Raw genomic sequence first — 288,358 nt, 5'->3', positions numbered from 1 at the left:
CTTCCATGAAAGGACATCTTTCATTGCTGGGAAATGCAACATGAATATATAGAAAGAACTTTTTCAGCATTTCTCTTGGGAGCCCATACATATAAGACTTTTACAGAATAAGTAAAAAAATATGTATGCATATATACGAGGTGAGACACAAAAATAACCTGATTGGTAAAAAAAAATATTTATTGATGAATTACAGCATTCTAAACATTGTCACCTTCTATATACTCCCCCTCCCGATCTCTACACCGCTCCATATGTATCTTCCATTGATTGAAACAGTGCTGGAAGTCTTCTTGCTTGAGGCTCTTCAACAGGCTTGCTGTTTTTATTTTCACTTCATCCATTGAAGAAAAATGTGTTCCCTTCAGGTCACTTTTGATTTTTGGGAACAAGTAAAAATCACAGGGAGCTAAATCGGATGAATAGGGAAGATGATCGAGGATAGGTATGTTTTTGTCAGTCAAAAACTGCTTTACGGAAAAAGAGAAAATTCAGTCATTTGTTCGATTATTTCATTCGACATTATCACAGCAACTCGTGTAGTAATTGTTGTGCAAATGCTGACTGGGCTGTTCACAGGATATACCTAGCTGGTCGGCAGTTTGAGAAGGCGTGTAGGAGGGGATAAAGTTCTATGATTCACATCTGGCCAACCTCCAGACGGTTTTCCAGGAAAACCCCAAGCCCAGTCCGGTTATTTTAGTATATACTGTGTATATATATATATATATATGCTTTAAATCGAGCTTATTTTAAGACCTACATATATATGTTGGGTATCATTCTTTTCAGAATTTATCAAACTTTAAGTTGATGTTGTTAGATTTTCAGATTCTTATTCTGTTTTTAAATTATAAACTAAAAAATATCAAGAACTCATGTCCCACGAGACAAGACTTAACCAAGAGCGCCAAGAGATTTAACCACGCCCAGGGCCGGAAATAAAAGACAAAGAGTAGGACAGCTGCTGTACAGGCTTTTAAATGTTGGAAACGCCATGCAAGATGCAGATCATGCGGCACATCAGCAGAAGCAAGCCAGCAGCTCATCAAGCAAAGAGGCGGTAAAAAAAAAACTGTATTTGTTTCCCATTGTATAACCGTTTAAAAGGGGGTTTCGGAGGAGCGACCACATCTCCTTGGGGTGTATTCAGCCCCCTTCTTCACAACATGAGACGGGCCGCAACTGTGGGATGGGAGCCAAAGGCGCCAGAGGGGCTTGCCCCCCTAGTATATATATATATATATATATATATATATATATATATATATATATATATATATATATATATATATATATTGTGAAAGAAACAGCCGGACACACAACGAAGGTTTGGGGCAGCCACCCGTATAGTTTCCCTAGCTACAAAAGGCTTTAAAGTAGAGTACAATGTGTACTGGTTAGAGTCCAAAACAGAACTGTTTAAGAATGGAGGATGAGGGGTTTTTATAGCTGGATCACAGGAAGTGACATCCGGGACAGGAAGGATTTCTCGTGTTTGGTATCCATCCATCCATCCATTGTCTCCCGCTTATCCGAGGTCGGGTCGCGGGGGCAGCAGCTTGAGCAGAGATGCCCAGACTTCCCTCTCCCCGGCCACTTCTTCTAGCTCTTCCGGGAGAATCCCAAGGCGTTCCCAGGCCAGTCGAGAGACATAGTCCCTCCAGCGTGTCCTGGGTCTTCCCCGGGGCCTCCTCCCGGTTGGATGTGCCTGGAACACCTCACCAGGGAGGCGTCCAGGAGGCATCCTGATCAGATGCCCGAGCCACCTCATCTGACTCCTCTCGATGCGGAGGAGCAGCGGCTCTACTCTGAGCCCCTCCCGGATGACTGAGCTTCTCACCCTATCTTTAAGGGAAAGCCCAGACACCCTGCGGAGGAAACTCATTTCAGCCGCTTGTATTCGCGATCTCGTTCTTTCGGTCACTACCCATAGCTCATGACCATAGGTGAGGGTAGGAACATAGATCGACTGGTAAATTGAGAGCTTCGCCTTGCGGCTCAGCTCCTTTTTCACCACGACAGACCGATGCAACGCCCGCATTACTGCGGATGCCGCACCGATCCGCCTGTCGATCTCACGCTCCATTCTTCCCTCACTCATGAACAAGACCCCGAGATACTTGAACTCCTCCACTTGGGGCAGGATCTCGCTACCAACCCTGAGAGGGCACTCCACCCTTTTCCGGTTGAGGACCATGGTCTCGGATTTGGAGGTGCTGATTCTCATCCCAGCCGCTTCACACTCGGCTGCGAACCGATCCAGAGAGAGCTGAAGATCACGGCCTGATGAAGCAAACAGGACAACATCATCTGCAAAAAGCAGTGACCCAATCCTGAGCCCACCAAACCGGACCCCCCTCAACACCCTGGCTGCGCCTAGAAATTCTGTCCATAAAAGTTATGAACAGAATCGGTGACAAAGGGGCAGCCCTGGCGGAGTCCAACTCTCACTGGAAACGGGTTCGACTTACTGCCGGCAATGCGGACCAAGCTCTGGCACTGATCGTACAGGGACTGAACAGCCCTTATCAGGGGGGCCGGTACCCCATACTCTCGGAGTACCCCCCACAGGATTCCCCGAGGGACACGGTCGAATGCCTTTTCTAAGTCCACAAAACACATGTAGACTGGTTGGGCAAACTCCCATACACCCTCCAGGACCCTGCTAAGGGTATAGAGCTGGTCCACTGTTCCGCGACCAGGACGAAAAACACACTGTAAAAACTCCTGAATCCGAGGCTCGACTATCCGACGGACCCTCCTCTCCAGGACCCCTGAATAGACTTTTCCAGGGAGGCTGAGGAGTGTGATCCCTCTGTAGTTGGAACACACCCTCCGATCCCCCTTCTTAAAGAGGGGGACCACCACCCCGGTCTGCCAATCCAGAGGCACTGTCCCTGATGTCCATGCGATGTTGCAGAGGCGTGTCAGCCAAGACAGTCCTACAACATCCAGAGCCTTGAGGAACTCCGGGCGTATCTCATCCACCCCCGGGGCCCTGCCACCAAGGAGTTTTTTGACCACCTCGGTGACCTCAGTCCCAGAGATGGGGGAGCCCACCTCTGAGTCCCCAGGCTCTGCTTCCTCATTGGAAGGCATGTTAATGGGATTGAGGAGATCTTCGAAGTATTCCCCCCACCGACCCACAACGTCCCGAGTCGAGGTCAGCAGCGCACCATCCCCACCATATACAGTGTTGACACTGCACTGCTTCCCCTTCCTGAGACGCCGGATGGTGGACCAGAATCTCCTCGAAGCCGTCCGAAAGTCATTCTCCATGGCCTCCCCAAACTCCTCCCACGCCCGAGTTTTTGCCTCAGCAACCACCAAAGCCGCATTCCGCTTGGCCTGCCGGTACCTATCAGCTGCCTCCGGGGTCCCACAGGACAAAAGGGTCCTGTAGGACTCCTTCTTCAGCTTGACGGCATCCTTCACCGCCGGTGTCCACCAGCGGGTTCGGGGATTGCCGCCACGACAGGCAACGACCACCTTACGGCCACAGCTCCGGTCAGCTGCCTCAACAATAGAGGCACGGAACATGGCCCATTCGGACTCAATGTCCCCCACCTCCCTCGGGATGTGGTCGAAGTTCTGCCGGAGGTGGGAGTTGAAGCTACTTCTGACAGGGGGCTCTGCCAGACGTTCCCAGCAGACCCTCACAACACGTTTGGGCCTACCACGCCTGACCGGCATCCTCCCCCCACCATCGAAGCCAACTCACCACCAGGTGGTGATCAGTTGACAGCTCCGCCCCTCTCTTCACCCGAGTGTCCAAGACATGTGGCCGCAAGTCCGACGACACGACCACAAAGTCGATCATCAAACTGAGGCCTAGGGTGTCCTGGTGCCAAGTGCACATATGAACACCCCTATGCTTGAACATGGTGTTCGTTATGGACAATCCGTGACGAGCACAGAAGTCCAATAACAAAACACCGCTCGGGTTCAGATCAGGGGGGCCATTCCTCCCAATCACGCCCTTCCAGGTCTCACTGTCATTGCCCACGTGAGCATTGAAGTCTCCCAGCAGAACGAGGGAGTCCCCAGAAGGTATGCCCTCTAGCACCCCCTCCAGGGACTCCAAAAAGGGTGGGTACTCCGAACTGCTGTTCGGTGCATACGCACAAACAACAGTTAGGACCCGTCCCCCCACCCGAAGGTGAAGGGAGGCTACCCTCTCGTCCACCGGGGTAAACCCCAATGTACAGGCTCCAAGTTGGGGGGCAATAAGTATACCCACACCTGCTCGGCGCCTCTCACCGGGGGCAACTCCAGAGTGGTAGAGAGTCCAGCCCCTCTCAAGGAGATTGGTTCCAGAGTCCAAGCTGTGCGTCGAGGTGAGCCCGACTATATCTAGCCGGAACCTCTCAACTTCGCGCACTAGCTCAGGCTCCTTCCCCTTCAGAGAGGTGACATTCCACGTCCCAAGAGCCAGTTTCTGTAGCCGAGGATCGGACCGCCAAGGTCCCCGCCTTCGGCCACCACCCAACTCACACTGCACCCGACCTCCTTGGCCCCTCCCATAGGTGGTGAGCCCATGGGAAGGGGGACCCACGTTGCCTCTTCGGGCTGTGCCCGGCCGAGCCCCATGGGTGCAGGCCCGGCCACCAGGCGCTCGCCATCGAGCCCCACCTCCAGGCCTGGCTCCAGAGTGGGGCCCCGGTGACCCGCGTCCGGGCAAGGGAAAACGCCATCCAAAATGGTTTTTCTTCATAGGAGGTTTGTTTAACCGCTCTTTGTCTCATCCCTCACCTAGGACCAGTTTGCCTTGGGTGGCCCTACCAGGGGCATAAAGCCCCGGACAACAGAGCTCCTAGGATCATTGGGACACGCAAACCCCTCCACCACGATAAGGTGACGGTTAAAGGAGGGGCGTGTTTGGTATGCAGAGAGAAAAGAGAGAGGTTCAGTGCACCCCAACCACCTTGTCCCTTTGGTTGACTCCCAAGCGCACGTGTATGACTATATATATATAAACATTTACATTTAGATTTATATAAAATATATTCACTACTAAATTTACTATATATGTTCCTAGCTATCAGGTCTGTGTATTTCTTCTAAGTTTTAATATGCTGTTTTGCCAATCCTTATTTCTTCTTGGAAAAATAAATAAAGTATATTAGCAACACATTTCAGATAGGAGTTTCCATTAGGCTGTGTGCTCAGGTAAACAATTTTTAGCACTTCATTAGATGCAATCTTGCAGAACTGCCATTGTCTTCCCATGTCCCGCTGTCATACCTCATTGTCTTAGCTTTTCTAGTTGTGGCTTTAAAAGCAACTGTTTACTTTGAAACAGGATTCTTGTATAGCACTTAAAATGGGGTCTGTTGCCACTGCAGAGACAATCATTGTTCTCTCTAAGACAAACAAGCTCTGCTAATCACTGGCTTTTTTGTTTTTTTAAGAGCGAAGTGTGGATTCAGCAGTTAGGACCTTTTTTACTGCTTGTCTTTTACTGGGAATGCTGATAATGATGTTGATAAAAATATAAACTTTATCAGAGAATGACCTTTCAACCTTAAGCGCCCTTAAAGGTAGTTACAAGGGATCTTAATGTACTTTTGTCAGATATATCTGGCTGATTAAGAAGGAGCTTTCTTAACAGGATTTACTGTTAGTGGGCTGGGTGAAGAGAGTAGGAAACCTATTGGTTCTAATCTTTTTATAAGTTGCTTTCCTATAAACATTAACTTTGTCAACTGAATTTACAGTAAACTCAACTTTTAATTCACCTGATCAATGAATGGTCTTAAAAGTAACCGTTAAAGCAGTCATTTGCTCTTTACGGTAATCTACATGATTTATTTCAGTGGATTGGCTGAACATATATCATAGTTATTTGTCCACAACATGCATAATATTTCAAAAGTAATTTAATTTATATGTGGTGCCCTACTGGCAATGGTTTTAAGGCAACAAAATCCCCACTGTGTATGCATTTAGAAATGCAAGGCATGCTATTGTTTTTTTATTTGTGTAGCAAGGTGCACCTGCATGTTAAGTATCCAGAATGCAAGAAAATGCACATGAATGCAGTGCATTAAAATATCACTTTAAAATATTGCATATTCCTGACACACAAAAGGAGAGAAAGTCGGTGGCACATGTTAATGGATTCCCAGGTCCCCAAATATTCATATCACATTTATTGATAGGCCATATCATAGTCTGCCTGAGTGAGATTAAAACCCAGCAACACATTAACGTAGAGTGCTTGTTCTGTTTTGTCATATATTCTGTGTAAAGGTGATGCTGCTGTCATGACTGAGGGTCCTGTACTCTCTTGTACAACTCCCACATTGAGCCCTGTGGCCATAGCTCATTTCACTTCTCACTGACTTGCAGTTCTACTTAAAAACTGCATGTCTAGTTGTTCTTGACTACGACAAATATATATTTCCCTAGGCATCATTGAGCCTTCAGATATTTTTAATAGACACTATACATTTTATTCTATGTTTTAATGCTTAGCAGACCACATTCATGTATTGTGCAAGATGTGTTTAGTATGTACATTTCATAACAGAATGTGAGCTCATTGAACAGAATACATATCCATGCAGGTGAGGGGACGCTGGCGCACGCATGTTGTTGCCGCTCCTCCTTGTAAACAACACTTTTCGCAAAATTCGCCTAATTCTACACTTTCTTACGTTTGTTTTATTTCTTTTATTGTACGTATAGTTCGTGGATACAGCTGACTCGAATTGTATGGATTTGGCTTATATTTACAGATTTTATGGACTCTACTTTGACTGGGAACAGCTGAGTCTGTGGATCATGGGACGAGAACCTACAAGCATTTCTTTGTGCCTGGCAATCTAGGACCTCGGGATGATCTGTCTCTGTGATTATATTAAATTCGCTTTGCTGATCTGCTCCCGTTTCATCTTACAGTACTCTACGACTGGGAACTGATCTGATGTTCATACTAATCTGGCTTTGGCTCCGGGGCGATCACGCCTGAAATTACCAAGCGTTACTGTTTGTGGCTGTGTATTGGACCCTCCAACTCCTGCTACCTCCTCCTGCTATGCTTTCTGCAGCTTTGCTATCGCCGCTCACCTACTCTACCACACCCGCCTGTCCTACCGGTTCCGCTGTGCTGTGCTGCTTCTCCACTGCTATTCAGATAAGTATTGCCCAGTATCATGCTAAAATACTCTCATGACAAACTCCTTCTTATTAAACAGTTTGTCCAGAGCAAATGGTCTGACTGCAACATCCTAAAGGACGCCGGTATTTTGCAGCGCCCGAAATATATACATTGCGGGTCAGGTCGCCGCCACCGCTGGGCTTCGAATGAAAAGACCACTGGCAGCATTTGCTCAGGAATACGCCGTCCTTCTCATGACCCTGGAAATAGAATTGTCGGTGTGCCAAATTTGCATTATGTGGAAATAAACCCTGATTGCGGCTCTGTGCAGAAAGAAGCCTCATTATGTAATGTTGCACTGTTTAACTCGAGGTCTCTTAATGGCAAGGCATTGGTGCTGTCAGAACTCATCACTGACACCAAACTTGATATTCTGTGTCTAACAGAGACTTGGCAAAAACCAAACGAATTTGCGTCTCTCACAGAAGCGACTCCAATTGGTTTCACTTTCCACTCAGAGCCTCGCAGCTCAAGACAAGGCGGCGGGCTGGCAGTAATTATCAGAGAAGACTTAAACGTTAAAAGAATCCCAATTGACTGTCCATTGTCTTTTGAGTGACTGGCTCTTAAACTAATAACGAAATCAGGTCCTGTCTCACTCATTGTTCTCTATCGTCCCCCAAAATACAATGCATCCTTCTTATCCGATCTGATTGAACTTTTGACCCACCTAAGCTCTTACTCTCAGAGAATTATGCTTCTTGGTGATTTCAACATCCATATTGACACCCCCACATCTAAACTGAGAAATTAATTCCTGTCCTTACTGGACTGTTTTGACTTGACACAACATGTTGATTTTCCAACCCATTCTGGCGGTCATATATTGGACCTGATCTGCACTTCTGGACTATCTGTTGCCAACATTTACAGCACTGATTTGGGACTCTCTGACCATAAAGCAGTATTTTTCACTGTCTCATTACCTCTCCCACCTCTTACCTGTAAACGACAAATTTCTTACAGAAACCTTAAAAATATCTGTCCCTCTATCCTTTCTGGATCCATTTCTGATCTTTTACTGTCTGCACCTATTCCACCAACACTAGATAGTTTTGTTGACCACTATAACTCAGCCCTTCACTCAGCATTAGATAAAACAGCTCCTTTAAAACATAAGGAGGTTTCCTTTAAACGCTCAGCTCCTTGGTATAACTCAGAATTGCGATCTATGAAAGCAGCTGGCCGACGCCTTGAGAGAATGTCACGTAAGACTGGCCTCACCGTGCACATCCAGGCTTTCTCTGACCACCAAAGAGCTTACAGAGAAGCACTAACTTCTGCCAAGAACACCCATTATGGCAGAATAATAGAAAGTGGCCATGATAACCCAAGGGTTTTGTTCTCTGTAGTTAATAAACTACTCGAACCCGCATCTGGTCCAACTACCTCTTCTACTGAAGTCTGTGAGGAATTCCTCCACTTTTTCCGTAACAAAATTAAAGATCTAAATAATTCAACTAACATAAATATATCATCTGTTTATATCTCTCCCTGTTTTCCCACTCCATCCAGCTCCTTCTCTAAGTTCTCACCAGTCACTTCTGCGTTTGTTAATAACCTGCTTTGTAAGATGAGGCCGACTACTTGTGTACTGGACCCCATCCCCACCACACTACTTAAATCCTGCCTTCATGCCATAATCCCGACTGTTACAATAATAATAAACTCATCCCTTGACACTGGCTCCGTGCCACTCACTTTTAAAATTGCTTCTGTAACCCCAATGTTAAAAAAGTCTGGCCTTGATGCTGACAATCTTAACAATTTCTGGCCTATTTCCCACTTACCTTTCCTGTCAAAAGTTCTTGAGCGTGTTGTAGCTTCCCAACTCACCAATTACCTAACCTCTAATAATTTGATGGAACCCTTTCAGTCTGGTTTCAGGGCGCGGCACAGCTGTGAAACTGCTCTGCTACGGGTAACCAATGATTTGCTTATGGCAGCAGACTCTGGACAAACTAGCATATTAATTCTGTTAGACCTCAGTGCAGCATTTGACACAGTCAGACACGACATCCTACTGTCCAGAATGGAGAACACGCTGGGTATCTCTGGCACTGCCCTCCAGTGGTTCAAGTCCTATCTGACTGATAGGCAAGAGTTTGTTAGTCTTGGCAACAGCAGATCCAACTCCGTGCCAGTCACACAAGGAGTCCCTCAGGGCTCTGTCCTCGGTCCTCTGCTTTTCTGTATTTATATGCTTCCCCTTGGCCATATTATCCGTAGTTATGGATTGGGTTATCATTTTTATGCAGATGATACCCAGCTCTACTTCAATGTTAAAAGTGGAACTTCATCAGAGCTTTCTCAGCTCACAACCTGCCTTAGTGAAATTAAAACCTAGATGGAGCAGAACTCTTTAAAATTAAATTGCAATAAAACTGAACTCCTGCAAATTGGGACTAAAATGCAACTTAATAAAATGAGCTCCTTCCCAGTCCATCTTGGCAGTGATCTCATCAGACCTGCCTCTACTGTAAAAAATATTGGTGTCATTTTTGATTCCTCCCTCACTTATTCCATCCACATAAATCACATTAAGAAACTTTCTTACTTTCACCTCCGTAACATATCCCGTGTTCGCTCCTTCCTCTCCTTCTCTAATGCTGAGAAACTTGTCCATGCTTTTATCACATCCCGCATCGATTATTGTAATTCCCTACTGGCAGGTGCCCCTTCTAATCTTCTATCACAGCTCCAGCTTATTCAAAACTCAGCTGCAAGAGTCCTTACTCGAACCAGCAGCAGCGAGCACATCACACCCATCCTGCTCCGTCTTCACTGGCTCCCTGTGTCCTACAGAATCGAATATAAAATCCTACTAATAACCTACAAAGCCTTAAATTACCTCGCACCAAACTACATCAGTGACCTCCTTCATCACTATGTGCCTGCCCGCCCACTAAGGTCCTCTGATTCTGGTAATCTTGTTGTGCCCCTCACTAATCTACACTCTATGGGTGACAGGGCCTTCAGCTGTATAGCGCCCAGACTCTGGAATGACCTACCAAAATTAATCAGGTCAGCTGACTCCATGAATTCTTTTAAAAAACAACTCAAAACTCATCTGTTCAGGAAGGCTTTTAGCTCTATTTGACTTTATTACCTTTCTCTCAGTTTACTTCTCTGTCAAGATGCCAATGTAACCTGTGTGTGTGTGCGAGACCATCAATTATGTTGTCTGTTTTGTTTTTTTTCAGAATTTACTGTCTTAATCTTCTTTTTTATTTATCTGGTTTGTACAATGCTATATACTGTATATTTTGCCGTTCTTTATTATATTCTGTAAGTGCCTTGAGCATGGGAAAGGTGCTATATAAATAAAATGTATTATTATTATTATTATTACATCAGTAAAACACCGTGAATTCTGCTCTTAGAAGTCAAACTTTGTGATAAGTGAGAAAATAATTGACACAAGGAATATCATGTGACTACATGTGGTTCACCATATCAATGTGAATTGCCGGGCCTTTCCATCAACTAGCTTCTTGACACAGATCCCTTTCGGATACATAGGCCAGACAAAGAATGAAGATGGCAGAAAGTATCTGGCATACAGGCTGGTGGGTATGAAAGCTGAAGTCACCATTATTCACTAACTCTGCACTTTTGTGCAACGTGCGTACAGTATGTTTTTCCTAGTCAAAAAAATGTCGTGTGAATTTCCAAAGCAGATAACAATTGGATATAACGCTTGAGCTATGATCAAAATGTAGCAAAAAGACATATTTTACAACAGAAAGAAAGCGCTAATAATTCAACACATTCAATGCAGAAAATAAACACAGGTTTAGAGAAGTTAAATTAATACAGTTTTGAAGGAATTTACTGTATATAGCAACACTATTGACACGCAGTAAAACTGTAATATGCAGAAAGTCCAAAAATATGGAGCTACTGTAAAACTTAAAGTAAGTGCAATACTTATAGCTCAACTTTGGCCCAGGTTGTTGTAGAGTGTGATGGGCACTGAAAGCTTTCTAGTTTGTTGTGCTTTAGCCGGGAATAAACCTCTCTTTGCTCTGACACAACATGTCAATTCTATGATGCACTTAAATCTCATAAATAGTGGCTTGCCTTCCAGTTATTACTGGGACCATATGAGGTTGCAGGGCCTTACTTTTTGTTTCAGTGATACCATATTGTTCATGAGCAACATCAGCATACAATATTTATAAAGAATTGTCCATAAAATTAATGGTTTTTGGCTGAGGAGTTGCTACATTAAAATCAATTGTTTTTCTTTAACTCTGGAAAGGAATATATATATGCCCTGCCAGGACACCCCTTCAGTATATATTCAGCGGGTGCAACCATGGGCTATTCAATACCTCCCCCTGGACACTAGATGGCAACCCCCCTGGCTTGGGGTGGACTCCTGCAGGGCTCCATGGGAGTTGGAGTTTGGTGCAGCCCTGTTGGGTCCTGCAGGCGCCACCAGGGGGTGCTGCAGCTGGGACTCCTGAGCCCTTATGGGCAGTGTTTTCGCCACACCCGGAAGTGCGGCCGGAACTCGGCAATCAAGCACCTGGAGCACTTCTGGGTGCCTTATAGAAGAAGACAGCAGCGACCACTCCGGGGTGAGAGTCAGGAGGAGGGAGACAAAGCTGCCAAGAAGAGTGGAGAAAAGGAAGAGTGTTTTGGTGTTCCGTTGTTGGTGGTTTTGGGACTGTGTTATACCTGAGGGACACAGGGAAGACGTGGACCCCAGGTGAAGAAGAAAATAAAATCCCTTTTGGTTTATTTTAACATGCCTCCGTTGTCAGTCTGTGTCGGGTCAGGCGCATATATAGCGCCTTTATCACAGTGGCATACTCAGCAGGATCCCTGGCTGTCTGTAAGGCAGGGGACCTGTGTTTTAATTCTGTGGTGACCCGGCACAGCAGTGCGAGGCATTCGCCCAGCGCAACTGTGCGTAGAGCACACATCCCAGGACCACACACAGAAGCGCGCACCCGTGGCAGGAGGCCACAGACAACTCCAACAAGCACCGCGCCAATGGGGAGAAGAAAGACCGGGCAGACTCAAAGGTCAGCTGCCAGACACTGCCACACCAGCCAGGACCACGGGATGCATAAGGAGGTAGGTGACGGGCCTGTGGAGAAAGCGCAGGGACTAGATGGCTCATATGTATATATACAGTGTTTCAAATCTGGTAAAAATGCTACAACAAATAGGGTTGCCTAAAGCAAACAAGTGCTTTTTTTATACCTTTCATCCCACTGAAATATGTTTGCTTAATTTTGGTGGGACACTTTGTTTCTACAACACTATAAGATAATCAGAGCTTTATCTCAGGTCTTCAGATTTCAAAATAATATTTAAAAAGTAATGTAATTGAAAAATATGTTTAATAATAAAATAGATAGCGAGTCCCTGGAAATAAAATTAAATGTATACCAGCTAAACATTCTGATATGAAAAAAGCCAAAGTAAGGAAATTATCTTTTACGTACTACACAATATTTAGTTAAATACAGTATTGAAATGGTATACAGCAAGTTACTTCGTCACCCACAGAAACATTGGCAGGTTTAGAAAAAATAGTCTTTGTGCAGTAGCATGCTGCTTTGCTTAGCGTACATTTAAATTTAATTCTACCATGAATATTTATACTAGTAGTAATTAAGGCTTGCATTTTGGATAACAAGTTACTGTGGAATGGATAAAACAGTAATTCTGATAATACATATAGGAAATGGGAAAATACCAAATGATGTGATAATTTTAAAATGACAGCTAAATAATTGTGCAAGTCACACATATGAACTAATAAAGAAAAATACTGGGCAGAAGGCAAAAAATGATACAGAAGGGACACAAAACACAATGGACTTCAATTGCCCAGTGACATACTGCCATATTCTGTAGCCACAATGTACCAGTGATAAGGTGGCCTTTTCAAACTGCTAAAGATTTAAAAAATATTTATCATTTTCTCCAAATCATTCATGATTAAATTAACTTTAAGAAGCAGACTTCACTAACAGATCAATCTTATGATTCTGAAACAAATCAAAATCAAACCTTACTATAATCTTCAGGCAACATTAACAAGAAATGTCTACACCTCTGTGGTTAATTTGAAATGCTCAGTGTGCTTGGTCTCCTAACTCATGAGCTTTGGACCCCAACTTGTTGGCATGCAATGATTTTAAACATGTTACTGAATTTCATGTGACATAGAAGAAATTAGAACAATCATCCACAGGCAGGGAGTGTGGTGTGGTGTGGTGGTTAAAGCTTTGGACATCAAGCCCTGACATTGTGGGTTCAGATCCACTGCTGACACTGTGTAACCATGAGCAAGTCATATGACCTGCTTGTGCTCAAGTTGGAAAACCCAAAAGAAATGTAGCCACTTGTATCATCAATGCTGTAAGTTACCTTGGACAAAGGCCTCATCCAAATAAGTAAATATATGAGGAGACACATCACTTTTTATCATTAAGGTTCCTAATTTACAGGTTTTCAAAAAGGAAACTGTTTGAAAGTGTAGATGAGGTTGTTAAAAAGTACAGTAGGTACAAGTACAGAATTCAGATTCACACAAGAAGGGGATACATACAGTATGTTTGTTTTTCATTTGTGCTTGATTACGACATGGTTTGGGTACATGCAGAGGAGACATTATGGTTACATAAGGAAAAGAATGTTGAGGACGGAACCACCAAGCAACAAGAAAAGAGGAAGGCCCAAGAGGTGGTTTATGGATGTGGTGTGGGAGGACATGAAGGAAGTCGGTGTGGCAGAAAATGATGTCAAAGAGATGGATGATCGCTGTGGTGACCCTTAAGTGGCAGCAACCGAAAGAAGAAGATGGCTCTTGAAGTTGACAGAAATTATATAGAAAAATGAGAAGTATATCAAGTATATTTAGTTTATTCTAACAATTATGTGGGGCATTGCTAACAATTAAAAAAATGCTTTTCAGAACTTTCTGGTTGACCCTTATAACACTTAGACCAAGCCTTTAGTACTATACCTCAGATGATTATGAATTACCAGATAACTGAGTTGCACCTAAAAATCCAGCTTCTTTGTGTTTGGAGTAATAATTCTATAATAAGAGTTCATACCCGGTATGTGATATTAAATGTGAACCTTGTGTTGGGGGCATTCAGTAAACCCTAAGCATGCATTTTGCACATTTTGTCCTCTAATTATCGAGAAGTTGTTACAGCACTCAGAGCCTACACTCAATGAGTGCAATACCATAATAAACTGAATTGAATCTAATTTTTTCTACATCTTATTTCTACTATTTGTAAATGGAAAGTTTCAAATTAATGCACATTCTGAGTTATTTTGTCTAACTTTTGCCAACCATATTAACTTAATTTTAGATGTAACCGTTTCTATGATTTTGATCTGATTAGGTGTATATGGTAATGTACAAAATGAATACATTTTTGAGTTATATTAAAGCACTTCCTTATGTTATGTTAAGGTTCCCTCAGGGGTTATGCAGTTTAAGTGTACCTGCCTTATCCTAAAGTGCCATACTTTTGTTCTACTTGAATCACAAATGTCTAAAGGACAAATATTGACGTGAAGAGTTTGTCCGCATACTTCTCATTCATTCCAAGTGTTGTGTGCAGAAATATCCTGTTCAAACCAGCACTTTCCTTGTGCAACACTAGAATTGTCTTGTTGTCTTCCACTTACCTGAGAACACTTCATTCTCATGTCACAAAACTATTGTTCTTAGGCTACTCATTAAACACCGTAAAGTTCATTTCTCAATTCACTTGGTCCTTCAACCTTTTGTTGTTTGCAATCAGGCTGGTTTATTTTTTTTAGTAAAGCTCTTAAGAAAAGTGCATTATCTTGATGGAGGCTGGGTTTGTTTTCCCTAAAATACACTCAAGTATTTGGTTTCTATACATTAGCTTAACTGTACTCAATTCCAGGATTTAAAACATTAATGTAAAATTCAGTCACCTCATTCTTTATGATAGAAGTGCTCACATTCTAATTTATCTAATCCACTTCTGGGAATCTATGTGTTTTCTTTTTGAAAGATAAGCAGTTTTTATCTAAGCACATTGTGTTTAATTATTACTTTACATTGTTTCATTAATTTTAATTAAATTTTACCCAAAAATCAGTTTACTTCAATATTATTATTAATATTTAAAGATTTCAATACTTGCTTCTTTTTAAATGCATGTGGTCTACTATGGTTACTAAAAAAATACATTTTTATCTCTCTTTTACTTCCATTTGAATTGTCTAGTCAGAACAATCACCATTAAAGTTTGCTCTGTCATAACACTGCAGTCCTAATGGATTGTGGCCATTGATTTAGGGCTTATTACTGAGCTGCACTATTGTCTTGAGGCCTTATTGCTGCTCGACATTTAAAGATTTATAATGCATGAATTTTAGGTGCCGTCTTTGCCAATCTTCTTTGAGATATCATGAAGAGAAGCCAGACAGGCCAGAATGTCACATGGTGGCCAGGTTTACACATTGACGTCTGTGGATTTTTCCTTTTCAGCTCCATCTTTCCTCACACAACCTAAACATGGGCATGTTAAATTTACTGGCGACTCTAAATTGGTCCAGTATGGATGAGAGTGAGCATGCCTGGTAATGAACTGGTATCCTACTTGGCACCCAAGGATACTGTTTCTTATTCATACCAAAGGGATAAATGGTTAAAAAACAGATGGATGGGCTGTCCACCTTCTCCATTTTCTCTTCCTCTCTCAATGTGAAAACTCAGTTAAAATATCAATTCTAAATATATGCATCTATATATTGTGGTACCCGGCTGGGGTTCATGCCCGGCCAGGATGCCCAGGAGGACCAGAGAAGGGCTTGTGCCTCCTCCAGAACACGAGGGGGCGCCCGCCCTGGTTGCTTTGGGAGCCATGGGTACAGAGCTTGGAAGCTCAACCCTGTAGGGGCCCGTGGTCACCGCCAGGGGGTGCCCCGATGCCTTGGGAGCCCTGGACCTCAGCACTTCCGCCACACCCAGAAGTGCTGGGGGGAAGAGGATTGGGGACACCTGGAGGACTTCCGGATACACCGCCAGAGCTTCCGCCACACAGGGGTGTGGCCACAGAAGCTCATTGGGATGCACCTGGAGTCCATCTGGGGTGTATAAAAGGGGCCGCCTCCCTCCAGTCAATGGCAAGAGTCAGGTGGAAGAAGGATGGTGCTCAGATGAGAGGAGTGGAGGCGGACCAAGAGACTGAAGGCATTGTGAGTGTGGCCAAGGACTTAAGGGGTGATTGGTGCTGCGGCACTGGGTATGTGCACTGTAAATATTGTAAATAAACGTGTGTGTGGTGAAACCAACATGTTTACCTGTCTGTGTCTGGGCTGTTCCCCACAATATCTATATATAAATACCAAGGTCTCTCTATTAAATAATGAGACTGACAGAATAACTCACATTTATTTATATAACAATTCTAATGCTTGTCCCCTTCAACATACTCCCCATTCGCAATTTCTCAATGTTTATGGTTTCAGCTATCATTCGGACACTGAGTTAACAGTCTTTTTGAACAGTCTTCGGTTCTTGAAGTAGAAGGTCATCCAAGGTGTTCATCGTCTACCATGTTCTCATGTCCTTCACTGAATCTTTTGTTCCACTCAGAAACACACATAAAAGACATGCAGTCTTCCCCGTAAGCCTCAGTAAGCATTGGAAAAGATTTTGTTGGTGTTTTGTTCAGTTTTACTAAAAATTTCAAATTGACACATTGCTTAACTTTTAAACTTAACATGATTCTGTAACACAAGGGGAAATATTAAACAGTGACTGACAATCAACCTAACGGCAGAGAGTGTTGTCATTTGTCGTGCAGGTTCGGACAGGTTTAAACGTACATGGCAAGTGCTCATAATCGGTTCTCATTGCTTTGTGTAAGAGATAAAAACACAGTCTCGTTATTTAATAGACAGTCCTTGTATATCTGGATCGTATAAAACATTATTTCAGCTGCATATAAAGTATCGAGTCAGCCATGTAAACAAAGTTCTTAACAAACATTAAAGAAGGTCAGAATGACACAACATTTTGCTACAGATGGCTGTCAAATTAAGGTAGTTGTGGGCCCTGGAAATCACTAACCTGCTACCATTCCACTGGTAGTTTAGCTAGTAAAAGTCGGAACTGTGTATTTGATGTAATTGACTTAACAACCTAAGGAAAACACAAGGTCAAGCTTCGCAGTGGAAAGATATAAATAATTAAAGGGGACCAAGCAGTGAACACTGAAAAACATGATGGGAGAAACACTGGAAAACACTGGCCTCAAAATGGATGTAAGAAAAGAGAATACCCAAAAGTCGTACAGTTGAAGCACATCCAGCAAAGTTCTTCAGTGGTTTCAGGAGGCCGCAGTAGTCAGCGATGTCAAAGAAACTAAAATAAAAGCTTGGTAGCATGGAAGGTCTGACACCTGTAAGAGAACAGACCCCAAAAATGAGTTAGGACACCACCCTGCTGACCCCGTATAAATGAAGTGCAAAAAAACACAAAAGAAACACACAATAATTGTGAAAAGATCTCTCCAGGCATGAGTTCCCAGTTGAACTGTTTCAAGATGGTTGATCTTTTGATCTTAAGTCCTTTGGTCCGGGAGGACGGACACCAGAAGTAACATCAGTGGTATTATAGCCATTAGTCTTCTGGGCTGCAGAGGGAGGAAGAGGAAAGACATCAAGACACAATGCCACACCATGAAGCAGTGGGGAGTTACAATCACCAGAGCCCTTATGCTGTCCCCTATTTGCACACATTTGACACAACATCACGTACTTTAACATGATGTGTGGCAAAGTAGATGGGTAACACTGTTCTAATGACCAGGGTTCCAACTTTGAAGATTGTTTAATTTCCTTTTAAAAGGTGGGGTACTCCCTGGTGCTTACCATGTGTTGACAATGCTACAGTAGTTTAAGTTAATTGTCCATACTAGCTTTAACAGATATGACTCAACATGAGTGAGTGCAATGGACAGTCATTCTCATCCATGGTTGGGACTTACCTTTCATTAAATAGCACTACAATAGAGATTGACTCCCCATAAATTTGACTTCAGAAAATGATTGAGTAAATGAATAAAATATGCTTTGTGCAGAAGTCACATGTTTTTTTTGAAAGTTAGTGTTTTCCTTGTTCAAAAGCAGTACTGAAACTGAAAATGATTTCCACAACTCATCTTACCTGCCTGCCTTTTGCACCAAATTTGCAGGTTTGACTGGAAAAATCTGGATGTGCATTGGGTAGGGTGATGTGCTGACATTGTGACATAAAGGTTTCCAGTTTATTTTCAGTTGTTAACTGTAGCTCTGGGCGATTGAATACAACAGACAAATAATGACTGGTAAAGACCAGTGCTGTGAACTACACTAACAGGCAAGATACTCATCTAAAATCTAAACAATGTTGCTTTGAGTTTCAAGTTTCTCAGATTGTCAGCACTAAAAATTTAGAGTAATTGAATCAGAGCATCTACATCTTTGACACTACCTGTTAATTCCAAGGGTATTCCTATGCTGTTGTAGTGGATGATCAATAAGTGTTTATTTAATTAAAACACTCTTAAACAGTTAGACAAGTTGGGAATCTATAGCCAGTTTTACATGTGACCTTGAGTAACACAAATAAGTGTTCATGCTCAAGGTGATTTTACAAATAACATCATATTAGCTTGTAAAATACAATATTATTCATTCAGCCAATAGATTATTGCCTGTTAACCATCGAAAAATCAGCCTGGTGTTCTTCAAGCCTGATGAACCTTGTAGCTTGCATATATCTGTGCTCATGCCACCTCACTATTCAATTGTGGGAATTAAATGTAATCAAAGCGTAAACTGAAATGTAAAAGGCTACATAGCTGGTAAAAGTCTGAGAGAAATATAATGGATCTCAGCATATGAAGAGACAGACCCTGAAATGTATGGCTGGTAATCCAGAAGGATTCCTGTGACAATAAGGTAAAGAGGAATATAAGAAGGACAGAGAACAAACCACTCGAACTCCTCCAAATGCCAATCCAATCCTGAACTATCCCACTGAAGAATTCAGGATACCTCACAATCCACGATATGATCTTATCCACTTTAAGCATCATCTCTGATGTTACGTAGGAACAATTCCATGATCTCTGGTCCCTTGTTTGGACAACACAACCATAAAGATGCAATCAATATAGGAGCAGAATTCTTATTTGTGTTGTCGTAATTCCAGGGTTGTAAGCGATTCTTACATTTATTCTGCATTATCCCTCAGTGTGGACAGAGTGATAATAAAAAACTATAGGTACACCAAAGCATCTGAATACCTTCACTGCCAAAATGGGTCACGTTTGCCTACACCAATGTAACAGTATTAATTTGGTGTTTTAGAATGTGGCGGTAGAGAAAGAGATAAATGATTTGTCAGATACTACAACATCTGAAAATGTAAATGTGATTTTATGGAAGGCAAAGCCATTTACTGTAATTTTGATTTTCTTGACACTTGTCTGCATTTTGTGCATGCATGTGGGTAGGTGCTGGTATAGTCAGTAAAAGTGAATCTTAGCTTTAAAATGAAATTTGATTTGTCTGTGTACTGTATATGCATACATGACTAGTATCTGCTCAGTTGATGACTGAGTGATCTCAATCAGCAGCGGATTATTGCGATTCTTTTTTTGACAAAATAAAGTAATACCATCCATCCATTTTCCAACCCGCTGAATCCGAACACAGGGTCACGGGGGTCTGCCGGAGCCAATCCCAGCCAACACAGGGCACAAGGCAGGGAACCAATCCTGGGCAGGGTGCCAACCCACCGCAGGACACACACAAACACACCCACACACCAAGCACACACTAGGGCCAATTTAGAATCGCCAATCCACCTAACCTGCATGTCTCTGGACTGTGGGAGGAAACCGGAGCACCCGGAGGAAACCCACGCAGACACGAGGAGAACATGCAAACTCCACGCAGGGCGGACCCGGGAAGCGAACCCAGGTCCCCAGACCTCCCAACTGCGAGGCAGCAGCGCTACCCACTGCGCCACCGTGCCGCCCTAAAGTAATACCAGTTTACAATTATGTAAATTGTAAAACAGGCAGCCTCCCAGAAAATATATTGACTATGAACTGCCTGAATTAAAGCAACAACACATCCTATGTAGAATCAAAAGGTATTCAGGTGTGAAAAGACAACCCACAATAAAATGGAAAAAACATGGTGACTACACACACTGCATGATTCGAACACAGAACTCTAGAGCTGCGCGGTTGCTGCTCTAACTACCATTTGGCCAGGTGTTTGCTGGACAATATGAGGCTGTCAAATAATAATGAAATTGTCTTAAATATATTTTCTTTTTAAAACTGCTTTTTCCTGATTTAAGTAACAAGGCCAAAAGACCCAGTGCCATTGTGGAGCAAAAAGGAGCATAGGACTGTTCTTCAGCTTTGGACTAAAAGATTATTGAAAACCTTTGCTAACTAAACTTGAAACCTCAACAATAGCTGTACTTTGTTAGTGGTTGGATTACTACTCTGCCCAATAATTCACACCAAAGTGACACATTGGAGATATGCCAAAGCTCATCCATCCATCCAATTCATGCCAGCTCTGTCCTGTATTGAAACATGACAAATTGAATGACATGAGCAGAATTCATAGTTCTTGAACAATGCTTTAAGCAATTTCTTAAGATTCATGTATAAGTTAAGGGGTAATAATATTATTGATTTTATTTTCATTTTGACTCTGGATTGTTTGTTTAGTAACAGAGGTAAAGCTGTGGCTAAGGATCTATGCTAATGTGTGGAAGGTTGCCGTTTCAAATCCTGTTTCTGCCAGAAGACATCCTACTCTGTTATACAAAAAAACAATACCCTCAGGGTTTTACAAAGTATATCAGTATCATCCAGTATCATCCAATTGAGCTTCCTAATCAAATGAAATTTGTACTTGTTACATAAAATTATACACACAGTCCAATGCGTAGTGAAATGCTCTCAGACTGTAAATTAAAGAAGCATATAAATGGACCATAAGTAATAGACAATAACACACAAGTTTACAATATCAATCAGAATCACTACATTAAATGAATGCAACAGTATGCATTGCACCAGAATTAAATAAAAACTCAATAATAGCTTAACAGGTTAAAAACTCAGCATAAGAGAATCAAGAATAGGGCATCATGTAGCTCTTGCTCACTTTCCTCATTTAAGACATGGGAGTACTGTGGAAAGAAACTCCTCCTGAATCTCTCCAAACTGGCCTTTAGGCCACAGTACCATTTTCTTGAGCACAGCACAGAAAGGAGGCTGTTTGTTGGGATGGCTGGTATCACTGATAATTTTCTTTGCCCTGGTCCATTAGATGTCTTCAACATTAAGGAGTGCACACCCAATGATGTGTTCAGCTGGCCAAACCACATTTTGCAAAGCCTTGCGGTTCTGCTGCATGTTGATCCCAAAACAGGCAGTGAGACTTACTGTAAGAATATTTTCAGTGGTGGATGTTTAGAAGTTCTTTAGTAATTGGGAGGGCAGCCTGAAATCTCTGTGTTGGTAAAGATGTTGCAGTGCCTTTGTCGCCAAGAAGTCAATGTGCTTATACCAGTTCAAGTCCTCTGTGATATGGACACTGAGGTATCTGAAATCGTCCACCCTCTGTACATGATTGTTGTTAATATCAAGGGGCTGGTGGTGCCTGTGCTCTCCTAATTACAATTGGATATTCTACAGATACTGTAGTGTGTTCAAACTGTATTAAAATTTATAAATACACTGCCCTGAGGATTTATTAATCTATTATAGTAGGGGAACGTTGAAGATACAACCATTTAGTATTTTTATAAGCAGAGGTTATTAATTGGATAGTGAAATATAAATTAATTAACTAAAAATGTGATTAATTTTATAATACCACATTTTAGCAGTGGGTGTTTGCTGTTATGTCACTGTTTTTTGGGACTAATAGTGCATGTAAAATTGCAGATTCTCTGTATGGCCACATAGTTTTTCTCTGGGTCCCCAAATTTCCTCATAGATTTTTGTTTGGTTTGGCATAGCATAATTCTAAATGTGTGTGTGACTGTACTCTACTTAGGACATGGCCACTTGCCCTTCAATTTTCTGAAATGAGCTTTGACCCTTACAATTCTATAATAGATGAACAAGTTTTGTGTTCTCTTTATGCGTAAAGCTCTTCACTTGTGATAATTAATTTTGTAATCTTATCCTGTAACATTTGTTGCCAAACAGTCCCCAAGACCGATTACTTGATTATGTCGACCTCTTTGTAAGTTGCTTTGGATAAAAGTGTCAGCAATGCAAATAAATGTAAATGAAATACCAAAAGTAAATTCAGAAAACAGGAGGACAGGAGGACAATTAGGTTGTTTTACACTGTTTGCCTTCTCTTCTTGTATAGAAATGTAGTTTACATGCAATCATTAGAATATTTATCAATATTCAATTGATGTAAACCTTCAATTACTTAAAACATGCATCAAATATAATGTAATAATTGTTTTCAAATGTAAATCACTTTCTGAAAAACTTGCCAATGATTGGAAGCGTAATAGATTAGAAATGATCTGTGTTGTTTTCAGTTAACGGGTATAGCATAGAAGTGTGAAATGACAAGTAAACTTCCTTTCTTTAATTTTCTTTAATTTTCACCCCATTGGGGGGGATACTTGTCTTTGTACTGCACTTTCACCTCAATATTTTCTCTGTTTAAAATAAACTCAGTTCTTGATTAGCTTGTGGCGCTCAATAATTGTCCTTGTGTGGAGTTTGTCTGTCATCGGGGATTATGGTTTTCATCTTCAATCCTAACAACACCGAGTTTAATCATCTGCTACCTTTTTACCTGCACTGCTGAGCTTGTGGGTACCTGTCCTACACTAATGTTAACGCAAGTTTCCAGCATCCTTAACTAGGAGAGACAAGGTATACAAAATGTAAACACAATTATATTAGCATTATTATATAAGAAAACTTTAATTGTACTTGGTGTAAAATGATAGATTTTTGGCTTACACTCTGCACACCAGTCCATAACTCGCTCTGTTCCATATAATTTATATCACACCCTTTCGTATTACCTGCCTGAGTGACTTTGCAAATGCCTTCTCAACAAGATGAGTTAATCACCTTTTCTTGGAAAGTGTCCACTTTTAGGTCCTCACCTCCCAGATAGCAACTTCCGAAAGGGAAATGTGTGGGGATAATTGCACAGTTGACATAAACTTCCCTCAGCTGGTGAATGTCACAAGATTGTGTTTGCGTTCCTCAGATGATCAAAAAAATAAAAAAAATTTCTTTCCTGTATGGAAAAGAAGACTTTCATTTTAGTGTTGTTATGTTATTACTGCCACAATTAATCGCAGGGGAAAAGAAGGAAAAAGGGTCTACACACAAAGAAAATCGGTAACCTTTTTTTTAGTATTATAAAGTTTTCAAGACAGTATAAATGATCAGTTCGAGGTCTGCTTCTCTGCTGCAGTTCCTTTGTAATTTCTATTTAAGTATAAGATTTTTTATTTTTGTTTTTTTCTTCAAACGTGAGGTGGTGATATGTTTATACTATGGATCTCTTCTTGTAATGCACTTTGACATGAAGAACACTCCCCTCATCTACTTCAGTTTTCCTAATGCCAAAAATGTGCATGTTAGATTCACTGGTGAATTTAAAGTGCCATAATCTGAGTTATTGTGGGCACAGATATATGTGTGATGATCCACTCTCCTGGACTTTCATTCCATCAAAGATTGTTTCTGACCTTGTACCAAGAATAGCAGTAGAATATGAGACACTGGTAATAATCTGTAGTAGGCTTAAGATTTAAGACATCCAGATGCCAACAGATCGATACTGATAAATGAGTAAGTTCTAATGGCTGTGTGACATCAGGATCACATGGTAGTTAGTTGTCGAAAAATTAATTTAAATACTACTTATATCTATGACAAATGTGTAACTATCTATTGTTGTTGTTTTTACTTCATATATTGATATATCTAAAAAAGGCAAGAGGTGTTGGGCTGCAAACCACAATGCTTCAGGACCCATTTACACCCACGACTTCAAGTGAGCCCAACAAGTCTCTTGACCTTGCAGTACTTCAGGTATACAAATAAATATGTAATCAATTGTACTTTACACATGTGATCTGCATATCATTCTGAATAAAACTATCATCTAAATAAAAATAAGTACAAGTATTTTTTAATTGAATTGATTTATTATATTGTGAATTTAATCATGCTAACATTATGTGGAGAATATATTGTTGGTAATTTTACACAGTGGTACAAACAAACATTAGGATAGAAACTAAAGGCATGACAAAAAGCCATAGAGCCCACGGTTCATCTGCCCTTTAGGTTAACTTCTAATTCTATACAGTTCTTCATGTTCACTACTTCATGAGTATATCTGCATAAATAAGTTCTAAAACGTAGACCTAAGAAATATTTTGGGACTTCTAAAGTCACACTGGCTTAACATACTAAATAGATAAAATATTTTAACTGGACTCTTAACATTACAACATTAGAGCAATGTAAACGGAAATTAGAACATTAGAATAATTTAGACGAGAACAGGCCATTCAGCCCAACAAAGCTCGTCAGTCCTACCCACTTAATTCCTCCAAAATAATAACAAGACTAGTTGTGAAAGTCCCTAAAGTCCTACTGTCTGCCACACATGTGTCTATGGATCTCCGCGTGAAGAAAAACCTCACAGTTTTTGGGCGAAATTTACCTTAACAAGTTTCCAACTGTGTAATGGACTCAAGGTGATGGACGTGACAATCAACTAAGAGCGTTAAAGTATTTTGTTCAGGCTTATGACCAAAGAGCAGATAAGAGTATATTTTATTTTTACATACCTATGTGAAAGGATATTTTTAGCTTCAAACATTTAACTTTAATGTAACATTACTTCAAAAGTAATCTTCAAATTGTTTTATGTATACCTGAATACATTATTAGTTATTTGTAATTTTTTAAACAGTTCTTGTGGAATTTGACATTGCAGGTTGCTTGTGCACGACAGAGATAATATGGAATGCTTAAGTTCAGTGAGGCATACTATTGTACAAATGTGATGAAACCAAGCACAATATTACTTTGACATTTGTAATGCTACTAAAAGTGTCCGATTTAAAGTGGTTTGAGTCAAATATGTCCTCTACTTTCCATTAATATCAAGCAATTGTAAGTGTATATTATGTAATACACAATGATAAGATCTTCACCGACTACCATTCTGAGCTGCTGACTTGAGCAGATCTGAAAACTGCCATGCTCTGTTGAATTTGACAACAAAAGATTGAGTTGAAAAACATTTAGCTGCCTAACATATTTGTTTGCTGCATATCTCATTTCATGACATCTTTGCACTGAAGTTTATGGAATTTGGAAAATAACAAAATCAACGTGAAAAGGCGAGTCACAGCCCACCAACTGAGTGTCAACACCACTGAAGGAGCTAGCGGAATTCCAGGGCTCACTCGATTTGAGCAGCAAGCTTCTGCAATTATTGGCAAGAAACTTATCTCATAACAACATTAATGACATGCATTTTCACATTACAGATAATTTGCACATTAATAGAGTGGAAATGCTTTTTATTTACATAAGCAAATTCATTCTGGAAGTGCCTTTATAGCAATGTGCATGTAGTGGACCACTCTGATTACATTTGGAAAACTGAACGTTGCTGCAAACTGCACTTTAATGTTTGCCCGTTCACCCTAAATGTAAGGAAATCTTTTACATCTGGATGACAATTGGATAATACCATCTCACTAGCATCGCACGGCTCAGTGATGACTGAGAAATACCATTGGTCAGTTCATGTTTAAAAGCTCCTGTGTCTAAAAACCCAAAGGTGGACAGAACTTGAAAAGGAGCAGGTAGAGCACAATTCCTCAAACTATGCCTTTGTAATGCCAGTGCCAGTTCAGCACACAGCTCCAAGAGGGTATCTCTTGGAAATCTAAATCAACTTAGAAGCCAGTCATCATCGTGGGACAAGAAATCAGTATGATCTCTAAATATGTGCTCACTTCTAATTCTTCCATTTGTGATGTCTTTCAACAACGCTAAAGCAGTCCAGGTAGTTGGAATAGTTTGGCCATTATGTGCACCATTATATTGTTACAGATTGATTATAATCAAGAGCTGTACATTTGCAAACAATATGCAATTAATTTCACTGTATTTGATAAAGCCGGCATCATGAATGTGAATCTAAAAAAGAGAAAGGGAAACGACATAGAAACAGTAGCTCTGCTTTGACACTGGGTGCCGCCCATTACAAAACCGAGCAGAAACATGTGTACGTATGGTGTGAGGCTGCCGTGAAAACGTGACTGGCATTACGCCAAGTTTAGTTTTTATACATTTCAACATGAACATGGAAATGGATGTATGCAACATTTTTGTGCGTACACACCATTTATACATGAGGCCCAGGTTTGGGTGGATGGTATAAAAAAGAAGTCAGTATGTTTAATTTCAAATTACATTTTCCTTACATTACTAAATGTTTTGTATTATACAAGCACACAATGGAGGCACAATACTTTTTTTAATCCATTGAATTTAGCAAAAATGTTAAATCAATGTAGAACATTAAATACAATAAATAGGAAGTTCCCGTTCCCTTACCCCAAGAAAAGGGTGCATTTCCTTTGACTAAAATTATTATTTCCTTCAGGAAATAAACAAGAACAGTACTGACGTTAAAAAAAAGAAAAAAAAAACCTTAAACAGAGACTTTGGATGTTTCCCACTATACACAAATATAAAGCCTTATATTTAAGAAGTGGCAGACTTTGAATGATACTGCAGCACAGACTGTTTTTCATGAAATGACAAGTCCTACATTCAGAAACAAGGCATTTTAAGGTAAAAGTACTTGTTTCCAACAATTGCACCACAAAATATGATAAAAAGGTAGCACAAGAATACAATCAGCAAAGCATTTTCTTTACAGAAACTTTTGGAATTTCTTTTAAGTGTTGATATCAAGATCTTCTCATCTTGTTAAATGATCCCTAAAATAAATTCACTAGCTCTTGAAAGTATACAGTGTTGTTATGGACCATTAATATGTTCAGGATGAGTGAACTGCACAGCTTTCAAAGGTTCACGTTTCACCTTTCTAATTATTATGATAAAAATTCTGTGTCCTAATTCCTTTCTAATATTTGTAAAATTTATCACAGACAGTTTTTGTTGCTGTAGGTCATTATGGTAATCTTCATATAATCTGCAATGAGAGAAGTATTAATGATTGTGCAGTATAAATGAAATAGTCATATTTTTAAATTATGCAAGCCACTAGACCTCATACCTAAAACAATGTATGTGCTTTGTTATTACAGACTTGTCACATTTATCTTCTCCTCCCCATGCAAAACAAGCTGGTTGCTTCAAGGGAATCATTTACTGGAGTGGAATTGAGAATACTGGATGCTTCAGAGTCTGTTCTTCTCACATTTCAGGAGTGGACCACTTGTGTGTCAGACAGGACACACCATAAAAGGGTTCCCAGTAGTTATAGAGTGCCAGGTTATTGCAAAATAATCAGAAGGAAAGACAGAGAACAGCTTCTTCTGGTCACATTTAGAGGAGATGTGAGAATTAGAATTTTATTAGAACAGTCTTGATGAGAACAGGCCATTCAACCTAATAAAACTTGCCAGCCCTCTCCTCCTTACTCTTTCAAAATAACATCAAGGCTAGTTTTGAAGGCTCCTAAAATCCTACTGGCTACCACACTACTTGGTAACTTATTCCATGGGTCATCTGTGTGAAGAAAAACTTCCTAAACTTTGCATGAATTTTACCTTTAAGTAGTTTCCACCTGTGCCCCTGTATTCTTGCTGAATCCATGGTACTAATTTGTTCCATAGTTTTAAACATTTCAATTATGTCACATCCTAATCTTCTTTTGCTTGAACTGAAACTGAAAACTTTTCTTGTTCCTCATAACAAATCTCCTGTAGCCCTGGAATCAGCCTGGACTTTTTCTAGAGGTGTAATGTTCTTTTTGTAGCTTGGAGACCAAAACTGTGCACAGTACTCCAGATGAGGCCTTACCAGAGACTACCAGATAAATAATTCCAAGAGATTTCCGTTCCATTAACCACTGACTAATAACTGCCTACTTACTTTACCCATGGGGCAAATATTTTCCAAGTGTGACTGACTGACTAAGGCTGAGGACATATACTATTGATTAAAATATTTGATCACAAAAAGAAAACATTCCACATGTGTCAAATTTAAACTCTGCTTTTATTTATTAGTCTCCCATGTGCTCTTTAACAGCCAAAAATTAAAAACTTTACTTTTTATAAGGTGTATATATGGACTACATTAGGAATGAAATGGTTTCCACTACGAAGTTTCCATTTTTTACATTTATTTTTTTCAAGCTAGAAGGCCTTTTGGGGGTTGTCTATGGTAGATCCATCCATTTCCTGAACCTGTTTATTTCACTGATCAAAGCCTACCCATCAGTATCGGGCATTGGGAAGGGACCAACCCTAGATGGAATAATATTCTATCAAAGGACAGACACATAAATCCTCAAAAAGGTTTACTTCAAGTCATCAATTGACATCAACTGCCAATCATTGAAAAGCTGAAGAAAACCTGGAAGTGCGTGGAAAAAAACATGCAGACTTAAAAGAAGTGCAAAACTTCACAAACTGAGCAATCAGGCCATGAATTCATCTTGTATCCCTGGAGATGTAATGGTTTGACCTGTTCTGTCCCTACCAACTTGTAAGAGTTTATTTTGCAAGAAGATTATTTAAGGCAATTGACAATGCGTAAAGATAGAAGCGAGTGAACCACATTGACATCATGGAAATGAGGCAAATTCATTCAGTAAATGCTAGTGAATAAAGCGTATGAAATTAGAATTGTATCACAGGTGATGTATTTGAGTGACATGAATGGTGACATTTATGTATCTAGACAGAGGTTAGGATAGAAGATAGAGGCTGTAAAGAGTCCAAAGTCTTGTGGATTCATTTGTTCTTAAAACTTATTCTTCAGTTGTATTCACTAGTTCAGAATTGGGAATATGTAGAAGTTGTGTCAGTTTGGTGCAAGGACTGTGAAGCTGTGAGGACTGGATCCTGGTGAATGTCAGCAACATCATGACTAGATGGCTAGTAGAGACCTAATTTGCAATCCTGACTGCTACAAATGATGTGCCCTTAAGGATAAAGGATAAGCTCTTTTGTTGGTACAGTAAGCTGATGTAAGGGTTTTGAATGTGATGCATGTGGGATTAAAACTGAGATTATAACAGAACATACTAATTCAGATAAGCTAGCAGTTTCTAAATAGTTTAAGTAATATGTAGGTATAATCTGGAGAATCTGCCAGTTGAAAATTTTAGTAATCTAGCAAAGGACTCAGAGCTGTATTTTTAGCAAAATAATAAAGCACAAAGTACTTTTTTGTAGTTCCATACCAAAAAAAAAATCACATGAAGTAAAGCATATAGATACTCTATGAAGGTCTTCAGAGTTATCAGCTCAGTATTTTACACATTGCTAAAGGTAGTTTTTTCCTTCTCACAAAAACCCAAAATGTTCCTTTCACCTCTTGACAAAATGACTTACAAATCTGCCTACACCAACAGTCATATATCATCTGAACTGTCTGGGAAATCCTTACAGCTACTTGCTATAACTTATGGTAAGTAATATTTTCCTCTGAATGTCCTTGCTGTTTTCAGAGAGCAAAGGAAAAAGGGATGACACTGTGCCAAGGCCCTGGTATACTTCCCTTGGACTGATGCCACTGGTAGTCAGTGCTCGTCTTTGATCCTTTCCCTGCCGTTTTTTTGCATAGAGCCCTTCAGACCTTAGGTTCCTCTACGAAAAAGAGTGACACGCACATAAACACAGAATGTTTCAAGAAATTTTTTGAGAAAAGCACAAAATTGTGAAGTGGTAACAGGATGTATACAAGCTACGGTGCATCCGGAAAGTATTCACAGCGCATCACTTTTTCCACATTTTGTTATGTTACAGCCTTATTCCAAAATGGATTAAATTTATTTTTCTCCTCAGAATTCTACACACAACAACCCATAATGACAACGTGAAAAAAGTTTACTTGAGGTTTTTGCAAATTTATTAAAAATAAAAAAATTGAGAAAGCACATGTACATAAGTATTCACAGCCTTTGCCGTGAAGCTCGAAATTGAGCTCAGGTGCATCCTGTTTCCCCTGATCATCCTTGAGATGTTTCTGCAGCTTAACTGGAGTCCACCTGTGGTAAATTCAGTTGATTGGACATGATCTGGAAAGGTACACACCTGTCTATATAAGGTCCCACAGTTGACAGTTCAAGTCAGAGCACAAACCAAGCATGAAGTCAAAGGAATTGTCTGTAGACCTCTGAGACAGGATTGTCTCGAGGCACAAATCTGGGGAAGGTTACAGAAAAATTTCTGTTGATTTGAAGGTCCCAATGAGCACAGTGGCCTCCATCATCCGTAAGTGGAAGAAGTTCGAAACCACCAGGACTCTTCCTAGAGCTGGCCAGCCATCTAAACTGAGCAATCGGGGGAGAAGAGCTCCAGTGGTCCTCTGTGGAGAGAGGAGAACCTTCCAGAAGGACAACCATCTCTGCAGCAATCCACCAATCAGGCATGTATGGTAGAGTGGCCAGACGGAAGCCACTCCTAAGTAAAAGGCACATGGCAGCCCACCTGGAGTTTGCCAAAAGGCACCTGAAGGACTCTCAGACCATGAAAAATTCTCTGGTCTGATGCGACAAAGATTGAACTCTTTGGTGTGAATGCCAGGTGTCACGTTTGGAGGAAACCTGGCACCATCCCTACAGTGAAGCATGGTGGTGGCAGCATCATGCTGTAGGGATGTTTTTCAGCGGCAGGAACTGGGAGACTAGTCAGGATAAAGGGAAAGATGACTGCAGCAATGTACAGAGACATCCTGGATGAGAACCTGCTCCAGAGTGCTCTTGACCTCAGACTGGGGCGACGGTTCATTTTTCAGCAGGACAACGACCCTAAGCACACAGTCAAGATATCAAAGGAGTGGCTTCTGGACAACTCTGTGAATGTCCTTGAGTGGCCCAGCCAGAGCCCAGACTTGAATCCGATTGAACATCTCTGGAGAGATCTTAAAATGGCTGTGCACCGACGCTTCCCATCCAACCTGATGGAGCTTGAGAGGTGGTGCAAAGAGGAATGGGAGAAACTGGCCAAGGATAGGTGTGCCAAGCTTGTGGCATCATATTCAAAAAGACTTGAGGCTGTAATTGCTGCCAAAGGTGCATCGACAAAGTATTGAGCAAAGGCTGTGAATACTTATGTACATGGGATTTCTCAGTTTTTTTATTTTTAATAAATTTGCAAAAACCTCAAGTAAACTTTTTTCACATTGTCACTATGAATTTAATCCATTTTGGAATAAGGCTGTAACATAACAAAATGTGGAAAAAGTGATGCACTGTGAATACTTTCTGGATGCACTGTACATAATTTAATTAACTAATTTAAAAATACTGGGTTTATTACTATTTAAAGTATTCGTCCATCCAACCTTCCATTGATATTCTCAGCCTGTCTGTTCCACTATATAGTCACATGGAAGTAGCTTTCAAGAATAAAGTAAGAAGTGCGAATCAATCAGGAAATTATAGTTCAAAGTTACAAACACCATGTTGAATTAACCACCTTAATATGTGTGGTCTTCAGAAACAGGAGGAAGCTGAAGTGCTGGAGGACACAGAGCAAATGGGCTAACTTTATGTAGACAGTGACTAGACTAGATAATGACCTCAGATCCCAGCAACTTTCGATATGCAGCATAGACAGCATGTGTATATGTATTTGGATACGGATATGAATGTACAAGTGAACTCTCCCTTCCCTTTCAAAACTGAACACAAGCCTAAGCAAATAAACACGAAAATCTCACTTCCTAAAATTAGTCTTGGGGAACAGGGAATATCTGCAACAAAGATCAAAGTAGGGCTTGGTACGTTTTGTTTGACTTCCCTTTGTCTTTGCCAGCTTGTGGGTGCAGCTTCCCCAAAGTGTGAAAAGTGGAAGTGTACATTTGTGTGAAGGAAAAGGTAATTTTTATAATGTATTTGTCTTACAAGGGTTGGAAATTCATTAGTGTTTTTTTAGGCAAGTTGATGTGAAGCTCTTATCTTGGAGGTCTGGAGCTTAGTGTACGGGACTTTCAAAAGCAGTTTTCTTATTCTTGTAATAAAATGCCGTTGCATCTAGATCACAGGTTTAATGAACTGTAAAATAGTGTAACATTTCAAAGAGACCAAAAGATACATTTAGAATTCATCAGCTTCCTCATCACACTTTTTTCTAACTTAGAGTTGCAAGGAGTTGAAACCTCTTCTGGCAGCAATGAGTACAAGGCACAAAGTAAACCTGGACAGAGCACTAGTCTGTAATAAGCCACATGACTTTTAGAGTCCCTAAATAACACTAAATTACATGTCCTAAAAATATGGGGGATAAATCTAAATATCCAAAAAAAAAACACAGGGAAAGTTCTTCGAAATCAGGAGGTGGAAGCAACATTCACTGTGCTAACATGCCACTTATGTTTCTATTCTATTGTAAAGGAAACAGAAACTGGATTTCCCCTGTTTTCCCCATACAAATCCTAGTGAGACATCCACCAAGCTTGTGTTTAAGACTATGTATATTATATATGTTGTGGCAGACAGCCAGGGATCTTGCCCCACCGGGACACCAGGATCAAGGAAGCCCTGGGAGAGGGGCAATATCTCTTCTGGACGCAAGAGGGCAGCCCCCCTGATTTCCATCAAGGGCCATGGATACGGATCTTGGAAGCTCAACCCTGTGGGGGTCTGTGGCGCAACAAAGGGGCTGCCTGGATGGTTCCTGAGCCCTGGAGCACAGCACTTCCGCCACACCAGGAAGTGCTGCCGCTCCAGGAACTGAGTATGCCCGGAGTGCTTCCGGGTGCAAGGACAGCACTTCCGCCACACCAGGAAGTGCTGCTGGAAGCACGTGGAGAAAATCCGGGGCATGATAAAAGGGGCCACTTCACTCCCGTCAGGGAGCCGGAGTCGGGAGGAGGAAGACGAAGCTTGCGAGGAAGGAGTGGAAAGGAGAGGAAAAAGGACTGAGTAACTGTGTGAGTTGGCAGAACCGCTGTAAATAGTAGTATAAATAAACAGCGTGTGTTTTGGACATTGGTGTCATTCTGTCTGTGGCCGGGCTAGCTTGTTACAATGTGCATATTTATGTGTATGTGTGCGTGCTACATATATATCTATATATTTAATACACACAGTGTTTTTTACATTACAATATTTGTTGTTATAATTTGCTGTTCACTACCCTCACAAACTGTGGATAGAAACAAATGCAAGTGCCCAAGGTCCTGTACCTTTTGACAGACGGATGGCATGAGAAAACTGTGCAGTATGGCTGAGGTCTTTAAACATGCTGTTTGCCCTTCTAAGTCAGGGTGTGCTATCGATGTCATCAACAGAAGGCATTTGGGGGCCAGTAATATTCATGCTGCCAACATCATTCTCTGCAGGGCTATACAGTCTTGAACTGAGCTGAGCAGGAGCCATAATAGGATGTTATGCAGCCCATGAAGATAAGCCCTATTGCGCATCTGTAGAAATTAGAGACAACAGATGGCGATATCTGCACTTTCCTTAGACGTCTGAAGAAGCAGTGAGCCCTGGCGAGCCTCCATGCAAGCAAGCAAATCCAACCAAAGGAGTTTCAAGACAGTGTTTCCAAAATCATCTTCAGATACCTGAGCTCCAAAAGTGTGTCTTTCACCAGCTATCCATTTGAAGAAATTCATGAGAGTGCAATAAAGGTAAATTCAGGGGGCAACAGCAGTAAATTAGAAATGGAAGTTTCTTTTTGGTCCATAAGAGAGCAAAAATAAAGAATGATTCAGCCCAAAATGTGTCAGTGATGTCAGGAATACATCATTACATATAAAGTTGAGCACAGGAAAGGGAGTAGAGATGGAGGAGATATTTCAACTGGTGATCGTGACTCACGACAATGTCTAACACTCCCCCTCACTTTTCTGCTTCTGGAAAACATCAGTTTTAATTATTTTCATTACTTTCTTTTTTTTGGAAGGAAACCTAAAATATAATTGGTACCTGAGATGGTTAAACAGTATGTTCTTTACAAATTTTACAATATACACAATAAAAATGATGCTAGTACATGCAAAAGTAGATATTATCCATCCATCCATTGTCTCCTGCTTATCCGAGGTCGGGTCGCGGGGGCAGCAGCTTGAGTAGAGATGCCCAGACTTCCCTCTCCCCGGCCACTTCTTCTAGCTCTTCTGGGAGAATCCCAAGGTGTTCCCAGGCCAGTCGAGAGACATAGTCCCTCCAACGTGTCCTGGGTCTTCCCTGGGGCCTCCTCCCGGTTAGACGTGCCCGGAACACCTCACCAGGGAGGCGTCCAGGAGGCATCCTGATCAGATGCCCGAGCCACCTCATCTGACTCCTCTCGATGCGGAGGAGCAGCGGCTCTACTCTGAGCCCCTCCCGGATCACACATGAAAATACATTACAGAAAAACAAAGAAAACCTTAATCCCACTAAACTGCAAGAGGGAAGAAAAAGAATTCCAGCCAGTTTTTCATATGTTATCCTAACTAATGGAGTAAAAAGAAAATAGTGAACATAAAACCAGTTATTTTGTTCTTGCGCATATTCATCATCACAAATGACTAACAGAACGAGCCGCCATATCCCAGACACATGTCTATGCCTCAAGCACAGCTCTTCCATTTCTAGCAATTGAGGAGGCACAGGATTTCATAACTCTTAAGAAGCAAGTAGTCTGAAAGTTTATGAAATACAGAGGATGAAGTGTATTGCAGCTTCTGATCATAATTGTTGAATGAAAAAGAAAATACTTGAAAAAGGCTTTGTCAAGAAGGCATTATTCATTAATTTTTGATAATTGCTTGTTTTAATACATTGTTAATGTTTAGTTATATTATTTGTACTTTTTGCCAATTTCCTTATAACATCATTGTGTCACCATTCTGTGTGGTTGATTTGTAGCAGAGGTTGCATTGTGTTGTCTTGTTAGTGATGTTCATGTTGTTTAATATAGTAGCTGAAGTTTAACTTAATTCAAGGAATGACATGTGTTGAAGAGTTAATGCTGAAAGATTTGACAGTAATGTCTGAGGATAAAGACTCCAGTATCGTAGCTCATTTTCTTTTGTTAGGACTTCTGCTAATAACCAAACATCAACCATTCATCTTTTCTCCCCCATAATGAATGACCTCTTAATTTGTCAGATAGGACTCTTCATCCATTACATTGAATGAAATAGTCCTACACTGGCTCATAGCAACTAAGAGGTTCATATTCAAAATGAATAACCATGCCCAGTTTCTGGATGTTTGGCCATCTTGAGTAATGGAGAAAGTCACAATGACTTGACTCAATAATAAATGAATTACGACTATTAAAAGAAAGCATGTGCTCACAGCTCCAGAGGACTGGGTGTGAACTATGTCAGCACTTGTGTGGGTATTGCATGTTCTCCTCATGTCTGCCTTGACTTTCTTTACATACTTTGATCTTCTTTCCAATCCTATAGATTTACAGGATTAACTAATTGGTAGCTCTGAATTGGCTTAATATGAATGAATGTGTCATTCACTGAACTAGCTCACTAGTTCCAACATTTCCAAGACAGACCATCCATTAAAATAAGCAGATTCAAAGAATTCAATACTTTTCCTTTATGGCTGTCAGTATAGTACATATGGCACTGATACTCTGGTTTTGTTCTTCAGCCTCATTTATGTTTCAAGTTAACCAAACATTTTGAATTTAGTGAGTAAACATGAACCGATATTTGCTCTCCCTCTTGCGTCCATTACTATTGAAACAGGCCCAGACTCCACAAAACTCTGATTGTTAAAATTGCATTAAGGTTGGAGAACATGGGATTGATATTCATATTATAGCCACCATGAAGAGAGATATCATTCATTCTTCACAGTTCTTGGGTCCTATTTGATTCAGGGCTGGTTACTCTGGGTACACAGTTTACACATTCTCCATTTGTGTGTGTTCCCTGCACTGTGGATATTGAATCACATCCACAGTCCAAGTTTAACAGGTTGATTGTCACCTCTAAATTAAAAAGAATGTGCGTGCGCTGGTGTAGGTGTGAACTTTCTGATAGACAAGTCAGACTGGATTTCCACCTTCCTTCAGTTGCTGCTTCAGCTAACCAGCAATATTTCAAATCAGGTTCATGTTTGTTTCTTATATACGCCTGGTACTGTGCCAAAATAAAGAGATGAATGTTTAAAATGAATTTTTTTGGTAATTTAAGCACCAACAGTTAATCTTATGATTGCATCAAAGAACTTACCAACAAACATAGGGCTTCAAAAATGTACTGGTTATTCCATATTGTATTGGTTTTGGCAAGAAAATCAAGTTTTGAAACATTTTACTTTTCAGCAAGGGTGAAATCAGTACTCTATCATAAAGTATTTATAGTACTCATTCTCATTAAAGTATTGAATAAATTATAAAATGTTATTATCCGAAAAATAAGAAAACATATTCAGTCTGAAAAACACAGTATGTGCATGATGAGTTATAAATATTTTGAGGGCAACTAAATTGAATGTGAACATTGCAGTTCCAAAAACCTAAAATATAACTTAACACATAGAAAGGCAATCAATGACCAAACTAATCCATAGTCAGACAGCTAGGCTGCCCATAAATTCCTTTGGGTTACAAAATAATTGCTAAAAATCATTTGCTTTTATGATCAGCTGCAGCTGATAAAAATGCTAAAGGCATCTGTTAGTCATGGAAATTTTACATCACGCATACTTCAAGTCTAGTCAGAGCTGGATTACAGGCTGAGCAGTGAGGCAGAGACAAACACAAAGGTATGTGGCTCAGTTCCAGGGGAGACACCTTAATTTGTACCTTTCAGTTGTATTCCTATCAGCGAATACAAATAATATTTGTTTAATTTATTGGCTAACAATGAAGAATGACTCGTTACAGAACACTAATAAATACCAAAAGCCACTTCAGCAGGCACACTTACCTGACTGAGTGTTGTCGTTCGTTTGCCAGCAGAACACCATGAACAAATGAACTCATCAAGAGCTCAAAGTTATGACAAAGGGATTCTGGCCAACTTTAACTCCAATGTGTCACATAGCTGTGGTTATTTAGCAGTTGGTACGTCACTACTGTTCCATCTCATTCCAGTGAAGTTTGGATTGAGATTTAATAACTGAGGAGGTCACTGCAGTTAGTGGAATTCCTTCTTTGTCTAGCGTTGTGACATGAAACACTGTCATGATGAAGAAGTCCATTCTCAAACGAAACTAATTGGTAACAATGTTCAGACATCAAATGATACTCAGAAACTTTCTGTTTTGCATTTAAGTAACTAACATAGGCCATATAAACCTACCTGAAATAATACACAGCCACCAACAGCCTGCACTGGTGACTTTCAGAAGGACTCAATCTTGGACTCATCCATCCAGTTGTTCTCAAGGCTTTTATGGTCAACAGTCACTTCTTCATGAAGATTTAATGTAACTGTTACACATTTATTTTACATCATGTACTATATTTATGTAAAAAAATACTAACATTAATATCAGAAGTTTGTGTTAGAAAAAAAACAGTAGCATTGAAGATAGTGTATTGACAAGCAACATGACAGTATTGATGTAGCAGAAGAAACATACATCATCGGCCACATGGAATTAAGGATTCACCTTCACTGGGGTGGGCTCGCCAAGTTGACATCAGCATTGCAGCACAGTGATAGAGATTAACAGGAGAGAAAGCTGACAAGTTTAAAAGAACATTAGGAGAGGAAAAGTGATTGCTTCAAATGGACACAAGCAGAGTGGGAATAAGTGGAGTAAAAGTAAAAATTAACATCCACTGTGTGCTCTTTAATGGTTGTTTTAAAGTCATCCCCCTTTGCAATAACAAGGACGTTAATGCAGGAGAGCATAGAGTGGGCAACAGTTATAAACAAACACATATAAGTAAGACCAGAACAGACTATCATATGTCAGTGATTTAAATCTTACCCTGATCAGTCAGATATGATGACTGTTAGCTTTCACAATGATTTGTGGTCATTTTCAGGCCACACTTTAAAAACAACTGCATTAGAGGTTATGTTGGTTTTACATTCATCCAGTGTCCACATTTTGCATTGAGTACCCTAAAAAGGCATGTTTTTGTGTTTTACTGTCAGGATTAGAACCATGTTGATTTGCCAACTGCAACTTTTCACTCATGTCAAAGTATAATGAGTTCTGCATTATACTGAAATGGTATTGGCTCTGCCATTGTACTCAATAGTTAGTTAACCAACAGAAGCAGCAATTTAACCACAGGACCATCGACATAAGATGTTTTTGTATGTGGACCACTCTCAATTTACCCATTATCATGCAATAATGACAAATCTAGCCTCATTAGTCTTTCAGATATTTTCAAGTGAATGCTGGAAAAGCAGGACTCTGAAGATGCTGCATCGGAGTGGGTAATGAGAGAGCAGCACACTGGGCCATCAAAGTGTGATTTCCAGATGGGCAATGGAAAGCAAGTGGAAGTTAGTTGGCATACAAACTATGTTTTACAGAGAAAATTAGCACTTTTATTATACTTTATGGACAGTGATAGGGTGCAGCTTTACACAACTCTCCACATATTTGTATAAAAAGATGAATAGATTAGATGTATATGATTTTCACTGTAAAAAAGTTAATAGATGATTATCAGTCTCTGCCACAGTACGCCTGTAAGGCTATGTTCCCACACAGTAGCTCGATTCAGATATTTTTTCACTCATGTGTGCCACAGACCTGATCAGTTTACAGAGGTGTACAGTGCAATAAGAAAGAATTTAGATCTCTTTGCTTTTTTCAAATTTTGTTATGATGCAGCCATATGCTAAAAATGTTTCAATTCATTTTTTCACACATCAAGCAATACTTGATACCTCAGAATGACAAACTGAAAACAGGAAATTTGGATTTGGAAAATTTATTGAAAATAAAAACCTGAAATTTCACATTAACACAAGTATTCAGCCCCTTTGGTATGAAATTTGGTTTAGGTCTGTCCTGTTCTGTTGCACATCATTGAGATGTTTCTATGCCTTGTTTGGAATATACCTTTGGTCAATTCAATTTAAGAGAACATGATTTGGAAAGGCACACACCTGTCTGTATAAGATCCCAAAATGTGTTTTATCAGAGGAAAAACTAAGCCTGGAGATTTAAGGAATTGTCTGCAGAGCATAGAGACAGGATTCTGTCAAGGCACAGATCTGGGGAAATCTACAAAAAACCCTCTGTAGCATTGAAAATTCCCAAGAGTACAGTGTCCTCTTTAATACACTATTGGAAGAAGTTTGGAATAACCACGACACGACTCTTCCTAGAGCTGGCCACCCAGTCAAACTGAGCACTTGTGGGAGAAGGGCCTTGGTAAGAGAGTTGACTAAGGCCTTGTCCAAACAAACATCTGAACTAAGTGTTTTTCTGCCGTCTGTAGCGTCATGTGAGCACAGAATGAAAGGCAAGCATTTTTCTGCTCATTGCACTTTATCAGACCATCCAAAAAGGCTTTTCACCATTCACTTTGCGCATTCAGATAGCATCAAGAAAACGTCACATGCAACTTTTTCTTGGAGTCAATTTCTGCGAAAACCCCAATGAATATGAAGAAAACGTCTGTATTGCATTTACATGTCATTCATTTAACATTCTGGAGGACCGGATATGTCCCATTACGTGTGTGTGTGTGTGTGTGTGTGTGTATATATATATATATATTGTGAAAAGAAATACTCTCCAGACATTATAAAGGTTTGGGGCAGCCACCCATATATTATATCCTGGATTCAAAAGTTTGAAAATAATGGAACAGAGATGTTCACAAGACTGAGTCCCAAACAGAGCTGCCAGACTGGAGGTAAGATGGCGGTTTAAAAGGACCAGAGAGGAAGTGACATCATCCAAAGCGTTGGTACCAGAAGGCAACACAGGAATGTCTTTGAGTGCCCCAGCAAGAGCCTGGACTTGAACTTAATCAAACAGCTCTAGAAAGGCCTGAAAATAGCTGTCCAACCTGATAGAGCTTGAGAAGGGTCTACAGGGATAGAATGGCGGAAAATACCTAAATCCAGATGTGTGAAACCTGCTGTATCATAACCATGAAGACTGTGAATGCTGCCAGAGTAAAAAGTCTGAATACTTGTGTTAATGTGAAATTTCTGTTTTTAATTTTTAATAAATTTGCAAAAATTCCTAAAATCTGTATTTGCTTCATAATTCTGTGATATTTGCCCGGACACCACCAGTCGCAGACCAAATCTTTATACAAAATACTTGTTTTATTCTCCTTTTCCACAACACAACACAGTCCCGCACAACTCACAGTGCCTCTAACCCCAGTCACCCTTCTCCTGGGCCTTCTCTCTCCTCGTCCCTGGGCCACCTGTCCTCTCTCTCCAGGAGCTTCGTCCTGCTTCTGCTCCCGACTCCAGCTCGGTGATTGGAGGGAGGCGGCCCCTCACCCAGATGAGCTCCAGGTGCTCTACCTGACGTCACATCCTGGTGTGGCGGAAGCGTCAGGAGAGCACCCAGAAGCACTCCGGGTGACCCTGGAAGGATCGTCCTCCATGGGTGTGGCGGAAGTAAATAAGTCCCGGGCTCCATGAGGCTCGGGGCACCCCCTGGCGGTGGATACGGGTCTCCACAGACTTGAGCCTCCCTGCTCCCCTTCCGTGGCCCTCTTCTACTCCAGGGCGGTTGCCCCCTTGTGGTCCGGAGGACAAATATGCCACCTCTCTGTCCCTCCAGGCATCCCGGCCGGGTCTGACCCCCAGCCATGTACAACATGTTATTGAGTGTTACATGATGTTAGAAATAAGAACTTAAATCATTTTAGGCTTTATGGCTGCAACATAACAAAACGTGACAAAAGTGAAGGGGTCTGAGTATTTATGAATGCACAGTAAACAGCAAATAAAAAGGCTAACAAGGTGGCCAACTTAAATAGAATATGGGGTGACTGTCACAAGCCAAAACTGTCCAATTGCTACTTGTTTTCTGATGTAAATTCTGTGCCTCAAGTGGGTGTTTGTTCTGAGAGAGAACTTGACATAAGTAATACAAATAACACCTGAACATTTTGAGATTGTCAAAGCAACTGTTTTGCACCAAGCTCTTCATAAATATTGTGCCCTGTTTATTTAGAAAGCACCTTAATTTCCCAACATTTTTAAGATGGAAGAAAAATGATTTGGACAACTTTGTAATATGTGCATTAAATAACATGCTAGAGTCAAAGATGACTCCTAGATTGCGGGCTGATTCAGTTAAATTAATGGTGATTCCAAGTTAAATGATGACAAAATATTGTGATCAGTGTCATTCCCTCCAACAATTAACATCTGTTTTATCTGTGTTTAATGACAAGTAGTTTTCATCCATCCACTCCTTTAATTCACTAACACAACTAATTAAAGACAACATTGGAGAAACTTCACTTGATCTAAATGAAATGTATAACTGGGTGTCATCTGCATACGAGTAAAAATTAACATTATGTTTCCTAATGAGAGATCCCAGTGGAAGCATGTAAAGTGAACACAGTAAAGGTCCCAATACTGAGCCCTGCGGGACACCATATTGAACTTCTGTGTATAATGATGGAGTACTGTCAGCACATCTCTGTACATATTGGAATCGATTTGATAAATAAGAACTAAACCAAGCGAGTACGGTGCCTGTAAGCCCAACATCATTTTCTAGCCTGTGCAGTAAAATAGAATGGTCAATGGTGTCAAATGCTGCGCTTAAATCTAACAACATAATTACAGTGGTTTCCTTCATCAGAGGATATCAGAATGTCATTTACAACCCGTGTTAGTGCCGTTTATGTACTATGACCAGTACGGAAACCAGACTGGAATTTCTCAAATAAATTGTAATGCGTAAGGTGTGACTGAAGCTGATTGGCGACTACTTTTTCTAGTATTTTAGAGAGAAAGGGTAAATTTGAAATAGGCCTATAATTATTTAGTATGTGTGGGTCTAGGTCTCACTTTTTAAGTAATGGTTTAATGACTGACACTTTTAGTGCATCAGGTACTATGCCATGCAATAATGAACTATTGATAATGTTTAGAATAGGCGCTGCAAGAACATCCATTGCACTTTTTACTAGTTTTGTTGGCGCTGGATCTAGGGAACAAGTAGTGGGTTTCATTTTAGAAATTAAAGTTAAAAGACTTCCTGCTCAGTTACAGGATTAAAATTACTACAGTGCTGAATGCAATGTGAGGCAGGGTCTGCTAAGCTAGCATGTGGTTTGTACTGTGATGCTGAGATTTGGGATCTTATATTTTTAATTTTTTCATTGAAGAAGTTCATAAAGTCTGTACTGCTAATATCTGTTGGTATTTTGCACTTTAGATCTGAATTCCCATTTGTTGATTTAGCAACTGTTCTAAACATTACCTGAGGACTTTTATTATTGCTATCTATTATTGTAGAATAGTATTCTGAGTGAGCTTAAAAAAGAGCTTTTTTATATTTTTTAACACTCTCTGTCCATGCAATTTGAAAGACATATAGCTTTGTTGTTCTCCATCTGCGCTCCAGTTTTCTACACTTTAATTTAGGAGCTCGAGTGTTTTCATTAAACCAGGGAGTGTTTCTATGTGCTTTGATGACTTTTGTTTTAAGGGGAACCACTGCGTCCAGAGCATCTCTCAAGGTCACATTATATTGTGATGTTAGCTGATCTAAATTGTTTTCCACGTTTACATTTGATGTTAGTTCATCTAAATGGTTTTCCACAATTACACTCGACTTACTCAAAGTATCTATAAATTTTGAAGCAGAATTACAATCTAGATGTCGCACTGTCTTTGTTTTAATCTGTGAGCACGTTGGCAAGGGCAGGACTAAATCAAATGTAATTAAGTAGTGATCGGAAATAACTTCATTTAATGGAGTAATATTTAAATTTTGAATTTCAACTTTGTAAGTTAAAATTAAATCTAATGTGTGGTTATGATTATGAGTTGGACCCTTGACCATCTGACAAAATCCTACTGAATTTAACAAATAAGTAAAACATTTGCCAAAAGTGTCGGTTTTCACATCAATGTGTACATTAAAATACCCCATCAATACTACGTGATCATAATTTATAGCCAAATCAGATAAAAGGTTGCTAAATTCAGTCATGAACAATGAATATGGCCCTGGTGGTTTGTAGACTAGCACTATAATTGTGTTGGAATCTGTTTTAATATTTAAAATGAATGCCTCAAAGGATGTAAAGTCGTTTTTACACGTGATTTGCATTTTGTTACAATGAATTATTCCAAGGCCTCCTCCTCGACCAGAATCTCTAGACTTATGAAGGAACGAGTATCCATCTGGTGACGCCTCAGCTAGGGGAACAGTGTCACATTTACTAAGCCAGGTTTCAGTGAGAAAACACAGATCAGATTTTGTACTTAATATAATATCATTTACCAAAACAGCTTTACTGCCAAGAGAGTGAATGTTCAATAAGCAGCATTTAAAACAGAGACGCAAAGTGGCTGACGTGTAGCGCAGGCCGGGGGGTTGGCGAGCAAAGCGAGCAAGAGGCAAAGCCCCCTAGTATATGTATAAAGATTTCATCCTTAGCTTTAATTATTTAATTTAGGGTTGGGTTTGCATCATTGACAGAAGTATTAATACTTTTGAAATAGAATGTCTTGCTCAATGCAAAAATTAAAATATTCTGGACCAAAGTGAGTTCTAGACCTGAGGATGGTGTTAGAGCTGATTTTGGAACTTGAATTCTTTGGAGAATCATGTATTTTTTTCCAATATTTAAAATTTCCCTTGAGTTGTGGTCCAGAAACATGTGTACTACCATATAAGTGAGATCTCACATTAAACATGTTTTATCTTTCCGGCTAACTTGGTCTTCTATCAGTCGCACTGCTTCATCAATCTGGAGCCCCAGGTTTGAACTCTGGCCCAGGCACTTCTTCTAAGGAATGCACAGCAATGTTCAGTGTGGACTTTTCTCTGGGTCATCCATTTTTTCTCCCACCACCCCCAAGATATGTAGGTGTGATTACTTCGATACTCTTAAATGGCCCTGTATGTGTGAAGGTAGGTGGGCACACTAGTGGGATAAAAAGCTTGAGTCTTCCAAGATAGCAATGACATGGTCAAGCAAGTTACAAAATGAATGGATGGATTTAAAACAATATAATAAATCAACACTATAAAACATAAATCACAATGAAATTGAACAAATATCAGGGTCAGTAGAGGGACAACAGCCGGAAACAAACCTCTAGCCTATTATAACTGTATTTGCAAGTATAACACAGCAATTAAGTTTTAAAAATGCTGCTAGAGAATGTTTTCTGTAGATTAACACTAATGATATTTATTTGGGTTTGCTGTGGTTTGTATGAGGTTAGATTTCTTTGACTAATTAAAAAAAATGAATTCTATTTTGGTAACACTATAAATAGCTATTAATAGTCTGCAACTTATAGAACATATTACAAGCCATTTTAACATGAAATAAAACAATTGAAAAATGACAGTAAGTAAGACTTATTCATAATGTACGATTGTTAATAGCATAATAATAAAAGGATTAGAAATGTAACAATTGGTAAATAATGGATGCCTAAACTAAAGTGTGATTTTTTTTGTGTGAATTTTCCCTTGGGATTAATAAAGTATCTATCTATCTATCTATCTATCTATCTATCTATCTATCTATCTATCTATCTATCTATCTATCTATCTATCTATCTATCTATCTATCTATCTATCTATCTATCTATCTATCTATCTATCTATCTATCTATCTATCTATCTATCTTTTTAATCAAAGAAAAATAGATTAATTTGTTATTTTTAAAACATACTTCAAAATTTGGCACAGAATCCAAACAAATAAATAAACTGGTGTCACAAAAACAGTCACAAGACATCAAAAAGGTTTGAGGCAGCCACACGTATATTATGCCCTGGCTGCAAATGGGTAATTTTGCTTGAGTTCTTCACAGGTTTGAGCCCAAAACAGAACTGATTTGAGTTTGAGAAAATGGCGGCTTTAAAGGCCAGTACTGGGAGTGATGTTATCAGGACTGGAACCAGAAGTGATGTTATCAGGACCGGAACTTACGTCATCAATAGTGCTGGGCCCGGAAGTGACATCTTCAAGGGTGGCAGAACCTTGTGGGATTTGCCGTGGATGATCTGCAGAGGATTGGGAGAGAAAGTCAGTGCAGCTCGTCACTCCCTGGTCTGGAGTGGTATTACTATTATTCAGGCCCTTTAGCTGCCTCCAAATCGCACGTGTGTGACACTGGCTATTGCAATAAAATACCCCAAATGAAATATATTTGGGTATCAAATATATCTGACATAATTTTAAATGTCAGCAGATCTTTTCTTTCATTAATTCTGCTACATGCTTTATTTTTCTTTGATGTATAAAGCTTAGTCTGAGACATGATTTATCATATAATGTAAGAATTTAGTTTCTGATATAACAAAATGTGACTTCTAACCCTAAAAAGTCTGGACTCCAGTTTTGAAATACAAAATGCAAAGCTTGCATGGCAAAGGTTAAATTGACACAGGCCATCTTTAAAAAGCATGTCATATACACATCAATGCTATCCCAATGAATACCTCTGGATTAGAACTGTTTTGACGTTTCTATACAAACCCATTTAAGGGAAAAGTAGTGAAAATGGTAACAATACAGAAATGCAGGTGCTGTAATAAGAAGCAGCAGTCAGCATTTCCATCTCATAAAAGTGTCACATAAGCAGGTGCTTCCTATTAAACCATGTTTTATTAACCACAGAAAAAGAAAAAAGAAAAGGTAACAGTTTGGGTGATGTTGCCGTCCACTTTATTTTGTCACTTTCCATCCATCCATCCATCCATCCATCCATCCATCCATCCATCCATCCATCCATCCATCCATTCCTATCTCCTTAGCCCATGTATTTATTATAAGATATTCTGTTGAAATAACAATATGTAATTGTAATTATTTAATGTATTTTTAGAATTGTATATACTCTGTCTAAGTGCCATGTCCAATGCAGACGTCACAATCATGGTCTCCCACCTGTCTCTTTTCCTTGCCATACTAAAAATCTCATTGCAGCTCATGTTGTTCCCACACTGTCTCACAGCATTTCCACTGTTGGTGTTTCTCTGCCTTCCTCTTGCTCTCTTTCCATTAATTTTACTGAATCAATGCCTTCAGCTCTGATGATGTAGCCCATGTATTTTAACTGTCTTTTCTTTATCTCTCTTATTAAATTTCTTTTCGTCTGTGCTCTTTAATTCTCTTTCATTTGTTACTTTTTCAGTACAGTAAATATTTAGCATTCTTCTAAAAACGGTCCATGTTTCACAAATTTATGTTAAGACAGATCAAATGTAACACCTTAGAATGTTCATCTTTGTTTTAATTATTGTGTGCTGGCTTATTAGTATATGTTTTAACTGCATACATTCTATTTTTGCCATAGCAATCCTTCTCTTGATTTCCTGATCATTTCTTCACATGCCACCCAGGTAACAGTAATGATTCACCTGCTTGACATTTTCAGATTTCACATTTTGGCACTACTTTTTGTAAACACCATGCTAGCTGTCTTCTTGCAATTCAATGTTACTCCCTTCTCCTCACTGCCTTCTACTCCCACATATAAAGTTTCGTGTAGGTCTTTTCACTTTCATCAATAAGCACAGTATCATCTGCATGTGACACCTCCTTCCCTTATTCCTTTCAGTCCTTTGACGCCTCTAAGAATCATTTTGTTGCGCAATATCTGGCGATATTGTATACACTGTATTGCAGTGGATCTCAGACATGGTCCTGGGGACCCACTGTGGCTGCAGGTTTTTGTTCCAACCAACTTGTTTTTAATTGGTCTGCTAGCCTAATGAAGTGCTGTTATTACCCAGTTTCTATGTTTTGGAGTCAATGTGAAAGTTCAATATATTTTTATCAAAATGTACTAAGCAGTTATATGGGAAATGTATTTTCTACTTTTTAACAATTGTTTCATCCTGATATTTATTGTTCCTTTCCAGGGTTTCTAGTTGTTTACTAACCGAGAATGGTAAACTGGATGGCATGGACGCAGGTACACGGCGATGGGACCATGAGACGTACTGCACAGGCGCGTACAGCGCATGTCTCATAAACCGCAAGCGAAGTCGTATCCACCGCGCACGAAGGAGTCACGGCCCAAAAACGAAAGAGCTCAACTGACGTGAATGAGAAATGAAGCAACAACGCGCCCATAGCTAACAACTAATGACATGGCCACACAAAAAAGAGGATTCTGCACTGCAGCCCAGATTCAAACGGAAGAGGCTACGGAGGCCCCACAGGTCCACAAAGATAGTACGGAAGGCGTGGGAAAGTACGAAAGACAAAGGCGCCTACACAGCATAGTGAAACCCGACATAGTACGGAAGGCGCAGGCGTCACTGCCATATTGTGAGTGGCACTACTGCGGAGTGAAGTTAGGAATAATGTGCTGCTTGGGATTGTACAAACCGCTGAATGCTTTACACCAAATTCAAACACAATACAGCTCAACAATACAAACATGAGCCCACCTGGATAAGATCAATGAACGCAGGCACCTACAACGCGCATCTGAAACTGCGGAAGCAAAGCAGGCACGGGTTCACAACGAACGAGCTCGACTGACGGATATACAAACACGAGCCCGCCTGGATAAAATCAATGAACGCAGGCGCCTACAACGCGCGTCTGAAATGCCACGGGCAAAGCAGGCACGGCTCCAAAATGAACGAGCTCGACTAATGTATTTCAGGATACCCAACGCCGGAGGTAGGCGAGCGAAGCGAGCAGGGGGCGGAGCCCCCTTGTTATTTACTAATCAGTGGGTCCTACGTTAAAGTAGTTGCAGCCTATCATCATTCAGTGTTGTTTTCTCAGGTGTCTGCTCTGCTTCATTTTAACTGTCATTATTGGGATACAACAAAAGAAGCAAACTCAGCAGAAAAAGGTGAAAATAATAGAAAAAAATGAGTTAAGTATTTAAAGATTTTGAAAAAATAGAAATACTTCTAAATATTTTCTAAATGTAAAAATCACACTATTGTGTTTTTCTGAGTATAGAATAATAATGAGAAAAAAGACCAACTCATTAAATGAGATAAGTGATTATCACTGATTGTGAATTTGGTTGGAGCAAAAGCCTGCAGCCACAGAGGGTCACCAGGACCGAGACTTCTCAGAACCCCTGCTGTATTGTGTAAATATATTGTCTTAGGCACTATAGTTCAAATGAGTGCATTTTAGAGTTCCAAACTTTCTTTTTGCATAAAGTGATGTAATACAATAAAGTACTTGTATGTCCTTAAAGAAAAAAAACTAATATAGTAGACCACTTTTCAATTAAAAAGACATATAGCCCAGGGCTTGAGTAAGAAAATATAAGAAACGGGTGCTAATGATCATTGACATCTTGTGCAAGTTGAACCAAAGTGATCAGATGCAATAAAACTGGGCCAGGGATGACCAGACTGAAAAGGGGAGGCTGCAGTAGATGTGGCAGTTTAACCTGCAGACCTTACACCATGGCAAAGTGAGCACAGTGATAAGACACAAGCAGGTCATCCTGCATCATCAACGTCTTTTTTTCATATGGAAGAAGCCGGTTTTAATCTCGAGTTGGCAGGTAAATCAGAGATGAAGGAAAGGTGCCTTTTTGCTTTATTCTGTGGAGGGGGATGTTTTTTTCAAAGTAAATGTTTTAAACTATCGTTTACCATTAAGAGCATTTGAATAAACACCATGAAACAATTGAATTTAACTGAAATGAATTCAATTCCTTTATTGTCATCATACACAGTACAATGAGATGCAATGTGCAACTCCTCCAGAAAACAATAATCTTTCAATAAAATGAAAAAATAGTACAATAAAAACAATAAAAATATACAATATATTATAACATAAGTACAGTGTACATATATTTTAGATATAGTTCAAAGGGCTCTACCAGGAGCACTTAATGGACTGATTGAGTGCGTTTATAGCTCTTGAGATGAAACTGTCTCTGAGCCTCAAGGTCTATGCAGGAAAGGCTCTGTAGAGTTTGCTGGATGTGAGAAGTTCAAATAGACTATGGCATGAGTGAGTGGAATCCATGTAGATGCTGGTGACTTTCGTTAGACAGCAGGTACTATAGGTGTCCTCCAGGGCTGGAAGCTGCACCCTGACAATCCTCTGCACTATCGACACAACCAATCAGCAGCTGTGCAGTTGAGATACCACTCACAAATACAATAGGTTACAATACACTCTGTGGTGCAGCAGTAGTAGGTCAGCAGCACCTGTTGAGGGAGTCTGGCTTTCTTCAACTTCATAAAGAAAAACAGCCATTGCTGTGCCTTCTTCAGCAGTGCCATGGTGTTAGCTGTCCATGAAAGCTTGACACACACTCCACCCTTTTCCTACTGATGAAAACCGGAGCATGATCCTTATCACACAATCTTCTCATATTGATGATGAGCTCCTTGTGTCTGTGTTGAAGGGGATAGGTTGTGCACTGACCACTATCTCACTTCCGCTCTGTAGGCTGATTCTTCATTATTGGAAATTAGTCCAATCATTGCTGTGTCACCTGCAGATTTTATGATGGAATTGGTGGTGTACAGGAAGAGGGAGTGGAGGATGGCGCTCAGTACACAGTCTTGCAGTGTGCCCATGTTCAGGGTTATGGAGCAAGAGAAATGGGGGCTCATGTGTACCACCTGATGGCGCTTCAACAGGATGCCATTTCTGACCATTTCCAACATCAAGAAGAGATTAAAGATATGTGTAAATACCTCAGCAAGGTGTTCAGCACAATAAATCAAAATATACAGTATATTAAGGGCAGGCTATTTTTAAAGACAACTGAAAATACCAGTACAGTATATTCAATATGTCCAATTACTTTTTTCTCATATTTACTATGTTTTTAAACTCTGTGCAGAAGCTTTCTTGATTTTTAGTAGAATACACATTTATTCAGTGAATAGAAGAGCCATGAAACTAAGAAATACCCTGCTGTCTGTTGAAATAAATTAAAAGAGACAGTGGGAATGTCTCATAGTTGGGATCATTGAAATGGAGAAAGATTAAAACATACCTTTTTGGTCTTGTATGATGCTCCATACATACAAAACAAAGCAACCTCATCTACAGTATACAATTGAAGACATTATAATCTGCATAATAAATGTCTTTTTAATAAGTACTTACTGCATTCTAAAATCAACCCTACCACGTGCACAAACCACAAAATACAGTCTGGAACAGTTTGTCACTTTCTGTTTGTTCAGAGGGAAAAATGAATACTTGGTGAGCTGATGGCGAATGAAGTTAAAAAGAAAGTGGCTGCACGTGTGCTTTGGTTGTGGGCGCATATGTTTATTTTCTTTTTTTTTATGTATGTGTATTTTGCACTGTTGTGCTGCTATGTTGCAATGTAACTATAAATGCATGAGAAAGGCTTTAAAATTATCTGCACTATTGGAGCACCATATTTCATAATCTCTGGGGTACAGACATATGGAATAATTTGCTGGCATATGGCTGAATGAAAGTGGCAGACTGGTAAGTGGAATATGTTATCATGTGCACAGTCACCAATTTCAGTGGTCATGTTTACAGGTCTACAGTGACATTGTTCAGATGATGTTCATAATTCATTGTCATTGCACACTGACACAAAATAATGTGTCTGCTCATATGACCTCAGGCATGAAGGATAGTCTTTTGCCAGTGATACACTTGGGGACATTAGAACATTAGAATAATTTAGATGACAACAGGCCATTCATCCCAAGGAAGCTTGCCAGTCCTATCCATTTAATTCTTCCAAAGTAATATCAAGTCAAGTTTTGAAAGTCCCTAAAGTCCTACTGTCTACCACACTACTTGTTCAATTATTCCACATGGCCAATGGTTCTCCGTGTGAAGAAAAACTATGTGTGAAATTTACCGTAAACAAGTTTCCATCTGCTTCCCTGTGTTCTTGATGAACTCATTTTATAATAACAGTTTCGATCCGACTAATTCCCTTCATAATTTTAAACACTTCAGTCTTCTCTCCCCTTAATCTTCTTTTGCCTAAACTGAAACGGCTCAGCTATTTTAATCTTTCTTCATAATTCATCCCCTGTAGCCCTAGAATGAGCCTAGTCACTCTTCTCTGGACCTTTTTTAGCGCTGCTATGTCCTTTTTGTATCCTGGAGACCAAAACTGTGCACAGTACTTCAGATGAGGCCTTGCCAGTGCATTATAAAGCTTGAACAGAACCTCCTAGGACTTGTACTCCACACATCGTGCTATATAACCCAACATTTTGTTAGCCTTCTCAATGGCTTCTGAACACTGCCTGGGATGGACGGACAGCCCACTGGAACTGGAAGATGTTGCAGAGGACTTTTTACTCCCCCAGCACGTTAGACAGCAGCGGCACTGGATAGCGGTACCCAATATGGAACCAGTAGGGCATGTTGGGAAGTGTAGTCCAGCAGCACAGCCCTGCTGGAGCCCCTGGGTGCTGCAAGGGGGCACTGTAGGGAGATGTGCCCCCTAAAATGGGACTTCCATATGACCTGGAAGTAATTCCATCGGGCAGTGGCCCTGGCACAAGATAAGTAATATCATAAGTGCCACTTTGATCACATCCTTTTGTTGCTTCCTCATAGAATTTCTGCATGTTAGTAAAACACGACCTCCCTCATCTAAATCCATGCAGACTGTTCAGTAAACCTCCTGTTCTTGCCATGTGTTTCTCAGTCTTTCACTTAATAATTCCTTCCATTAACTTATCTGTGATGCACATTAAGCTTACTGGCCTATAGCTTATTGGAACTGCCTGATTACCCTTTTTATACTGTATAACCAAATATTATTTACCAGTCATTTGAAATTTCCCCAGTGCGCAGTGACTTCCCAAAAATATGTTTCAAGTGTTTATATATCAACTTGCTAGCCTCCTTAAGAACTCGAGGATACATATTATCTGGTCCTGGTGATTTGTTTGATTTCTCCCTAAAATTAACAGATGACTTAAGGATTAAGACCTAAATGACTTGTACATTGCTTATGTGTATAAACATCAACATATCTGTTCATGTTTTGTCCATGTGTATATCATTAATGAAAAATATATTTTTTTTTAGCAGGGGGGGCAAACAAATACATCTTCCTTGTTTGCTAAGAATTGGCTCACCTATTAATTTTGAAGCATTTTGCTTATATAATATGCCGCTTTCTAATGACCCTGCAAGTGTCGGCTACATTTCTCCTGGTGGCATTAGTTGTCATTTGTACCTCGGTGTGCTGTTAATTAATTGTAATATTTACTTTTCTACTCTACACCTTACTCTTTTGCCACCATTGTTACAAAGCAGCATGTTGTCATCTCTCACGTTTAATACACATACATAAATGGAATTGGTCATTTAGAAAATGCTTGCTGATGCCTATGCTTTCCATAACTTGTGAGTGTATTGCCTATATACGTTGGTGATACTTCTTTGAATTTATGATAGTGATGTACTCAACTGTAACTAAGCCTTTTGCACTGCTTGAGAGGAGGATTTCTTGTTAGTCACTGTTTCATACATTACTTTTTTGTTCACTCCTCATCCAATATTGGTTTCCTATCCTGCTCCCTATAACATTGGGATTTTTGTCTTGCCCTGGTGACTCTGAACTGGATGAAATAGGATGTTTAATACACAAATGGACTTCTTTGTTTAATTGAACTTTTTAAAAAGAAGTTTTTTGATTTAATATGCCAACGATGTTTCCACATCACTAACTCTGGTCTTAACAGGGACTACTATGGCAAATATTAAGAAAGGCATCATCACCTTATCCTGATGAGGGATGTAGTAGCAACATAGATGTAGTAGCAACATAGGGAGGTGGGCTGACTAAGCCACCCTATCCTCGTCAAATTATTCTAACACTTCCTGGAGGATAATTCCAGGTTGGCTAGGACATCAAAATTCTTCTAGCATGTTCTGGGTCTGCCCCTGAATCTTCTCATAGCTGACCAGACCCCGTACAACTTTCATAAGGGACATTTTAAATACAAAAGCAAACAACATGAACTAACATCCAGAGTAGCAGTGGTTTTACTTTAAGATCCTCCATATTGCTGAGCCTTTCATAAAATCACAAACTCCTATAATACTCAGCATAATAATAATAATAATAATAATTCATTACATTAATATAGCGCTTTTCTCAGTACTCAAAGCGCGCATACTGGTGTAACATACTGTACTGGCAGTCAGTCCTCCACTACTCCATTATACTGCCTTCCCATCTGGGAAGGGAACCACCAACCACCTTGGCCTACCCTCCTTTACTATAAATAGTAAAGTGTTGTCTTTTTTCACAGCTGCATGGATGATAGGAATCACAATGCAAAGGGTAATGATTACTCATAATTACTACATGTCTGTCAGATGCTATGCTCTTTGTTGTCTGTTATCCAAGGCTGATAAGATGAGTAACTCCCACTGTTTCTATTTATGTCCTTTCAATTTATCTCTTGGTTTATTTATACTTATTTCACAGACCTTTCTTCTTTGTTAGGAAAATGAAAAAATACAGAAGGACATTCTCAAGTCAGTCCCTTGAAATAACACACATAATACAGTATAACTATACTAATAATTTAATTTCTATAATGTTGGCTGGACCTACTGCATATTCATGATATGGACACTAAAGAAGCTACATCTCTCTCTCTATATAAAATCCAATGTCTTTCTGTCTGTCCGCTTTTAACAAGAGAACTACTTAAGAGATTTAGATTGGGTTTTTTTCTATAATTTGTTTGAAAATTATGGATCATTTTGCGACTTCTCTCATCGCGCTAAGTATCATAATTAGCATGCAGGAGTGATTTATTCGCGTTAATCTGAGACAGAGGCTGCAGCCGCGGAGAGGGGGAAGTGTGATGTCAGGAGTGGGGAGCTGGGCAGGACCTTCTTCACTCACGCACCAGCCTCCGTTCGAGTTGGTCTGCCTATCGCCACGTTTTGGAGCGGACCTTGCCTCTGCTTAGTTAGAGATAACTGTTTGTTTATTGATTTTTAAAGTTTGTCTTGTTTCACTACTATGTTGGCGGCGCTATGGGTGATGGCTAGTATTATATAAACAGGAATGTTCTTCACTTGATTTTGGAATTAAACTGGTAACTAGATATTCATTCTGTATAAAAATGCTATCCATCCATCCATTATCCAACCCGCTATATACTAACTACAGGGTCACGTGGGTCTGCTGGAGACAATCTCAGTCAAAACAGGGTGCAAGGCAGGAAACAAACCCTGGGCAGGGCGCCAGCCCACCGCACAGCACACACACTAGGTACAATTCTGGATCGCCAATGCACCTAACCTGTGGGAGGAAACCGGAGCAAGCGGAGGAAACCCACGCAGAGACGGGGAGAACATTCAAACTCCACGCAGGGAGGACCTGGGAAGCAAACCCAGGTCTCCTGACTGAGAGGCAGCAGTGCTACCACTGCGCCACCGTGCCGCCCGTATAAAAATGCCCTTGAATCAAAAAGTCAAACACTATAAAATAAAAAGGAAATAATAATTGTAGCCATAATTAACACAATCAATATGACTCCAAAAATTTCAGGCCAACATAATTCAATTAATTCAGGTTCACTTGACATGGAAACCTACCATGGCAGTACCAGGTACAAGGCAGGAAACAGAAGATATGCACTCACATGTGGGCCAGTTTGGAGCTGCCAATCACCTAACACAGACATCTTTGGCATGAAGACTGGAATAACTGAAGTATAAACCACACAGACACATGGACAAAACTCCATACAGACATCAACCGAGTGTGACATTTGGACCCAGGATACTGGATCCTGGAAGATGCACAACCATGCCATCATTGAGTATATTTACTTCATTTCTTGTTTGTTTAAAATTCTGAACAATTATTAATGTGGAAGAACTACTGGAAAATGAATAACATACTGACCCAATTAAATTGCACCTACTAGTAAAAGTGTTGCAAATGCATCCCTGAGCACAGAAACATCCTTCTTTTTGGATGTTACACTTTGACTGCCGATTACACCATTTGACATGGAGAATGAGTGATATTATTAATTTACAACAGCCACTTATAAAAAAAAAATCAGGATCTCCTTTAATAAAACACAATTTTATTCTTTGGCCAGTCAAACCTCAATATTCACTTTTAAGAGAGTTTTATTCTTGTGTAACTGTACCCACTAGCATCTCAGATTTGTCAAATGGTGCCCATTTCTTTACTACTAGCTGTCCCCCTCGGCTCTGCCCACATAGTAGTGAAACAGGAGAAACTTTAAAAATCAGTACAAAAACAAAATAAATGTAATTCTGGCCAAGTGGAAGGTAGGAAAGTTCCAACATCAAATGTTGCCACTGTATCTGATCATGTTCAGCTCTGACGGGAGAGCATCCCCCAAGTGGGGAGAAAAGCATGTGGCCGTGATATCTCTGACAATCAGCAGCTACCCTCTAAAACACATGAAGCTCTGATCTCTCTCTCAAAAACATCAAACATTACTCTTTAACAATCCCTAGATGATAATGTCTGCTGAACAAACAGGTATCACTAGCTAAGTGGAGGCAAGGTACACTCCAACATGTGGCAAGAGTTAGAGGGACTTCAACAGAGGCTGGCGCATGAGTAAGGAGGACCCAGCCTCTCAGTCAGATTCGCGCAAATAAATTGGTACTGCAAGCAAACTATGATACTTAACGCAATGAGAGAAGTCACAAAATCAACCGGAATGTTCAAGCAATTTATAGAAAAAACCCGATCTAAATCCATTAAGTAGTTCTCTCATGAAAAGTGGACATACATACAGACAGACAGAGAGATGTTGGATTTTATATATTTATACAGATCTACTATTATTAGTTTTTCTGAAAATGAAGTATGGTGTCATGAGATAAACAATAATAACTGATATAAAAACAATTCAGTGTGACACATACAGAAGGCATTTCTAGGCAAGCCTACAAATATAATGATAAATCTGTTCTGATGTCAATATACAGGGTAGGATCAATTTTATCCTTCAGGTACACGTCAGAAAACTCCCTGTACCTGTGAACAAACATTCCAAATACAGATAATTATTTCAAGGGAAAATTCGTCATGGTGTACGCATGGCAATTAATGCAGATATGAAGACGAATTTATGGCAAGTGGGGCTATGTTTATTAATTGCTGGACTGATCTCATGGAATAAACTGTCCTGAAGATGGCCAGCAACAGTTTGCTGTGGCTGTAAATTCAAGTGCTTTACAAATCCAGTCATTTCTGGATGACCAAGGAATGCACAGACAAAACCTGTGATTATCAGAGGTAGGTCATACTGACCACACACAAGTGATATCATTCAATGACTGTTAACTTTGGGTTCCAATGGCTCCAGAAACTGCTGCGCTCAGTTTAATTGTTTGATCTATGACTGTCTAAAGTTAACATTAATATGGATGATGCACTGTTATTAATGTATTACACTAGTGCTTGCTGTAATACTTTTTTACCTGTTACTGGTTTTGCGAGAAATTTCCGTGTAGTGCTGTTCAGGTGTAATGTCTGGACAGAGCTAAAACTGTAATTGGCACAAGGTTGATAAAATTAGAAAACAGGGTACAGCTATACATAATAGGAAATATTCAGAATTGAAATTTCAGTAGTGGGCGGCACAGTGACACAGATATAGTTCTGCTGACTTGCAGTAAGGAGATCAGAGATTTTGTCCTGGAGTTCTCCTTGTCCCTGCTTGGGTTTTCTCCCAGTGTCCAAAAACGTGCAGGTTAGGTGAACTGGTGACACTAAATTGTCCCTTGAGTGTGCGTGTGTGTGTTTGGGGGTGCCCAGTCCAGGGTTTGTTCCTGAATTGCACCCTGTGCTAGCTTGGATAGGCTCCAGACCCCATTCCCCCGTGACCTTTGTTTACAATTTTTTTGGTAGCTGTATATGAAAAGGACAGTTTCTTTCACCTCTCTTTAAATAATTTTAATGTAATGAATAAAACTAAAGGGTAAGCTATTTCTTCCATGAAAGCAGCTATTAATGGCATGAATATTGTCTCAAATATAGAGTTTCAGAGAGCACTGAATATTCTAATTACTTTAACTGTAATCTTTCTGTTGAATAGAACACCTTTTTCACGCATGACATCCAATAATTCATAAGAATGACCAATATATTCATCTTGTTTTAAATGTAGTTTCTGTCATGGTTAAGCCAGGGTTTTGTCTGTGCCTCATGAATAATTATTTTAATAAGTAAAAAAAATATTTAATATTTGTGTTATTTATTGAATATTATAATGCATATTTTAAATTGGAGATATGTTTGGTCTGCTTGTGTTTTAAATATAATTTGTATGTTAATTAAATTTTGTTTTTATTTTACTGTTTAATGCATTCATATTTAGTTATGTGCCCTGTACCCTTAAAGTAGAATATCAAGGACCAGGGCCATCATGGAGATCAGATGGAAGACCACCTTCTGCCTGTTTATTCGAGGCAGTGAGTCAGGCCCTGTAGAATAGTATTATGAGTTATGAAGATTATATCATTGTTGAGTATTATTGGATTTTCTGGTTTCTGATTTTTGGTGTTTTGTGATTTAAAAATTTCATTACAGACTAGATTTGTTTTGTTTGGGTTGCCTTTTTAAGCACAATATTTTTGATATTTTTGTTTTTCTTTTTTATGTACTGGTTAACAAATCAACAACTGAAAGATAAAGGACCTGAGTTTTGTTTATGCCCTAAATACGAGGGGCCTCATGCATAACACCATGTGTAGAATTCACACTAAAACATGGTGTACAGAGAAAAGTTGAAATGAGCATACGCACAACAAAATTCAGATGCAGAAAACCGTGCATAAGCCAACTTCCACGCACTTCCACTACATAAATCCCGGTCTGCGTGAAATGTAATGCTCGTGCACGCGCCTGGCGCCCCACCCCGTCTACTCCCAGAATTACGCCACTTTGAATATGCAAATGAATATAAATATTCCCTTAAATTCAGCATTCTATGAAAAGACAATGACAAAAGCACGGGGAAAAAAAGAAGAATATCAGTGAATGCCAAGTGGAGGCAACGAAAAAGTACTATTTGTTGGATTTAGCAGTTGTATAAACAACAAAAGGAAGTTGATCGAAAGTTCAAGTTCAGAAAGTCGCACAGTGCCTGAAATAAAAAGAAGTTGTCAGATATCAAAGTCGCAGTGAAAAGGCGAGTCATAGCCCACTGTCTGAGTGTCATATGAAAGCTTATTAGGGTACAGAGAAAATAAAAAAAAATAGGGACACAGTGAGAAAAAAGCTTGAAATGTCAAGTTTAATCTTGAAATTTCCACTTTAATCATGTAGTTTATTTTGTCATTAAAGTAGAACATCATAAACTTGATCTTAAAATCTTTTAATTTGCTAGTTTCTCAAATCCCATTGTAGCTAAAGTAGCACATTAAATGCTTTGTATTCTGTGTGATCTTCTATGTGCTCTATGTGTTTGAATCACTACTTGCTACTTGAACGGGCTTTCTCTTATGCCAACAAGCCACAGAATCCATTACATTCACGATATTACAGCTCTCTGAATAATTTAAATACTAAGATGTATACTTGATATACTTTTCATGATGAAATTAATTAAAGCATGTATTAAACATGGGGTCACAGCGGTGCAATGGTAGCGACGAGCTGGCACCCCATCCAGAGATTGTTCCTGTCTCCTGCAAGATGCTTGCTGCACCATGTGTGACCCTTGGTGAAATAATTTATTGCAACAGTACTGTCTCTTTCAAACCTACCTACCCCCAATTCCTGTAATTCCTTTTCTTTCTCCAAGTAACCAATCGCCACACAATCAGCTCTTTAATAAATGTCAAACCATCGGTAAGCTTAGCATGCTGATTCTTTAAAGAAACATTGAAATATATTCGGAATACATGTTTAATTATTCCATCCATCTAGAGCTCCAGGAAGATAGCGCTTGGAAATCTAAATTGTCATCATCTGTAAATACACGCTCTCTTCTATTGAATTGAATTGGATTCCTTTATTGTTATTGTATGGTACAATGAGATTCAATATGCAAATCCTCTATAAACTTATTTTCCTATAAAATGGTAAAATAACAACAAAACAATAATAATAATAATATTACGATAAAAAAATGAAAAATATACAATATGAAAGCATAAGTGGCTCAGGTTATGCAATATTACAACTGTAATGCATTTTTACAGTGAGGCAATTGTACTTATAAGTACAAACAGTTCTTCCGGGAGCACTTGATGAATTGATTGATTGCGTTTATATCTATTGGGATGAAACTGTTTCAGAGGTTCGTTCAGGAAAGGCTCTGAAGTGTTTGCTGAATGGGAGAATTTCAAAAAGACTGCGTGCATGACTGAGGTAGTGTGTGCTAGATGCTGTACCCCTGATAATTCTCTCTGCTCGACACGATCTGCCGTAAAGGTTTCTGATCAGCTGCTGTAGAGTTGTGATTCCACACTCAGATGCAGTGGGAATAGTTTGTCCAATCTGTGCACCATATGGTTACAGGTTGATTACAATCAGATGCCTTAAACTAAAAAAACTACAGTAATCCCTCCTCCATCGCGGGGGTTGTGTTCCAGAACCCCCCCGCGAAAGGTGAAAATCCGCGAAGTAGAAACCATATGTTCATATGGTTCTTTTTATATATTTTAAGCCCTTATAAACTCTCTCACACTATTATAAACATTTCCTGCACAATTATACAGCATAAACCCTTTGTATTCTCTTAGATATTAGGTAAGATTCGTTGAAATTATATATGTAAACACAGTTTATATACAGTAAAACTTAAATATTATTTTAAAGATATCGAGCGTCTCTGATATTGCATATGTTACAGCCATTACGACAGGCAGGCCACCAGCAATAAATACGTACAATGCAAGAAAAATTGTATACAGTAAAATGTGTGTACAGTGACACTAAACTATGTACATGTAATAAGTACTGTACGTAGATAATTAATTATGGTTACTCACCAACAATGACAAGACGACTTGTCCGATAACGATGAATTTAATTTTACTGTACAACAAAGGAGAGCGTTACAGCTCTTCTAAAGGATCCTCTTCAAGCGACTGTGTAGCACCGCCGTTGTTCTCCTTCCAGCAGTCTTCAATCCAAATCCCTAAAGCAGATTCCATCCAGACTACTGCCTTATTACGTCCACTTACAACTCGTTTTGCGCCCTGCTTAAAGGACACTGCGGCCGTAAATCTTATATGCTTTTCCTTCTTTTTAAATAAAAAGAATCGTGGACTCATTGATGCCGTAATGGTGTCCTGCAGCGGTGTAGCGGTTCCCTTCCTTCAACATATCCAAAACTTTTACCTTTTCTGCAATCATTTGCATCTTCTGTTGGCGCTTGGACACGGCCCCTGAAGCAGTAGCAGGAGCACGTTAATGCTGAATGAGTGAGATGAGACTTCCTGGTTAATGCAGCACTCCATCACTGAGCCAATCAGCACACAGGAACTTAACTGTGTGCTCTGATTAGGTAGCTTCTCAGTCATCCGCCAATAGCGTCCCTTGTATGAAATCAACTGGGCAAACCAATTGAGGAAGCATGTACCAGAAGAAAAAAGACCCATTGTCCGCAGAACCCCTACGAAGCAGTGAAAAATCCGCGTTATATATTTAGATATGCTTACATATAAAATCCACGATAGAGTGAAGCCGCGAAAGTCGAAGCACGATATAGCGAGGGATTACTGTATATGCAATTAATATCAGTGTATTTGATAAAGCTGCATCAGGAATGTGAATCTAAAAAATAAAGGGAAGCCACCCAGGAACAGTAGCACTGCTTTGATGCTGTGTGCCGCCAGTTTGCAAAACCGAGCCGAAAACTTGCATACGCAAAGGATTGATCTGGCATGAAAATGTACGTGGCTTTATGCCAAGTTTAGTTTTTATACATTGTCATGTGAGCATGGAAACAGGCGTACGCAACATTTTTGTGCGTATGCACCATTTGCACATGAGGCCCCAGGTCTTTATGGTCATCCTCTCCTCTAAAAGGCATTTTTGAGGAACTGTTAGATTTTTTTTTTTACTTTAAAAGTCTAGCCCCATTTTAGGCCTGCACTTGAGTTGGGGGGCTACAATGTCAGGGGTGAGACCAGTGTCAGGGTTCCAGATCAGCTCAGTACTGTTTTGGCTTTGCATATTTTGAGGCCTCCACTCTTTTTAATTTGGTGTATAACAATTCCAATGTTAGAAGAATGAAATACCGTCACTGCTGCATAATTCCGCACCAATTATGCTGGTAAAAATTATACCCCTTCCACAAAGAATAATATCATTTAAATGAGATTACTTGAGGGTACTTTCCCTACTCATCATTTGGAAGGATAAAAAAGACAGGAAAAGGATTCTGATGATTTTATCACAGCAAACTGTTTGTTTTGTCCTGCTATACCGTAGTCATCGCTGCTGTGCACAGCATATTCAAATATGATGTCAACAACACCATTTTGAATAAAGTAAGATGACTTGATTATTTGGTATCATAACTTTTGACTGGTAAAAGAACGTCCCATCCACCTGTTTAAAAAAAGAAAAGCAAAAGTAGAACTAAGAGAAAGTTTTTGTATATTTTGTGTTTTGTTTTGGAGCTTTGGGCTGAGCAGGTATTTCAGGGAAAACCAAGGGTAAGACCACTTTGTTTTGTTCTGTGCAGGACATTGTCTAGATTCAGTTTTTACATGTTTTCTTCCACTATGTTCCAAGATCTCCCCTTTTTGACACTCACTTCTATTTAATGAATGTTTATGGTGGATAACTTTTATATACCTACTTTTCAGGTAAAACATCTATTAATCTGCAGAGCATAATCTGAGGTAGTGTTGAAGATTGTTAGATTCACAAGAAACTGAATTTCAAATACTGTACAAGATAAAAAAACACCATTAAGTTCAATTAATATTACAAAAATAATTCATCATCCTTAATAAATATAGTATCCTAACAAGATAAAATGAAATTTGCAATAGTGCAAAGAGTATGCTCATTGATTTCAATTCAAAGTGAAGTCCTTTCTTTATTGAGATGTTGCCTCTGAGATAACAGTCGAATGCATTAACAGCCAAGCAAGAGTAAGAGCTGCTCCTAGAACAGAAAAATGTGCAGAAGAAAGCTTAGAAGAGGTGCATATTAAAAAAAAGCCTCACCCATTATATTTTTGAAAATAATTGGTAATCCAAAAAAAAAAGCCTGACCTATTTTACCTTTTTTTCAACATTTTAAGGATAGTCGATCAAAGCATTTCTAGTTTTGTTTATTATTAAACAAAGAAATTAAATCACATGTTTTTGTGTTCTCACAATCATATTTCTGATTCATGAGACCAGTTCGCAACTCCTGTTTCAGCACAAGTACTCAGATTCCCAGCCTGTAGATGAAGTGCTGGTATACACTGACAAGGCCTTTACAGGTCCCTTTATGTTAGAAACCCCATTGGTGGTTACTGATCCTGATCTTGGGAGATTCTGTAGACAGCAAGATATCCTTCTCAATAATTATGAAACAATTAGAGACGTTTAAGGCTTCTAATTTTTTAAGTCCAGAGAAAGCCAAGAGAAAAAATGCATGTTTTTCATAATAAACATTTATGCTGTAAAAAATGTTAACAGTAAGATAAAAAAGGAAATATCTTACTTTCACTTAATCAATTTAGGGTCACGGGAAGTTAAAACCTACACAACAGTATTGGGCACATATCAGAACAGTCCTATATTATTAGGGACACTTTGAAGCAAGGACAGACCCTGATAAAGTGTGAAAACTAGGAGAGCAAAGCTCCAAGAGGGGTAAAGCAAACTCTTTTCTGAAAGCCATGCAAAAGATTGAATAGCATCAAACAGAAAGAGGAAGAAACAAATGGCAAAACCCAATAGATTATAAGCTTTATAGTGCACTGGTTAGACCTCTTCTGGAGCACTATGTAACAGTTCTGGTCTCCAGGCTACAAAAAGGACATAGCAACACTAGAAAAAGTCCAGAGAAGAGTGACTAGGCTGATTCCAGGGCTACAGGGGATGAATTATGAGGAAAGATTAAAAGAGCCAAGCCACTGCAGTTTAAGCAAGTGAGTTTTAAGAGGAGACATGACTGAAGTGTATAAAATTATGAAGGGAATTAGAACAGTCAAAAAAGACTGTTACTTTAAGATGAGTTTATCAAGAAAACAGGGACACTGTTGAAATCTTGTTAAGAGTAAATTTCACCCAAACATCTTCACACAGAGAATCATAGACACATGGAATAATAATAATAATAATAATAATAATACATTTTATTTATATAGCGCCTTTCCCATGCTCAAGGCACTTACAGAATAAATAAGCTACCAAGTAGACAGTAGGACTTTAGTGATCTTCAAAACAAGACTTGATGTTATTTTAGAAGAATTAAGTAGATAGGACTGGCAAGCTTTGTTGGGCTGAATGGCCTGTTCTCGTCTAGATTGTTGTAATGTTCTAAAATGCCAAAAAAAAAATAAACCGAAATGTCCTAACACTAATGTCTTCTTAGAAGCGCACTTTAACTTCTACCAACTTTGGTTGGAGTTGGAAAGATTTTAAAGAGAGCCAGAAAAAATATGCTAGTACATGTATCATGCCATTATATAGGTGGGCCATGATGCTGTAATACGTCACATGCCTTGTGTGGCATGGATGAAAAAAAGCATAATAGCAGTTGTAAGAAGATGCTATATAGCGCCCGACCCGACACAGACTGGAGGCACGTGTAAAACAAACAGACTTTTATGTTCTTCCCCTGTGGGTACACGTCTTCCCCGTGACCCACAGGCAATACACATTCCCAAACACACAAGTAACAAAGCACAAAAGCACTTTTCTCTTCCTCTCGGCACCACCACACCTTCTCAGCAAGCTTTGTCATCCTCCCACCCGACTCTGGCCGCGGAGTGGTGGTTGCTGGCTCCTTTTATGGTTCACCCAGAAGTGCTCCAGGTGATTGATCACCGAGTTTCGGCCGCACATCCTGGTGTGATGAATATGCTGTCCACACGGGCTCAGGAGTCCCAAACATAGCACCCCCTGGCGGTGCCTGTGGGACCCAACAGGGCTGCACCCAACTCCAGTTCCCAGGGAGCCCTGCGGGAACCCGAGGCACTGCTCAACCCCAGGGGGGCGGCCATCTAGCGTCCAGGGGGTGCTATTGCAGTGTCCAGGGCTGCTCCCCCTGAATATAGTGTGCAGGGGAGTCCCGGCTTGGCATGGACGCCAGCCGCCTGCCACACAGTAAATAACAACAAGCAAAAAATGACAGCATTATGTCACCAAACATAATGATAAAAAAATATCAAGATGTAAAATAACAATTACAAATTAACAAAATCTCAACTGATGGGCTAGACTGTGCCACAATGGTGCCAGTCACAGATATGCCTACTTAAGGACCAATTTATAATCACCAATTACCGGTAATCTAACCAGTGTGTTTGAGGATATGAGAAGAAAGTACCTGGAAGAAAACCTACCCATACACGAGGAAACATGCAAATTCTTTATGGACGACATCAAGGTGCCGGATTTCAACTCAGGTTGGTGGATCCACAAGCCAGAAATGCTGACCATTGCACCACCATACTGACCTATACCACTTCAAGTAATAATACAAATATAAAACTTGCAGAATGTGATTATATGAGTAGGATATGGATAGCACAAGGGATCCACAGAGAACTATAATGGCTCCCTTCCTGCTATCCCATACACATCATACTGTGGATACAATACTGAATCATGTCATCTGCAGAAAGACTATGATGACACAACCATAGCGCGTGGCCAGGAGAATGAATACAGGACACTAGTGGAGGACTTTGTTGAACTGAACCCCTAACCCTCAACATCAGTAAGACAAAGGAGAAAACTGAAAGCCTCAGGAGTGTCAAGCTCACTCTGCCCCCAATTCTTACTGATTGTGAACATATGGAGATGGTAAAGACGTACAGTACAAATACTTTGGGGTGCATCTGAACAACAGACCTGAGGAGAGGATAATCACAGAGGCTATATACAAGAAGGGTCAGAGTCGCCTCTATTTCCTGAGGAGGATGAGGTCATTTGGTGTATGGAGGCCACTCTTACATGGTTTCTAACAGCCTGTAGTGGCCAGTGTATTGTGTATGATGTGGTAGTAAGCTGGTGAAATGACATGAGTGCAGGTGATGCCAACCGACTAAACAAACTGATTAAAAAGTCTGGTTCAACCTTGGGGATCAGGCTGGAGTCACTCGAGGAATTGGTAGAACAGAAGTCACTCAAAAAGCTGCTTACTATCTTGGACAATGAGCCTCACTGTTGTATGAGGTTTCAGTTAAACACAGGAGCACATTTAGTAACAGACGTATACAACTGCATTGCTCCAAGAAGCACCATGTAAGGTCATATCTACCCTCAGCCTCCAGGCTCTATAATGACTCACCCTCAGCCAAAGTGGTATTTTGCCCCCTTTGCTGAATAGTACTGAGTTATTTAGCAAACATCTGAAATGAGAATGACACCATGTGCAATATAATGTGCCAACATACTGTACCAATAACTGACAATCAGTACTGTTAAGCTGTAACTTATATGAATGTGCAGTTGTAATCACTTTACATTTAGTAAATACCTACAGTTTGTTAATTTACTTATAGATAATTCTTGTTATTTTTGTATTTGTACTTTTTTAGCAATATTTGTGCCTTTTTTCCTGCTGCTGTTAACTCTGCAATTTCCAATTGGAATAATAATCTATCTATCTATCTATCTATCTATCTATCTATCTATCTATCTATCTATCTATCTATCTATCTGTCTGTCTGTCTGTCTGTCTGTCTGTCTGTCTGTCTGTCTGTCTGTCTGTCTAGTCTAAGCAATCAGTTAGTTCTGGTCAAGATGAAAGAAGCCCTGTTTTGCGATGTGTTCTTTTCAAGACTAAACACCTCCTTCTGGCAGTTGAGAGTTTTATAGGTGGGCGGAGACAGTTGCCTTCAAGGGGCATCTTCTGCGTACTGCAGTGGGAACAAAAGAACAGAGGGTCCCCTTGACCTGGGTGGTAGTCTAGAGAGTGATACACAGATAACACTTGATAATAAGCACATATTTCTTTCAAAATATGAGTGAAAAATAATCTGTCTTTGCATCATTTTTAAGTATATTATTTAAAAAAATCATCTTTCATATTTTTTATTTTATGTATCATTGGATTTATGCACGTCGGTTAAACATAAAAATAGTAATTTAGATTTTTACATTGCCAGATGACACTGTAATTAGCATTAATAAGCAACTGAACTGTCTATATTACTATAATACAAATTAGTAGGATAAAATGTAAACAAAGAAAGCACGAGATGACATGGAAAGTAAGCAATGAAATTGTGCTTTTCAGGGTAATTAATTGCTGTGAGCAAGTCATACACCATCTGTTTTGTATCCACTGCCTACTAAGTACATGGGTTTACTTTACACACAGAAGCTAAAAAAATGTTATAATATAGACTGATAATGTTTATGATTTTGTGAATTTCAGCTTTCAGAAATGTATATATTATACACATTCTTGAATTTCATGTAAAAAATACATAACATTCTTAATCCAATTCAAGGTTGCCAGGAGCTGAAGGGGTCACTTTTCCACAAACCCACACTTACACCATCTCAACTTTCTGGACTCAGTGAGAATGTCTAACGTCCATGGCAAAGACCAGAGAAATGTTACTAGCAGTGAAGAAGTGCTAACCATTAAACTTCTGTGCCATCCCTACATAAACACAATATTACATTGGTAAACTACCTAAAACTACCATGAACTACAAATGAATGTTTTTCACTTATTGAATACAGTTCTTCCCATTCAGTCATGGAAGAAGGAGGCCTATCTTGGCAGCATTGGGAACAAAGTCCAACAAATTTAAAATAGGCCTTTCACTGTTCTTTGTTTTTTTGTTCCTATGACCTGAACAATTACTCAAACACATGAATTTTAATAATATTTATTCATATTCATTAAGGGAAACATTTAAGCTAATATGCCTTTCAAAAAATGAACATGTAACAACTCTTATAAACACCAAAGAACAAACAACAGCTGGGGTTTTCTACAAAACAAAAAATAATTTCATGTGTCAGCAAACATGTGAAAATCCCATGTGCCTCTACAAGAAAATTTACCTTGATACATTATTAAGGAGGAATCTCCAGGTTAAATAAGGAAACATTTTTTAATGTATTATTCTAAATTAATTTGAAGGAATGAGGAGCATGCGTATGTGGGTAACAAGCCATAGACTGGCACCTACCTGCCCAGTACAGTTCCTGCCATACTTCTAGTGCTGTTGGTAGAGACTTTGGTTCCCAGTACCACTCTATTGAAAAAAGTTGTTCTAGAAAATGAAAGAATGAGTGCTTATCAGATAAAAGCAAACAGTTAAGATGAAACATCAGCACTTTACAAAGAACAATATACATGGCCAGCTGTTTGCATGTTTTTGGTTTTAGAGTTCTAGTGTCTGTAGGTAGATAGAACTTTATTTGTCACCAGGGGTAAGTTTTGTGTTAATTACCTCATTTTTGTTTTACTACCTCCAGGGGGCCCAGAGTCCCATAATTCAGCTTGATATTTTAATTAGCTTGTTGATTCAGTGGGCCTCTCTTGAAGTGATGTTACCAGCCCAGCACACCACAGCCAAGAAAATTGCAATGCCCATCACAGAGTTATAGAAGATGTGAACAATGTCACTTCCCACATTAAAGGAATGCAGACTCTTAGTAAAAAAAAAGAGCCGGTTTGGTCCGGTCTTATACAGTTCCTCTGTGTTCTGAGACCAGTCCAACACGGCATTGATGTGGACCCCTAAGTACTTTTAGGAATGGAACCCCTCTACATCCAATCCTTGAATAAGGATCAGACCTAGAGGCTCTTTGGTGAGGTGAAAATCAATAACCAGTTCCTTGGTTTTGCTGATGTTAAATTGCAGGCAAGTTTTTCTACACCAAGAAACAAAGTCCCTCATCTGACTCTTATACCCTGTCTCATCCCACTTACCAGTACACCCTATAAGTGTGGAATCACCTGAGAATTTCTGCAAGTCAGGTGATCTGGTGTTATATTTATAGCCTGAGGTGTACAGAGCGCAGAGAAAAAGAGGCAGGACTGTTTCGCGTGGAGCTCCAGTGCTGTTCACATTTGAATCTTAGACATAGTCCTTGTGTCCCACAAACTGTGGTCTGCCTTACAGTTAGTCCATTATCCAGGAAACCACAGGCTCATACACCTGCATATCTCTGAGTTTTCTCCTTAACATATGCTATACTGTGTGCATCCATTTGAATTGATTGAGAACATTTCTCCTTTGAGCGTGTTTGTGTGTGACTAGAGTGTTACATGCCCTATGAAAGATGGGCATGTCATTTACCACCCCACAAGAAAGAAGAGTGGCTGGCACAGTGCCTTGGAATGAATGCCATCTGTTGTAAGGACTTTATCCGCTGATTACTCCTACCAGACAGAAAACAATTCACATCACTATTCATAATTATTTTGTTCCTGTTAATTTTAGTTTCATATATCTTTTGTTAACAAAATTAATAATAGTGTCATGTTTGGCTTTTTTATTCAACACAGCTTGCTTTGTTTATCCCAAGGTAGAAGGGAGCCAAGTCCTCTCTGTGAAAATTGACATAAGGCAGAAATCACCACTAGAAGGGTTTACCTGTCCATGTCTGCACCCATAGTCATTGAAGTCTTAATTAAGCTAGCACACTGGAGGCAATTGGAGTACTCCATGTAAAATACATGTAAACACAGGGAAAGCATACAGAATCTATACAAACACTGACAAAAGTGGAAAGGTGAATCCAGGTCATGGGAGCTAACGGCAGCTGCACTGCTAATACAACAAAATGTCCTGAAGGAACTGAAGTACTCACTAATACTTATACAGTACATTGTTTGCAACTTGTACTTTTCTATAAATAGTAATTAGTTAAAGTCAATAAATGAAAGTCAGGAAAGTAACATTTACAACGAAATATCTACAGTATAACACAGTCCCGTCAGCAGATTTTAAGGATCAGCAGGAAGCTGAAAAGCACCTGTCCCTAAAAAGATTAGATTAGATTATTTATTTATAAAAGCACATTTAAAACAACAGAGCGCCAAAGTGCTGTACAAAAAAGCATTAAAATAAACACAATACAAACAACCATGCAAAATCAGATTAATAAAATAACCAACTGTAACATCCACCACAATCCCATCATACACAATGAAAGACAGAAGAAAACAAGTACTGTAGGTCTTAAGCCGACTTTTAAAAACCTCAATCGAGGATGAAGACCTGATGTGCAGAGGCAAGTCATTCCAAAGCCTAGGAGCAACAACTGAAAAAGCTCTGTCTCCCCTAGACTTAAAATAAAGGAAAAGAAATAGCACATTTGTGATTGTGTAGCATTGTTTCTAAATGCTCAAGTTGATTTAGGTGAACACAATACCTGAAAGAATCATTTTCATATTTTGTCAGGAATAGGATCATTCAGGTGTGATTACAGAGGAGGTTAGGATCATACAGTGATACAGAATGTTGCCTCACCCACCACACGACAAACCACCTCAGGATCCCAGATTAAGGCCCGTGTGCAGCCATGCAACAGGTGACACCTCAGCACCACACTAGTTCAGATAGAATGAAACAGTGTGAGGTTTTTTTATGGTGGCTGGAGTGCTAGATCTGCCACCAACCCCCAAGTTTTCCCTGCAGGTTGGAAGGCCTCCTTGCAGGGCTGGATTAGCGTCATACCCAGAATGGAGCAATTGCAGGTTAAGGGCCAGCTCCAGGGCTAACAGAGTAGAGTCACTTCTGGCATTTATGAGATTTGAACCAGCAACATTCCGATTGCCCACACATATCCATAGCCTCAGAGCCACCAGTCTAAAATATTTACCTCTTTCACCCACAGTAGGTTTGTGTTGTTTTTTATGTTGTTAATAATCAGCTGCCCATGTACAGGCAATGATACTCTTCTTCCTCTTTCTTAGTTTGTGAGCAAGAGTTAGCTGCTCTTAACTTGCCAGTATTGTCCAGTACAATTAATATAAGATATGCTTATTAACTCAACTATTTAAAGTCTTGCAGGCAGATAAGATTCCACCCAACTCAATTTGTTAACAGTAATAATAAAGCAAACACATGTTTTTTCCTGGCTGGAGCAGAGGCTAATGCTGAGATCTCTCAACTGCAGAGGTCTCAGTTTGTAAATTCTCCCTTAGTCTATGTTTTCTTCAAATACGTGGATTTGCTTTTGTACTCCAAACCATTTTAATTTTAGGTTCATTATTGGCACTAAAACGGCTGACTGATGTGTATACATGTGTTTACCCTGCTGGCAACTTTATAATGAACTCTATAATGCAATAAGAAGGTTCAAAAATAGTGTTTGATTTCCCATTTTGCCTGTTATCTCTGCAATTGAATACCAGGGTTGGCACTCTTACGCATATTACACAATACTGCAGTGTTTCTCAACCTGTGGGGTGCGCCCCCCTGGGGGGACATGAGATATCTACAAGGGGGGGGCACAAAAAAAATGGAAATCGAAGTAGAAGCTATTTATTGAAATAAACTTACTTATTGCAACTCTTCTTCGTAGAAAAATCACTCAGAGTATGTCAACTATCGGCTCTGTGGTATTCATGTAAATAACCGCAAAATCATTCCGCATGTAGGGGACGTAATGATGCAGAATCCCGGAAGTGTGGAGAAACTGTGAGGAAATAACGGAAGGCAAATGTTGATCTCTAAAATGGTAATCTTTAAAATTGTTGCACCTGTGGTAAATGGAGAGAGGTACGCTATGATTATATGATTAAATATTGTTTCATTTATTCATTTTTTTTCTGTTTCTATGTAAAATATTAAAACATGTACGTTTATATTTTTTGTTTATAATTTTCATGGTGCTTGTGACGGTATAACAACGTTAATAAAGAATGTAAAGTTTGACACATGAATAAAAATAAAGGCACCGGTCTGCGACTCTCTGTGTGTCGATTCAATTAAATCAAGGGTTGCTACAATTAGTGGCGTCACTTGTCATTTCAAGACTCATCTAGACACGTGGATAGGCCTGTCAGCCCATAAACAAACATCATAGTTCAAGTTACAACTCATCCCTCTCTCTTACCGTTATACGTAACCTCTGTAATCGCTAATACATCAGTTATTATTTTTAGAAATTAGAAGTGATAGTATTCTTATGAGTATTTGTAATATTTGCAATTTAATTTTTGTTATTATAGAATGGAATAATTTAAAATGTGGAATTATTCAAATTATTTAAAAATTTCATGAAATTTAATGAAAACCAAAGAAATGTTCACATTTTATGTATATTTTATTACATGGATTTTAATTTTAGATGTTTCACATGTGTGACTGTATTTTTTGATGATAAAAAAATATTATCATCAAATAATGACTGGACTGCCAATACTGATGCTCTGTGTAAGAAAGAACAGATCCGGTTATACTTCCTTAGAAGGCTGGCGTCTTTCAACATCTGCAATAAGATGCTGCAGATGTTCTATCAGACAGTTGTGGCGAGCGCCCTCTTCTACGCTGTGGTGTGCTGGGGAGGCAGCATTAAGAAGAAAGACGCCTCACGCCTGGACAAACTGATGAGGAAGGCAGGCTCTATTGTTGGCATGGAGCTGGACAGTTTGACATCTGTGGCAGAGCGACGGGCACTAAGCAGGCTCCTATCAATTACTATTTATTAATTATCAATCCACTGCATCCACTAAACAGTGTCATCTCCAGACAGAAGAGCAGCTTCAGCGACAGACTGCTGTCACTGTCCTGCTCCACTGACAGACTGAGAAGATCGTTCCTCCCCCAAACTATGCGACTCTTCAGTTCCACCCGGGGGGGGTAAACGTTAACATTATAAACAGTTATTGTCTGTTTTTACCTGGATTATTATCAATCTTTAATTTAATATTGTTTTTTTGTATCAGTATGCTGCTGCTGGAGAATGTGAATTTCCCCTTGGGATTAATAAAGTATCTATCTATCTATCTATCTATCTATCTATCTATCTATCTATCTATCTATCTATCTATCTATCTATCTATCTATCTATCTATCTATCTATCTATCTATCTATCTATCTATCTATCTATCTATCTATCTATCTATCTATCTATTAGCGATGCCCCAGTCTGATCCAGACTTGATCATTTCTGCTAATAGTGCATTCCCAACTTAAACGTTAGTGTTATTGGCTGGATCTCAATATAATCTAAAATCTGAAAATGTGCATAAAAACTTTAGAGGGGCGCCACAAAAACTAATATGAAAAAAATGGGGCACACATGGAAAAAGACTGAAAAACACTGCAATACTGTATATATTCTCAAATCCCCTTAAACCAGATCATGTCAGTTGGGGCTTGTGACTGTTATGACATCATTGGGCTCAAGATCAAAAATAATCCTGGAAGGGATGCTAGTTCATCACAAGGCCCACATACCTACACTTGGCCAATGCAGAACTAACAATTAGTCCAACCTATAATGTTAAATTCTGGGTTCACTCCATGGATCCCTTTTTGAAGGGATAGTCCTATCAAAAGAAAGACCCTGAACCAACAGGGATATAGTAGCGCATTTTGCAGGGTTGAGTTGTTGTTAAACTACTGGAGCATTTGGTGTTGGGCCAACCACACAAATGAAGTATAAAAAAGTCAAGTCAAGATGTGAACTTAGAAGGTGACAGCTAAGTGTGGAATGGCTTTGGATAAGAGGATGTGAGGAGATGGGCCAAACATGGTGTCCACCAGAATTTGCAAGGTTAAAATGCTGGAGAAAGGAAAAGAACCCAATTGACAGAACATTAATATCTTTGTCAAATGGTTGAAAAAGGGAAGTCCCTAGGAAAAAACACTCAGATATGCATATTCCACACAGACAGCAATTGGGCGTGGAATTCAAACCAACGTTGCAGGACCTTTGAGGGTGGCGGTGCTAACCATTGTGCCAAAATTCCACCCATGCTTAAGCAATGTTTCTTAAATTTTTTTTTCAATCCAATCTTGCCATTCTTAATGTCAGTCTCTTTTGGAAAACTGCTGCTGACAGTCACAGTGGTGTTGGTCCCCTTTTGATAAACTCAGACGACATTCATAATGGAGCCATGACAATTTCTTAAAGAATCCACGGCAACCCTTCACAAGACACTTCATCAAACATATGTAACGTTTTCCCATTTAATACAATGGTGAGTCACAACCCTGTGCAACCCAAAAGGCAGCAACTCACAGCCCATAGTTTAAGAAACAATGGTCTGAAGTAATACAAATGCACAAATATTATTCAATGCCTTCAAAGTAGGATATAAAAAAGTCTGGGTGGCACTGCATTACCTTGACTAGTGCTGCTGCTTCATGTCTGTAGACGGCAGGGTTTAAATCCTGGCCTGAGCGCCTTCTGATTGTAGACTTTATTGTTTCCTCAGGGTTAACTGGAAGACCAGTACGTATTAGTGTGTGCTGCTGCACACTAGCACCTCATCTTGGTTTGTTTTCTGATAGCCTCTGACCCCTAAAACCCTAAAATTCAGATTAGTATATTTAGACAATGGATGGATGGAAGCTTACTAATAATGAAAAATCAAGATAAAGGCATGAAAAATGCAATTTTAAAAAGCCTACAACTGCTCAATTAAGAAAGGCACTTGAAACTTGTTTGTGGGTTTAGCTGTCCAAAGTACAGCTATAAACCTAGCAATTTATAACATGATGTCATCATAAACCAAGCCGAGGAATGTTCATCAAGTCAAAGATGCAATTACTGAAGAAAATGCTGCCTACATCTCGACATGCATTTCTCCATGTGGGTTGTTAGTGGTAGAATATTCTATTGTGTAATGACTAGACTAGCCACACCACGTAAAACCACAGGGCACACACTCCTTCCTTGTCATTACCTGACTTTCAAAATGATGAAAGTCTGACAACTTTGCAAGGAAAGTGCGCACGCACACACACACGCACACATTCAGACATAGTCTGTTACAGGCTGAAAGAAGGCACTTCAGTTTTCTGATTAGCTGTGAAACTGCAGAGAACAGAATAAAGATATAGCGTTAGTGGTAAAAAGACAATTCAGAACATATAAGTTTCGAAGGTTTGCAAAAGCAGATAACACATGCTATTCCTACGCTGGCAGTCTGTCAGACAATAGAAATGTTTGGGGACATTTTGTACAACTGATGTGAGAAGTCTCCTCCACTCCCTCCCACACGTACAAGCATGCACTCACATAAACAGACGCTCCTCAGACGCTGACTGGATTCCTATCAGGTCTGTCATTCTCTAGTGCACAATAATTCTTTGTATAATTTAAGAAACAGTCATGAAAGACCATATGCCAAGCTGCTGTCTTTGACCACACGAGATGTGTTCTCCATCACTCTGTAATAACTGCTTACACACGGCCATTAAGACAGGTGCAGCAGTAAAGCTTTGCTAATGCACTTCTTTGTGAAGGAAAACAAAGCTCCTGTTCAGCAATGGTCAATAAATCATATGTGACTGCTTTAAGAATAAACATCCAGAGAACTTTCTCTTATCACTTAACCGAGAAAGACACTCGGCTTTGGCTCAAAGGTTAACCTGCAGCCATGCTTGATGTTTCACTTTTGAAAGTCATGTCACACAAAACTAAGCAACATTTCTTTAATAAAAATTGTAGCCCATTAGTAGTTTGTGGAAAACTAAGGTGGTTTTAGTTATATTTCGGCAGCAATTGGATCAAAGCAGGAGCCAAGCCTAAATGGGGCAAGAACTTATAATTTGTGCACATACGCAGCAGGCACACGCACCAGGCAAATTTAAACAGACATTTTGGAATGTGAGTGTGGGAAGAAGCCAGAACAGAAAACCCTAATGTGAAAACCACATACAAAAAGGGATGGTGCTGACTTAACTGGCTATGAGGCAGCTATGCTAAACCACTGCACCACCACTGTCACCCTCTAACTACCAGGTGCCACATGAAAAAGTAGCCCACAAATCATGGAGTACATGCTGACATGATCTTCTTGACACACCTGTCTGTTGTGATAATCACTCCATTGACGTATGAGGACTTCTTTCCATTTGATACAAGATGATGGCAACATTTTCTGGGGTATCGAGAGAAGGGTTTCTTGGTTTCAGGGCCTTACTTGCAGAACCAGTAGTATGCCACTTTTTCAGCAATGGCTACAAGATATTGTTCCGCTAATCATGTGTGTAACTACTTAAAGGAACCTGTGCACACATACAACTCCACAATCAAAATGTACTATTCCAATGAATAAGGCATGTCTTCTATAAAGCAAACACACAGACAACAGAGCTAACAAAACAAAACGAAACATCCACCGGGACTTCCTGCTAGCTTCATGTCAGTATGTTTGCTGCTGCTAAAACCAGGACATGGGTATTTTTCAGTGCACCACCCTATACTTACACACAATTTATATTATGTATTAATTATCACTAACGCTATTTGTCAAGCTTCTTCAATACTATACATACATGATTAACATGCACAGTTAATCAAACAACTGAATTACGATGGCTGAGTGGTTAAGGCTGCTGCTCGGGTCTGAATCCCAGTCTTCTCCCCTTCATGTTGTTCATGAAGGTTTTTCTGTTGCACACTTTGAAACTTAGTTAACTGTGTAAGATATGAAACAACAGAGAGATAGTAAAGGGTTGAGGACCACCTGGGTACCCTGCTTAATGCCTCTCCTGTGGACTGCTAAGTAATCATGTCTTTCGAAAGAAATCGCTTTTCTCTGTGGAGCTCTGATTCTACTTGGATGTTGGTTCCCTAATGAACCCCAGCTTCCAGTGCTGATGTTTCTTAAATATCCCAAAGGTCTTAAAGGGGGTGACCTCAAAAACCAAAAGTGACTTCACAGCTTGTCCTAGGACTCATCGGTAGATGAGACAGTAGAAGACGTTAGTAACCACCTTCTCTCAGGGAGCTGCGTCATTGGAGTTACCTTATCAGTGCCCTGTTGATGGTCCCTATGCATGTGTGTGAGACAACTGGCAACTCCAAACTGGCTGTGTACGAGTGAGTGACCAGTAATGGGCAAGCACCCTGTCTTGTCTTATGCTACCGAGATAGCCAGTGGCTTACTTTAACTGTGGACAGCAAAAAACAGATTTCAAACAGTGAATAAATTAATCCAAAAAAGGAAAATTTAAAATGGTCCATTCCAATGCAAGTCTTTCTGAGAGCTGAATGAATAAACAGAGTGTCTTATGTTAATGAAACTATAAAACAAAGTGCAAAAAAATAACATCAGTATCATTAATGACTGCAGCTGTCTTCTTCCCAGACCGTAAACAACACATTAAGATGATTTGCACGTTCTAGAAAGTCTCATCAGGCCTGATTTACGAAGTGAAAGCAAACTCGTGCTTATGTTTGAGTTGATTGCATGTTTATTGCCATACATATTTCAGATTTTTCACTATGAACACTCTTAACAAACCCTACATCATGGACCTGTATATTCATATTTCACATGATGTTGTGCCACAGCTATCTAACAGTTTTATTTTTCTATTAACTTTTTTACATTTTTCCATGTCATTGTAGCAGCAACCAGAAATTATAGTAAAATTAGAAAGATCAAAATTTGAAGTATCATGAATTCCAAATTACTTTCAAAACAACAAGTTCTAACATCTAACAAAAATTAAAATAGGGTGGTAGTGAGTTAGCACCTGATGATGAAGACTACACAGCCAAACTTTTGTTTTTCTAATGTGGTAATGATTTTTACATTTTGCTCTCTTTTTTAGATAAAGTGTCTATAAAATGTACTGACCCCCTTGGACGTTTTCAAATATTATTGTTATAAAATAATGAATCACTTTGAATTTAATTTCGCTTTTTTGACACTGATCAACAGAAAAAGACTCCTTAACGTTTAAACGAAAACAGATCTCTGCAAAGTGGCCTAGATTAGTTACAAATATAAAGCATAAAATAATTGATTGCTTAAGTATTAATCTGACACACCCAAATCGTCACTAGTGCAGCCAATTGGATTTAGGAATCACATAACTAGTTAATTGGAGATCACCTGTCTGTAATCAAGGCCTTTTCATTAACTGTAGTATAAATGAACCTTATCTGGAAAGTCCAACTTGTCCTAAGTCAGTATGGTGGCCTGACCTATACAATGAAGGCAAAGGGAGCACTCCGAGCAGCTCTGTGGAAAAAGTGATTGGAAAGCACAAGTTAGGGAATGGAGATAAGAAAATATCCAAGTCACTGGTTATCCCTTGGAGTCCATTTAAGCCAATCATTAAGAAATAGAAATAGTATGACACGGGTATAAATCTGCCAAGAGCAGGCCATTCACAAAAAACAAGAGATTGTGCATGGAGAGGACTATGAGAACTCTGAAAAAGTTACAAGCTGCAGTGGCAGAGACTGCAGAGACTCCAAATCCAAATCGTATCCAAATCGTATTATTTAATATTATCTACTGTTGAATTCTGCTCTGTTCTTGTAATATTTTTATTGCACTATTATATTGTATTGAGGATTATGTTTGTTCTGTTCTGTGTATTGTATTGTAATTACCCCTTTTTTTGACACCAATTGCAAGCCCAACCTACCTGGAAAGGGGTCTCTTTTTGAACTCTTCCATTTTTTCCCTACAAGGTTTTTTTCAGAGTTTTTCCATGTCTTCTTAGAGAGCCAAGGCTGGGGGACTTCCAAAAGGCAGGGCCTGTTAAAGCCCATTGTGGCACTCCTTGTGTGATTTTGGGCTATATAAAAAAAATTGCATTGTATTGTATTGTAATGTGCAGACAATAACTGTTGCCCAGCTGCTTCACCAGTCGCAGCATCATGGGAGAAGTCACTGTTAAAAAAACGCACATGACATCTCAGCTAGCGCATGGGAGACTCTGAAGTCAACTGGAAGAAGGTTGTATGGTCTCAGGAGAACATTTTAGCTATCGGAACTAAACGTCAATTTTGGTGTAAGCCAAACATTGCACCTTATCAAAAGCACACCACCCCTACTGTGTAGTACTGGGACGTAAGCATCATGTTGTAGGGATGCTTCTCATCAGCAGGCCCTGCAAGGCTTGTAGGGGTGGATGGTAAAATGAATGTAATAATAATAATAATAATAATAATAATTCTTTACATTTATATAGCGCTTTTCTTACTACTCAAAGCGCTATGTAGCAAAATCCTGGAGGAAAACCTAATGCAATTTTGCAGCAAGACAATGACCCAAAGAATAAAGCCAAAGCTACACAGGAATAGTTCAAAAACAACAACGTTAATGTTCTAGAGTGGCCGAGTCAGACCAGATCTTAATCCTATTGAGAATTTATGGCTGGACTTGAAAAAGGCTGTTCACTCACGACTTCCATGCAACCCGACAGAGCTAGAGCAGTTTTGCAATGAAGAATGTGGTGGAATGGAAGTGTCCAGATGTGCAAAGCTGATAGAGACCTGTCTACACAGATTTGAGGCTGGAATTCTGCCAAAGGTGCATCTACAAAATACTAACTTTAATACTTATCTTTTGTACTTTATATTTGTTATTAATTTACATCACTTTGACATTAAACAAATATTTTTTCTGTTGATCAGTATCACAAAAGCCTAATTAAATCCACTGTGATGTAATGTTGTATAGCAATAAAAAATGAAAACTTTGGGGAAGGGGGAAAGCTTTTTTTAAGTGCTGTATATTGTTCCAGGCGTGTGTTGTAACGTACATAAATTCATCATAGATTCAAGCCTCTTTTCTCCTAAGAAAAGGAAATTGGTAACTGTATGGCTTTGCATTAATCAGTGTTGATATCTTGTTGAAAGGCAATCACTGGTGAACCGTCCATTAAGATTCTAGACACATTATCAACAGGCAAATTAGTTTTGTGGCCTCTGTGGTGTTTGTTACATGCTCTGAGGATGGGAAAAGTACTGAATACTATAAAAGTATCATTTGCACTATCAGGGACATTTTGTGTCTAGCCCAGAATACTGTGGCCAGGCTTCTAATAGGCACTTGAAAACATAATCACATCACACCAATTTTAGTTTTTCTTCACTGGCTTTCTGTTGGCTATAGAAATTAGTTTAAATTATTATTGTTTGTTTGAAAATCTCTGAATGGTTTAGCCCCCTTTTATTTTACTGACCTCTTACACCATTACTCTCTAACGCCATCACTGAGGTCCTTTACTGGTCATGTTGAGATCTAGACTTAAGCTTAGAGGGGGCTGTGACTTTGGAGTAGCTGCTTCTAAGTTTTGGCATAGTAGTGAGCACCAGGTCTGGTCACCTTTAAATCCAGTCTGAAAACCTTTAAATCTTTGTATTTTGGATGCTACTTTAACTAATATTTTACTAAGAAAACACAACTTTTTGCTTTAGCTTTTTAAACTTGCATGAGAGTACTGTCTTCATTTATTTATATGTTCATTTATTTACTGTACGGTGCATTTATGGAAATTCTGCAGCACTTTGGTAAACTGCTGTTGTTTTAAATGTGCTCTATAAATAAAATTGACTTGACTTAACTGTCTTTGTTGTTTTTTGTTAGTTACTGAAGTTTTCTCTTTCATCCTCAAAGACATGTGTGTAGGTTATCTGGCGATTGAAAATTGTCCCCGTGTGAGTATGAATGTGGATGTATGTGTGTGTGTGTGTGTGTGTGTGGGTATGGGCCCTAGGATGAACTGGCACCCCACCCAGGGTTGGATACTGCCTTGCACCTGACCCCCCACTTTCCCTAGATGGTTTAAGAATGTTATTTATTTTTAATGTCCACCTGCTAATAGCATATGCTGGTAGAAGAGGAGTCGCTAATTTTGTAATGTTTGCTTGGGTGTCTAATAAGATTTAGAAGAGTTAGAAAGTCCTGAATGCTTACTCACGGAGGCCTCTGGGATTCCCTGACCAGTTTAGGGAGCATAAGGGTTTAGTTTCCATCCAAGAAGAAGGCAGTGCACGCCCATCCACATTACAGCATATTAGGTTTGTGGGAGACACGCAAACAAGTATTGTGTCTATAGCAACAGAGCAACTGGCAACTGCACTTACCTTGGTTCATGTAATAGCGATTGGGTTAAATATGCAGACAGAGAAGTTCATAAGCATGTAACATGTAAAAAATGAACTGCCCGTTTACTACACACCCACGTCGGCACTGGAGCAGCTGTCTTGCTCGACCTTTCTTTCTCTCTCTCTCTCTCTCCCTCTCTCTGGTTGCATAACAAAAAAAAAATATAGCCCAGCTGTTTCTTTTGGCCATGATATTTTGAAAAACATTCACTGACTTCCGCAGAGATGGCTTAAAGGGTATCTTCAAATGGAACACTTTTATTACCCTGAAAATCAATTACATCCATTCCGTTTGAGCGTTGGATCACAAAAAAAGACAAATTTGCAGCAGTCAGAAACTGAAGAGTCATTCTCTGGGGGTGAGGCCATGCTCAAGTTGTACAAAATGTACCAAAATACAAGATAACTAAGACAGAAACATTATCAGTCAGCCAGATACACTGTAAATTATATATAGGCAAATAGAAGTATTAAACTGCAAAAGAAAGTATGTAAAAACTATTTAGATTATGAGGTGAAAATATTTATGGGGATTTCTAGAGCTATGATAGTTGTACATAATAGCTCAAAGCATCTCAACAATGCTAAAAGAATCAGTGTTCATACACAGTTTACAGTAAATATGTTGACTGGGGACCAGAACTGGAAACCTTAACATCCCCATACCTTTTTAAATTAGAATTATTACAGATATGTTTAAAAAGGTAAAAAGGCTGTTCAGGTAATATGCTATTGGTATAATATAACAAAAACAAAACAAAAAACTGCAAAACAGCACAAGGCATGTATGAAGCTCAAGAGTTGGCACAAATCTCATCTAAATCTGCTCAAAGGCTGTTTTCAGTTTTAAACGTGTGGTCAATAGCAATTAAACGTTAAAACATGGAATTGGTTCTAAATCAAATAATAAAGAGCAGAGGTCTAGGAAAATAAGGGAATGCAGTAGACATTGACTAAGTGATCTGTAAACCACACTTATTTTCATGCTGTAATGCTGAGAAAGAACACCTGAAGATGTTAAACATAAGATTGTGGGGTGTGGTACGGGAGAGGCTTCCTTGAGCAGCAGGGTAAAACAATTTTGCCTTTTTTGCAACCCACAACCGAGTGTCCTACAGGGCAACCTCCCTTCTTATAGAATTGTCACCAATCGTCACCCGACTCCTTGGAGAGCTGCGGCCAATCGTTGTCCTTTTTCATCCCCTTATAGAATAACAGAGCAAAACACACTCATGCACACCCGCACCTGATTGGAGCCTGCTCTTTCTTTAAAGCACGATATTTATCTAAATCTAACCACCTTTGGTAAGCTACGGACCCGCTATACCACAACCAGCACACCGCAGCATAGAAAAGTGACCTACTCAGTGAATAAGTCAGAGGTGGGATATGAACCAACACCTTTATGTCTTAAGGTTCAAGGCCCCAGCTACCATGCTACACTGACTACTAATATGTTACTCAATGTGTTGTAATAAGATAGTGACAACAAAATCTTTGAATTTTGAGCTGAAAATTTAACAGAGGTCATTTCAATATTGCATATGCCAAGATGAATTAAAATTCAGTTGCTTTTTCTCTTACTATTCTTTCTTGAAATATCTTTGCTTATTGTTAATAATATAACATATTTTTTCTAAACTAATGTAATCTACAGTATCTCAGGGTCACAGTTGTCTGCAGTATGTTCTAGCAAATTTGAGTGCAAGGCAGGACTTAGCCCTGGACAAGAAGTTAATCCATCAAAGGGCTTCTCAAGCCAGTTAAGTGTCAGTTTAGAATCCCCATAGCACACATGAATTTGGTATGTATAAGAAAACCAAAGTAATCAGAGAAATACCCAATGGTGACATGGGAGAAAAAGTTTAGACTCCATGCAGTGACTGGACATAGGATTTGAATGGACCGAGTATGCTGGATCCATGAATCAGGAGTATTAACTGCTGTGCTGTCCTAATCAACATTTACTTCTCCAAAAAAGGTAACATAATTTGTATTTTATTATTCACAGATCACTTAGTCAATATCCACTGCATTCCCTTATTTTCCTAGACCTCTGCTCTTTATTATTTGATTTAGAAGCAATTCCATGTTTTAGTCTTTTAGGCAAGTAGTTTGGTCTAATATCAAAGCACTAGAGTGTAAAACCCTAATCCCTACGACTGATTGATTGTTTGAACCTTTGTAAGTCACTTAACTGTCTTGTGGTCCAGCATCTAGGAACAAGCAACCAGTTATTGTATTCATGTTGGGATGACGTTTGCTATAGTAACTGAAGTAAAAAAATGAGAGAGAGTCACCTCCTTGTTTTTTCTGCTGTTTTTTAGAACTTAAACCCCATCAGCTTTTTCTTTTTTGCACAAAGACAGGTTTAGTCATGAAGGCAGGCAAAACTGATCCAACTGGCCAAAGGGGATCTAAATTACTGCAATAACACATGCTAAGCACAGGTATGTTTTATTAAGAATAAAATGATAAACTGGGCAGCACAATAGTAGTGCTGCTGCTGCGCAATAAGGAGACCTGGGTTCACTTCCTCCCTGCGTGGAGTTTGAATGTTCTCCCCGTGTCTGCATGGGTTTCCTCCGGGTGCTCCGATTTCCTCCCACAGTCCAAAGACATGCAGGTTAGGTGGATTAATGATCGTAAATTGTCCCTAGTGTATGTCCTATGGTGGGCTGGCGCCCTGCCCGGGGATTTGTTCCTGCCTTGCGCCCTGTGCTGGCTGGGATTGGCTCCAGAAGACCACCGTGACCCTGTGTTAGGATATAGCGGGTTGGACAATGACTGACAGATAAACTTGTACTATTCAGAACTTAAAAGAGCTGTAGTGTAACTTTGAATAAGGAAGGATGTTTTGACAATTATTTACACCTCAGTTATTTAAATGTGTCAATGCTCACTTTGTATTAATTTGCTTTTCATAAAATCCTTTCATCACTTTATCATTACTTTGGGTACGATGGTTGGTTCTGATAGCCCTGCATTTGATTATGCTATCATTTTGAATGAGAAGAACAAGTATGTTTCAATAACTGTAAAACAATCACCAGAATAAACAAATATTGAAGCAAATCTTAAATATCTTCATAAAGATGTAACAGGCATTCATGATTTAATTAGCTGAAGCAGTTTTGTATAATAAGTAAAAATGTTTTCATTGAAGGTTTTCCCTTGAGAATACATCTTACAATCTGCAGAGCCTGTATGCAGACTGAGGTTACTTCTGATCGCAGCAGTAAGTTAATTTTGGCTGCTCAGATGGTGACCATATTGTGTTAGTCCAAGTTTGTGGAGCCCCATGGCAGACTGATTTTCTACTCATATACCTTTCTGTCTGTTTCATTCTGGATGAAAAGGACTCCTCTTAAATGTAACTAGGATAAACAGAGAAATGGAATGGATGGATAGACTGGTGATACTTTCTAGAATGTTCACCCAATTATTCATTTCTATAACCATTTTATTAAAATACAGGACTATAAGGGGACAGAGACAACTCAGAGAGACAACTCTGGTGAACATGTCAGTCCAGTTTTGGGCACAGATATGTGCTCATCCGCCCACTCTAACTCACATCTGAGTTTATAGTTACCAGTCATTCTGACTTGCCCATCCTGAGAATGTGGGAAGAAACCAGAGTAGCCGGAGAAACCTACATTAACACCTATTTAAACAACATTTTTATAAATCTATACATGATGAGAATGGCTTCAAATACAATGGCAACACTCCAGCTGCTTGCACGGGAGAAAAAGGCACAGTTAGTGCGCTGGAATGACAGCAGAGTATAACAACATGCTTTAGGCTAATGGAATATCCACATTTTATTATTTTTTTACAATAACATCAAACTTGTTTTCCTGTGAGTTAGCACCATCTTCTCACTCATTCGCTTGCTTGAAGTTATTTTTATTGGCCAACAATTCATCATTTTACAAGGCTGCATTCATCTGGAACAGTGTCTGATTTAATCTGGACTTTGGAAGTTTTCCATGGGACTTTGTAATTAGTGTATTACAAGGGGGCTTCGCCCCCTGCTCGCTTCGCTTGCCTACCCCCGGCGTTTTGAACCCGTGCCCGCTGGGCAGCCGTAGTTTCAGATGCGCGTTGTAGGAGCTTGTGTTGTTTTGAACCCGTGCTTGCCCTGCTTCTGCGGTTTGAGACGCGCATTGTAGGTGTATATCCGTCTGTCGAGCTCGTTTCGGTTTGAACCCGTGCCTGCTTTGCCTCCGCAGTTTCAGACGGTGGGTCGCGTTCGGCGTTTTGTACGATCCCAAGCAGCACATTATTCCTAACTTCACTCCGCAGTAGTGCCACGCACAATATGGCGGTGACGCCTGCGCCTTCACTACGCAGTAGTGCCACTCACAATATGGCGGCAACGCCTGCGCCTTCCGTATCATGTCGGGTTTTACCATGCTGTGTAGATGCCTTTGCCTTTCGTACTTTCCCGCGCCTTCCGACGCGCGATGTAGGCGCCTGCACCTTCCGGGTCTGCCTCCGCTGTGTGGTGTGGACGTTTAACTGTCATTTTTTCTGCTTTTATATTCTGTATCTCGCTGTGCATGTGTTTCATGCCTATAGGTTTTTTTGAAGCTGTTGCATTCCAGTTTTCATCATCTGTAACCTGCTCTCCATGTGTTTGGCCCCGTTCTTTAACCTCTTAATGACGTTTTACTTTGTTTCCTACTCTGTTTTTTATTTCTGACCTCGCTTTATCCTGCTTGCGGCATGTCAGACGGTTCGTAGTCTCTCCTGTTTCGCTCTGGGGCGGGGGGGCTTTGTGTGGCGCCTGCGCACTATGTCTCCCGCGTCCACGGGCAGGTCCCTGCGTCCATATCTGGTTTACCATTCTCGGTTAGTAATATGGATACTTTTTCATTCACTTTCTATATATGAGCTTATAAAAGGATTAGGGCAAATCTATTTTATGTAAATAGTAGTTTGAACTGGGATATTAACATTGAAGTGTACTACAGTTTATATACAATGTATGCATATATATGAAGGTTTATGAACTGTATGTTTATGTGTATGCAATTTCCCTGGCTGGTCCAAAATGATAACATTGGTTCATGAGCTCAATGTTGAAGTAGTCTGATGAGGCAGGTTAACAGATGGGCCTTGAATGCTTCACTACTCTTCAAACTGGGTGTGCTGCAGGCAGAAACAGAGAATTGTTAGTTTGGTGGGTCATCTTTGACTCCATCCCTTGTGTATACCTGTGTTCATATCAAGGAAGAGACAAGTATTTCTCCTTTCTTGTAACAATGAAGAATACACTTTATATATAAGTGTTATATATATTGTAACAACAAGACAATACAACATTAATGGGTTGGGGCACCTAGCATCAAACCCCAAGTAACTTTATAAAAAATAAATAAAAAAAAGTTTGAGTTAAACGCAATTTGAGTCTTTTTCAGACCTGAGTCCTCTTAAGTGACTAACTAAGATGGTGGCTCCTTTGGTTATGATGTGTGTGGGGAGAAAGAGGCAGGTCTAGGTGGGCAGACCCTGGAAGTGACTTTGGAGAAGAGAGGTCAGTCTTCCATTCTGCAGAGGAAGAGAGGCCATTCTCGTACAGTGCCAACCCATTACTATCAATGAAGCACTTAAATTGTTTCCTATATGCATGCAAGTAACTATATATAAGAATAATATACAATCAAAAATTATACACATTTTGGGGATTAGTATTTATGGAAATACTTATTTTCTTCTCTCTAATACATACCATTTGTTCTTTTTAGTTTATTTTGTATCTATTGGTTTCTTTCACTATTAACAGTAACTTGAAGCATGGGGGGGAAATTGGCCTAAATTAATAGGGCCAGGTTTTGGTCAGGTCTAGAACAGTTATCTCATTCTTATTTTTGGCTAAGAATTTAGTACCTCATTCTCAAGGTAGGATAAGTTATCTTGCATCAGAAATTGATTATAATCTCTATATATATAAAATCCAATGTCTGTCTGTCTGTATGTCTGTCTGCTTTTCACGAGAGAACTACTTAATGGATTTAGATCGGGTTTTTTTCTACAATTAGCTTGAACATTCCAGTTGATTTTGCAACTTCTCTCATTGGGCTATGTATCATACTTCACTTGCAGTACCGATTTATTTGTGCGAATCCAAGAGACATGCAGAGGGCCGAGGGGAGCGGGGCAGGGCCCTCGAGAGAACTACTTAACGGATTTAGATTTTTTTCTACAATTTGCTTGAATATTCTGGTCGATTTTGCGACTTCTCTCATTGTGCTAAGATTAATAGTTTGCATGCAGGAGCGATATATTCGTGCTAATCCGAGACAGAGGCTGCGGGCCAAGGGAAGGGGGAAGCGTGACGTCAGGAGTAGGGTTCCGGGTAGGGCCCTCCTCACTGTCTCGTTTCACTACTAAGGGGGCGGAGCCAGAGGGTACAGCTAGTGTATTATATTTGAATGAGAAAAAAATATCTAACAAAAGAAAGAAAATACCATGTCATGTCACTTTCTAACCTGCTTAATCAAGACCAGGGTTGTGGACTGTGCTGGAAACCATCCCAGCTAGCACAGAGCACAAGACAGGAACAAACCCTAGCAAGGTCACCAGTCCATCGCAGGGAAGAAAATATGTTGTAAGATAATAGAAACAATGTTTGCGTATATACAATACATGTACAATTTGTGTCACTTCTTTCTGAACTACCATTGAAAAAGATTTAATTTCTGAAGGTTAGATGCACTTTTTTCTGTTGCATTGTTTTATTTTTCATTGCAGGATTCAACTGCTTGTCGTACCAAGTGCAGTGAGTTAGCAAGATTATTATTCATTTCATTAAACATTGTTATGGTAATGTCTGTATTTAACTGTTTTATTGCCATTTCATCAACCCCAGTCACTCTGCTTACAGTTTTAGTCATGCATTGCAGTTTAATGTTATTTTGATTATGCAGGTTTTTGAAAACACTGATCAGACCGTAAAACGGAACATTCCCCAAAATAACACAAACTGTAGAAATTACTAAAACAGTTAACATGGAAGTTTATGCAAGAATAACAGGGTAGCCTTGTGTTTGCATCCCGGATCCTCCAAGCATGGAGAGCGCTTTGAGTAGTGAGAAAGGCACAATATAAATGTAAAGAATTATTATTTGCCACAACCAGGCGACACTCTCAAATGTTCATTAGCCTAGATTTCTAGGTTTCTGAGTAAGGTAATTTTCCATTTAAATTTGAGATATTTTGCAATATCACCATATGGTGGATGGCCACATAATGACCCTTCATAATGGGGAGACAACACATACAGTTCATTATCTCCCCCGGAGCACTAAATGGCAGCCTCCCTGGGTTACAGCAGCACCTCGGACTCCCACAGGGCAACATGGGAGTTGGAGTTTGGTGCTCTATGGGTTCCACCAGGGTGTGCTGCAGGGGCTGCAAAGCACTACTATGCTGGGCTTCTGCCTTACTTTGAAGTATTTCCAGATCATTCTAATGGGCCACCTGGTGTGCTCCTGGGTGTGGCATGAAAGGAGCCCACCACCACTGCTCCAGGAGCCAAAGTCAGGAGGAGGGGGATGATGAAGCTTGCCAGGAGGAGTGGAGGCAAATGAGAGAAAGGAAGAAGAAGAAAAGAAAATGCATCATTGCTGTCCTTTGTGCTTGTGTACTGTGCTGCAGGTGAGAAACAAAAATGAAGTGTTTCCCACTGGAAAATAAAAACGTGTGTTTCTGAACTTGTGTCTGTGTTGGGTCAGGAGGGCTGAACGCCCCCTGCAGGCCACACACCACTATACTTTAAAAAAATGAAGGAGGCAGCAATGCCACTTGGCACTTATCTGTATACCAAACATAAAGTAATGGGAACACCACAATAGTTACTGGTTAAAGGATATTAGGGGTGACACTCAAACCTCATTATAAGAAAGTTGCATAACATCAAAATAATGTAATCTACTGTCGAATTCTACCAGCTTCTCAGTCAGTAGTTGCAGCTTGACAGTACTGAAATGATGCTAAAATCTAGAAATAAAATCTCAAACATAAGTTGTGCTTAACCCAAACATTCCAAGTGTAATTTGGTATTACTAACAGGACATTTTCAACATTCTAAAATGCCTGGTTTTGGTCTGAAGCGGGTGTAAGGGTATAGTGTCTGGTAGTTTTTTTTTTTGTTTGTTTTTTTTAATATATACTGTATATATAAAATCAAACCAAAATTACTAGTGTAGCTTTTTAACACACTTTGACCTGTCGCTGTGTTGAGTCCAGTGACTTCAGTTGTGTACAAAAAGATGCACTTGACCTGTATCAGTATGTTCTTTGCACTCAGCCAAAATATTTCTGTCTAACACATTTATAAATTAAGCATAAACCAAATCCACTGTCTTCTTGCTAGATGTGTTTATTTTACACAAGGGGAAACAAAGTAGCAATGATATTACCAGATAAGGAAAGAAAAAAATGCTACTGGCACTTGGGAACAGACAGCGCCTGAGAAAATACTTGCGTTAAGCAGACTGGCACTGCAATGAGTCATACGTTTTAAAAACAAATTGAAAGACTTGACATCAAGAAGGGCAGCGAATTGTTTCATGAAGAGCGCCCAGTGTTCCAGTTGGACACTATTAACTCGCTGGAGACTGTGCTTGTTTATGCATGCAGCCATGTTCGAGATGCACAGCTGTTGTTGACCACAGTGTTACTGGCCAGCAGCTCTGCAAATTCCTCAGGCAACCTTTCTAACATTGGCTGCTCGCGGCTTAGAGAAAGTAATTTTGAAAAGACTTACATCAGCAGTTTGAGCTGCAGAAACAAGCATGGAGTACGTTTAAGTGACAATAACAATAAAATATGCATAATCTCTGCTCTCCATAAGGCATTGCCTCTTTGACAGTAGCTGTAGATTTTTGTTACGAACACAAAGTGACTCAATTTCTTTTTTCATTTGGAGTGCTCCTCTGACTAGAACATCACACTTTCATCCATGTTTGATGCCACTTACTGCAGGAAAGCCTAGTGCAAGGCAAAAAACACTGTGGATGACAAGCATGTCCAACATACAGCACACTCGCACAAACTGCCATGCCTAGTCATATTGGTGTGCATAACACACACATACTATGGGACTAGAATTTCTAGGGGAAACCCCACATGAGCCTGGGGAAAACACGAACACTGGCTAAGTTTTGCAACAGCAACACAAACCATGTCACCACACCCTTTTACGGACCTGAAGAACAAGAGACCAGCCACCCAGGAAAGGCAAACACATAAGAGAAAGAAAGCGTGAGAACATGCACTAAAATAGATATTTTGAGGTAAAGCTGGGCTCACCATATGCCTCTTCACAAGTACAAAACACATCAGATAATCTCATGTTGTGTTGCAGCACTTAGGCTTCTGGCTGGTATTTATATATCTGTGCTGTATGTGTGGTTCTAGACCCTGGGAATTCTTTCATTACTCCATTAATTTCTAGCATACGTGGAGTTGGACGGGGTGTAGGTGTGAGAAGCACATTTAGAAGACTTCCATTCATCCATTAGTCAATACCTCCTTAACTCAATTTTAGTGCTGAAGGAAGCTGAAACCTGTCTTGGGAACACCAGGTGCAAGACATAAAACAGAACATTCCCATACATCCACACCACAGATGAACCCAAAATACAAGTCTTTGTGAAGTATGAGCGTGCCTAGAGAGAAAGCCTTCCAGACATGAGAAGAATTTGTAACCTGCACCCTTGGAGATGTGAGGCAACAGCACTTAACCACTGCCAACACTATGCCACCTGAAGCAAAAAATAGCTGAATGGAAATAATCATAAGCAATACGGACTTAAATCCTAAAAATAGAAGTAATGCATTTCAATCTGATTTGCCTTTCTTGAGCAAAGCTGGGCACAACATAATGAAAGATTTCTATAAAAACTACACTTTTTACAATTCACATTGTTGCTGCCTTGTACACTATTGATGGGATGGATTCCAGCTTCTCTGAGGGTAAAGAGGGTCTGAAAGATGGATGAACTATACATGAAAACTGGACCTGCATTTTTTTTTTTTTTTTAAACAAGAAACCAAATAAAGCTGATCATGACTGGGTTGATTTGCTCAAGAGCATAATGGCAGCATCAATGTAATATTGATCTACTGCTCCATGTGATAAAAATGTATTAATTAGGTACAGCTCAGCTTTCCAATACAAGAGCAAACACTATTCTGCACATTTGCCACAGACAGTTTGACTGCTCTGTAATTCTGATTATTTTGAGGATATTTATTAAAATGTCCAGCACCATTATGCAAACTACCTTTGATGCACTTGTTAGTCAAAGCTGAAACAAAATAAACATATATTAGCAATTACAAGCAACTTTTCAGGTTTACGTTTTGGAAATTTTAATTACATGTGTTATGTCTAGTTACCATTAGTTGACCCGATTTCAGTATTAAAAGTGTCAATTTTTAAAAATCAAGAACACAGTAACAAAAAGGTACAAAAAACCCAAGACTAGCAGCTAAAAAGACTCATCTTAAAACATGTGCCTTTCCTCTGAAGTATTAGTAAAAGATATTTTGTCTTTTTCTCAATTAATAGAAAAATTTAAATTGGCATTTTATATAACACATTGATTTTATTGTGTTCAAGTTCTTCAGGGAGGCATCTTCAGTGACCTTCATTCAAGTTAGTGTAACAAATGTATAATTCATACTAAAACAGCAGAATTTACATTGGCCAGAAATCTGACCCAGAGATATTAAACACTGTGCATTCTAGAAATAAAAAAATTGGATGGAAAAGCTCCATCAACATACACAACTCCTCTGCAGAGAACTTCTCAAAAGACACATTACTGAAAATGAAAGTGAATTACCCAGGTGCACCAATCTCAGATTTTACTGAAATTTCTGTATGCTTAACCAGACTATAGTAAGTTATGGCCAATAAGTTTTTTACACATCAAGAAAAAAAAAAAAAAAAAAAACTTAAATCAGTATCACGGGTCTGCAAAGAAAAATTAGTGTGAAATGATCAAATAGGCAAATGGTATTGACACACTCTTGTCTACACGCAAACTATTGCCTTCATTTAATCTCCTTCCAGTATCAAATTATGCTTATCTATTGTGTACTCGAGACTTCATATAAAATCCAGCAATATCCACCTGCAACATATATAAAAAAAAAAAGGAAGGCTACATTTGTGTAAACTCAGGTATATTTATTGCAATGTTCAGACAGTATCAATACAGTAAAGTCAACATGTCAGTTACAAGGATACATTATGGCAAGAAGTTACCCAAGTTTCAAAGTTACAAGTGCTAACAAGACATTGTGCCAACAGACTTGCTGGTTTGTAACGAAGACGTCTTTGGTAGCTATTTTTTACTGGTGAAAGTGTCGATCCATTAACCTTGGGCTTACTTAACTTGTGATCCATGACAGTCTATCTGCGAAGTCCCTGAATGCCACACCCAAATGGACCAACACATCTGTTTACTTCTTGAATGCGATAGGGGGGTCCTCCTAATTTGACACAGAGCTGCCCAGTCTTTTGCATGATTTACAATGATGCATTTGTACTTCTTGTGTAGAACATTGTGAATGCACAATTCAAATTGTTGTGCAAATTAAAAAACATACTTTAGCATAGTTCCACTTTGTACAAATTTACACAATTATGCAAATCTGTAAGTTTCTTCCCCATAAAATGTACACCACCTAGAAGTTGCTTCTTGATTGGAATTTGTAATTCCCAAAGCAACATAACCCAAAGTATACAAAAGCAAGTTTTTTTTCTTTTAATATCACAAGTAGTCACTTCAGCTGACCATTATCAGTCTTTTAGAGTTTTCTGAACTTTTCACTGAAGTTTAATCTGCTTACACACATTAAAAAAAAGACCAATGTTACTAAAGGAACAGTCACATCATGTGAAGCTCCAGATTTCTCAAGTAGGAAAAGTGGTATCTTCCAGGATATCCATTCTCTTAAATAAAACTGTCTTCCCTGGAGGATCAATTTCCTTGGCTTGCTTCCGGGAGGCAGAAGAGAAGAACATCCCTGGCGTCTTGGCTCCATACTCTCGGCCAGCTCTCGCTTATCCACTTTGTCTCTTATCCAGAGGCAAGATATGAGTAGTGCCCAGCACGGGGCTCTTCGCTGTCCCATTGCTTGTGGCTTGGATTGTATGTTACACAGAAAACAGGCTTAAGCCATTGGAATGTCTTTCTTCATGTGTACAACCATCTCATTTGTAGTTATTCCACAATTCAAAAGGAGGTTAATTTCTGCACAGTCTCGTGGCTCTGCCCACCCCAAGACAGAGCCACTTATACAGCAGAGCCACCAGTGATGGGAGACGCCTGCGTTTCTGACACTAGTGGTTGATCCTCCAGGAACATGGGGACATCCGAGGGCAAGCGAGACTGGAACTTTTCCAGTTGCTCAGGGCTTGCAAGATTCTTAAGGAGGCTGTTTTCCCTCTCCAGCTGCGAGTTCTTTTCTGCCAATTCTTTGATCTGTTCTTTGAGAATTTCCACCTCCTCCCTGACTGCATACATTAGGTGGTTCTTTACGAGGTCCTAAAGCAGGGAAAAAAAGCACACTATAAATATTCATCTAAATTTGTCTCCAGACACAAAGTTTCCATCTACTGGCCTCACCAACCCCGTGTTCTCAGGAAAGAAATGGTGCTTCCTGTCACCGCCCATTTCAACTTCCCCAGACATCAGGATATTTTTTTTTTTTCGTTTTTGTGGCAGGGTGTTCTGCTTTCTATTTGTCTGTTTTACAGCAAAACTGCCTTTGTTAATATTAACAGATTAAATGCAATCCCATGCTGCTGCTGTGCTCCCTTTTCAACAGCCTGATGTATTCATCGGTTCAGTGACCTTTAGAGGAGTCTCAATTCTGAGTTCTGTCTAGTGCAAAGTCTAAGCCTTGCCACACACCTGCCAAGTTTACTTCTCACTATATTCACCATACAATCAGAGCCAATAATCTAGGTGTTATCATATGCCTGGAAAACAAAATTCAGGCGGTGAAATGAACTCTCAGGCGGTGAAATGAACTCCGGATTGCAAAAATTAGGATAATCTGTCTCATACACAGTATAGGAGGTCTGTATATGCCACATACATTTGAATTAACGGACATTACTACAGCAAAATCTGCTTACTAAACAAAAATGTATTGAAACATTTACCATTTAAAACTTACTGGAAATATTCACCAACTTTTTCAAATCTACCCTTTTAAAACTATGCAGTGTATGCTCCCATTTACAGTCCTGCTTTACTATATATAAGGCAAACAAATCGTGCAACTCAAAACAACATCACTGACTAAAGGCATGCAGTTTTGAAAAAATCTGTTAACCTGCTATACTGATTATAGTCTGATTTACTTGCACCAGCAATTCCTACCACCTTAACACCTTACACTTACTATATATTCTAATACATGTCTCAAACATTCTAATACGTGCATTGTAGATATGCACAACTGATCATCTTTAGTGACATTCTGCAGATTTTAAACATTGTGGACACCTTGGTTAAAATTACAACACTTGGTTTAAAATATTACCTATGTGCATCTACACTGCCCTACTCAACACAATGTAATGAACAAAATAAAATTACAACACTTGGTTTAAAATATTACCTATGTGCATCTACACTGCCCTACTCAACACAATGTAATGAACAAAATGAAACTCACCATTGCTTGTTCTATCCCTTAACACCTTACACTTACTATATATTCTAATACATGTCTCAAACATTCTAATACGTGCATTGTAGATATGCACAACTGATCATCTTTAGTGACATTCTGCAGATTTTAAACATTGTGGACACCTTGGTTAAAATTACAACACTTGGTTTAAAATATTTTCTATGTGCATCTACACTGCCCTACTCAACACAATGTAATGAACAAAATGAAACTCACCATTGCTTGTTCTATCTTGTTGTCAATTGCCACAACGCTAGCACCAGAGGCACTGGGGGGAAGAAAAGGAAAACTATGATTACAAAAAGTTCACGACTAGAAAACCGATTGTGGCGTTACATGGAGCCGAGCGGAGAGCCGTCTGAAGCATCTCAACTGCAGCGTTCCTCCCGCCCCTCCCCCAGCACGGTTGTGCGGTTTGATTTCATCAGCAGCAGCCTCGGTAACACTGCACTCTTTACATCTCCAATATTCAAAAAAATAAACCAACAAAAAAAATATACACCTAATGTAATAATTATAAGGGATCTGAAAAACAAACCCCTCATTCCTTTAAATTTGCTCGGAGATTGGGAATTCCCCTTTCACCAACCAGTCCCAGCCAGATCAAACCGGGATAAACCTGCCCAAGTCTGTAGCAGAACAAGGAAAATCCCCAGCCTCGACAATCAACCCCCCCCCCCCCCCCCCATCCCCCGCTTTGAGCAAGGTGATATTGCAATTTCAAACTTTTCCACCTCTTTTTTTATCAATTCTTAATAAAAAAAACATTCTTCTCTGTCACTTGCATACATAAGGTTAGCAAAGCACACGTTGTCCACAAAAGACGTCTGCTTGGATCGCCCTGCACGCCATCGTTTTTCTCCCCCAAAGCATGCCGAATTCTGTTTTTTTACATATAAAAGATAGGACTTAAAAAATTCCCGCTCTAACAAAACACACTACGCAGCTTTCCCAACGATGTGTTAAATGCACGCCAGCGGTGTTAAATCTTTGCAAGCAACAAACAGAAACGTGAGACGCACGCTCATATTTACCTGTTATCGAGCTTTACCGACACCACATCGCCTCCCAGCAATGATGAAAAAAACGAAATCGAAAAGTTGTGAAGCTGATAAACAGCAACCTCCATGGGGCTTTTAAACATTTCCGTGCTCATATTAAGGATGAGACCCGTTTGCAGGATGCTATTCGCCACTTTGGCAGCCGTGAGAGAGACGTGTCTTGGGTAACTGAGCGGTAGCCCTCGGCAACAACTAACGCGTCTCGAGCTAAGTGCTTGCGTGCCAAGAGTAGCGACTGTGCGGCTTGTGTGGTGAGTCTATTTCTGAGACGCTGGCTTCTTATACTCGGGCTGCTGACGTCACATCACGCTCAACTACGCCAGCATAAATTATTCTAATCACCAGTTTGGCACCGATTCACCCTGCCCCCTCCCTGAACCCTGAATTAGAACAATAAACAGCGACCTGGCGTCTGCTGCAGACACTGAGCCGCAGTGCCTGAGCCTTCAGGTAGGCAAGCGAGTTCACCAGCACTGCAACGCCATCAACCAACTCTGCCTTTATATGCATATACATACAGTATATATTAAGGGAAAAAACGGTAAAGAGTGGAGCAGGTGTGTGCTGTTCCCAATTTTGTGCAAACCGAAATGGCTAGAAGTCGTCATCCTTGCACTCTCCTTTGGTATTTTTACCAGAACGACCGAAATGCGTGCACACAAGTAGGAGAATGCGCGATTTAGAGGCTATCGTTATCCTGTACAGGTTTCAGTCTCACGCCTGCAAGTTGTATACAAATATCAAATTATTCTTACATGTGCCCCTACACATTTTAATAAATGTCAGACATCTTTGTTTTTGCAGATTTGTGAAATTCACTGTAATCCGTGTTTGTACTGGAAAACATAAATGTGCATTGAGGTGCCGTGTGGGATTCCTTATCGTTGAGTGATCACGACGATTTCACTCACGATCAATAATAAAGCTGCTTTAGTAAAACTCGTGAAGTTATGTACGTTTAAATATTGACTTTAAAATAAATGTATACAACGTTAATGCACGAGATTTATTTTGCAAGAAAAAAGCATGTAGTCCGTTATTCAACTTGCAAAAAATACACCAATGCTGACAGTGTAGCTACAGGCAATGTTCCAGTCTTGAACTTCAAGACAAACAAAACCGCAAGAATAAAGTCTCCGTATGAATGCCAAAAAATATAGCACTGTATTTAATTACCGTATGCTTTGCACATTTATTAACGGGTTAGTTTGATCAATAAACCTACCGTCTTACCTCCTTTGTTGGCAGTTCAATCTAACGTTATAAGTGTTAAGTGTATGCCGCATATAACATCAGAATTATGTCCGACTTGTTTTTGCAAAGCGTACATGCTGTCCTTGAGGAGTTCCAGCAAAAAAGCCCGAGGCAGCAATGCGTAAAAGTTTTCATAGCCTGACCCCTAGTGGTGGCAATGTATAAATACAGATTTTAAAGCCTGAAATCTTAGCGCGCTGTTGCATCAACCTGGAGAGCTATAAACTAGATTTTGCTGAGCTATACTCTTTCTGAGGTGATATTGTTTATTTTAGTACATCGTTCTATGCATTTCATGAGTTGGACACATTTGAATTTCGAAGTCTATCTATCTATCTATCTATCTATCTATCTATCTATCTATCTATCTATCTATCTATCTATCTATCTATCTATCTATCTATCTATCTATCTATCTATCATGCCAAATTTCTCAAAGGACACTGTATACAAAGTATTCACATATAAATGGTGGAATTTCTTGATCCTTTATTTATGAACGATTTATTATTAATTATTTTATTGTCATTTAAACCAATACAAACATCAATTTTACTCTCATTTTACATTTTAATCTGATTATGGAGGACTAAATTAAAGGATTTATTATTATTATTATTATTATTATTATTGGAGAATACATTGTAACTCAGAATAAAAAAAGACAAGTCTGGAGAGTAGATGCATGGCATTTATTAGAACACACTGCAAGAGTCTGCATTTAGGCTGTCTAGGAGAACACATGCCCAATTCCTAAACAAACTGAACCCAAATAAATGATTTATATAAAAATGATTTCTATAGAACTATTAGAAAAATACTATGACATTTTCAAACCTACTTGATCCCATTTAGATTGAGGATGGGAAATCAGTCTATATCAAGTCTGCTGACACACACGTCCCCCTAAACTCACACTCCTATAGATACACCTGAGAGTCATCATTTAACCTCACACACACATCTGTGATCGTGTGTGTGTGTGCCTGTGTGTGCATGCTCTACACATGCTCTACATGGGTGTCAATCCATGAGGCTGCAATGCTAAGCGCTCTCCAACTCAGACTTTAAAAAGTAGACTGAAAAAAAAAAGTTTGTGCAAAACAGTGACTAGAGGTGGGGTGATTATCACAATTAAAAATTGTATTTATAAAAGAGCAGATTAATTTTAATCTTGGCAACTCTACCACTGAGAATCCATTTAATGAAAAGAAAAATCAATCATTTTATTTAATTCTTTTGTGAGTCTTTATAATAACAGCTCTGAGTTCTGTGCCTTAATGTTTGAAGGGTTATATAATCGAGATTTGTGCTTACTGTTCACCTGCTGTTTGCTAATCCTGCTGTCCCACCCTACTAATTAGGCCCTCTTAACCCTTGCCACATTTTTCACTGCAGGTAAACAAAATTGTCTGAAGCACGCTATACTGTTTAATGAGGCCGAGGGCATATTAGAAAATTTGGATTATTTTGTTTCACAGTATCCTTCAATTGGAGCTACATGTTCATGTTTCTTTAGGTTCTTACTTGTTTATTTGCCTCATTCTCTCATTTTATTTTCTTCTTTCAGTGAATGACTAAATCTTGATGCAATGACTGAAATGCAGTCTCAGTAGGATACCTGTATTACATAATTATTATTTTTTTCTGGAATTTACACTCTAAACCGTACATTTTCCTTTATTTTAAAAAAAGAAAATAAAAATCATGATCCATTAAGTTTTTCAGATGACATTTTTAACTGATTTTGGTCTGATGTGCCAAATGCAGGCGAAACATTCAACAGTGAAGAAAATGAAAACATCTCAATTATGCTGTGTGTTTGGCATACCTTCCACCACCCTGGGAGAACCTGAAATCTTGTTTAGGTATTGTTGCACTTCATGTCAGATGTGCAGCAGGGTAAACTTTGAATAACAGAATGCATAAATTATAAAAATAAATGCATGGGGCTTGATGTTTTTGTTTTGAGCATTTCATTAAACAAATTCTAAGTAACACTGTAAAAATATTCATCTATTTTTTCTGTGTTTGAACCTACCTAATGTAATGGAGGATCACAGGAGAGCTGTGAGTCCACTGTGAGGTACACGTGTACACATCCACATAATTTAGCGCTATCAGTCCACTTCATAGCTTTGAACTGTGGCTGGAAATCAGAGCACTATGAAGACTCCATGAAGACTGCAGCCCAGCTAGGCTACTTGGTGCACTCTTGTAAAGGCATCAGTAATGAACTCATCACTACTGGCTTTCGATTTTGTTTTGTTTTGTTTTTTTTATTCTAAATTTTATTGCTTTTCCCTTTTTTATTTACTTTTATATAAATTTGTTTGAAACCTGGTGGCACAGTGGCGCAGTGGTAAGTGCTGCTGCCTCGCAGTTAAGAGACCTGGGTTCGCTTCCCGGATCCTCCCTGCGTGGAGTTTCCATGTTCTCCACGTGTCTGTGTGGGTTTCCTCTGGGTGCTCCGGTTTCATCCCACAGTCCAAAGACATGCAGGTTAGGTGCATTGGCGATTCTAAATTGGCCCTAGTGTGTGTTTGTGTGTGTCCTGCGGTGGGTTGGCACCCTGCCTGGGATTGGTTCCTGCCTTGTGCCCTGTGTTGGCTGGGATTGGCTCCAGCAGACCCCCGTGACCCTGTGTTTGGATTCAGCGGGTTGGAAAATGGATGGATGGATGTTTGAAACCTAAGTGACTCTTGACATTTTAACTGTAGTTTTTTATGTAACAACTCATTATCTATCTACCTATCTATCTGGGGTGTGCAAAGGACTTGAGAAAACTTCAATTTCTCTCTCCTAGGGACACCTTTACCTGAGATATATTTTGTTGGTATTTTATTACACTAACAAATTTTAGGCTCAATTGACAAATTTTCTTATTCTTTTCCTTCATTTCCCTTTCTCTGCTTGTAGACATGACTTTTATGGTGTATTTTGTTTTATTTAGTGCACATTAGTGAGATTTATTACAGACATTATGGTAATCCTAATTGTTGTTTTTATATCAAGGGAAACTGGTGCTTTTTGTAATACGTGACCATTAGTCTTTGCTGGTAGAGGTAATCTTGATGGAAGCTTGTTATGGGTGTGCATTATGCTTACTGCAGACCAGTTTCCTTAGGCTCTTGAAAATCTGACCTTCAAATTCTTAGCCCTGACTTGGAGTGACCTGGCCTCATGAACTAAAGGAGTGTTTCTTTAGGGCAGGAACTTGCAATCACTCTTCTTTAGTGTTATATATGATTTCATATGTCACATAGAGTAAGAACCCCATTCAGCCCAACATGGTCATCTTCATAGACAGTGTTATTAAGTACTTACTTAAATAAATATATTATTAGACTCGTTTAATCCAATTCATTATCATGGGTAGAAAAATATATTCTAGCATCAACCCAGAAAGAATTCTGGACAGGAGACCATTTCATGTCAGTGGCCACTCAAGCAGATATGTTCAGTTCAGAGTTTCCAGTTAACGTAAACTGTGGAAGCAAGATTCAAGCAAAGATGCTAGATGTGGGAGGCAGTAGTCCATCCTCATTTCAATTAATTTTAAAGATAATCATAATTTCAGTATCTTACTAAAAAGAATACAAATATACCATATAAATGTATATATTTGTACATATATATTCATTACTGTCAAATATTGAACAGTTAATTATATTTGAAGTTACATATAAATTGTTATAATGCAGACACTGGTGGAGTGGTGGCTCTGAGGCTAAGGATCTGCGCTGGTATCCCGAAGGTTGCCGGTTCGAATCCCCGTTACTGCCAAAAAGGCCACTGCTCTGCTGGGCCCTTGAGCAAGGCCCTTAACCTGTAGTTGCTCCAGGGGTGCTGTACAATGGCTGACCCTGCACTCTGACCCCAAGGGGTATGTGAAAACTACCAAATTCCTAATACAAGAAATTGTATAAGGCGAAATAAAGAACAAAAAAAAAAAAAAACACTGTCCTGTGAACTTTCCTCCTGTTAAGTGCCCTTCCATATAAACTTTGAGGGATTATTATTTTAATAACATGTCAATGAATGAAAGAAATATATATGTTTGCCTAATTAGCTCTAGCTAATGAGCTATTTGCCTTAAACAATTTGATTAGGTTTCAGGAAGTTGTATAACGAAGATCTCTCAGTTTAGTTGGAGACATTTAGGGCATTGTCTGTACCTCACGCCTATCTCCTTTGGATAGGCTCGATTTCACAGACTTCCTACTAGCTATTATAATTGAATGAAGGAGTCTGAACATCACTCAGGTTCTAAGTTTCTTCAATATTGGAATCAGCAGGGGTTCCCTTCCAGACATTATTGGGGGAGAAACAATAAGACAAGCAACTTTGAACTTTATATTCTGTCTTTTAAATCTGTTATATGTGCGTGGGGTGTAATACAAGTAGAAAACACCTGTAAGTCCAGTGGAGCAATATATGTTTAATATTCTGAAATTTCCTATTTTATGGACAGGATGTGGAGAGATGAGCCACTTAGATACTGATGCAGAAGATTCATTTATATTTACCATCAGTGCAACTGAATTAACAGGCTGTGGCGATCCACTGGTTGCCCGCAGGATTGGCATCTTCCATTTCCTGGGACAATGATTGTAATCAGAATCGGAATCACATTTATTGGCCAAGTATGCACCCATATAAGGAATTTGACTTCGGTTTTGGTGACTTTCCAAGTATAAGTTACATAATTGACATACACAACTGTTAATCAAACACCAGAGATAAAAAAACAAATAACAGAGAATGTAAATATATACGTGCACACAAAGTGCAGAGTGCAACTCAACACAAGAATAGCTGAAATAAACACTGAAAAACAAGTGTTAACAATATGTAACAGTATTGAAAGACCCTGAGAGGCCTGAGGGGGTGTGGTGACCAGCCCAATTAAGCTGAATTAACCATTCATGAGCTTGAAGGCCTGTGGGAAAAAACTGTTCTTATATCTTATATATTAATCTATGACGCCTAGCTGATGGAAGAAGTTCAAAAAGGTTGTGGCCTGGATGTGAGAGGTCGGTGATGATTTTCCCTGCCTGTTTCATGACTCTAGAATAGTACAGATCCTGTAAGATGGGCGGACTGGCACCAATGATATTTTCGGCAGACCTGACTATTCATTGTAGCCTGTTTTTGTCATGTTTAGTCACTGATCTGAACCACACTGTTATGGATGAGCTGATAGCAGACTCAATGACTGCTGTGTAGAACTGAATCAGCAGTTCCTGTGGAAGGTTGAATTTCCTCAGCTGTCGCAGGAAGTACATTTGCTGTTGTGCCTTTTTTACATTGGACATCACATTGGTCTCCCAGTTCAAGTCCCGGTAGATTACAGATTCCAGAAACGTGAAAATTTTCACAACTGTCACAGCAGTATTAATTATGAAGAGGGGGGATATTATTGTGGGAATTCTCCTAAAGTCCACTGTTATTTTCTCATTTTTGGGAGTGTTTAGCTCCAGAATGTTCTTACTTCAGCAAAGGCCAGCTGCTCAACCTCTCATCTGTATGCAGACTCATCACCATTCCTGGTGAGCCAAAGGATGGTTGCGTCATCGGCATGTTTGATAAGTTTGACAGAGGGGTCCTTAGAGGTATAGTTATTAATGTAGAAGGAGAAGAGCAGTGGGGAGAGCACATATCCCCCGGGGGGTAAGCACCCTTGTTGATGGTACGATAGCTAGATGTGTGTTTCCCCAGTTTCACCTGTTGTTTCCTATTGGTCAGGAAACTCGCAATCCATTGACAGGTGGAGACAGGAATGGAAAGTTGAGTAAGTTTCGAGTGGAGGAGTTCTAGGATTATTATATTGAATGCAGAGTTGAAGTCCACAAACAGAATCATTTCATATGTCGCTGGGTTGTCAAGATATTGCAGGATGTAGTGCAGACCTATGTTGACTGCATCTTCCACTGACCGGTTCTCGATTGCTCAACTGACAGATTGAGGAGATCGTTCCTCCCCCAAACTATGCGACTCTTCAAACTCTTCAATTCCCATCGGGGGGGGGGGGGGGGGGGGGGGGGGGGGTTTGGGGGGGGTTGGGTTAAACGTTAACATTATACAAAGTTATTGTCTGTTGTACCAGCATTTTTATCATTCTTTAATTTAATATTGTTTTTTATCAATATGCTGCTGCTGGAGTATGTGAATTTCCCCTTGAGATTAATAAAGTATCTATCTATCTATCTATCTATCTATCTATCTATCTATCTATCTATCTATCTATCTATCTATCTATCTATCTATCTATCTATCTATCTATCTATCTATCTATCTATCTATCTATCTGTAAGCCAACGGCAGGGAGTCTAACAAGAGATCATTGATGAGGCACTAGGACAATGAGGACAAAAACAACAGGGTCTGTGCAAAAGTGCTAAGAAAAGTGCACTGCAATTTTTCATATAAAATATCCATAAAAACCAGAGCGCATGAAGGTTAAAATCGATCAATCCCCTTTTAGTTCGTTGTGAGTGTAGGTGTTTTCCTTAACAACCCACGGAGTGTCAATGGTGAATGGCTATGCTGATGTCACTTGCATGTGAACAAGCAATCAGCCAATTTTCCCATCAAACATCCCACAGCTGCACTGCTTTTAACCAGCAGAAACCTACACTCAAAAAGCCTAATCTGCACCGTCTTTAAAACCATACACTGTCATGGACTCCTGACATGCTTCATCACTGGTGTGCTGTGGGATGGAGGGTTAATTTACAAAGCAAGGGGTCAGCCATATAACTTCTTTTTTTTAGGATATAGAATGTAGGGTGATTCTAGGCTTTACTAGACATGTGATGGGGTACCCTTAGATGTTTGAATAGTTAGGTGGGCTAGCTAGTGTCAAGATTTAGGGCTTCATTTTCATATTATGTTTCTTATTCTTTAGGTTTCCATTTTTTCCCAAACATTGTTATTTTGTTGCTTTGATGTTGTGTGCTCCTGACAGCATTAACCATATGCTACATGATGTGTGACATCTCAGCAATCACATGTTTAGAATTGGCTGACATGTCATGACATCCAAATTTTGTAAAAAATAAAGAAATGAGTCAGATTGAAAAGCACTCTTTTTAAAGCAACAACATTTTCTAGATGGATGTTTTGATTCTGATCATGCATTTGCTTATGATTTTCAGTTTGTTTTGCCCCAAGTACACTTGGCCTTTCCCTGTTTCTTAATGTTTAATCTTAGCTTCTGTCTGATGATTCTGCTGCTGTATCCTTTAATCAGTGCAGCTCTGTTTGCATGCCTATCTCGATCACTTATCTCAAACATCAGGAGGTCATGACAGTTAACAAGAGTTGCAGTGGTCACTAGGACCACAAGGTGACAGCAGCACATAACAGTATTAAAGATATTAGGGAAGTGGTTAAGAGTCTGTGACTGACCACTTCACTACTTCTGTTATATGAGAACAGTCAAGTAAGTTTTAGCTGGAAAGCACTGCAGTCAAAGAAAGATAGTGAAAGGGATTATATGAAGAAATATGATCACATAAGCTCTGAAGTAGAAATCTATATTACGGTATCAACCAGGTCAAGACTAGTTACTTTCCTTTAATTAATTTACATGTATTTCTTTGCAATCTGTTCTATTTTTTATAAAGTTTTAAAATACTTTTTAACCTTTGCCTTAGCCATAGCGCATAGATGTGCCACATTATTTAAAGCTAAGCAATCCCAGTAAAATTATATAAATGCAAAATGCAGAACAGTATTTAGTGTTTCCACCTCACGTGAAGTCAAGACACTGGTTCAGGCAAATGCTGTGACAGTTTGGATGTTTTCTCCATGAATGGGTGTCCTTTTCCACAGTCCACTGAGATGCAGGTCATGGCCAGTTTGCAGCAAGTGTGTGGGGATAATGTTTCCTTAAAACTGTCCTCCCAAAGTACTGACTAATGTCTTTCCACATTTCATACTCACATATAACCAGTATGCCTACTTTCTCAGTGACAATGTAGTCTCAGCAGCTTCAAAGCTTAGCAACCTACATAATAATAATAATAATAATAATAATAATAATAATAATAATAATAATAATAATAATAATAATAATAATAATAATACATTTGGCGGCACGGTGGCGCAGTGGGTAGCGCTGCTGCCTCGCAGTTGGGAGACCTGGGGACCCGGGTTCGCTTCCCGGGTCCTCCCTGCGTGGAGTTTGCATGTTCTCCCCGTGTCTGCGTGGGTTTCCTCCGGGCGCTCCGGTTTCCTCCCACAGTCCAAAGACATGCAGGTTAGGTGGATTGGCGATTCTAAATTGGCCCTAGTGTGTGCTTGGTGTGTGGGTGTGTTTGTGTGTGTCCTGCGGTGGGTTGGCACCCTGCCCGGGTTTGGTTCCCTGCCTTGTGCCCTGTGTTGGCTGGGATTGGCTCCAGCAGACCCCCGTGACCCTGTGTTCGGATTCAGCGGGTTGGAAAATGGATGGATGGATGGATAATAATAATAATAATAATAATAATAATAATAATAATACATTTGGCGGCACGGTGGCGCAGTGGGTAGCGCTGCTGCCTCGCAGTTGGGAGACCTGGGGACCCGGGTTCGCTTCCCGGGTCCTCCCTGCGTGGAGTTTGCATGTTCTCCCCGTGTCTGCGTGGGTTTCCTCCGGGCGCTCCGGTTTCCTCCCACAGTCCAAAGACATGCAGGTTAGGTGGATTGGCAATTCTAAATTGGCCCTAGTGTGTGCTGGGTGTGTGGGTGTGTTTGTGTGTGTGTGTCCTGCGGTGGGTTGGCACCCTGCCCAGGATTGGTTCCTGCCTTGTGCCCTGTGTTGGCTGGGATTGGCTCCAGCAGACCCCCGTGACCCTGTGTTCGGATTCAGCGGGTTGGAAAATGGATGGATGGATAATACATTTTATTTGTATAGCACCTTTCCCATGCTCAAGGCACTTACAGAATATAATAAAGAACAGCAGCGAATAAACATAAACCTATTGTGCGTAGATTTTGGCATTTTCATGCAAAAAGGAAAATAGTGTGCTGAACCTCAGCTTTTGAATGTTGCTTTGAAAGAGTGAAGAGCTGTGAATGATCTATAAGATTGTAACAAATTAACATCGGACACTTCTGGTTATTTCTCCACCTTCTAAGTCCAAAACCAAGGGGACACAGGTGTAAATTCTACTTGTTCGTGCTGCATGCACGAAGATCACATTTAGCTTCCATATGCTGTATCTAAGCTATAAACAATTTATTTAAAGACATGTTACACGTTTTATACAACACATGGACAAAATTCAATACTACTAAAGAGATTCAGGGACAAATTACCAGTGAACATATGTGGTTACGCAGTTTTCTATTCACTCTGTACACCTCTAACTATAAATATAACACCAGGTCTTGTCGCTTGCAGAAATTCTTAGATGATTCTGCACTTATGGAGTGTATTGATAAGTGGGATGAGACAGATTATAAAATTCAAGTGGAAACTGCAGTCCTTTAATGTGTGAAGTGACATCCTCCACATTTTCTACAACTCTGTAATGGCCAGTGTGATTTTCTACGCTGTGGTGTGCTGGGCTGGTAACATCACATTAAGAGAGGCCCACTCAATGAACAAGCTAATTAAAATGGAAAGCTCAGTTAGTAGCTAAGGAGAGAATGAAGACAAACCTGACTGCTATTATGAACAATACTGCACATCCTTTCTCTGACACAATATCACTGAGTACTGTACCTTCAGCCAATGAATTGTTTATTAAAACTGTGTCAAAAACGGTACTGGGGCTTCTGAATGCCAACATCAGTATGCCTGCATAATGCCTCACTGTGACTGTGACTGCTAAGTCAGAAGTTTTCTTTTCTTTCTTTTTAATTTTTTCTTCCTTTCTAGTGTATTAGTGTATGTTCAGACTATAGTGTGTGTGTTTATATATTTATTTATCTGTCCATTTATGTGTTTATTTATATAAGGTGCTTCTGTAAAAAGTCAAATTCCCTCCAGGGGACAAATAAAATTTTTCTATCTATCTATCTATCTATCTATCTATCTATCTATCTATCTATCTATCTATCTATCTATCTATCTATCTATCTATCTATCTATCTATCTATCTATCTATCTATCTATCTATCTATCTATCTATCTATCTATCTATCTATCCTTTTGCTTATGTCTTGTCGCTTTTACTTTTAACCTAATGAATTGCAGTGCAGTATCAGTGAATCATGATTTTGTTACTAAAGACAAAGGAATTAACTACCCAGTCATAAGGTATGATTGCATAACTAGTTTCTCAGAGCCATCTTTGGCTTACCTCAGCTACTGCATCTACTAGATACACAAATATGATAAAATAAATCATTGCTGCAACACACTTGAGGTTCAACCACTCTTCAATATCCAATTTGTTTCATCCATTTTACAATGACTGCATATCATGTAACTTAAATGTTCTGCAAAAAATATGCATGCTCCTACTTGTAATATCTTATGTTAGTTCTTTTATACATAAGCTGGAATCAGTTAATATGTAAAGAAATAATAGTGGATGGACAAAACAACATCTATTAGATTATCTGCATTAAAGTAAATTAATTAAGTCACATGCAATTTATACCTTGGACTGTTACTTGCTCCAGAATAAATAAGGCCACATACTTCCTTTTGTGAAGTGTCATGAAATATTTATCCCTCCTTACAAAAAGTGTTTTCCTTGCATGTTAAACCTTTGCAGACATTACATATGTTGAAGGCTTATTTACGTCAATGTGTAAATTAGTCCAGACGGTGTAAAGGTTTTTTTTTTTTTTTTATTTAGTTGTTTTTCATTTTTTCACGGATCAATTATTGTTTTGTCTGTATTTTAGCTTTGAATGAAGAAAGTTTGCGTTTCAGATTTTGAGGTGCATAAAATACAATTCATTCTTTGTGTCTTGTAGCTTACTAGATATGTCTGCTCCTGTTAGACAAGGCACTTAACCATTTTTAATCTTTTTGTTTCTTTACGCAACTTGGGGATAGCTGTTTAACAATAACTGCAGTTACTGTAGGTGGAGGTGATCTTTTTTTTTGAAATGGAAATTTGAATTTCATTTTATCACAGACAAATGTGCAATTATTAAGCTAGTCCAAGTGTTTAATAAAACCATATTTGAATATACTTATGGAGTTTCTCATTTAAGAACTATAAAAAAACAAGTAGATAAATGTTAATGATGCATAAACTGAAGTGGAAAAACTTTTTTTTGTTTGTTTTTTTGTTTTTGTGTGGGACCTCATGCTGCTTAGATGCATGGCATTTTGTGTGGAGTTTATACTGTATTTATGCATCAGTTTCTTCTGAGAACTCAGTGTAGTCTTGTCTCCTTTGGGGTTTCACTTTTTATAGTTTCGGGAACTAATGTACTGATAAGCAGTTTATACTGAGGAATATCACGTTTGATATATTATTAATTATTACTTTATTTTTTGATCATTTTAATAATATATTGTTTCTCATACAGTAAACTGATATTGCTGACAGTGACATCATTTTAAGTTGAGAGGAGACATTTTGGGAATTTATATACAGTACTTGAAAAATTAAGGGAACACTTAATCATCACAGTCTAACACTAAGTCAATTAAGCTTCAGAAATATCAATCTGTCCAGTTAGGAAGCATAAGTGATTGTGAATCAACTTCACCTGCTTTGGTGAAAATGAAAGTGCCAGCAGGTGCACTGGAGAGGCAACAGCAAGACAACCCCCAAAAGGGAATGGTTTTGCAGGTTGTGGTAACAGATAATTGCTCTCTCCTTATCCTTCCTGACTGATTCTTCTGTAGTTTTGCATTTTGCTAGTGTCCTTGACACTACTGGTAGCATGAGGTGGTACCTGCAGCTGATTCAGGTTGCACCGGTAGTCCAGATCCTCTAGAATGGCACATCCGTATGTGCTGCCTCAAGGAGGTTTGCTGTGTCTATCAGCACGGTCTCAAGAGGTTCCTCCAGGTGCAGGGCAATGTCCAGCCTCATGTGGCCAGAGTGTGTAGACAGGTCCTGGATAACGAAGACACTAAAGCCATTGACTTAATCCAATTGAGAATCCTCTGGAACCTCATGTATCTGTGCATCTGACCCTGGCAAGTAGCACCACAGACTGTGTAGGAATTCATAGATGCCCTGCATTCAGGTCTGGGAACAGATCCCCCGAACATTATCAGCTGTCTCATCAGGAGCATGCCCAGACATTGTCGGGAGTGCATACAGGCACATGGGGGCCATATACACTTCTAAGTCACATTTTGAGTTGCCATGATGAAATTCACGCAAGTTGCATCAGACTGTGATTTCAATTTCTGACTTTGATTTTTGGTGTGATGGTGAATCCAGCCATTCATTCCACCTTTTGGCCTGGTTGATTTCAATTGACTGTTATTACATCATTTTATTCTCAACTAATTACACAGTATTACTCAGTAAAGATTTTCCACTTGAAAATTTTGTTCATCAAGATCTGATGTGTAATTTGAATGTTCCCTTAATTTCTTTGAGCAATATATACCAGCCAAACATTTTTGAATCCCCCCATTCTTTCAGTTTTTATTTGCCTGAGATTAAGAAATAAATGTTTAGGATATCAAAAACTGAAAGACAATGTCATTTTCAGAGTTATACAAGGTTGCCTTTTTCAAGTAACAAGAAATGGGTCAAAAACCTACAGCTTTCCTTCTGCAGTGGAAGTTATTTAAGCCTTGAAAGTTGATGTGAACAATTCCTACATGTATCCCAACTTTTGTTGATTACTTGCAAACCCTCTGTATAAAAGCAGTGTTGGACCAAAGGTTGCTATACCTGCTAAAGTATTACTTGGACAATACTGTGCTGTATATTGCTATCATAATGCTGAGAAAATGGCGATAAAAAGAAAGATGGCTTTCAATTACCCTTAAAAGTGTAGTTCCTTTAGAGAAATTGCAAAGAAAGCCAAGGTGTCAATGTTTCCTACACCATGAAAAAAAACTTGGAAGCTTTGAGGAAACTCTGACAGGAAGAGGTCTTGTAGACCCAACACCACAACAGAATCGGAAGACAAGTTTCTGAGAATCAACAGGTTGCATGATAGCCGCTTTACTAGACAACAACTTTTGACCAGTAGTCTTATACTTATGTTGCATTGCTCATAGACAAAATATGCAGTTTCCTTTAGGAAGGCTTTGTGTGTTTTCATTCATCCCAGGCAAATCTTTCACATGCTTGACAACATACCATACCAGAGCCTTCACATTGCTTGTGGTGGGTCCACATAGCCACTGCCCATTTGATTGAGGCCATTTGAGTTTAGTGGCTCATCTGACATTTAGTTACTCAATCCTTGGCAGGCTACAAGAGTAGATCCCATAACCCATGTTTTGGGCAAGGTTCTCATTGTTTTTGTTAGATTCATCATAGGAAGTCACATTTTGCAAATGGGTTTATCCAGTTCCTCTCTACAGACTGAGTTGCTAAGGGTAATCTAAACAGGTGTACAGCATTCCTGGCAACATAACTGTAAGGATTTTTGAGGAGCACAAGCCCCACTATAATCTGTGTAGGTTGCTTGAGCTCACATGTTAGGGTAAAGACCTCAACAAAATCAGGGAACTTTGGAGTAGAAGTCCATCTTCTCTGGATCAGGAGTGGCTAGCTGTGGTTTTGGTTTGGCCATGATATCAGGACTTCCCTTGGGTGCATTTCAGTGGAAATGTAGTCAGCATGGAATAATGGAAAAAGCCAAGAACATTAGAATAGGATTATATCTCTCAAATGGCATGGGAGTGCCTGGAAATTCCCATCAGTAAATGTATACTGGGACTAATAATGGGGTTGAGCTGGTGTGTTCGATTCAGCATTTTCTCACTGTGATCCTCATCAAACAGGTGGAGAGTGAGTGGGTTGTAAAATGTTTACGGTTTCACAAAGAAATTTTTAGATTACAATTGAAAAGGCAATTTGGAAATATTTTATTTGATTTTTCTATTTTTTTATTGTACAATTTAAAATTGCAAATCTCCAGTTTTATTTTTTTCATTTGGTTTTTATAATAACTAGACCTGATTGATTGATTATTAAAAAAAAGAAAACTGCTCACGACTGTTGTGGTAAGTATAAAAGAGGAAATAGTTACAGAAGAAAATCCATCCATCCATTTTCCAACCCACTGATTCCGAACACAGGGGTCTGCTGGGGCCAATCCCAGCCAACACAGGGCACAAGGCAGGAACCAATCCTGGGCAGGGTGCCAACCCACCGCAAGACACATACACACCAAGCACCCACTAGGGCCAATTTAGAATCGCCAATCCACCTAACCTGCATGTCTTTGGACTGTGGGAGGAAACCCACACAGACACGGGAAGAACATGCAAACTCCACCCAGAGAAGACCCGGGAAGCGAACTCTGGTCTCCTAACTGCGAGGCAGCAGCGCTACCACTGCGCCACCATGCCGCCCTACAGAAGAAAATTGTTATTGGAAACCTCGCCAAACACATAATAGTTAGAGAACACAAATAATAATGGAAAATGAATATAATTTCCTGTGTGTATTATTTTGTTAGCTACAACTACAGAACGTTAATAGTCCTTCCCTATCATTACAAGATGGTAAAAGTCAAGTAGTTATGCCTCTAGGGGATGCTCTTTTCTCTTCAAATAATTAATTTTTTGCCAGCCATCTACTGTAGACAATCATTATACAGAAACAATTAACCATCTCTGAAGTGTCCTTACATCCTGCTCCATTATATTTTTAAGCTTTCTTTACTGCAAGATGACAGCAGTGAGATGAAAAAAAAGGCACATACATGCCGCACAGGAAGAATCCTGGGTGATTTGTCTCTAATATAAAAATGTCAGGAATCAGTAACAGCCATGGCAGTTTCAACATTATCCCTGACCCCACAAGAAGCTTTCAGCATGTACAACTATTTATAACCTGCCAAAATGAATAAGCTAGGATTTGGAGGACAACTACTCATAGACTGGGTGGATGTGTACAGAGAGAGAATGAAAGAAAGAATATTTAGGTAGGACTAGGAAAGATTTTAAATGTGCAGAGTATGAGGAGACAGCAGGAACGCTGCACCCCCTTTACAGATGGAACACTGGTTTAGGCAGGAACACATAGCAAATAGGTTGGCATTGTTTTTAGACCTTGTGTCCTTTGTGTACTCTGCTGTTACCATCTTCTGTTTGAACAAAAAAAAATGCTTTCTGTTTATACAGGTAGTAGCATTCCTCAGTGTATGCGAGAATTGAAGGGCAGGACTGGGAAACACCCTGTGAAAGTATAAATGCATGTCTACAGTTTTACCTGGACACCATAGAAATGAACGTAGGAAATCTCTTTGTCCTGTACACTACTCCATTATTAGCAATATTAGAAAATAATTAACCATAATATAAAATTGTAGTTTATTACAGTAAATAATAATAATAATAGGTTGGGAGCATGCACTGATAGCGTGTTGCCGCATACACCACACATTGTACCACCTGGATTGGGACCCAGGTACAATGGGTGACACCTCAGCACCTTAATAAAAGGGTGTCTGGGTGTCTGTCTGACTGTTATGTCTCTATCATTCCAGCAGATGGCGCTTCACAAACATTTGTAGTGATGGATGTTCTCATTGCAAATGTTTGTGATGTCTCATCTGTTGGAATTAAAAATGCAGTGCATAACAAAACAGATTCTAATAGATTATGCACTGCAAATGTTAACACTGAGTTCTACATTGATTAGTTAGATTTCAACACGTCTTAGATGGCTAGTAATAATAATAAAAAGGAGAAGAAGAATATAGCAATATAATTTGAACAAGAGAAAATGTTAAGGTCAGGTTCACTTCTACAACTTTATTGAACCTTATCTATCTATTGGATCTCCCACTAGACCTCTGTTGTGAGAAGACCACAGGTAATAGAAATCACTCCACCTTTAAAAAACTGCACTGTGCCTTGACACTGAAGAACTTTTTGTTATCCTCTTGTCTTTCAAAGTTTGCAGGAGCATTATACATATAGAATTTTACAAAGACATTCCCCAGGATATTGCAATTAACCTAGTATCTCACTCTAGTGGCAGATTTTACATTTGCAATTAACAAAATAGATACTGCTTTTTAAAAGAGTGATGAAAAGGAGATCATCAGCCTTTCAATCATTGCATTAGTAAGATGTATTTTTATTTCTAGTGAACAAATGGCAACAAATGTGGTAGTAAGAGAAATATGTAAAGTGGGACTTGTGTCCCCATCTACCTGTGCTAACAGATTTTATGTTTTCTACAGCATTAATAGACTTGGAATAAATAAAGAAGGGAGGGCTGCATACAACCATATTCTTAGTGACGTTGACATTTTTACATAGCAAATTAATGAAAAGAATAGAAATGTTGGTTCGCTTCCCGGGACCTCCCTGCGTGGAGTTTGCATGTTCTCTCTGTGTCTGCGTGGGTTTTCTCTGGGCGCTCCAGTTTCCTCCCACAGTCCAAAGACATGCTGGTTAGGTGGATTGGCGATTCTAAATTGGCCTTAGTGTGTGCTTGGTGTGTGGGTGGGTGTGTTTGTGTGTGTCCTGCAGTGGGTTGGCACCCTGACTGGGATTGGTTCCTGCCTTGTGCCCTGTGTTGGCTGGGATTGGCTCCAGCAGACCCCCGTGACCCGGTGTTCGGATTCAGCGGGTTGGAAAATGGATGGATGGATGGATGGAATAGAAATGTTAGTGACTCAGTTATTTTTAATATGTATTCATTATTTCATATACTGTATTAATTACTGTATAGTAAAAATGTTTCTCATTTAAATGAACATGAGCCTGATGATAACTATCGGTAATGGTGCACGCAGATCCTTTCAGGTAAAGCTATTACCCTTAAAGATTGATCAATAATCTGCAGCAAAGCATGTCTTTAATTTTCAACCTCCAGGGCATATGCTGACATGATGTTCATTGGCCAGTTATCAATCATAATCTTTAAAGCTACAACAGATTCACTCACCCTGTTGACCTCAGTGCTTAGGCATGGATTACTGTGTCCCCCCCTTCCCCCCAATCTGATTTAATACAGCACCACATGTTTATGCTCATTTATTCATTCATGGAGAATGCTGTCTCACTTGTAACAATCATGTGACCGAGTATCTTTGTAGAGTCAGCTTACGCTCATGTGACCACTTTACTAAGCGTCTAATTTGGAGAACAAACACAAATTACAAAAAGCCTGTGTTACTGTTAAAAAATAATCATAATTAATGATAATGTAATTGAACAGAGACACTAAGCATCTGTCAAAACAGTTCCTTCATGATTATGTAGGTCTCTGACTAAGCATTCTTCTGCTACAATTATATACTGCATATAGTTGGTATTAGCCAGTAACAGCCAGTATTTAACAAAACATTTACAGTTGCTTTGTATGTTGGCTATCTTGTATATTCATTTTGCTGTCAACAGAGCTTTTGAAAAACTTATCTTTCCTGATTGTTTTGAAATGCGTCCTCAGACTTTTTTTCAACTGTGTTGTTCAGACACATAAATCAATGGATGTTTACTTGTCTAGCTTAGTAAAAACAACTTAAGTAGGTTATAGGCTAAAAGCATAAACTCACGCAGGTATATGCATTTATTGACTGCGCACTGCACTTCCAAGTCATGAACCAGCAATTTGAAATTAGTCTCATAAACAAAACATTATTACTATGTTTTAACAGTTGGGGTCACATGTACAGTTTATTTAGTATGGAAATGATTGGCTATATTAACAGTGAGAATTATCAGGTAGGAACATGAGACTAATAATGGGGTTGAACTGGTGTCTTCGACTCAGCATGTTCTCACTGTGATCCTCATCAAACAGGTGGAGAGTGAGTGAGTTGTAAAATGTTTATGGTTACACACAGAAATTGTTAGATTACAATTGAAAAGGCATAAATAAATATTATATTTTTCTATTTTGTATTGTACAATTTAAAATTCCAAATCTTCAGTTTTATTTTTTTCCTGATTGATTGATTATTAAGAAAAAGAAAACTGCTCAAGACTGTTGTGATAAGTATAAAAGAGGAAATAGTTACAGAAGGAATCAGTGGTCTGGTGCAAGGCAGTGTCCAGCAAGACTCTAGAAAATAGAGAGTTCCTGAGGATGTATGATGTTGTGCCAGTACAGATGGAAGGGCACTGCCAAGAGTGGTAATCCTTTTAAATATACCAAATGCCATGAAAGGGCCGCTCAGTGGGCTAATAAATTCGATGTCATCTTGAATGAAATATGCAATATTCACTTGGCAGATTACAGTTAGGTCCATAAATATTTGGACAGAGACAACTTTTTTCTAATTTTGGTTCTGTACATTACCACAATGAATTTTAAATGAAACAACTCAGATGCAGTTGAAGTGCAGACTTTCAGCTTTAATTCAGTGGGGTGAACAAAACAATTGCATAAAAATGTGAGGCACCTAAAGCATTTTTTTAACACAATCCCTTCATTTCAGGGGCTCAAAAGTAATTGGACAATTGACTCAAAGGCTATTTCATGGGCAGGTGTGGGCAAGTCCGTCGTTATGTCATTGTTAATTAAGCAGATAAAAGGCCTGGAGTTGATTTGAGGTGTGGTGCTTGCATGTGGAAGATTTTGCTATGAACAGACAACTTGCGGTCAAAGGAGCTCTCCATGCAGGTGAAAGAAGCCATCCTTAAGCTGCGAAAACAGAAAAAACCCATCCAAGAAATTGCTACAATATTATGAGTGGCAAAATCTACAGTTTGGTACATCCTGAGAAAGAAAGCAAGCACTGGTGAACTCAGCAACGGAAAAAGACCTGGACGTCCACGGAAGACAACAGTTGTGGATGATCGCAGAATCATTTCCATGGTGAAGAGAAACCCCTTCGCAACAGCCAACCAAGTGAACAACACTCTCCAGGGGGTAGGCGTATCGATATCCAAGTCTACCATAAAGAGAACACAGCATGAAAGTAAATACAGAGGGTGCACTACAAGGTGCAAGCCACTCATAAGCCTCAAGAATAGAAAGGCTAGATTGGACTTTGCTAAAGAACATCTAAAAAGCCAGCACAGTTCTGGAAAAACATTCTTTGGACAGATGAAACCAAGATCAACCTCTACCAGAATGATGGCAAGAAAAAAGTATGGAGAAGGCGTGGAACAGCTCATTATCCAAAGCATACTACATCATCTGTAAAACACGGTGGAGGCAGTGTGATGGCTTGGGCATGCATGGCTGCCAGTGGCACTGGGACACTAGTGTTTATTGATGATGTGACACAGGACAGAAGCAGCCGAATGAATTCTGAGGTGTTCAGAGACATCTGCTCAAATCCAGCTAAATGCAGTCAAATTGATTGGGCGGCGTTTCATGATACAGATGGACAATGGGCGGCGTTTCATGATACAGATGGACAATGACCCAAAACATACAGCCAACGCAACCCAGGAATTTATTAAAGCAAAGAAGTTGAAACTTCTTGAATGGCCAAGTCAGTCACCTGATCTTAACCCAATTGAGCATGCATTTCACTTGTTGAAGACTAAACTTTGGACAGAAAGGCCCACAAACAAACAGCAACTGAAAGCCGCTGCAGTAAAGGCCTGGCAGAGCATTACAAAGGAGGAAACCCAGCATCTGGTGATGTCCATGAGTTCAAGACTTCAGGCTGTCTTTGACAGCAAAGGGTTTTCAACCACGTATTAGAAGTGAACATTTTATTTCCAGTTATTTAATTTGTCCAATTACTTTTGAGCCCCTGAAATGAAGGGATTGTGTTAAAAAGATGCTTTAGTTGCCTCACATTTTTATGCAATTGTTTTGTTCACCCCATTGAATTAAAGCTGAAAGTCTGCACTTCAACTGCATCTGAGTTTTTTCATTTAAAATTCATTGTGGTAATGTACAAAACCAAAATTAGAAAAAAGTTGTCTCTGTCCAAATATTAATGGACCTAACTGTATATGTGAAAATTACCCTTCCAACAAGGCGAGTCCTTGCAGGATTGTAGAGAGTATAAAAGTCTTATGCAAGGCAAGTAGGCACCAGCTTGCCCTTTTCAAAAAGCAGAAGCATGGCACATGGTCACTTGCTTAGTCATTAGGGATTTTTAACCTGATAGCCTCATAGTCAAGAAGAGCTTCCCCTGACTCCAGACATTATTCTAGATGTCACACTGAAGTGGGGGATTAAGAAGTAGGGTTGGTATGAACCAGTTTTGAGAATGTTATTTTATGCTATTATTATTATTATTATTATTATTATTATTATTATTATTATAGTGAATTGTGGAATGTATGGAGTCAAGTTTTAAGTCCATACACTTCAAGCATCCAGACATTGACTCCTTATATGTCAATGTCTGCCTATATAAAGTCAAAATTTGGTTATATAGCCAGCAGCCAAACCACATGTACTTCAGAACAGGTCATCCAGCTGAAGCTAAGCATGTTCAGGACCAGCTAGTACTTGGATGGGAGACCAACTAGGAAAAGGCTTGGATTTCTGCTGGAAGCAGGGGGCGCTTAGCCTGTGGTCTGAATATGGATTCCAATGCCCCACAGTGCTGTCAAAATGGCACTGTCCTTCAGATGAGACATAAAAACCGAGGTCCTGATTCTCTGTGGTCACTAAAGATTTCCAGTTATCCTTCATAAAAGAGTAGGGTGTATCCTGATGTTCTGGCTAAATTGCCTACCATGGCCTGGTCATTCTGGCCCCCCAATCATCTCCTGTCTCTGATTGGCAGACTATCGTTCACCCCTTCAACACCTAGTAGCTAATGTGTGGTGAGTATACTGGCCCAAAATGACTGGTGGATGCTGCACAGTAGTGATAAATGAGTTTTACATCTGTAAAATGAAGAGAAAGCGACATCACAGTTTTGGTGATAAAATTGTTGGCTGTTTGGAGAGGAATGGTTTGGATTATAAACACAATCTTGTAGGTCAAGGATACGATGGAGCAGCATTATGAGTGGGTACATCCAGTTGTCCAAGCTAGGAGAAAGGATTTTGCCAAATTTGCATTTTATGCCCATTGCTGTGCACATTGCTAAACTTGGTGAAAGCTGGAATAGTCATACGTGTACCTGATGCTGGAATTTTTTTTTGCTTTGTTGAAAAAATGGTACACATTCATGTCTGGATCCTATGTCCATCAGAAATGGATGGATGTGCAATGTGAAATGTTTGCAGGGGCACCAAGGGAGCTTCAGTGCCTTAGCGATACACGCTGGGCTTGCAGACAGGTAGCATGTCTCAATGTAATGGACAGAATGCCTGTTATTGTTAAAGTGCTTGAGGAAGTCCAATACGAGAACAAACCACATAGAGCTATTAATGCTTGAGGAATACTGGGGCAACTTGATTTGAATTTTGTTGGGTGCTTTGAAGTGTTCAGAAAAGTTTTAGGTGATTCTATATTTTTGTCAGACATGCTGCAGTCAAAAACACTTGATCTTTCTAAGACTGTTGATTTAATTCAATCACTGAACGACACAATGGCACATTATTGTACCAATGCCTATTTTGATTAGATTTGGAGTGATATAGTTGACACAAGTGAAAGAAGTGGTACTTCTCAAAGCGGTCAGTAAAGGTATGAGGAGAACTCAAAGATTGTGTTGTCACAACCAGACAGTAAATATGCTCTTCAAGTCAAATGTGGAAAACGTCCAGAGGGTGAGTACAGAGAAAATACCTCATCTGGTTTCTAGACAATCATTAGAAAAATGTCAACATCTGTGCAGTACAGATTGCTCAGGCAAACATAAACTCCAAGTAATTCCATTAGCATACTTGCTTGTCACTAAAATAATCAGAAAGACATTAACAACCTACTTTAGTTGGTCTCTGCGATTCTCATGTTAGTAGCACAGTAGTGCGCTTTGCTTTGGTCTTTTGCCAGATGTCGATGCCATTTGAGGGGTCGTTTGCTCTTTTCACTACTCATGCAAGTCAGGAAACCTTGGTCAAATCATCAAAGCTAACTTTAAAGAGAGTCGGACTAAAACAGAATGGCAAGTTTTGTCACTGTTTACAGCTGATTATCGTCCTCTACCCCTGAATTTTGACAAAAGTTGACATCCGCCCTAAAGGAGTTACTCCAGAAGGAAGCTAACCTAGGCATCTGTCTTCCCAGAATGCACTTCTCTCTTTCATAGGGCATAGGCAACCAGGGGTCAGACATGTGAGGCTAGTGAGTGTTTTAATGGGGACCTACTGAATGATGCACCAGTTGGACCAGAAAATGGCTTACACCCCATATTCATATACCTCAGGACAGAGGAATGCCCATCCGGAGATGGCTGATGTCTCTTCTGCCCTCTTCAAACTCTTCCTCTTCTGCTCTATGCAGCTTAAAAAAGGTCCCGACAGCCAGGTCCTTTCCTAGTTTTGTTCGTCCTCCAAATATCCATACTCATAACTTGGCTAAATCAGAGTTGCAAATTAACCTGACATGCATGTCTTGTGGGATGTGACGTAACTGTACTTAAAAAGAAACTAAGCATGAGATAAGAATCCAAGATGTTAGATATGGGAGGCAGCAGCATTAATCTTTGTGCCACCCACTAATGAAACAGTGAATTTAAAATATATTAGAGAAGTTACTAAGAATTCATCCTACAAGTTCTAATCACTGGAACAGACCATAGTCACCTGCCATCTCTAGTGGGATGAAGTGCTAATTGTCTCCAAAACACAGGAGAACAAATTATGAGTTTCCTTTATTGGCTAACCCAAATGTCAGCTTTGAAAACCTAGAATCCCAGCAATTTATCATTCTATATTTAATCAATTTTAAATGTAATAATAGGCATAAAAATAAGTAAGTGGATTTAACGTTGCAAGTATTACTTTTTGTTTCCTTTGCAAGAAGGAGCTAGTGAAAGCAGAGAGAGCACCAACAGTATCTTCCACTGAAAAAGAGAAATGAAATGAACATGGCAGCTATCAAATATGGTATCTTACAAGGCTTTAGAGACAGTTATCATCCTGTAGGTGGTATTTATATGTGATGGGACCATTACACTATGCATGTAATACACCATGGAATATTAACGATGTCTTAAAATTTACTTTGAATTTTCAACAATCCATCCCCATAAAAGCATTCAACAGATACTTCCATTCATATATCGGCAGAAGACTTAATAAGTGTTTTTCCTTTTCATTGGCATTGTTAAGACTGTTTTATTTCAAAAATACAACTGAGCCTAGAGACATTTGATGGGAGAAGTTGAAGAGAGTAGAAGTGATGATGCACATGTGATCTGATATTTGGCTGGAGGGCTTTTTTGTGAGCTGCCTCATCTGGTTGGTAAAGCGGTTAGCACCTGTTCAGGGAGGATCACATACTTTACGTGTTTTTCTGTACTTCTATAAATTAAACACCCTTTTGTGTTACTTGTTCTGACACATGTGCAAAACAACCACACAAAGAAAATACATCAAATTTACTTTTAGATGCAAAAGATACTAAATAAGTAGTGTATATCATGCAGCCCCGGAGGCTGACACTATCCACAGATCTAATTATGTAATCACAGATTGAAATTAAATGTTACCAGTAAAATGCAAAGGCCATACTTCATTTTCCTGCCAAGTATACAATCACTTAAACACTTATCCTGTGCCTTTACACTGAATTTGTCCTCTGTCACATTTAAACCATTGTTCTTAAATGGCCTGTGATTTGCTTTAAGTGCACTAACAGGAATATTTATCCGTGGTGCTTGGTACAGAGTGCTTCTTGCCTTGTGGCATTTTCTTGGATGGCATTAGGCGGTGTTAGGAGATTTTTGTGCACCTAACAAAGAGCCCAGTGTCTCCCTGAAAGTACTGTTTGTGGTAGAAAGGCAGTGATGAATGTGTTTACTGTATCTTGATGCCTAGTTCTATCTTAGAAAACTGGGCTCTGCATTGCAGCCTGGACACAGGCACACTGGCTGGCATGAGGAGTGTTTGGTGGAGCATTCAGATACCATGGAAACTGTGGTGTTTTCTTTTTTATGCACTGACAGTCCTGCACAACAAATAAGATTTACTTAACAGTCAGGAAAGGGACGTCAGCTTAAATAATAATCAGGGAAACAGATTTGCGTGGTACGATAAAACATGGATTTGGAACATTTCATTTTGTATAGCATTTTATTTTCTATTGATATCAAGTCACGGCTTTAGAGATATCATTGCAGTAAAGTATTTGAAATAACATAGATCCTTAAATAGGGTTAATTCTAATAGGAATTAAACACTTCTGGGTGGCACGGTAGCGTAGTGGTAGCACTGCTGCTGCACAGTAACGGGACCTGGGTTTGCGTCTTAGGTACTCCTTGGTGGAATTTGTTCTCCTTGTGTCTTGTGAGTTTCCTCTGGATGCTTTGGTTTCCTCCCACAGTCCAAATGTCATGCAGGTTAAGTTGATTGGTAATGCTATATTGGCCCTAGTGCGAGGTTGTGATTGCATGTTTGTGTGTTTCTTATCACTACGATGGGCTGGCACCTTGTCCATAGTTTGTTCCTGCCTCACATCCTATGCTGGCTGGGATAGGCTCCAGCATGCCTATCCCCGTGACCTGGTTCAGGACTAAGCTGATTAGAAAATGACTGACAGACACTTATCTTTAAAACCCACTTATCTTCTCTAAAGTCACAGAGAGACGGGAGTGGATCTAGAGAATTTTACATGGGGTGTTAAGAACGTGACAGGAAGATTTTTAAGTGGGTTCCAAAACAAAAACATTCTTTCAAATACACATATATGGAATACATGTTTGAGGTAGGCGTATTTATGAAGTAAATAAAATCAGTTATTACAAAAATAAGTCCAGCCTCAGAGTAGCAATCGGCAGTTTATTGTTTGATTAGCATATTTTACAATTCTCACCCTAAAAGAAACAACAGACAAATATTTACATTTGTAAAATGAAGTGTCAAGACGTTTTTGAAATTATTCACATGTATGTACAGCAAAGCACCTGTCCCAAAAACAGTGTTCCTTTTCATCTGACAATTACAACTATAGAAAATTCCACTGTAAAAGCTGAATACAATAATTGCCATGTTGTCCACCACATGTTTTCACAAAGTCATCCAAATTCAAAAATTTACTGCGTTTGGACTCGATGCTTAGTATAGCCAAATTTGACAATCTACTTTCTGTTATAGTAGATCACAAATAATTGTTTATTAGCTGTAGGCCTGAAAAACGTTGTTCATAGGAAGCGCTGTTGACTGGTAATACCACAACTATCTTATACAACCATAGCAGCTTAAAGAACACATCCCAGTATGAGTCCAAAAATTTACAAGTTCCAGCAGGGGGACAAGATTATTGTTTACTACTCATTTTATGTCTTTCTAAAAATCTCCTTATCTGATGAAGTTCATTCATCAGATCTTCAATATTGGACTCATAAGCGTTTGCCAAAAGAAGAACATCCTCCTCTGTTAGAAAGCTAGAACTAAATGGATATAGAGCCTGAAAACCAATCATGATACAGCAGTTGATATTAGAACAACGCCTTTTCATTTCCCCAGGCATTCTATCAATAACTGGATGTCTTGTATACTTTGATAAATTGTCCTTCTACAGCACTTTCAGTAGACTGGTACTCTGTCCGATACTGGTGGGACAGGCGTCAGTCTCTCTCTAACCCTGAACTGGATCAAGCAGGTCTGAGAATGTTCTGTTATATTAATGCATTCACAAATTTCCATAATCAAAGATGCTCCTGTGAAGTTTATTCCTCCACTGGTTAGAGGCAACATAAAATGCTAGTGGTTGTAAAATAACTGGGCATGGTTAGTTCCTGCACCAGCTTGAGTAGGGTCATCCTGGCCAGATGGTGTCTTGGGTTCCAGAGTGAGAGGCCAGGCTTATCTTGGTTTCCCTTTTGTGTTCATGCACTCCAAAGTTAGCATTGTGGTTGGTTTTGAATTTGCTCCATAGCTTATTGTGACCGAGTCTGTACTATTTTTTTAATTGCCTTATGGGTTGTGTTTCTGTATTTCCCTATCTGTTAAATTGAATTGCCTTCAAAAGATTTTTCTGAAGTGTCACAAGATTTGAATTTGCCACAGCCTGTCTGAATTGATAAACTAACAGGCCATAAACATGCATTCATAATTCAGTTAATAAAGTGACCATATAACGAAAGATGTGGTCATTCTGATTGCTGAAACATTTAGCTTTCTCTCACAAGCTTTCCTGAACAGAGAACACACTGTTGAAATACTGACAAATGTTCAGACTAAGAGATTAAAGTATTTTTTTGCTGTGATTGAAATTCAACACAATGGTTTATGTTGTCTTCCTACTAAACAATGCTTCATAAGAAATGTCAGGTGTTGTGGGCCAGTAGCCTTAAAGGATATTAAGTAGTGATGTGAATGTATACAAGTCTGACATTAAATAAAATGTGAATGTACACTATTAACATGACTTCTTATTGATCTTTCCACTTTGAAGACATATGGGACAGTTTCTCAAGGAGTTATTTCTATGCATATAAACATCTGCCACATGTATACTTTGTGATACCAAACAAGTAATTATAACATCCATATAAACATGCAGCATATGCAATACATTTCTAAACAGAATTGAAACCTGCTATATATATCGTGGCAGGTGGCTGGCGTCCATGCCCAGCCGGGACACCCCTGCACACTGCAATACCTCCCCCTGGACGCTAGATGGCCGCCCCCCTGGGGTGGAGCAGTGGCTTGGGTTCCCCCAGAGCTCCCTGGGAATTGGAGTTGGGTGCAGCCCTGTTGGGTCCCTCAGGCACCGCCAGGGGGTGCTGTGTTTGGGACTCCTGAGCCCGTGTGGGCAGCATATTCATCACACCCGGAAGTGCAGCCAGAACTCGGTGATCAAGCACCTGGAGCACTTCCAGGTGAACTATAAAAGGAGCCAGTGACCACCACTCAGCGGCCAGAGTCGGGTGGAAGAGGACAAGGTTGCCTGGGAGGAGTGGTGGTGCCAGTGAAAGAAGAAGAGTGCTTGGTGTGCTTTATTTGGGACTGTCTATTGCCTGTGGGTCACGGGGGAGACGTGCGCCCACAGACAAAGAAAATGAAAAGTATTTGTTTATTTTACACATGCCTCCTGTATCCAGTCTGTGCCGGGTCGGGCGCTATATACCGCTACTCTTACACTATACAGTGTATAGGGAGGCACTATGGTACAGTGATTAGTGGTTGCTATCTCAAAATTTCCAGAGTTCTGCGTTTGGTAACTGCCCTGAGCACTGCATTTGTGGAGTTTATATGCTCTGCTCATGACCGCCAAGGCTGTCCACTGACATTACAAAGGCAGGCATGTCAGGTTAAATGCAAGTCAAAATGAAAAGTTGAATGTGGCCTACAGTTGGCTGTTCTTTTTCTGTGTAGATTTTGCATGTCTTTTCTGTGTCTGTGTAGATTTTCCTCTGGGTGGTACAGTTTTCCTACCATTTTGTGACTTTATTTTTGAATGTTTTATCATTCAATCACCTCTCAGTTTTTACCACTGTCAGAAGTCATGCATTTGGTTGTAAAATATTATTATGTTAAAGATTTAACAGTTTGAACCCCTGATTGTTGTATAGTATATCACTTGCTGTATTCTTCTAAAAGTGTTTTTGGTATTTAATTAACAAGTTAAGCCCCCAGATAAACAGAAACATAAAAATCAGATAATCTGAATATTTTGTTAAATACATTCTCAAAGTACCTGATATTTAACATGCTGAAATATTTTTGGAGAGGTAATAATTTAGACAGTTGCACCGCAGACAGTTTATATGCCAGACACCCAGCATAATGTGGTGAGTCTGTAATGGCAACTGTATGTACAACTTAGTATTAATTCAAACAGTACTCCCTTTGAATTCTACTGAGATTTTTCAGGTTTTGAAAATATTGGTGATAAGTCATCTTATTTTATATATACAAGGTCAGCAAACATACTTTAATATCCTCTGAAAATGAATAAACTGTGACTTTGAAATGAAATAAGCCATTAAATAAAATGTCTCAATTATATTCCTTCAATCATTTCTCACGAATGGTAGAACTCAGTAAAGTGTGCTTCCACAAAGTCTCTCATTCTTTGTTTGTATCTCTCTAGAACTCCGTACACTGAAAAACAGTGCATATACAAAATCTAGACAAAAAAAAACTTTAAATGGGAGTTATTTGGCTTCTTTTTTACCCAAAATATCTGCCAATAGGGTAAGCAAAATTTACTTGACAAGATTTCTTAAAGTAAGCTAAAAAATTGTAAATACAAATATTTTGATAGGACAATAATTCTTACAATAAGGAAAACAAGATTTAATGTCTTGATATAAATACTTTTTGGTTATATTCCATTTTTTGCAGTGCATTGACTGCCTGTGCCACACTTTATTCATAAATTATTACTCTTTATAATTGATGTAATTTCTTTACATATAGATTTAAAAAATCTGAACCTAAACAATTTTATTTTCAATGAATGGAAGCCTGAATGACTCTAGCTATACAGTAGTTTCAGAAGTCTTGCAGAACCAGGATTACCAGCTCTAAAATGTATTTTTATGCTTAAATCAATTACAGCACATTAGGAAAAAAAATATCTCTCCTCACTCATTGAGGCACCTTTTCAAAATTGCATAAAATATAAAATTCCCCACACAGTTTAATTGAAATCCAGTGATTAGATGTATCCTGTTTAATTTGGAACTGTAGCATTAAGAATAAGAAAGGAAGATACATATGTCTTTATAGTTTTGTTTTTTTTAACCATATTGAACTCATCCTGGTAATAATTACATAAGCATACCTGGAAAACCTCTTGCACACAAAGCAGAATAAGAACGGCAAGACTTTGTCACAACTTACCGATCCCGTCTTTTAAAGAGGCTTGGGGAGTAAGGAGGTTGGAAATTCATCTTTTACAAGCTCTCCCGCAAATCTGGAAAGATACTGGCTACAGGAGATCAGCTGAATGATTCTCTCTAAGTGAGATGTGAGGCGTGCTGGCCTTTTTCAAAATCAAGAAGGTCAAATAAAGGCACATGAGCTGGCTGGAGTGAGGGAGTTATGCCAAAGAGACACAGGAGGCTGGGCTTGTGTGGGATGTTTTACAATAACACTCCAGTCATTTATTTTTGTATAAGCACTGGCACTGCATGATCCAAACATATCTGGATAGAAATGCAGTCAAAAGCAGGAGTATGTGGTTGAGGCGGAGACAAAAAGCAGTTTCTTTAAATATGCAAGTAAACCTTTAAATATGGTATGTAAATTCTGCAAGGAAGTTATTGTCATTTTTATCAAGGCGATCACTATAACATCAGCAAACAAAATAGAACAGACTGAGAAAATCATTTAGAAGAATTCACCTGTAAAACCTTGGCCTACTTGATTTGACTTAGTCCATAATCAAACCAGTAACACTTGGAGGCCATGTTGTTCTCTCATACTGTATGAGTGTAGCTACACCTTGGGAAGACTTCTGCAGCGTTTTAAATGATTCTAATTGGCATGTATTAATTACAAAGGCAATTAAAGTGAAAGTGAGTGGGCTGCCCAGTAATATCGGGAAGAAGAGTCAGAAGAAAGCTGGGATGAAGCATGTGAGAAGAGAAGAGAACAAATCCTACGTATAGGACAAGGCAGAGCTATTCCATTAGGATGTATTCAGGCAGCAGGATTCCATTTCCACCAGTTGTTTAATGACAGTCTAATTTGTTCTTTTTTTAAATAAAAATGTTTAATTTGATTCCTTGTTTGTCAGTTTGTGTTGGTTCTCTGTGGTGTTTTACTTTTAGCAAATGTCAGTTTGTTCTCAATAATTATTAGTTGACAAAATTATGATTGTGTTTTTTTTTTTGATAGTCTAAGTACAGGGCTTCTGTCTTTATAGTCGTGTTTTCACAATCTCCTTATATTTGTGGGGTTTTTCTTCAGTAATTCCAGTTTTCCCCTGACATCCCCAAACAAATGTGTGTTATGTTAAACGGTAATACTAAATTGGCTTTGTGTTGGATTAATTAGATTTGAAAATGTTATGTATAATCTTTATATTTTTGAATTTTTTGAAAAGCCCCTTCATTTATCATTTGAGGAAGTTAAGTGCAAATAATCCTATACAAAAGAAACAACTAACAGCAAATGCACTCTTGTGTCCTAACACAGTATAAGTTAGGGTTATCATAGTTAATTGAGATGCTCAATGAATTTGATTATAAAAAACCCTTCATTATTATTTATCTCTACCAAACATCAGGGACTAGTGTAAGGCAACAAAGCACATATGAGGATCCCTGCAGAAAATGTGTGTGGTTTAGATCATTTCACTTTAAATAAAGTTCAGTTGTCTGCTGCAACTGTAACAATATATTAGTGTACTATCAAAGCATGTCAGCTATAGATGCAGCTTCTATAAAGATAAAAGGTTTTACCCAAGTTTTGCCTAACATCACATATTGAGCTTATAACTAACTGCATACAGTGTATAGATGTGGTGTGCTACTTAGGTTATGGCTATGTGAGCTTCTCATATTCACTGTGGATATCTAATTATTGTAGATTTCCTGCTAGTTTAATTCATCCATCCATCTATTTTCCAACCCGCTGAATCCGAACACAGGGTCACGGGGGTCTGCTGGAGCCAATCCCAGCCAACACAGGGCACAAGGCAGGAACCAATCCCAGGCAGGGTGCCAACCCACCGCATATTTTAATTCTTTTAGTTTAAATTAATTTAACTCTTTAAACCTAACAATAAATACAAAAATACAGCCTCTCGTTGGTTCTGAAAATTGTCACTTTTTCCTATCTAATTTGAAGTTTTCTACTACAAGCTCCCAACTGTTTGTTTTTTTTCAGATTAGAGAGGTGTTAAAGAGAGTGCAGGCAGGGTGGAATGGGTGTAAAAGAGTGTCAGGAATAATCTGTAACAGACCTGTATCAAAAAGATGTGAAAGGGAAGGTCTACAGGACGGTAGTGAGACCAGCTATGTTATATGGGTGGGAGACGGTGGCACTGACCAGAAAGCAGGAGACAGAGCTGGAGGTGGCAGAGTTAAAGATGCTAAGATTCGCACTGGGTGTAACAAGGATGGATAGGATTAGAAATGAGTACATTAGAGGGTCAGCTCAAGTTGGAAGGTTGGTAGACAAGGTCAGAGAGGCAAGAATGTGTTGGTTTGGACATGTGCAGAGGAGAGATGCTGGGTATATTGGGAGAAGGATGCTAAGGATAGAGCTGCTAGGGAAGAGGAAAAGAGGAAGGCCTAAGAGAAGGTTTATGGATGTGGTGAGATAGGACATGCAGGTGATGAGCAGCCGAAAGAAGAAGAAAAAGACTGGAAACAAACCTTATAAATATTCACAACAGAATTCTGAAATTACCCATAGTATGTGAACATGACTTTATTATCTCCCCAACTTGTAAGTATCTAGAAATTCTAACAGATGGCTCAATATCTGTCTGGTTAGGTTTCTCTTAGCGACCTACACTCACTCGGGGGCAGAGGGGATTGTAAGATGGAGAAGTGTGTATTAGTATAGAGATGTTGTATTTGTAAGTACTGTATGTATATAGTTTCCATTACTGCAACATGTTAACTTGCAGATTATTTTATTAAATCTGGACAATCCTTTGGTAAATGCTTATGTACTAGCAGGCTCAGACTGTCAGTTACAGAGAAGGCTTCTTCGTTGCATGGTGCATTCGTTTGGGCTGTTTTGAAAGATGATAGGCTAAGGTTGAATTTAAGATATATGATTAGTGAATGACTTGGATTTTATAGAAAAACAAATGGTTGAATTTGCGAAAAGCTAAAGCTAATTTGCACCTAATCAAAATATGTTGCAGAATGTACCCTTTTTTATTAAAAATAAGTTTATCTGCCATCTGGTGAAAGCTCCCATCTTTTTTCTGGTCCAGTTGTTTGTGCAGCAGCTCGTTTGGAAAGCTGTGAAGAGAAACCAGGCCCATGAAGTAGTGTTGCATACGTTGTTTTAGCAAGAATAGCTTGTATATAAAATATAACAGCTACACTGATTTTAACATATAGGTTTTTTAATAGACTACGTGATTAATTAAAGAAACAATTTCTACATTACTTAACAATATACAATAGTTGCTAGCCACATCATTAATATGAATTTACAGTTCTATACACTTTATTTCCTTGCCTCCTCCCTGCCTACTGGCTTAGGTGAAGGTGTCTGCCCATTAAGGGGTTCACACATCCACACTTCACTATATTGGTCTAGCTATTCAGTCCATGTGACATCATGTACTTGGACTGTGAGAGGAAAAATGTGCAACAAAAGGCTTCAAGGATGGCTTAACAATAAAAATTATCATAAGATACCTTTAACTGTTGTTCAATTGAATGCAATTTTTTGTAAAATTTATTTTACTCTTTAGATATAAACCTACACCTACACCTATAACATGTTTTCTAAATATAATTTGGTAAGGTATATTGTATATGCTTTATTGGTATCATGTGAAGCAAGATTTACCAGCCAGTATTATTTCTTTAGCTGTTAGTGAAAGAAAACCAGGCCAATTGTCAGACACATTACCTGCGTTAAATCTTAATGTACTGTATACTATAATAGGAGAACAATGATCCCAAATATACAATTTAATGTGATAACTCAATACAATAAGTGTAAAAAGTTTTGTTAATTTTATTATGGGGTCAAGAGCATGTATGTTAGTTTTAAATCCTTCACTCCTTGTTTTTACTGCTCAGTTATAATTCTTTTAAATGCTTGATCATTAGCAAAAAACACATACTCCAAAAACATTGGTGTCTCTTGTAAAACTTAATTGTTTTTAATTTAAAATATATTCATCTGTGAAAGATGGGCATGATTTAGTAAACTTTTATTATGTTTTATAATCAGAAAATATACACTGGTTCCAGATTTGGGAGCGATTGTTTAATTTATTTTTTGGTAAGCATGGCCTCATTCTTATTATGGATACATATTACGTAGTTTTATACATTCAGATCAGCTCAACATAATTACATTGAGATTCTGTAGGCAAGAATTGGGGTAATTTTAAAACAGATCATGTTGAAAACCTCAAGGAATCAGCATTACCATTAAAGATCCCAGCAATTACTTTGGCTTGAAGGCAAATCGATAGGTATCTGCTCTGTTGACTGTATGAAGCACCTTCATTAGACAAGGGTATCACATTAATGTCACTACAGCTGAAAGATGGGACTAAATTGATAATTGACACAAATAGAAAAAAAACTTTACCTAATGTTTGCTGCCACCATTTTCCTCTAGATTCCAAATGAGCTCATCTATACAGCTGTCTTTGAACACCCATATATTGGGAGAATAATTATGGGGTGAGCTTTTCAGCCTTTGTGACTCTCATAAATTGAATTAATTGTTGAATGTCAAATTAGCATAATTTATGTTTGAAACTGATCAAATCCTTCCCCTCAACATTTTTTACTCCTTCTTTCCAAGTGTCAGTTAAGAAAAGCTTTTGCATGCTTGTAAATTTTTATTTTAACATAATAAGACCAGATGCAATAAAGTCAGCAAATGCACCAATAAAAAAAAGAAACTGAATAATTAGACCAAAACATTATATAAACTGTTATCGGCAGAACCTATATATATATATATATATATATATATATATATATATATATATTATATATATATATATATATATATATATATATATATACGAGGGGGGACCCAAAAATAACCGGAATTTTTTTGTTGTTAGGTTGGTACTTGTAGTACGTGATTGGGCCGCTAGGGCGATCTAGTTACACTCCTCACAAGTCAGTCTGCCAAGTGCCATTAGTCTGGAAGGTTGTGCTTGTGTTCAGTGAATTGTTTTGTAAAAGTAGTTTTGTGCAAGTGTCGTTTTTTTACGATGGCCGATTATTGTGAGCAACGCGCGGCAGTGAAATTTTGTTTTCTTCTTGAAAAAAGTGTTGCAGAAACTATTGTTAGAAACGGTATGACAACCCTGAACCACCCACCCTACTCACCGGATTTAGCTCCGTGTGATTTCTTTTTGTTCCCTCGGATGAAAAAAGACTTGAAAGGAAGGCGTTTTGCTGACATCGAAGAGGTAAAACAAGAAACGACCAGAGCATTAATGGGCATTACTTCAGAAGAATTTAAAAAATGTTTCTAACAATGGAACAAATGGTTAGATAAGTGTATTTCCGCCAATGGAGAGTACTTTGAAGGAAACTAATTGTAGTTTGTACAGAAAATTAAATTAAAAACGTTTTAAAAATATTTCCGGTTATTTTTGGGTCCCCCCTCGTATAGATAGATAGATAGATAGATAGATAGATAGATAGATAGATAGATAGATAGATAGATAGATAGATAGATAGATAGATAGATAGATAGATAGATAGATAGATAGATAGATAGATAGATAGATGTATTCCACTAATGGTGCACTGCCTGATAACGTGCAGTGAATACATTTGACTTGAGCATTCCTAATTTCCATACTCTTTCTCTGTACGTTTAGCATTCATTTGCTCAGAGGTTGATGTGCTTGCTACTTCCTGAGCAGCTGTTCTTTTCTCCACCCTAGCGGCCCGCTTCTTCTCTTCTTTCGTCGGCATCTTTACGCGTTAAAACTGATTAAGTCAGTGTTTGTGTTGCAATTACTTAGTACGCTTTCTTTAATTTTTCACTTAAGCTGGCACATAAGTCTTCAATCTGCCTCAAGAATGATTTAAGATATGAAGAGGTAGGAGAAGTGACAGAGAAGGTGGTAGGGATGAGAACGGCGCCCGTACACGTGCTGCATGGCCGCCCTGTTGGCCGCTGCCGAGAGTTGATTCTACAATAAAATAAAATAAAAATAAAAAGAGGAATAGCCTTGGAGGTCATTCATCACCCCGGAAGTGGATAGTAGACATCACGTAGTAGGCCTATATGTGTACCACATTTCAGGTCAATAGGTCAAACGGTTTGCAAGCTACAGGTGATTTAAAATCCTGGACAGACAAACGGACAGCCACGGTAGTGTATTATAGATAAAGATATATAATATAAAGCGGCAAAAGTGGGTGTTGATAAATTTGCCAAAGAAAAATGCACACAACTCAGACAGGTAGTGCATAGTACAAGATTTTATTAATAGCAATTACCTTAGCAAACGCTTCTTAATAAACACAATCATATTTCCAATCCCTTCTACTATTTCTGCACTCCTCCCAGTGGAGTTTTGTCCTTTTCCAAGAGACTTCAACTTGCTGACGTTGAGTTTTTTCCTTGATTATGAACCTGGGAGTACTTCTAGTGCTAGGGCATAGCCCATTGGAAGCACTTCTGGGTCAACCGGAAGCCCCATAAAGTAGGGAATCATTAATCCCAGCAGCTCTCCCTGGTGGCTCCAATGGAAACCAACAGGGCTGGTCCCAGTAAGCCCTGTGGATGTCCATGTGGAAATCCTGACGTTGGGATGCTGCCATTTAGCATATTGGGGGAGCCTCAAAGGTTATATCCCACAGTCCTTCCATCACACTGGCTTCCTGGCCAGGTAAGGAACTTCAGTCCATCCCTGCTGGGATGCTAGCATTTTCACTCTGAGGTTGGCATCTACTTCCACTCTCCTTGCAGAGGAAGGGAACAGCTTGCCTTTCTTCTGCACCATTCAGTATGGTGGCCTTCTGGCCAGGTAATGAATCATGCACCATCTTGGTTGGGATGCCAGCTGATACCTACTGCCTATCACAAGACTTACAAAAATATTAGAAATGTTTTCCTCCATTGTAAAATAAAGTGTTTTGCTGCGTGACGGTGTTCCCACTGCTTTTGAAGAGATAGTTGAAGCCTTCTCCTCCATAACTAGAGCCATACAAATCAAGATTTGTCCATCTTAACAGCATGGAGCAGTTAATACTGACATATAGATGGTTACAGCATTAAGACCTTTTGAGTGGGACTGCACATAATGGGGTATTATAAATTATACAGGATGACTAAGCCTTAGTTTATATAGTTTTGTGCTTTTTCTTCATTGTGTACATGTTTATTATAAGCTACATTTTCTGTATTTCATTTATGTCATTTTTATAAAATATTATTTATTTCCAGTAAATAGAACTAAAATCACCATTCATGTGAGGCTTATATATAATAATTGATGCTATATTTATACTTGTATACGTAATGGAAACATTATTAACAAAGGAAGGTGGTACTGGCTGTACACATTTATCTCAACATGCCTTTTTGTTGTGTCATCTTTTGAGGAGTGTTCTCAACAGTAAGTTTGATCTTAAAGAGTTTTTTAAAAGCAATATAAACAGATGTAGGCATCTGTAGGTTTTGAATGACATTATACCAAATTATTTAAAACCAGAATAATTGATTCCCAGTTTCACTACAGCGTTAATTTTTACAAGGTCTGTCATAAACTGTATGAGACTGATTGAAAAAATACAAAAAGCTGTAAATGAGAAACTGACAGACCTCACAGTTTCCAAAAATAGTTACATGGGTGAAAGGACCAACATGTAATAAAATGTAATCATATTTAAATTATCTTTAGTTAGTCCCATTAGTTTTATAACAGAAGAAAACAGGATTAATGCATGCTATGATTATGATGGCAGCAGCTTTACTAATGTGATTTAATGATGACCATCACATAACTTCACATGCGTTTATAGTAGTAACCCATTTAAATAAAACAGATTTTTCTCTCTTTTAAAAATAAGTCATTCCATGTTTTCAAACTGGAGATATAAAGTGGAGAATTATGACATATTGGGTAGATATTAGTGAAAAAAAATATTCTAACCAAAGTTGTTATGTAAAATATGCTATTACTTTTTAAGCCATGCACACAACCTACTGAATGAAAGTATCAGGGTCTGGAGTTGATTTTTAAAATCCTAATTCACAAAAGAAATGTGAGCATCTTTGTCCTTTAGTCAATCTTAAAAAAAAAGAAACAAACAAACAAACCAAACTGGTGCCTGTCATTTCCTATGGAACCACTAATTTGATTATTTTTGGTACAGACCTGAAGAAACTACATAATGATGAGACAATTATAGACTTACTTTGTGATTTTGTAAAAAAACTAGACCCAATTTTTTCCACAAAAATAGATAAATAAACACAACCAGGCCAGAATCCATTGTTTTGGTTGCAGCATTTAATGATGCATTTTTTTCTATTTTACTTAACATAGTTTTCCTGCTTGCAAAGAAATGTATTACTGGTAAAAACAATCACATAAATCTTTTATCTTTGATTTTTATCTGATTTGTTTTGCAGTAGTGATAATTCATTTGATACCCTTTTGCTTTATTTTCATACTTCTTAACCAGTTCAGTCATGTAACTTTAGTCTAAACCACAGAAAGCCCATAAAAACAGCAATAAATTCAGCAGAAATAAAATTTCTAATCGCCATTGCATTCTGAATACTGTCATGTGAAAATGCATAACATGCTCATCGACTTCTCTGCTTTTACATTTTTGGACAAAACTAATAATCCTCTGTCTTGGGACACAAAAATACAGGTCAGATTTTCTTGATCTGCTTGTATCCTGCTAGTTAACCTACTATACATTAAATATTTCTGTTTTGTCCACATTTTAGGAAACTTTTCAAAGAAAAAATTTCAAATGCAACGAATCAGTTCCAGAATGTCAATGGGCCTTTGCCAAGCAATGGCTGTAATTCATTAAAATGCCATTAAAAACATTATAAAAAAACATGTTTAAGATTGTAGGGTACTTATTAAGCAAATATTTATTACTGTTACAAAGATTACAATGAAATGTCCCACTAGAGCGCTTTTGCAAATATGACAATGATATGCTGTCACTGCACTTGGAAAATGGCGGAAATTCCTCACAATAGATCACATGTAAGAAAACATTTTTTTTTTTTAAATATAAGACTTTATAGACATATCATTATGTGAAGACTAAATAAAAGAAAACTTTTGAATGGAATGCTATAGCACTTGACAGTAAAATAAATGAAGGTTAAAAAGTGTTTGAAGTTCATGTAGGAGGAGAAAAATTAAACTCCTGATGATCCTGGTCACCAGTCCTCCTCCAATTAATATACCGACCATCTCAAGTCTGTAGCCACAAAAAGAAAGATTCATCTTCTCAAAGCAGAAATAATAGTGTTAGCAATTAACATTAATTACATTAACCTTTTATTTCTTTTTTAATGTAACAAATTAGCGCTGTTACCTTTTCAGTTTTACATTAAAAAATTGCATTAAGGGGAACATTAGCGAAGCTCGGTTCTCCTTACCAACACTCTCTATTATTTAATTTCAGACAATTAGTTCCGCTGTTTGTCACATGTTTTCATTCCACATTAGTGTTGTATGGCAGAAACTAACTGTATTGCCTTAATTACACTTCTAAGTCTCCTGATCTTCTTTTCTACTTCAAGCCTCTGTTCCTCTAGTCAGTCGAGTGTTTGGCATTAGCTTTTCCTTTCAGCTCCACACTCATGTACAGAATGGCTGAAAGGGTCTTTTAAAACTCCGTGAGGATTCATTTCGTATTTCACTGGCATTAACTCCAGTGATCATGACTATCTTCCAGAAAAATCAGGGTCGTCTTTTTATTGTAGGTATCCCCCTAGCAACCCCAGTAGTCCCTGTTGTCTTAATCCCCAAGCCTACCTGCTATAGTGGCTAACAAGGTGCCGTATAAAAAATAATCAGAATCTGTGCTGGCACCCATCAGATTAAGAGGCTCCAAACTTAAGTCCTTCCTGTCCCACCACCCTTCTTGTTTCTTTTTGCTCATGAAGTATGGGTCAACAGAGAGCCATCCAGCTCTTTCAGTGAGCAGGTGTATCAAATCAAGTGTGGACGGCACATAATGCAAAAGCAAAGTGTTACTTTAGCTTTTCCGTCAGTACTTAGTTGAATCTAGATGGCTTTGTCTTCTACAGTTCTACTATTTTTATGACTAGTGAACAACTGTTAAAATTAAGATGTTGGGACATAAGTCAAACATTTACAATGCAACATCCAGAAAACTTTGAAATGTAAAAGGAATTAGAGATGGAAATGAGAAAGACAGGGGAATTAGAAAATGGACAGTGCAGAGTAATACATTTTTAGTGTGTGATGGAATTTTACTAAGAAGTTTTGGTTCTATCTGAAAACGTTTCTGCTTTGTTGTAATTGTAGTTTAGTTGAAGATGTTCTCCAATACACCAGTGGATAATGATGACTTAACCATCGGTGCAGTGCGCTATCATTTACAGAAGTTTTTTGGAATCTGAACACACTTGGGATAAGTGACTTGTTCAGGGTGTAGGCTGGACCTGAATCCCACTTGTTTAAAGTCCATTGCCTTAGTCACTACATCACACTACTTGTTTTCATAAAAGCTTAAGTTATTACACAAATGGACTTGGATATGGAAATTGGGTTATTTTTCTTTTTAAATATTTTCCTTGTTATATTGGCTTCTCTCAACTGAGCTTCAAATTGTCTGCATACCTAATAGTCAAGCCAGCCTTTTAACATTGCTTGAAAGATGACTGAGCAATAAATCTGAGAAGAGTTTTAATTTTGTAGAAAACTTGAACACATTTAGACTTACCATTACAGAAACATACTGTCAGGCTAGTGTTTCCTTCTTATCATTATATCATTCAGCAATGATAGTTTTTTGAAGCCAAATTATCAGGAGGTTCAGAAATGGTATTTTAATGCATAATTCCCACTACCCCTTCAGCTTCAGTTATCAAATTATTGTTGTAACAGGTTGACATGTATCTACATTCTCCATTACAGAAGCCATGTCATTGCTCCTTCATAAATCTAGTGTCCTGGGTTCAAATCCCATGCTAGAGTATTGTCAATATGGCATTTTCATGCTCTCGTCTTGTCTGAGTGAGTTTTCCTCTCACATCAAAAAAATGTGAATTTCAGTTTTTTTATGTGCTTATACATTTCCACAATGCAATAGACTGGCACCTTTTCCAGGCCTGGTTCTAGCCTTACAGTTGATGCTGCCAGGTTAATCCCTGGTTGCCCATGATCCTGAAGTGGATTATGGGAGTTGAGAATATAATATTTTATTTATATTGCTATCAATAGTAGTTTCAAGAAAGAGTGATGGGGAGTTTAGGGCTGAAGCACTTCTTCTTGTAAGAATAGTGGCCCAATGCAAAGAAATTGGAGTGGAAATTCAATGTTGGGAATACAAAATATCAAATGCATCAAGTTTTTTCTTTGTTATTTTTCTGACTAATGTCACCTATATAATTCACGCCTATACATATGCAAAATGCTAAGAGTGTCAGTATTTTATATTAGAAAGGAAAAGTGGAAAGTATTGGGCAGCAAGGGTGACTATGGCCTCTCCATATCTCCATTGCAATAAACAGCCCAACTCCTCAGTTATGCTTTACAATAACTGTCCTAAAATTCATTAAATATTGTTTCAGAGATTGCCATCCCTACTGAGAAGTCTGATCTGTACAGTGTGAAAGTAAACGTTCATTAACAGGTGAGGTGTTAAAACATCCCAGTGTTATTAAGCTAATGGAGCTGGTTGTCCAATTTTATACAGACATTGATTCCCTACTAATTTTTGTGACATTTTTGTATTGTTAACTGTAGCTAATGGTGACATCACAATATAATATATACAGTATAACTAGATGGGAAAACCATTAAAGCAGGGTTTTCATAGAATAGCAGTAGGACATGAAAGACAGGAATAAATATTAGTGCACTTGGTGACCCTTAAACATTGGCGGTACTATTATTGTAATTATTGTTGCATTATTGATAATATAACTTTGTTTTTTTTTTAAATCTTTTTTTCGCCTTATACAATTTCTTATATTAGGAATTTGTTAGTTTTCGCATACCCCTTGGGGTCAGAGCGCAGGGTCAGCCATTATACAGCACTCCTGGAGCAATTGAAGGCTAAGGGTCTTGCTCAAGGGCCCAGCAAAGTAGGATCTCTTTTGGCAGTGACGTGGATTTGAACCGGCAACCTTCGGGATACCAGCACAGATATACCTTTTTTGAACCCAGCCCTCTTGTGTTTTTCGATAAGCACATAAGGAAAGTGGCACACTCTGAGCTCCCTTTGTTGGGCAATTGGACTGGTTTATAACTTTCAGTGGAGGCTGTTATGACAGTATCAGGCATTAGGCAGGAACCAACTGTGGATGAAACTCCAGTTCATTGTCAGGTACATACGTACTGTATGTAAACTCACCGTAAGACAATTAGGAGTAACTAATTAACATGTGAGAAGAAACCGGACATAGGGAGAACCAGTCTAAACATATTTAGTAGCTGTGTCTAAAATTGAACTTGGCTTCTGGAGACATTACTGCAGTAATACACACCACTGTACCAGTCTACCACACCTATAAAAACAGTCAAAATGTATTTTGTATAGCAGAGCATTGCAAGGTACTTTTTAAAAGAAGAATTTAATTGAAAGCAACAAGTTAAAGTGCAGTGGTTTTAAGAAGTGATGTCACCATTTTTAGTGAATATTTGCTATTTGTCATACATTGTTTTTGATAGTTTTTAATGTTGGAAACTCATTTGTAGAACAGGTTAAATTTATTTTCATTTTCCCATTTATTATATACATGACATGAATTGTGGATCATGTGACGACTATGATCACACTTGTGCTGTAACCAGAAGTTCAGGTATAAATAAAATTCAAGATTATCCTTCAGTTGGATTAAAAAATAAGCATCAGTCTATAGTGCTCATTAGTTTCCATCCTAACTAGGCCAAGTGCCAGGTGTGTCTCTGTTTCGTTCTGTTCTTTGACTATTCTTTCACTTTTGAGTTTTGGCTTGCCTAGTGCTTTGGTTGCTTAAGAAACCTTTTGATTTCCCAGTTTTCACCTTGCCTGGCGCTTACTATGATTCAGGTTCATGTTATTATCTTCTGGTTCTTTCAACCATCACAATAAAAACAGACACTCAGTCTCATCACACTAGTACTCTGGAAACTGGACCATCAGTTATGATTAGGGTCTAATTAAAGATAAGGGGAGAATATCAATCTAGGAGATGTATCTCCGAGTAAACGTCACTACTTTTAAAACACCAGGAAAATGACAGCTTTCTGTTTTCCCTCCAACATTCAGCCACCCATTATTTGAGTCTACTTTTTATCATGAAAGGGCTACACGGAGCCAAGTCCATTTCCAGGAAGAGTGTGGCCTAAACATGTATATGAGTGTGCCCTGTCCCATCGAACCCTATTTCCTGCTTGATACTGCATTTCTGCCAGGATAGGCTGTGTCCCCCTACAATGTAAAGGCAGATTCAGAAGTCAGAGAGCTAGAGTCGCATTATTATTATCAGTTCTGTTATTTTTCTCTCCTACCAGGCATCTCTTCTCTCACCTTCTGAGAAAAAAACAATGTCATATTGCATGGTAAGCAGAAGTGTTTTCCTCTAGAGGGCTTAATGAGTTATTTGTGATAAGACATGATCTGAATGGCCATATCTTTGTCTGATTTCTGTGCAAAGTTAACTGTACTTTCCTGATTTATAGCCTTTCCTTATTCCTAAAGCTAATAATGCATACATTACTAGTCACTGAAAGAACTTGCTTATGAACTAAAATAATTATCACCTGAACAATACATTAAAGTCTGAAGAGTGTACATTGAACTTACAATGAGGTACAGTACATATGCCAAGTCCAGCGAGTATAATGTTTTCTCCATGTCTCTATACAATAATGTACATTTGCTGTCTTACCTGACTCTAGCCAGTTTCCATGGCATGCTAGCAAGTAATTTCAAGAAAAGTAGGTTGGGGGATAACAACAATAAACAAGGCATTTCACATTTAGAGATATCCTATAGTGCTTCATTTTGATTGTAGTCCAAAATGTCACTTTATTATGCAAGAATATGTATACCAGCAATGCTCAGAATTAAAAGGCTTGTTACATAACAGTTACCATTATGTCTCGAGTTATTTTGCTTCATTCATGCAAGTGAATGTTTGTTTCGTTGATGGCACATTCCTTTTAGTGTTGACATTTGCAGAGATTTTTTCAATAATATGTTTCAGGTATTATTTCGTGTGCTTGCACACGGTGATGGGCATATTCTTTTAGCTGGGAAGGCATTTAGGCCTAGTTAAGCACGGTGGAGAGTGAAAGCATTCTTTTTGTCATTTTGGGGAAGGCCACATTTGATGTCCTATCAAGGTCACTTGGAACTGCTGGCTGAAAGGAATAATTACAGTGCATTCAGCAAGCATGGTTGACTTCCTAAAATAAAAGTTTCAACAATAAAAGTTTTGAATTAGCTTTGCATTTTCCAGGTTCAGCAGATTGCCCAGTTAGTTTATCTATTTAGTTCTTTTCTAGTCTCAGCTTTTCTGCCTTTGTTTAGGTTGATTGGACAAATTACATTAGTGGCACCTATTGTTAAGCATGCTTTACATTTTTGCTGGGAGAATGCATCTAATTTTTAGTAATAGCTGATACAACAGAAGGGCTTATTCCAAGTCAGGTTGTGAAAATGTTTGGTTTTGTTGGATTACAGACTATTTCTGGTACTTATCGGTTATGGAGTACTTTTTTGCACTCTATGATTTTTTTTTTGAGTTCAGTTACACACTTTCTGTTCTTTTTTGTTTTGCTCACAGAAGCTATTTATGATAAGCAAGTACGTATTTACAGACTTTGCAGGTTTGGTTGGGCAAAGTAGACTCTTGCAGGCTCATTGTTAGGGTATGTTTAGGTTCTTATATCTTTTAAGGAGTGTAGAGGTTCTGGGTTACAACCCCAGAAGGTCTTCACGGTTCACCTACTCCAGTTATATCTATGCCTGCTTCCTTTGCAGTTGAACAGCTTCAGTAGTATAGGGGTTTGAGAGCATTGAGTGCAAGGTATATATTTTCAAAATTTTGAAGAAGGACTGGGATGAGAGGAAAGAAGGGCAATTTAATATTTCGGTGTCATCCATTATGATAAAGGGATGAATGGTTCAAACAGTTAGATAGGCACTTTTGACCCTCAATATTCTGTGAAATCATCGAATGGTCCCGGCATAGGGGAGACTGATTCTTAAAGTGCAATATTACTTCACCTGTATTCCCATGGCATAAACAGAGTTGCCAGACAGTTCCAATTGCTGCTTGTGTTCTTAACAAAGGACTACAGTAAGTGATGTATGTGATTAATAATGGTAAAAGTGGCCTCCAGAAAGCTGTACTATTGTCATCATCATATCTTAAGCCTAAAAGGAGAGATGACTTGTATTACACTGTAGTAGATCCTGTGCTTAAAAGGAAGCAAAACTTATCATGAAAGTGCAAGTGGACACACTGAAAAATGTAAAATAGGCCTCCAGTAGGAAGAAGTAACTCAAGAGTAGTATGAGTATCAGGTGGACAACAGCAGAGTTCCCTTATCAGGTCATATGTGATGCATTTTTTTCTCTTTATAGATCCAAAGTAGTAAGGTACCATGGGTGCTTATTGCTTTAGCCATTCAATGATTTGTTTGTCTTACTTTTCACACTAATCTGTTGACATCAATCCTGAGAACAGTAGAATCATTTATAAGGCAGGACCTTTCTTCAGGTAGCTGTACAAACACATTAATTTTATTTATTTATTGATCTAATGAACAAAAAGAATTAATTGGAATAAAGAATATATGTATGGCAATAATTAGCTTGGACCTAAAACTTAAGAAGCAGTAATCTCTGTGGTATTAATTGGAAAGAGCAATTATAATCAGATTTTTGACAATTAGCATCTCCCTTCACAATCTAATGGGGAGATATGTTTCTGCATTTGTGCTCTCTGCAGGGATATCTTCAAATGCATTACAAAAAGCATAAATGTTCAGCTTCAGCAGTAAAGCTTTTTAACTTTGATGTATTTTAAGTAACCTCTCGAGCTGTGTTGTTGCTAAGCAGTAGCTGGCTAAGCATTAAGTTAAGACCCAGGGCACCTCAACACGCCATTATTTTTTTTTTAGCTTTTAGGTTCTTGAATGTAAACCTGTAAGTGGGTAGAAATGGTAGAACATTAAAACTCTGGATTAGGGATACCACATTATTCATTGCTCATTTTAATATAATAATTTGCTGAAATTGAATTAAATACATACATGCTGCATCCTGTTAAAATAAATGTATTAAAATGCATAAGCTACAGGGCTGTGTGTCTGACACCGTGCTGTGTAGCGCTGGTGCTCCAGAAGGGACAGTTCTGTCACCGTTCCATTTCACCATGTACACCACATATTTTAGCAGCAACACAGAGGGCTGCCATCTGCAGAATTCTCTTATGACTGTGCAATAGTGGGAAGTATTAGGCATGAGGACAAGATGGAATATAGGATGGTAGTGGACAGTTTTGTTGACTGGTGTGAGCTGAATCGGCTGCAGGTCAACACCATTAAAACTAAAGAACTGGTGGTGTATTTATGAAGATCATAATCTCTAGTTACTTCCCTATCTATTAGGGGTGTGCATGTGGTGATCGTTCAGGAATACTTGTGTATGGGGGTGTATATGAACAGTAAGATAGACTGGCCCAAGAACTCACTGGCTATATATAAGAAGGGTCAAAGTAGGCTGTATTTCCTATGAAGACTCAGATCTTTTAAGTAATACAACACCATGCTGCGGATGTTATATGAGTGTGTGGTTGCCAGTACTATTTTGTTTTTACTATGGCATGCTGGTGATGATTAGTGAGCAGCAGTATGGTTTCATGCCAAGAAAGAGCACCACTGAGGATGTTGATGGAGAAGTTTAGAGAATGCCAGAAGGAGTTGCATTGTGTTTTTGTGGACCTGGAGAAAGCATATGACAGGGTGCCTCGAGAGGAGCTGAGGTATTGCATGAGGAAGTCGGGAGTGGCAGAGAAGTACGTAAGAGTTGACAGGATATGTACGAGGGAAGTGCGACAGTGGTGAGGTCTGCGGTAGGAGTGACGGATGCATTCAAGTTGGAGGTGGGATTACATCAGGGGTCAGCTCTGAGCCCTTTCTTATTTGCAATGGTGATGGTCAGGTTCACAGATGAGATTAGACAGGAGTCCCCATGGACTATGATGTTTGCTGATGACATTGTGATCTGTAGTGATAGTAGGGAGCAGGTTGAGGAGACTCTAAGGGGTGGAGATATGCTCTAGAGAGGAGAGAAATGAAGGTCAGTAGGAACAAGACAGAATACATGTGTGTAAAGGAGAGGGAGGTCAGTGGAATGGTGAGGATACAGGGAGTAGAGTTGGCGAAGGTGGATGAGTTTAAATACTTGGGATCAACAGTACAGAGTAATGGGGATTGTGGAAAAGAGGTGAAAAAGAGAGTGCAGGCAGGGTGGAATGGGTGGAGAAGAGTGTCAGGAGTAATTTGTGACAGAAGGGTATAAGCAAGAGTGAAAGGGAAGGTCTACAGGACGGTAGTGAGACCAGCTATGTTATATGGGTTGGAGACAGTGGCAGTGACCAGAAAGCAGGAGACAGAACCAGAGGTAGCAGAGATAAAGATGCTAATATTTGAATTGTGTGTGACGAGGATGGATAGGATTAGAAATGAGTACATTAGAGGGTCAGCTCAAGTTGGACGGTTGGGAGACAAAGTCAGAGAGCCGAGATTATGTTGGTTTGGACATGTGCAGAGGAGAGATGCTGGGTATATTGGGTGAAGGATGCTAAGGATAGAGCTGCCAGGGAAGAGGAAAAGAGGAAGGCCTAAGCGAAGGTTTATGGATATGGTGAGAGAGGACATGCAGGTGATGGGTGTAACATTACAAGAAGCAGAGGACAGAAAGATATGGAAGAAGATGATCCACTGTGTCAACTCCTAACGGGAGCAGCCGAAAGAAGAAGAAGACTATGGCATGCTGGTGTAGGTGGAAGCAAAATGAAAGTGGCAGACATTAAGAAACTAAACAAACTAATTCAGAAGGCTGGCTCTGTGGTTGGAGAGAAACTGGACAGCTTGGAAACTGTAGCAGATGGGAGAATGTTGTCCAGACTTTAGTCTATTATTGAAAATGTGTAAATGCTGACTGCCCAGTTCATTGTGTTGTGGTTGGACAGAAGAGCGTTTTCAGTAGTAGACTGACTAACATGAAGAGCTCCACTGAATGTCACTGGAAATCCTTCCTCCCCACAGTCATCAGACTCTAACTCCTCTTCCAGTCAATCGAACACACTATAAGCTGTTTCCTTTTTCTTAATGGATATGCCAGTATATTTGCAACTACTTAGATGTGCAATAACTTGTCTGTTCTTCTCACATGAATACATTTTTGTTCTTGGAATGTGCAATATTTTTTGTGAAATACTTCAAGCTTAGTATGTCTAGTATACTAGGGATTTTGTAAGATACATGCATAGTATTTTATTGTATTTCATTACCATGTACCTGTAGAGTTTAGCGAATGATGATTTATTGTACTTTATTTTGATATGTATATTTTTATTTTACATGCTTATATTTGTTCTTAGTGTTACTTGTGCCTTTGCCTATGTGTACAGTTGTAATATAAATAATTTCCCTCGGGATTAATACATTTTCTGCTTCTGATAACATCCAAGTGAGTAAGTAGAATTATGATTTACCTTCTAGTACAAACACTTCCTTGCTATGTTCCTTTCCTAGCTTTGCTATAATTAAATATCTCAGCAAGACACCATATTTATTCTTTGAAAATTACAGATTTTTCTTTTTATAAAGAATCTTGGAAAATTGCATAACAGCTCCACTGTGTGCTTTCTTGTGAACCTTTTCATTTATTATAGATTTTAGTCAGACATTTGTCCTAAAAGTAGCATCGTGACAGCACTCATTGAAGTAGAAAACATTATGTTCATTCTTTGCTTGCTGAGACAGAGATGGCTTCTGTTGTTTTTCTTTTTGATAGATGCATTGCCTTTCACACTCTCATTCAGTTGTCACTGTATTCTTCTTCCATAAAAATTGTTAAACATTGTAATTCCTTAAGCTTAACTAACAGAATCTATTATTCTGCTGTTCTAATTATTAACCATAAAGCAATTTCAGCACACAAGTATAGATTTATTTACTTTGATGGTGCCAAGAGTCTGAGACAAAACTGGCAGGAGTGTGTTATACGCAATGATGGGGTGTGAGGCTGAGACAATACTGTAGCTTTCAGATCAATCAAATGGCCCCATGTCATTTGAAGACTTGTAATATTCTTCTTAAACACACTCATGTCTTACATCTAACTGTTCTTGTTGTCACCTCGGCTTTATGCTTTCATACTCCTTTAAGACCATCCATCCATTATCCAACCTGCTATATCCTAATACAGGGTCACGAGGGTCTGCTGGAGCCAACCCCATCCAACACAGGGGCAGGGTGTCAGCCCACCACAGGGCACACACACATCAAGCACACACTAGGGACAATTTAGGATCGCCAATGCACCTAACCTGCATGTCTTTGGACTGTGGGAGGAAACCCACGCAGACATGGGGAGAACATGCAAAATCCACGCAGGGAGGACCCAGGAAGCAAACCCAGGTCTCCCTACTGCGAGGCAGCAGCACTACCACTGCGCCACCGTGCCCCCCTCCTTTAAGACCATTTAAGGCCAATTTCAGTTCTAAATGCCAGATGCCTTTCCTAAGATGGCTTCTCATAGACACAAACCTTTATTTCAACAGCGTCTTCTTACAATGATATTTGTCTAGCCCCATTGCCATTATTATTCTCCCCTTCCATGTTTTGTCCTTACTGTCAGTTACCCATGTGTCAACTAAAGCAGATATGGTGTCCCTTTCCTATCCCATATATTTGAATCCATTTTTAGTCAATACCAGCTACAGTTCTTATCTTTCTATGTTGGCAGAAACCTTCTACACTCTTCATCAGACTGAACACTAAACTAATGGCAATCAATTGATGAACAAGTAAGTATTGGTGATCGCAGCACCAAGCAGCATGATATCATGAGTTATCTATTTTTGATTTTCTGAAACTGTTCTCTGGGCACATTCAAAGTAAAATAATGTCCTCATTATTTGATACATGTAGAAGTTAACATTTGAAAGTCTTGAAATGATTTTGTGACTGTCAAGTTCATTGGACTGTTTCACAGTATTTTAATTTGAACTTCTTTGAACAATTTTAATAATGAGATCTCCCATTGTTTCCAGAGATCCAAGATAGCCGCATGAGGCCTTGATGGTTATTTTGAGTAACCCTATAAGCAGTCCTGAACACATGGTTGGATTGTCAGCTTTATTTTTGTATTGTGATGACTGAAATGGTGTAGAATTAAATTTGCAATAAAAAGAAGCACATTATTTTTTTCCACAAGTGAAATTTGTGCTATTTGCACTTACAATTTCATCTCATCTGCAAACTTTTCCTTCACGTGCAAACGCATGGAGTAATTTTTTATGGTGAAGATCATTGAAAGGAGGTACCTGAAAGCACTTTGAAGGCATTTCCCTGCTGTTTAAATCCATTGGTCCTGGGTATGCAGATGCTAGCAAGTCTATAGGATGGAGTGGTGGCTCTGAGGCTAGGGATATGCACTGGCAATCGGAAGGTTGCCGGTTCGAATCCCGTAAATGCCAAAAGGGACTCTGCTCTGTTGGGCCCTTCAGCAAGGCCCTTAACCTGCAATTGCTGAGCGCTTTGAGTAGTGAGAAAAGCGCTATATAAATGCAAAGAATTATTATTATTATTATTATTATAGAAGCATCCTGGCTTAGATCAGCTTACAGAATTGGGGAAAGTAAGTATATATGGTGTTACTGTACCTCTGACCTCAAATGAGCAGAATCAACAGAGTGAATGTGCAGTTAGTCAGTGCATGAGGCAGATGAGAGCACATAGAGCCACATGAAAAAAGTGGTAGAAGATGGGATGGTGTTGGAGAGTAATCGAATAGAGAAGCAGAAGCTTTGCCTGCAGAATAACCCTTGAGTAGCAATAGCCCTTGATTTCCACCCTAAAAACAAAAAAACACATTAAAAACCTTCATAAACTTCATTTTAGTGAGTTTCATGTTTCACTGTTGTGAAATTGCATGCAAAAAAAAATTTAGGGGTAATCTGATGAAACTCTATGCAAGAAAACTCTGCTGTTTTGCTTATCACTATTTGTGTAATTCAATTTTGTTGTAATTTTTGGTCAGTTTGCCTATCTGTATATTTTATTCTGAAAATGTTTAGAGCATCTATTACTATTTTGTGCTCCTGTTTGCTTAAGGTTTTTGGCCGCTTTAACAGTCATATTGGAGATGATTAAAACAAGCAGATGTCCACACTGGCTGTACAAATTTGGTGGAAAAGAAAATTCTTGCAAACCCTGCATATGTCAATATTTTAATTTTCTTTTCCTGGCTAGTGACAGGGCATGTCAGGACTTTTGCACCATCTGCTGTTTTTTTTGTAATTTGTTTCTCTGTAGTTGCAAAAAACCTAGCAACTAAGTGGCACATTTATGTAGATTGAATCTAGTTGTGACAGTGACGCTGTGTGATCTTAAATCAAAGATTAAGCTTGTGTCAGTGTATGAATGTTTTTCACCATGGTCACTCATAAATGAAAATCAAAAAAGATGTGAATCGCATTACCACCCAGTCACTAATAAGAATGTGCTTTTAAAATTATATACACATTTGTCAATGGACAATTGCAAGCCGAAGACAATCTACATCCCAACTACTGTACTGTTGAAAATAAAACTGCTCCAGGGAACCCTACATTTGAGGATAACTTAAAGTATCAACTCAGAACAAGCCTGGGGGGAGACTATCGAAGACAGACACATGTATGTGTAGTAACCTGCATTTTTAATGCATCTGGCTCTGTTTTTCATTTTTGGGATGAAAGCTGCTGGTGTACTCTATCACGTTTATCATAACATTTAGAACATTTTGCCATAGTTTTTTTTTTTAATTGCTTATTAATTTTTTTTTTTTTGTATTTTATAAATCAAAAAACCCTGAGTTCTGAGCACCTTCCCCTGAGTTACATCTGATGGCATAAAGACACAATGGCAGCGCTGGATTTGTTTGAGATGAAAATGTTTTAGGTGTACAGTAGCTGATAAACAAGTTAAATAGAGTCACTAAACCCTCCGTCTCATTAATCAAAGTCACTGATGTCCCATCTGATCCCTATACTTCAAAGCCTCAAAGGGAGCTAAACCGTTCTGCCTTGGAACCAAGAGATTTATTTATCTCCCCTAGGAGTTTTTGTTTTTCTTTTCACTGTCTCTTATGATAGCAAACATTATTTGTCATTATTTGTATTTAGTAAATAAAACCCTGCACAAATAATGTAAGGTGCTAAAGCAAAAAGTTAATCAGCCTTGAAATGTTTTCAGTAATTTTGCAAATCAAAAGTTAAGTTGAAAATGTAGAGTTCATTATAAATGATGCTCTTCGTGGTCTACAGAATTTTCAAGAAAGTAGAGAAAAAGAAACACACCCTGTTAATGTGCCTTAATAATCAGGAGCAGGTAAAGGGCAAATATAATCAAATTAATCTCTTTCAGTTGAAATTGTAATCCATAATTTTCTTTCTGTCCTGCTTAATGAGCCCTGAATGTGTTGCAAGGACCACAAGGAGAACAAGTTTGTTAGTGTCAGGGGTCGTGCTCTTCCACAAGATGGTATAATGTGTGGTTAAAGCAACATGATGACTGAAAAGGAAGTGCAAAGGCATTCTTTCTTGACACAGTAAAATCTCCGCTTTTTGTCCTGATGGGACCTTTGCATTTTTTTTGTAATTTTTTTTTTAATCTAATACTGAAAAGTCAGGTGTGGTTTAATTCAAGCAACAAAAGTTCTGTGCACGGCTGCTTTCGTGTTTTTGTTTTTTTTTTAAAATGAAAAATTGTGATGATTTGATAAGGAGCAGTGAGGTGTCTAACCCTCTTAATTATGGTACTGACATTGTTCAACAGGGCTTTAGACATGCATTTAAGCATAATTGGCTGCTTTAGATAAATCCCAAAAAACTGAATTTCATCTTTATTTGTCTTATAGCGTTTCAGCTATTAATGTAGATTTCATTAATTTTTTTAAGCAGCTATATTCAGAGCAAAATCTTAATACCTGTTAAAACATGCTACTGGATTCAAATGATTTTCTTTTTTTGTCATCACAATAATTATGTTATTAAATCAATTTAGTATTATGAAATGTTTTATAAGAATAATTAGCTCTTAAGAGACCTAATACAGAAATTGTCAATACGAATTGAGAGACTGTAAGTTAAAAGCCTGCACAATGATTTTCAAATCTTTGTAGATAATAAGAGCTGAAACATTCAACTAAATTAGGATTTCCAAGTAATTTTTCAATATCTGACTACCTAGGAGCTGGACATACAGAATTTAAAAGGATTATATTTTTAAAGAAATGTTTAATTGGAAATTAGGTGTATAGCATAAACCTTAAAAGTCCCCCGGATTCAGTCGATGATTGAAGTTTATGCTTCCATTTTAAATTTCTCTATTGTGTTTTATGTGGTACACTGTTGATGAGAACTTGATGGTGTTTTAGTGTCCCAGAAGTGACAGGGAATTGTCTCAGTAAACTGAAAAATCAGGTGAACTGTTGCACTTTGCTTTCATAGGTTATGACAGGTTAATATTGACAACTCTTTTGATGCAAAAATACTAGTATAACTCAACTCAACAAGCTTTTAGAGATGGAAGAGGTCTACACTGACTACAGGAGAGGCCCTGGTTATGCCAACATGGCACCAAGGTGGGGAATATGCTATTTTATGTTTTAAATATCCACGAAAGGGCAAAAGAGAGAAAGAGAGAGTCTTCGGTGGAAACATGCCATATACCCCCATTTTAGCAGAGTACAGGTAATCCAAAAAGCAGTGACTGGCAGGTAACCAGTTGTAGACCACCTTCCCATTCATTTGCAGCACATATTCCAGATCTGATAACTGTGAGGCCATGGTTGAATCCTGCCTCTTTAAGGAAAGTTACCAAGGGAATGTCTGCAAGTTGGGTTTTCAAGGGCAATTGAGGGGCCCAGAGGTGCAGGTACACCAGGAGGGCAAGCCCTGATATCTGTGAAGCACAATTAGGGCCATTCCTGAAATGAGAAGTGATTCTATGACCTGATCAGAAATGAGGACAGAATGGAGATTAAAGCTGCTTTACTGCCACAAGTAATTTGAGTTATTAGGTGAGATGGGGTGAAGGTTGACATTTATAGGTAGTAAGTATTTTGGTATATGAAAGGCTGGCAGGTAGATTGGCAAACCATCTGACCAGACCATTTTGGGACTCCATACATGTCTAGAGTTTTCACTCTCATTCTCTTTAGTTCATTACTTTGTGTTCCTCTTTGCTTATTCCTATTTTTGTCCTTTTTTTGCTAATAAAGTCACTCTTTTTTTATAATATAAATTATAACCTCCATTGTATAATTCTGGGTGAAGAGGCTTACTACGAGATTGACTCTCCTGCTACAGTGTATTGAAAATGTTGTGTTTTAAAGCGATTTGTAAAATATTATGATTTAATTAATTGATGCAAAATAATTACTCCATGTAGCTGACCTGTTGTGCAGATGGTCTTGCTTTCTTGCTCCCTGTCTATATTGATTATTAAAACATTTCATTTGTACTGAAATCACATCTCATAAATATCTCGTTGTTATTTAAATTTATACAATATTATGAGCTACAGTAACTGGTGTCTCAGAAAATTTATAGTTGAAAACATGGCCAACATTTTAATTTTTATATTTTTCAGAACAACTGGATTCTTTATAATCTAAACTTGTTAGTATTTAATTCAGCAAGGACACAATGGTGTGTAAAAGTATCTTTAATAATCTGAGAACAGTTTTCGATGCATATATTAAATATGCCTATTTTAAAATGCATAAAATGGTCTATCTAAACGTTTTTGAAATCTGTTATGTTTTAAAATTTTAGATTTTATCCACCTATTTAATAAAATATTTATTTAAATGAATAGCTTCCATTCATCCTGTTCCAGTGTTGCTTCAAACAAGGACACAAAAAACTACCTTGAAAATGTTATCAGACTTCACTCTTAAATATACAAACAGCAATAAGCATTGTGACCTTATCAAGTAAATCAGTAACTCTAAAAATAATAGAAGTAAATACAGCAATAGAAATAATTAAGTATATATCTATATTCCAAAATTAATGGGCTTGATAGTACTGATTTAAGTAGAACAGTGCATTATCCATCCAGCTATATCCTAACTACAGGGTCACGGGGGTCTGCTGGAGCCAGTCCCAGCCAACACAGGGCGCAAGGCAGGAAACAAACCCCGGGCAGGGCGCCAGCCCACTGCAGGACACACACACACACACTCACACCCACACCCACACCCACACCAAGCACACACTAGGGACAATTTAGGATCGCCAATGCACCTAACCTGCATGTCTTTGGACTTTAGGAGGAAACCGGAGCACCCGGAGGAAACCCACACAGACACGGGGAGAACGTGCAAACTCCACGCAGGGAGGACCCGGGAAGCGAATCCAGGTCTACTTACTGCGAGGCAGCAGCGCTACCACTGCACCACTGTGCCGCCACAGTGCATTATACACTTTTCTAATATACATAAGAAAACTTAAAGAAATGAAATGTGTATATACTGCATTTCCTCCTCAGATCTGTAGTAAGTGAAAGAAAAAAAAAGCTTTTCTAGTGAGGAGTATGTAGCCACAAACATTAACAATAAAGAAATATTGTGGTATGGGAGCATATTGCTTTTATTACTACTGTATGTGTTTTGTAAAACTGGGTGTTTCACATGTTTTAGAGTTTTTTTTTCTTATTTTTCTTCAATTACATTTAGGCCATGTGAGCCTTCAGATTCACTGAATGTTGTTTGGTTCAATGGTATGCTTACTGTGGGCTCTTCATGCTCAGGTATTAGCCTAGGTTTTATGGTGTGCCCAGTATCTATTTAATGATAGTATAATGTGTATGTAAAGTTTCCTCTTGTAAGTTAAAATATAATATAATATAATATAATATAATATAATATAATATAATATAATATAATATTAATTTCATGCTTCATGGTAATTTCTGATTTTCTGTAACCTGCAGGAGAATATAGAACATTCTTAATATGTGCTGCACAGAGATATACTGTTAATCCATTAAATATTTACAATTTTCATAAAAACCCAAGCATATCCTAGTATATTACTTCTGTTATTTGGCTGTGCTAGGAATTTCCATGATAGCCACTGGCAAATTTGTTTGTATTGTAGGGGAATGGGCATTTAATTGAGGATTTCTAACCACTGCTCTTGCTACTTCTGCAGTACAGGCTTTGGTGTCTTTTAATTTCATAAAGGCCCATGTTTTATTATGAAGCTTGCACTTATTTTGATGAGTCAATGGATTGAAATTCCAAATGTAATTATTTTCCCTGCAGATCTCACACTGTAAGCTGTCTAACCTGTACCCCTGTCCAATTTGTAGTTAGTGTCCCCTTTGTATATTGATATTAAATGATTAGATGACATTCTGTTGGACATAAATAAGCAAACTAATATCTACACTTAGAAGAAAACATCAACTTTAACTGCAGTCTTTTAGACTTCATAATGCAAAGCTTTATTCTGTTAATTTGATAACAAATTGTTAATTTTAATTCCCAAGTTCATGTCACAATACACAGCTAACAGTTTATCAGATGACAAATGACTAAAAGCACAAAACATAACAAAAACTAACCACTTTTTGAAGCAGCATCCACAGTTAGCGAGTGCAATAGAAAATCAATGCGCTAGTTGGAAAATGCAGTAATCGTCTATCATCTTTCATTACAATTGCCTGGTAGGTCGATAGCTCTCTGACAATATCGGTATGAGAACAGGGAGGGTTATGTACAGCCAACAAGGATCGGTGGGAATGGCTGTGGGCAAATGTTGCTATTTATATATGCAGTTAATAAAAATAAAACCAGCTTTTTCTTTCTGAACAACCACGTTTTTGCTCAATTGGCTGCCTTATCAAAGGTGGTTGATTTTAATTCTGGGTTAGAATTAGTGGATAAAAATATAACCTTTCCATGTGCACTGTTCACTTTTGTTTTTTTTTAAAGGACACATTGATAAATTTAAGAAGACTCAAATGACACATTGCCGTATGATTACAGATGACTTCTTTTGTGGAAACATAACTTTGCCATCTGTCATTGAAACAAACAGCTATCTTCTTCTTCCCCCAATCACTTTGCTGTTATGTCAGTTGTTCTTCAATCATATTGTCATTTACGTTTATTTTGTGAATGCACAGAGGTATTGGTTCCCAAAATCACTGTCTGTTTTGAACCCATCACATCTGAGCAAATAATGAACGACAAAGAGTATTGCCTTTATCTTTAGCAATATAATCTAATTTTGGGGTGCTTTATGCCAGGATAGATCTGTACCTCGCATTTGCTCAAGGGAAGTACAGATATGGCATGGCCTCTTTGGGTTGTGTAAATTGTTTTTTTTATTTTCTTAGTCCAATGAAAATATCTGTAAAAGATGAAGTGTATGTGTTTATGTTCTACAATTTGGATTGACTATGAAGATATCTAGAGTTGTATGGCAATAAGTGAGGCCAATGTTATACATCATGTCAGCTTTATGAGTCAAAATACAGTACATTGTTGCAATTTAATTGCAAAAATAACTAAAAGGACTTTCATACAAAGAATAGAATTTAAAAATTGCATTTCTTTTATTAAGAAGATCTTTTATGTTAAAGAAAGAACATTATATGAAACATACATTATTAGTGTAACAGACAAATAAAGGGCAGTGTTCAATCAAAATCCTCTAGGTGTAGATTGGTACTGATAGATAGCTACTTTGACATCATTTTCTGATTTTAGTACCATCATCAGAGTGGGGTAGTGGGGTGGTTCCCCCACGGTGAATCGAGTGCAATCATCAAAACGGGTCACGCAATCACTAGACCGTCAGTGTGTTAGATGAATCAAGCATGATTGACAAATCTTTTCCTCTTTGGTGAATCGAGCAGGATCCTCAGAGCGAGGTTTGGGAAGGCCATCCAGAATCAGCTACGATCTATCTGTGATGCTGCCACTGTGAATCGAATGGTTGGGCCACAAGTCACTCCTGATTCCCCTAACGTTGGACTGTGGCTAAACACTCCCACACAGTTCTATTATTTGTCTTTTGTTTTTTTCCTCCTCGTTATTCAACGATTTTGCTAGTCTAAGGTCAAAGAAGTCCCATTGGGAAATGCTATGTAAAGAGTGTTCATTTTACAGCGAGGCAAGTAGCGAAGATAAGCATTGAAGACAAAAGAATAAAGATCACTCCAATTCTGAATCAATCCCTTGAGTTTGTTTACACTGCATCATGCCTTTGCTGTGAAGTACATGACTACTTTTTTTAAAAAAGGCTATGCTATTTTTAAGCTTCAAATTTTAATAAAGTTGGTCAGACAGGCAGGGTATTTGTTTATCCTAATGTTAAGTTTAGATCTTTTTTATATGACTAATACAATGAAAATATTCTTCATATATACCGTAACTAATATTGAAGGAAACAGTAGGTGTCCTAGTTTTTGATGACCAGATGATAGATGATTTCACACAACTCTCTCCTTGGAGAACATGCATGTAGTTTTTTTTAGGTATGCATGTCTTTTAAGAACATAAGTACTTTTCATAATGCACTTTATTTATGTGCATTTTAATAAAATGTATTAAAACAAGGCATCTGTTTCATAAAGAAGAGCATTGCATAAGCATGTTAAGTTAACTAACAAATGCATTGAGTGACAAGCAGACAGACAGTGTGATGAGTTTTGTACTTTGAAACTTTGGGAGTGGCTGCCATTCTCCACTGAAGTCAGTCTCTTACTGCAGCTACACAGATCAGACAGCTGATTAAAAAAAGAAACAAGGATCAGTTTTGACATAAACAATGCCTCATCTGTCACTTCATGCTTACCTTATGCCAAAAAAGGCTGAATTTGTCTGGAAGAATCCAGTCTGACATGGTAAATGTAGGCTTTGCTTTGAATGGCTGTGTGCAATGGATGAATGTCTTCACTTTAATTATAAGACACGCATTGCTTCTCCTATATTTAAAAACTGCTCACCCCTCAGTGAAATTAGAGAATGGCTCATTAAAATTATTTCAGGACATAATACCTGCCATCCCCTTGAATAACCCAGTTGGCAATGTGAGTGGTTTCCTGGCACAGTGTTGCACTGATTTATATTTGCTTGAAACATTTTTTCACTCCATTAAGTACAAGAATAGGCTGTTAGTATAAGAATGAAAGAAAAAATTATGGGACAGACTGGTATTTATTAAATTAAAAAGATCACCTGGCATCCTTAATCTGAGTAGGCTGGTTCTGAATGGATGGATGAAAGAATAAAGAGAGTACACTGGGCAAACTCTTCATTTGTACAGATTTCCTGTTGGCTTCTCTCATCAGTCCAAAAACATACGTAAGAGTGAGTGACAAGATGAAATGTGACCTGCAATGGAATGCCATCTTGTCCAGTTTCCTGACTTGCACATATTCTTACCAGAATAAAATCTGACTGTGTCATTGAAAGCAAGTTCATAAATTCAATGAATTTTAAAGCAGTTAAAATTTGACTGTTAAAATGAAAGCTTTATAAACCTGGATATCAGTTACACTGTAGAAGTAGTGTAGAAAGCCCCAAATATGTTTAAAATGACTCACTTTGACTGTAGTTTTGTAAAATCAGTCGTCTGAGCAAAATGACCAGCTACATTACATTAGACAGAACTCGCTTTTTTGGATCCGAGACCATGGTCCTCAGCCGGAGAAGGGTGGAGTGCCCTCTCAGGGTTGGGAGCGAGATCCTGCCTCAAGTGGAGGAGTTCAAGTATATCGGGGTCTTGTTCACGAGTGAGGGAAGAATGGAGCGTGAGATCGACCGGCGGATCGGTGCGGCTTCCGCAGTAATGCGGGCTCTGCATCGGTCTGTCGTGGTGAAAAAGGAGCTGAGCCATAAGGCAAAGCTCTCAATTTACCAGTCGATCTATGTTCCTACCCTCACCTATGGTCATGAGCTATGGGTAGTGACCGAAAGAACGAGATCGCGAATACAAGCGGCTGAAATGAGTTTTCTCCGCAGGGTGTCTGGGCTCTCCATTAAAGATAGGGTGAGAAGCTCAATCATCCGGGAGGGGCTCAGAGTAGAGCCGCTGCTCCTCCACATCGAGAGGAGTCAGATGAGGTGGCTCAGGCATCTGATCAGGATGCCTCCTGGACGCCTCCCTGGTGAGGTGTTCCGGGCACGTCTAACCGGGAGGAGGCCCCGGGGAAGACCCAGGACACGCTGGAGGGACTATGTCTCCCAGCTGGCCTGGGAACGCCTTGGGATTCCCCCGGAAGAGCTAAAAGTAGTGGCCGGGGAGAGGGAAGTCTGGGCATCTCTGCTCAAGCTGCTGCCCCCGCGACCCGACCTCGGATAAGCGGAAGAGAATGGATGGATGGATGGAAGTATTATGTTAACTGTCATACTCCAAACCTGACCTCCTTTTAACTCTTATACATGCTGAAAATAATTTGCCAGGAAATAGAGGGGACTTGGGTGCGGAGTTGAAATCTGGTTTGTTAAGTTTGACTTGATTGTATGTAATGTTATTTTCTTCAAATAAAATGAATAAATAAAAAAAAGGAAATAGAGGTAAACAATTCGGAATACAGCAATACAAGCGTTCAAAAATACAGAAAAGAATGTACATTAAAAGCAAACAGCCAAACATAATTAAAGTATGTTTAATAACGGTGAATAATAAAGGATTACACCTGAATCTGCCCAAACAGATTGAAGAAAGAACATTGCAGGATCAGTCAGGTTTGCTGGGAATTTTAATATGACCTTTTTTAGTGTTAGGTGTCAATGCCAACATGTTACGCAAGTTTCTCATTCTATTAGCACAAAATTAATTGTGCGACACATGAGAACAAGGCATTGCATTATACTGTGTGTCTTTTTTTTGACAGTAACAAGTTAATCTCACGCAATGTTTTCTACAAGCAGCACGCCTGCCGAAGGAATGACTAAACCACAGTCCTGCACTAGAGACTGTTGCAAGAAAAGTTTAGAAAGAAGTTTGTGAGACACTGATTGTGCCGCAGAGGTTATTGGCATATTACCTTTGGCCAGTTGCCTGCTGTCTGAAGGACTTTTTAATTATACCAAATTTCATAATTACTATCATTATTAAAGAGTAGGACTGTATAATAATTTAGTGTCTTCTAAAAATAAATATGAATTTTATGTTAATTTTAACTTATCCTACATAATCTGACATAATCATAATAAGATAGTTTGCTCATTTTTAAAACAATTAAATGTTACCAAATAAACTCATACAGAGTAACCTTTAGATGGATTTGGTTTAACATTAACAACATGTCAATTTAATTTCTCACTGAAAGCACAAAGACACAGACAACTGTTTGGTTTAACATACGCATTACAAATATAAAAAAAAAGATAAAACTAGTCGCAGTTCTACTTCTCTGTGTCCGTGTATTCAGGTTGGTGTTGAACAGTTCTACAGTATGTATATAAAGAATTTATTTCAAATGGAATTTACTGTCTGACCTGAGATCTATAATGGTTGGGGGTTCAAGTCACAAACATTGTAGCACCTACAGGGGAAGTTGTGAGACCAAGAGACTTTAATTCTAAGGGTGGCAATGGCACTTCTTTGGCCTTAGAGTAACAAAATACTTGAATAATAAGTAGGAAAATTGTGAGGGTCTTGGAATACTTTGCCTCAAGCCCAAACTTAGAGGAATAAACCAGAAGTAAAAGCAGGGTTAAATTATGGCTGCTGTGTTACACATAACAACAACAAAAGTACAATGTTCACATAAATATAACAGATACATACTATGGTAGTTGTTTAAGTTCTCACAGGAGTGCCTGTTTTTTTTTCTGTCTATTTCAACTGTCAAAGTCAAGCGCAAGTGTAAGCAATACTATTCCACAAGCACCTCTTCATTATGGATATTATATGGTTTATCCTCTGCTGCAAAACTTATCTTACTGAATGAGAGGAGACTTATTCTGTGTCCTGTACAGAACCAGTAGCTGGGAGCCCTTTTTCTCTGTTTGGGATACAGAAGACACACAGAAGGTTACGTTGTATTCCAGTGTAGTAATGTACTGTATGTACACACAAATGGAAAGGATGCCTAATACTGTATATACTCATATAAATCCCCACTATGGTGCCCATACAGAAACCCTGGGTATCATGCTGAATTGTATTACATATTGAACCACCTAGCTATGAAAAGTGTACTCTATTATACTGCCCCCCTCCCATCACAAGGGGCCTCATTTATAAAATTTTGTATTGATTCCACGATGAAAATACACTTATGCCAAAAAACAGGAAATGTATATGTCAAAAAAAAAATGATTTATTAAACCTGGCATGTGCACATTTCTATGCAGTGTAATGGGCGGCCAGGTCCCATGCCCGGCCAGGATGCCCCTTCTGCATATGTTCCGGGGGATCAGCCATGAGCTCCTCAGTACCTTCCCTGGGACACTTGGTGTCAGCCTCCCTGGGTGACGATGGTGCCTCAGTTTCCCGCAGGGTTCCATGGGTTCTCCACAACCCTTTGGGGATCTGGGGTGGCCGCCAGGGGGTGCTGCATAGATCCTGGAGCCATATTGGACACCTCTACAGCCCTGCCCGGAAGTGCAATTAACAACAGGTGATCAAGCACCTGGAGCACTTCCGGGTGGGCTATAAAAAGGGCCAGCATCAACCACTCAGGAGCCAGAATCGGGAGGAAGAGGACGAGGTTGCCTGGGAGGAGTGGTGGTGCCAAGGTATAGGATTGTGTGTTTTGCTTAAGTGCTTGGGACTGTGTATTGCCTGTGGGGTTCACGGGGAAGACGTGCCCCACAGGTGAAGAAAATTAAAAGATTCTTGTGCTTTTACACGTGCCTCAGTGTGAGTCTGTGTCGGGTTGGGTGCAATATAGCGCCTTTTACCACAGCAGTTTGCCTTAATAACTGACAATCATCTTGTAAATGTGTGCACATGAACGCGCCTCTAACTCCACTCAGTTGCCACCCTGAAGCAACCATACATGGACCTCTTATAAATTGTAATGGATGGCACACATGGACTAGCATCCCGGCCAGGACTGAACAGGGTTCTTTACATGGCCAAGAGGCCAGTGCAATGGGAGGACCGGTGGAAGGGTGGTGACCTGATGAATATTTTACCCTCATTTTTCTGTCCATTCTTTCCTTAGCATTTCCCAACATGTGGGTCATAGCCGAAGGGACGAAACCCTGTCCCAACCCCTGCTCTGACGATCATGCTCAATCCACCAAAGTAGAAAAGATTTGTCAGTAGCTTACCTTTCAGAACTCCTTCACGTTTACATGCCAATGAGAGCACTGCAGTCTGCCAACAACATGCTCTTAGTGGTGCCAAGTTTGAGGTTGAAGCAAAGGGGAGATTGAGCTTTTGTGGTGCCCGCTCCCTCTCTGTGGAGTAATCTACCTTATTATATTAGCTCTGCCCTGGCATTAGTTACTTTTAGGTAATCATTAAAGACATTCCTTTTCACTGGCTTTTGACCCTATAAGTGATTAAATGTTATGTTTGTATATGTTGGTGTGTGTGGGTGTTTTAAGTATATCTTTTATGTATGCTTTGTAGTGATTGTGGTTTTGTTATGTGTATATATATTCTAACTGTTTCTGTTAGCTTATCTTGTACAGCCCTTTTGGTTCAGTTTAGGCCATTTTAAATGTGCTTTATAAATAACATTTGACTTGACGTGACTTGACTAACTTAGTGCATCCCTGGCCCACCATTAAACTCTGCCTATGCCTATATCTTGTTATCAACTGTTTCTTGAAGGACCCAGGCCACTGTAAGGAAGCAGTGCTCTGATGTTTATGCTTTACTGTGAAAAAGCAAATAAAAAAATGCAAAATAAAAAATGAAAACACAAACAAGACACAGAAGGTGGAGTTTTACAGACATAAAGAAGGGGCTACCTTTATTAGCACAAAACAGTGACTATACAGCCCTCCACAGTTTCTTTTATCTATACTGCTTAGCTGTAGATGGCACATCTCAGTTTCAATGTAAATTTTAAAATTGCAATATTTTGAATTATGTGTCAGTATAACACATTACAGTCATAGACATCTGTAATTTTATGAAACATACAGCTACTTTCCTGTCCTATGAGTCCAGTAACAAATTACAGAAGGAAACCTATCAACCCTGTCATGCAATGTACTTAAACTTCAATCAGACGCCACTAATGATACAAAATAGTCCCAAGACCAATACAGATACTGAGCAAGACAACCAGAAGTTTTTTATTATAAACAAATTATGGTAGTTCATAACTTACATGACTAAAGGCAATGTGAATAATTCCTTATTTTTATTGCAGATGTCCATTTGTTATTTGCACAATACATCAAGATTTTACTCAGCTTATGAAGCCATCTACTGTATGAGACAGATGGACAATACAAGCCAGTATAGCATTAACAATGCATCCATTGCATGTACAAATGCATCACTCAAAGTGGAAGAAGTCATGCTCTTGAAAAAAAAAGTAGAAATGAAGTGGTTACATATTAGTGATGTAAAAATATAGCACACAAAGGTAAGAAGCAAGAATGAGGCTGAGGAGTTGATCTAGAGCAATGTTATCACCTTCAAGGAAGGCTGCAGACTGCTAAACAGTGAAAGCTACTGCAAAAATTGATACAGATAATACAGATTTGAGAATCATATTGTTCAAAAGGTTTTACATCTAAGCAGCAAAATACTTCAAAACCAGGTCCAATGAAAAATGCATTTGTTTCTCTCCAAGTCCTAGAACTGTCAGCCCCTATTATGTTCAGTAGACTAAGCAAGCACTGGCTTAGTCGATGTGGTATATTATGCAACATGCCCCTTGTGTGAGTGTGCGTACATTTGGTGGTAGGCTACACTCCCGCCTAAAGACCTGTGCCCCAAATGATTAAAGTACACTTATATAATCGGCTCCATCTGCTGTATGTCCTACTGAGGCCTTGCCCCACTTATCATACTGGGACCAGTTTTCTTCTGGGTCATAAACTTTTTATATGCATTGCATAAGTGAGCACATATGTACTATATTCAGAAGGTTTTCTTTCTTTAGTTATGCATTATTTTTGAGAAAGCCATGGGTCTTACCTATTAATGATTACCTTATTTAGTGTACTGTACAAATCATCAGAATTGCCACACTATCTTTGAATCATTTCAATGTAGTGTTTATTTACCTGATTCTGACACTATTGTCATCTGTGTCAGTTTAATCACAAGAGAACTTTAAGACATACAATGCAATCAGCCTCAAAGAGGTGGACAGTTACTCTATACAAGATTGTTTCTCACATCATATTTAGTTTATTTTTGTAAAAAAAAAAAATAATAATAATAATAGCCTGGTATTTAGGGATGAAAGGATGAGTAAGGATGACAGCTAAAAGCCTTGAGTAGTATCTTGCCTGTAGAAGAGTCAATTACACAACAAAGCAAGAGCTCATCAGAATTGTTTCTGTACCTAACTGTTATATTCACAGAATGACAGGATGACAGATTTATGAGAGGCAGTTCCACTGGCCTGTAGCATATTTATTCAGAAGATAACAATGTCCATTTCTTAATGTGGAAGTAAACTGCTGTATCTTGAACAGCTGATAGAAACCAAGCTTGAGTAGCCATCCTGCCGTAGAAATTATATTCATTCCAAATATCATGAGAGAATTTTGTAAGAGTTACTTAACTCTTGCTAAATTTGAAGTAGAATTAAAGTAGAACATCATAAACTTCATCTTAAAATCATTTAATTTAGTAGTTTCTCAAATCCCATCGTAACTAAAGTACTTTGGGATTGCTAAAATATAAAGTGCAATATAAATAAAATTTATTATTATTATTATTAAAGTAGCACGTTAAATGCTTTGTTTTGTATTTGATCTTCTATGTGCTCTATGTGTGTGAATCACTATGTGCTTCCGGGCTTTCTCTTCCTCCAACAGGACACAGAATCCATTACATTCGTAATATTACACCTCCCTGAATAATTAAAATACTGAGATGTATACGTGATATCTTTTCACGATGATAGGAATGAAAGCATGTTATTAAACATGGGAACACGGTGGTGCAGTGATTGTTCATGTCTCACGCAAGATGCTTGCTGTGCCATGCGCGACCTTCGATGAAATAATTTATTGCAGCAGTACTGTCTCTTTCAAACATACTAACCTCCAACTCCTGTCCTTACTTTTCTTTCTCCAAATACCCAATCGCCACACAATCAGCTCTGTAATAGACGTTAAGCCATCTGTAAGCTTAGAACGACGATTCTTCAAAACATTTAAGGAACATTGAAATATCTTCGTAGTATGTGTTTAATTGTTTTATCCATCTATCCTTCCAGTGTCGCGCCAGCCCAGCAAGAATACAGCACGAGGTAGGAGCAATCCGTGAACTAACTAGCGCTGTGGCACCGTGTCCTCACATCTTTAATTATTAACAATATAGATTATTTAAATGAAGTTAAAGTTTTATCTATATAATATAATCAACATATTTTGCTGCAATTCATCTTAAAAATGATATCGACATCATATGTAAAGTATAAAGTGGCGCAGGTTGTGCAATATTATAACTGTAGTGCAAGTTTACAGTGAGGTGATTGTACTTATAAGTGCAGACAGTTCTACAAGGAACACTTGATGGACTAATTGAGTGCGTTTATAGTTCTTGGGATGAAACTGTTTCTGAACCGCGAGGTCCGTACATGAAAGGCTCTGAAGCGTTTTCTGTGGCTGAGGCAGCGTGTGCTTGATGCTGTATACCGATAATTCTCTTTACGATCAGCTGCTGCTGTGATTCCAAACTCAGATACAGTGATATAAATACTCCGAGTGGTGCAGTGAGAGTAATATGGAAAAAGATGATCCGCTGTGGCAACCCTTAATGGGAGCAGCTGAAAAAAAGAAAAAGATGCATTGAGAGTAACAACGCTAAAGCAGTTATGTTATTTGGAATACTATGGCTATTCACTGGACCGTTATATTGTTACAGGTTAATTACAATCAGAAGCATTACACTAATAAACAATATGCAGTTAGTTTCAGTGTATTTATAAAGCCACGTCAGAAATGTGGATCTAAGAAAGAAAGGGTAACCACACAGGAACAGTAGCACTGCTTTGACGCTGGGTGCCGCCAGTCTGCAAAACCAAGCGGAGAATTTGCGTACACCAGGGTATGAGGTACCGTGGAAATGTGCGTAGCTTTATGCCAAGTTTAGGTTTTATACATCGCGATTTGAGCCTGGAAACGTTCGTACGCAACATTTCTGTGCGTACGCACCGTTTATACATGAGCCCCCTGGTCATTTCTATTCAGATGTGGTAGCACTTAAAGGTTTATACATTAAATGGCAAAGGTAAAAAGTAATAATAATTGTTTTAAAACTCAAAGGTCTTCTGTATAACGTACTAAATGTGAGTGTGGCACCACGTAATGTAAGTAAATGCATTTTAAAAGCACTAGGTCATAAAAAATAAATCTTTAATTTGATGAATCCTATGTGGAATTTTACGTATATTTGTGAGGGCTTTCTCCCACCTCCAAATGATGTGCTGTCAGTTAAAATGATACTTTTTATTTCCCTACTGAGATGTACTGATTGTGCTTTGTAGCTGACTGTTGACCCAAATAAGGTCGTAATCTACCACTGTCTGGGTAGGCTTTGGCTCCTCACGACCTCAATTAGCATAATTGTGTGGCCATATAGTGCAGAGTTTGGACCTACTGTACCTACCTAAAATAGCTGAAAACAATGTGCTTAAGACATAGTAAACATGCCAGTGAACTACACAACTTAAGAAGCTATAAATTTAAAAAATTAGGTTGGGCCTGAAAACTTCTATGATTTATGAGGTCTGGTGATGATTCATAGGTACTTATTAAACTGTCCTAACAAGCATTTTTTCTTTTTATGACATACATTCTTCAGTAAACCGTCTACTACGGTATACCACCTTCCATGCTCATATTATTATAGTGGTGCATTAAGTACATGCGATGCAAATTTCTCTTTTTACCTTTGTGTTGTAAATGGTGAATGATTAAAGATGTACATCTCAACTGGCTACACAAGTTATAATTTGTGCAGTTCTTTAATCATAGCATACATAAGTAATATACCAAGAGCATTTTCTTGTGGTTTGTATTTAATTAAATTTCAATAAATTAAGCACATCACATCCATCTGAGTAACACAACTGAAGACAAATTGACAATGTCAAAACTTCTCTTTGGATAAAAATAGAGTAAAAACCACCTGGGTGGTGAGAGTTTGCATTGCATTTACTTTTGTGCATACATTCATTCATAAAGTATCACTTAAAGAGGGCCACAAAATTGGCTGTTTTGCCTTTGTGTAGCAGAAAGTGTCTGCTTACATGGAAATTTATACAGGATTCCGAGGCAAGTAAAACAAGTTGAGTTAATAGAGACAGAATGTCTGCTTTGGGATTTAATCTTTACTGATTTTCTTTCTATATACTATAATACTTTTATTATTCCTTAGGGAGAGGGCGAGATAATAAGGATATGAGTGGTTTAAATGAGAATGGCCTCAGGTAATGATAGATTTGTAGTTACCTAGTCTCAGATGAGAATAAATATCCAACGACAACCCGTTAAAAAGTGTGAATTGGGGTGACGTTCTGCACTGCAAAGGCTACACTCACAGGGCTTCTTTGAAAACACCCACCCACAATTCCTCCAGTCCATGCATTTTAAACTATCGCTGGGGTATCTGGGAAAAAGCAAGAGATACTGAACAAAAGACTTGAAGCTGAGAGAAAATAAAAAGCAAAAATCTATGTTTTCCATTCAGGATTTCAGTAGCACAAGGTAACCGACACTTAATAATTAATTTGTACATTGTTAAGAGTACTACAACAGTGCAGACAGACAGACACACATATGTAGACCAGTGCAGCCACTGAGCTCCACACGTTTGAGAAGTGCTTCTGTCTGCTGTGATATCTTTCTGTCCTTTTACCTATTGTATCACTATTTGACATAGCAAAATCAAATAAAGTTTAGATAAGCATTGTGGTCAAGGTATATACTAAGTGTTAAAACACAGCAACTGTTTTGTCTTGGTATATTTACATTTCCAATTAGACAGTAATGTTAAATTTCTTGGGCTGTTCATTTAGACATGCAGTCAAAAGGTGGATGCTGTGCAGCCTTCTCTGAGATGACCTAGAGATAGTGTGAGAGAAGCTGCAAAAACTGTTTTGAGGACATTGTGGGCCAAGGCTGAAACAACTTTAGAAAAGGGGACAGTTAGAGTACTTCCTCTTTTGTATCATGGGATGCACTTATGCAAATATAAGAAGTGCATCTACCGGTGTCGTGAGGCAGTTTTGTTGATTTGGGTGTTTAGAGTCCTGAAATCTGCATCTCTTAACAGCAGTCCTTGTGGCATAGTATAACACACTGTTTACTTCAAATGCATATTTTGCAGCTCATATTTTCATGAATGTACTGTAGCTGCCAATTTTTTCAAACTTTCAACTCCTACGCTATTGTTGTAACACTGAACAAAAGAGAGCACACACAGCACGTGCGACAACATATCATTCACATTTATCATTCATTCATTGATGCCCTCAAATATCAATGTAGCATCTAATGCTACAGAAAGGTTTTTCCCATTTATCAGCTCTGATTGTTCCCACCCACTTTAAACAAAAAATTACAGCAATGGTTGTAATATATATACGTCTGACTTCATCAAGACTAATAGTCACCAGGGCTGAAATGATTTTTTGGTATATTGTTTTATATTGTTGAATGAAGAAATTGACTATCTGTGTTTTTGTTGTCAAATTTTTCATATACATTTATCTTAAAGTGCTACAAACCTCCAGTGAGTTAATGACTAAACTCCTACTTCTCTACTCCTGCTTTGCTACCTGATCCTGAACAAAAATCCTGTACAAAATGTGTCTGACTTTCTTGGGTAAACACCTCGGCAATGACAATCATTGTCTCTGGTGACTGTTCCTATGAAGTCAGTAGACGAATTGGAAGAGCATGGTCTGGTCATGAGGTTGCTGGAAAAGGGTGTGTGGCGCTCCTTTGCAGTCCTGGTGCTTCCTGTTTTGCTATATGGTTGCGAGACATGGACACTATCCATTGACCTGAAACGAAGACTGGACTCCCTCGTTACTGTGTCTCTTTGGAGAATTCTTGGGTACTGCTGGTTTGACTTTGTGTTGAACGAATGGTTGCTCATGGAGTCCCAAATGAACCTGTATTGTGAGGGAGCATCCATTACTGCAATATGGCCATGTGGCACGATTCCCCAAGGGTGATCTGGTTCACAGGATCCTCGCTATTGAGAACCCAAGCTGCAGGACCAGGCCAAGAGGATGCCCACATAACACCTGGCTGTGGCAAATAGATGGTCATCTCCAGGGGGACAGTGGGACTGGACTGTGTGAATGCTTGGGGGGTTGCCAGGAAGGATCCTGGGCTGTTTTGTCATTTGGTGGGTGTAGCAATACGTTGTACTAGTGCATGCTCCCCAACCTGACTGACTGTTGTCAACTTATGTTATATACCTTACATTTTAGAAACAGAGGTTTTGGATTACAGCATATCCTATTTGTTAAAGAATGAGGAGCAACCATTTGAGCACATAGTGTCTGGGGGAAAAAAAAAACTAAAGCGCTATATTTGCTTGTATTAGCATTTGTTAAAAATGAGCATGAACTCAGATATGCTTTACTGATGGCAGCATAAAAAAAGGTTTAAAGTTGAGAGATAAATTTTCAGTCACTATACTGTATGTCTTCTTGTCAACTAATGTGAATCTTTTTTAATATAATGGAAGAATACCTACTTCAATTACAAAAAGTTTGTTCTACAAAAAGGTGGTTTAAAAATAACAAAACATATTAATAATCTATTTATGTAGCAGCTTATCAATATACTGAACCATCTATAACCATCCATTAATCTTTTGCCTGAGCCAGCACAATCCTGTCTAAGATAGTTTGGGGTTTATTCAGCGGGATCATTAAAATATTGTTACTGTATGTGATATAAGCTTAATGAAAATCATTTCTGTTGTAATTTGATGGATTAGCATTGAGTTACAGTCAGCTAAGCTGGAAGAAAACCAGTTCCTCTCAGTGCAGGCACATATCCACACTATGTCCCATTAACCTAAGCTGCACATTTTAGGAATCTGAAAAACTTTGAGTAGAATCCCTATAGGAACAAAAGAATGCATACACTCCACACAAGCATTTCATTAAGCCAGGAATCTGAGCTCAGAACGAAACAGCAGGGATAAGTGCTGTGACACTCTAGGAAAAAGAAAACCTTAATGTCAAATCAAACATTTGCTCAAATTCTACAATTCAGACACAGATTTCATTTTACTGTGTCTTCATTGCTGCTTTACAGTAACCATTTCTCTCTTTATGTTGGCCTTTATGCAACAAATTACTGGTACAAAATGGAGGGTTCATGACTCATGCTCTACCAAATACACAACAATACATTGGCAGGCTCTTCTTTTCTGAATCTCCAGAGCTCTGCTATTCAACCACACACTTTAGTGGCAGAATCCATACAAATATGTGTGGCGATTGAAATGCCCTAAAGCTCTGTTCTAACTGAACACTCAGGTGAACACTTGCTTTGCTTTTTTTACGCCCATTCTCTGGAACTCCAGTGGGTGTGGTGCTGCAGTCTTACAGACCCAGCACCTGTAGGTTACATCCAGACCTGCACAGAGTCTTTTCCAGGCCCTCTGTTTTTCCACTCAATCCCAAAGAAATGCACCTTAGGTTAACTGGAGACCCTACGGTAAATGACTTGGTATGAGTGAGTGTATGGTTACATGTGGATTGCTTGCACAACCAGGGAGTTTCTTGCCTCCACTGCTGTTGTGATTTGTTTTGGGTCAAGGAAACTGCAAAAATTAGATTAACTGGATTCAATAGAGTGAACGATTGATTCAATTCCAATGTAAAAAAATTGCTCTTCCATTTCTGTTATAAAACAAGATAACAGGTTTATAATTTTGTTGTTATTGTCTGTAACAGTAAATATCACAATAACATAATTAGGCAGCATGTAACAAACATCATATTGTTCCATTCCATTCGAACTAATGTGGTGCTGAGGTTTCACCCGTCGCACGGCTACACTTGTGTGCTAATTTGTGATCCTGAGTTGGTTCGTAGTGTGGTGGGTGCTGCAACGTGCTATATCGGTGCATGCTCCTAACCTCTCCTCCTTCTCCTTATGGTGGCATATATGTCACTGCTGCTGTTTCATAGAACCAGGATATTAATTTATAGTTGACTACATCTGCAAACTCTATAACTATTACTTGAGTTTAATCTCCAGGATGTTCATGTCAGATTAGCTGGTGACACTGCATTGGTCTAGTGTATAAAAGTATATGTAAAAGTGCTTTGAGATGATCTTGTGTCCCATTCTAGGTAAGGCCCAATGTTGCTGGGACAGACCATGTATCCCTACCACCATATAAATGGACATGTGGGTTCATAAAACAAATGGAAGAAACCTAAATAGTAAAGAAGTGTTGTCCTTTTATAAACTCTGTGGTTTTATTTGTGTGTGTGTGTGTGTTTGTGACATGAAAATCGATTGCTTAAATTACTTTGAGGAATATATATATACTAGTTGATTACCCAGTGGTTTTGCTCACTAATTGCAAGGGAAAAAAATAAAATGTAGTCTATAAGTTATTAAACAGTAAAACATTAACATTTTAAGTAGTAAAAATACATTGAGCACTACTGGAGTGGTTTCGGGTAAACTACATTTTAAAGGCGCTATAACACAACAGGTAAGTAGTACTAACAGCAGCTAAAATGTATTTGAATCATCTGTCAGTAGTAGATCCCTTTTGAAAGGTGCTACACGACCGCTGTGGTATAGAAATTACATTTTCTATGTGATCGTCCAAATTTCTGCCTGACAACCTTGCACTATGTGCCTGTGATTTAAGAGAAAAATAATTCTGATAAATGTGGACGCTGCCTGCCCTTCCATGCTTAACGGGCAGAAGGTCCAAACAATTCCCAAGTCCAACACTTTACTTGAAGAGATCTGTACATTTTATTAGATGTAAACTCTCTATCTTTTTAAAATAATTGATCACAAAAGCAACCTTGAATGTTGCAGTGTTTTAGTGACCTGAACTCACCTTAAGGGACAAACACAGTCCTGCTTCAATGGCGCCGATTACACTCATACTGCAAAGATTTCCACTCTCCCAGGAGCCGATGGGGCACTTGAAGTGTCACAAACAGTGTGAGAAGAGAGGATGCTGCCCGACCCATTGTTTACAGTTCAGCACAGTTAAAAAGTAGAAAGACACAAAACTATTTTCCTCATCTCTTGTATTATCAAGTACTGCCAACTAAAAAAAGTTAAAATGTGGCAGTTTCCACAGCAGTCACGTGGATGAATAAATAAAATTTCTCGGCGTGTTTGTGTTTACTTCTTTTTAATATCAGTAAAATAACTCTCACACAAATAATAACAATTCGTAAAGACGATATAAAAATGGAGTCCACAAACGAAGTGATTAGTTCCTGTATTATAATATGTTCTGTGGTCATACATAATTTCCATATCGCGTGGTCATACATAATTTCCATTTCTTACGTAATTTCCATATAGTGTGGTCATACGTAATTTCCGTTTCAAACGCGAAAAGAATTTTATATATATAGATATGTTTCAGTGCATTTTGATATTATTCTGAAATTCTAAATAACTGATTAATCCATCCATCCATCCATTTTCCAACCCGCTGAATCCGAACACAGGGTCACGGGGGTCTGCTGGAGCCAATCCCAGCCAACACAGGGCACAAGGCAGGAAACAATCCTGGGCAGGGTGCCAACCCACCGCAGGACACACACAAACACACCCACACACCAAGCACACACTAGGGCCAATTTAGAATCACCAATCCACCTAACCAGCATGTCTTTGGACTGTGGGAGGAAACCGGAGCACCCGGAGGAAACCCACGCAGACCATGCAAACTCCACGCAGGGAGGACCCGGGAAGCGAACCCAGGTCCCCAGGTCTCCCAACTGCGAGGCAGCAGCGCTACCCACTGCGCCACCGTGCCGCCCTAACTGATTAAATAAAGTTAAATTATTTTCTAATTTTGGTTCTGACGAGACAACATCTGGAGTGTTGTGTGCAATTCTGGTTATCAGTCTTCAAAAAAGTTGTGCAGAGAAGAGCAACCAGATGCATCTCAGGATATGAGGACATATTGTTCTCTGGCAGAATCAAAGAATTCAACCTGTTTAGCCTCAAGCAGAGGACACCACGTGGTGATCTAATCCAAGTTTTCAAAATTCTCAAAGACATTGATAAAGTAGATCCAGAAGAATAATTTCAACTTAATGGTGAATCACATAATGGAAGACATCAGTGGAAATTAATGGGCATTACATTGTAGACTGATGCCAGGAAGCACTTCTTTATGTAAGGATTTGTGGGAATCAAACTATCAAGTCATGTAGTTGAACAGGAAACCTTAAGAACTTTTAAGAAGTACCTGGATGAGATATTGGGACAGCTTAGCTGTTAGCTAAAAGTACAACCTTGACAGACTGAATGGTCTCCTATCATTTGTCAAAATTCTAATGTTCTTAGGTTTTCACTATGATTTTTAAACTACAGTTAGAAACAATGGCATTGGAGTGGGTTTTTACATTTCACATACTATACACAGAATATCTACATGCAGCACTACATTGAAGGAGACAGCTCAAAATGTAAATATCCCAAGGCAGAAAATGTGATGAGATATGACACCTAGTAGAGACACTAAACAGAATTTAGCAAAGCATGCCGTCACCTATGTATTGTATTACATTTTTTATTAATCCGATCGGAAATTCTTCAATATGAGATTATAGAATAATGTAAATGAGGTTTATGAAACTTTAATTATTTTTTTCCCACACACATAAATTCACATCCTATAAACTAACTGCTTTGATGTATTTTCCTGTACTATAGAGATACAATTTGAAAAGTGCATTCATACAAGAATCTTCATGCATCAAAACATTCTTTGAGAGTGTTTTCACGGTTTATATTCTTTAGGAACTAAGAATTTGACTTGATATCTTTGTGTATTTAGTCAATAAAATATTTTGTCTGTTTCTTTTGGATGGGTACTGCTAACATGTCGATGCACTACAATTATACGACACCAGGAAATGTGAATAGCAGTGGGACTGTTCTTAAGTTTCAGGCTATTAAATCAGCTAGTGAGGTACACTTAGAGACTTGTGTGGGCTTCAGAAGAAATACTCAAAAAAAAAAAATACAGTGACAGTGTCAGCTAACAAGTTTAATGGAGAGGAGTTGCAATGTAAATTGCTGGATTAACAATAAACTACAGTTAGGTAAACTGTAAAATGCATGCTTTATAATTAAAGAAGGCAACTAAACTACCAGGTGATGCACAAAAAACAGAATTATCTCTTACTCCAACGTCAATGTACATTTCTTAGCCTGTACACGAAATGAAAGATATGCAATACAAAAATTCAATTGCAATTGTTTGAAGGAGCCACATGCAATAAAATACCCGTTTTTCCTTGTCATCGTCCTTCAGTTCTTGGACAGCTTCATTTGTAGTGAGTGCAACACATGTTGACAAGACCTGTGTGAAACACTCGCTTGTTGTGCCAATTTATGTGGAGATTTCCTAGGGCTTCTAGCCATCCGTTCCTGAATATCTGCTACGATGGACGGGCCCTGATTCTTTTTGCAGTTTGCAACTGACTCAGTCTTACGCCACTTCTTCACCAACTCGTGAATACTGCTTTTTGCTGGTAGGTTTATGCCAGGAAACGTTTGTGCAAAAATGTCCTGTGTTTCCTTAAAAGAACTGGTAGACACTTATGCCTCCACTGTTCCAATCCCCTGTTGCAGAGAATGCATCTTCCAGATCTCTTTCACGCATGTCTTTACCCACTGGCTCACAGCTTCCTTACTAATGCACAGCTGGGGCTGCTGACCCCGTCACGATGACGAGGCCCCACGATTGCTACGGCACCCGCCTGTATAATAGCTCGAGCCAGCCGGTCGGAGTCGGTTCTGTTTTTCCAACCAGTCAACCAGTCAACATGCCTCAGTTTATATGATCATTATAATTTGGGTGGCATGGTAGAGCAGTGGGTCACAGATTCAGCCTCCTTTGGTTCAAATTCCACATCTTATCATAACCCCTATGGAGTCAGTATGATCTTCCTGTGTCTGTGTGAATTTTCCTTTAGATACACAATTTTTTCCCACTCACACCCTCGCCAACATGCAGGTTGTGGTGATTGGGAATTTTAAATCAGCCATGTACCAGTTTGTGTGTATGTTTGTGTGTGTGTGTTGTGGGGAACAGCCCGGACACAGACAGGTAGACATGATGTTTAAACCACACACGTTTATTCACAACTACTATTTACACTTATCGTGAGCATAAACCCAGTGCCACAGCACCAATCACCCCTCAAGTCCTTAGCCACACACACAATGCCTTCTCTCAGTCTCTGGTCCGCCTCCAATTCTCTCCACCAAGCTTCGTCCACTTCCACCCAACTCTTGCCCATGACTGGAGGGAAGGGCTCCAGCTGCGTCCTGAGGGCTCATAGCCACACCCCTGTGTGGTGGAAGCTCCCACGGTGAAACCGGAAGTCCACCGGGTGTCTCCAAGTCTCTTCCCTCCAGTACTTCCCGGTGTGGAGGAAGTACTGAGGGCCAACACTCCCAAGGCATTGGGGCGCCCCCTGGCGGTGACCACAGCAACTAGGGAGGACACCCCCTCGTGTCCTGGAGGAGGCACAAGCCCTCCTCCGCTCCTCCTGGGCATCCCGGCCGGGCGACAAACCCCACCGGGTGCCACAGTGTGTGTGTGTGTGTGATTGAATCCTGCAATGTTTCCTTCTTTGTCCCCACTAATCCCAGTTTAGCCTTCAGCTCCTGTGACTCTAAAGTGGGCTTGAGAAAGTTATGTTATATGGGTAATTCAACATGTGCCTTAGTTAAAGTCAAAATTTAGTCCCACTTATAAAGGCATTAGTTTGAAAACCTGTTGCTGGCCTGTTTGAGAAATGTTTGAACTAGTTAACTTCATCACATCATCTCCAGATGGCTTTTGCCTAATAAGAAAAAAATGAAAAAGCAAGTAGATTTACATTTTACTCAAGCACTGCATTAACCATGTTAAATGGAATACTGTGCATTCTAAAGTGAATTATTTCTCTTCAACAAAAGTATTGTTTTGGCAAACACAATAAAAACACAAATAGGAGACAGATTGTCTGCATAACCACCATGTGTTTGTTATCTTTCTTTTGTAGTTACTGCACGTACTTATTTTGCAAGAGTTCAACTGACACGGCTTTGCAACTGTAATGTTAATTTTTCTTTTAGGAGTACTGTTTTGAATAGTATCGGTTAAGCATATGAAAATGATTTCCTTTTCTTGCTCACTGGGAACATGAAGAAATCTTTCTAAGAATCAGAGAATAGTTTAAAAATCTTATAATGTGTCATTGTAAGCATGCAGAGAAATATTATATTTGAAATTATTATAAAAACAGGAAATTATTATTTTAAAAATTGCAGCTATTTTTATTTATCAAATGTGCTGCCTTTTCATTAATATTTAAGGTTAGGTTCATATTGTTATGAATATGGGTTTGTGAATTCTGAGATTTTTTTCATTGCTTCATTTGTGAAGCTATTTTCTTGTTATTTATAATTTAATACTGTTATTATTAGTTGTGTTTTTTTTTTTTGTTTTTTTTTGCAGTCGTCACCATTTTGTGACAATTTTTCTCTGGCCACAGCCATGTTGATTATGGTTGCTATCCCCATTTCCATTCACATGACATGAAGTTTCACATGTGACAACAGGTTCTGCATGTAAAAAAAATGGCTGCATGCTGTACTGAGCATTCAAGCTTTTGGATAATTCAAAAGACTTTTAATGTTTGTGCTTTTTGGTTACGGAATTCCTTATTGTTTGTCAGGCTTTTGACTTTATTGTTCTGCCCATTTTCGAGAAAAGATTTTTGCTAGACTACATTTAGGTTTTAATGTTTGTTAGTTTGCCCTTTTTGAAGATGATGTTTGCCTGTCCTTGTGACTTTGATTCCGCCTACTCTCTCTTGTCTTATTTCATCATCTGGTCTTGCTCTGTCCATTTTTATTGAGCATACATTATTCACTTCAAAGTGTACACAACAGCACTTCTGTAAATTTCTCGGTTTATACCTGTCAGATAATGGAAATTAATTGTTGATGCACCAAACAAAGCATCTTTGTCTTATTTGCAGTGATCAATTCATTGGTGATTACTTTTTGTCTGTTGGTCTTCATGCTTAGTCTCTCCTTATAGAGCACTAACATATACTGTATTCTTTAGATGTTAGAAGGCACTGATTCATAAAATCATCATCTCATATAGAAATAAATTCTAAAACTATTTCAGTTTGTTTTGTTGAAAACGTATTTTATGTTTTATCTATAAGCTCACTTTAATATTTGATACATTAATGTAATAAACATAATAAATGCAGTGATTACTTTATAAATGTATTTTTAGTAATAGTAATAGTAGCAGGAAGGAAGCTTAATTTAATTCAGGCCTGTAATTACAGAACCACAACCTGGCACAAATGAAACGTTTAGGCTCAGTCACTGAGACAGTTCAAACAAAGCGTGTGGCAGTGGCTCCTAACTACAGGATGTGCTGTGATTCAAAGAAAAGGCGCACTGCTGCCAGTCCAATTATCTTTTATCATTTAATCATTCAATTGTTCCCTGTATCTTTATCCACAATTGGTTGACCGACATTTGTTAGGTTTATTGCATCATCCAGTAGTGGAGTGATATGACCTGTAGACAGACACAGAGCATCTTTGTTCTGACTCTGTTCATAATGTACACATTTGCGACTGAAACATTGAACCTGGTCATTAACTACTATTCTTTTGATCATTTATTATTAATTTGACTCTTGTTTGTTTTCATTAGGATGACATTTAATTTAAAATCCAGAAAAAGTAACATCACTCTTTTAGACACAATTTCCTTTTTATTTCTTAGAGTTTAACTTTATAATTAACCAAACGCTGATCTGAGCTTTCAAGATACATAGATAGACATGCAGTATGCTTGAGTCATTGTTTAAAATGTTGCATTTCACTCTTCTGGTTTGACTCTTACAGATTGTCACATTTCCTCAAATCAGCAAAAACATTAAAACAGAATGTCTTCCTATATGGAAGATGTGCAAGTAATGACTCTAAATTGGTTTAGCTGTGAGCAGGGCCGAATTAAGACGAAACTGGGCCTGATTCTGCAGCGCAAAAAAGGCCTATTTTTTCTCGGCATCATTTGTGCATGTGCATTTGACACTCACTCGTCTGTTTTCATCTGGGCCTATTTCAGGAATGGTGCAGCATCAATAGCACCCACCTTAATCTGGCCCTGGCTGTGAGTGTGTATCCACAGAGGGTCCAAATGGAGACAGATGTTGTGGAAATTAGCACTAGATTCACACAACTGCATAAAGAAACTGAAGATTTGAAAACAGATGTATAGATAGAAGGACAGGAACATTTACACAAGGTCAGTTTTTGCATTTTTAGCTGGTGTTGTGTTCTTCACTTGTGGGGTTCGTCTATCAGTACAATGGTATGCAGTTAGGCCGATTGGTGAAATTTAAAATGGGCCCAGCGTGACTAACTCTGGGTGTGTACATGAATGTGCACTGTGGTTGGTCGATGCCATGTCTAGCCATTGTCCATGTCATGCATCTGTTCTCCAAAATACATTCAGATTTTCTTATACTACAATGGATAAGGTAGTAGCTCATAAAAGAATAAATAAATGTTCTCAACATATGTCTTCCTGCTTTGACTACAATCTGGTTAAACAAAAAGAGTAAAATCTTCGGTATACTTATTGCAGAAGGATCTTAACTGTGATCAAGTAATTGACCCACTGCTGCCTTGCAATAAGGAGGCCCGGGTTTGTGTCCTGGGTCCTCCCTGTGTGAAGTCTGCATGTTTTCCCTGTGTCTATGTGGGTTTTCACTGGGTGCTCCAGTTCACCTCCCACTGTCCAAACACATGCAGGTTAGGTGAACCGATGATGTAAAACTGGCCCTAGTGTGTGCTTGATGTTTATGTGTGTGGGTGTGGGTGTGTGTGTGCGTGTGCGTGTGCGTGTGCGTGTGCGTGTGCGTGTGCGTGTGTGTGTGTGTGTGTGTGTGTGTGTGTGTGTGTGTGTGTGTGTGTTTGCCCTGTGATGGACTGGCATCCTGTCCTGGGTTTGTTCCTGCCTTGCACCCTGTGCTAGCTGGGATAAGCTCCTTCTACCTTGATCTAGATGTTAGTGGGTTGGAAAAACATTTTCAGTAAATTAAAATGTAAAACACTATTTTAATCTTTGATTAGCAGGATCATCATTTTTTTGCAAATTTGAGCATCATGACTCCTGAACATCATTAGATTAACTGAACAGTCTCTCAGGCTGTATAGAGACAAATCAATTCAATCTCCATGGTAAAATGAATCCAACAAGTGGGTAATGAAGAATTGAATTCATGACTTCATCATTCATTTTCCAGAAATTCAATTAATTAAATTGTAAAACAAGGCAGCTAAACTGAGGAAAAACAATATTATATCTACAATCAATGACTGGCACAAGTGAAATCAAGATTTTCCCACTGTCAACAGAGGTACATAATAAAACTTCTAATTATATTAGAGAACTAGCAAAATACCCGCGCTTCGCAGCGGAGAAGTAGTGTGTTAAAGAGGTTATGAAAAAGTAAAGGAAACATTTTAAAAATAACGTAACATGATTGTCAAATGTAATTGTGTTGTCATTGTTATGAGTGTTGCTGTCATATATATATACATATACACATATACACACACATATACACACATATACAGATATATTATATATACATATACACATATATTTTTTATATATATATATATATATATATATATATATATATATATATATATACACATACATACATACATATACACACATAGATGCACTTACAATAACATAGAAATCAATATAAACAACATTAACATCATTATCATATGAGAATATGAAGTAATATATAAGAAGCACATTTCATATAAATATAAATTATTAAACAGTAAAATCTTCTTCTATAATTTGCTACCGTGGCTTTTCGTTGGTCTGTCCAGGATGTTAAATCATATGTAGCTTGCAAACCGTTTCACGTATTGACTTGAAATGTGGTACACATATAATACGTCACGTCTGCTATCCGCTTTATGGGTGATGAATGTATTACTCTTTTTATGTTTATTTTATTTTAGAATCAACTCCTATCTGCGCACACCAGGGCGGCCGTGGGCAGATGCGTATGGTGTATTCACTCCATGTTATCGTGCATTGCGCTGTCACTGGTATTTTGATAAAAGAATTTGAACAATATATAAGAAGCGTATAAATTATTAAACAGTAAAACATTAACATTTAAGAAGTTAAGTTACATTGAGTACTACTGCAGTGCCTTCGGGTATACCTCATTTTTTCTTTGCCCATTACATGCTTAAATGTATACATTTTTTGGTGTACCTACCCGAGAACACGCGACATATAACCGACCGTGGGAGAAGCATGGATTTTAAACACGCGTTGAGTTCATCTGCTGGTCTCCCTCGTGGAATAACTGGTAATGTTTGACTAAAATCTACAGCGAGTAAAACGACATTACCTCCTTTTTTTTTTTACGATCTCTGAGATCTTGCTTTTTTCGGTTCAAGGCTTCATAAGCTCTTTTATGTTCGATGTTGTACTTAATAAGTACTAATTATCCCAAACCATCATCTTTGAATGTTGCAAGACTTTCGCCTTGTATGTAGATCGGGGTAATTACATTCATTGCATTCCTAGTCTGAATCACAATCTGATTGTATGGGTGGTTACCTGGCACTGTAGGGTTGCCACCCGTCCTTTAAAATACGGAATCGTGCCACGTTTGAGAATGAAATTGCGCGTCCCGTTTTGAATCAATACTGGACGGGATTCATCCCGTATTTTTTTTATCATTTTTTTTTTAAAGCAGCGTCTCATGCAAATCATCCCACACGCATTTTATGAAGATGCCTCCTTTCCTACTTTTGATTGGGTAATACTTGATGTCATCGTTAGTTTGATTGGTGTTTTTAACTGTCCAGTGAGGAGGGCGTGTCTTTTAAGTACAGTCTGCAAAGTGTTGGCACTGAGATGTTGCGTCAGCGCCATAGTTGAAGCCCCTAACGTTGCGGTCAGAAAGTCGGCTAACATCCGCCATGTGCCGTCTTTCAGTTGCGAGAAGCAGATCATAGAATGGTTGAAACTGTTGCCCCTAACGTTACGCCACGGCGTGTGCTTCGTTTATACCTCGTGTCTTCTCATTAAACTTTTATCTCGCGAATATGTTATTGCAATCCGCAGCGGGAGCGTTTCTATAAACTTAATTTAAACTTACGTTTTACACCGTGCTTTGTTTCCCTTATGAACATGCTTGTATGCTTAACTCGCTCCGTTCTCAATTGTTTAATTAATTTTTTGCTCTTCGCTGTTTGCGGCTGTTCCTCCATTTCCCCCTACTTCGTTCTTTTATCTCGCGAATATGTTATTGCAATCCTTAACGGGAGCGTTTCAATAAACTGATTGAAAATAGTTTTGCATTTACCTTTTTAATAAAAGGCGAGCTTTTAAGCCTGAGAAATCACCCCGTAAATGCACACGTTTAATTGGACATGTGTTAATATGTATGGTTACACAGTATTAAAAGACAGTGAACAACGTCAGTTACCTTTCTTCCCGCGTTTGATAAAAGGTGAGCTTTTAAGCCTCAGAAATCACCCCGTAAATGCACACGTTTAATTGCACATGTGTTAATATGTATGCTCACACAGTATTAAAAGACAGTCAAAAATTAACGTCATTTACCTTCGTTCTCGCGTGTGACTCGTGCTGTAAATGTCTTCCTTGTTTTTAGTTCACGTGATTACGTAGGAGGCGTGATGACGCGATACGTGACTCCGCCTCCTCCATTACAGTGTATGGACAAAAAATATGTTCCAGTTATGACCATTACGCTTTGAATTTTGAAATGAAACCTGCCTAACTTTTGTAAGTAAGCTGTAAGGAATGAGCCTGCCAAATTTCAGTCTTCCACCTACACGGGAAGTTGGAGAATTAGTGATGAGTGAGTCAGTCAGTCAGTGAGTGAGTGAGTGAGTGAGTTAGTGAGGGCTTTGCCTTTTATTATTATAGATTCAACCATGAATGAAGGCAGTTACCCAAATGAAGTTATTTACTGCATAATAAATTAGGTTTGCTATACACACTAACTCATGATGCCAGTCACTGCTTTGTTTCCTTTCACTAGAGAGTGGTTATGTCAACTGAGTCATTATTTTTTCGGTATCTTGGCTTTCAACACAATTTGGGGTACAATAGATTCTGGTTTGGAGTACGATTTTGTGATCACACCCCTGGAGTACCTTCATTGATTGCGGTCCTTACAGGAACCACTTTTCAGTAGCTTAGCTTGTGACATCTATGCAGGATCTTTGCAGTGATTAGACTTCAAAAACACTGCACAGTACCAGTCATCATCCCAGCAATTCAACGACTCGTATTTCTAAAGAATTAAATGTCAATTTGACTCCTTGTGACAGTGCCTGGCTCTGACGCTCCTTGTGTCTGAAGCGCTTCACTCTTCAGTTTTATTCCAAAAGTGTTGTATTCATTTTCAATTTGTAATGCTCAGTTTTTGCCCATTGTGATGTTTTCCTTTTAATAATAATACATTTTACTTATGTAGCGCCTTTTATTCACTCAAGGACACTTTACAATTCAATACACACATTAACAAGACAGTAGAAATTACATACACAAAAAAGAATAATGCTCATTGAAAAGATGTGTTTTTAACAGAAGTTTGAAATTAATAATAGATTTTTCCTCGCGAAGGCTGAGAGGGAGAGAATTTCAAATTTTAGGGGCTATCACACTGAAAGCTCTGCCACCCATAGTTACTAACCTGTGCTTAGGTACAGTGAGTAGCTTAGGGTCCGATGATTGTAATGCACGAGCAGGAGTGTAAGGAAGCAGCAGCTCCGACAGATAATGAGGGGCTAACCCATGAAGGGCTTTAAAGGTGAGAAGAATCATTTTATATTTGATTCTTGAAGAAACTTGTAACCAATGTAAATCATAGAGGACATGAGTGATGTGAGCAGATTTTTTAGTGTGTGTAAGTAGAATTCTGAACATACTGTAATCTATTGATATATTTAGTCGGGAGGCCATAAAACAAAGCATTGCAATAGTGATGAAAGCGTGAATGAGTGTTTCAGTATCTTTCACACTGAGGAAAGAATTCAGAGGAGCAATGTTACGGAGAAGAAGAAAGGCTGTCTGTACTATTGAGCTAATGTGTGATTGAAAAGTAAGAAGCTGATCAAAGATGACACCCAAATTACAGACTGATGCTGAGGGTTGAACCAGGATCCCATTAATGTCAATTTTTAACCCACAGAAGGTAGAGAGGACAGATTTGGTACCAACTAATAAGATTTCTGTTTTATCAGGATTGAGTTGTAAAAAATTATCCGTCATCCAATGCTTGATTTCCCGAATGCAGTCAGTCACTGCAACAAGTGAAGATGTTGCAGTTGCATCAATACTTAAATAAAGTTGTGTGCCATCGGCATAGCAGTGGAAGCTCAGACCATACCGACGATTAATCTCACCTGATGGGAGCATATAGATGTTGAAGAGGATGGGACCGAGAACTGACCCCTGAGGGATACCTTGTGTGAATGAAGTAGTGGCAGATTTGTATTCCCTAATGAAGATGTAATACTGGCGATCACTGAGGTATGATGTGAACCAAGAAGGAGCAGCACCAGAGATACCAATAGCTGAAAGTTGGGGCAGTAAAATTTTATGGTTAACTGTATCAAATGCTGCGCTCAAGTCAAGAAGAACTAGAATAGTGGCCATCCCAGAATCTGTGGTTATAAGTAAGTCATTGGCTACCTTAAGTAAAGCAGTTTCAGTGCTATGTAGGGCTCTGAATCCAGATTGAAGAGACTCAAGCAGGTTATGCAAATTTAAATAATCATTGAGTTGAGCAGCAACAGCCTTTTCTAAGATCTTAGTCATAAATAGAAGATTTTTCTGATTCATTGCCTTTTTTATATTATTTTTTTTCTAATCTATCTCTATTATGAATCCACTCAATCCAAGAACTGACACAGTATCAGGCAGTATCGGCAAAAGGCAGGGACCAGAGCTGGATGAGGTTTTCATCGGAGCACACTCTCACCCTTACACCCACGCTCACTTGCAGCAGGCCAGTATCAGCAAATGAACAGCAGACGCCCTATAGGTGGTCCCTATTCTAAAGTGTCACCAAATAGCCTAGCGTGTGTGCTCTTTTAATGTGGTTAACTGAATTAGTAATTGTAATTCACTTTCTGAAGACAGTGTTTTAAAATAACAACCTATGTATTCCCTTTATAATTTTTACTACATTTTACATTTGATCCTTAATAAAAATATTAGTCATCCTTTAGAGGTTGTACTACACTAGGCCCTTATACGTACTTTAGCCAACAAGCTCAGAAAAGGATCATCTAGCTGCCTTATAACAAAACAGGCATTGGCAATGTATTCCATGATTCAGAAATATAAAGAAACCGAGGCCTAACCTTAATCACCAGTAATAGCAACATTTTTAAAGACAGAAAAAGGGGACAACTAGATAGGAAAAGTTTAGCATCAAGAAGATAATAAAGTCCCCATCCCACCAAAGACCACCTTACACCATTTGGAGAATGAAAAAAAGAATTCTTAGCAGCATTCCCTACACATCCTGATTTCAACAAAAAAAAAAAAAAAGTCAGAGAATAAGCTCCTCCAGGAATTTACTAGACATTGGTCTCGCTTTTTCCAGTGAAATACCAGGAGGATCATAGCAGCTAAGGAACTTGCTGAAATCAATTTCTTATTAGAGGATGAAAAGGAGTGTGATGAAAAATAAAGAGCTCTGGAGAATAAGGAGTAATGATGTCTTAAACAAGTAAAAGAGTGGTGGACAAAGAAGCTGACTTAAAATCTGACTTACATATACACATTTGCTAAACTGGATGGGTGTTATTTTCTCAACAGCATGAATGAAGCATGGGACATTTTCATTCCCGGAGGCTTGAAGCGTGGGAGTTTAGATGTTCTTTTTTTAAATGGATTCACAGAAATGATTTTAATAATTCAAACTGCAACCAGATATATGGGCCATTTATGTAAGCAGCACACTAACCAGTAGATATACTGTATCTATTGGTTTAGGAAACATTGTATATTATGTTACCTAAAATGTATTTATAGAAATGTAAAACACTTCTAAAATGTATTATGCCTTGTAAAAATATACATGCAGCTTATTGGTGGTTCAGATTTTTGTTCAAATATAATTAGGAATAAGAATACATTTATGAGGTTTGCTAGGCTGGGGAATACTTAAAGGGTACCATACTTCTTCTTTGGAACCTACTTCTTCAGGTTTTCCTAAACTTTCATATGATTTTGCTTGCCTTCTGAATACTGAAATCCATGTTTACTGTTACTAGGAGTTTATTCTTATTAGAGCTTCAGGGAGAAGAAACAGATGGCAATTATGGAAAGCAAGGCCTGCACCCAGTCATCACTCTCAAGGCAGAACCCCCTTTAGCAGGGTAGAATGAAGCTGGGGTCCCCTCTTAACAGTTCAGTGTGTAGGTTTATATATATATAGGGTGTTCCCCCCTGCTCGCTTTGCTCGCCAACCGCCCCGGCCTGCATTACGTGCCAACCACTTCATGTCTCTGCCGCTCGCGTTGTGAAGAGGGGGGCTGAACACACCCCAAGGAGATGTGGTCGCTACTCCGACACCCCCTCTTAAACGGGGATACAATGGGAAACAAACACAGTTTTTTTTTTACTTCCTCTTTGCTCGATCAGCTGCTGGCTTGCTGCTGCTGCTGTGCCGCGAAATCTGCATTTTGCACGGTGCTTTGAACATTTAAAAGCCTGTACAGCAGCTGTCCTTCTCTTTGTCTTTTATTTCTGGCCCCGGGCAAACTTAAATCTTTTGGCACAAAGTCTCATCTCACGGGACGTGAGTTCTTGATATTTTTTAGTTTATAATTTAAAAATGGAATAAGAATCAGAAAATCTAACAACATCACATTGAAGTTCAATAAATTCTGAAAAGAATGATACCAAACATATATACTGTATGTAGGCTTTTTTAATAAGCCTGATTTAAAGCGTGACAAGAATTGTGACATAAAAACATCACATAAAATCGTTGCACTTTTAGGCTTATATATATATATATATATATATATATAGTGGGAGATGGGAGATATGGGTCCTGTTGACCCCTGAACCCGCAGACAACACGTTCTGACACCAGGTAAAATATCAGAAGTAATTTTAATTCTTCCAATAATGCGCACAGAGCACCTCCACCTCCACAATACACAAAATACTCAATAATAAATTAATAAACAATCACAAATCCTCCACTCCACCCAGAAGCTCTTTTGCACTCCCTCCCAACTCCGGTTGTCTCTGCTGGGGTTTCCCACAGTCCTTTTATATTCCTTGACCCGGAAGTGCTTCTGTCCCTCAGTCCATTTGATTTCATAGCACTTCCGGGTCAGATGAAAACTTCTTTTTTTCTTCAGCCCGGAAGTACTTCATTCCTTCCGTCCCCGTGATTAGGGAGTACATCCGGGCTATAATAAAAACATTATTGCCTCCCTGCAGCGTCTCCTGGCGGCCCCCACAGTATCCAGCAGGGCTGTGAAGCCGAACTCCATTGTCCATGATGCCCTGCTGGAATTTGGGCCACCTCCATATTGCAGGGAGGACTCCATCTGGCGGCATGGGGGTATTGGCTGGGATAAACTGCCGGCCATATATCACAATATATATTCTCAATCAGTATGCTCCCACAAAAAACATGAGTCTTAAGCAGCTGCATAGTATATTACTGGCCATTTTCATGTTCCCTCACCTTCTAGCACAGACATGATGCTAGCCATTGATTGACATCATTTAAGCCAGTGGTTGGATCTGATTGCAATACATAATTTGAGGAACAGTAATAGGAATGTGTGTTTTGTGATTGGGAACATGGAGTGGCTATGTAAGTGCAAGGAAATAAAAATAAATTGATATCATTTAGTTGAAAAAGACATAACGGGAACACTTTAGAATTAGCTGCTTTAAAGCAGTACTTTTCAAACTCAGTCCTGGAGACCCCCTGTGGCTGCAAGGTTTTGTTTCAACCAGTTTCATAATTAGTCTATTTTTTTTTCTAATTGATCCAATTTATCTGCTACTGTTTTTTCCCTTCTTATTTTGCATTCAGAAAAGACCAGCACTTTGATTTTTACATTTATATGAACATATTTGTATTTTTGCTTTAAATGCTTAACTCTCTTTTGCTGTTTTTCTAATAATTTGCTTTTTTCAGTGTCATTTGCTCTCTTATATGTATGCTACTGATGATAGTTAACAATGAGTATAGCTGACACTCAGGCAAATGACATTGAATGGTGAAAGGCTGCAGCTTCTTCAGTGTCAGACCTACTAATGAGCATATTAGGAAATAATGGATTAAATAACAAGCAAACCTGGATAAGCAGAATAAAAATCATGATGATAATTACAATATTAAAAAATAAAGTTAAAATAGTAACACCCAATTATTCCTATTTGATAAATATAAATGCTTTGTAATGCTCTAATAAAACATTTACGAAACGTAACTTTCATTTCAACATTGACCCCAAAACTTAGAAATAACAGCTTGCTTAATTAATCTGGAAGTCAAGTTTAAAAGGGCTGAGCTTTAGAACTGCTGTTTAAAAGGCTTGTTATACTGTAAGGTGAATGCGTCACCAAAGGAAGGTTTAAACTTGAGAAATTTATTAAAGAAATAATGCATTTTCCAGAAAAAGGACAATGTAAAATCAACAAGTTAAAAATATTCAAAATAAAAGCTAAGAAATGCAGAAACTAAAAATCCAAAAAGGAAGCAACCAATACATTTTAAATGGCGTGATCAGAAGACTACAAACAAACTGAAACACGAGAATGGAAGACAGCAAAACAACAAACAAGCATAATGCCGCTGTGCCAGAGCAGTAGCAACAGGTGGTTCATATAATCCTGAGGCACTGCCGTGACAAACTAATGGCAACACTTGAGGGCAATTAAGTAAGCAAGGGTCTTAATCCATAATTTAAGAAAAAATACCAATTAACTACATTCAAAAGAGAACTTAAAAAATGACAAAAGGAACTGGAAGTGGACTCTACACTTTCAACTTCCCGACAGTGTTCAGAAGCCATTAAGAAGGCTAACAGAATCTCAGGTTATATAGAATGATGTGTGGAGTACAAGGTGGTTGTGCTCAAGCTTTATAACACACTGGTTAGACCTCATCTGGAGTACTGTGTGCAGTTTTGGTCTCCAAGCTACAAAAAAGATATAGCAATGCTAGAGAAAGTCCAGAGAAGAGCAACTAGACTGATTCCAGGGCTACAGGGGATGAATTATGAAGAAAGATTAAAAGTCTTTTCGGTTTAAGCAAAAGATAACCCTGTGTTACGATATAGTGGGTTGAATGACGACTGACTGACTGACTGATTAAGAGGTGACATGACTGATGTGTTTAAAATTATGCAGGGAATTAGTACAGTGGATCGAGACTGTTATTTTAAAATTAGTTCATCAAGAACACAGAGACACAATTTGTAAACTTGTTAAGGGTAAATTTCACACAAACATTTGGATGTTTTTCTTCATGCAGAGAACCATAGACCCATGGAATAAACTACCAAGTAGTGTAGTAGACAGTAGGACTTTAGGGACTTTCGAAACTAGATGATGTTATTTTAGAAGAATTAAGTGGACAGGACTGGCAAGCTTTGTTGGCCTGAATGACCTGTTCTCATTTAGAATGTTCTAATGTTGGTAATTTCTATGACGAGACAAGGCAATGTAAATGAAAGATGGATTAAGGATAAGGAAAACGAAAAGCTAAAATACATGGTCAGAAACGTGCATGGTCAAAAATGAATGTAAAAAATTAAACCATCCACCAAAACCTGAATGCTAACATAAGTCATAAAGAATCTTAAACTAAAGAAATCAGCAAGACCCATAATACTTTTATTTTCAAGAAGTATTTCCACAAACATATGTTGACAAGACTGAAGTGCTAAGTTATATAACGTTGCTCTCTATGTAAAGTGCTTTCCAAATAAGATGCTAATAAAAAATAAAGTGAGCGATAGATAAATCATCGCCAGCCACTATTTTAAGATATCATTAGACCTTAGTAAGCTTTTATTAAGGCCTTTTAAACTTGGTAGTAAGCGAGTAGAATATATGCCCTATAAATAACATTATCCCATGGAAGTTTTATTTTTATGAATTTTACTAGATAGTGGCTAAGTATTGTGGGGACTGTTCAGCTACAGTGACTGAGGGTGTACTCACACTAGGAATATTTGTTCCATACCATGTTCAAGTTCGATTGTCCTCCCTCCCTACTTCCCTGCGCTTAATGTTCTGGGCCCGAGCACACTTTCGTCATGACCATGCGACTTCATGTACAGTCAAAACCAGATCCGAACATATTGCTGACAGCCTGCATGTCAAAATGATTTTACTTATTTTCTGGTTGTTTTGGAGTTGTGTAGGGCAGGATAATGCTCTACCCTCTTACAGATTTATGGAGGTGCAGCACAGCATTTTGCTGTTAATCATGGTGCATGTCCGAGAAGATTTTTACTGTGACAAATGATGTTAAAGGAAGAATTACCAGCTTCTTCTTGCTTTTAACTCAAAAGTTATTGAATGAAATGAGAATTGCACTATCTGACTTATCGCATCATTTGATGTCATGTCTGTTTTCTGCACTTGGGCATGTTTAGCGATCACACTGTTCCTAAATGCTATTGAACCATGCTTGGGTCCACCTCTTCCAAGCGGGCTGAGGCACGGTAAGGTTGGCCCAGCACGGAGTGATCACACTAGTCAAACGAACTACACTTTGGGGGAGTAAAATGTTTAAGCCTTAAAATACCCATCCCACATGCTTTAAACACATGTAAACTTATTAAAACACACTTTGTAAACACATATGATATGTGGATGTCGGGCTAAGGATATGAGTAACATCTCTCTATTATAAAAAAAAATCTTGGCAGGGAGACCAGGGAGACGAGGCTTGATCTTCTCAGAAGACAATTTGATATCCCACGAGAGACATTTTTAACGTCTCGGAAGACAAGGCAGTGAGACAGAAGGACAGCTGCTGTACAGGCTTTTAAATGATCGACGCGCAGAACAGACATCTTGGCAGAAGCAGCACAAAGCCAGTAGCTGATCCGTCCACTTCTGCTTAGCGTGCGTTCAGCTCCCCCCCTTCATAACGCGAGCGGGAGAGACGCAAAGAGGCAGGAGCGTAGTACGTCTCCGGGGGAGTTGAGCAAAGTGATCGAGACCAAGTCATCTCGGAGAGACACTTTGACAATACACAAGACTAGACATTACAACCTTAGGAAGCAAAACACATGAGACTGTGACTTTTGCACGTCATGTCCTACTTACAAACAATTTAAAACAAGTTCACTGACATCTAACCTAGCAGTTGTTGGAATGCTTTTGGCAGACAAACATCTTGTGCTCCCAGCTCTTAAAACAACGACAAGCAGAATACGCAGCTTGCTAGCAGCAGCTGCAGCAAGCCAGCAGATGATCCGAGCACTTCTCCTTAGGGTGCGTTCAGCCCTCACACCCCCCCCTAACAGCTGGCCAGCAGCAGCAATACACTAGCTGAACTGATTGCATCTCTTGTGAGACTTGCCCACAACCACCAGACGGACACTGCATCTTTATAAAAGACATGTTTATTTTTCTGTTCACCAACACAACACAGTCCCGCACAGCACACTGTGCTTCTTGCACCAATCACCGTTATACCGGGCCTTTTCTCTCTCTGTCCGTGGGCCACCTGTCCTCTCTCTCCAGGAACTTCGTCCTGCTCCTGCTCCCGACTCCAGCTCCTTGATTGGAGGGAGGCGGCCCCTCTTATCCTCACCCGGATGAGCTCCAGGTGCTCTACCTGACGTCACGTCCTGGTGTGGCGGAAGCATCAGGAGAGCACCCGGAAGCACTCCGGGTGACCTTGGAAGGATCAACGTTCATTGGCATGGCGGAATTAAATAAGGCCCAGACTCAATGAGGCTCGGGGTGCCCCCTGGCGGTGGATACGGGCCTCCACGGACTTGAGTCTCCCTGCTCCCCTTTCGTGGCCCTCTTCTGCTCCAGGGCGATTGCCCCCTCGTGGCCCGGAGGACAAATATGCCACCACCTGGTCCTTCCAGGCGTCCCGGCCGGTCTGACGCCCAGCCTCCTTCGACACTCTTTAGCGTGCGTTCAGACCCATCCCCCCCCCCCGTTAACAAAGCAGGCAGCGTTATAAGTCCCACGAGAAAAAGATTTAACCATGGCCGGGGCTGGAAATAAAGGACAAATATTGTTTTTACAAAAGTTTTAAAGTAAAAATGAAAATAATGCATATGTAACAATTCCCATGAAAATAACAATCTCTTTAAATTGTTTATCCGGTAAACCAAACCCGGGGGTGGGTGAGCGAAGCGAGCAGGGGGCAGAGCCCCCAAGTAATAATAATATTAATAAATCTAGCGGGGGGGCGATAGCTGAACCGCAATATAGCGGGGGATCACTGTACTGTATCAATTGTATCTCAATTTTTGATGAGAAGCCTCTTTTTGGTCTCTCTTTGGTAGGCATGTCAGCATCATTCATACATTTGTAATCAACTGTTATCTGTCAAAAAAATTCAGATAAACACTGTGTCTCTATAGTATGAAAATCTAACAGAAGTGGCCACAGTACAGTCAAATTTGATACGTCGGTATTGATCAGTCGCTCTTCTAGCACATAATGTTGCCTTGAAGCAAATTTGGATTGTCAAACCGAGACCATATATCACACAGAAAGCGTGATTGAAAATTGCCATTGTTTTAATTACAAGGTGTGAACTTGGTGTGAATGTTCCGATGAGTTGCACATCCTAAATAAAGTTATTTTTGTTAAACAGTTTTACCACAAAGCATGGACAAGTCAAGACGTACAAAAGTACTTTTTGTTACCAGTCTAAACTGCCTATAAATAAATTATTTAATAAAATATGCAAGCCAAATCTTGCTTCTGTGCACTTGGTTTCTCAAGCTGTCGCCCAGAGGCTACATTTTCTCATTTTTAGGAAGGCATCTACTGTTTATCATGCTACTCTATGGTTTGATTGCCTTATGTTCTGTTTGCAGCCTTGGCGTCTTTTACATGAAAATAACATGGGTCATGGAATAAACACACCCATCATTTTTGCATGTGGGCTAATGGCACAAATTTGACAAAAGTAAGTTTCAAACATAGATGACTGAGGTTAATTCAGGGAGAGAGAAAAAAAAAAGGTTTAAAAAAAATGTTGCATTGCCTCGAGTGAAGAAGCCATTCAGCAAATTGCAACTTGTTTTTAAATGGGTTTATAGCATTCCTAAAATTTATTTCTGTTAATTAAAAATTGCATGACTTCATGGATACTGTATATAAATGTATTTAAAACAAATAGAACTGAGAATTAAGTTACACATGCCCCACAACACATTTACGTAAAAGGAAATGAATGACATGCAATTTGGCTTTCCTGAACATTGCACATTTTCTCAGTTATGGTAAATTTGAACTACAATCACAAAATAAAACTAGTTTAAAGCTACACCAGTAATTTACTGTCTCAGATCAAATGCAGAAGTCAAACTGTAGAAGTTTTAACCCCTAGCAGAATTGTGAGGGGAAATGCAGTGGGTGAGGTGCATGGGACACATTGAGGTACTGGAATGCCCATGTAACAGGAAAATGTCTGAGACCATTAAACTTCATTACGTTACTCCCTTAGCCCACTAGTGGGCAGCAAGCGGTACTGCCTCCAGGTACTTGCAGAGCCCACGGTTGGATCATGCACTCCACACAAAAAACACACGGCCAGCCTCAACTTTAAGTACCTCGCATCCCAATATTGTTTTTGTTTACTTATTCTGCTAACACCTTTATCCAAGGTGACTTACAGCATTTGAGATAAGATAGATTGCAATTCTTTTGTTTTTCCAACTGGAGCCCAAGCAGGTGATGTGACATGCTCATGCTCACACAGATGTCAGTACAGTAATCCCTCCTCCATCGCGGGGGTTGCGTTCCAGAGCCACCCGCGAAATAAGAAAATCCGCGAAGTAGAAACCATATGTTTATATGGTTATTTTTATATTGTCATGCTTGGGTCACAGATTTGCACAGAAACACAGGAGGTTGTAGAGAGACAGGAACGTTATTCAAACACTGCAAACAAACATTTGTCTCTTTTTCAAAAGTTTAAACTGTGCTCCATGACAAGACATAGATGACAGTTCCGTCTCACAATTAAAAGAATGCAAACATATCTTCCTCTTCAAAGGAGTGCGCGTCAGGAGCAGACTCTGTCAGAAAGACAGAGGAAAGCAAACAAATCAATAGGAATGTTTGGCTTTTAAGTATGCGAAGCACCGCCGGTACAAAGCTGTTGAAGGCGGCAGCTCACACCCCCTCCATCAGGAGCAGGGAGAGAGAGAGAGAGAGAGAGAGAGAGCCAGAGAAAAACAAACAGTCAAAAATCAATACGTGCCCTTCGAGCTTTTAAGTATGCGAAGCACCGTGCAGCACGTCGCTTCAGGAAGCAGCTGCACAGAAGATAGCAACGTGAAGATAATCTTTCAGCATTTTTAGACGAGCGTCCGTATCGTCTAGGTGTGCGAACAGCCCCCCTGCTCACACCCCCTACGTCAGGATCAGAGAAAGTCAGCGCAAGAGGAGAGAAAAGTACGTTGGGTAGCTTCTCAGCCATCTGCCAATAGCGTCCCTTGTATGAAATCAACTGAGCAAACCAACTGAGGAAGCATGTACCAGAAATTAAAAGACCCATTGTCCTCAGAAATCCGCGAACCAGCAAAAAATCCGCGATATATATTTAAATATGCTTACATATAAAATCCGCGATGGAGTGAAGCCGCGAAAGGCGAAGCGCGATATAGCGAGGAATCACTGTAGTGGGATTTGAAGCCACGGCCTCAGTTTGTGAAGTCCAAAATCTTAACCACTATGCCACACTGCAGAGAGATAGCAAATAAATGTCTCTCTAACCTTAGTAACAGAGCTTAAAACTGGGTGTTGAGTGGAAGTAAGAATTGACAAGGAGGTAGGAGAAAGAATATCAGTTGGGGACAGGTAAAGCCTGAGGACAAATGTGAGAAAATACACTGTGTGCGAGTTTTGTTTTGCATTTTCCAGGCTTACATCTTTCCATTTTATTCTACCAGGTTTCCCTAATCAATCTCTTATATCTTATAACTCTCATTTAACTTGAGCAAGGGGAGTTGCTCAAGAGCACCTGTTATAGATCACAAAGCTAACATATACAAACAGCAGTATTGTTTAATGGGAGTTGTAACAAGATAGTCATTATGTACATATACCATAGAGAGGAAAGATACATTTTTAACTTAGTTATTTTAAAGTATAGTATCATAATGTAATGGTACTGTGAGTCTCACAGGTGGTCGTAATGCTTATTATCCTCCAGTGGAGATTAGCCGCAGTGAGAACATTATGTAACCGACTAGCAGCACTTCAACCGACTTCCTGCAGAATTTGTCATTTGCAATTTCTTATTGAAAACGTGAAAAGTTCTAATTAGATTTAATTTAATCTTTGCCTGTTTTTCTGACGGAAGACAGCACTACTCAGTGTTGTATTTTATAATTCAATAATGTTAAGTTAATACTGGGTGGTACAATGGCTAGAGGTGCTACTTGAAGTATAAGGAGACTGGAGTTAAATCTCAACCCAACGTCTGTTTTCATGGTCCCCCTGTGCTCTGTGTGTCGATCCCAGTGTTAATCTCAGTGTGGTGACAGAACACTGTGCTGTAAAAATGGTGCCGTCTTTCAGATGAGACCTAAAACAATGGTCCTGACTGTCACTGGTCATAAAAGATCCCTGGGCATCATTTGTAAAAAGTAGTCTGCTTGCCAGTGTCCACCATCGCCAGGTAATTCAGGCCTCCTAATCATCCCGTCTGTAGCTAGCTAGCTATCTCTTTCATTCCTTTACCGAGTAATAGTTAATGTGTGGTGAGTGTACTGGCACAAAATGGCTGCTCATATGAATTATCAAGGTGGATGCTACAGTACACATTGGTGTTTTGTTGAAGTGCCCAACCACTATGAGTAGTGAGAAAAGAGCTTTTTAAATGTAATGCCGTCTTCTTCTTCATCTTCTATTGGATATCCTCCCAAAGACATGCAGGTTTGGTCAGTTGGCAACTATAAATTGGTGGAGTGTTTGAGTGTGCCCTGTGTTGGACTTGAACTCTACCTTTCAAGTGATGCTGCCAGGCTAGGCTTCAGCTCCCTTCAACTATTGATTAGATTGTCTGGAATGGAACAGATGAGTGAATGTTAATACTGCTCATCTAGTTTCCTGCTTTTACAAAAGTAGAAAATACTGTATGGTTGAAGCACATATATCAGGAATTTTTACTTCTATTACAGTACATCTCAAACTTTATGCATATTGCCATCTTGTATACATGTGTAAGTGTCCATTGTATATTCCTTTGTGTATTGTGACCAGCAGAGGGCACCACTGTGCCCCAACCCCTTGTGACTCAACTATATGGCACAGTCCTGGTTTCAAACACAAGATGATTTTATTTTACACTACCTTCACAGACCTCCAAATCTTCTTCCACAATAGTAGAATACAATAATATGTTTTCTTGTCTCTTTCCACACCTCCCACATAGTCTCATCCACTCTCCACCTGACTTTCAACCCTGTAAGAGAAGACTCGCTCATTTGATGCTGGACCCAGGAGTACTTCTGGTGCCTTAAAGAAGGGATGAAGTTCACTGGTAGCTCATTTTGGCAGCCTGCAGTTACCCTGACAGAGTTAACACACGGGACTACAATTCCAAACCTGCCCTATGGTTATTTCTATGGTAGTTTCTTAGTGGGATGCTGCCACCATGTGTACTGGTGGGGGACTTAATCTCAGTCTGCAGACACCTTCTGTTTTTCTGAGCAGGTGTCCCGTCCATGTAAGGGACCAGCACCCATTCCGGCTGGTATGCCATTCCATCTTCGATTTCCCATTATGGCCTTCCTTCCTGGTAAAGAACCAACATCAGTCCATCTCTGTCCTTCAGTTACAGCCTCCCTCCTTCAGGAACCATCACCTATCTGGGTCGCGATGCCAATCCATCTCATATGGTACTCACAGCATATACCATGCTCTTTCAGAGTTTGTGTTTCCACATACGGTTTATCTTCATGTTGCATGCCTTTTAGCCATACTACAATTGTAAATATTGCAAGTGTAAATTTAAAATCATTAACTTTGTAATATGGGTAAAATGTAATCCTTATCATAAGACAGTTGTCTCTAACAAGGTAAAGTATTCAAAGCTATATGATTTGCAACAATGTTTTTTTATAAATAAATGCTAAAGAAACAAATGCAGTGTATTACATCTTTTTGTACGACACAACACAATGTTGATCCTTTTGAAACATTACTGAACAACTAACATGCTGGAGCAGAATATCAAAGGTCTAAAGATATTTGGCATCTTTATAAAATAATATTACAATCTTAAACAATTTAATTTTAGACTCATAGAGGCATGTTCATAATTGAATATTTTCATTTCTACTTTAAAATAAGGTGGGTGAGCATTGCAACGCATGTGATGTCTCAGCTCACTATAACTTCTATGTAATGTGTAAAAGACACATCCTCATTGTACTATGTCTTAAAAAGTGTTGATTCACATGCAGCTGTTGATAAATCAAGTTTGAATGTTATACTTTATATTTGCACTCTTAGATGTGAAGGGAGTGCTGCTGCTGCTGCTTTCGATTGTTTGCAGTCCTGCCCATTCTGTGGCTGTGTTTGCACTATCCCCTTGCGTTTGCACTTGTTTTCTCCCATAGTCCAAGGACATGCTATCTAAATCACTCTGAGTTGACCCGTATGCGCCCTGCTGTGGAGAGATATTTCAACCGGCATGGGTTCCTACAGTATCTTGTGCCTGTAGCTGTCAAATTTGGCTCTGGCTCCCTGCCACACTGATAGAGATAAGTGGGTTAAAAATATGGAGGAATTTCCCCTGCAATTGCACCCTGTGTATTGCTGTAAAATGCAATTATCAGATCCATCAATGTTGTTGAGAGCAAGAATTACATTTGTTCTAGAATTTGTCCTGTGGATGGGTTCAGAACTAAAATGTTCATATTTAGAAATCCATAAAAGCTTAGCCCATCAGAAACAACTTAAGCCAAATCATTTTTGGGTCTATCCCAGCAGCATCGGAAGGGCCTCCCGATTTTGGTATTTGGTACACTGTATTAATTACCTTACTGATGCTATAGAAATTTTCACAGACTGAGCAGGCCACTTGGACTCTTCAATGTTGGTCACAAAGTGACTTTATTGCCACCATAACTTCAGGATTGACTTGTGACACTGTAGTTTTTTACTTATTGTTACCATATTTATTATTCTTTTACTTGTCCCAAAAAAAAGCTTGTGATATTCTTAAATTAGAGTCCCAAATGTAAGTGAAAAGTAACATCCAAAATAATTACAAAGTCGACAAAAGGGAAGAAAAAAAGGAAGCTCTGGAAAAAAAAAGCTATCGGAGTGAAGCAGAGTTTGGGCCCTTTGCCAGTCTACAGCTGTTATGTTTCTTGGTTTCCTCTGACAGCAGAGCTGGCAGTACTCCCAGTTCTGTATTTCTGTAAGGCAAACATTAATTGCCTCTGGCTATGTTTTTCTTTAATATTATATATTGTTATCAGCAACAACAAGTGCAATATATCAACACAAAAAGAAAGAGACACATCACAAAACCTTCAACGTCTGGGGTTATTTGTCTAGGTTTCTACATATAGAAGTTTTTTCACACCTTCAGCAGAAGGTCTGGGTTGACAAACGAGTGCAACAGGGTTCATTCAGGGCACTAAATTCATAGCAGGGACGTCCTCATTGGCAATTCATGGTAATGTCTAGTGAGACTAATACACAATTTTTATATCCAAGTCTGCCCATTTAAAATGTACACAGCAGTTTTACACTGAAGCATTAATGTCAAAAGGTATTACAACTGTTTTCTTACTAATGATAAATTTAGCATCATTTTTCAGTGTTAAAGAAGTCAGAGCCTATCCCAAAATCACCAGAGGCAAGACTTGAACTCACCCTGAATGGATGGCCTGTCTATAACAGGAAACACTCACAAAGGCCAGACACTGTTTTTATGGAGTTTGCATTTTCTCTGTGTGTGCTCTTGGATTTTACTTGAGTAGTTTCTCCCATAACTGAAAGATGTGAATAGATAGATAGATAGATAGATAGATAGATAGATAGATAGATAGATAGATAGATAGATAGATAGATAGATAGATAGATAGATAGATAGATAGATAGATAGATAGATAGATAGATAGATAGATAGATAGATAGATAGATAGATCATTGCACTGGAGAGTGGAGGTGTGCTGCATGTTGATTAACACAATGAAAGTAAGAATTTCACTATACTCTGCATCAAGGTTATTATAGTTTTGCCTTTTTATGCTCGTTTTTTAATTCTATATTTTTTCTGACCTTACTTGGAAATTCAGTTTACTTTTAGTTTTCCTTCATCGTCTATTGTTAGTTTTAATTTAGTTTTTATTTTACAAAGACATTTCTATTTTATTTATATATATATTGTGATGGATGACCGGCTACAGACTCCGGTCGCCACCCCCAGGCCGCTAGGAGGAGCCCTCCGGACAGCATGATGGTGCCCCGAGTTCCAGCAGGGCCTCATGGACTTTGTAGTTTATATACACAGCCCTGCTGGATACCTTGGGGGCCACCGGGAGTCGCTGTAGGGGGGCTAGTGGGCTCTTGTGTGCCCTATAACCCGGGAGTGCGTCATCACGTGACCGGAAGGAACGACGTGCTCCCGGGATGAAGAAAAGGACTGTTTACCCTGACCCGGAAGGAAACGGACTTGTGGGTTTTGCCAGGAACCATTTCCGGGTCAGGGGATATAAAAGGACTGTGGGAAAGCCCAGACACTGAGCTGAGCTGGGAGGTAGGAGGGCGAAGTGTCTGGGAGTGGAGGATTGTATTGTTTATTGTGAGAGAATTGTTATATGAGTAGTGTGGTGGAAAGGGTGCTTTGTGCACGGTACAATAATAAAATAAATAGTTGTTATTCTTTTACTTCGTGTTTGGAGTGGTACCTGAGGGTTCAAGAGGTGGACAAATACTCAATCTGTTACAATATATATATATATATATATATATATATATATATATATATATATATATATATATATATATACAGTAATCCCTCCTCCATAGCGGGGGTTGCGTTCCAGAGCCACCCGCGAAATAAGAAAATCCACGAAGTAGAAACCATATGTTTATATGGTTACTTTTATATTGTCATGCTTGGGTCACAGATTTGCGCAGAAACACAGGAGGTTGTAGAGAGACAGGAACGTTATTCAAACACTGCAAACAAACATTTGTCTCTTTTTCAAAAGTTTAAACTGTGCTCCATGACAAGACAGAGATGACAGTTCCGTCTCATAATTAAAAGAATGCAAACATATCTTCCTCTTCAAAGGAGTCAGGAGCAGAGACTGTCATAAAGGCAGAGGAAAATCAATAGGACTGTTTGGCTTTTAAGTATGCGAAGCACCGCGGCACAAAGCTGTTGAAGGCGGCAGCTCACACCCCCTCCGTCAGGAGCAGACAAAGAGAGAGAGAGGGAGAGAAAAACAAGCAAGCAAAAATCAATACATGTCCTTCGAGCTTTTAAGTATGCGAAGCACCGTGCAGCTGCACAAAAGATAGCAACGTGAAGATAATCTTTCAGCATTTTTAGACGAGCGTCCGTATCGTCTAGGTGTGGGAACAGCCCCCCTGCTCAATCTCCCTACGTCAGGATCAGAGAAAGTCAGCGCAAGGGAAAGAGAAATGTAAGCTGGGTAGCTTCTCAGCCATCTGCCAATAGCGTCCCTTGTATGAAATCAACTGGGCAAACCAACTGAGGAAGCATGTACCAAAAATTAAAAGACCCATTGTCCGCAGAAACCTGCGAAGCAGCGAAAAATCCGCGATATATATTTAAATATGCTTACATATAAAATCCGCGATGGAGTGAAGCCGCGAAAGGCGAAGCGTGATATAGCGAGGGATTACTATATATATATATATATATATATATATATATATATATATATATATATATATATATATATATATATATATTAGTTTCAGTTTAAGTTTTAGTAATTATGGTACGGTTAAAGAACTGCTATGGAGTTTAGTTTTTGTGTCACAATGAGACAGAACTGTACACTTAACGAGTTTGGATATGAGTTTAATGTTTGTGGAAGCTCACAACAGAACACAGTTTATTATTTGGCTTTGTTTTTGTCTGATGGTACTGAAAACGAACAATTTTACACAATTTTATCATTTTTAATATAAGGGGGCTTTGCAAGGCAGGAAAAATCCTTGGTATGCAATATGTATGATATGACTGATGTTAAGAACAAAAAGAATATGATTTTTCAACTATCTATTTTGAGAGTGAGGGAAACATTGAAAAAATGGGGACAAATATTTTTAAACATAATTCTGATACTGGATTATTTTCACAATATCAGGTACTTTGAGCTGTGAATATTAACAAAAAAAAATAAATTAATAAATGTAGCATAAATACAAAAACACATTAGTATGTTTAGCTTTTCACCATTTGGCAGACTCTCTTTGCCTACCTACTTTTAGTTCAGTAGAGACGTTGCCCACTCAGGAATTTTACAAGGTTTGTATCGCTTTGTTGTTAAATGATGTTTTTAAAGCAAAAGTGATTGGCCAGCAACAATATTCTAATCTTGTAAGATGATATTGTCAGTCTCTCGATCACTGCTGTTTTATTTTCAAAAATCGGGAGTGGTCTCCCCTAGACTTTCTCGTGTACTCAGATATGGGGATGGAAATTTGAGGAATAAACCGCAAGACAATGGTTATATTATGTACATTGAAGAACCATCAACAACAAATCAAATTAATAATATATTGAACAATTATTCTAAAAGTAAAGTTGAATAAATCGGACTCTGCAGCTGCATGAATAAAAAAAAAAAGGACTATGTGTTCAGGTAAAGTACCACTTCCGGTTGATAGATTTGCGCCAAAAGTTAATACAGATCTACAATTTTGGTATAAAGACCATATGGATAATTTCATCCATCCATCTAGTTGCGTTTCTGAGATATTGTGTTTACACATACACATACAAATTCGAAAAAATTATTCTCGGACTTTGGGGTAGAAATGGGCCTAAAACGTCAAGATCCATCAAAATCTCGTGGTTGAATTTTTTTCATGATTACTATACTTTCTCTATACTTCATGTGCGAAGTGGCAGGTGAATTACTGTCAACAACAAGCAGGCACCTGAGAAATAAACTGAAACATTACTCACTCGTGATTTTTCTGTCCATATGGTAAAGTTTTTGCTGACCACCACATTCCAATTTCAGGCGTTTTAATGACATCTTGATATACAAAAAGCGCAAAGAAAGGCGGCACGTAAATTGCTTTCTATTTCACATGCTTTACGTGCGTATTCAGCTTTCTCTGTCACCGCAAATGCTGTATGAACACCCGCCCTGCGTCACCAGCCACTGTTCACTGGATGAATATGTGCGGGCGGCTCGCAGGGATGACTTTCAGTTTTGGAGTTAAAAGTTATAAGGGATAAAAGCTAAGAACAAGAATATTCATTCAAAAAATGAAAACTAAAATTATTTTAGTAAATGATTATTTTATTTCAGTTAGTCTTTCCAGCTACTTTAATAGTTTTGTTTAGTTTTAGTTTTTCATTTTGGTTTTGTTAAATATTTTATTTCAGTTTATGAAAATGTTTTTTGAATAGTAGTTTCAGTTTTGATTTTAGTTTTCGTTAACTATAATAACCGTCTCTGTATACATGACAATAATGACTCCAAACTCCTAGAAATTATGGTATTATTAATCCCCTAAAATACTTGTGTAATGCTAATGGATAGTGATGAGTGAATACCGTGGTGTTTGCTTTGCCACGAGTTCAGCGAAATTACACAAATGCTTGGGAACTTCGCCGTACTCTGTTTAATGCATTGAAGTCAATGGAGGAAATGAAGTAGTTTTGAGTAGATTACAATGATGCAATGGTCTTTTAAGTGCCCCTGAGAGCTAGGGAAGTGTCTGACAACTATACTGGACCAAATATTGTGGCCAAACATGATCTGAGCTATGAAGCAGTGGTGCTAATCATTGTGCCACTGTGCCTCAAACAACAAATGATGCATACAGAACAATAATGACAAACAATATACAACAAATGGCCACTAACTAGTAATTCTTAAAATATATATATATATAATATTGCAATAACAGAGTTCCAGTCTTGGGGCACATATTAGCCATGCAACAACACAGCAGCTTAAGATTGTCTTGTTCAGTTGTTTCCAGTTATAGCACTGGGTGCAGTTGGAACTTTTTTTTGTGCTTGCACTTTTTTCTTCCTTGAAGAAGATAGAAATTCCTTCTAAACAGCATTATCATTATTTCAGAGGTTTGCATGTTACTTCTTGGGGAGGGGGACGCCTCCTTTAAGGCTTGTTTTGGATTACAGCCAAATTAGCCACACAGTGCTGCATGGCCACAGGGAACGGTGTTTTATATCATAATATTCTCATTATGGTCAGCTAATGTAGCCCTCAGATGGAAATACTGTAATTTTTTTTTAATACATGCAGGTTAGAACTTACAGTAGATATATATACATGCATGCCTGAAGCAGCTGGGCAATGATCTCACAGCACGCATGTATGAAAGTTCTGTGCATGGCTGGTATGCTCTGTGATGTTGCAGGAGCTTCACAAAGCATCATGTGGTGCTGGGAAAAAACAGGGCAGATTTACAAGAAACCAGTCAGCAGGCAAAGTCACTAGCAAATAAAACATACTCACTGTGAAAAACACTTGGGTGAATTTCGTCAATCAACACTACTAATGTATAACAACTAAAAAGTATTAACATTTAAGTCAGTTTAAAATTTCTACTGTTTATCTTATGTAATTAAGCTGTGCTATATTTATGATAGAGAGGCTTTGCCTCATGTTCAAAGGGATACTAAAAAGAGAATAATCTTTAAGACATAATACTGTCTATAAATAATTTAAATAGTAACTTAAATACTTTAGTCCATTAGTTATTGTCCATATTGATTGTCCTTCATGGGGTCGCAACGATTACTTTTGGAATGTACATTAATTACCATTGTTATTATGCAAACATACACACCAGAAAAGCCATCGTATCCAAAATGGACAGCACAAACTACTAAAATACATTAAAACAAAATACATAAACGTGCTGTCTCTCAGGCAACATCTACACTACTTCATTTTCATTTAAAAACAGCACACTAGCATTTTTATTCATCTTTACGAAACCAATTTCCTTTCAGACTAAAACAATTGAAAACGCATTTATAGTGCAGCTGTTTGCCTACACTGGGTATGAGTGCATTGGCAGAAATGGGAAGAGAAAATGTCCTCCTTGAAGGGATGGTTACACTGTGATTTATCGGGATGAATCGCAAACCTTTATTACTTGCCTTGTGTGCATGTATGTAGCATTCAAACTATACAAAATGCAATTTAGAGGTATAGAGTTAAGCAACACAGTAAGCGCCATGGAAGGCGATTCTCTCTGCTTGCAATGATGGAATATTGTTTTCTTCTGTGAAGGTGGCCAATCAGGGAATGAGGTGTTGTATTGTACAGGATCCAGTCAGGGAAAGGCCACATAATATCTTCAAACCAATCAGAGGGCAAGAAGACTATCCAGGGTAGAGTGGATGAAAGGTGAAAACAGATATGTCTGCATTTTTAAACAAAAACGTAGTAGTGTGGACATATCCTCAGAGTCTACCTACTTAATTGTTAAATCCCTGTCTGCTAGATGGGAAGGTTTCTTTACTTACCGACCTCCAAAGTGCTGTAAAGACTCCCTTTTCTTCCCTCCTGATAGCCAAAGACCTTGTGGTACAAGGAAGCCTTAAACCCAATTTGTTAGTATTCGTTTGACCACAGCCTAGACTACCTCCCAGGGTTTGGTGATGATACAGTGACACTAAACTACAACTCTCTGTAGAGATCTTTGTCGTAGTTTAAACAGATATATTATTTTGATATTTTCACATTTACTTTTATCTTTTATTCATCACCTGCCTTGTGCTCATTGTTGCTATAATGCCCACAACCCTGAATTTGATTAAATGGGTTTGAAAATGTTATGTTATTAGTTTATAATAATAGTAATGCATTTTATTTATAGGGCATTTTACATTAGCAGTAAATCTCAAAGTGCTACATAAATAGTTTAAACAAAGGCAAATCAAGATAAAAACAGAGATAAAACAACAATAATTATAGCATTCTTGTTAATAAGCTTTCCTAAATAGAAAAGTCTTTAGCTATAGAAAAGTCTATATCATTTTAGTGTCATGCAATGATAGCAGCATCACTTTGCTGTTTTGGATTTTTAATTGCGATTTTCCATTTTATGAAAAAGGTGCAGCTAGGGATTTGTGGATGTGGATGCATGCTGGGGAAAGCCGTGTGGCCGTGCAGTGTTCAAAGGGGAAAAGTCACATGCAACCCCGATCAGCCCAGAATTCATTGATGCTCTGCATGTCATTAAGGAAAGCCCCTACACCATCAAAGTATCAAAAGGATCTGAGTAGGACAGACATGGAGAAAAAACAAGAAAAGGAGAAAATCAAAGAAGAAGTTTGTAGAGAACAAAATATAGATTCGTATGATGAAGCCAGTGCAGGGGGCAGCAGGCAAGGCAGTCGGGTAGATCTACAGGAAAGGCGCTCTGATTGAGCATTGTGAGGAGTAGATAGCTTCCAGGATTGCCCTATGGGTGCCTAGGAATGGTGGTGGCAGGATGGAGTCAGGCATTTGGAATCCCAGCAGGTACTGGATAAGGTGGCTGGGATGAAAACCAAAGGAGGTAGTCCAACTTTGAAGACCTAGAGGGTGAGCAGGGAAGATGGTAAAGAGACAGACTGGGTTTAGAGAATAAAGAAGAAAAGGAACTTGATTCTGACTTTGTTTTTTGAGTCTTGATTTTTTAAAATACTACGGGGCTCGGCCCCCTTCTCGCTTTGCTTGCCAACCCCTGGGTGGGAGCTACGTGCTAGCCACTTTGTGACTCTGATAACAGATTGTTATTTTCATGGGAATTGTTACATATGCATAATAGATCTAATTATTTTACATCACAGTGAGTAATTAACCATAGTACAAAATAGTAAAACGTAATAAATTGAAACAAAATTATGTTTGATGTTGCATTAGAGGTATTCATTGCGTTATACGTTTTCGTTCTGTTTGGCTTTGTAATTAACATGCAAATACTTTTTAAACTTACACTTTTACTGTAAAACTTAATTAAAAACAATATCTGGAATTAATTTTTCGTCAATGTCGCATTGAATTTTGATTCCATGTTTGGACTTACATCGTGACAACGCAACCTATAACTGCCCACGAATGAATATCATTTCTTTCTCTATAATAAATAAACCGACTTTTTTGATTTTGTCCCTGTGATTTGTTAATTGTCATAGCAAAAGCTACTCTAACAGGAAACTATAAACGTTTTAATACAAATGGCATATCAAGATCTCCTTTGGTGTCTAATGTTATCCGCAGAAAATGTACTACATTACCTTTCTTGTCACCTGTTAAAATTTTACATGTCAGAATTGTTTCGACCAATTTTGAATACAACTAATCTTGTCCTATTGCATAGCCTATCACTCATACATAAATTATGCAATAACATTACAATACATCCTTTTTTCAACAGAAATTCACAGGTGGAAGACCGGAACAGTGTTAACTTTTGTAGATATTCTACGGGATATTGTAAATTGATGTTTTCATCTTCCGCACCATCACCACCAACTGTTTCAGCATAGTCTGTTCAAATGCATTTAACCAATTTGCTGTGTAACTGATCAACTATTTTCATGTTAATTTGTTTGACTTCATCGTTTCTCTGTGCTAGGATTGCCCGTGTACTCATTTCTTCTGCTGATAACCCTTCGGAATGAAATTCTTCAATAAGATTTGGACATAATAAGTCTTCTTTTATTGATAACTTAAAGTGAGGAAAACATAAAAATTTATAAGAGCTGAGAGCGCAGGAACTGTGTCTGACAAAAGCATTCACATGAATGAGAGTTGAGAAGACTGTGGGCGTGGGCCGTTAACTGGAAATAGTTGAGAGGAGGGGGGGCTTGAAAAAATTCCTTGGCAATAGTCTCATCTCGTCTCAAGATTTTCTTTTATAATAGAGAGATTTATTTGGTTGTATTTGTTGATAGTTTTTTAACTTTCATAAGAGCACTTGTTTTTATGGACAATTAATTAATTGAAGAATCTACACTGCCCTTTTTATTAGATATTGCTTTTTTTGGAACAAACACACTAAGCATGTTTTGCACCAGATATTTTTTTTGTGTCCTCATTGTCCTAGTCCATCATTGGTTATGTTTATTGATTTTGCAAGAGATAGGAGATGCCAAGGCTGTGGGCATCCAGGGTATCACAAAGTGCTGATTTTTTAAGTAACTTCAAGGTGGCATGGATGATGCCATAAGTTTAATGTGTACTTAATAGTGTCTTCATAGTTCTGTTAAATGATTCAGCCATTCTCTTTTGTTTTTAGTAGAGGTTTACACAAGAATTATTCCCATGGTTAAAGCAGGCCCCTCAGAGTACGAATTCAGTTTTTTGTTCCAGCTTCAAATTTGCACACTCAAGCAGCACTTATACTACAAGAAGTTATTATTGCAGAGTTACAGCAGACTACTAATTGCTAAAAGATATGTAATTACCTTGTATAGGTCACACTTTACATAAGCAGTCTGTTATAACATATACTTTAACATATAAACACAGCTACACGCTGTAGGTGTATACAGAATATTATTAAAATGTGCTATGTCCTCAGGTTCTGAACATTGAAATGACTGAGAAAAGTAGTACACCCAAGAAGTAAAGTAAAAAAGTAAATAAGCATAATTCACACTGAGGACAAAAATCCCTTTGGTGATTTGTATAATTGCTCATCTAATCATTTAAGCGAATAAAAGCAAGGATCAAATTAGAAATGGATGCAGCTGATGCTGGAGGAGCTAATTCACGGCATTTCATGGCATGTCAGTTAAACCAATTTAGAGTATTACATGATTGCCAAATCAAGTAAGATCTCAATGTAAGTTTCAGTTTATGACTCAGAAGGAATTCTCTCTGGAGTACACTGAGTGATATGCTACAGCACGCTGCAGTCATCCCTTGTCACTTTAGGTTTGAAAAATAAACATAACCCAATATCAGGGGGACTGTGGCAGTTACAATGAGGGGTTTGATATAACAATATCTGTTACATTAGACAAATTAATTCATTACTGCCTAATTTCAAAGTACGACTCTTTAGACTAAAGTGCCTGAAGAACCAGGGTTGGCTGTTGTATCTCATAAGTAACATCATAATCTAGCTTTATTAAATACTAATTCACAATTTGAAAACTACTTTCATTCATGATATTTCTCTTCAACACCAGTATCTTCCTGTAATTAACAGATCCTTAAAGGAGAAGAATTAGTAGATTGGAATGTACTTCAGCCAGGTAACTGTCCTCAAAGACTTTACAGCAGTAGAACAAAAACTGCACTGACTGTGGGAATGGCAGGTTTAGATTTGAAATATGTCTATTTCAGAGAAACTGGGACATCTCCTTACCTTTGGAGTTTCTAAGGCACATTTGTGCCTTTTTTCTGTAAGGATTCTGGATTCTTCCACATCCCGATGTTCATTTTTTTTAAATTGGACAATATTAAAGTGGCCTGTCCACCAAACCTGAGTTTAAGTGGGTTTAAGAGTGCATCTGTCTATATTTATGAACTAGACTGATGTGGGCAAGCGTACTCTGCAATGGACTCGTACCCCATTCTGTTGTAGTTTCTGTCTTGTACTTGATGTGACTGGGCTGAGAGGGACATGGTAAAGGGAATAATTATACTCATTCAGTTGTTTTTTTTCTCATCTTATTTTTGTAATCTCAAGAGTTTACTAATTAACTATCTGAATTAGCTTTCACATTTCTGCTTGAGTGCAGCTGTCAGAATCGCGTCTGCTGCGTAGGTGTCGGAGTTTGATCAAAGTGCCTGAGTTTGTTTACCTCTCAGGTAGAAGTTGCCTGTGGTTTATTTTCCCATGTGGTTTATTAGTTTGCAAACTCCAGATGCTCAGAGTTTCTATTTAGTATCTAATACATTTATTTGCCTTAAACAGAAGAATCTAATTTGGTTTGTACTATTTCAAATTGTCAGAAAAGGCAAGGTCAGACTGGCATCCTGCCTAGGATGGATGGTGGTTCATTGCCTAGTCAAGAGACCTTTATAACAGAAGGATGGTGGGAGACGTCCTCCCAGAGGTGTGTATTGGCAGCATCCGTCTGATGGAGCTCCAATTTGTGCATATGAAGTGCAGCATGGGAACTGTAAACCCATTGGGCAGCCCTATTGGGGTACTTGTGTGCCACCGGGGAGCCGTCAAAAGGACAGTCCTCTGTCTTAGGGAGGTTGATGGTATGAGGTTGCACCAGAATCACTCCTGGGTCCAGGCTGGAAAAGGAGCTGCTCCATCATCCCCAGGAGAGTCCGAATCAGGAGTGGAGCTCACCTGGGAGGAGTGGAGGACAAACACAAGGAAAGGTATTGATAGAAGAAAAAAGGGAATTGTTTAAAGATATCATGTGTAAGAATGTATCTGGCATAGTAAATATTCATGTATTTTTACCTGGGTAGTTGTATCAAAGGATTGGGGCTCACTTACACCCACTAGTGTCCACAATATATAGAATGGTGCATACTAATTTGAAGCATGCAGTAAATCTGGACAGATAAGAACTCTCTAAATATTCACACACACACATTAAATGCATACTGCTAGCCATCCTTACCTCCAAGGCTGATGCACAAGAATCAAACTCAATCACTAGGCTAAATCAAGATTGCAGTACATTGCTGGAGCCGTGCACTCCTGTCTATAGTCTTCTTTGAAGTTCATCGTGCTTTGACTCATCTGTCAATGAAACAGTGAAGTTTGATTCATCTGACCCTATCAAGTTTCTACATCTGTCTGAGCTGTTCCCAGCACAGACCTTAATGCTGATGAATTGTCTGCCTGCTTAACTGACTTCATTAGAAAAGCTTCTGACAAACATGTTCCAACAATCGCCCTTCTCTTTTGAAGAAAGTATAGAAAACAAGATCTACCCATGCTCATAGCTACTGATCCATTCATTTTTTGAGTTTGCTTAACCAACTTCAGAACAGGATGAATTTAATGACATAAGATGAGTAACAAGCTGAATAATAATAGTGGTGCACAAAAGTATGGTTTAAATATGTACATAAAAGTGTTTTATAGCGAGATAAGTTGCTTACTGCAGCATTTTATTTGGAAACCAAAGATGACCACAGATTTTTTTTAATTGATGTATTCTATCAAAAGAAGGCACCATATAATATTATGAATTACGGTAAGTTCCAGAACAGGTAAGAACTATAATATTAAAAGTCATCACAGGCAAATAACTCGTTGGTAAGTAAAGGCCAAATAATCAAGTGTAATGATCAGGCTGGTAGGAGATGATGAAATCTATTTTGCTCAGATGTCTGCTTATATCTGCATATCAATAAGAAACAGATTGTCTATGCTGATTCTTAAGTTGTTTCTGATAGATTTGTATAAGCCATAAAAGTTACTCATGCACACATTTTTGGATAACGTTTGAGTGAATGTTTTCTAATGAAAAATTTTGCATGCGTTTGTGCATCTTAATCTTTGCACAAATATGTGCAGACTCATCAGACTACACTTCTCATATTCTGTAAGAAATCTAGATTGCTAGAAGAATCTTATGACATAAATACAAGTTGCACAATGCTGCAGTCCAGTTTTTATGGACTTTCATCATTCATCACTTTTGCTTCATTTACTTGTAACCCTGCCAAAATAAGAAATATTAAAAGGTACAACTATTTCTGAAAAACACGTCATATCATCTACAAGGTCATTTTCTTCTTATCACATTTGTACGATTTGTCTTGAGGTGAACAGCTATCACTACATGCATCCCATAGCTCCTTAGACATTAATGCTCCTCTTCCGTGTGCCCATGGGCATCTTAACTGTCAATCCCAATACTCTGCAGTTTTACTGGTTCATACGGTTTGAAAATTCACAAACATCAACCTGACAAACTTTAATAAGCTTTTTTTTCCCAAAGATACACCAATGCCATACTGTTTTGTATCTGAATATACTGTACTTTGTCTGAACATATTTCAAGTGTTCTATATGTAGCATTCATCATTGTGTGAATGAATGATGTAATTTCAAACAAACTCATCTTATCGTTGGTATAAAAACAGTAAATATGAACAAGACGGAACATTGTTCTGGTTGAGTCAGTTTTGTTACAGTGTCTGTTCTAAGCAATGAGACATTCTGAAAATATAATTAAACAACAAATAATTAATTTTCTGGAAGGATTGTGATGATGATGATGATGATGTGAAATTAGTTTGACTCTAATTTTAAGTATATAATATGATTGGACACTTTTCTTCTTTAGAAATAATCTTTTACTGCACGTACAAAATTTACATGATTTTTTATAAACAAATCCATCCATTATCTAACCCACTATAGTCTAACTACAGGATCACGGGGGTCTGCTGGAGTCAATCCCAGCCAACACAGGAAATAAACCCCTGGCTTGGCGCAGGGCACGCACACATACACACACCAGGGACAATTTAGAATCACCAATGCACCTAACCAGCATGTCTTTGGACTGTGGGAGGAAACCCACGCAGACACGGGGTGAACATGCAAACTCCACGCAGGGAGGACCTGGGAAGCGAACCCGGGTCTTCTAACTGTGAGGCAGCAGCGCTACCACTGCACCACCATGCCGCCCTATAAACAAATCTTTAAAAAAAACCTTGCAAATGTAATTATTGTGATAAAAATGCAGCAATGTGGTGGGTAACATTCCTGCCTCTAATACGCTGTGTTCAGATCCCTGCACCATTACTGTTTGTGCAGAGTTTTCTCATGTTACCCATCTCTGCATGTGTCTCATTTCCTTTGTGACAGATAGCGGGATGCTGGCGACCCCTTGAACCCTCAGACCACATGTCAGACACCAGATAAAAGTCCAAAGATTAATATTTATTATAATAATAAAGTGCACAAAGCACTCTCCACTCCACAATACTCAATACTCAATAATAATCACAATAACAATTCACAATCCTCCACTCCCAGCAGCTCAGTCACCCTTCCTCCCAACTCGGCTCTCTGCTGGGAGTCCTTTTATAGTCCATGACCCGAAAGTGCTTCTGATCCCCCCAGTCCATGTGATTCTTAGCACGTCCGGGTCAGATCAAAACTCTTCTTTTTTACAGCCTGGAAGTATATCATCTCTTCCGTTCCCGTGATTGTGAAGTACTTCCGGGCTATATGGAAAGTACAAGCCCCTGGGCCTCTCTGCAGTGTCCCCTGGCGGCCCCCACGGTATCCAGCAGGGCTGTGAAGAAAAACTCCAAGGTCCATGATGCCCTGTTGGAATTTGGGGCACCTCCATGTTGCTGGGAGGGCTCCATCTGGCGGCGTGGGGGTATTGGCTGGGAAGAACGGCCAGCCATATACCACACCATCTTCCTGGTGTGAAGTTAATTGGCAAAGGTAAATTATTCCTTTGCAGGTGTGTACTGTATGTGAGAGTGCCCGTCATGGTCTGCTGCCCACCAAAGGTGGTTTATGCTTTGGCCCCAATGCTGGTAGAAGTGGCTTAAGGTCCTACAACTCTGAATTGGAAGTTCTATAATGGATACTGCAAACTAAATTATGATATATAAATACTTTAATAAAGCATGTAGGTAAAAGTAAACCATAAATGGGCAAATATAGAATTGACTTTAAACAGATAAAAATGCTACCTATTGCACATACTGTTTTTTAAAATTAATTTATTTTTATTGCTTCGTTCAGAGTCAAATTGGGATGGGAACTGTACATGCTCCAACTGCAACAAGTTTAATAATGATAATGTATTCAGGGTGTGTGTCTTCTTCTTCTTCTTCTTCTTCTTCTTCTTCTTCTTCTTCTTCTTCTTCTTCTTCTTCTTCTTCTTCTTCTTCTTCTTCTTCCAGAAAAGCATCATCTGCAAAGTTTCACTGATGGGGAAAAGCTCAGTGCAGTCAACTGCAAATAAAAGGGTTACATAACTAAAATAAATTATTTTTCTAGAGTTATGCAAGTGCAATTAACTTTTAAGGTTCAGCTGCTACCAGTTTCCACTAATCCAATGCTGGCATAGCAAGTCTCCCTGCTAACAGTTTACAACAATCCCTGGATTACGATGACTTTAACTTTAGACATGAAAACGCCTTTTACAGGCAATTATACTGGCATTGCTTGCAAAGGTGTTACCAAAATGTCTGAAAAGCAATGAGTCAGATTTTAGCCGTTATCAGGCAAAAAATGTTTCTGATAAACAAATGGCAAAAGCAGGTTGGAAATCATTCCCAGTGAGTGTCTTACAAATTAATTCAAACAGAAGTGGATTTTCTGTAAAGCAGTGCTGTTCCCTCAGTATTAAATGTGACAGGTCATCACAGTGCTGTTATATTCATTAGCAAATATTTTTGAGGCTTTCATTTATGAAAAATGTACATATTCATTCAGTTATAAATTATATATTCAATTATATCACCCATTACTAATCACAAGAAGAGCCATGCTAGGAAACATTTAACTTAACCTGACAAAAGTTAGGGTTAGGGTTATGCCAGTCTAGTAGGGTCCAGTTTTCAGCACTTTGGTTGCTGGTTACTTTGTTCATCTTACAGAAGTCATATTGATTAGCGACTCAAGATTATCCCCAGAAGAGAGAGTGCATGTAATACGTGCGTCCCGCAGCACTGGATTAAAATAATCTGGTTCAAAGATGTCTTTAGTTGTTGAAGGATAAGGTTGCTTCTGCTTATCTGTCTAACTAGCTGCCAAATATCAATTGCTAACATTAAAACCATAAATCACCTGTTTGTTGCATTAGTGTAACAGCTAATAGTGTAACAAATAGTAAAAAATGGTATGTTGAGTGATATTTAGTGATGTTAAGACAAGTTAATAATTTACTGTCAGTCAGGCAATGATGTTAGATGATCTAAGTAAGACATAAAAATCAATCGGAAATGTTGTGGGAGTCAGACAACACTCAGAATGATGTTTTCTTGCCAATGAACTTTGACACTACTTTACCTTAAACTGTTTGATACCGGTAGGGTGAAAAAAGTGGAACACGAGGGGGTAATGCCAGCTATATGGAGTAAACAGAGAGCTGGTCAGTGTCCAAATAATCTGTGCATTATTGATTAAAGCCAAAAACTTGGACTCTTAGGAAAATGAGGCAGTCTATACTTTGTATATTTTGATAATTTATTACCTAGATCTAGATATGCAATACTAAGCTTTTTACCCTGTATTTTAAATGTTGCTATGTATTGCTGTGGGTTTTTCTAAGTCTCCTTATTTAAAAGTGTTTGAGTGAATGATGTACGTACTTCACATTAATCTCCTATATTTATTCATATTGTTCAGTTCAGGGTCTTGGGGCCCAGAGTCTGTCCTGGGTGCACTGGACGCAAGTCAAGGATCTCATCTTGAAGAGTGTGCTGGTCCATTGCATGTCAATATAGACACATAGTCATATAGACATGACAAGGACAGAATTTGAACCCTGTCTCATGATACAGTAATAAGGCAAGAAAATACAAGGAACTCAAGCTTAAGTTTAAGATGTGCCATGCCTCTCCATGTCCAATCAAACAAAATGCTTGGCCTTCCTCTACCATTTTCCATGCTGTAAATTGAGAAAGAAGTGTCTCATTCTTACATATTGTGTTCATAAAAATTATTTATGAATGCTTAGAAATCTTTTTTTTTTTGTCCAGCACCAGTCCAAAAAAATATCTTGATGTCTATGCAAGTTGTCAAGCTTTTTCAGGTTCTCCCCTATTTTTGACCCATTTCAGGACTATATTTTTCATCCATCCATCCATTATCCAACCCACTATATCCTAACTACAGGGTCATGGGGGTCTGCTGGAGCCAATCCCAGCCAAAACAGGGTGCAAGGCAGGAAACAAATCCTAGGCAGGGTGCCAGCCTACCGCAGGGACTATATTTTGTGCAGGGAAATTACGATAAAAAGTGTTTTCAGCGTAAATGATCAGAAGGATTTGAAGTTGTGCATGCCAAATCAAATGACCCTAAGGGTTCTCCCCCTAACGGGATACAAGGGGTCAAAGTTGCTCCTTTTCACACAAAAGTGTGGAGCTTCGTTGTAAGCTACCTTGAGATTGCTGATCATGAATATGAATATGGTAATATTTTTGATATTTGATTCTTTAATGCTTGTCCAAGTCCTCTAAAAGTCACTTCCAGAAGGTTAAAAAAACATAAGCACAAGGGTTATCATTTCAAACTATTCCAAATTCAGTAATTATGAATATGATGTCATTTTTGATTTTTGGATCAAAATCCCTAAAGCAGTAAGAATGCCGAGGAAATGTTTGGCCCACACACTTCTTCAGGGTCCTATGGAGATGCGAGGCTGACAAACTGTGGTGGAATTTACTATTGTACTAGTAGAAAAATAAGCAGAACCTAACACTTCTCCTGAATAGTTAAATATGTTGCCATTATGGTGTACTTTAAAATATGATTTATTTTTTTTCTGATTTTTTTTGGCAATCAGAAGAAATAATGGCTAAAAGCGTCTGCTAAGAAAATAAATGTAAATGTAATAATACCTTCACTGTTAGAGTAGCCATCATGTAGTTTGTAGCTAAACTCACCCTTATAAAAATTAGTTTTTGCTTAAAGTTTGCATTAAAAGATGCAAGTAATATTGTTTGAAGACAGGAGAGTTTATTAATGTTTACGATTTAAACATCTAAGATCAAAGAGCATGCTTTAAATTCCAGGACATGGTGCCTCATGCAATGTCTTAAAGTAAATCCTTTGTTTTCATTGTTTTTCCATAAATATTAAACTCTTAGGAGATGTGAGCATAGACAAAAGCTTTCTGAGATTTACTTAGATCCAATAAGTAACTGCAATTGTTGCATATTTTGACGACGGCATGAAAAAAAACAATAATAAAAATTGGAAAATACCCCACAAGGATTAAAGTAGATATTGAGCCATGCTGAGAGGTGAAAGTTAGAGCAAAACACCGAAACGCAATCATGTTTTATATGTAACAACTTGTGGGGACGAGCAAGCTGAGCTATTGGAGCTGACTGTGACCTTGGAGCATACAGGTCCCTACCCCTTATTTCTCCTCACTGGTTATGTTATTTTTTTAATGATAATGATGAGGGGCATGTGATAATGCGTCATAAAAATATTGTTTAATTTTTTTTGTTTGTTTTTCGTGTTACTTACATTTTGTGATATGTTGGCCACATAAATGTAATTTCACTGGACACTTGTGTTCAGATTGGTGCCAGCAGCAAAAACAAACATACTACATATAAAATTGTCCTTACTTTTTTAGAATGCTTTTATTGATCAGCTTTGTTATAGAAATCACTCTATAAAATTGATAATATAATATTATATTAGACACCCTACCTTTTACCATAGCAGATCAGTTTAATACCTAGGGGTAAATATCACAAGTAAACATAAAGCTCTTTATCAACAAAATTTTGGCGTCTGTAAGGAAAAAATTAAGCAAGACTTGCATAGATGGTCAACCCTTCATTTCACTCTAGCCGGAAGAATTAACATTGTTAAGATGAATATCCTTCCTAAACTTCTCTTTTTATTTCAAAACATTCCAATATATATCAATAAATCGTTTTTTAAACAGTTAGATTCAATAATAACCTCATTCATTTGGAACTCAAAACACCCACGTATCCGAAGAGCGACCCTACAAAGACCTCAGGCAGAAGGTGGCATGGCTTTACCTAATTTTCAGTTTTATTACTGGGCAGCAAACATACAAGCCATAAAAACCTGGACACAAATAAATGAACATACACAGGCTTGGTCTGCAATAGAAGTAAAATCCTGTAGTACTTCTTTATATTCCCTGCTCTGCTCTCCAATAAATGAAAGTTATCGCAAATATACTAATAACCCAATTGTGCTTTACTCACTCAGAATATGGAACCAAATTAGAAAGCATTTTAAGATGGAAAATCTTTTATCAGTGGCACCTCTGCAAGAGAACCACCTCTTTCAACCTTCGCAAGTATATCCAGTTTTTAATACCTGGGAAAGTTTTGGGATTAAAATGCTCAGAGATCTTTATATAGACAACATATTTACATCTTTTGAACAATTACGTTCAAAATTCAACCTCCCAGCTACACATTTCTTTTACTATCTTCAAATTAGAAATTTTGTTAAACAGAAATTGCCAGATTTCCCCCACCTTGCACCCTCCACAATGCTGGAAAAAATACTGCTCAATTTCGAGGAAACAAACACTATTTCCGCAATATATAAAATCTTATTAGAGTCCCTACCTTTCAAAGATCCAAGAGGACATTGGGAAGAAGATCTCTTAATCAATATATCAGAAAAGGAGTGGAAGGTAGCAAAGCAGAGAATTCACTCGAGTTCTATATGCGCAAAGCATAGAATTATTCAACTAAAAATTATATATCGAGCCCATCTGTCTCGCTTAAAACTGTCCAAAATGTTTCCAGGCCAGGATCCAACCTGCGAGCGCTGCAACCAAGCTCCTGCCTCACTGGGTCACATGTTCTGGGCCTGCACCAAACTAACATCATTTTGGACAAAAATTTTTAAGTGCCTCTCAGACAGCCTTAGTATCACAATCCCTCCTAACCCATTAACAGCTGTGTTTGGTGTTCTTCCAGATGGACTTGAAGTAGAGAAGGACACGCAAACTGTGATTGCATTCACTACACTTTTGGCACGCAGACTTATTTTGTTAAATTGGAAGAATCCTAATTCTCCTCTTATAAGTCAGTGGGAAACCGATGTTTTATATTATTTGAAATTGGAAAAAATCTAATTCTCAGTTAGAGGATCTGTACAAAATTTTTTCAAAACATGGCAGGATTTAATCAATATTATTTTAGAATAAGAGAAATAACTATTACCGCATTTAACTCCCTTCTCCATCTCTTATTTACATAGATATTTACTTCTCCCTTTCTTTTGTTTAATGTTGCCTTATTAAAAAGCCTTAAGCAATTTTCCTTTAGCTAAGCTCTCCTTCTCAGGGGTGGGGTTTGATTAGTCTTCAAATTTGTTGGGTTATTAATTGATCTGTTTGTATGGAATGATTACAATGAAAATTAATAAAATAAAAATATTAATATAAAATTGATATGGTCTTTTTTTTGCCCATTTGATAGTGATTATAGGAAGTTTTTGTTTTTCCAGTAAATTCAAATCTAGCCAAAAGAATATTTGATCTTTTCTAAGTATTCCAACACAATGGTTTTAGGCAGATGTATTAAATCTTTTTTATCAATATAGACTATAAAGCAATTCAAACACCATCAATGTTTGGAACAAATTTACAATTAAGATCTGTAGTGATAAGTGAAGTTTGGTGTTGGTGGGGACTAAAAATGTTAATGGAAAATTATTTTAAGCCAATGACAGAAGGGGAGATGGGACTGATATACGTTGTATAATGGGAGGAGTTTGGCTAGAAGAAAATATTCATTTTGATTTTGTGAACAATTGGTAATAGCTTCATGTATTCATACCCCAGCCCTCTTAATCCAGGTAAGGAATTAGCAGCGTGACATGACACCCCACAAGGTGTGCTGCATAATCAGTCATCTCAGTAATTCAATATGTAGCTGATGATTTTCCTTATTAGACCTTAAAATTATGGAACTTCCCGCAATATGCAAAATATCCCATGGTAATTAAAAGGTCTCATTGCTGCTTACTGTTGGCCACACTCTAAAATTTTACCCTTGTTCTATGGAATATGCATTTAATCAGGTATGGAGAATGTTATTACTTAGGATATGCATATCTTAAGTAAACAAATCTCATCATACAAAGATGTACACTCTGCAAACAAAAGTCATGTCCCCTTGTCTATAGTCTGCATGTGTTACAGCCTCCCTGATGTGCCTTCCTCCCCAGAGTTCTTTTTGCTAGATATATTTTCATATTTAGGTATGGGTATTTGTATATCTGTATTTAGTATATATATGCAGTTATAGATATTATATTATTTATTTCCCCCTCCCATTCATCCTCTTGTGATCTGTCTGGGTGCTGTCTGATTGTGCTGTTGTCCTGTTGTGTTGTACATTGCACCTTTGGTCCTGGAGGACATTATTTCATCTTACTGTGTGCTTTAATGTATATGTTTGAAGTGACAATAAAGCCCTACTTGACTACTTGACTTGTATTTTGCAAGTATGAATCAGAGCATCTACATCTACACTGAAATGTTGTGTGTGAAAAACCACTGCAGCTCCACTGTTATCATTTTCCTCCTGCTGAACACCAATTCACTTTAAATGTTGTGCTTATTCTGATCAATCTCTGTTCAGACTTGCTTACTGCTGGGAAGCGAAGTCCTCTAAGGAGCTCTGCCACAAGTTTAGTGTAGTAACAAGCTTGATCTGAACCCAGCCGATTAACGTTTCACTTTTCAACAAGCATCATTTCCTTTGAAACAGATTTTGAGATTTTATCTTATGTACCCATTTTATGTCAGTTTGTTAAGAATTTTCTTTTCAATACCCTACCTGAATACTTTTCTGAAGATTGGTGAATGAAAAGTGCATTAAGTCATATCTGGAGATGTGGACACTTTCAGCATAAAGCACAGTTAGTCACCCCAACAGCACAGACACATAATCTAGAACAGCTACTTATTATGTTGTTTTTTTTAAAAAGACCTCATTTCTGACAAAAAACATCATTAAATATCAATTAAAACAATCAAGATGTATTTCTCTCTATTATAATAAAAAAACTCCTGGGACGAGACGTGACTTTTTCAGAGAGATACTTTCAAGTCCTGTGAGACAAGACTTTGTGCCAAGAGATTTAACCACTCCCAGGGCTGGAAATAAAAGATAAAGAGTAGATGACAATATAGAACGTCGTAAAGAATTCAAAAACGTTGGCGCGATACACATGCAGAGCAGGTTAGAGACAATGAAAGTACTAAAATTCGAAAGTCTCAAAAAATGATAGTAAAGATCGCATTAGCGCAAACAAACAAAAATTATTACTCAGTGAAATAGTGGAACAGCAAAAAGAGATTGAATATATTGTTTGGACTTAAACTTTAAGTTGGAAACTTGTAGATTGTCTAATTCGTGTTGCCATCAGGGAAAAGTAGTGTTTCTTCCCAATGAAGAGGCATATATGCGATAATTAAAAGATTTGTTGTTTGATGAAAGTGAAATCCACATATGTGAGTGACAGAGACGCGAAGTGGCTGGCGCATAGTGCGGGCCAGGGGGGTTGGCGAGTGAAGCAAGCAGGGGTGAAGCCCCCTACTATCTGATAAAAAGTAAGTATTCACTCACAAGTATCTATATAATTCTTATTTTTGCTGGTAAAAGCATGTGGGACAGTGACATAGTGGACAAAATATAACTGTAAAGAACACACATCCACATTCATCTGCTCACAATGGAGGAATACATAATCACCAGTACATGTCTTTGGAAGGTGGGAGTAAAACTCTTGTGATACAAGGTGAATATACAAATTCTATTTAGTGAATAATCATGTTAGGATTCTAATCCAATCTGGAGCAATTAGGTAGCACTATGCTGGTCTGGTCTATATGAGTAAAAAATTAAACACCCAAAGAGAATTGACTAGAGACAAACAATGTAGAAGTCCAGACAGGCAGGTTGGTAGCTTATGGTAGATCTTTTGCTCAAAGACTCTCCTCTATGTTTCATGCCCACATGATAGATATAATGGTTGAAAACTAAAGGCCTCCGCGCCAGTAAGTATTAGTTTGTCTAGTTCAGCTAAAGAGAACTCCCTCCACTCAGATAAGTAAGTGGTCTTCTGACTTTTTCTGCGACTGGTAGGGTATCACATTATGCTTTCTCTGTCTCACCTTGATGTTTGTTGTTGCAGTTACATTCTCATTGATTGCCAAGCCTCCCTTATTCCATTATTGTGCTATAAACTAAAATTAGTTAGGCAATAAATGCGCACAAATTGAAGCATGCTGGAGAGTTGAGTGTTATTGTAATTTCTTCTGTATTTTAATCTTCTTGTCTTCCAATATTTTTGCCCTTTTGTGAGTTGACCTTTTTTGTTTACTTCTAATAATGTCTTTGCCTACATGCTTGGTTCCTGGTGTTCTATGATTAGTTATCGATTTTAGCTATTCTGACAGTATATCTGTGTATTTCAACTGTCTGTCCACTGTGTTTAAAGTAAAACCACCAGTGCATGTTGCAAAGGCATACATTTGTACAGCAGGATGTTGATATCTGCTTTTGGTGGCCTGACAAGAGAACTTCAGGAATACTAGCAGAGTATAAAAAGAAAAGAATGAAATAATTTGAGATCTATAAAACATTAAACCATCTGCATCTGTACAGTTATATACTGACTTGTAAAGGAATCTAAATTTAACTATCTTGATTTGTCGATGCAGTAGTTAGCACTGCGTCCTCACATCCATGAAGTCCTGGCTTTAAATCCTTGCCTGGTTCCTGTCTGCGTAGAGTCTGTATGTTCTCCCTTTATCTGCCAAAACTTTTCCTCAAGATGCTCTGGTTTTTCTCTCACATCCCAAAGATGGTTAATCTGTGACTCTAAATTGTCCCTGTGTGATTACGTAAAGCAAGTAATAGGATTGCCAATGACAAACTGATGCTCCCTTTAGAAAGTTGGCCCCTGCTTTGCATCCAGTACTGATGGGCTTCAGACTCAGTAACAATTAATTGATTGAAATGCTTTCAAAGTGAATGGATGAAAGTTAGAGGCTATTAGGGCTCTTCTGTTCTTGCTCTGTAAATGAACGGATAAAAGTTAGCGATTATTAGGTCTTTTGTGTTCTTGCTCTGTATGTCTACATACTGCTGTCATTTTTAGACTTTGATTTCCCATCCCACTGCCATGTAACAACATTGATTCTTATGGATGTTCCATATAGCAAATCCCCTTTTTAATATATACAAACGTGGAATCAGTTAACAATAATTACTCGGATTTCAGCTCAATTCTGCCTTGAATGACAGACTCAATGAGAACCTAAATCATGAAGAGTTTTATCTCTGTCAATACTTGTCAATACTTGACAAATAATAATTTCCAAAAACAGGCCTGATCCCACTTAATCCCTTCCGCAGCAAACACTGTGTACAATTTGAAAATGAGACTGATTTTGTGACAGGATGCTGTTTGCTTGCTGCTCTCACTGCCAGGATTCAATGGATCTTTTCCATGCAATCGTGCGCCAGGCTTAAGAACTTGGCAGACTCTTCACCTTACACTTCCTTCAGCACGGAAGAGCTAGAAAGCCCCAGTGAATGGTGGAAACAATGCAGACAAGGTCCTTTTATTTACAAAATATCTCTGATCGCCAGTCTTTCATTTTACAAGCCTCACCTGCCAGTTTTACCCTTCAGTTGCTGCTTATAATTTCAAAGCAAAAGCTGGCAACCATGTTATCACTAACTCACCATGACAGCTAGAACTGCACTTCCAGGTTGGAATGACATTTTCTTGTAATTCCAATAACAACTATATCCACAATGTCATTGTCTCATATTCCTCCATGCATATAGACAAAATTTGCTTTGTTTGAATACATAAAGCATCTTTAAGCAGTTCATTAACCCCCGTCAAATACCTTGTTATGATAATGCAAAAGGATAATGAAACATTAACATTAATAAAGAAATAAGCTTTATTTCTCCATCATCAATAAGCTCTGCCTCACAACTAAATGTGTAACAGGTGACTATGCAAAAAGATTGGGGAAAAAAACTCATTATTATTTGGCAGACGTCTTTATCCAAGGCAACATACAACACTTGAGATACAATTAGTTACATTTCTTTTGTTTTCCCCAATTGGAGTGCAGGCAGGTCAAGAGTTTGAAGTTCAAAGCTTTAACAACAACACCACACGTTTTCTGTTATATATATAACATTAAGTGGATACATTTGGGCGGCACGGTGGCGCAGTGGTAGTGCTGCTGCCTCGCAGTTAGGAGACCCGGGTTCGTTTCCCGGGTCCTCCCTGCGTCGAGTTTGTATGTTCTCCCCGTGTTTGCGTGGGTTTCCTCCGGGCGCTCTGGTTTCCTCCCACAGTCCAAAGACATGCAGGTTAGGTGGATTGGTGATTCTAAATTGGCCCTAGTGTGTGGGTGTGTTTGTGTGTGTCCTGCGGTGGATTGGCACCCTGCCCTGTGTTGGCTGGGATTGGCTCCAGCAGACCCCCGTGACCCTGTGTTCGGATTCAGCGGGTTGGAAAATGGATGGATGGATACATTTGCTATTTTTGCCCATCTGCACTCAATAACCCATAATGACGAAGTGGAAACATTTTCAGAAAGGTTGGTAGATTTATTAAAAATCAAAAATTGAAATTTCCAGTGTTTTCAGAGCCTTAATTCGGTATTTTTAGAAGCTCCTTATGCAGCAAATACAGCTTTGAGTCTTCTTGGGTAAATCTCAACAAGTATTGCACACATGGATTTACACAGTTTGTCCCATTCTTCCTCCAAGTTGGATGGGAAGCATCTGCAAACTGCCATCTTTCCGTCTCTCCACACATGTTCTGTGGGGTCTAAGTCTGGGTTTTGGCTGGGACTCTCAAGGACATTCAGTGACTTGTGCTGAAGTCACTCCAGCATTGTATTGGCTTTATGCTTTGAGTCACTTTTGTGCTGTAAGCTGAACCATCATCCTAGCCTGAGGTCTTGTGTACTCTGGAGCTTGTCAAGATCCTCTCTTCTCTTAATCCTGACCACTCCCCCTGTCCCAGAACTACCCCCATAACATGAAGCTGCAATCAATATGCTTCAGCATGGGGACGGTATTAGGCAGGTAATGAACAGTACCTGGTATTCGCCAGACATAGTGCTTAGAGTTCAGATTTTGTCTCATTAAATCAGAGAATCTTTATCCTGATGCTCTCAGAGTCCTTCAAACCGTGAAATGCCTTTTGATGAAGTGTGGCTTCTATCTAGCCCCTCTATTTTAAACATCTGATTGATGGAGTGCTGCTGAGATCATCGAGCTTCCAATAGGTTCTCCCATCTCAGCAGTGGACTTCTGACCATTGGGTCCTTGGATACCTCTCTGACTGGACAGTCAACTCTTAGAAGACTCCTGTTGGTTCTAAGCTTCTTCCATTTCTGAATTGTTGAGGCTACTGTTCTCCTCTGAACACTCAAAGTTTTAGAAGTAGTTTTATACCCTTGCCCTGAACACCACAGTTTTATTTTGGAGGTCTACAGAGAGTTGCGTGGACTTCATGGCTTGGTTTTTGTCCTAACATACAGTGCAAATTGTGGATGTTAGATACACAGATATGTGCCTTTCTAAAAGGTGTCCAATTAATTCAGTTTCCCAGAGGTGGACTGCACTCAAGTTCTAGGCACATCTCAAGGATAATTAAAGCAAATAGAATAAAGCTGACTTTAATTTGTAGTGTCACAGTAAAGGATCTATATACTTACATAAATAAAAGATTTACATTTTTCATATTTAATAAATTTGCAAACATTACTGAAAACATGGTTTCATTTTGCCATTATGGGTTAATGGATATAAATTAATAGGCAAAAAAGGCAAATCTACAACACAATAAAATGCAGAGAATGAAGAGGTCTGAAATCTTTCTGAATCCACTGTATAGTCGCATTTTCCTTCTTTGATGCAGCTTCTCCATAACTTGTTGAAAATAAGGCTAATGAATTTTACTTCTATAGGGGAGTGAAATTATAACTGTTGGTTCAGTGATTTGATTAGGATAATAAAGCAATATTGTGGATGAAACTTCAACTTTTCATGTCCTCTGCCACTTCTCATCTTCAGAAACACTTTGAAATTACTTTTTTACCTTCACAATAAAAATATGAGTTTTGCCTCACATCCTTCAACCACCGTTTGCTTTCCATGTGACATGCACTGTCCTCCTTTTGTATAATGTAGTTGACTTTTTTTTCTCTTTCTTAAGATCTGTCAAATCTTTTGTCACAGCTTACTCCAGCTTTTCATGCCAAATTCACTATGAGCACTGAGGAGACCATTATATGGGGGTTGAGAACACCAGAATGTCCCGTTCCTTTGCGGGGAGACACCAAAAACACATTGGCAGGACATGGTTGTGAAGAACAGCTGGAAGCTGGTAGGGGAAGAGGGCTTCAGTGATCAGTTCTGCTAGTCAAACCTCATTACAGAATATACAAAAGAAGATGAACAGGACTTTGTCAATGTTCCCACAAGAGAAAGATGCTCTACCTGGGAGGTTTCTTAAAACAACTCAGGAAGGACAAATCCAGATCAGAATAGCCATAAATAGAATCAAAGGGGTTGCTGAGCCACAATAGTAATTTCTAACAAATATTCCATCATGTCTGGTTTAAAGGTTTTACCTTACCAGCGACCGTGCCATCATAGTTAGTTTCAGTTATACAGCAAGATGAAAGTGCAATGAGATATTTCATATGGACATAAAGTGAATGGAATATAATTCTACATAGGAAATGAAATGTACAAAGAGTGTTTGAAGGATCAAGGTCATGCTAGTGTCAAAACTGTTGGAATTGTTGTTTTCTAATTCATGCCATTGAACAAAGACTAAGGAAAGTGTAACCTGACATGAAAAATGTTCCACAAAGTGCAAATAAGTGTGTTTTAATCAAGAGTGGGTCACTCTTTTTTCAATTGAACCTCTGTTTTAAATGAATAACCCATCCATCCATTATCAAGTCAAACCCATTGAATCCAGCTGAAGGTTGAGGGAGGCACATCATGTCCTATCAGACTGGAAGTGTGGCGTAGTGATTAAGACTTTGAGGCTGTCGCTTCAGATCCCACTTCTGACACTGTGTGGCCATTAGCAAGTCACTCCACCTGTCTGTGCGCCAATTGGAAAAACCAAAAGAAATGAAACTAATTGTGTCTCAGATGTTCTAAGTTGCCTTGGATAAGGCATCAGACAAATAACAAGGGTGTGTGCACATTAATAAAAATAAGATGTAAATCTGGATTTTGCACACAATGACCCAATCATGATTTGGTTACAGGCCAGTGGAGCCGAGATGCAACAGTAATAACCAGTGTGCCACACAAAATTCATTATACGATATGTACGTTTCTGCACTTTTATGTTTTCGTTGGAAATGGGGCGGGCATGAGGAGTAGTAATTGGTCGTGTCTGAGAGTGTCATGTGACTAGTTCTGTCTGGCAAGCTGGCTGCCCTTGCAGTTTAGTATAAAAGTTGTCACCCTGTGGTGAAGATGGCTGCAAAATTTATAAATTGCACCCAAGAGGAACAGAGTTCTGTCATATGGTTTTTGTGGGTAGAAGGTGTGCCGGGAGCACAAATTCATCTCTGCATTTGTGCTCAGTATGGGGATAAAGATCTCTCTCGTAGAGTCGTCTATGAGTGGATTGAAATGTTCGAAAATGGCCATACTGGTGTGACGGATGCAGAGCGCTGTGGACGTCCAGCTACATTTGATGATGACGTGAAAACAGCGGTGCATCAGTGGCTACGCGCTCAACCAAAAACATTTTTTGCTGATAGCATTAAAAAGTTGGTATGATGCTGGGATAATTGCATCACAAAGGAAGGTGACCATGTGGAAAAGTGATGTCATTTGTTTTTAAAATGAGTTACAAAAAAGTGCAGAAACGTTTTGAACATCCCTCGTATATAATTCAAACAGTTATCATTTTGTCCACTTACTCCTATTGGCGATTTAACAAAAATGGAAGCAGCTTACATCTTACATTATTTATCATACTTACTTCACTTTGGATCAAGTGTCTGTTTTTGGCAAGAGCTGATGCTTTAAAAATTTTTGTTAGACAAATAGTTTTCAAACAAGAAGACAAGCGTAAGCAAGCAAGCAATCTTCAGTGTTCCATTATGACATTTATTTTCTTGCACTATTTACAACTTACAATAAAGACCATCACTGCAATACACATTAGGAATAATATTATTACTGCACCAAGCTCTGACTCTTCAATTATTTCATCCAAATAGTTAGTTATCAGTTGCGTCAGAAGTGACAGCGGATCAGCAGAAGTCAGTCTGCCACGTTCTGAACCCCTTCACTCATGTTTGGAATTATCAAGAGAGCTGAAGCCTAATCCATCAAGATCATATAAATGAGCAAAAACAAGGCATGGTTATAGCTTATTTGTTTCCCACACAAGATTATAAAATTAAGTCTTTTTAAATATCTTTACTCACAGAACTACAGTACCTTTAAGGCTTTTCTTTTCAATACAAGTGTGTGCTGCATACCACCGAGACGCTCCTTGCACTTTGTGTTGTGGCCTGCCTTTCCTTACATAACACTGCACCACACACTCCATTACTTTGTGGTACATTAATGCAAAAGCATATTAGAAGCTGCCTTGGGTGTTTCCTCTTTTGTAGTATTGGGAAGTGAGTATGTGTCAGATTAGCCACAAAACTGCACTTCTAACCAACGTGAATGATAGCCTCTATGAGCTTCAACGGGTGGTGTGGAGGTGTAGCGGTTGTTTAGACATGTCAGAGAGAGAGAAATGTTACATCCAGCGTTTAGACATAATGCATATCTAAGTACAAAAAGTATAATTATGAAGTTATTATATGAGGCAGTGTGGCATGAGAGCTAAGACATTGGATCTTAAGAAGAAGAAGGCTTCCAGTTTAGTTCCCACCTCACTTTTTGATCCTGTCATGTAACCTACTTGTGCTTCAAATGATTGCACTGTATCTTATCTTTTAAGTCACTAAACACACAATACGAACAATATTTTTGAAATGATAACTAACAGTAATCTTGTTTATGCACTTTACTAAGACTAATGTTTCATTGTGGTCATTGTACTGTGTGAAGTTTTTCTTTATGTCTGCATAGATTTTCCTCTCAAATCGTGCCTTTCAAGCTAGATTTCTTGGTGACTGTAACATGAGGGAGTGTACCCCAGGATGAACTGGCATCCTGTGCAAGGGTAGTTCCTGACTTGCACCTAATGGCTACTGGTTGGGCGTAGACTCCCCAGATTGGAATAAGGGGTTCAGCAAGTGAAGGGATGGATGTCATTTTTTCAAGAGTGCTGTGTAAAACAGACTAGTCAATTATTAACAGATTTCTGTATGCTTTGGGTTTGGAATTTAAAGTCTATAGCCAAAGTCAGGTTGTTCAGTTTTTACGTTTTTTGTTATTGGGATGACTTTTTTTGTCTTATTAATATAACTGCAGTGCACCCTTTTTCATCTTTAAATATGTTTCTTACATACAGAAGGTTTACCAGTTTTGCAAAGTGTGCTTAGTCACAAAATATTAACATCTTAATCCAATGTACAAATAATAAATATCTTAGTATTTGCAATATAGAGCTTTCAGCAGATTTGGCTTTCTTTATTGCATTTCAGTCATTATGGTGTAATTGAAGAAACAGCAAATCTGAACAAGTTATTTTGTCTCCTGTCATAATAGAAAGATTAATCGCTGATGCTGCTGTACACTGCAGGCTACAGTTAACAAAACACCACAGATAAGAACATCTCTTGATCGTTCGCACAACAGATACATGGACTACAAAGTAAATGTTTTCCATTAGGGATCTCTTAATAAAGTTATGTTGTCGCATCATGCCTCATAAAGAATTTGATCTCATTGCTTTATTACAGATAGAAAACAAAACACATTTGACTTGTCTACCTTTAATCTCAGAACTAATACTTCAATGTCTGCCTAGTCTTGAGTGAATTAACATGAGGACATTAATCTGTGTTTAGAACAGAGAAAAGCCCGGAGAGTAACATTCAATAGAGTTATAAAACAAAATGAAAATGGAGGGTATCCAGAAATGTTTATGGTCTCGACATGCGAGACTCCTTGCAATGTTTTATAATCCTCAGAGCATATCTTTAAGGTGAATGCCACACCCTTAACCAAATAACAATACGCAGATTAAAATGTAGCACGCAGTAAATGTCAGGACAGGTTAGCCTGCATAGTGAAGGCTTTATTTTGTCTCCCCGGGTTTATGAAGCAAATCTTTTTTCTAATTACCACAAAAAAGGTTGCTTGAATTCACACTTGAACTTGATTTAAGCAATTCTTGAGTGTGATTCTAATTCATAAGGAAGTACTGAAAATGTCTGAAAGCATTCATGTCTTCTCATTGCTGTGCATCTGAAATCATGTAGTTTACAGTTTACAGACTACACAAATTTACACAAACTAAAGAAGGAGAGAAAATAATTTTTGGGGTTATGTGACAGAACATTTGGTTTGGCCCAAAGAAACATCATGTCATCACTCACAATTCCTTTATACAAAATATCAAACATGTAGTGCCATCAGAATGATGAGGGGCACTCGTCAGCATCTGTGGTGTTGATGGAACAGAAAAAGGTTTATCTTCACTGTGTCAGACTGGTGGTCTGAAAATCATACAAAATAACAAAGATTTCTTTTTTTAGGAAGTGGGTTGCTGAAAGAATCAAGATATTTTCTGATAAGAACGCAAATGTCATAAGGTGACACTTCCTAATACATAACTGAAAAAAAAAAACTTATTGTTCCCAGCAGCCATTCATTCATTTTCTGAATTCCTTATCACAGTTATGGGATGGATGGGAGTAGGAGACCATTGGACACAATACTGGATCTGGTCCTGGAAAGGGCATCCTTCAGTCTGTCTCACCTGGATATGGAGAGAATGTGCAAAGTCCAAACAGATGGGTCAAACCCAGTGGCAGCACTAGTCTTATTATGTTAAAGAAAATGCATTTGAACATTTTTGGTATTTACATCTTCAACTGTCGCATTCTCAGCTTTCTATTTGTACTGCAAAAGTAATTAGACTGTCTTAAAACACAGTCATAAGCCCACAGTAATAGGGTGTCATGGTTATCAGTTTATTAACTTTAACTTTCATGTTTTGCCGTTTTTGGATACTCCTCTGGTCATTTTGTTGTATGTTAGTGCATCACCTTGGCACTATTTTCATCTTTGTAGTTGTTGTCATCTTGTATTGTTTTTAATGGTATTGTCCCTCGTGTTTATAGCAATGTCACTTAAGTTATATCCACATTACTAGACATTAGTCTCCAAGACGAGACATTAGTCTCCATTTTCACCTTTGTGCACACTGTGCCAGCATTTGTATCCCCTGAAAACTGAGACTTTTGAAAATGCTCTCTAGAGCTGTATACTTCTGAAAATACAGGCTGAGCATGACAATGTGAATGAGTGAAATAGTTGACTTTTAAAAACATATACTCTTAATTGCTCTCTGAAATGCTTGTACATATTAAATAGCTAGTCTCTTATTGAATTATTACAACATCACATTCTCTAATTGTTAATCCTTCATGGAAGAAAACCATGTTTCAACATAGTGAGCACAGAAGAGCTGCTTTCCACAGATGTTGTTAGGTTGCTGACTTGTACACATCTAAATTGCATTTTGTATAATCTGAATGCTGCACACATGTGCAAATGGCAAATAATGTAATTCACTTAAATTTTGCAATAAATCCAGTTGTGAGCAGCATTACCACCACTTATGCATATATGACATGGGTAGGCAAACATCTGTGTCATTTTCATTTTTGGTCATTTTAGTGTAGAAGGAGATCCTTTTGTAAATCAGTAGTTTGGGCGGAGATTATTTAGATTTAATAACACTGTTTTTAAATGAACACTTAGTAGCGTGAACATAGCCTTATTGATAGAGAAGTGAAATGACATATGATGTCAACATATCCTGCCCATTTAATAAGATGGAACAGATGGTTTAGTATCCTGGCTTTGGTGCTTTTTTCACAAAGGCACTTTTTTTCAATTGCATTTTGATTATTTTTATTTTTTTCTATTTTTGTCTGTCTCTGACTATGCCCCTGTCCATCCTTTTAAGGTGTTCATCTCCTGACATTATTTTCTGTGTAAATACCCCAGGCTATTCGTGCAAACTGAGTCACAGCATAGTTTTTCTTTATCGGCATGCCACTAATGAAAATTTGTTACGAAGAAGTTGCATACCAGTAAACACCTAAAGAACACACCCTGACATTTGCAGCAAAATCTGGGACATTTTGTAGTTTCACTTTCTGTGATGAATTTTGATAATCTTAAATTCTATTTGGTGTTTTTTTTAACTTACTCTATATTAATTTTAGCTGCAACTTTGCATTTCACTATTCTGTGATATTTGTTTGTTATGAGCACCACCATTTTGTGCCTGTCTCTTATGTTGGCAGCCATATTGTTTTTAGCATATTTTGTTGGTCACATGTTTGGCTGGTGGCATGAAGCCTAGCATTGGATTCTTGGGATGTGAACAAAAATGTTTATACTTTTAACTAAGTTGAAGATGAAAACTATTTAGGAAATAATGAAAAAAGGGTTAGCAACCCCCCAACCCACACCTTCCCCAATAGTGCACTTTACAGAGGAAATAACATTACAATGCAGCAATGTGATGAGGAGGTTTTGAAGGAAATCAAGCATTATAGCAAAGCAGCCTCTGACAAACCCAGGTAACAGGTAAACCAGAGATCCTTCCCTGGACTCAGTGACCATTCCTCACCAGTCCTCCTCAGAAAATAAAAACACAATAAATGTTCCCCCACTGGTGCCTTTTATAACAGGTATGGATGTAACAGTGAAGCCATAATTAGCAAAGAAAGTAGAGAGAAAGAGTACTGAAGTGACAATGACATACTGATTTGTGTAGTATGGACACACTAAGAAAAGAAGTGATAGAACTTTCTTCGATTCAGGAAACAATAAGCAATGTTGATCATCATATATAACACTTTTCAATACTGGTGATCTGTTGCTATTTTAGACATTTTTAGCACTGATGATATTGCTTGTAACTGGGCTGCTTTTTGTGTTTATAGACTCATTTGTAAGCTGGTGGTGCACAGAGTAGTATGTCATTTGCCCTTTTAGTTTTTGTATAAGAGAATGATTTCAACTTTTAAAACACTGCACCAAAACGGAAGCCTTTGTGTTTGTGAAACTTTCTCTCTCTTTGTTCCTACCAGACCTCAAACAATGGTCATGGCTCTCCAGCTGTAGGCATTCAGGAGTCTGTGAGTGCTTTTTGTTTTGCTTTAGTACTTTACTACTTTAATTTTCTTTCATAGAGCAATGAAACTCTATGCTTCAATCTCATAATCTAGTACCTTAAAATAATCGTAGTGAAGACCCTTGCATTCTTTTTTAAGTTCTGATGTCACTGCTGTTTTAAAAGCCTTTCAATGGTGCACTAGAGATTTGCTTTATTTCAGAGTATGCTCTACAGTGGGAGTGGGTTATCAACCATTTTACCAGATGGAATCCTCCTTGTGGTATGGAAAAAAGAAAAATGTTCTACCAGTATGCTAAAAATTTACAGAAAACTTGCAAATGCATTTAAATGTTAAGCATGTTATATCACAAAATGCGGAAGTAAGAAAGAACCTGCACATTTGTTGGTCCAAAAAATGTGAGTTACTTTTTATGAGGTTGTGTGTCTTTGTTCTCATGTTAAATAAGCAAATGTTGCACTTGTTACCATTAATTTTGCCTCTGGGTTTAGAGGTAGAATGACAAATATTTGTAAGCCTAAAATATGGAGTGACTACTTGCTATGCTAGCAGACATGCCAGGTGCAGAATTTGGTCCATACATAGAAAATTAAATGTGCCGGTTTGAGCTTCTGTAAATTGCGTGTATCTAAACACTTTTGACTACTTATACTAAATTTCTTGGATGTTAACATCCCTATTGGCTACACAAACTTTAAAGTACTGCTATTTAAGGGAAAACGTTACAAGTTAAGGCTATGGCTTTTCCAGTGATTTTCACTTGTAGACTTAATTGACATACTTTTAATGATTCATAGGCAGTTAACCGTGCGTTCCTGTAAAGCCGTAACCTAATGTGACATACGCATCAACTCACCCTAAGTAGTCAAGTTTGATTGTGTCTAAACAGGTTTGATCTCGTCTTTAGTCACTGGGGTGGGCTTGTGTGCATGAGAGCTGACAACCAATGAATTCTCATCCAGAAGTGGAATGCATTTAATGTAGCGATGAGGAATAAAGGAAAATGGGTGTTTTGGACCTCACAAACAGAAGAGAGACTCATCTGTCTGATGTCTTGTGTTTTGGATACCACCACAGAATAAAAAAAACAGAAATTAAAAAGAGCAGAGATTGAAGGTGAACTCATGGATGCAGTTAACGTCTTTCTACAGTGACAGCTCTGTTAAGAAGCATGTTATTGGCTGTCAAAAAAAGAAGCATCAGTCAGTAAATGTGACATGAGCAGCGAATTTCAGGCATGTAAATTGACATGGTCAGGTAATGAGTTTAGCAGTTGTGGCTAGCAAATCTGACATACCCCACGACTTGAAGTCAAGTAAAGTGTCAATTGCGTTACTGAAATGAATGTCTGGCTTCCTTATCTTTAAGTCTGATTTTGGTTTTGTGATTCTTGTTTTGCCAAATAGCTTTGTCTGTCTATCTTGGCATTCTCATTCCTTCTTGTCTTTTGACTACAGTTTTGGCTACCTATTTCCCTTTCTAAGCACCTTTAATTCTAATAATAATAATTCCTTATATTTACATAGTGCTTTTCTCACTACTTAGAATACTTTACATACAGAGTGGAGAGCCACTTCAACCACCACCAATGCTACACAAAGCTACACCAATGTGTAGCATCCAGTTGAATGATGCATGACAGCTGTTGTGTGCCGGTTTAGCTACTATGTGGTGAAGGAGTAAGAGAGATAGCCAATTAGGAACAGAGGATGATCAGGGGGGCAGTAGGACTAGGCCATGTTGGACTGTTTAGCTTGGACATCAAGGAACACCTTACTGTTTACAAACAATGCCCAGGAATCTTGAATGACCATAGAGAGTCAGGATCTCAGTTTTAGGTCACATCTGAAAGATGGTGCCATTTTTAGAACACTTACTCACCATCATTGCACTGGGATCTACAGTACATTAAGACCGCAGGGTATGCTTCCACTGCTGGCCTCACCAACACCACTTCCAGCAGCAACCCAAGCTTTTCCAAGATGGTCTCCCATCCAAGTTCTGGCCTGGCCCAAACATGCTTAGCTTCAGGTGGGTTACCTATTCTGAAGTGCATATGGTATGCCTTTACCCTGAAGATACATAACAACACCTGGCTTTGGGATTTTTTTAAATAAATATATTAATAAATTCCTTGCTGTAAGGCATTCTAATAAATATTAAAATAAATGGTTCAGTTGAAGTGAATAAACTATTAATTAAAAAACAAATCTAAATAATATTGTAGATAGATAGATAGATAGATAGATAGATAGATAGATAGATAGATAGATAGATAGATAGATAGATAGATAGATAGATAGATAGATAGATAGATAGATAGATAGATAGATAGATAGATAGATAGATAGATAGATAGATAGATAGATAGATAGATAGATAGATAGATAGAGACAAAAAACCGAAGCTGAGATATCAATCAGGAGCAGCATCTGACTGTGTCAGACTTTTACAGAATGCTTATCCACAGTATTAGTATTAAAGTGATAATTTATATTTATAGTTTAATGTTATATCAGGAATTCTCAAGTTCACAAACAGAAGTAACACATCATTTCATTGGAAAAGCATTTTCTAATTTTTCATTTCACCATGGGAATACGGACATGGGCTCAGAATGAGACCTTAGGGTTTCTGTCCATATCATTGTTTAAGGTCTTTTAACAAGAAGAAATCGTGCATTTTGTAAAAGAAGTTTATGATACACTCTATAAAACTAAGAAATAAGAAAACTGAAAAATAAGGTGTATATAGTAATCCTTTGCAAGATAAAGGTTTTCTTTTATGTTTTTCAGATAACATCTGCCTGAGCACAGGGTGCCAGCTGTACAGCATATTTTAAGTTTTCACCTTTGCTCTGTCACTGAACATTAAACATGAGGTAGAATTCAAGTCATAAAGACCTAAAGGTAATAAATATACATTTTTAGTGAGTGTCTTTATATCTATACAACATTAGAATTGCTTCACTGTTTCCACTAATAATAATTCCATAAATGCTTTTGAAACTAATTGTCTTGAATACCACATCTTGTTTATGTTCACTTTCCAAATTACAAGAGTTAGATAGAGGTATTGCAGAAAAAAATATGTTTGAAGACAACTTGTTTGCACAAGCACACAGATATATAATTTATCTTAAATTTACTTTTATGGCGATCTTACTTATCTTAAATGTCTCACAGACAATATAATAGGAATAATTAATGTGTTGCATGGTATTATAGCGAACTCTGCACCATGCTCGAAAAAAGACGAAGTAAAAAAAAAAACAGTCAGACGTAGTAAAGTCTCTGAAAAGTTTTACTTGAACAGTAAAGAAAAGAAATGCCGACCTCGAAAACACCAAAAAAAAACAAAAAACCTTCTAGCACCTTCTCCTCCTCCCAACTCAGGTCCTGCCCCATACCACCCCCCCCTTACCGCATCAATCAGTACCCTGCTGTCAGTCTTCTGTGTTGTACTCCGCCCTCCCTCAATCAGACCTAACAGTCACACACACAAAAAAAAAGAAAAGGCTTCAACGTGTCTGGGACGCTACAGTATTATAGTTATAATTTGCTTCAACAATCCTTTGTTAATTTAGAGTAAATAATTGTTATAGCATTTTTTCTTTAAAATTCTGTTTGGTTTCTTTAACAATTACAAATTGCAAAATACCTCACAACAGCAGCCAAAAATTCATTGTTTGGTGCACATTATTTTAATTATTGCTTTTATTATAAAAAATCAGTTAGCAAGTGCATTGAACTTACTTTTACCTACAATAATTGCACTTAAAAAATCAATGCTTTTAAAATTAATTGTAGTGTAAAAAGAGAGCAACGTCACACGTCCAACTGGTTTTAGCCAACTTATGCAGGTCATTAAAATTGTGACAGCTCCTGCGTTCACCACTTGTTTTGCTCACTCGCATATTAGGCAATGCCATGCCTTCTAGATGAAGCCTGCCTCAGGTGTATTAATAAAAAGGTATTCATGGCACCACCTTTTACAAAGCATGTAGCAAATTGCCAGGTGCCTTTCAGTACTCTTAAATTATATAGCATTTTTCAGACTAAACACTGTCCTATCATAGTTGTCAAATGCAGGATTGCAAAATATGCAGAACTGCATCTGCAAATGTATCATAACAAAAAGTAGTTACCCCCTTGAAATTACCAATAAATCCATCCATCCATCCATTATCCAACCCGCTATAACCTAACTACAGGGTCACAGGGGTCTGCTGGAGCCAATCCCAGCCAACACAGGGCGCAAGGCAGGAAACAAACCCTGGGCAGGGTGCCAGCCCACCACAGGGAATTACCAATAAATGTGTGATAATATTAAATACACTACTGTATATCTGAACTAGAGTTTCCCCACCATCGCCTCATACATGAATGTAAAATAATAACTACACTTGCCTGACTCAACTATGTTCATAGTTCAAGGTGAGAAATGGGTGACAAGAATGTGTTGTGCAGTGATTTCATTTGAATGTTCACTGTGATTGCAGCTTCACATCAGTTAACACACTGGAAGCAAGAAGAAAAAAGTGAAGCATTAGAAGTTAAGCTGAAAAGAGCTTCTTCTTCTCCGTAAAACTTTAATTTCTTTTCTGCTTAATATATCAGGATTGGCTTTAGGATTTTGCTAACAGTTTGCCCATAACATTCTTGTCTATATCTGTTTCTGGGCCATGCTAATCACACCGAAGTCAACTGACAGGATGAACAAGAGCAAATGTGCATTGTGTCATTGTGAAAAGCCTTCTCCTTCAGTCTAGTGTTTAGTGGTTTTGATTGTTTTTTCCTTAGAGGGAAGATTTTTTAATTAAATTGTATTTTGTTACTACCTGCTCCCATGATTCCTCATGTCACAAATGACAAAGTTCATTTAACATAAAGTTTCGCAAAATAGTAAGGTTCACTAACATTAATTAAAATCAGCTTTAGGGATTTTTAAAGCTGTTTGGGACAGCAAGAAAGGAATATTTCTCGCTAATGGTTGTCCTGCAGCTGAAAGCACTATTTTCTTCCTTGGTCAACCAGGTGAGAGGTAGCACTATCTGAGCTCACTTTCCCCAACTCAGTAAGATGAACCAAGCCAGGATCCTCCCAGAGACTCGCTGCCAGTCACTTATCCTGGCCAACGGATTTTGACAGTAGAGAACTGCTTGCAGGTATCTGCATCATCAGCAGTTAATAATTTTTTTTTACAAAGTAAAAAAGTAAGTAGAGTTCTGCATTGGACTCCTGTCTGTAAAATCCTGCTATTTTCCTCTCACAGTTCCAAAAGTACATGGGGTTACCAAAGTGATACCCCAGCTTTTGTCTAGGTTTTTGTACAAGGGCTAGAAAGAACGTTTTTGACTCCTGGGGTAAATTTAGCTTTTTAAATAAGCAGACAGATAAATATATATACATGAGCAAAGTAACCAATAAATGCATGTACGGTAAACTCCGTTTTTGAAATTCTCAAGATTCTTTATTTGTCACATGCATAGTTATACAGGACAACACGCAGTGAAATGCATCCTGATCCGCTTATCAAAAACTGTGCAAAGTTAGAAGAATATCAGTTAGATTAACAAAAAGTCATAGATTGAAAGATAACAGTATAGTAGAACATAATAAATAAGTAAAATTATGTGAATAAAGTAGAATTAAGTGTTAAGGTGCAATAGTGTAGTAATTATTGTGCAAAACCAAAGTTAGACCAGTGCATAGTTAAATGAGGCAGTTTGTTTGTTTGCGCTACTGCGATCTTTACTTTCTTTTTTTATATTTTCTAATTTTCCTACTTTCATATCCTTTAACTTTCTTCACATGTGTATAGCGGCGTTTTTTTTTTTTTTGCTTTTTTTTTTTGAGCCTTTCTAATTTCACTGGTTTCATATTTCACACGGATTTTGACAGTAGAGAACTGCTTGCAGGTATCTGCCTCTCTTTCTCTGAACTGACCACCCCATGTTATGTACCCTGTATCATAATAAAACTCCCCGTACTTTTGGGGTGAAGATGAGATGAAAATGTATGTAGTAATAATAGACTAAATTTTGCTTGTTAGGATGCACAATTTTTTCTTTATTATTTTTCTTTTTTTGGCAAAATTCAAAGTTTCGTAGCAAATTCAAATTTCGTGTGAAACATCTTACTCACTCCTCATTAATCATAGCTCAGCCTATGTTGGTTGGTCAATATAAGTTATCAGCAGCTAATGACGGCATGGTCGGGCAATGAATGAAGTGTTAGGAAAACGTTCTGGCATATTAGGCCAAGTACATAGATCTAAAGAATTCAGTTTCTTCACAAATCCCACTAAGGAATGATGGTTACAGGTGAATCAACACATGAAATATATTAAGGAAAAGTGTCTTTGAATAATATGACACCATAGTGCTATACATTTGTTCAGCATGTGATCTATGATAAATGTTTTGCAAATTTTCAATCTCTAGTTCTCTCTGTCTTTTAGAACTGTGAATATTCAGATTTCAAGGTTCTGGGTGTGTACTTCCACAATGAATTTAGTATAAATGACATGCATAAGTATATTTTAAAAGCAGGAGTTTTTATTAAAGCAATTAAATAAGATTTTCTTCACAAGAATGGGATCCTACCTCAAATGATCTATTTTCCATGGCACTATCACAGGGAGTTAAATAGCCATCTATTTCCTTCTTATTTTTCTTTAAATTGTTGAGTTGTTGTCTTCAGTTTGTATTTATTAAATTACGGAATGCCTTCGTTGGGTTGAAATTGACTTATTTCATCAGCACTGTGGCTTTATCTGCACCAGACAATCTTGAATTCCCATCAAGTTAATATTACCTTTTTACTTTCTTGTACTAGGGGGCTTTGCCCCCTAGTCGCTTCGCTCGCCAACCCCCATGTCTGGTTTTCCGGATACACACTTTTAAGATTTTTTTTTTCTTTGAATTGTTGCTGTTTCATTAGTTTCAGTTTTATTTCAGAACTTCTGTAAAAACAATATTTGCAATCTTGCGAGTCCCAATATGCTGAATCTTTTTAATGCGGTCAGGATAGGTTTCACTGTTTGGAATTTCAGCACAGACAAAACGATCTACATCATCAGCAGTTAATAATTTTTTTTTACAAAGTAAAAAAGTAAGTAGAGTTCTGCATTGGACTCCTGTTTGTAAAGTCGTGCTATTTTCCTCTCACAGTTCCAAAAGTACATGGGGTTACTAAGGTGATACCCCAGCTTTTGTCTAGGTTTTTGTACAAGGGCTAGACAGAACGTTTTTGACTCCTGGGGTAAATTTAGCTTTTTAAATAAGCAGACAGATAAATATATATACATGAGCAAAGTAACCAATAAATGCATGTGCGGTAAACTCCGTTTTTGAAATTCTCAAGATTCTTTATTTGTCACATGCATAGTTATACAGGACAACACGCAGTGAAATGCATCCTGATCCGCTTATCAAAAACTGTGCAAAGTTAGAAGAATATCAGTTAGATTAACAAAAAGTCATAGATCGAAAGATAACAGTATAGTAGAACATAATAAATAAGTAAAATTATGTGAATAAAGTAGAATTAAGTGTTAAGGTGCAATAGTGTAGTAATTATTGTGCAAAACCAAAGTTAGACCAGTGCATAGTTAAATGAGGCAGTTTGTTTGTTTGCGCTACTGCGATCTTTACTTTCTTTTTTTATATTTTCTAATTTTCCTACTTTCATATCCTTTAACTTTCTTCACATGTGTATAGTGCCGGTTTTTTTTTTTTGCTTTTTTTTTGAGCCTTTCTAATTTCACTGGTTTCATAGTCTCTAACCTGCTCTGCATGTGTTTAGCGCCAACGTTTGTAAACGTCTTTATGAAGTTCTACTTTCTTTTACTCTTTGTCTTTTAATTCTGAGCCGGATTGGACGTGCTTTTTTTTCAATTCCACTTGTTCCCGGCTGATAATTACTTCCCTTATTTTCTGAATTTGCACCTCGATTATTCTTTTTTGCTCTTTTTTCTGTCCAACGCATTTGAGTCTCTTTTCTCCACGCTGCTTTCTTCTTCGCTTAGATTTCGACATTTAATTTATAACGTACTGTCCTTATATGCTTTATATGCGCTGAGAGCCCTGGATCTGTGTGTGCTCAAATCCTTCACAAGACTGAATGTTTTGCTGCCTATTGTCCTATTTGATAGATTGTAAGTAGGGCGTGTCTTTGGTCTCGCGGGTCTTTAAAATGTCTTCCGAGAAGATCACGTATCATAGACTTGCTTTTTGCATTACAGGACAGGATTTCTTTTTATAATAGATAGATATGAAGTATAGGGAAAGTATTATAATCATCCAAAGATTTGATGTCGACATTTTGATGAATCTCGACGTTTCTGACCTCCCTGACTTTCTCGTGTATGAAGTAAAGGTAAAGTATTGGGATCCTCCAAAAATTCCATTACGAGATTTTGATGTATCTCGATGTTTTAGACCTCCCTGAGTATGAAAATATCATTTTTGGAATTATGTCTGTGTGTCTGTCTGTCTGTGTGTATATGTACTGTAAACACAATAACTTGAGTATGCTTTCACTTCGGTCAACTAAATTTTCAATACAAGTATTAGGTACAAAACATAGATTTCTATCAACTTTTGGGCTATTTCTGTTTACCGCAAGTGGTACTTTACCTTTTATTCATGCAGCTGCAGAGTCTGATTGATTCAACTTTACTTTTATAATAATTTTTCAATATATTATTAATTTGATTTGATTTGGTTCTTTAATGTACATAATATAAAAATATCACCATTGTCTTGCTGTTTACTCCTCAAATATATCTGAGTATTCGAGAATTCTAGGGGAGACCACTCCAGATTTTTTCAATATTGTTCTATCTTTTTCAGACCATTTGGCTTTTGTGTTTGGTTTTATCAACGTGTTTAGAGTTTTCAAGTTAAAATTTTGGTTTATGACCTTTGACTTGTTTGTTGACTACTGGTTTTGAACTTTGCCACTTTATTTATGAACTTTTTAATATAACCTTTTTTAAATTCTGCCTATTAGATCACAAATTTGTTTGTTTTATTTTATTTTAAAACCTTAGTCTGTGCCAGTTCTTTATCAAGCAAATACATTTGTGTAAATGGCCATCTGCACCTTAAGGAAAGAAGTGATACACAGAGGTCTTCCAGCCTACTCCTAATTGCTGAAAAGTTTGTGTTGAGATGTCATACTGCCCAGACTCCCACCTTGGTGACCGTGTTGATTCTGCATGCATATGACAATACCAGCTCAGTTTGGGGTCATTAATTAATCTAATACACAAACATGCATCCTATAAATGATATAGGAAACGGGAGAACCTGAAGAAAACCCAGTTGAAAGCAGGGAGAATGTGTAAACTTGACATGGACAGTGGCTGGCCTCAAATCTGAACACAGGTTCATAAAGTTTTGGGGCACATGCAGCTGCCATGGTGCCCTTGTTTACATTTCTAAGTCATGAGATAATCTAATTTCAGGAGACAATATATCGGAAGTAGTGAGACATTTGCATCTCTGGTGAGCTAAGCATCATTAGACCAATGTTGAGTGGGTGTAGGGTACCATATAGTCTACGTTGTCTGAGTTCCCACGGATGGGAAGTTGAGCAAAGTTTATTAACAGGAGCAAAGAAAACAAAGAGGAAGAAAGAAAAGAAGACAAAAATAAGTCAATGTATCCTAATAGCTGGCTTGCGGGCAGAGTCATGACTGAGATATGTTTTGTATGAAAGAAAAATAGAATTCAGTGACTGGAAGAATTGTGTGATGAGTAAGCAGACAGAGAGAATATACAGACAAAGCAAAGTATTGTTGTTTTCAGACTTCATTAGGGCTTCTGCTAAAGTGCACAATTTTTTTTTAAGAGAACAGACTTTAAAGAACCTACTTCATTGTTAGCCACAAATGAAGATGCCAACTACAAATTTGCAACTACTCACCAGATTTTGTTGAATATTCATGTTTTTTGAAATAATATGCCATTTAGTAATGTTCAAGTATGGAAAACAAAACTGAAGAAAGGTGACATTCATGTTCTTCTTGGGCATATCTGCATGTGTGCTGCAATTGCAGATGAGTTAATGTACTCTCTTCAGATAAAAAGGAAAAACATGTATCCACTTTCTGTTGAATTTACAATATTTCAAACTAGACTCTGCCAAAGTACATCATGACCAAAAAGCAAATCTAGAGGACAGTAGAAAGTTATTGATACGATTTTTGTATAGCATTTATTGAGAAATATAATGAAAACTTCTCTGGGAACTGAGTAAAAATTGAAATGTTTCCCTCTATATTAAAAATAATTTTTCTGACACGGCTGGAAACATTTGTAGGCCTACCTCATTAATAGATAATAATAACATAGAGGCGCAGTGTGGTATCACTGAAATGTCAGGTCTTTGGAAGAAACCAAACTGCTTATGATCTTATGAACAAATGGGCCTGTCATGACTTCAGGAAACAAAAGCATTATACCCCAGTGCTGTACTGTACAACCGCCTTTTTATTTCACTCAGGTTTTCTTTTCTTTTTTTTTTTACAAAAACAATCATCAACCTTTCGGTTTTCCCTGAGCGAATGAACACAGACTTGCATGATGTTCATTTATTGGTAATCTGAGATCTTTGATGTTCTGATACATGCAGGGTCATCCTTTATTTTAGCAGTAAGCCTACTCTTCAGTCTCAACATAGGAACACTTTGATTCTACAGGCTTGTTCTATTTACTGATATTACCTTGTTATTTTTTTTTTTCTTTTTCAACTTTCCTTCTAAAAATTATTAATATTGCTATCGCCAGGCTCCATTAATATACCCATACTATCAGAAAGCCTGTCTGGTAAACCAGGTATGGAATGGGAAGAAACTGGAAGTAATAAATCAGAAAATGGATTCCATATGTTATTGTGATATTAAGACTGCAGAATATACCGTTTGTATTAAAGGCAGAAACATTTGATAGAGCAGAAATAGTGTCAGTGTTATTGGAAGTGTCAAGACAAAATTTCTTCAAAGTATTTTTTAATTTTTATTATAATTGGTCTATAAATTTAATCTGTCTAATGGTCTAAATCTCCTGTCTTTAGTAGAGATACTAAGGACTAAAGATTTCTTTGTATACAATGTTTTTGGTAAACTGTCTTCTTTCTCCATTACATGGATGTAATGTGGCAGCATGGAAAATCGCAACATAATCCTAAAACAATAAAGGCCAAAATCTGGTGGGGATGTGATTCTGGCACCCACAGATGCAAATGCTAAGCAGATATTGACTGATCTATAACATTTTTTTAATATATAGTCTGGTCACTAACTGTCAGAAGAAATTGTCTGTTCTTTGTGTTTCTTTTTACCTTTGTTTATCAGATATTTCAGCCCTCACATTCCTCTTTCTTTAGGATTATTTATGCCTTTGTTTATTGGACATTAAGCCCTTATTTTCCACTTTATTTGTGGTTTTTCTGTCTCTACTCATTCAACATTCTAAACTTGTTTTTCTTTTTTTCATTCTACCCTTTGTTTATTAACTTGTTTCTCATATTCTAAATGCTTCACTTTTGATGAAGAATTCAACTTAGGTGTTATTAATTCCTGAGGATATTAGTTCAAAGTAACTACTTTTTAAAAGATATTGATGTGGTCGCCAGACAATCATTGCAATGTTACGCCTGGGCCTGGATGGACTCCAGAAGGTTTTTTTTTATGTTACACCCGGGCACAGACAGACAGACAGTGAATGGTTTAGTATGTTACACTCGGCCATGCATGGATGCTGAATGTTGTGTAGTTTTATATATGAGAAGAGAAGATTGTATAATAGTTATGAATAATGTGCATCAAACAAAGCAATGTCAGTTCAGGCCATATGTTTAGTTTAGAGTCAATGAGTAAACTCTTTGTTAAAGTTAAAGATGTAAAGCAAATAAGTAAAGTTAATGGATTTATGAGAAATATAATTGTATATAAGATACTTTATATAATTGTGTAATTGTATACAATTTAGTATGTTACACCAGCCATGGACAGATGCCAGATGCTGGACTTTTTGTTGTTTTATATTATATATATATATAAGATTTTTTTTCTATTTCAAGTTTAATTATTGTAGAAAATAGCATTGCATATAATCAAATCAAACGTATACTACAAGTGACTTCATAGTCAAACAAGAAAAAAAGGAAGAAAAACAATTCAAAGTTTAAAAAAAGAAAGCAAGAACAAAAAAAAATGTAAAACTTAACAAAACAGAATTCAATCCCCACATGAGAGAAAGAGAGCAAAGCCAAGAGCATAGAAAAAAATAGAACAAAAAAAAAAAGAAATAAATAAAAGGGAAATGTCTTTTTCCTCCAATATGAATACTTATTCTGTACTTTAATGAGTTAAATCTTGCCATATTTTTTAATAAAAGTTTTGTACAGATCCTTCAAGTGAAATTTTTTTTTTTTCATTTTCAAATAGTACAGAATTTCAGGTAACACTTTATTACTCATTTACTCTTCTGTAACAAGACCTTAATAAAGGCTTCTTTTGAACTTCATAACACTTCTAAAACACATTAGATAGGTTATTCATCTCAGTGTGGCATATAGACATGATATTAAAATTATGTGTTAATATGAAGGATCCACAGGTCTTATCCTAAAATATGTAATATCAAGAGAAGTGTGTCTCAGTTAAGCCACCTTAGACCACTCCAAAGAGACGTTCTGTTAGTAGGTCACATCACAGAGATGAACAAATACTTCACTGATGCTGGTGTTCTAAAGACTTAAGGCTAGGTATCTGCACTGGCAATCGGAACGTTGCTGGTTCGAATCCAGTAAATGCCAATAGGGACTCTGCTCTGTTGGGGCCTTGAGCAATTGCTGAGCACTTTGAGTAGTGAGAAAAGCGCTATATAAATGCAAGGAATTATTACTAAAGAAGCCTTTGTTAAGGTCTTGTTACATAAAAGTAAATGAGCAACAGATGCATTTTTGCAGTATTTAAACTAAAGTGTTACCACATATCGTGTACCTACTGACTGATAAAAGGTAAGCTGGGTTTCTTCCAGATGAGTAAGACAAGTCTAATTGCTAGTAGTGTTGCAGAGGTAATTACAAATAATTTGTTCTTCTCCACTTTAGGCCCATCTGGGAGTGCACCAAACATAGCTGCTAGTGGATTAGGAGTAATTGTGACACCAAGGCTCTCTGAAAGGAATTCAAAGATTTGTGTCCAGAATGAGGTTAATTTGGTGCACACCCAGAAAATGTGGCCCAGTGAGGCTGGAGCTCGATGGCAATGTTCACAGGTTGAATCTTGCCCAGGATACATTTTGGGCAATTTTAAACTAGATCAATATAATAGATTAAATATTTTAAATTAGGATTTAAAATTAAAACTGTAAGTTTGTATATTCTAATCCCACTGCTGTCCTTCTGTCTGTTCGTTCATTACAGGAAGCTGAAACCAATCACAGAAATACTAGGGACAGGCCAGAAAGCAAACTTGGGGGGAAGGATGTCATTCCATCAGAGGATATACATGCACACCCGAACTGGAGAAATTTAGAGTTGTCAGTACACCTAAAATGAATCATTTTTAACTTGGGAGAAATACAAAAAAACTTTTAGAAGATGCACTCACACACATAGAAAATAGATGTTTTTTTGCACAGACCGTACACAAACCAAGAACGGGACTCAGAAACCCATAGCTATGAGGCAGCACTTACTATCATACCACCCTGACTGAAGGCAAACACAATCATTTACTTTGTAATCCTTACAATTGATCGTTTAGTTAGTGATCCAAAAGTTATAAGTATGTGCTTTCTGTGTAAATATTAAGTAATTCAAGATAACAAGAATCTTTTAGGTGTCACATATGAACGCACTTTCTGCATAGTTCCCATATGTGTCAATGTCAAAGAGTCTATCACTGTGAAACAGTATCTATCCACTTCTACTCACTTGGTGAGAGGGACAGGTGACATGTTTGATTTGTGTGCCTGTGTTGTGCACTCAGTAGCTCAGCATCATCTGTTGGCGAGTGCCACAGATAACAAATAAAGTGGGCAAGGCTCACATCCAAATTTTTGAATCTAAGAATTTTATACTAAGTAATCATTTAGGTTCATAAAAACACAACAAGATTTAAACTCTAAAATGAGGATTTGTGAAACAAACTAAAGATCAGTAGATCCACCTCCTGATTACCAGACTTGTTACTGCTAGGGTGGACTTTGTATGGTCATACATTTACAAGAACTGCCACCATGTTCATGATTAGTCCAGTCAGTACTGCTTAAAAGTATTTTACCTCACCAAGAACCCTACATTGGAAAAAGCAAGTTCATAAAATGAATGGATTCATGGAAATGAGGAGTCTCTGAAATTGTTGCAGTTTTCAAAATGAATGTGTGACTACATCTTAGTATCTGTTTTACAAAATTACACATTCAACCAGGTTCAAAGCTTGACTTATTTTTGAATAATATTCCAAAGGTGAGTAACTGTTGAACTAGCACAGGTGATATGAACAAGTTGAATGGAATGACCAGGGCAGGAGTCATTAAAACAGGCAAGAGACTGAAACCAGAAAACTGGCAGAGAGAAAGAGTATCAAAACCAAAGTGTATTAAAGAGCCATGATCAAAAACAGAAGTAATGAGTCATTAGCCCTAAAGTTAATTAGGAAATAAAGAAAGTAAAATCTGCAAAGATTTTATTTGTAATCCATCAAACTCAGATAATTACGGTTCTATCATGCCCACCGTTATATCATTGTGCCAAGGACATAATTCACACAGGGACCACTCTCTATGGCAATCAAAGAAGCAAAACAGATATAATAATACAAAATGGTGCCGACTGAAACTAAAACAAAAATAAGGATGAACCATTAAAAAAAACAGGAGTCAGGGAAGGAATCATGACAGGAACCTTCTACTATTAATTGAAGGGTACTGCTGTGCACCTTCAGATTTAGCAGAGGCGGAATAAAATTATTGAACCAAGGTCACCTTTAATAACCAAAAGTACATGCTTATTCATTATTATTGTTGCCAATGCTAATGCTGGCTAATTTAAAATTTGAGAAAATAATTTTATTTAAAAAAAATGTTTATAGTTGAAATGTTGCAGCTATCATCTTTTGTTTATGTAAGTTATGCATTTGAGGAAATTGTAGAGCAGCAGAATGCTGCAAATTCACAAACTGACACAGGTTTCCGAGCCGTTAAACAATTATGCTATGAATTGTATTTCTTGCGTTGGGATGCTAAATTGAAATATGGTGTAACTCAATTTGTTGCTGTTTAATACTTGCTCCACTGTAATTATCCTAGATACACGTTAAGTGCTCCTGGTTACTATGGAAACTGAAGAAGCTGGTGTCTCGGATCAGCCAGTTCATAAAATCTCCCCTTCCAGCGACAAGTTATGTAAGTAAGTCATTTGTGCAAGAGAGCGCACATCAAGTCAAAATATTTAGCCAGTAGGCTTAACCTATACTCAACCATTCTGCTCATTTATGATTTTTCTGAAATGAAACTGCAGTTCAGAACCATAATTTACATGTTTGTGTTGTTTAGCTCTTAGCTGTATTTTGTTACATGGCTCCAGTGTTTTAAGAGTCCTGATCTATTTTGTTCTTGCACAAAATGGATGGATGTTCAGTACTACCAGAAAGCCTGACATCATAGAGATATGGGGTCTTGTGCTGTAGCTCTGACATTGTGAACTAGAGTTGATTGTCTTAAATACAGTAAATGCCATACCAAATGTAGCTAACCTTGTAAAAGGAGTTTATTATAGAAAAACAAATCAAAACACAAAAGAAACAATAAGAAAAAGGCAGTGGAAAGCAATAAACCTCATGCCCTTCTAGGCCGAATTAAAAAAAGAGTCATCCTATCTCCCAAAAGCATTCATGGCAAGGTGGCTGCTCCACTTGTCTACTTCAATTGTTCTTCCTTTCAGCTTCTCCTGCTCTCTTTTCCTTTTCTTTCTTCCATCAATTAAGCCCTTGTCAACACCAGTCCTTCTGGTGACTGAGCACACTTCTTGAATTCGAACTGGGAAGTTGTACTGGGAAAGGTATCTGGGCTCAGAGGTGCTTCATGGAACTCCTGTGTCTTCTAGCTAGAGTTCCACATAGCAGATTAATTTAAGCAATCAAGTTTGGATCCAAACACATACTTAAAATGCTAGGCTAACTCTAGGATGCCTATTCATCATGTGAGGGACCAATAGGCTGTAGATGAACTAAAACACCTCCCTGCTGACACTTGTCTGTCTCTAGATTCCCACATAACCCAACTATTGTTTGTGCCTAGGGAGTAGCTAATTATTGGGTAATTACTAACCTGGGGCATAGTGCCCTCTGTTGGTGTTCCCATAACCACACTAAGGTATCTAACAGGGCAACTCCTGGCCTACATCTATTCATCCATCCTGTTGGTCATTCCTTTTCATTCATTCCTTGTGCTCCAATACCAATAATACTTACTGCATGGCTATACATTGTGACCTAATATATGTGTGTCCTATATAATATTAAGATTAATAATGAAGATGATAACAATGTAAATTCTTTCCTTCAATATTAAGGGTCTTTAAACTTGCAAAAAATCTTACATATAAAACTGTTAATCTGTGTCAAACAACTAATTGAACATCTGAAAGCTTCTCTAAACTTCTAGTATTCTAACATTCTCGAGTTAAAGAAGTATCCTGGCTTACTCCCAGTTCGCAACACTGCTGTTAAAAACGGTTCATGGGAAGATAATTCATTTTTTATGTGAAACATACTGAAGAATGTGTTCAGCGTAGGTGCTCAGCAATTTTCCTAATAATGCCATTCATTAATTTTAAAAGTATGGTGCTGTTATTTATTAACCTGTACAATTTCTTGTCACTGGGCTATGCTAAAGCATTTCACTCTTTTATCTTCTATAGTGTAGAAAATGTTTTATGTTCAATCGGCACAACTTCTTATGTGAGTTTACTTTTATTAAATTTGCTTCTGGTTCTTTTATGAATTCACCAAACACGCATCAAGTGGATCAACAGCTTTTTTTTGATTTATACTTTGTCATTTGATTTTTTTTTTTTTTGGGGTCTATTCACTTGACCGGACAAAAAGGCAAAAGAGAAAGAATCTTGGCATACGCCAAAGAGGTTCCTTTCATTTCTGATTCCCTTAGAAATCTGCTGCTGTAACTGTGGACATGCACGGAATGTAGACAAGCATTCAATAATGGTTCAAATTATCCACATGAGGTCCCAGTTTGTTTGTTTTTTTTTCGCTTTACCATATTATTGGGCACATAGTTTTAAAAAACTGGAACTCCTGGGTTCTATTTCTAAAATATATATATTTTAGAATGTACTGTATATTCATATACAGTACAGTGTGTGTCTGTTGCACTTGAGCAATGCAGATTTTGGCACAGAAATCTTGAAAAGGAACAAGATTACAAAAGTGCACGATTCAGAGCTAGGGAATGTGCATAAAGCAGTATTTTCTAAACACATAAACAAGTATGTGCATGAAGACTATGTAGCATTGGACATCTATTTGAAAATATGATGAGAGAAACTTTTTTGTATATGTTTGTAAAGGAGTTTAAAATATCAGCAAAGTAACAAAGTAACTCATGGAATGGCATCTCATCTCACCAACATGCCACATGGTCAAAGATGAGTTGCATTAATTTTTTCCAAATGCCAAAGCCCCTTCCCTTCCAAATATAACACAAGAGCTAAAAGAAAATTTGACACAACAAACCTGAGATTGCCAATGCTAAATGTCAGCTAAAAGTCTTATACAAAAACAAATGTATTAAAAGACCTATGATGGTATTCATTACAATTGCACATATGAGCTATTTTTGACAGGACAATGGAACAGAAGTGGAAAGTATTTGTTTTGAAAAAGTAAAAAAAAAAACATGTACTGTAGCTAGGGTACATCACCTTTTTATAGGTCACTGTCATGTAAGTTACTTCATTTCATTTCACTTCAGCCCACCTGTTCTGATGAGATTCTTTATAGCTACACACTGAGCTAGACAGACCAGGTCACCCTATTCTCAGAAAACCCTTGCAAATTCTCCTGGGGAATTTCCATCTGATCCCAAGCAAGTCAACAGGTATAATCACCACAGTGTGCACACAGATCTTGCCCAGGACTTTTTCCACCCAGCAGTCACCTTGACTACATATGCAAACCACCTAATTTGGCTACTCTAAATCCAAAATAGTGCTGATTTAATTCCACTATATTGCATGCATGCCTAAACCATCCTAATTTATATATATAATTTTATATATATATATATATAAAATCCAACGTCTGTATGTCTGTCCGCTTTTCACGCGAGAACTACATAATGGACCTAGGTCGTGTTTTTTTCTATAATTTGCTTGAACATTCCAGTTGATTTTGCGACTTCTCTCATCTAAGTGTCATAGTTTGCTTGCGGCAGTGATTTATAAGCCCGAATCCGAGAGAGAGGCTGTGGGCCGAGTGGAAGGGAAAGCAGAACCTCAGGAGTGGGGAGCCGGGCGGGACCCTCCTCACTCACGCGCCAGTCGGGCAACCTCTTGCCACGTTTTGTAGAGTACCTTGCCTCTGCTTACCTAGCAATACCTGTTTGTTTATTGATTTTTAAAGTTTGTCCTGTTTCACTACTACATGGGTGGAGCCGCGGGATACTGCTGGTTGTATATATAGCCAAACTATCCCAATTAATTCTTCTAAATCCAAAAGAGTACCAGTTCGATTTCTAAGGTCTGCCATATTGCATACATACCCAAACCATCCCAATTAATTCTTCTAAATTCAAAGGAGTACCAGTTCCATCCTAAGGTCCACCATATGTCATATTTGCCCAAACCACCCCAATTTATTCATCTATATTCAAATTAGTCCCAGTTCTATTCTAAGGTCCACCATATTGCATTCATGCCCAAACCCCCCTAGCTGGCTCCTCTCATTCCAAAGTCCACCATATTGCTGAGCTCCTCACCTTATCCCAAAGAGTGAGCCCAGCAACCCTGCATCTGAACCAAATTTTGGCTTGTATTCTTGATCTCAGTGTTTCCGCCATTATTCGGAGCTTGCAATTTGATACCTTTAAAAATAAATACCAGAAATCATAGGTTTAAAGTAATATTTGCATACCCGAGCTTCCTTTAAAAGTTTGAATTTCATTACACAGAATGAATTATCCTGTGAGGTAAAACATAAAGGACTGTTTCCAGTTTTAGCAAGTACAACATTAAGTGTGGCAAACAGTTCAAGAGAAAAAAGACTAATAAAGACTAGAATTGATATTATATACTGCACGTCCAAATTTTCTCCTGAGAAGGATACATCTGGAGATGATGTTGATATGAACATTGTAGAGGGCTGACAGCTCAGCAGATTGAGACTGAGATATGCTGCCACACTGCTGTAAGAAACTGTGAAAGTACTATATTGAAACTAAGAAAAAAAATGTAAAAATGCTTTGCAATTCTAATTGACCTCAACCACACTCTAGGCATTTCTAAATGGCCCTTTGAGTGTCTATGCACATCCGCATTGTTCATGCATCCTCGTACCTATCCAGCGCAGCTTCATGTGGTCATGTATGTAATGAGAACACATGCACATCAATTCAGGTGGTAAGGAAGTCTTCACATTTCAGAATATATGTTTCGTTTTTTCAAAATACTAATTTCTTATAGTACAATAAACATATTTACCAATTTTCAGCTAACAAGATGTCTTCAGTATACTGTGACAAATAGACACGCTTAATTTATAAAGAAAACATTTTTCTTTTAATACTGGTAGAGTTGTACATTCAAGTGATGTGATCACTACAGTATGGCAATATTCTTTACTCTTTAGTCCAAACTCCAACCCCACCTTTAAATTTTAATAAAACACTCCCATTACCAAAAGCTATAACCCAACATTAAACACAACTGTTCGAAATCCAACATGAAATAAATCATAAATAACAGTTCAATTTCACATGCATTTCCTGGGACATCAGTGCTGTCCATCAGTACATCACAATACGTAAGTTTCTAAATTCCATCTAATTTTTCCTTGTGTAACAAAAATTCCTGTATAAATCATCCATCCATTCATTCCTTCCTCTTTTTCCTGAACTCACTTAATAGAATAGCCTGTTCTGGCACTATCAGGTACAAGCCAGGAACTAAACCTGAAGAGACATGTTTACTTTTTATTGAAAATCTCTCTAAAATGCTTTAGACGGTTTAGGAGGCATAGAGAAATGGAGTAAAAAGAAATAAATATTCAAAGTGTATTTGGTTAACCAAAGTTTTTTGAGGGAAAAGAAGACTGATTGTTTACTTCACTCGGAATTTATGGTCAAGTCTTCGGTCTCTGCATATACTGCAGCTCACCTAGCAGCTTGTCGCAAAGTCTATCAGTATGCAGTAGTAGAGGTCACCTGTTTTTTTACTTTATAATTCTGGAAATACTAAACTAATGCAATTCAGTTTTGATAATATGTTGATAGCTGACATTATGAAAAAATTATTTGGAGCAAACTGCAAATTATCTACACTGTGTGGTCCTCTATTTCTCCTACTCCTATTGCTCATTTCTCCTTTTGACTCTTGCACACATACACATACCCCCTCTTTTTGGATTATGCTGTATAATATTATTAATAATCATTCCATTATTTTTTTATTTTGATATACAGTACATATACTGTGCATACTGTATTCCATCATTTATATTGTCACCGTCACTTAGTGTTGTTTTCTCGTGTTGGTTACCATTTCCATGGTACTTTGTGGTCTCGTGGTCAGCGCCTGCAGAATGCATAATGTTATGATTGCAAATGGTGTTTAAAGTGGTAGCACACAGCATCTCACATTTCAAAACAAACGTTTTTTTATTGGACACTATGACTATTTTTTTTCTCTGTGTTCTCCTGACTATTCTTTTGGTTTAGCCATTTAAATAACCTTTTCGTCTGGTCCACTTGATTAATTGTTCATTATATCTGTAGTGTAATTTTATGCATGAGGGATTTTAATACTGACATTTGTATTATGTTTGGAATGGAATTTGCAAAGTAAAATTTTACAACCATCGTGTGCATCTTTATTTATGCCACACCTTGAATCTATACACGTGACTGCAATTATTTCACTAGTGACATCACGGGAATATGGTGCTGATCACACACTGCTTTATCCCTTGGTGGATTCTCTTTCATCCTTTTTAGCTATAAAACAAGTAGGCCCTAGCAGTAGGATTATGTGTTCTGGTAATGACCTCTTTCATTATCTGACTTTCAAATTCATATTGAATTTTTAGTTTTTGATTTGTTGGTTTCATTTTGCTCTCCTTGTTTTGACCATGGCTATTTACTGTGTAGTCAAATTATCAGTTTCTAGCATCACCATGTCCATAAGACGTTGGGAGCAGGCACTCATATAGCACGTTGCTGCACCCACAATACCTAACAATCCTACTGGAATTACCCATGTCATTTGTTCAGGCAAATTACTTGGTGGTAACATGAACTATAAACATACCCTAGGAGCATGACTTCTAGAGGTATTAACAAGTAAGGCAAGAGTACTTTGGAGGTAACTGCCATCAGATTGTGGGATTTTGTGAGTAGGACATACAGTACTGTCAACCGCAATTTGAATTTAATCTTTGAATGTAGTAAAACCCATGTTGCTTTATCACCAAGATGCAAGGCAATATTTTTTTCGCAGATGTTTTTGAAATCAGAATATGTTCAGAGCTTCATACGAGTAAGTGAGCCATGAAGGTCATTTTATTTATTAGAGGAGGGCCATTTTTTCATTTGGAAAGGTGTTCAGCCAGCCATAACTTGCAATAACTCTTGTAGAATCAATAGACAGATTACTGGATCAGAACATTTAGAATACTAAAACAATGTATACGTCTTAGTAAAATTTCCTGTTAAGAAATACAAAGATGCAACAATTTGTAATAACATGAATTAAATACATCTATTTAATGTATTATTATCATTATTTTAACTGTATTAAATTATAAAATCCTAAGTATTTTCTTTTCAAATAAACCTAACAATTGGTCACAAGAGGTATATATCAGCCTTCAGTATCACCATCTGTCGATGCGCCATTTTCACTTCATGAATTTTAGCCTAGACTCAATGAGATGGCAGGTTTTATGTTCCTTCAGTTACTTTCATTATTTTTTACTGTAATAACATCAACAGAATTAGTTACATGTATTGAATCAATGAATTCAACATTTAGCTTAAATTTCGGTTTAATTTTGACTACATTAGGACTTTGAATTTCTGTACTCCAGCTTGACTCTTATGTAATCTTTAGTTAGCCTGTTCTTTTTAATTCAGTTCAATTCATTCTCATTATACATTACAGTTCAGTGAGGATCATTTGATGCTGGTTCCAATGAGGCAGAAACATGCAACAGCAATACAGTGCTTGCTAGCCATAAAATACACTGTAGACAGTAATAAAAAGCAAAAATGACAAATACATTTGTGATTTTCCAAAATAAGAACAATTAAATAAATCCCATATATGTGGCTTGTGTGGTGCTTTACTGAAATAGCTAGCTTGAAATATAATTTTAATGAAAGTAACATTGATTCTGCTGTGCCTTCGTAAATTATTTCATTAAATTTGTGTTTTGGATTTCAGTAATAGGCTTGAACCAATGCAGACTTGAAAACATCCTCAAATCACAGTTTAAAAAATATAGTTTCTATAAAAGGCCAGCATTAATATAAAGTCAGAAAAAATTATGGCAATTTGCAAATAAAAAAACAAACAACTTGACATTAAGCATATGGGTAAAAATTGGAGCATCAATGGGAGTACACGGGACTGTACAGAGAAGGCATTGCAGCCTAAAATTGACCATCTGCCCAACAATTGTGGGTAATCATCCTTATGTCAGTTGAAATCTATTATGGACTGAGAAAATGTACTGTACATTATGTCATAACCATTGGCATGCAAGTCAAAAATGTTTACACATGTATTATTTCAACAGAATTAGCTACCCAGTAAATGACTAATTGTTTGTAAGGTCCATCTGATAATTTTGAGAACCCAGCGGTTTGGTTAAAAAGCTTGTAAAGCACGCACAATTTTTAGATACCCTGGTAGATAAAAATATTAAACATACTGTAAGTGGATGGATAGGTGGGTGGATGAACAAAGAACAGTGGAGCTACCTGTCCTTGGGTACTCAAATATAATTCTCACATAGAGCGAATATGCAAACTCCACATGGACCTTGTACAGGAATTGAACCCAAGGCACGGCGTTCACATGTCTAAGCAGCTGCAGCACCAGTAGTTACTGCCTCTTATTTGAGGTGTGTTTAATTGACAGAACAATCCCAATACAAAGTATAATGCAGTTCTGACATAGGGCAAGAATACCTGAAGTAAACTGTTTCAATCAGTTCCTTATAAACTGAAAGAAAATATTTCTACACAAAGTAGAATAAATTATGCTAAAACCAAACCTTTTATTATGTTCTAAAGTGATTGAACACATATAAATTAGCCATCTTAACAGACACTGCCAAGTAACTCTGTGCTCTTAATGCATAAAGCTGTCCAAGGAACCAGTAAGCATTTAAAGCATTTAACACGTGGTCATAGCATTTCTTAAATATATACATTTAGGTAGCATGCTGTAGCATTTGTTTGTTGCCTAAACAAGTCAGGTTACTTTAAAACTGTGGGTAACAAATCAGGGCTCATTTGAAATGGTTTGGCTATGTAGTGAGGTGTACTAGACAAAGTCCACTGAGAGAAGACCCTGAGAAGACACCATAGGGATTTTTTTTCTCAACTGCCTTAATAGCACCTGGAAGTTCTTGCTCTTATGTATATGCATATGCACACACATCTCACATATACGAGGTGAGACACAAAAATAACCAGACCGGGCTTGGGGATTTCCTGAAAAACCGTCTGGAGGTTGGCCGGATATGAATCATAGAACTATATCCCCTCCTACACACCCTCTCAAACCACTGACCGGCTAGGTATATCCTGTGAATAGCCCAGTCAGTATTTGCACAGCAATCGCTACACGAGTTGCCGCAATAATGTTGGGTGAAAAAATCGAACAGCAAATCAACATCAAATTTCTCGCGAATTTTCTCTTTTTTCATAAAGCAGTTTTTGACTGACAAAAGCATTCCTGTCCTCGATCATCCTCCCTATTCACCCAATTTAGTCTCCCTGTGATTTTTACTTGTTCCCGAAAATCAAAATGATGAATTAGAATACCGTAATTCATCACTAAATATTTTTTTACCAATCCGGTTATTTTTGTGTCCCAGCTCATATGGAGTTATCTCTGGAGAGCATTTTCTACTGGAATGATTTTCTCAAAATCAGTAGGATTTTATTATTTGGGCCATTCATTTTTGAGTTATAATGTCTACAGACTTGCATCCTAAAATACACACACACACAAAGATCACTAAAATTGTATTCAGGGATGTCTAAAATATATAAATCTATTGAAAACTAAGATTCATTATACGTGTACCTACTGTATGTGAACTATTTGCAGTAAACGTACCACTTTTTCCTCCTTACTGATTTCCTGTATTATTTCACGTTTTTGATACCGAATGTTTTCACATCTTCATACATCATTTAATATTAGATAATAGGTAATTTGGCACCCTTTATCTAATATAATATTAGATTTTAGTTGAAGACCTAAAAAATTCAGAGTCAAAAATGTACCATAATAAGGGAGGTTAGGAAGAAGAGAAAATGTTTTTATGACACTATATAGGGAAAGTAAAAAAGTATGCATAGATAGATGATTTACAATTATGGCAATTAGTAGCATATGATAATCTATTTAAATGTTAAGAAGAAAGAAAGAGGTCCATCCTGTCAGTGATTCAGAATTCACTAGTTAGGCGGAGAACAAACAAATCTGAAGTAGTGCAATACTTGAAACAATATTAGTTGTCCCATTGATTTATTTTTCTACCTCATTCAGCAGTAAAAGCTGCAAAACAAGAACTCCAGTGGTTCTGAATGAGACAGCAGCCAAATGAACTAAATATGAACCGTGACATTTAAGGAAATAGTAATCTATCAACAAGAAGAGCTATCAGGGTAGAGTAAATAGACAATGGCTGTGGTCCTTGGTGAAAGGGCAGTGAAGACCACAAATATTTTCAAATTTAACGAAGAGCAGAAGCCAAGTATAATATGGAAAGGAACAAATTCATTAGAATGGACCAAACTGAAGCGCACTTGTCGAAAATACTTGAAGGGTCGGAGTTGATACACTAGTAAAGTAATTTGAGTTTACATTCACGCAGACTGTACAGTATATAATGAACAATAGAATGTGCACTGATAGATCAGATGACAGTACTCAGCCCGCTATCAGGTTCATTTTATTATCAGAAATTTAATGAGTGAGAACAAAACACATGTACTTTCACAACAAGAGCTTTGTTTGCCTTGATTTGTACATAATGTATTGCTCTTTATTCTGTAGCAGAAATATGAGTGGATGTCCTTTACTAAATGACAGTAATTTATGTTTCATTTTTAATTGTATAGCATGCATCTTGTATCCTTAAGTAGTTAATTGAGGATAATTGCTGTTTATACTCGTGTAAAGGTACACTCTCTGTTCATTTCCTTTGCAACAAATTGCACGATCACGATTTTGCAGCAAAAATAAGACAGGAGTGCTTTCATTTTAAATAAAAGGCAGCCCCCTCAATTATAATGAGCAGAAGTAATGGTACTACTCCTTATACTGCTGATCTTGAACCCCTTAGGACTGACCAACTCAAAAACGAGGACATCATCAGACTTACAACACATACGGAGTGAACATGTATATGATGGATTTGGCAACTAGCAGCTCACAATACAGATTTTTCATTCATTCAGTCATTTGTTCATTCATTCATTTCTGTTTATTCCAAGACTTTACATAAGGTATCAATTCAGCCAAGGGCATCATTGGAAATTTGTTTTCTCCTATATACCTACAAGTTTCTGAATTAGATGTTTTCCATTATTTCTTAAATGTTATATATTTTTGTAATGATAAATATTCTTTTATTAATTTTTGATAACATTCATTCTTGTCAAATGTTTAAGAATGACAAACCATAAAAACCGTTGGTTCCATCTTTCGGTTTCATTACGCTCAATTGCATAGAATGTACTGCGCCAGCATATGAGAAATGTTGATTTATCTCTGTGATTTCGTATCTACATTATGTATTATAATGCTGAATAGAAGAAGAGAAGACATACTGAAAACATTAAATGCACTCCAAAAAATGGTAGTTTTCATTGCAATTGTGAAAGAATACAGTCGGTATTAGCTAATCCTTGATTTCTTCTACCTTGTGTTTGTTTGGCTGAATGTGAAGTACGCTAATAAGAATCTAAGATGTCGAGTTATTCTGAGGACAGGATGATTTGATGACCAGCATATCAGGGCCCAATGTGCAGCCAGTTACCACTTAGGCATTGGGGTCATTGTCCTCATGGAGAAAGTGCTGGGAGACTTTAAGGCTGTAATAATATTGGCAAATTGGCTTGTTTTTCGGGCTTCACTAGGAGCTGATAAGACAAGGTCACAAGTTTGAAGCCAGCAGCTGCAGCCTAGGATAAAATAGGCTGTGACTCCACATGGAACTGTATTGGATATAATTAGGTTTAGAAAGGAGATGGACGCCTGTTTCTGTATTTCTGTGTTTAGTCCAAATTGTGTGGTGCTGCTGTGTTCACCGTGGTATTTCTGTTTTATTTTCACAACGTATGTATACACTGTGAGCGGTAAGTATGAAACAAGCTATTTAAATTGAATTGAACAGAATAGAAACTTTGGTGCTGTGCAGTTCAATAAAATCGATATAAGGAAGCGAGTAAAGTGTAAAAGCATAATAGTATTTTTCCAGTTACGAATGTTGTTGAGTGTGCAAGCTGAAAAGATGCTTGAGGGCCTATGGATCCAACAAGTCGTTTGAATGAGCTTGTGTGAAGAGAGCTTTCAGTGATACAGAGTGACAACCTCAGCCTCATGGGAAAAGCAATTTAAAAGATTTTTTGAAATGCTAAAAGCAAAAGCTGAGCAGTGGCACCAGTTCATTATTTACTTATTTTGCTTTGCATCCTTCAAGAGGGAAATCCTCTCAAGCTTTCCATCAAAACCTCATTATGGTATGTAATCTGAATCCTCTCGTCAAGATACGTCTTGTGTTAATTTACAGCCAGTGATAAGGCCAATTGATTATATTTTTTGACATGATTACAAACCTCTGCATAAAACAGAGTTTTTGCTGTTTTATGCAGTGTTTTTTTCAGTCCCATCAAATATTTAATAATTGCTCAAACGCGCTGCAAATCCAACCCTAAAGGTACACTGATAATTGAGTTTGTTATTTCATTTCAGATTTTATTTCCTCATTTTCATTTATAGGCTACTTCCTTCTCAGACAGAATTACACCCTAGGTGCTTTTTCAATCCTCCTCAGAATGACTTAGCAGCCTTACATTTTTCTTTAATTTCTGGTAAATTTTCTTTAATTTCCGCAATCTAAATGCTGGAAAAAGCAATTCCTATTTAGAGTATCTCTAAATTCACTATATCTAATTCTATCTAATTCGCTGATTACATTGTACATGCAGATCAAAGTCCAGTCATTCATGCTGTCTTCTAAGAAACCCAAGAGGAAATACTTGTTATGTGAACAGATTGTAATGGTTGCATAATTCCAATATTGCCCACTGTATATTTTTTTATAATTGTGTTAGAGTAATTAGTCTTTTCAGACACTAAAACAAATATTCTGCAGTCATTGGTGACTTCTGATATGCTGCTCATTCAGTAAGGGTCCTGAAGTGGGTTAGACAGGTTTGAAAATGGATGGATAAACGTATAAATTCATTATGTTCCTTTTTAAGGAGATGCTCTTAAATATCCATGATGCATATGGACTGTGTGGCTTTTGGGTGGAAAGCTCAAATAATTAAACACTTTTCTCTGATTTTATTCTGGGTTTGCACTAAAGCTCTGCTGAGGTTACAGTTGCAAGGACATTGACCAAATCTCCAGAAAGAGGTGCAGCACAGTGGGTAATTTTAACAAGAGTTAATTGTTACAAACAAAAACAGTAATAAAGTGCCCTAGAGTTAAATCTACCCAGATGGTTGTGTATCTTTTTCAATTTTATGTATACAACATAAATGTCTGTTTTTATGTGTTTTTAAATTATAATTAGCCAGCATATTTTAAATGTCTATCTTGAGACCTCTGTGTTTACAGTACAGTCCTTGCTGAACTCCAAGCTTTGTTGATTTTTGTGTTTTCTCTAAATGTGCCCTTCATATTTCTGGGCGTATTCTGGGATTCTGATTTTCTAACCCAGTCAAAAACTTAAATATCACACTGGCTACAATAAATGTTTTTTTGTTTTTTTTTATAGCCTACAATGCAGAAACTTTCCATCTACGGTAGCCCATGGAGCAACTAAATTGACTGACCTGCACAAGAAAACGAGACATAAAATACACAGACTTATTATGTGTGTTAGCAAATATCTTTTCCATTTTTTTGGAATCCACATGAAACTCACTTAGGATTGAAAGGAGTGCATGAATATGGAGTTTACATTCCATCCATCCATCTTCTAAGTTCACCTATCTGGAGCCTATCCCAGCAAGCATCAGGCATAAGGAGGAAACAACTCTGGACAGGGCGACAGCCCATTGCTGATTGAACACACACACACACACACCAAAGGCCAAATTAGCACCACCTATCCACTTAGTATTCTTCTGAAGTTCCAAAGATACATAACACAATTTAGTACAAGAGAGTTAAAATAAAAACAAAACATCAATAATAGTTATTAATGATACTATGATGTGAAAAGCGTAATAAAAACGATTAAGTTTATTTGACAAGCATTGTCTCTGAAAACCTTGAAATAAATAAATCAGGCAGTGCCTGGATGATTGTATTTATTAAACACTTGTTGGGTGGATTATTAGGGTTGATATCTTTTCTTGGATCCTTTTTGTTATAAAAACAAAGTTACAGACCTTCCACAAATAATTAACAGCACATCAATCGATTTTCACATCACTTGAATTGGAATCTCCTGTGTATGAATGCTATTGAGCCATCATAAGCCTGCTCCATTTTTAATTACATGACATTGTAAGGTGCTGTTAAAAGCAGGTACAGTATTTAATGTAGTCTACTAACAATGTAATCATGATTTATTATCACTGTTATTTTTGAATATAACCTATGGTCACAATAATATTTAATAAACAAAATTTCATAACTGACTCTTTAGTAAAGTAACTGAAAAATGTAATATATACCAACTTTTATATCAGTTAACTACGCCCCTGATTGCATCTAAATATTACGCCACTTGTATATTTTCTAACTTGTTGATTATAGTTTAAGTCACATATTTGCTTCCCTTAGAAGGAGGTTCACATTGATCTGCATCACATCTACGTACATAACATACAAATGTTCCAAGGAAGCTTTCGTCATTACATTATTTACACATATTTTAATTTGGAGTTGTATAATCTGTATTGGATCTCAAATAATGCTCTTGAAGGTCCTATTTGTGTCACAGTTGGTATTATGTTAAACATTTTCTGTGCAACAAGATTTCCCATTGGTTCCATTTCAGCATTGTTATCTATAACATTTTAATAAAATTCAATATTTGTTATGGCCTTTTGTTATGGCCTGGTACATCATTCAGAGCTGCTGCTGCCGCCTGTTTGGTAAGTGAATGAGCACAATCTAACAAGAAAAAAGCAAGGACCAAAAATTGATATATTATATACCATACCGATATGAAACAAATAATAAAGGAATATTTTAATGGCACATGTCATTCTAAATAAGTTTGTTCTGCATTTGCTTCAGTCTGTCTTTGATCAGTAACAAACGAATGTGTAGAATGTACAGTAATGTTATATACATTACATTGCAATTGCCAAATTACTTTGTGTTAAAACTAATAGTAAATATGTGTGGGACAACCTTCTGAAACATATTAGGCTGCCATATACAATATAAGACAACATGCTCTGTATATGTAGCTTTCACTCATCTAATGATCTAACTTTCCAAGCCTGTTTATTCTAATTCAGGTTCACAGGGAGATGGACGCAGACAACATCAGATGTAAGGCAGGAATTGACCCTGGAGGCAGTACACACATTCAGTCACCTACGCCCATTCCTCCATCCCTCTGTTGAGTTTCTGCCCTGCTTATTCATTTCAGGGTAACAGAAGCAAGCATTGGGCACAAGGTACAGTAGGTGTCAGCCATGTCCAGAGCATCAAATCAGCAGAAGATGCACTTACTCTCATCCCCACACGTACACAAGCCATTTTAATAATAATAATAATAAATTTTATTTATATAGTGTTGATCCCATGCTCATGGTGCTTCATGGAGTCTCAGAAGGAACAGCAGGGTATATGTAAAATTGGATACAAATAATGTCCACAGAGAACACATAAAACGTATGAATACAGGATATACAAAGGATTAAACAGAATAAAAGACAATAAACCAGAGTAAAATACTATACACAATAATATATGGAAACCCTGAACAAATAACATAATTTGTGATATATAACACTCACAAAAATTATCCTGAGACATAAACTGAAAGAAGGGGCAGAATGTTAGGTTAGGGTTAAACACCTTCCTGAACAGATGAGTTTTAATTTGTTTTTTTTTAAAGAATGAATTGAGTCAGCTGATCTAATTAATGTAGGGAGGTCATTCCAAAGTCTGGGCGCTATAGAGCTGAAGGCCCTGTCACTCATAGAGTGAAGGTTAGTGTGGGACACAAGAGGATAACCAGAATCAGAGGAACTTAGTGGGCGAACAGGAGCGGAGTGATGGAGAAGGTCACTGATGTAGTCCAGTGCAAGGCCATTTAAAGCTTTGTAGGTTAATAACAGAACTTTAAATTCAATCCTTAAAGACTCAGGGAGCCAGTGGAGGCGAAGCAGGATGGGTGTTATGGGCTAAATGTTGTGGTCCGTGTTGGGGCTCTTGCAGCAAAGATTTGAATTAACTGGACCTATGATATAAGATTAGAAGGAGCACCTGCCAATAGGGAGTTACAGTAATTGATGCAGGATGTGATGAAAGGATGGATAAGTTTCTCAGCATTAGAAAAGGAGAGGAATGAATGAACATGGGATATGTTATGAAGGCAAAAGTAAGAAAGTTTCTTAATGTGGAATGAGAAAGGGAGAAATCAAAAATGACATCAAGATTCTTTGCATTAGAAGAAAGTCCGATGAGATCATCGCCAAGAGTGATTGAAAAGGAGCTCATTGTCTTAAAGTTCAGTTTCACTGCAGTTTAATTTTAAAGAGTAATGTTCCATTCAGGTTTTAATTTCAGTAATTATTTAATTTAAAATATAAATTTAAGTTAACAATCAATTTAACCTACACATCTGTAGACAGGTCAAGCTGTTGGAGAACGTGGAGAAATGTCAACACAGATGCAGGGAGAATGTGTGTAAGCTTTTGGAGGTGTGATGTAAAGGTGCCAAACACTGCACTACTGTGTCACAGAAATTCTAATCAAATTAAATAGGTAAAAAAAGTATTAGTCACTCAGTGATTTCCCAACCCGCTATATCCTAACCAAGGGTCGCAGGGGTCTGCTGGAGCCAATCCCAGCCAGTACAGGGCGCTAGGCAGGAACAAATCTCCAGGCAGGGCACACACACACCCACACACCAAACACACACTAGGCACAATTTAGGATCGCCAAAAAATTATACTTCTACTCAAAATACTTAACAGTATCTTGGGTACAGATGGTAAATGGTTGGGAAATTGAACAATTTAATACAAAGAACATGCATATGAAAAAAGTCCTAGTGTACCAAAACATAAAGAAATTCTCAATAAAAAAGTCTGCATTTTTATAGACTTTGTTTATGGCTTCAAACACTAAAGTTGGAGTCACTAATTAAATGTTGAACATTTCACTTCTAATCAGGCAGGACATTGGCTAACTTAGGTATTTAATGCTAATATAAATTAAGAGTTGTGACAACCTTAATCAAAACATGTTCCAGCAAATTGTGGACAGGCTGCGATTTCTTCCTTACTTTCATCAGAATAATTATTGTCAAAAACAAGTGTAAATTAATACAGGAATACATTGTTAAATAAAATAAAAGAATGATGAAGTGCTGCCTATGCTTATGTAATGGAATTGCCAGTAGCTGGCAGAAGCCTGAAAATATCTCTGGGCAGTCATAGCCTGGCAATTGACTCATGTTCAGCTAAACATGGATGCTCTGAAAAAAGAAACTGCACTGCACATTCTTACATAATGTACCTATACCCAGAATTCAGATCAAGGTCTAGTTGATTTTCAGATAATTTGCAGTCTTTACTTTTGTGCTGTATACTTAATGTAAATTTTGACTCCATTAGAACAATTATCCATACATTTTGGAAGCCATTTATCCATCTCAGGGACACAGTAAAGTAATTTCCCATAGTTTTTATTTATACACAGTCTTTGTAGTATACAGTAGTTATAAGACATTGTTGCAATGCTTTGGGGTTTATGTTGTGTAATAATTCTCTAAAATACAGGCAGGGATCTGTTTGGAGGATTTGTACTGCTTAAAAATTAACAAAGAGCACAATACAATGCATGGGATTTATGCAACTGTATATTGGTCTTGTTCTTCCTTATTTATTATATTTTCATATATGAACAATTAGATACGTTTTAATTTCATATTTGCATTTTACATAATCTGACAATCCTGCAAATATTTAAAAGTATATTTACATGTATATGTTTTGTATTTGTGTAGTTTTTTTAAGCAGTCTAATTATCCTGACATAGTGAGGTGTTATCACAGAACAAAAACTCTCTGGCACTCATATTCATCTTATCAACAGCTACTATCAGAACACAAATAGTCGCACCTATTCTGGTCACACCTTCTACTGTCTGTAAAAGAAGAAAGAAAACAATAACATATGAGTTGTGTCACAAAAATGAAGGTATGTCTGAGATGCAAAAGTACGCGCCAGTTCTCTAATGAAGAGCCTGGAATGTCTTCTTGAGTGACATGTCAGGCTTTTAATAAAGCATTAGTCAGTAATTTTCAGTTTAGTGCAGTGAAGACAAACAGTCCAGATCAGCCCATATCTTAGCTCTGCAGTGGTGTTTTGATCTTAATCTCTGTAAAAAACAAATGCTTCACTTCTACTAAAAAAACTACAACAATTATGTACTGAAAATCAGAAAAATGAGATTTAGTGTTAATCATGAGATTGAAGAATTTTCAAGAATATAGCTGTCTGTCTTCACCTGAAGAACTTCTCTATTCCATCCCCCTTTCCCCCAGTTTGAGTTTATCTAGTCTTTTAGGTGATAGGTGTCTTCATCAAGCATTTCTGTCCATCGTGTGTTCTCAAAGAGGTTTGACAAGGCTATTGGGTAAGCAGCAGCAGCTTCCTTAGAAATACTCTTAGCCATTTCCTTCCTCACTTTAACTGTCAAAGCAGAAGGTAGTTGGGTTACTTTGGGGCCAGCCTTGTACCCATTTGTGAATATGTGTAAATACTAAAAAATAAAAAAAATGAAAGATTTTTAAATTTTTATATATAAAGATTTAAGGGGTACCATTTGTAATGCACTGCATCACCTTCAACAAGGAAGCATTGACAGAAACGCAATTGTTTATGACATTGAAATGTCTCAGAAATGTAATTGAAAAGTACATTTCATGTCTGGATGTCTAATCTGATACACGGCAGCTTTACATGTGACAAGCAAGAATTTGTGCTGGTTTAAAAGTGTCTTTTAATAAGGCACCACACGAGGTTCAGAAAAGATAATACCATATCACACAGAATGATGATTTTATATTCCACAATGCATACAGAGCATTTAATTAAATGTTTAATAGAAGAACATAATAGATTTAATATATGTTACTGTATATAATATTATCATTGAATGTTGTTATGGTGTGGTTTTATCTCACTTTACCCATCGAAACTGACATCTCATAAACCATTTACTTAGGAGTTAAACACAAGAAAGATGAATAGCTGGAAGTGAAGCACACACATAAATCAAAAGAAATCAGTCCTGCAAGGCTTGCTTGATGAGGTACAAGGTAGCCCTTCAAAATAATTAATTACATGCCTTCCTTCTTCTCACTCTCCTCATTCCTTTCACCCCTCAATTTTCTTTTCCATCCTTTTACCTTTAGGACCTGGTCAGCTCTCCTGCCCTCAACAGAGCCCATGTCTTTTTTTCTCCCAATTTTGAATTATCAAGTGATAGGAGCAACTCTTCAAAGCAACAGAGCCACAAGAGCAATGCACCTACAGCTTTAAGCGGTGTCTCTGCCTTCCTGTGTATTTTAAAATGCCAAGCTCCTGCCTGGTAAATGTTTTACTCCTGGATGTCCCTCCAGCAGACTGTTATCTAACAGATCATGGATTAGCCCCAAAATTGTTCCATTACCTTGTCCTCACTATGTATAAGTATAGATTATGGGGTCTACCAACTCATTGAGAAAAGTCTCCAACAAGCCAGTGTCCCCTTTACGTGCCCTGATCTCTGAACAACTCAACTTTCTTTAATGGAACATTTTCATCCAACAGTCCAGACTCCCATCCCTTTCATTCTTCTTAACTTTTCTAATAAATGAAGCATCTAGTTGCAACAAGCCATAAACATCTCAGCATAGACCCTGGAAAAGAAAATGTAAAACCTAGCACAATATAGTCATTTCCTGATACACATAGCAACACCAACATCCACCCATCTGGGATTAGAAACCACAACTGTCTGATCCTGCCTTGCTGAGTACAATAATGCTATTTTTATAGTTCTTTTAGTCAGAGGTTACATAGTGGTTACATACAAAACATGTCTGCACAAACTCTGTTGAGTCAATAGCATAACCAACAGAATTTGGAATTAACCCTTACATAATAATGTTGATTTGATGCAAGATACAGTTACAGAGTGAATGAAGTACAAACCATATAACATCATGCCAAAGAAAGAAAACACCTTCGGACCTCCCGTACTGAGGGGCAACTTTATTAAATAATATACTGCCTGCAGAACAATATATTTAAAACATTTACATCTTTGACACTTTATGAGTTCAGTAACTTGTAATCAGTGCTCTATATTTGTGTGGAATATGAACTGAAATGTACTGACATCAAATGCAAACCTTCATGTGCAAAGTACTGTCTAGCTTGACGTGAGACTGTGTGTCCTAGCAGATTAGTCAAATTCTTGGGGCACAAAATAAATCAACTCAGTTTATGTTTATATAGTGTCCTTAACTGAGTACAGGCACCAAGCACTGTGACAAGTTCTCAAGTAAATACCAAACTTTACAAATTAGTAATTACCTAATGAGTTCACATAAATACACAGATTTGTTTGTACAAATGTAACTGACTACCTAAAATGGAACCCAGTGGTACATGCCCATGAATTCTTTGTTGAAATAAGAGTTTACACATATGTGAAGCAAATAACTCTGTGTCCTACAACCCAACTTCAGCAGGCTGGGATAAGCAAGGAACCAAAAGTCTTGACTGATGACTTCTTTGATGTACTGAGTTTTTAAGTTATTCAGCCGAAAAGCAAAATGAAAAAGATAAGCATTATAAAGGTAGTAAAAGTATTACAAAAGTATTCTAAAAGTAGTTGATTTTATTAGTCCCTGGGCACAGAACTAATTAAGAGAAGGCTAGATGGAGTGTGATGATGGAAATTTAGTAGAGGCCCAATGTATACCATTCAAGTCGTTTGTGTCCATTTTATGTTATATCAAAAAAAAAATACCTTGAATTTAACATAATGTGTTTTAACAACAGAATTTATATGGAATAACGTTCACTAAATGTCAGATGTCCAGCTTGCTAATGGGTTAAGTGGACGAGGCTGGAAGTTCCAAGTAATAAAGGAGTAGCAGGAATCGTAAATGTCTTCCATTTAGGAGTAAAAAGGGGAATAAAGAGAGATGTTAGCATGTTGGTACTCCAAATTCCTTGTATGTATTTTTTCACCTTATTAGGACAAAATTGGAATTGAGGTCTTGAACTGAAGCTAAGACAGATTTGAGTTCCCTGAAATATATTTTATTTTGGTTTTTGTTTGCCCACTAGTCTAAAAAACTAGATAAGGCTTGAATGCTTCACAGTGAGTGATGCCCTCTTTTATAACGGAATCATGATGGCACAGGTGTGCACTATGTTGCCCAGCAACACTTGCATCCATGGTCACAAAAATGGCTACATCCACCGAAAAACACAGAGAATGACAAAAAGTCAAAATCCAAAGAAATAAAAATTGACAATGCTGTGAAACAAAACAAAAGCACCAAAAATTTAAGAACCACAATAATATACTTCCAACAAAGCTGAAACTAAAATAACTACGAAAGCCAATAACAAATGAGAAAAAAATCTTAATACAATTTGAGACAAAAGCAAATACAAAACATTAATCTACCACATATTCTTGATAGTTGTGAAATGTTGGGTATCACCAGTACTCTTGCAGGTGTCTATGCAATCAAAAGGTGAGCCTAAGCACTTGAGAAATACGAGTACCTTCTGGAATCAGAGAGCAACCATTGATCATGACAGTGACCAAAAATTCTTGTTGAACTCCAGAGTAAAAGGATAAATAATTTCTAAACAAAACTGGTTCTCTAGCATTTTTCAATACCTTCAACGCTCATGTCCAAGGCATTCAAACTGGTTGATATCTATTTCCAACTTGCAAGAACACTGTTGTTTTCAAAAGAATAGAACAGAATTGCATGCAGATTTATTTTAAATTGATTTCTGTTAGTTTTTGAAGACCTACTATAATTTGTTACATTTTATGAACTTTGAGGGAGACCACAGGGTTGGAACAAAAAAAAACCACAAAAACACCACTTACCTGTGAAAGAACAAGAGAATAGAGAGCATTGTCTGGTCAATGCTGCTATTGCAGATGCCTTCGTTGAGCAGGTAGCAGGGATCCCTCACCACAGACTCCATGGAATCCTGCCTCATGATGTTGTTCAGCTTGTCTGTGTTCAAGTTCTCAAACATCAGCTGGTCGCGTAGCTGCCGGAAGTGGCTGACCGTCGGGCTGCCCAAATTGTTGTTGCCACTACCAGCTCTACCTGCAATGCCATCACATCCATTGGCAAGGTCCAGGCAGCAGCTGCAGCAGTCCAAGCCAATAGGTGAACGACACTCTTCATCTGTCATGGTAATGCACCAGCTAGTCTTCTGGCTTCTCCAAGAGAGTAAAAAGAAAGCAAAGGAACGCACGTTACTCAGGCCCAGTGCATTACAAGTTCATGAGATTGTCTCTGTGAGAGAAATTTGTCACAAAGACTGAGAAGAACTCAATGGATTCAACCTCTTCTTTAAACCTTGTTTAGCTCCTTCCTTAAAAGGTGACAAGCCTCAGAGTACCTATTCTGGATAGGGGGGAAAAAAGCAAAACTATCGTACACACTAGCAATTCAAGTAGAATGTGTGAGACTGACAAAATACACACACACACACACATACACCGAGGCTGCTTATCAATTTTTCAGCCGTGCACTTTTTTTCTTTTTTTTTTTAAACCAGCTAAAGCAGGGAGGAGGGGAAAACCTCAGTGATTGGTAAAAGGCACTGCTCAGTTCACAGAGCCAGCCCTCCCCTTTTTTTTTCCTTCCAACCTCCTCTTGACAACAAGAGACAAGGAAAAAAAAATGCAGCTACAAGGACTGGCAGATCTGCTGCTGTTACCATCAGCATTCAAGGGCCGCTGGCAGCTGCTAAGCCTGTGCGGAGCACCAGAGAGAGCACGAGCAAGCAAGCTAGTGACTCCCTATACACACCACACACCTCCTGAGGAAAAAACAACAGGCAAGGAAGCTCACAGAATCTCTGCAATGTGCCACATCTAGGACTGTCCAAATCATTCATCTCATTAGGCAACTCTAGGGTATGCCATGTTCAAAGGGGAAACCCTCCCTGATTGCTGACTAGGGCTTTTAAGACTTGCATGCTATTGGTCTTTTGCAGGTCTGTGGGCTAACCCTTTGCTGTTATCAGTGAGCTCAGCAAGCCAGCCTTAGTTTTTCCTCTCTAGAAAAAAAAGAAAAAACATGCTGCTTATCTTGCATAATTTGGCTTGTAAAATACATAGTGACACTGTATGTTGTTCATCAACAGCTGAACCCTGTGGAAAAAAAAAATAAAAATGCTTTTTTCTCCTTATCTAGAGTTGATTAAGTATCAGACCAAACACAGTTAATTGCTCAAAACTATGAGCTGTTAAAATACATTCAGTGTCATCATGTAAGATATGGGTGGAGAACATTTACTTTTTTATCAAACTAATCATTTTGCTTTTTAAGTACATGCTGTGCCAAATGTTTATCTGCTTGATATCATAATCCACAATTACCTTTTCTTTTCTGTGGCTCAGCGCATAATCAGCTGCAGGAATGGGCAGATATAATTCAAGGTAAAAATAGTTACATAGTTCAAGGTGATGAAAAATAATTGAGTGGCTTATAATAACTCCTGTTTCCAAACAGATAAATGAGGCCTTAATCATGGTACGATGCTGTTAAAAAGTGTTTGCCCCTTCCTGATTTTCTGTCCTTTTGCTTTTTCTGATCTCCAGACAAGTTTAGTGTAATACAAAAGACAAGCTGAATAAACACAACAGCCAGTTCTTAAATGATCATTTCTTTGGTTGAAAGGAAAAAGTTCACCACCACCTATATTATCCATGTGAAAAAGTCATTGTTGGAAGGAACTGCAGGTCCACAAGCTGAAATGTTGGGGTGCCAACCTAGTTGTCCCCATTTCGTTACAACAATTAAAATGTAATGAACAAGCGAAAATCAAGGTCCTAGCACGAGGAACCTTTCTTAGCTGGTAAAGTAGGAAGGAGCTCTGTCCTGCTTTGTGTTCTTGTAACGAGCGACACCTCCTCCTGGGAGCCGCAAGATATGTAGTGGTGGAGTCGGAAAGGGCAGAGTCAGTTGTCTTCACTGAGCGTCTCCTCTGCACTGCAGAGGGAGAAACAGAGCATAAGATTAGCACTAGCGCCCCCTCTTGACCAGGGGTGAAAGTACATATCTCACAAGAGCATGGAGGATAATCCATTGATGCGCATGTGTGACACCCCCTAACTTTAATATCTATTTGTGCCTCCTTTAGCAGCAACAACTGCAATCAAACGTTTCTGTTAGCAGGAGATCACTCTTTGCCATCACTGTAGAGAAATTCATCCACACTGGACAGGCTTCCACTATGAACTACTCATTTAAGGTACCACCACAACATCTTAATAAGATTCAAGTCAGGACTTTGACTAAGCCACTCCAAAACCTTAATTCTGTTTTATATTTCTACCATTCAGAGGTGGACTTGTTCTTGTGCTTCAAGTCATTGTCCTGCTGCTTAACCTAGTTGCACTTCAACTACACATCATAGGCAGATGATCCCAATATTCTTCTTGAGTACTTTCTAGCAGAGAGCTGAGTACATAGTTCTATGGCAAGTTAATAGGCCCTGAAGCAGCAAAGCATTCCCACACAGTCACGCTACCACCATTAAGATTGACTGTTGGCATGACGTTTACAGTATATTGCAGAAAGCTGTGATAGCATTATGCCAGATGTAAATGGGACCCATATCTTCCAAATGGATCAATGTTTGACCCATCAGTCCACAGAACATTATCCCTTAAATTTTGGGGTAATCAAGGTATTTTTTGGCAAATATTACACATGATTTTATATACACTTGTTTAGCAGTGCTTTTCACCTTATAGCTGTGCCTGGTATCTTTCTAATGGTGGAGTCATGAACGCTGGCATTAACTAAGCTGCGAAAGGCCTGTAGTTCGTTAAATGTTTGTCTGGATTCTTCTGTGACTTCCTGAAGGACTTTTCTATGTGCTCCTGAATTAATTTTGCTAGGCCAACCACTCTTGGGCAGATTTTCCGCTATTACAACTTGTCTCCATTTGGAGATGACAGCTCTCATGGTTGTTCACTGGAGTTCCAAGGTTTGTTTTGCAATCCTTATCTGACCTATATATTTCAGTAACATTCTTCCTCATGTCATCTAGAATTTCTTTTGACTGAGGCATTGTATACTGCTAGCTTCACATTGCTGAAAAAGTTCAATGAAGTGATTTTTAGATTCAATTGGAATGGTAGAAATTGGATTGGGTGTGTCTAGTCAAATGTAACCCTTTATCATTTTGATTTGTTTCCTTGGTTGATTGAGTGACTGAGGAGGCACTTCCTTTTTAACATGGGTGATGTAGGTGTTGGTAAACTTTTTTCCTTCAATAAATCATTCTGTAGATCATTTGAAAACTGTATTGTATTTACTCAAGTTGTCTTTTGTATTATTCTACTTTTGTTTGGAGTTCAGAAACAATGAAGTGTTATGAATAAGCAAACATAGATTCAGTCAAGAAGGGGGAAAATACTTTTTGGCGGCACTGTATATTAGGATTAATTTTTGCAGAAACCTCAGAGCTGTATTGAAGGTGAGAAAAAACTCAATACTGCACCACCATTGTGCATAGCAAACAAATGCATGGAAGGTACTGCTCAAGACTTGACTTGCTGTTGACATTTGTTTTAGATGGGGTGCAATTTCAGTAGTCACCAAAGAGCAGTTATCTTTTTTTTTCCCGTTAAACAATTAACAACTTTAATTAAGTACACCACCAGAAGGTGATTTATAAGAGTACATTAAGAGGTAAAGCTGCAAGATAAAAGTTTAACGTAAGAATATTTATTAAGATAAGTTATAGGGCTGGCATAGTGGTTTGAGTTGCTGCTTCACAGTATAAGGCTAACTTCTCTGTTTAAGCAGCAGCAGAAGCCATACCACCTATACATCAGAATAGGTAATCTACCTAAAGCTAAGCATGTGTGGGCCTGACCAGTACTTCGATTGGAAACCACCAGCCAAGAAAAATACAGGAGTGGCATATGCGTAGGATTGTGAGAATGGTTACAGACAACCCACAGATCACCTCCAAAAAACCTGCAAAAACATCTTGCTGCAGATGGTGTATCTTTACATCGTTCTACAATTCATGCACAATTTGCACAAAGAACATATACATGGCAGGGTGATGAGAAAGAAGCCCTTTCTGCACTCACGCCACGAACAGAGTTGCTTGTTGTATGCAAATGCTCATTTAGACATGCCAGATTCATTTTGGAACAAAGTGCTTTGGACTGATGAGACAAAAATTGAGTTATTTGGTCATAACAAAAAGCGCTCTGCATGGCGGAAGAAAAACAGCGCATTCTAAGAAGAACACCTGCTACCTACTGTTAAATTTGGTGGAGGTCCCATCATGCTGTGGGGCTGTGTGGCTAGTTCAGGGACTGGGGCCCTTGTTAAAATCGAGGGTCGGATAAATTCAACCCAATATCAACAAATTCTTCAGGATAATGTTGAAGCATCAGTCACCAAATTGAAGTTACGCAGGGGTTTGATATTCCAACAAGACAATGACCCAAAACACAGTTTCGAAATCTACAAAGGCATTCATGCAGAGGGAGAAGTACAATGTTCGGGAATGGCCGTCACAGTCCCCTGACTTGTGCCACAATTGCACTCGACTACACATCCGTCTCGGACAAGATACGACCTGTCCCAGCCCACTTAGCTGACTTTTCTGCAAGTTCACCAGTATAGTAAAATTACCAGAGAAACTTTGGGTCGCTTTTTGTCCTGAAGACTACACACAGCTCTTTTTTTGTAATAATTGAGCTCTCATCACAAAATAACCAGCAGCACTGGTGCTACTGTGAGGAAAAGCTTGGCAAGCCTTACAGTAGATTCAAAATATTCTATCTGTATTCCTGTTTTGAGCCCATGTAACTTCCATCTGTTATGAACTTTTTGTTGGTGTTTCTTGGTATTGTCTTTTATATTTGCAACAAGTTACACAGTAGCCAGTTTTACGATTGGACATTTTCTTTGCAACATAGCCCTCTGGTGTGGGTAACGGAAGAAATCTGTATGCTTTCTTTTTAGTTTGATGGCTTTATTCCTTGCATTGTTCTTTCTTTTTATTGGCACAATGTTCCTACCACTGTAGGTCTGCTTTGTGCATTTCAGTATGTAGTTTATCCATCCATCCATCCATTGTCCAACCCGCTGAATCCGAACACAGGGTCACGGGGGTCTGCTGGAGCCAATCCCAGCCAACACAGGGCACAAGGCAGGAACCAATCCCGGGCAGGGTGCCAACCCACCGCAGGACATGTACTTTAGTCTCTTTAATAAAATAAAATAAAAAAAAGACTGTCAATGGTAATGAGCTGTTGCTGACCCACTTCTATTCCATTTCTGTTCTCATTGTGCTTTTGGTGCCACTACTAAGTTATCAAGCAACTGCTCTTGTCATTAGAAGAAGTGATTGGAACGTTTAGGATTAGAAGGGCAATGAGACAACACTGAACTGTATCATTTTAGTTAAGTTTATAAGGTTGTTCCCTTCATTATAGAATACCGTGAGGAGGAAGTGGACGCCTAGCCCAAGTCAGAAAAATGTGACTTGTCAATGACCATAGACACTCTTATTTTTCAGCAATGCTATTAATTTGAGTTTTTGTTTTCTTCTCCTGTGTTGTCAACTTGCCACCTCATACTTCCTATATCAAAAAATTCTCAAATCCAAAGTTATTTTCCGCTTTTGGACCCAACACTACCAGGAGAGGTTCCTGCCATTGAGAATTTGAATTGGAACAACTAGGTCTGAGAATGTTATGTTCAGTGTAATCCTGTTGAGACTGGTTTCTGTTTATGATTTATCTTTAAATGCTTTTTTAATTTATGCAAAGGTTGCAAGGTTTTATAGTTTATTGCTATTATACTTTCAAATATAAATAAGCCAACAGCCATACCACATGCACTTCAGAAGAGGTCATCTACTTTAAGTTAAGCATGTTCAGGCCCGGCCAGTACTTGGATGCATGACCATCTAGGAAAAATTTGGGTAGCTGCTGGAAGAGGTGTTGGTGAGGCCAGCAGGGGGCGCTTACCCTGTAGTCTGAATGTGCACCCCCAGTGCTGTGATGGTGACACTGTGCTGTACTGATGATACATAAAACCGAGGTCCTCATTCTGTTTGGTCATAACAGATCCCTGTGCATCCTTCATAAACAGAAGGTTGTATCCTGCTGTCCAGGATACATTTCCCTCCATGGCCCAGTCATTTTGGCCCCTTAAGCATTCCCTGTCTCTAATTGGTTCTCTCTCTCTCTAATTACTTCACCACCTAAGAGCTCATGTTTGGTGAACGTACTGGTTTAAAAATGGCTGCCGTTACATCATCCAAGTGGATGCTACACATTAGTAGTGGTTGAAGTGGGTACAAACTCACTATGAAAATCTCTTTTAGCAGTGAGAAAAAAGCACTATATAAATGTAAAGAATTATTATTATTATAATTTTGAGAATGATGTTTGGTGAAAAGCACACCACAAGAAGAAGCTATAGTGAAACAGCCAAGATAACTACTACCAAGTCGCACCAGGGCAGAACTAAAGAATAAAATTTCAGATGACTAAAATGTGAAATTATTATCAAACAAACTGGGAGCTTCACATTCTAGTACTGTACAGTGTGGCAGTGGTCATTGTCCATGAATACAAGGACATTTGACCTTACACTTATTAGTACACCTTATAAGAATTTTTATTACAGGTGAAATACTTACTTCACAAGAGATCTGATAATAATAATTAATATCTAAAAAGGATAACATTTTGAAAGTAGTTTAGGCCAAAAATCCAAGTGTTTCAAAGTGCTACAGTCTGATAACTGAGATAAACAGGGAACAAGCTTTGTCATGTGCACCGTCATTTGTGTGTATCCCTTTTGGCTAAAGAATTAGACTTGGCTTGGCACAATCAATTTGGTGGTTCAAATATAATATTAGGCCCTTTTTATGACCACCGAGTCTTTAATCATTTAAATTATTGCTGCCTGTCATTTGTGATTTACTTCACACATAAACTGTTCTCATGTAAAGGTTAAAATGGCTGATATAGCACTTAACTCTAAGTAAAACTGGTAGATTTCTTGCAAACAGTTGGCCATTAACAGAGACAGAGATGTACTGCTTAGAGTCTGATATCCTAACTATTATAAGTATCCAAGTGCAGAGGCTTGTTTTGCAAATAAGTCTTTCTGGTGGCCACTCTGCTCATTGTTAGTTGAGTCATACTGACATCTGCTGTTATCAGAGCAAAGTGAAAGTCTAATTCATAGTGAATAATTACAACATAAAAATAAATCAACAGCCTTGATATGAAAATCTGACCATACAAATGCATTTTTGAAATGGCAACATCTTTACACTACAGAAAGAATCAATGCCATTTTGCTTAATCAGAATACATAATGAATCAAGGAAAACAATAACAGTAACCAGAAAGAAGAAGCATTTGGTAATGAATAGTTTGATGGATGGCACATATGTGCTGGTGTCCCTTTCAGGATGAGTTCCAATCCCTTACCTGGCATGGAGGCTCTGGCACTGAGTGGGCACAAAGAAGGGCAAAATGTTCCCTTCCCATACCAGAAGACTGATAAAGCATGTCATGAGATGCTAGTAGGATGGAAAGATAGGCAGAGACAAACTGGCAAGGCTACATACTCCCTCTACACACTAGGTGGTAGCCTCTCTTGGTGACACTACCTGTGCAGACACTTGCAAGCCATGCTGGGAACTGGAGACCCATAGGGTAGTAGTCTTCTTGGGTTTCATGGGTACCACCAGGGTGTACTGCAGAGATATGTGATCCCTACTTTGTTGGACTTCCGTTTGACATAGAAATACTTCCAACAGGCTATGCCCCAACACTGGAAGTAAACCAGGGTACGAGATAAAAGTAACCAATCAGCTTTATGCAGTTAGGTTAGAGTAGGGTGTGGTAAAATCTGGGACTTGTGTCTGTGTGGTTGTTTTTGAGGTTTGAAAGAAACAGAATTGCAAAATGGATGGATGTGTAATGACAATGATAAAGTAAATCTCAGGAGGCAAAACAGTATAATTGGAGACACTGGACTATTGTATTTACAGAATAATAACAAGAACAATTACTCTGTCAGTTCATAATGTACAGGGGCTTTTATTATAAGCACAATTACAAAGCAATCAGACAAACAATACCTTCTTAAAGTTATGGATTTTAGTGGAAAGATATTATTTAGCTGGACTTATTTCAGGCTAAAATAAAACAGAAAAAATATAACAGGAACAAAAACCTTGAGATACACCTGGGTATTGTGTAAAAAAATCAGAGCAGTTTGAAAAGGTGGAAGGCTGGCCATATGCAATGTGTAAACACACATTTGAATCTCTGTCTCTCATTCCCTCACTTTGTTTCTTTGCCACCTTTTCTTGACTTCATTGCTGCTTTGATATGCTTGACCATAATGCTGTCCTCGAGAATCTGAATAACCTGAGTATGTTGTAATGTGCTACTCCTACATGAGCACTGACTTTTCTAGTTATATACAGAAGAAGCAGTGTCTCCATCCCTTACAATACAATACAATACAGTTTTTTTTGTATAGCTCAAAATCACATAGGAATTGCCGTAATGGTCTTTAACAGGCCCTACCTCTTGACAGCCCCCCAGCCTTGACTGTCTAAGAAGACAAGGAAAAACTCCCAAAAAAAACCTAGTAGGGAAAAAATGGAAGAAACCTTGGGAAAGGTAGTTCAAACAGAGACCCCTTTCCAGGTAGGTTGGGCATGCAGTGGGTGTCAAAAGAAGGGGGTCAATACAATACAATACAATACACAGAACAGAACAAATCCTCAAAAAAAATGTAAAAAAATTTTTAGAAGTAGATGATATCACATAATAAGATTTAGATAATTTTAGACTCCTGGAGACCTCATCCATCAAGCTGCCTCCCCCATTTGGCCATTCCACGGCTGAAACAGTGTTGGGCCAGCCAATCCGATGATTTCTTACGATTCCTGCGATCCTCCATCAGAGATGACTTTACCTTAGGCAGGCAAAACAACTTGGCAGGTGGGCCGTGGTACCAAGTGCCACATTTGAGTACTGAGAAGAGAAACAGAATAGGTGAGGGTTAGTATCCAATTCTAACAACAAAGATGCAGTATGTACAGTTAATCAGCAGCTCTAGTCAGGATATGCTAAACTGAAGTAGTGAGTCTTCAGCTGGGATTTAAAAGCTGAGACCGAAGGGGCATCTCTTATAGTAGCAGGCAGACCATTCCACAGTTTAGGGGCCCTGTAACTAAAAGCTCGACCTTCAGCTGTGGGGATTAAAATTAAGTACGTAGTAAATTCACCTCAATAATTGTATATATTGTGAAAATGTTTACAGCAAACTCAACTTAGTCATTATGTTCAAACATTTTCCATGAATGCAATATCGTATCTAAAAAAATCTTGATATTTGGATTGTGAAATTTATGTCTGATGCTTCTAGTCTTTCGCCATATTGCTTGGACCCTACAGCGCACTTGGGATATTTATTCTCAGCTGTGTACGTGTGCAGTCTGAACTTTTCAGTACCAGCTTACTTGAAGGACACGTTTCTTTAAATTGACTCATTGCTTGAATTTGTGTTCCAGTTTAAAGGGTACTTCTGGCTATTTTGATGTGGTCATCATCATCACATTGATTACTTAGGTACAATACAACTTAGCACTTGAACATTGAAAAAAAACAGACATTTATTAATATTCATTTGCACTTCTTCTTTTGGAGTTGAATATTTAACGTCCATACTGAGATGTATATCTTTTATAGGGTTTTTTTTGCTCACCTGACAGGTGACAGAGAAAAGTCAGAGGAAAGTGAACAAGCCATGGACTATTGGAAGGTAGGAAAGTGGGCTGGATAAGGAGTTTTGGAAAATTCTTTATTAAGAATCTTATAGAATAGTAGGTTTTGAAGTTTTTCCTACTTTTGTTATTTTATTGTCTACAATTACCTACCTGTTTATGTACTTGGACCTCCTTGGCTTCATTTGGTTTATGGGTCTGCTCACTAGTGCCCCTGTAAGTTCAGTGTACAAACAAACTCACTACCTACCTCAGATGCACCAAAGCATAGATGTCTAATAACTTCCTACAGCTAAACACGCACAAAAATGTTTCTTGTCACTTAACAAACTTATGTTTTCTACAGATGGAGTACATGTGAACAGTTCTACCATGGAAAGTGTCTAGGAATGATTTTAACTACTGATGTGAGCTATAAAAAATAATAATTGTATGTTGGCTCAGCTCTTCTTGCTAGAATTTAGCTCCTGTTAACTTTTCCCATTGTCTACTACTACCAACACCCTTGTAGTCATGATTAGGAGCACTTAATATTTTGAAAATCACATCTCTTCTGATGTATAATAGTTCTTGCATGTATTACCTCTTGACTGGATTACTTCAATTCACTCTTCAAAGATCTTCTTGATCAAGAGCATAATTACAAGTTCAGGGTGGTGCAGCCAAACATCTGACATACGCAAACCATAATGAACAAGTCACCACTTAACTGTTCTGACTGCACTGGCTTTCCGCACAATATTGTATTATGTTTATACCAAAGCTGCCTCGGATTGCCTGTTCTTAAGTCTTACCAGGCCCCTGAGGTCCTCTGACTCTAGCCTTCTCACTATTCCAAACTTTTTTGACTATCGTTACTTGTTTTGGCCCTCTGAGACAATATTTTGTCACATTTTCAGTATTTTTATTAATCATTTTCTTTGCACTTATTTATTTTTAGCATTGCAATGGTGACATCATTGCACCATCATTTTTGTTCTTGTCTTTTGTGACCATAGCCATGTTGTTTAGAACTGTAATACTCGCTACCAACCCTGTGATCGCTAGTAGTGTTATGCATGACATCATCATTTGGTCCCTTTAAAAGAGGGCAGTAGTAGCCATTAACACTCCCATGCACTGGATTTTTAATAAAAAAATCAACATAACTGTCACTTGCAGTTCAGGTTTATGCAATCAAACCTAGATAGTGAAGTGGTCTTTTTGTACTTCAAGTTTTGTTTCTGTGAGGTAAGCTTTGAATGATCAGTACCTTTGACTTTGTCCCCGTCACCTTGATCTTGTCACTGCACTCTCCTTCCTTTTAGCATCTTCCTCAGAATTGCAGGATGCTAAAGGGCAGCACTTCTATGAAAACCATATGGCTGGAACATTGCCTGTTTCTGGAAAGTCAGCTCATTTCCTCTTGTTTCTGGTATACAGTAAAACTGCTGCCTGCCTTTTTGATTTTGTTATCCCATTTTGTGAAATATCCATCTGACTTCATATGATCACCATAGTACTCTGTGAACAGTCAATGTTAAGTTGGCCATCTAGCTCTGTGAAGAGGATTACTTGTGTTCTTCTGTTTTGCACTTTGCCTTGATATACTTGCAACTACAGTGTAATCTCAAATATTTAAATGTACCAACTCTACTGATCTTGATTGTATGATACCATCATCTCATACTGTCAGTCTGCTCCCATGTATTATGCCTGCTTTGCTAATGTATGCAAATTTTGCTTTTCTTGTAAAATATTAAGTATGGAATGATCTTGTATGGTAACTTTGAATTGTCCTTGTGTTTTTTTTTTTGAAGCCCCTGAGTTCTTTAAATTATGCTATAAAGATAAAAATTCATTAATGTTTATCTGGTTTACAATAAGACTGAGGAACAGCTGGTTTCTAACATAACAATATAATATTCTCAAACCAATTAATTCAACGCAGCGTTTGAGGACGGCCAGAGCCTATCCTGACAGCATTGGAGGCAAACCAGAAACCAGCCCTAGACAGAGCACCAACCCATTATTGGGTCCACACACACACGCTAGGTCAATTTATAATCATCGACTTATCTATCTTGCACAACTGTACAGATATGAGAGGAAAGACCATACAGGCAGAAAGAGGGGAACATCATGAAGACAATAACCTAGCATATGATTCAAATCTCAAGATGCTAGACATGTGATACAGCAGCACTATTCACTGTGTCATTGTCTCATAGTAAAAAACACAAAATGGGAAAACTCAATAAATTGTGAATTAATGTTTGAATTCTAGTTTTTAATATCAAAGTGCCAACATGAGAGCAAGCCTAAAAATTACTCAAGGCTCAATAATAAAAGATCGGGTGGTTACACATCTAGGCAAAGCTTGGCCACTATTTGGACTAGGCCAAGTCAAACCATACTTACCCTCCCAGATGTTAGTTCCCCACACTCAGATCCCCAGTTGATGATAAAACAAACAAGTACATTAAACAAGTTATTAAAGTGATCCATGGATAATATACATTGGAAGTGAAATATAAACAGACACACACCACCTCTGAAAAATCCATCCCTTCCAATAATATTTCCTCTGTGGAGTGTAAAAGTGAGGAAACAAAGAGAGTGTCAAGTTCACCAATTGTCTGTAAAGGATGAGGAACTCTACCTCAAGAACTACGTGTGTGCTTTCTAGAGAGCTCTATAAAATCACTTCAGTTACCTAAAAATAATGTCAGGAGTAACTTTTATGGAGATCTCTTGGTTGAATGTATTGAGTGCCCCCTTGTGGTTATATTATATAAATCCCTTATGTCTATTATTTTTTGATGGGAAGTCCCTACAAACAGGAGAATTACCCAGAGTCAGGAACATTGTATAATTCTGTGTTACACCAGTGCTGATAGCTACAGACCAATTTAATTAACCAGTTTAATGACAAATTACTAAGGGCACGTTCCTCTTTACCTACTACATATAATGTATATGAATCCATTTTTAGGCCACTACAAAATCTTGAATTTGAAGGTAAATGCTGGCTAATGTTTTCTTCTGCATACAACTACACAACCACACATCATTTTTGTATAGCAACATACACTGTATATTAGAATAAGGAAAAATACACTGCCAGATACATCCACATCCGTATTTCTTCATTTATTTTAACCAATAAGCTAAAATTACCAATTTCAGAGGTATCATTCTAACAATTCAGGGGACAGTGGGGAATCGCATAGCAGAAGAAATTATAATAATGAAGTAGTGTTATGACTGCTGTTACTTTAAAGTTACAATTTGATGTTGGTTAAGTAATATTGAGGCAAATCTATGTAAGTTGTCATCAAGCTTAATTTTATCCACCAAGGGTTTCATTTTTTCAGTTTTCTTATCTTACTGCCCTTTATGCCTTCTTCTGGCAAATAAGATCAGCAACAAAGGCCTTCCAACACTGTCTGTCTTGGGCCAGTTTCTCAACAGTGCTCCAGGTCTGCCATCATGAGTTCCTGGGCCAGCTCCTTTTGCGTCTAGTACAGGCGCTGTTTCGATGATTGCTTCCTCTGCTTCTGATGACATGGCCAATCTATCCCTGTCTTCTTTTCATCATAATGGTGGCCATATTCTCTAGATGGTATCATTCTAGCAAATCTTAATTAGAAATGGTTCTTGGCCAGAAAATATGCAGGACTGGTGTCAGAGTTTTTGTGTGGAATCTTGTATCTGTTCTTCCATCGGGCTTCACTATGCTACCTAATAGGTGAAGGTGTCAGTCATAGACAGGACTTCTCCATTTATCTTAATAGATGTTGGTCTGTCTACATTGAGTTTCATAACCTCTGTCTCAGACTGGCTGATCTGTAATCCCAGATGTCTTGAGACAGGTTCATTTTTCTTATATGTAGTTGTGAGTATGTGACAGCAAAGCAGTGTCATCAGCAAAGTCAAGGTCTTCAAGGGTGGAGGAAACTATCCATCTGATACCTCTTGGTTAATATTCAAACTCTGCATCACCCAGTCAATGACCTGGCTAAACAGCAAGGCAGACATCACACAGTGTTGCCTGACACCTATGTTTCAAAGCAAATGTCACTGCTTCCCACACGAAAAATGAAGCTGGTATAAAAGCTCTTGATGAGCAGTGCAATCTCCTATGGTTATGCCATATGTTCTTAGAATACACCAGAGGCTGCCTCTGTGGATGCTGTCAAAGGCTTTCTGAAAGTCAATGAAATTTATGTACAGCTGCCTTTGTCACTCTGTGCATTGCTGAATAATATTGCCAAGATTTCATCAATACATTTCTTTTCTTTTTGGAACTCAGCTTATTCAATCCTTATTTAGTGTCGTAGCTAGGGGCTAGCGGAAGGGGTGGTCCGCCCAAGGAAGTATTATTGGCCAAAAGGCTCAGTACAATTTGTGTGTATGTGGCAGGGTTCAGAAAAATATCACTCACAAATAAAAAAGTAAAACTCTCTGAATTTTATCCACAAATGCTTCAAAAACAATTTTCAGATTGTGCTTCTGTGACGGCATCAGACAGAGCAGTTGAGGCAATAACAAAAATAAATATAAACATTACACCGATAATAATTTCTAGGAAGATAAACAACTAATTTACAATTTCTAATTTTGTTTCGTTATCAATCCGAATGTGTTCTTGCTCTGCACAGAAAACATCCCCACCTAGTACTTGTACACTACACTGGTTTTGGTTTTCGTGGTGTAATTATATTGAACTAATAATTATAACACGGCTTATCAGTGCGTCTATACTATATTTTTGTTTAGTTGAAGCTTATAAATAATTATATGTGAAAAATTATTGCTGTTTTTCTATATATGAATAAATCTGTACAAAACCTATCTTAATTTTTCTCTATATATCCATCCATCCATCCATTTTCCAACCCGCTGAATCCGAACACAGGGTCATGCCGGAGCCAATCCCAGCCAACACAGGACACAAGGCAGGAACCAATCCTGGGCAGGGTGCCAACCCACCGCAGGACACACACAAACACACCCACACACCAAGCACACACTAGGGCCAATTTAGAATCACCAATCCACCTAACGTGCATGTCATGGATTGTGGGAGGAAACCGGAGCGCCCGGAGGAAACTCACGCAGACACGGGGAGAACATGCAAACTCCATGCAGGGAGGACCCGGGAAGCGAACCCAGGTCTCCCAACTGCGAGGAAGCAGCGCTATCCACTGCGCCACCGTGCCGCCCCTCTATACATCATTTTAATTTTTTATTTAAATAGGTGAACATATTCAGATATGTTGGAGGGTGGCAAATTGAAGCACCGTCCCGCCCCAAGTGGCATGAACTCTAGCTACGCCACTGTCCTTATTAGCATGTCAACTGCCTCTGAGATTTGTTGGTTGATGATTTTCACCAGCATTTTACTTGGAATAAATACATGGGTAATACCAGACCAGTTGTTGCAGTTACTGAGTGTTCCTTTTTTAGGCATTTTGACTATTTTGCCTTTGTTTCAGTATGGTGCAGTATGCCACTGAAAGTGAAAGCAATGTTTGTCACACTAGGACAGCATAGCTATCTATAGCTTTGTCTGCGTTTTTTTTATATAGCTATTGAGATCATGGGCACACTTACCTTGAGGAAGGAGGAGGTGTGTTGCATCTCCATAGGAGACACAATGTCTCAATGGTTCTGGTCTTGCATATCCGCAGCATGCAAGCCTGATTTATGCAGCATTTTGGGCAGGAAGTTCACGGCATCTGATCGGGTGAGGCCTGCTGTCTGTTACGCTCTGCCACAGTGGCATAGCTGGGGGGGCGCAAGGGGAGACATCTGTCCCCGGGCACAGCATCCAGGGGGCGCCAAATTTCCCTTCCACATTGTATTTTGGCAAACAGCAGGGGGCGCGAAATCTTCAGTTGTCCCCGGGCACTGAAAACCCTAGCTACGCCTCTGCTCTGCCACTACTAGTAAAGGGAAAGGAGGCAAGGCGAGAGGTGCATTGCCATGTTAAAAAGAAGCCAATCGTGCAAGTTTAGAAAGTTCCGGGCAAATGTTTGAAAATGAAAACCAGTAACACTAACTGAAGAGACTGCAATGGCATGCAGAACATTGGAAGGGAGAGGCAGCTCCTTACGGAGCATGTGCTGACAATTGCCTCAGTTAAATAGGAGAGCTCCTGGAGTACAGGACAGTGTAGTGTGAGCATTGTCACTGGGTGCTTTCTGATTAGGGAACAAGAGGAGGTCAGTGGTTGGGTGCCACAATCTCCCTTCGACCTAAAAAACCGATGAATGGACGTTAGAGGTTGTCTTTTAAATGGGTTTTGACCAAATCATAGACTGAAGATAGAGTGGTGACCAAGATAAAGTTCTGCATTCAGTTTGTCATATTCTGGGGCTTTGTCATTTTTTTAAGGTTTTAATTACTTGGATAACCTCTTGTTGGTCGAGTAGACTGACTTCAAGATCTGTTCTACTTCCTGTATTTCTTCTTCTTCAGTTGGTGGTAGACTATTCAGGACTTCTGTAAAGTGTTCTGCCTAGTGAGTTTCCTTCTCCTTATCTTTAGTGAGCCACGTCCCTTGCTTGTCATTAACTAGAATCCTACCGCTCCAAAGGAACCTATTCCATATAACTTTGGTGATCTTGTAGATCCTGTCATCTTCACCTTCTGTCTGGCTTGCAAGGTCATCTATATACAGTATGCCTGTTTGTCTTCTCTCACCATTCTTTTCATCTTTCTGTCTGTTTCCCTGTACTACAATCTATACCACTGAAAAAGCTGTGAACTTTTTCTTCAAGGATCTGCTTTCCTTTATTATTTGTATATCTGGAGTAGTTCTCTTTTTTCTTCCCATGCCTGAGTCCTAGTTAGGCTTCACTGATTTTTATATGCTGCCACTGTCTGCTGACTAATTCAGTGTCTGTCTCATAAGCATTTTTCATGTCAGCCAGGGGTTGGTACCTGTTCTTCACCTGGAGGATGAAGGCATTCCTCACACTGGGGCCATGCAATCTGTCTGTGTCAAACCATTTGAGAACTGTTGTTTTCAGTTTTATCTTTATCACTGCTTTTTCTGACCTTAACATCAAGCAGAGATCTCCTCTGCTTTTCATTTAACATTAGATATTCAATTTGTTTACTGCCTCTGCTGTTGGTGAAGTAGTACCATGACAGCTTCTGAATATCCCCGTTTGGAGTTAGTACACAATTCCATCAACCTTTCAAAATTCTAATTTATTGTGCTGCATCCATCCTTCCTCATTGTTCTCTTCAAATGAGTGTTGTTACCTCCCACATTGGCATTCAGATGACCCATCACAATCAACAAGTCGTGAATAGGCACTGCTCTCACTACAGCTGTCAACTGTTTGTAAAATGCATCCTTGACAGACTTATCACTGTCATTAGTAGGTACATAGCATTGAATAACGATGAAATTAGCATGTTTTTCTCGTCAGTCTAGCAGCAATTAGCCTACTGTTGATGGGTTTCCACTCCATCAGGGATCTTTCTCTCCCTTTCTTTAGGGTAATGGCCACTCCCTCATGATGCTGTTTTTTCCAGTCTCCCCGATTACAGTATTGTCTCTCCAGATTGTATCTTTATTCTGCATGAAAAATTTTGACTCTCAGTAATTGTTAAGATTTTCAGGTTGTAACGTCTCATCTCAGTTGTGACTTTTGCCTTACCAGTCTCATAAATTATTTGCACATTGCAAAATCCATTTCTGGGGCCTCATGTATAATGTTGTGTGTAGAATTCACACTAAAACATGGCACACAGACAAAACTGAAAATGTGCGTACACACAAAAAAATCTAGATGGATAAAACTGTGCGTATGCCAAGTTCCATGCACTTCCCCTTTATAAAGCCCAATCAATGTGAGTTTTAATGCACATGAACGGGCCTACAGCTCCACCTCGACTCCTCCCAGACTTTTGCATATTTGAATATGCAAATCAATATAAATAGCCCCTTCCATTCAATGTTTTGTTAAAAGACAATGGCAAAACAACATGTAAAAAAGAAGAATTTCAGCAAATGTGAAGTGAAAGCAAGGAAAAATTTACTATTTGTTTAAACAGATTCTTTATTAAATGTTAAAGCTCTGGACTCTTTAATCCTATTCTAAACACAATCTTGTGTATCTTTTTAATATTTTTATTTTATTAATTTTCATTGTAATCATTCCATACAAACAGATCAATTTATAACCCAACAAATTTGAAGACTAATCAAACCCCACCCCTGAGAAGGAGAGCTTAGCTAAAGGAAAATTGCTTTAGGCTTTTTAATAAGGCAACATTAAACAAAAGAAAGGGAGAAGTAAATATCTATGTAAATAAGAGATGGAGAAGGGAGTTAAATGCAATAATGGTTATTTCTCTTATTCTAAAATAATATTGATTAAATCCTGCCATGTTTTGAAAAAATGTTGTACAGATCCTCTAACTGAAAATTAGATTTTTTCCAATTTCAAATAATATAAAACATCAGTTTCCCATTGACTTATAAGAGGAGAATTAGGATTCTTCCAATTTAACAAAATAAGTCTGCGTGCCAAAAGTGTAGTGAGTGCAATCACAGTTTGCTTGTCCTTCTCCAATTCAAGTCCATCTGGAAGAACACCAAACACAGCTGTTAATGGGTTAGGAGGGATTGTGACCCCAAGGCTGTCTGAAAGGCACTTAAAAATTTTTGTCCAAAATGATGTTAGTTTAGTGCAGGCCCAAAACATGTGACCCAGTGAGGCAGGAGCTTGGTTGCAGCGCTCGCAGGTTGGATCCTGCCCTGGAAACATTTTGGACAGTTTTAAGCGAGACAGATGAACTCGATATATAATTTTTAGTTGAATAATTCTATACTTTGCGCATATAGAACTCGAGTGAATTCTCTGCTTTGCTACCTTCCACTCCTTTTCTGATATATTGATTAAGAGATCTTCTTCCCAATGTCCTCTTGGATCTTTGAAAGGTAGGGACTCTAATAAGATTTTATATATTGCGGAAATAGTGTTTGTTTCCTCGAAATTGAGCAGTATTTTTTCCAGCATTGTGGAGGGTGCAAGGTGGGGGAAATCGGGCAATTTCTGTTTAACAAAATTTCTAATTTGAAGATAGTAAAAGAAATGTGTAGCTGGGAGGTTGAATTTTGAACGTAATTGTTCAAAAGATGTAAATATGTTGTCTATATAAAGATCTCTGAGCATTTTAATCCCAAAACTTTTCCAGGTATTAAAAACTGGATATACTTGCGAAGGTTGAAAGAGGTGGTTCTCTTGCAGAGGTGCCACTGATAAAAGATTTTCCATCTTAAAATGCTTTCTAATTTGGTTCCATATTCTGAGTGAGTAAAGCACAATTGGGTTATTAGTATATTTGCGATAACTTTCATTTATTGTAGAGCAGAGTAGGGAATATAAAGAAGTACTACAGGATTTTACTTCTATTGCGGACCAAGCCTGTGTATGTTCATTTATTTGTGTCCAGGTTTTTATGGCTTGTATGTTTGCTGCCCAGTAATAAAACTGAAAATTAGGTAAAGCCATGCCACCTTCTGCCTGAGGTCTTTGTAGGGTCGCTCTTCGGATACGTGGGTGTTTTGAGTTCCAAATGAATGAGGTTATTATTGAATCTAACTGTTTAAAAAACGATTTATTGATATATATTGAAATGTTTTGAAATAAAAAGAGAAGTTTAGGAAGGATATTCATCTTAACAATGTTAATTCTTCCGGCTAGAGTGAGATGAAGGGTTGACCATCTATGCAAGTCTTGCTTAATTTACTATTTGTTGACTTAAGCAGTGGTATAACCAACAAAAGGAAATTGGAAGGACTAATACAACGTGGACTAGACATTCAAAATTTAAAGTTCATAAAGTCGCACAGTACAAGTCGCAGCCCACCGTTTCTTTATTCTATTTCAGACAAGGATGTCCCAAGGATGCAAAACCATGCAGTGATGGTGCTGCTGTGCCCAGCACATCTTTAGGGGCTGGCTACAGACACACTTTTGGTTCAGAAACCGCTGGTTGACCATCTCGCTGTGTGCTGATGGACACTGTTCTGGAGTCATAAAATGCAATAGTCGATACTGTAAGAGATGTATATAAGGGCTGTACTATGTGATACTGACCCAAATTAAATGAATTGGTTAAAAAATAAATGCTGCATTTGATTGCTTGTTTTTACATTCTGCTAATTACATTCAAACAAAGTTGTACTGTTGTCTGAACTGGCTGATCCTTAGGTGGGTTAGGGTCAAGTTCAAAAAACCATATCTCTTCATGTATGGGTAAGCCACGATCGTGTGCCACATTACGCAACACACTACATTACACACTACATGTGCACAATTCGACACACTTCCTGTGCACTATAGAGCAGCACAGTAATAGAGTGAAAATGCTTTTTATTAACATATTAGCATCGGTGCCAAGTGCCACAACAGATAGATTCTCTGCTCTTTACATGGTTCTTTGAGTTGACTTGGTATTCTTAAAAGGACTACATACCTTTTGCCACACTAGCTGGATAAAGCACATGCGACAGTACAGAGTTGCTGTTTTTATAGGCTCTTCTGCTCTAGATGATGTAAAGCCAGCTCATTCTTTTGGTGATTCATCCCTGGCTGATGTAACTTGTCCAGCACTGTTGCAATAGCAATGTGTGTGCAGTTGACCACTCTGATTACATTTGAAAAGCTGGACATTGCAGAGAATGGCACATTGATGTTTGCCAGTTCAACCACAGTGTAAGAAAATCTTATATATCTGTATGACAAACAGATAATACTGCAGGCTTCATGTTACTCAGTGATTTTTGTGAAATACTTGATTGTCAGCAAGTTCATGTTGAAAAGCTCATGTGGCTAAAATTCTGAAAGTGGACAGAAGTTGCAAAGAAGCAGGTAAAGCACAATTCCTCAAAGTCTGCCTTTGTAAAGCCGGCTCCAGTTCAGCACACTGCTCCAAAAGGATAGCTCTTAGAAAATCGAAATCAACTTAGAAACCAGTCATCATCATCTATAAATATGTGCCCTCTTCTGATTCTTCCATTTGTGATGTCTTCTAACAGCGCTAAAGCAGCTATGGTACTTGGAATAGTCTGGCCATTCCATGCACCATTGTTTTGTTACAGAATGATTACAAGCAAGTGAATTAATAAATTTGTAAACGATATGCATAAACAAATGGCTGTTGTGGTAACCTTTGCTGCTGCTTTCATAACATAACAATTTTTTACAGGACAGGGCTGTTAAACCTGTGCCCAACCCCCAACCTGGAGGACCAGAGATGAAATTCTGTCTGGTCTCAACCCTTTGCCCTGTCTGGCAGGAGTGACCTTACTAGTGGCTGAAGTTCCAGCGAGTATAGCTCTAAGGTTCACTGAGACACGAAAGCCACCTGACCATGTCAAGACAATGATCTATTTCTTCAGTTTTGGTGCTTTTTTAATACATCCTTCTCATCGGTGATTTATTTAAAGTCTGGTAGGTACAGTAACGTGGTGTATCGGTGCATGGTCTGAACCTCCTCTCATCATCAATACATTGCCCTTTTGATGGATAGGGAATTAGTCTCCACAATGTATTGTTCATAGAAGTGGACACCTGTTGGTAACCACATGTCATGGACTTTAGTATTTGCGAGGTCATTACATTTAGGTCTTAAAAGATAGTGACACCCATTCTGCTGTGTGGAAGCTTTGGATTAAAATCAAAATCATAATAAAACTATTGTGAATTTAGAAAGCCAGAGAAAACACATAGACTAGACTTTATTTAATGTCTTTGGCTTTAATATTCCATCTCTCTTGTGCTTATTTTTTGACTGTTTTCATTGATTACAGTTTCTGGCAGACCCTCATGGCATCTCTCCATTGGGGGCATTTTTGCCATTAATAACACTGTAGTGGTTAGTGGGTTTGTCCATGTTGTTCTATCTTTCATTTGCTCTTCCTTTTTTGTCCTATAAACTGTTATTTCAGATGTTAATGGAACATCCATGGGATCCTTTTATGCGCTACATAATGGCTTGGTTTATGAACATTAGCACACCATAAAGACATCTAGCCTCCTCCTCTTCAACTTACAAGCTACCTATACCTGGCACCATGGGGGGACAAAAGGGGGAATTGTTCCCTTCATATGAAATGTCTCACCCCTTCAGTCTTGGACAAAAGGAGTTGTGAACGCTTTTGTCGCAAAACATAGTTGTACTTTGTCGGCAATCAGATAACTACATTAACTGCTAATTCATACCTAAGTGTGAATTACTATAGGCATGAACATCCATTCCGTTTACACTAACTTTGATTCCAATTATGTGTTTAAATGCAATATATTCCATATATAGCCTGTTTATCTTGCATTACCATTTATAAACATGTTGCACATCTATGAATCTGTTAAAGAAGACATACCTGTATGTGGAAAGAAGTTAAAGATTCCACCATATTGCGTTCTGTTAGAGCTGAGGTTATTACTAGAATAATAAAATACCAATTCATTAAATAAAAGACAGTTTTATAATACTTGTCACAAGAATAACGAGATGACATCAAAAAGGTTTGGGGCAGCCAGTCATATTTTGTGCCCTGGCTGCAAAATGGGTTTGGTTTATGAGTTGTGTTCAGGTTGAAGTCCAAAA

At 38.3% G+C, this 288,358-nt stretch overlaps 1 protein-coding gene and 1 long non-coding RNA gene across 3 annotated transcripts; both read right to left on the bottom strand.

Annotated features, from left to right (window-relative positions):
* Positions 1 to 91,879: 91,879 nt before the first annotated feature.
* On the bottom strand, positions 91,880 to 266,427 carry tsc22d3 (TSC22 domain family, member 3). 2 transcript variants are annotated; one of them, XM_028816079.2, is made up of 3 exons: positions 265,803 to 266,427; positions 94,639 to 94,690; positions 91,880 to 93,263 (listed from the first exon to the last, which is right to left on the bottom strand). In XM_028816079.2, the coding sequence occupies exons 1-3, from the start codon at positions 266,117 to 266,119 to the stop codon at positions 93,012 to 93,014; spliced, it is 621 nt and encodes a 206-aa protein (XP_028671912.1). In that variant the 5' UTR covers positions 266,120 to 266,427; the 3' UTR covers positions 91,880 to 93,011. The 2 variants fall into 2 exon arrangements, with proteins under 2 accessions (XP_028671912.1, XP_028671913.1); XM_028816080.2 differs by lacking the exon at positions 265,803 to 266,427 and adding an exon at positions 95,457 to 95,911.
* Positions 94,072 to 94,632, bottom strand: LOC127529891 (uncharacterized). Its single transcript, XR_007936496.1, has 2 exons — positions 94,348 to 94,632; positions 94,072 to 94,269 (listed from the first exon to the last, which is right to left on the bottom strand). It is a non-coding gene; the product is annotated as an uncharacterized LOC127529891 (long non-coding RNA).
* Positions 266,428 to 288,358: the final 21,931 nt, after the last annotated feature.

This window comes from Erpetoichthys calabaricus, chromosome 12 (assembly GCF_900747795.2).
Source record: "Erpetoichthys calabaricus chromosome 12, fErpCal1.3, whole genome shotgun sequence".
Taxonomy (NCBI): Eukaryota; Metazoa; Chordata; class Cladistia; order Polypteriformes; family Polypteridae; genus Erpetoichthys; species Erpetoichthys calabaricus.
This window is presented reverse-complemented; position numbering and strand designations above follow the sequence as displayed.

Coding starts and splice junctions, on each gene's coding strand:
- tsc22d3 (XM_028816079.2), bottom strand. CDS start 266,119: ATGACAGATGAAGAGTGTCGTTCACCTATTGGCTTGGACTGCTGCAGC. Junction 94,691..265,802: donor ATTCTCTTGTTCTTTCACAG/GTAAGTGGTGTT, acceptor TCTTCCCCCCAG/TGCCTCTGGTGCTAGCGTTG. Junction 93,264..94,638: donor ACAAGATAGAACAAGCAATG/GTGAGTTTCATT, acceptor TCCCTGCTTTAG/GACCTCGTAAAGAACCACCT.